This window comes from Pleurodeles waltl, chromosome 4_1, assembly GCF_031143425.1.
Source record: "Pleurodeles waltl isolate 20211129_DDA chromosome 4_1, aPleWal1.hap1.20221129, whole genome shotgun sequence".
Taxonomy (NCBI): Eukaryota; Metazoa; Chordata; class Amphibia; order Caudata; family Salamandridae; genus Pleurodeles; species Pleurodeles waltl.
Genome location: NC_090442.1, coordinates 1,002,913,537 through 1,003,201,894, shown reverse-complemented (window position 1 = coordinate 1,003,201,894; position 288,358 = coordinate 1,002,913,537). Strand labels below are relative to the sequence as shown.

The following is a 288,358-nucleotide window of genomic DNA, read 5'->3' as shown; positions in this document are numbered from 1 at the left end:
GTGCATTAAAGAGATCAGCAGCATCATTAGGGGAACCGAAACATAAGACTTGGAGATGGAAAGAACTGTAATCTGAAAGGCAGCAGAGGGCGTAGGACTCATATCAAGTGAGGCATCCCGGTAGGAAGGAAAGGGGAGGTAGAAGCATTCTGACAAACAGCACAAAAGAGAGAGGACAGCAGCACCCTATCCTGAGAGAAGGCAGCACAGAAAAAGAGAAGTCAGAACAGTAGCCTGGGGGTTTCAGAGTGGGTAGCACTGTGACAGGAGAGAGCAGTGGGCACAGAGAGTAGTGCCCAAAGCAAGAAGCCTGAGCAATACCCTGAGAAGGACATCACAGGAAGTCTGCACCAACATTTCAAAGGCACAGTAGTGCATTGAGGGGAATATCTGTGTCTCGAAGCTGCACATTTCAAGAAAACTGCACCCAAGAGAGGATTTTTGTGGATGGAACTGAATCCCAAGAGAGAGCAGCGCATTGAGAAGAAAGCCAGAGCTGGATACTGATGTGGGAGCAGACTGGTGGGAGAGGAACTTAAGAGGCAGAAGAAACAGGGTGATTTCCTAAAAGAGGGCAATATCATAAAGAAATATCAGCACCAGCACTAGGGTTTCACAGGGAAGGTGCAGTGACTGAGAAATAACACCAGAGAGTGCAGCAATGCCCTTAGAAAGCAGTACTAGAAGTGAGAGCTCAGGGTAAGAGAAGCACCCCAAGAGTATATGTGTTTTTGTGAGGGACAGTTGGGAATTCAGAGTAAAGAGAGTATAGAGAGGGATAGTAGCATGCTCAAAATAACATGACAGCACAGGGAAAGGAGAGAATGATACCCTAATGGGAAGGCAGATGAAGCAGCCAGTAAGTGGGCAACCACACTTTATAGAAGACTACATCCGAAGAGTCACATACCACAAGTGTGACAAAAAGCACTTTCTGAGAACAAAAGTGTAGTGTTATTTGGACAAAATATTGAATTTAAAATAACGAGATACAGAAATTTTGAGTTTTAAATACTGTGATCCACAAATATTGTGATGCAGGAGTATTCTTGGCAAGAATATTGATTTTATAGGTAAGTAATATTGGTGTTAGAAATATCTATGTTGTAAATATTGATGTTAAAAATGTCGAATTTGTTAATATTGTTTACAAAAATATCTATGTTGCTAAAACTGATGTAAAAAATATCTAAGTTGTTAATGTCATTTGCAAACATATTGCTGTCAATAATTTATTTTTATGAGTTTTAGTATATGTTTAATTGTATATGGTATATATTGTTTGTATGAATATTGTTAATTTTTTTAATATAGGTTGTACATTTTTAGTTTAAAAAAAAATGCAATTTAATTGTTTATTTTAATTTTTAGTGTCGTAGCAGGTTTTGTAGCGGTATAGGGTGGGAAGTAATTAGATATAGTTAATTAATAATTTATTTTGAATCATTATTAATGATTTAATTGATCATTAATTATGTAAATGTTCTAAATAATTTTTTTAGTTACGTTTTAGGTATGTGTTGAGGTGTTGTAGGGGTATAGGGTGGGAAGTAATTTAATTGCAAAATTATTAATAATTCTTTTCTGATTATTATTAATGACCTAATTGATTGTTATGTAAATTCTCTTATTAATTTATTTTTTCAGTTAAGTTTCAGTTTCAGTTGGTGAGTTTTGTAGGGGTATAGGGTGGGAAGTAATTTATCATAATTCATTTTTCATTAATTGTATTTACTTAATTGAGAAAAGTTATTTCTTCAGTTACGTTTTAGGCGCCAGTTGTGGGCTTTAAAGGGGTGTAGAGTGGGACGTAATTTAATTATAAATAATTTGAGATTCATTTTTAATAATGATTAATTATTTAATTGATAACTAATTATGTAAATTCTCTAATTTATTTTTTTATTTAGGCTAGATGTGGGTTGTATGATTTATAGGGGTACAGGGTGGGAAGTAAATTAATTATAATTAATTAATAAATAATTTCAATCACTATTAAATATTTAATTGATAATTATGTAAATTGTGTAATTAAGCTATTTTTTAGATTAGGGGGTCATTATGACTTTGGAGGATGAAAAAGCCCGTCCGCTGAAGTCCGATGGTGAGGTTGCAGCCAGTGCGGCTGCCTTCCCGTGGGCCCCAATAAAAGTTTCCAGCTGGGTCTGTGGCCGGAAACTCTGTTTCCACCCACTGGCCCAATTGGAAATGGCCTACAGCATTGTCTGCAGCTCATAATAGAGCCGGTAGCAATGCTGTAGTGCTTAGGGTGCACCAGCACCAAAGCAGACAGTGAACATCACAACAGGGCTGGCCAGGGGGGCCCTGCACTGCCCGTGCCAAGTGCATGGGCAGTACAGGGACCCCCCTGGGGCCTCCTGTCTCCACCAGCCATTGCATGGTGGTGCTACGTCATGTAATGGCTGGCGGAGAAGGGGCTCATAATCCCCAGGTCAGCGCTGCCCTGGCGGATTAGGACTGCCAGCACTGCCAGACCGCCGAAAACTCATAATTTGGCACTGCTGGCGGTCGAACTGTGGCACTACCGCCATGGTCATAATGTTTGATGGAAACATCCATCCACCAAACTCCCAACGAGGAGACCGCCACGGTGCTGGTGGTCTCCCCAACAGCCCATTACAAATTTCCCACTGGGCTGACCGGCGGAAACCAAGATTTCCCTTGGTCAGCGCAGTGGGAAAGGTGCAGCAGCATTGTTCCCAGATCATAATTGAACCGGCGGCAATGCTGACACATGCAGAGTACACCAGCACCCTTGACATGCACACTGTTTGCACAGCAGACAGTGCACTTTTCAAGGGTGCTGGGCAGTGGGACCCCCTGCACTGCCCAAGCCATATATGTAAGCTTATGACTTTATACTTGATGGTTTCCAGTTTATGCATGATATAAGAGACTTCCTTTGGTATTGGTTCCCCCCTGAATTATCCATTGGGTAGAAGATTTGCACTGTGATAGTCCTTCCTAAGAGGAAACTTGCCAACATTAATTTTATAGGGATTTTTGATTTTGCTGACTCTTTGCCTGATGGCTGCCTTGTTAGAAGGCCCATGATAAACGTTACAGGCCTGATTGGTTCATCAAGAAATAGTAATGTCCAATGCCATATGTTCAGTCTGTTTATTATGAAAAAATACAAAAAATGCAATAGGCCTGACATATTGTGAGAATCATATGTCAAAGCCAATAGACTTTTAAGGGTAGATTCCTCTTACACTAAAAGCATGTACACAGAATCTCCAGATCACTGTAGTTGGCAAGTATTTTGGTGTGTGTCCAAAGGACCACTCACCTTACTTGCATTCTTTTCATTTATTCTGCCTTTGCTTGCTAAGTTTGTGTCTGTTTTTTTGCAGATGGGTAACTGGGTGAATGCAAGAAGGCTCAGCGGTGGATGTTGTTGTGTCTGCAGGTGGGTGTTGCTTGTGTGCATGCTGGTGGTGGGTCTTGTGGTGCTTATGTTTGTCTGAGCTACCCATGTCTTTTGAGGTTGATGCATGCTTGTGTGTACGGGTGCTTTGGATGGGCATGGGGAGAGGGGTCTGGGATTCGGAAGAGGTAGTTGGGGGGACAAGAGACAAAGGGACACGTCAGAGTGGAGGCCAGAACCTGAAAGGATCTCTGTAGAGCAGCCATGGTACTGTGAATGCCTTCCAGGAACACATTGCTCTGTTGGACTTGAGCTGCCAGTCCCTGAATGGCATTCACAGTGGTCGACTGACCAACAGAGATGGACCTCAGGAGGTCAATACCCTCCTTACTGAGGGCAGCAGGGCTGACTGGGGCAGGGGCAGAGGTGCGTGTGCCGAAGGAGACGCCCACCCTCCTGAGTGAGCAGGCACGGGCAACTGGGTGGGGAGATACAGGGAGGGCGGTGCTTGTAAGGGGCGTGGCGGACAAAGATCGAGCGGAGGTGGTCCCAGATGGGTCCACCACCACCAGGGAGTATCCACTGGAGGAGGATTCCAAGAATGATGTGTTCGATCCAGTCTCCCCCGTGCCACTCCACTCACCCTCCGTCCCACTGTGTCCCTCAGTGTCGCTGGTGCTACCTTCCTGTGTCCTGTGGGCTGCTGCTTCCCCACTTGCCTCTGCCCCTTCTCCTTCGCCAGACGAGGCTGATGCACACAATGAGAGAGAGAGGGAGGGATAGAGAGAGTGAGAGAGAGATAGGGGCAAAACGGTTAACATATCTCTCCCATTGACACAGCTACACTTGTACATCTCTCACAATACATATCATGGCTAGGCCATTGCATTTCCCAATACACATTACCTACATCATGTCATGAGATGTCTCTACTACCTACACCTGTCTGCCAACCCTCACACCTACAGCAGTACCTAAGTAAGACTGCACTACTAGATTCATCCCCATGATGCCAGCCAACGCTCTTTAGCTGGCATAGCATGTCCTGGATGCAGTAGCAATAGTATGCCTGAATACATATCTTACCTCTCCATACCCCTTTCACCCATTGGATGTGCAGTTGACTAGACACAACACAATAGGCCTCTACAGTCACAACTGATTAGTTTATGTCCTCTGTAACATGTCCATTACAGTGACAACAACTTCACACACAGACCACACAGCACCTACCTGTCATTTTACAAGGCTGCCCACTCAGCATCATTATGGAGAACTCAGATTTAGCCAACACTAGTCAGATACTCAAACAGTTCACATTTGATTTGTACTATGTGAATCTGTGGTATAGCAAGTGAGTAGTCAGACCCTATCACAGAGCCAGAGCAGGTGACACACAACACATATATCACCACTAAGCATACTGATAAGTGCATCTACAATGGAACGTACGACATGTAAAACATCCAAACACATCCACTGAGTGCACTGTCACCACAGATGTACCTCTGGAACACACATACCACATCATGGACCACTTCCAATGCCACCACACATGCAGGTACATCAGTTGGAGTACGCACCATGGCAACTCCAACCTCACACACCCACCATACCACAAATGGCAAAGCCTGTCACTGAGCCCAGATAACACACATCTCAGGGGATATGTATTTGCATGCATTAGGCACACATGGACAACCACCACTGCCGGTACACCAAATACACATCCCACTATCACATAAGCAGCCTGAGGAGACTCAATACAAAATGTCTTTCAAATCAACAGGCCATGGGTCATCCAGTACCCGAATCACTCCTATTATGCCACTTCCTAATAGCCAAGACAAGCTGTAATAGTAACAGGCCATCAGATGTGCCCCCCAACTATCAATGACGACATGATGTAGGCAGTCAGTCAGCAATGAAGCATAGGACTTGCTAGGACTTTTTCCTACATGTCATGTACACACCTTGGTGACTAATAAGGGATCTCCCAGGGTGCTTACCACCTCCAGTTCCACCCCATTGGTTGGAAGGCCACATTCCCCACACGTATAGCTCCTAGGAATGCATTATCTGTGCTATCAGACCTCATCAAGTCAACATGTTATAGTATCCCAGCTTGCCTACCTACACATACCCTGCAATCAACAGATCAGCTACATATTTGCCTAGTCAGCTTTCAGGCCAATAATCATGTCCCATGAAGGCCATTTCTGTGATGGAACTGTAAAGGCAGCCCCACAATTTGCCAATACCATAACCAGTACATGATTAATATAGTCCCAGTGATATCAGGAGAGTGACACAGTTGCATATACAGGTTAGGCTACACAGATAGGAGTGGACTGACTCCTCAGAGCAACTAATGGCAGTTGGCTAGAGCTGGTCATACACAATGCTTAGGGTGATACAAACACTCACATCTATTGTATGGCCAGGATGGAGTCACACATGCGCCTATGACATTAGTGTATCTCCACATAACAGACATTGAGAGGTATGGAAATGGGAGATGTACATCCACTGACAGTAAAGCATGGAGACACATCTACAAAATATACTCTGCCAGGGTGCCTAGTACCCATTAACAATTGTTGATACACATGTAGCATTAACTTCAATGGCACTTTGCCTGGAGGCACCCAATCCCATATAAGGCCAGTCAAGTCCCTGGATGCAGTCAGTACTCACCCCCTTGTGGCTGCTGTGCTGCTCTCCAACGCCCATCCACCTCAGGGTAGGTCACCGCCAAAATGCGGGCCATTAGGGGGGTCGGGGTCTGACAGGCAATCCTCCCTTGTTGAGAGGACATCCCCAGCTGGGCCTCTGCGGTCTTCCAGGCCAAGCTCCTCAGGTCCTCCCACCGCTTGCGACACTGGGTGCTTTGCCGGCTATGGACCCCCAGGGTCACCTGTTCCTCTGGTGCCCCATACAGCTGTTCATACAGGGGTAGGACCCCTTCGACCAGCTTCTCCAGCTCTTATTGGGTGAAGGCTGGGGCCCTGTCACCTGCAGGACATGGCATGATGGCTCCCAACTCAGCTCATGGAGGTCTTGCTTGCAAGAGTGTCAGGAGTCAAGTGAGCAAGGCTGCAGAAAATGGCAGTCAAAGCCGCCACGTGCAGGACCGTCACCGCTGGTGGTCATTGCCATTGGCTCCAGTCCCCCATAGGCAGCAATGTTACCCAATGAGAAGTTGCACAACGGCTGCGACCGGCTACCGCCATGACCGCACACACTGGCGGACTTAGATCACTACCATCTGTTCAGTGCTGCAGGAAAGGCGGCTGCCATTTTATGCTCATCTCATGCCTTGATGCATGAAAATAAGTGCTCCGTACACTTTTTTCACCTGAAAGCGGAGTAGGCCTATTTTGTGGCATCATGGTTTGGCTTATGCACGTGACATGCAGGATACAGTGGCCTTATATTGCTGGTTGTCACATGACACGCATGTCCAGTTACTTGTCGGCTCAGAGGTGGTGTAATTAAATAGGTAATTAGCATGACTACATATATGCTCAGAGCAGGACAGCTCAGCACACCACATAAAGAATCTGACACATGAGATGTATGTCAGAAACTGTTAATCAGTGGCAGCAATGTGCAGCAAGGAAGGAGTCCATGCCTCTTCAGCATGCTCAATATAGTATGTGTCATCAGTGTGCGGCATGTCTACAGTGTTAGGTGTGTGGATAATGATATGTTTTGCCAACATGTGTGGAGTGCATATCACATTGTACATTCTCTCCTCTCTATCGTAGTGTGCAAGGATGGCTGATTTATGACTCTGGACGGCAGTATTTTGGTTTCAAAGAACTGTCTTTTATTGTTCTTGAAACAGTATAAACGGTAAGTATTATAGAAAAAAGTTATTGAGTGTAGGTTGATTGAGGCGATCTCCTCTGGTCGGTCATCTTAGATTGTCTTCTTCTCTTCTTTCTTCCAGGGCCTCGCGGGGAGCGTGGAAAAACAAAAGAGAATAGATACGGTAAGTGGGGAATAGATTTTAGGCTTAGTCTTTTTATCTCGTTTCCCTTATCTTCTTTCCTTCCTTGTCCCTATCTCATCTTTCCTCTTGACTCCGTTATTCCTTGCCATTGCTCTTTCTCTTCTGGTTCTCCTCTGGAATGCTTCTTTCCTGCCCTTCCCTCTTTTTGTCCTGGTTAGGTCTTCTTTTTACTCTTGTATGTGGTTTTCCGTCTCTCTCTTTTATTTGTTTCTACAATAACTTAAGTAGATAACCTTCTCTACTGTCTTCATCCCTTTTCTCTCTCTTGCGTCTGTTCTGTCTTCTTGGTGCCTTGTTTTGCTGTCTTTATTTTTTCCTTTCCTCTATAGATCTGTATATACTGATGCTTTCTTACTCCGTGTCCCTGTTACCATACCCCTCCGAATCCGTGTTTCTTTTCTCTTTCACCCAAAAGTGCCCGTTTCCTTTTTCCCTTCCTTTCCCACTCTTCTCCACCTCAGCCTCCCGCTTCCCCGCTCCTTTCCCCGCTCGCGTCTCCGTACCTGGAGTGGCCACGCTTCTCCTGAAGCGTGGCGGCTCAAGCGTAGGCTCCCAGAGGCCGGCGGTCTTCTGTTCTTTTCTGGGGCTCCTCTGCTCCAGACTGCCCCTTCGTCACGCCCGTCCTGACGGCAGTCGCTGTGACCCCTGGCTCTGCATCCTCTCGATCCATCTGGTCCTCCTTTGCCAAAAGTTCTGGGATCTTCCGGCTCCAGCTCACGACGTCCCCCTCAGGCAGGAGCGAAACCCCTCCTTTAACCTGCGACAGTTCCCGCGGTTGCTGCCGCCAACCAACGAGAGCGTCGGTAACTCCATTAGCCTCCAGGTCAGGTGTGGCAGAGGCAGCACAAGCAATGGAACTGTGTGGGTCGGGTCGGAGCGACCCATCACAAACACTCCCCCTAGAGAGCGTCTGCAGACGACGCTCAGCCGGAGGACACCGGGAGAGAAAGTCAACATTCGCCATGAGACGGCCCGGAGAATGGAGCACCTGAAACGAAAAGGGTTGTAAAGAAAGGAACCACCTCAGGATTCTAGGATTGGTATCCTTATGACGAGATAGCCAGGTGAGAGGGGCATGATCAGTCAGGAGGGTGAAGGGACGGCCACTAAGATAATAACAAAGGGATTCAATGGCCCATTTAATGGCCAGACACTCTTTCTCTATAATGGGGTAGTGCCGTTCCCGCGGGAGGCGCTTCCTACTTATATACAAAACGGGGTGAACAGAACCATCAGACTGGGGTTGAGACAACACAGCCCCAAGGCCTACCTCAGAGGCGTCGGTTTGTAAAACAAAAGGGCTACAAAAGTTAGGGCAACATAACACAGGGTCAGTAGCCAGTGCCTCCCGGAGTCTAAGAAAACTGCACATACTCGCCTCAGATAATGAGGAAAAGGTTTTCGGGGACCCATTCTTTAGTAAGTTCGTAAGGGGCTCAGCTATAGTGGAAAACCCGGGAATTAACCGCCTGTAGTAGCCGACAAGTCCAAGGAATGAACACACTTCTTTTTTTGATGTTGGTATCGGGATCTGTTGTATGGCTTCTACCTTCTCTATTTGAGGGCGGACCTGCCCTTGTCCCAAGACATAACCTAAATATCGTATTGAGGTACAGCCTAACATACACTTTTCGGGATTGGCAGTTAAGTGGACTTCCCTCACTGTCTGTAATACTGTTGATAGGTGTTTGAGGTGTTCAGTCCATGAGTTGCTAAATATCACGATGTCGTCCAAGTATGCAGCGGCATATAAACGATGGGGACGTAAAATCATATCCATCAATCTTTGAAAGGTGGCAGGGGCCTCATGTAACCCAAAAGGAAGGACGGTAAACTGATATAACCCAGAAGGTGCTGCAAAGGCTGTTTTTTCTCAGTCGGTCTCTTTTAATGGGATCTGCCAGTAGCCTTTCATGAGATCTAGACTAGACATGAACTTGGCGTGCCCTATTCTTTCCAATAGTTCATCAATGCGAGGCATAGGGTAAGCGTCAAAGTAAGTGAGCTAATTAACCTTCCTGTAATCTACACAGAATCGTGTGGTCCTGGCTGGTTTGGGTACCAACACTATGGGAGAGCACCAGGGACTACTGGATGGTTCAATAATACCGGATTGTAACATTTTTGTGACTTCTTGTTCGATTACATTTTTCTTGGCCTCTGGAATTCTATATGGTCTTTGTCTTGCAATTGCCTCACTTTTAGTGCGAATACTGTGTTTGGTTAAAGTAGTGTGGCCGGGTTGTCGAGAGAATACATCTGCATAGGATTTAATTGTTTGAGAGAGAGAAGTTTGATATGTATCATCAAGGGAGGTATTGATCCGGGGTTTATTATCCTCTAAATTGGAGGAAGAGGAAAATGAGGGATACGGTATGTCTTCTTTCTGATCTGTCATGATATGTTGAACCCTATGTATATTATCGGTCTCTTGCCATTTTTTTAATAGGTTTATGTGATAAATTTGTTCTTTTTGAGGTCTATGGGGAAGAGCTAGTCAGTATGTTGTTGTGTTGATTCGTTCTAGCACTTCATATGGTTCTTGCCATCGGGCTAACAACTTATTCTCACTACTGGGGAGAAGGATCAGAGCCTTGTCCCCAACTTTAAGAGTACGAAGTACACTTCTAGTGTCGTAACTCTTCTTTTGTTTATCTTGTGCTTCTCGTAGGTTCTCATGGGCCCTATCCCAAACAGACTGTAGATTCTCTCTTAACTCTTTAGTATATGTCAGGAGATCTTTAGTGTCCTTGTCTCTTTCTTCCCATTGTTCCACTAACATATCTAGGAGGGTTCTAGGTGTTCTGCCAAATAACATCTCAAATGGACTATGTCCAAGGGAGGTTTGGGTATGAGTACGTATGGCATATAGTACTAGTGGTAATTTATTTTCCCAATCCCTTCCGTCCTCTGCTACACTTTTCCTAAGTAAAGCTTTAATAGTCCGATTATATCGTTCCACTAGGCCGTCTGTTTGGGGATGGTATACTGAGGTCCGTATTTGTTTTATTCCCAAGGTTTTACTGACCTCCCTCATAAGTCGAGACATGAAAGGGGTACCCTGATCAGTCAGTATTTCTTTAGGGAAACCGACCCTTGAAAAGAACTCGATCATGGCTTGTGCTACTACCTTTGTATGCATACTGGGAAGAGGAAGTGCCTCGGGATACCTCGGGCGTAGTCCACCAATACGAGTATATATTGTCTCCCTCTAGCAGATGGAGTGAGAGGACCAATAAGGTCCATTCCTACTCGAGAAAAAGGGGTTTCTATAACCGGGAGAGGTTGTAAAGGCGCAGGGGGTTGCATTACCGGATTATAGAGTTGGCATTTCTGGCATGTTTGGCAGTATCTACGTATATCCCCATATACCCCTGGCCAATAAAACCGCTGTAGGACCGCTGCCTCGGTCTTGTCTCTTCCGAGATGCCCTTGCCCTGTGTCACCATGGGCTAACTGTAGTACCTGCTCTCGGTAGCTGCCGGGGACTAACAACTGTCTTCGGTCCATATCCCCAGGCTGGGGTGTCCTATATAAAAGATCATTATGGATGTGAAATGTGGGTCCTACCCCTTCTTCCTCACAGCTAAGAGCCTTTTCCCATGCATTCTTTAATGAGGGATCCTCTCTCTGTTTTTGTCTAAAATCCCCCCCCACGGTATATACCTTTCCCGTGATTCCCAGTGGGTCCGTATGTCCCGGGTTCTCCTCCCAATGTTGTTGTCTCTGCTCTCTTTTCTGTAGTCTGCTTAAGTGTGGTTTGAGAGGTCGAGTCTCGGCTATCTCAGTGTCATAGGGTATTTCTTCCCACCACTTTTTCATCATATGTTCTTCCCCAGCTTTATTTAATAATCGTGGAAAGGCTGCATAGTCTGTCCCGATGATGATATCTTCCTCGAGATGTGGCAACACCCCAACCCTGAGGGTTTCCTCCTCACCCCTCCACTGGAACCGAATCTTAGCTACTGGATAATATGACTGATCACCATGGACACATGCTATCAGTACCTGGGTTTGGGGCATGGTTTGCCTTGCTTCTACTAGGTCTTGTCTTATGACGCTCTGACTGCAGCCAGAGTCAATTAAGGCTACTTTTTCTTGTCCGTTTAGACGAATGGGAAGCGTATATGTAGGATTAGCCTCTCCCGCCCAAAAAACCCTGCCTTTGGTGACACCAATTTCCATTGGCTTCTCTATATCTTTTTGTTGTGGACAAAACCGGGCGATGTGACCCCATTCTGAACAGTTATAACATTGAGGCCCGTTAGAAAGATAGGAGGCCGGAGTAGGATGGGGATTACGCATACGTTCCTGTTCCTGGGAGCTTAGAGGTCGGGAAGGCACTACTTTCCCTATATTTGGCCGTGTAGAAGATGGGCCCAGATTACGATTAGGATTAGCTCTAAAATCTGGGCTCCTGTGAAAGGCACAGGCTAGGTCAATGGCCGTTTCGTTGTTTAACCCTGGGTGTTGCCGAACCCAGTTCCTTGTGGATGGAGGCAGTGCATCAAGGAATTGTTCTAGTACTATAACATCGAACATCTCCTCCCGAGACTTTTCTGTGGGCCTTAACCATCGTCCCGCAGCGTGTTGAACCCTGTAATATAGGGCACGCGGATTTTCTTGTAACCCCCATTTCATGTGTCTGAATTTGTTCCTATAACTTTCGCTGTCCAGTCCTATTCTTTCGAGGGTGGTCTTTTTGATCTCCTTGTATGGCAGTGTACTCATGGGATTAATGGCTTGATATGTGGCTTGTAGCTGTCCAGTCAATAATGGGGCTACATACTGGCCCCATTTTTCCTCGGGCCAGTTGGCTGAGCTGGCCACCCTCTCGAAGTTAAGAAAAAAAGAGTCAGGATCCTCCTGGTCTTGGTATTTTTGTAGCACACTGCTGGGTACATTCGGATGTACTTTGGTATGGGCGATGGTTTCTGTTAATTTGCTCAGAGCAGTTTCATGGACCAGTTGATTATTGGCCATTATGGTGGCCTGACTTTTAAGGGCTGTTTGTAACGCCTCTCTCTCCTCTTTAGCATCCTTCATTTGTTGCTCCCACATCAACTGGAGATGGCGTTGTCCCTCCGCGAGTTGAGCAATTACATCCGCCATGGTGGGTTTTTCCTCCATCTTCCTCTATATGTGTACCGGTCCTTAAATCCCACTTCTGACACCACTTGTGCGAGGATGGCTGATTTATGACTCTGGACGGCAGTATTTTGGTTTCAAAGAACTGTCTTTTATTGTTCTTGAAACAGTATAAACGGTAAGTATTATAGAAAAAAGTTATTGAGTGTAGGTTGATTGAGGCAATCTCCTCTGGTTGGTCATCTTAGATCGTCTTCTTCTCTTCTTTCTTCCAGGGCCTCGCGGGGAGCGTGGAAAAACAAAAGAGAATAGATACGGTAAGTGGGGAATAGATTTTAGGCTTAGTCTTTTCATCTCGTTTCCCTTTTCTTCTTTCCTTCCTTGTCCCTATCTCATCTTTCCTCTTGACTCCGTTATTCCTTGCCCTTGCTCTTTCTCTTCTGGTTCTCCTCTGGAATGCTTCTTTCCTGCCCTTCCCTCTTTTTGTCCTGGTTAGGTCTTCTTTTTACTCTTGTATGTGGTTTTCCGTCTCTCTCTTTTATTTGTTTCTACAATAACTTAAGTAGATAACCTTCTCTACTGTCTTCATCCCTTTTCTCTCTCTTGCGTCTGTTCTGTCTTCTTGGTGCCTTGTTTTGCTGTCTTTATTTTTTCCTTTCCTCTATAGATCTGTATACACTGATTCTTTCTTACTCCGTGTCCCTGTTACCATACCCCTCCGAATCCGTGTTTCTTTTCTCTTTCACCCAAAAGTGCCAGTTTCTTTTTTCCCTTCCTTTCCCACTCTTCTCCACCTCAGCCTCCCGCTTCCCCGCTCCTTTCCCCGCTCGCGTCTCCGTACCTGGAGTGGCCACGCTTCTCCTGAAGCGTGGCGGCTCAAGCGTAGGCTCCCCGAGGCCGGCGGTCTTCTGTTCTTTTCTGGGGCTCCTCCGCTCCAGACTGCCCCTTCGTCACGCCCGTCCTGATGGCGGTCGCTGTGACCCCTGGCTCTGCGTCCTCTCGATCCGTCTGGTCCTCCTTTGCCAAAAGTTCCGGGATCTTCCGGCTCCAGCTCACGACGTCCCCCTCAGGCAGGAGAGAAACCCCTCCTTTAACCTGCAGCAGTTCCCGCGGTTGCTGCCGCCAACCAACGAGAGCGTCGGTAACTCCATTAGCCTCCAGGTCAGGTGTGGCAGAGGCAGCACAAGCAATGGAACTGTGTGGGTCGGGTCGGAGCGACCCATCACACGTAGATACCCTGTCAAGAGGATATTGAGACATGCACCAGTGTACCATTCGCTAGTGGACCTTGCAAACCTGGTGGAGAGGCATATCATTCAGACCTATCGTCTGAATCATCAGACCATCATGGATCTATGTACCCAGTTGGAGCCAAATCTATTGCCTGCCATATGTAATACCCTTGCCATCCCTCCCACAGTTCAAGATCTGTCAGTGCTACACTTCCTTGTCACAGGCTCCTTTCAGATTACAGTGGGCTTGGCAGCAGGGATGTCACAGCCTATGCTGAGTTTTGTGTTGAAGGATGTACTGTGTGCTTTATTGAAACACCTGGACAGCTACATCAGGTTCCCCAACAAGGGGATTTGGCCTATGTGAAGGCAGACTTCTATGATGCAGGACACATCCCTTATGTGATAGGGGCCATAGAGGGCACCCATGTAGTCTTGGTCCCTCCCAGTGCCACTGAACAGGTATATAGGAACAGGAAAAACTACCACTCCATCAATGTTCAGGTGGTTTGTGGCAGACCAATACACCGCTCAAGTGACAGCCAAGATTCCTAGATCTATGCATGACTCCTACATTCTGAGGAACAGCAATGTCCCCCACATGATGGCACGGCTACAGAAAGAGAGGGCTTGGCTCATTGGTATGTATGCATTTGGATGTGTGTCTCTGTTATAGCACCTGTCATCACATTCTTCCCTGTGACTGTACCTGTACTGTTACAGGTCCTACCTCTAGGCACACAAGTGACTCTGGCTATCCTAACCTTCCCTAGTTGTTGACACCAGTGAGGTACCCTGCCACTGAAGGAGAACTCTGTTTCAATGAGGCCCACGGCAGGGCGAAGCGTGTAATAGAAAGGACATTTGGCCTCCTGAAGGCCAGATTCAGGTGCCTACACTTCTCTGGAGGTGCCCTCCTCTACAGACCTCAAAAGGTACGCCAGATCATCGTTGCCTGCTGCATGCTCCACAATCTGGCCTGAGAAATCAGATACCCTTACTAGCTGATGATGAGGAGGCAGTTGAACTAGTGGCTGGTGGTGCAGAAGTGGAAAATGATGAGGAGGCAGATGAGGAAGATGCAGCTGACTCTAGGGCTGAGCTCATCAATCAGTACTTCCAGTAACATACAGGTATGCTGCATGTGTATTTGCATGTGTACAGTTTCAACATAGTTTGTTGTCAATGGTCCTCCTGATTTGGATTATCAGTGGTGGTGTAATGTGTTCCTATCCCTATCTGTGTGTTGTGGGAGGTGGCTGCATGCATGTAAGGTGCTGACTGAAAATGGATCACCCCTACCATGTGTACTCTCTGCAGGTTGCAAGATTCACATCTCCTATGGACAGGCCTGTATTGTGCTATGTGTCCTGCATTCTCCTGTTCTCATGTCATTCCAGAGAGTGATTGTGTTCTGTTGATCTTTGGCTCTCTTACCTACTGCTTGAACCACTCATGTTCATTAGCCTTTGGTTACTGTTCACAGAGTAGAGTTTTGCGCATGACAGATGCCAGCTACAGGGTTTTGTGATGTATTACCTGAGACTGGTGATGTAGAAGTGATATCTGTTGTGCCCTGTTTAGATGGATATCCACACTGGGCACAACGACTATGAACTGCATATGTGCTTTGTGTGGCACCATGCCTACTATCCTGATGGTAGTCCCTGTCATGGTCTTTTTGCAGGTTGGATAAGTGGATACACTCTGGTGTGTGGCTGTACCAGTGACTCCCTTACATCTACCCTAGGACATATCTGTTGTACTGTGTCTCCTGCAGACGATGCCTTCCTCTGCAGCCCATTACACTGTCTGCTGGATTAGGGGGCCATACCCACAGAACATTTTGCAAACCAAACATTTGTATATGTACAAATAAAGACACAAATAAGTAGGTGTGATCTATAGTGTTTATTGTGCATACAGTGACAAACAGGTGATAAATGGGGTCATGGTAGATGGAATCCTCAGAGTAGGTGGCACAGCTGTAGGTAGCACAGGTCCAGTGTCAAAGGGCCATGGGAAAATGGAGTAATGTAATTGAACAGTCAACAGGGTGTCTCAGTGGCACAAAAGGGAGAGTAATCAGGAGAGGGTCACTTCCTGGCAGTGGGTTTGGTCTTGGCATCTGCTCCAGCCGGATGTCTAGATGGAGGTCCACGTTTGCAGGGGAGTTCTTCAGCTACAGAGGGAGGGGTGCCTGAGGCCTGTTGTTCCTGTGGCAGGGCCTCCATTATGCACCTGCAGATGTAGAACGCTCTGATGTGATGTGGCTAGTGAAAGGGGCCTGCTGGTGCGTGGAGGAAGCACGTAGGATGGTGTCGATGTCCCTGAGCACCCATGCAATGGAGGCCATGGTGGCACTGTGTGCCTGTCACTGCTACATGACCTCCTGGTGGTATTCACTCTGCAGCCTCTGGCTTTCCCCCAACATGGTTATGATCTGGCCTATCCTGTCCTGGAATTGGTGATATGCTCCCAGGACTTGGAAGATGGCTTCCTGGTCAGATGATCCCCTTGGCTGCCCCTCCTCTGGCCCACAGGTCCCCTCCCACACCCCTTGCCCCCATGTGCCTGTGCAACTGACGGTATTGTCCCCACTGGGGCCTTCATCCTGAGGAGGGCTGGCTGTCTTTGGTATCCTCTCTGTGGTGGCAGTGGCAGGGGTACCTATGGATGGAGTGAGAGAGGGCTAAATGGTGGAGGTGTGATTGGTTGTCTGTTTGTCTGATGCATACTTTGACTTGATTCCCAGCAATGGTACTGACAGGTGCAGCAGTTCTAACACAGTTTATGGATAGTGTATTGTGACATGTGTACCATGCTCCATAGCGGTTGTTGTGAATCAGGCTTGGTAACTTTAGCTCGGTGGGTGGGCTCTGTTCCTGTGTGATGGTTCACATGACAGGTGTGGCCTGTTAGCTAGTGGCCATTCTGGCTTCCTATCCCGCATCCTCAGGATGCGGGATGTTCAAGACCTTCTCCTCCCACAATGTTAACTCTAGGGGAGGAGGTGAGGGCCCACTGGGAGTCTTGTGCACAGCTATCTGGTGTCATGAAGCCATGGAACACACCTTCCCCCGTAGGTCGTTCCACTTCTTACTAATGTCCTCCCTTGTGCATAGATTGGTGCCCACTGAGTTGACCCTGTCAAATATTCTCTGCCATAACCTTCATTTTCCTGGCTATGGAGGTTTGCTGTACCTGTGCTCCTAAGAGTTGTAGCTCTACCCTGAGGATTTCATCAACCATGACCCTCAATTCATTGTCACTGAAGCGTGGGTGCTTTTGATGTGACATGGTGGTTGTGTTTTGGCTGGGGTGAGTGTTGTGTGTGTAGGGTGCAATGTAGGGTGCTTGGTGGCATGGGGGTGTTTGGTTGTGAGTGCTGGTAGGTTGTGGTGTTTGTGTGTAGTTGTGATGTGTGTATAGTGTTGTTCATGCAGTTGTGTGCTGTGTGGTGAGTATGAAGTGTAAATGTGCCTATGGTGTTTGAGTGCCTAGTAATGAGATTGTGGTTTCTCGGTGTATGTGGTGGTTATTTTTGTTGCAAATGATTGTGGGTTGTGTGGGGGGGGTGTTATATAGTGAAGTGAGTAGGTGTGCCTGGTGTATCTATGTGTGTCAGGTGTTGGGTATTCGAACTGTCCAATGTGGTGTTCTGTTTATGACAGGAGTGAGTTCAGAGCGCGGCGTTCGGGCCGCCAATGGTTTTCTGCCGCGGATGAACTGCTGTGGTGATTTGTGGGTGATAATCTGGTGGGCGAAAAATGTCGATGTGGTGATGCTGGTGGTGAAACCGCCTCTTTCCAACCCTCCTGACTCCTGGTGGTGTCTGATTTGTGGCTGTTTTTTGGTGGTCTTCATAGTGTGACTTTTAATACGCTGGTCTGATTACCCCCAACATGGAGGTCTTTTTGGCGTCCGCCACCGCGGCGGTCATGCCAAAAGACTGCCAAACTCGTCATGAGGGCCTGAGATTCTGCAGCTAGAAAATTTGCCAAACTGCTGGAAAAATAGGTTATGGACCACATGTTAAGGCCTTTGCTGTGAACCTTCAGCAGTGTTGAGAGATCTATGAGCCCCAACTGCCTCATGGTTATCTCTTGTCCCTTGTATTGCTGCAGCATCTAAACTTTGCTTCTTACAGCTAAGAAGTCTCTCAACTTTTCCAAAGGATCATGGCCATAAATGTGTTATTCTATCACACACTGACATGACATAGTTCATTTAGGCTTACTGACAAAAATGCCCATACATTACAATACTGCAGTTACTAAGGTTACTTGATTGGATCTGGAAATCCATTCATATTTGCACCAAGATTAAAAACGACATTGATATTCAGTTTTACATGTTGTTCTACATTGAACTACAATGACTACATATCTCTTTAATTTGTATCAACAATACCATTCGCCATGGGCTTTTTGATTTAGCAACAAAAATTCCAGAATATGCAAGATGCAAGACTACACTCTTGCCCACTTTCATTGCTCAGTGTTCCAAAATTCATTCAGGCAGATTGGATGGGAGAGCATTTATAACAGGGGAGGCATTACTTGCAGAGTGCCTCAGCTCTTCTCAGTTTTGCAGAGTATGAGTGTCTGAGGTTGAGCAACAGTTAACCAGATAGACACTAACCATGTCAGGGTCAGGTAGCCAGGTGCAAGGCTCAAGATTTCACAGCCCTGAGGGTGTGACCTCATCAGCCTAGCAAAGTCTTGTGAGCGTGCTCCCTCATGATAAGGGTGATCATCACCAAAACACTCAGACCTGGGTGCTTCAGGTTTAAGACCTGAAGTAGCCACGACTGGCTGTTTATCAGTAACTCCTCTTCACACTGTGGGGTATCAGCAACTCTCACTGACCTCATCCCACTCTTTGACAAGTTAGGGAAGGTCCTTTTCTCGTTAGCTGACACATGACAGGTCAGCCAATAAAAGGAGGCAGAAGGATCTTCTGGCAGTCCACTCCCTCCCTGAAGCATCCAGTACCTTCTGGTGCCTTCTGCATCCCCTCCCCGCGCCTGCTGGACCTACCATCACCTGCACTGCCCACTAAGTACTTTATCTAATGTTTTGAAGCGTGAATGAATATTTGTGTGTGTGTGGATGGATGTGTGCACCTATGTGCTTGTGAATGGTAGGTATGAGTATGTGTGCACTTGTGAGAGTATAGGTTTGTGTATGTGTGCCTGCCTGTGCATGTCCCACTATTGTTAATAATTATGAACAGGCATTGATTTATAACGTAAGATTTGAAACTTGCAAGTAGTCTTCTAAATTTTAAAATACAACATATTTCATTTCAGTTCAGAAAATATATAAAGACTGGTTTATTTGATCAGGAGCCTCTGCCTCACTTATCACTTAGTATGTCGACACAGCACTAAAATACCCCTCTTGTGTACGAAAACTGCTAAAGAAATGACCTGCCGGATAGAGATAAAGGGATTAGATTTTTAGTCTTCTGTTCATCAAAATCCAAATTGGACATCACAGACCATCCTATTCAGCGCAGACCAGCAGATTCTCTGGACCTTTCCTCATAAGAGATCGCAGTCTGCAACATGAGAACAGCAGTAATAAAGATAAATGAGACAACTAATTATAATGATTTGTTAATAAGAAAGGGACTGTGATACGAAAGAGTGTGATTCTGGTATTCAACGTGTTTCTGTCGCCACAAATCTTGTTAGAGACATATCTCATCTGGTATGTACTTCATGCAGAGGAATGAAAATTCCAGCACTTCTAGAAGCATTGCACGCTAGGCGTTTATTTGCCCCCATTGTCTAGTCCACTCCATTACTTGATGCATCTCTGTTCTACATGTAGACCCTCTAAAAGGAGGGATACACCAATCTTTAGTTACACCCATTAAAGTGTTTTAATTGCCTTCTGCTATACAATATGTGTCTCAAGTAATGAACATGAGTGAGCTCACCTAGTTCACATAAGGTGCAAACTACACAAGTCAGAATTAATCGTACTCCATCCAGTGTCTGAAGCAAGACCATGTATTGCCCACCCGGCTATGTTTGTGTGGCCGCTACCAAGTAGGGGACTCCGGCTGAGATCCAAATCAGTCCTCTGCATATGAGAATTAAATCGTGCCATAGAGTTCACTCCTTCATTTCCTGCTCAATTTCTCCACCTTCACTTGCACTAGATGTTTCTCCTGGAAGAAGCCTATTTGTATGTTTCAACACCCTAAATACACAAGAACCCTGTGGCGTTTACCCAGTGCACCCACATCCCTCACGTTCCAGGTAATGCATTGAATCTTTACACTCATAGATCTTTTACAGTAGTTGTTGCATTTGCACAGCTATCCGGGGGCACCTTCCCTCATTCTGCTGCACCCCTGCATTGTAAATCGTACCTCTGTGATTTACAGCCTTATGTGAGCTCTGTAACTCAGACCCCCGCCCAACCATCTAAGTGACTGTAGTGCCCCATAGAGAATAATATATTTTTATTGCAGGACTGCCTTACAGCATCCGTTTTAGGACATCCTCATTCCTCACTCCTCATCCATCATACATCATCCCTACTTCTTATCCATCATCCCTACTTCTCATCCATCATACATCATCCCTACTTCTTATCCATCATCCCTACTTCTCATCCATCATCCATACTTCTCATCCATCATACATCATCCCTACTTCTCATCCATCAACCTACTTCTCATCCATCATACATCATCCCTACTTCTCATCCATCATTCCTACTTCTCACCCATCATGCATCATCCTTACTTCTCATCCATCATCCCTACTTCTCATCCATCTTCCCTACTTCTCATCCATCATACATCATCCCTACTTCTCATCCATCTTTTCATCTGTCATACATCATCCCTACTTCTTGTCTGTCATCCATCATCCCTACTTCTTATCCATCATCCCTACTTCTCACCCATCATACATCATCCTTACTGCCTATCCATCATCCCTACTTCTCATCCATCATACATCACCCCTACTTCTCATCCATCAACCTACTTCTCATCCATCATACATCATCCCTACTTCTCATCCATCATTCCTACTTCTCACCCATCATGCATCATCCTTACTTCTCATCCATCATCCCTACTTCTCATCCATCTTCCCTACTTCTCATCCATCATACATCATCCCTACTTCTCATCCATCTTTTCATCTGTCATACATCATCCCTACTTCTTATCCATCATCCCTACTTCTCACCCATCATATATCATCCTTACTTCTCATCCATCATACAGCATCCCTACTATTCATCCATCATTCCTACTTCCCATCCATCATTCCTACTTCTCACCCATCATATATCATCCTTACTTCTCATCCATCATCCCTACTTCTCATTCATCATACATCTTCCTTACTTCTCATCCATCATCCCCGTTTCTCATCCTTACTTCTCATCCATCATCCCTACTTCTCACCCATCATCCCTACTCCTCATCCATCATCCTTACTTCTCATCCATCATCCTTACTTCTCTTCCATCATCCCTACTTCTCATCCCTGCTTCTCATCCATACTTCTCTTCAATCATTCCTACTTCTCTTTCATCACCCCTACTTCTCATCCCTCATCCATCATCCCTACACCTCATTCCTCAGTCATACCCACACATTTCAGTTTTGTGAAACACACCTTCACACTGATTGGCAACAGCCAATCAGAGTTATGAGAGAGGCCTGCATTTAATTTCACTGAATAGCAGCCTTCTCATTGCATGTGCTGGGTGAAGATGGAGGAGAGCAAATGCAACTGTGTGTTTGTTTCCAGTGAATTCAAGGCTGTATGGCATTTCATCTTATATAACTAAGGGCTTGATTACAACTTTGGAGGAGGTGTTAATCCGTCCCAAATGTGACGGATATACCACCAGCCGTATTACGAGTTCCATAGGATATAATGGACTCGTAATACAGCTGGTGGTATATCCGTCACTTTACCGTCACTTTTGGGACGGATTAACACCTCCTCCAAAGTTGTAATCAGGCCCTAAGTGTTTTTCTGTTTACACCGGCCTCTGCAGAAAGCTCTGCTGGTTTGGGAAATAAAAGGAGCCCACAGCTTGGGCCATAAATCAGACAAAATGTGGCAACAGAGACTCCTCAAAAACGATTCCCACATTGTTACAGTGTGATCGTCCCTCCGCTCTGGGGGTTGTAGCCCCTCCATTACAACTGCCATCTCCTTAACTTGATTTTATAACTCCAACACTGTGCTTCTAAGTGATGATAGGGAAGATATATTACTTGTGACCCTCTCAACCAATTTAGTATGGCCCAAATACAGGATCTCAACTTCTACTTCAACTGTTATTTTACCTGTCAAAGTAGATTTTGTATTCATGATTCCCTGTAGTATGGCATCAAACCTGTCTACATATCCTTTCAAAATGGTCTCTACTAATCGAAAAGAGGGGTCTGAAGAAGTCAAGCTCTGCACTGCAACATCCATAGACCTGTCCTCCAAGGGGGCTTGTGGGTCATGGGTTTAACCATTGTGTATATGCAATGACCCAGTTGGGCTCCTCAAAGTCCTAGTAGAAATCGTTGACTTTGACACTTAATGAGCCACCATTCATGCCTGGCCTCCAGTGCTGTTCTGGGACTTTTTCTGTGCGGCCTAACCCGCCACACATTTAAGCTAGCCATCTCTGCAGTCTCACTGCGTTGAATACCCACAACATAATAAGTAATTGCACCACAGGAGGGGGTTCTCCAGTTCCATGCCTCCATGTCATGCCTCCATAACAGAGCACCCTGTATTTGTTTTCAGAGTACGTTCAAACTGTACCAGAGACTGCTGTTTTTGCAACTCTTCTCATGTATGGTCTGTTTGTGTTAGTCCCCATCCAAAGTAGTCCGCGAAGGGGGGAGGTGCTCCTCTCCGCAAACTTGTTGATAAGCTCCCTACTCCATGCATCTCAGCCTGACAGGCCCTTTCCTGCTCCATAGGGCACACTGCTCCAACCAGCGAAGGTATCCTGGAATTAAGCTAGGCCCTAGTAAGGTACAGAATGGGAGCAAGAGCGCACCCCCTTGATGGGGTCATCCTGCAAAGCTTCTATAGGTAGGATTGTGTTAGGAGGGCTGGTGAGCCACCAGTTAGAGGAATGTTGTGACTAACCTGAATATGTAACTGATGAACTCGGGCATAAGAGACACTTAATTTATGGGGGAACAGGGACACACCTGGGGAATCTCCATTAATCCCAAGCAAAGTATCTGTGGTCTGCAAGGTACAGGCTCTGATAAATGTATGGAATTGCATAGTTCTGAAGTGAAAAAGTGTAATAATGATAAAGGCGAGCATGTAATCACAGTTTACGTGTATGCTTTATTGTTTTATACATTCTGCAAAGTACATAGAAAATAGGTTAAAAAAATGAACCTTGCACTTTAATGCACCAAGCAAACGAGTTGTAGGGGAAATAAATAAAGAATAAACAAAATGTTCTTTCCAAAATTTTCAACCTCAAATGCACATGGACTAATCAGATATAAATCGTTCTTGCTGCAGTCTCCTTCTGCCTTTGTTCCTTTAACTGAAGAGAATGAAAGTGCTTAAAACAGTGCTATTAAAGAAACCTTGACCAGATCTCCAGTTGGCAATTCCCTTGGGCTATCAGACAGTACCACTCAGCCACTAGAAGTGGTCCTGTGAGTAAGTTTTAGCCAAAGAACTAGAAGGTTTCTCAACTAATCACAATTTTTCCATTTTTAATAAAAGTATTATATGACATTGGGTTATTACTTTTATATTGCAGTTTTATACAGCATGAACCTGACCCAAAGGTATTGAGATGCTTTACATGAGCACCAGCTACATTACACAAGGATACATTCATTTTTATCTAGGCACATGTAGATTAAGTGATTCGTCCACAATCACAGGATGTTGCGCAGACACTGAGACTCAAACCTGCATCCCCAGCTCCAAAGTCAGCAGCTCTGGCCTTTATGCCACATCCTCTCCCTGCCTGTCTGTGACTGTCCACTTCAAGTAATAATCACAATCCTTGTCATGGCGAACCCTCAAAGTCACCAATTAGCCTAAGATCAACCCCCTGGTAGCCATGGCATAACATACAGGCTTAACTTAGGGCAATGTGTAAAGTATTTACGCAGCACCAAAATAGTAACAAAATTGCACTGCAAAAGGAATAAAAATCCCAAACCAAATTAGAAAAATTGAGTATAAACTATTAAACAAAATGACACAAAAATGATAAAAATCCAATAAGGGGAACCGGAAATATGATTTATTTTACGTTTTATGAAGAAATAGCTCTAAAAAGGTGAATGTACTAAAGATAGTCAATGCTTGAAATTGACATGGACCTATGTGCAATTTGAGGCTGACCACGATGGAGCAAAAATCGGATACATCAACCAAGTTTGCCTGGTCAAAGACTGTACCCTCTGAATTGAGTCCTTTAAGTTCAATTCCAACACAGAAGGAAATAGAATAAAAAAACTGAATTTTTCTAACAAAACAAAGGTTACAGGGACATTATAATTAGATTCAGATTTTACATGCACAAAAGCATAGACATTAACCTGTTATAGTTAGTTATTTCAAGTAACTATAACTCGCGTCCTAAGGTAACTATAACTCACACCATCACTATGCACTGCTAATTACCCCAGATATTACAGCACTGTAACATTTGCAGTAAAATTATTGATATGAAAACAGTGCATGGTAAGGTCACGAGTTATAGGTACCTTAGGGCGCAAGTTATAGTTACTTTAAGGCATGAGTTACAGTTACTGAACTAGGTCTAACTATAACAGCTGAATTTCTGTAGTTTTGTGCATGCAAGATCTGAACTTAACTATAACGTCCCTGTAACCTTTGTTTTTTGTGAATTTCTAAGGTTTGTTTAGTTCTATTTCCTAACTATAACGTCTTTGCAACCTTTGTTTTTTTCAGTGAATATAAACATATATATTTACTTTGCTAATAGTTTTGGTGCTGTATGACAAATTATTACAAAAATGTCAAGTTCCTGCTCCTTCATGGAAAGTGGTGAGGTGATCTGCAAAGCAGTAACGATGAAAAAGGGGAGCGGGGGGGGGTCCCAAAACGCATTTTCCTTAGGGATTATTAAGTGCTACAAAATGGCTGAAAGAAATTACAGATAAATGTGTCAGAAAACAATTATTTTCCCAGAAAGTGTGCTTTTAGTAATTTGTTGTAATTCTGTTAAGTGTTTTTTTTTTCAGTCCTCATCTGTTCTTCTTCAAATCTGGGAGTGTTCTGAAATGCGTGACTGGAGGTGCCAGTTTTATGCCTACCAGGAGCTACTGGATGGGAAAGACTACTGGGCACATCGTAACCAATAGGGTAAATGTTCCTGGGGCTAACCCTGCTCACCTTGGACATTTTCAAGATGGTGAAAATCTTCTGCCACACTAAACGTGGGCTCTGAAGGCTCAGTGTGTGTGTCTGGAGTGTAATATGGTAATTCTAGCATCCTCTCACATCTAACACTAAAATCCAGTCTCAGGCAACCACTGTATCCCCAATAAAACCAGGCACATAATTCTGGTAGGTCAATAGGAGTGGCTTGGCATCCTGTTTCACCCTTTGAAGTGCATCCCAAGTATTAAATGTAAAAGCCAGAGACAGAAGTCTCACAAACAAAAGCACGGTTTTCCAGCAACCACCCACAAGAATTGTCTTGACATCCAGTTTTCGCCCTTTGAAGTGTGTCCCAAGTTTTAAATATAAAACTCAGCAGACCCATTAAACAGGATTTGACACTCAAACAGTGTTTGGCACTGTACCATAAAAAATGCTCACAGCCCTCACATCCCCTACCTGGCATAATCTATGGGATTTAGAGATGTCATCTCTGTCCATTCAGATTCACCATGTCAATCACAGCGACCTACAGTGTAGCTCCTGGGAGTACCTTCACACATCATTCACAGCTATTCACATGCTAATCACTGGCTGGGGGAAGTTGGAGAGCAAATGCAAACTAGTCTCCAGGAATTTTAATAAAAATAGTTGTTTGATTATTATATTTCTATGTAGTTCTATTCCTGAGGTACTGTATTCGGATTTTAATCTGTGCTCTGGCTCTCTACATAGGACAGCTAGGCCTGCTACAGTGAAAAATAGCTTTGTGTGCTGGTCACTGGATTAACACAAAATTAGCTTTAAAACACCATGCAACCTGCCTTGAGGGCGACACATCCTACTTAGTGGTGACTTATTATGAGTTAAAAGGGTATTTTTTACCTGTCGAAGTGACTTATTGGTGCTTGATGTAAAGTTTTGGGAATGCAGTCAAGATTCTGTCAAATGGTAGTGCTGTGTGGAGGAGCGTACACTTGCACTTGCATGCTCAAGCAAAGAGGCAACTAGGCTACCTGATGGCATTTTACTTGACAGGGTGGCAGGATACATTCCCACTCAAACACTTGGGATGGCATGACTGATGAATAGGCTCTCCCTTATTACATGGATGGTAAAAGGGTTGGGCTCTCCAGTTAAAAGACATAAATCATTGCATACTTGAGGAGAAGGGATGCGCATGTTACATTCCTCAAAGGACCCATCTGAAGAAGACTGAGGTCTGTAGACTGCAACGGAGATAGAGGGGTAGGATATTTGTGACTGTGTACTCATCTTTTGCTAAGGTTCCTTCATCTAGATCAGGGCTGAGGTCTCGTTCCATGCCTCACTTACTGTGGTAGATAAAGAGGGAAGATATACCTGATGGGATTGTTTGGGATAAAGTCATATTTGACATATAGAGCCCATCAGAGGTCATTCAAATACCATATGTGTTTAAACTTTCTATGCATGATGTAATAATACTGGGAGTTGTTTCTGATGACTGGGATGTGCAAACAGTTGATTCTATGATGAATGAGTTGCAGTATTTTACTGTATTTGAAAGTGAGGATGTTTATCTTTCCAAAGAAAATGATGGAGACATGTACTGTTATAATTATTATGGGCATCATTTCATTCACAGAGCAAGCACCCCGAAAACTATTTTTAATTACACACAATGGGAACACTGTCCAACTCCCCAACAAAGGGGTTCTAAAACATATTCTGAAAAATGTGCATATTTTCTGGGCACAATGTTAACAATGCTGAGTCATATTATTTCAAATTGCCATTGATTGAAAATGGACATATATTATTGACTGATACAAAATGCATTTATTTGGATTCCTTTGTTTCCCGGTTGGCTATAGAAGGCTATGAATATTGGTTGAAGTCGATTGACTTAAAAAGTGGGTGGGGAAAAAAATTGGCAATTAAGGGGAAAGGAAGCTTCATTCAGAGCATGCCTTATACCTGTTCAAATTATATTTTTAAATGAAACTGTACAACAGACAAGTTGTTAGGCTTAGCAAAAATTAAGGATTTTAATACGCCCAGTATTCCAGCCCCCTCAAAATTTTACAAATGGCAAAAGTATATAAATGCAACTGAAGATCAGCTAGATGAATAAGTCCAAAATTACACATTTAACACTTCACTTTCATGTCCTGGTGGGTGGTTATTGTGGCCAATAGATACCAATGGGTGTCACAAACGCTTTGTAAATTTCACTGGGGGTTTTAGAACAAGTAGGCCTGACCCTCGCTATGTGTCATCTAAACATGTGGGTATATGCCCTATGCCAGCAATGGTTGAAGAGTTCCTCACTAGATGCTGTTAAAGAATACCTCAGTCTCCTGTATAATAATAATACTGACTTACAGGATTTCCTGTTAGGCCCCAGAAGACAACGCAGAAAGCGCTTCTTATATGCAGGCTATAATGAAATTTGGAAGCTTTCTCAAAAAGAAGCTGCTGCCTGGTTAAGGCAAATAGACCAGCAAAATTTACAGAAGGCATTAGCTGTTGTAGATAATGGGATCAATACCCTGTCTGACCGGATATACACCCTAAATAACATAGTTTCCTCTGCAAGAGACATAGTACAAAGCGACATGCCCTTTTTTCATCATGGACAGAGTCAACTAAGATCCATTATACAGTTATTTTGGACACTAAAAACATTGTACACAGTAGGTTGCGTTCACTGGCAACACGTTAGTGCGAGGGACACATTTTCTACATTTAATTTAATGCAACAACAACAACTAATAGCTAAAAAGGAAGCTACTTCAGTCACGTTAAATATTGAAAATTTTGAAAAGTTGCCTTTTAACGTGGCTGAAATACCACCTGCTGAGTGGTTAATAAATGGGTTCATCAGTCTGCCTATTTCCACGCTTCAATTCACATCCTGCTTAAAACACATTCCAGAGGCAGATATGAAGGGCTAGGAAATAGGTACATACATGAGGTGTGGGAGCTGCCCTTCTCGTACAAATGTCTCGGTGGAATGAAAGAGGTCTTTCTTAGCAGTAGTAAACACGAGACTTCTGTCAGCCATTCAATGGTTTGTAAACAGCTGTCCTTGCATGGGGCATGCAACGCTTCTGCAGCAAACTTGGCTTGTTATCTGAAGGAAGTCTTAGTCCCCTTGATTAGACCTGCGCTCCAGGTGTTCTCGAATGGCATCTATGTGCTCCTTAACAGTGAGAGCTGTTGTTGGATGCGAGCCGGAATAGTTTATGTCGTTTCTGTCTCCCAAATTGTTACATGCTGCGGGAATGTACTTTTTCCTCCTACACAACAGAGAGGTAGCTGAGATTTGGCCCCATATCACTACTTCAAATGTGAATTTAGACAAGTTGAGCAGACTCAAGGCTTTGTTGTTTCAAAAACATGTGGCACTTACATCTGCACGCAAGACCTATGTGCTTCAAGTAGCGAGGGAATCCACAGAGATACAGTTCCTTTTAAGTACTAACTTTCCAAGACATTTTGGTGAACTTGTGGGTCGGATATTTAACACGTCCAGTATTACTGGAATCGCACATTTCTTTAAGGCTTTTGGTTCTGGTTTCGTTCATACCTTTTCATCTGTATTTGGCTTAATATAATCTATATTTGGCTTAATACCTTCAGCTATACACTCAATATTTTCCAGTATTTTCGGGGGATTTCTAATAACTTTGGCTATAATAGGTGGCATTTTGCTATTGCTACTTTTTCTGCACAATAGCTGTCCCTTTATAACAAGGAGGACTGAAAGCGCTTTCACCAGTGCATCTGTGTCGAGAACGCATGATGCAGTACTTTGGAGCACCTCTCCTGGAGTGATTGGAGTGTGACTGTTCTCTATCATTCAGACCAGTTTTGCATTGGGGGCAGCCCGTGTTTTGATGCCTTTGGTGCCCTTTTGAATGTGCACTGAAAGTTTGTCTTTCTACGCAGCGCTTGCTTTCATCAGACGCTGATCTGTTGATGTTCTCACTGGCGGCTCATTACTATACATTCGCGTTGAGGGTGCGTTTGCTACGGGAAGCTGTTTATGAGTTGCCCTTTGTGGATCATGCAGCTCTGAACTCACTGTTGGGCACACCAGGGAATGCTGCTGCCGCGGCTGGAGCTCACGCTCAGGAACACAAATGCTCCTTGGTTTTCCTTGGCGATGAACTTCCTACTTTACCACCTGCCAAAGTGGTAGATTTCCTATCCTCAATTGTCTCAGATTCAATTGCCGACTTTAAAACTGACTCTGACTTTTGAAATTCGCCTTTCTTGACGCCACGGTTCATATATTAAATTGTCCTTTAATACATGCTCAAGAATCTTTTAACTTATCATTGACATTCCTGTATATATGCTTTAAGATGCACTTTAGAGTCTTTTATATATTAGATCAGGCTTTGAACCACCTTTGAACCAGCTAGGGGAGGGTGTTGTGTAGCCATTTTAGCTATATTTTTATACACAGTAGTTTAGCAAACTAGGTCTGCCGCTGTGCACTTTAACCTAGATATATTTTATTCAGCTTTGTTTTATTATTTTAACATTAGCCACCATGGGGTCTTGTTTTATTTTCTCTATCTAGCAGTTCTTCACCTAGGTCAGCACTGCATTCTTAAACAAGACCTTCCTCTCACTATGTGCTTTTCTCAAGGCTGCAGTAAGATAGGTTGCCGGCAAAAGTAGTATGCTTTGTCTCCAATGTTCACAAAAACATACACACTCTTATGTAGTGATCCTTTCTTGGAACATCAGATGTTTCATTATAAAAGCACTACTTTGACCCATGTACATTAGAGGGAGATTACAGCCAGATGACCACGACTGTATGCTGATTGCTTTGCTACAGCTGCTTATGTAGACTACAGGCCTCTTGCTCAGGTATGAGGGATGAGGTCTTCCCAGGGGGCACCTGAAAGGCAGGATTAGAGCTTAATATGTTGTGCTCTAACATAGCTTAGGTAGGAATTATCTCTTTAAAATTTAGTGACAGTGTGGTAGTGTTATTCTTGTGTTTTACTCTCCTTGTCACAATTGTAATCTTATTGTGTTTCATCATCCTAGTTATTGCAATAAATGCTTTATTATCTAAGATGCAGTTACTTCAATAAAACCTTATTGAACAATACTCTGCCTCTGATTGTCCTTGCATATGTGATACTAATGTAACTGAGAGAAACAGGTGAGGTCTGAGTGACAACGATTCCCCTGAGGAGTCATGTATGTCATGCGCCCAGTTGCCCAATTCATCTCTGCTCTTGGGTGGAGATGAGGAACTGCTAATTAGCCGGAACAATTCCAGATTAGGCCGACAGGTGTCACATGGTGCGGGATCAGACTCAGTCCCCCGCAGTACAGGTGATTCTGCTGCCCGAATCCAGTAGTCTCATAAGGATAATGAGAACCTACGCGACATTACCATATTTGATCAAGTTGTTTGCAGCAGCTTGGGAGAAGGGTAAGTTCTCAGCTGCAACTAGGGAGTTCTTAGTGGTACCACTCCTCAAACCTAGAAAGAATCAGGACACTGCTTCATCGTATAGACCCTTTTCAATGCTGAAGCTAGATTTTAAAATCATTAGTAGTGTTTTGGCAACCAGACTTTACCAACATCTGCTGGGTTTGATCCATTGGGGTCATAATGGTTTCATGCCCCCATGTAACACGTCTGGTAATCTCAGGAGACTACATAGGATTCTTGATGAGACAAATGTAGCCTTATTCCCTGATGCAAGGATTGGCTCTTTTGACCGTGAAAAGGCCTTCTACACTGTAAGATTAAATGAAATTAAAATTATTTATCATATAGCACACTTCTGCTCAAAGGGGTCTAAGCACTTCCCGCTGCAAAAAGAAAAAAACGGAAACACATGAAAATTAGTGGAGAAGACCCTGACAAGGGGAGAAAATAAAAAAAAAACTATAGATTAAAAAGCCAAGTTTTCAAGGCTTTCCTAAAAACGCAAAGATCTGTACATTTCTTCAGATAGAAAGGAAGGGTGTTCCATTTTTTGGCTGTACAGTGAATGAAAATTCTACCTTCCCAGTGAGCTCTCTTAGCATTTAGAACCATCACATTAAGGAATGAAGAGGACCACAAGGTTCTGGATGGGTGGTACCAAATGAACTTCTATTTCGGATATTCTGGGCTGAGGCCACTCAAAGCTTTAACAGCGATGCAAAGTGCTTAGGTATCCAGTGGAGCTAAACCAAGGCTTTGAGAACAAGAATGATGGTTAGGGATCCCAAAAAGCATACACACTGTGGAGTTCTGCAGGACATGTAATTTGTTTATAAGTCTGTGCTGTAAATGAACATATAGTGCATTGCAGTAATCAAGTTTTGAAAGCACAAGTGCGGTAACCACCAGTTTCTTCATGTCTTGCAGAATAAAAGGACAGATCTTCCTCAGAATTTTAAGAATTAAAATAGCCGAAGAGCTGCATTGATGTTTTTGTCAAATGACAATTTGTCATAAAAAATGATGCTCAGATTTTTAGCTTTGGAAACCGGTGCAGGTAGAGCTCCAAGTTCTTGAAGCCACTAAGTAGGGGACCAGAAAGATACATTATTGCCCAGCAGGAGTACCTTGGCTTTGTCGGAGTTTAGTTTTAAGCAATTGTTGGACATCCAATTGCTAATTTCCAGCATACAGCTATGGAATCTGCTTGGTGTCTCTTCTGTGCTACCAGCCACTGATACAATTATCTGAGTGTCATCAGCATAACTGATGGTTGAGAATCCTAACTTTTTGATTAGTGTGGCTAAGGAGGTAACATAAAGATTGAAAAGCATAGGGCTCAAAGAAGAGCAAAGAATGACTACAATGATCGCTCCGCCCCCACTGCCTCATGGAGCCTGAACTCTTAAGAGTTATGTAGGTGTCATAGACATGAGATATGGTTTGATTTACACTAGCGTGTGCATGCTTACACTATTGACCATTTATTATTTTTTCATGTGTATGTTTATGTGCAGCTATATATGTTCAGTCTATTGTCTGGGGAAACTCACATGACTGCATGCTTTGATTTGCACACGAGAACTGCAGTGTGCATAAGCATGAGACAACTACATGAACAGGGGCGATAATTACCATTTAACAATACATTTTTGTGTTTTTCTGTTTGAGACCAATAATTGGAAAAAGTCCAATACGGTCTGTATGACTACATGCTTCCTGTTTAGCACTGTGCAGACCAGCATTAGGAACTGGTACACATTATAATCTGTAGAAATTCTACGGATGTAGTTGGTCCTGAAGAAAGCCTGCTGATCCTGAGTGGCACTTGAGATAGGCTGAAACATATCGACCTTGTTGAATTACAGATGTTGGGGTAGTTGGACCCTTTATACATCACACTGTTGTTTACCCCAGCTAAAGGACCTTATTAATAAACAATTAGGATCCTGAAGGCTTTTTTAACTTGCACTTAGGTTTTAGTAAGAGCTCCACTTACAAACTGCTTTGAGCCGACTCACTCACTCACACTGGGTGCAACGGGTGAGGATCCAATGATGAAGCATGCCACTGGTTTTACTAGTGGGTGAGGACCCTACTAATATATCACTTTAATGGAAGGGTCACATTGTTTTACCTGGGTGCAGATCCCTTTCCACGTTGGTAAATATTGAGACCAGCGATTTGGAAACTCATAACATTTAGAATTTGCTAACTACGAGGCTCTGCTCTCTTGGCCCAAAAAGTCAAGACCGCTGACCTACCCAAAACGGTGACAGTGTAGTGGTCCAGAGTAGGGACGTGGGGAAAACAACAGGCTCTCTCTGCATAAAATGGCCCAAGACATCTGCAGACCAGAGAGCCAAAGTGCCAAAGTACAGACAAGGAAATGCAGGCAAAAGTGACACAACAAACAGCAACTAACCGTCATAAGTCTTAAAATGTAAAACATTTCAATTAAAAAGCAATTTTTAAAAAAACAGCTAAATCCAAGCAATTCCCTTCTATGAGCGGTTCGCGCCCTTCAGCTGCCTACATTCGGTTCCCTGACTAGAGCCCTAAAAGGTGTAGATGGCTGACCTACCCAAAATGGCGACAGCGAAGAGGCCCAAAGAGAGTAGGGACATGGGAGAATAACAGGCTTTCTTCGCATCAAACGGCCATACCCAAAGTTGCAAAGAAAGGCGGGCAAAAGAGACACAACAAACAGCAACTAACAGTTCTAAATCTTTCATTTTTAAACATTTCAACTAAAAAGCAAATTTTAAAAATGACATAATCCAAGCCATTCCCTTCTATCAGCTGGAATTATCAGATGCATCAGATGGAATTATCTTGAGGCAGTTATGGACAGAATGAAGTTGCGGGCTGGTTAGATTAAATGGAGTAGGGTACTGTACTCCAATCCACTAGCCTGGGTAAAAACCAGACTGTATGTAGCTCAACAATATTATATATATATATATATATATATATATATATATATATATATCACAGGACGTGACTGGGATAAGTCCTTTTCCACCTACTTTTTGCTTTTAAACTTCCGGTAACAGAGAGGGCAGAGGTGATGAGAAGCATATAATTATGGGATGATTATCATATGCCTGCAGCAGGACTTTGGCTACCATGCACCTTCAAGCTGAGTTTGGAAGGGTCTCTGGGCTTAAGGCAAACACAACTAAGACTTATGTCTTCTCAGTTGGCTGGGATGGGCAGGAATGGGACCTAGCTAGATCGGAATGCAGTTTGCCCCTCATACTTTTAACTAGTTGGGGTAAATTCTACCTATTTCTAGTCCAGACATGCTTTTAAAGAGGGCAAGTGCTTCAGTCCAATGAGAGAAGTTATATTATATCAAAAGTGGTTTTAAAAAACATGAGTCCTATAAAAATGCAAACAATCTAATAAAAGACGAATATTAACATTTTGAAATCCCAAACCACATGAACAGTTATTCTCTGCATCTAAAAGTATCCCCAAGAAACTGTCCATTTAAGGTAACAAAGCCTGATCTGTGGGTAAATTTTAAAAGATGTAGATAGTATTTGGTTTGAGTGCATTATGGAAAGCTTGCGCTCTGTATTCCAAAACTCTCCAGCATGTCATGAACACTTACCTCAACCTGGGCTGGCGTTAGCCGATGAGTAAAGTCCCCTACGAAGAGGATCGGAGGGACAACCGGGAGTTTTGTCAAGGTCACCAAATCCGACTGGAAAGCCTCCCACATTTCCTTCCGGGACGCCCATTGGTTTACATAGACATTAACGACTATCAAACTATTAATTGGTTAGCGATGATCATACAAGTCTAAAAGACATGCAAAAGCCAGTCGCTAGTTGTTGATATTAGTCTTGCTCCTTTACTGCTTCAGTAGATACCAAAGTCATCATCCCACCTTTTAAGCTCACTGGGTAAATACCTATAATTGACTGATGGACCTGAGAGACGGTAACTTGGGAGTCACAGTAAGGGCATTAAAACGATCAGTGGTATTTTGGCACTTCCTAAGTCTGATGATTATTGCAAAGATTGCTTTTGCCAAGATGGTGGCTCTGCCAAGGCTGCTACCCTTCTAATTAACCTCCCAGTTTGCAACCCTATCAAGTCTCCTTCAACCACTAGTATGGAACAGAGGGTTGCGTTGGAGATGATTAAACAATTTGACTGGATCCTTTGTGTTCCTGACTTAGAGATATAGTACCTGGCAGCCCAACTACAGTGCACAGCAAGTTGGATTGATTCTGTGAACATTGAGGAACTGGGTAAGAACCAAACCACAGTGCTCTGATTGGGGTTCTAATACGGAAGTCCACCAAAACCCCTAGACCCAGTTCATTACTTTTGGCACCTTTGAAATTTTGGAAACGGTGAGTTGCAAGGACCTCTGGACACCATTTTGTGCTTTTGCTTTGCACCTGATTGGTTTCTCACGCTCAAAGCCCCTTGTGTGTTAACCGCAGAGCAATTAACATATTGGACAAAGGTGGGGATACTCATGGTGGAATAATGTTATGTCAGTTGAGAAATGATCTCCCTGGAGACATTTACAAATGAAATGGCTTGAACCCTGGCACATTTTTGAACTATTGTACACCGAAGTTAACTTTTGAGGGACTATGGGGCATAGTAAACAAACAAATTACTTACCTTCGGTAACACTTTTTCTGGTGGATACAGAGTCTACATGTGGATTCCTCACCTTTTGAATACCCCCAATGCACCAGCATTCAATGGACATTTTCCTCTCTAGCTCTCCATGTCAACGAGGACGTCACAATGGAACGGCTCCGTCTGATGTCATCGGAGCCATAAGAAGTTGTTGCCGGCGTGCTGACGTCAGTTTCATCCACTTTTTTTCATGCCTTTGAGTCGAACAGTTGAGCACCAACATCGCAAGCACAGCATGTGCGAACTCAACTCAAAGATTTATATAAAACATCCACACACACACACACACACACACAATTTGCAACATATATACTATATATACTATCAATTTCCTTCTTGGTTTATAAACAGACAACATGGAGGCCGATGGGTAAGTGAGGAATCCACAGGTAGACTCTGTATCCACCAGAAAAAGTGTTACCGAAGGTAAGTAACTTGTTCTTCTGATGGATACATCTACCTGTGGATTTCGCACCCTTTGAATAGAGTCCCAAAGCAGTCCCGCACTTGTCAGAGGAAACCTGTCTATACCAAGAAATCCTTTAACACCAAATGGGCAAAATGGCTGACCCTTCTCACTTACAAGTCCAAGAAGAAATGCGAAAGTGTGGAGGGATGCCCAAGTTGTTGCCTTGCAAATGTTGGTTGAATGAGCTCTTATACCCTCAGGAGGTTCTTTATTTGCCAGAGGCATAACATAGTTGATGCAAATTAAGACCCACCTTGACAATGTTCTTTTGTGGATGGCTTTGCCCTTCATCATGCCTACATAGCCGATGAACAACTGATCGTCTGTTCTAAATTTGCTCGTCCTGACCATGTAGAAGCTCAATGCTCTTTTTGGATCCAGGCGATGCAATCTTTCCTCCTCCTTAGAGGGATGGGGAGGAGGGTAAAAGGACGGAAGGGTGATGGACTACCCTAAATGAAAAGGAGTCACTACCTTTAGCAGGAAAGCTGCCCTGATTCTCAGAACCACCTTGTTGGCATGAAAAGTGGTAAAATTGGGTTTTACACTCAGAGCTTGCAGCTCACTGACACATCTATCTGAGGTGATTTCCACTAGAAAAACAGTCTTTATCAAAAGGAGCCTCAACAGGCCACTATGTAAAGGCTCAAACTTTGCGTCCATCAGGTACGTTAAAACCAAATTTAAATCCCACTGAGGCATGATGAACAGAGTGGGAGGAAACATATGTCAATAATATAAGAAATCTTGAAACTATAGGAAACTTAAACAATGAGGGTTGGTCAGGCAAACAAAAAAATGCTGACAGTGCAGACAAATATCCTTTCACTGTCGCGACAACACAACCCTGTTGTGCTAAAGAAAGAGCAAATTCCAAAACATTGAATAAGTGGGACCTTAAAGGGTCAACATACCGTTCTTCACACCATTTGACAAACTTGGCCCATCTACCAGCATAGACAGTTTTGGTAGAGTGTTGCTTGGCCGATAGAATAACATCCATCACATCAGTGGGAAGAGAAAAGGAATTCAGGTTGCCCGTTTAATCTCAAGACATATAGATACAGGTTCTGGAGGTGGGGGGTGTAGAACCTGCCCCTGCAACTGCGAGAGGTCTGCCCTGTGAGGGAGATGGTGTAGAGGGCACAGTGAGAGCTCAAGGACGTCAGTGTACTACACCCTTCTTAGCCAATCTGGGGCTATTATTATGACTTGGGCCCAGTCTTGGTGAAGCTTTCTCATAACCTGAGGAATCAAGGGTATAGAGAGAAACGAATAAAGCAACTGGCTGCTCCAGTCCAATTGAAACGTGTCCCTCCCTGCATTGGATAACGGAAGCTGCAAAACGACGGGCAGTGCGTGTTCTCGCAAACAGGTCTATATGAGGCATCCCCCTCAACTGGAAGATGTGAAGAACCACCTCCGGATACATACGCCACTTGTGATCGGCTGAAAAGTGCCAGCTAAGACTGTCTGCAAACACGTTGAGAACTCTGTCCAAATGGTTTGCCACAATGCAATTTCCTTGGCCCTGAGCCCGGGACCAGAGCCGCAGAGCCTCTCTGCAGAGAAGGTACGACCCTACTAGCCCCTGATTGTTCATGTCCCACATCGCGGTAGTGTTGTCTGTCAAGAACTGCACGAGTAACCGCGAACGGAAGGGAGGAAGGCCTTGAGAGCCAAACATATAGCCTGCAGATTGATGTGAATCATCTGTTCCTCTGAAGACTAAAGGCCTTTGATCTCCAGGTCCCCCAGATGAGCTCCCCACCCTACAATGGGGGCATCTGTTATCACTGTGGCCACCAGAGGAGGAAAGCTATACGGTTTCCCTTGTGTCAGGTTGCCGTCCACACTCCACCACTGAAGATCCACCACAGTGTTTCTGGAGATCTTGATTGACTCCTTGAGATCTCCATTGTGTTGAAACCCCTGCCTGCGGAGGCACCACTGGAGAGCCCTCACGTGCCAACATGGATGAGTGACCAACACAATGCAGGATGCAAACACACTGAGCAGACGGAAGACCTTTAGGACCAGAACAAGCGCTCTATTCTGAAAAATCAGAATAATAGCCTGAATGTCTTGAACCTTCTGAGGAGGAGGATAGGTACGATTCACTGTTGTGCCCACTACTTCCCCTATTAACAGGGAGTGCTGAGAGAACTCCAGGTAAGATTTGGGTACGTTGATGGAAAATCCCAGATTGAACAACAGTTGAGTTGTCAAATGCAAGTGATGTTGCACCAACTATGGAGACTTGGCTTTGAGCAACTAATCGTCCAGGTAAGGGAATACTGGAATTCTCTACCACTTGAGATGTGCAGCGACCACTGCCATCACCTTCATGAAGACTCGAGGTGCAGAAGTAAGACCAAACAGAAGGGCTGCAAACTGGTAATGTTGCAAACCTACAGTGAACCGTAGATACTTCCTGTGCGACTGCAGAATGGGAACATGAAAATAAACATTCTGCAAGTCTATGGAAACCATGCAGTCTTCTTTGTCTAGCGCAAGAAGCACCTGTGCTTGGGTCAGCATTTTAAATCTTTCCTGTTTGAGGAACCATTTAAAAATCCTCAGACCAAGTATCGCCCATACACGACCATCCTTTTTGGGCATCAGGAAATATCTTGAATAACATCCCTGAACCGTTCTTGCTCCAGAACCAACTCTACTGCACCCTTTAATACCAAATTGTACACCTTCTGCCGTAATAGCAGTAGATGTTCTTTTGAAGAAAAACTTTTCTGGGGAGGAAAAGGATGGGAAACTCCTGGAAGGGAAGGGCTTATCCACTGTCTACAATGTCTAACACCCAACTGTCCGTTGTTATGGGCTTCCATTCTTGTAGGAAGTGAATCAACCTCCCTCCCACCGGTAAAGCATACTTGCCTAAGATGGGGGAACTAGGGCTGCTTCCCTGAAAGATTCGCTGAAGAGGTAGAAGAGGAGGAGGAAGAAGGCTGGTGGGCTGCACCACGTTGTTTAACTCTTCCACGCACTGTGTAGGATCTGTTATGAGGGTTAGCCAACTGTTGTTGATGGAAATGCTGCCTCCCTCAAAGGAGGAGCTCGGGCCAAACCCCGTGAACATATGTAGTGGTCTGTAGGTCGTGGAGAGGGACTGAAAACCCAACGACTTCGCAGTGGCCTAGCTCTCCTTAAATCTTTCCAAAGCTGAATCTGCTTTGGCCCCAAACAGCCTAGATCCATCAAAAGGTAAATCCATTAATGTCAAATGTACATCTGGGGAGAACCCGAGCCCCTCATCCAGGCATGTCGCCTACTGGCAATCAAAGTCCCCATGACCCTGGACACCAAATCCACTGTATCAAGGCCTGATTGTATTACTTGGTTTGCTGCCGCCTGACTGTCATTCAAAAGCTGTGCGAAATGGCGCTGAACGTCCTGCAGTAGTTTGGGGATGACGTCCATGGCTGAATCCATCAACGCATGGATGTATCTACCTAACAGACAAGTGGCATTTACAGATTTCAATGCCATGCTTGCAGATTGTTCCATCTGTTACGATTTTCTGTCAGCAGGAGTCGTGGGAAAAGAACCAGAGGCTGAAGAGCAAGAAGCCTGGACCACCAAGCTTTCTGGCGTTGGATGCTGACTCAAAAATGCAGGATCTCCTGATGCCGCACTATACCTCTACCTCCTAGCAATTGATCTTGACACTGCTGGACTAGAAACCAACTTCTGCCACACATCCAATACTGGTTCTGTCAGAGCCTCATTGAATGGCAACAAAGGCTCTGATTCAGACGAGGAAGAATGAAGAACCTCTGTAAGTATATTCGACTTTAGCTCAGTTGTAGGAAGAAGCATGTCCAACAGTTCTGCTGCCTTTCTTATTACTGCATGGTATGATGTAAACTCTGGCGGGATTATGCCTCAGGGGATAATAGCTCCTACTCTGGAGAAGTGTCCAGGCCACTAGCCACATCAATGCCTTTGAATTCCTGAGATGGTACTGGAATCTCACCCTCTTCTAATTCAGGGTCTTGTTGCTCCTCTAAATAATGCTGCTCTTCAGGAGCCTTAAGACTTCCATTCTTGATCTCAACCTTGACTCTAGCAATGGCGTCTGAAGGGAATTCACTGGTGTTGAGGATGTCTGTTGCAGCACCGGTGAAGTCTGTGTCTGTACCGTTAATTTAGACTCTGAAACCTGCTGAGCTGGAGTAGAGTGACTCGACATTGGACTTGATCCCCCCCCAACGTTGGTATCGGCACCACCGATGCAGAAAAATCCCACCGAACATCAGCTGGTGAAGAGGTCTTCCTCAGTGCCATTAAAGGCCAGGGATGTGGCACCCTACGCATAAAAGACAGGAATGGAGCCTGTCTATACGGCGTCGGGAAACCTCCCAGGGAGAAAGACAATGGACCCGTGGGGGCAGCTGACGCACCAGAGGGGGTCATTGCCCTATTGAAAATGCTATACATAGCATTTAAAACATTTGTTGGATCTGTCCATGGAGTTGGAAAGGTTGGATATTCTTGCTCCTGCTGGAGAGGCTGAACATGACCTGCTGCCTGCACTTCAGTCTCCTGATCGGGTGGTGTAACACGGAGTTGCAAGTGACGCCGGGATCTCTAACAACTTCGTAGGAAGAGGAGACAAAGTAGGACTCACTTCCCAAGGCGATTGACGCTGGCACTTTGAAGTAGGAGACAGAGGCCGAGGACTGGCTTCTCGGGATGACTGACGCTGTGAACTATGGCATTGTCTCTTCTTGTGCGACCTGGAGGATCTATGAGATGACGTCTCCGATTGAGCCGGGATCTATTCCGGCCTCGTTTGTCCTTCTTAGCTTTAGCCAAGAACAATTTCACCTCTCCTTCTTTCAGAGCCTTGGGATTCATGCTCTGACACGAAGTGCATCACCCGACTTCGTGATCCGAACTAAGGCACCAAAGACAATCTTCGTGCTGGTCCATAACCGACATCTGACCTCTGCACTCTCAACAAGGTTTGAAACCTGATTTCTTAAGCGGAAACACTGTCGCCTAATGAGACAAAGACAACCAAATTCCCTTGATACAGTGTAAACACATGGGGGGATTGGAAAAAGTTTACGCGTTGAAGGCACAGAAAAAAAAAGAACTGACGTCAGCGAGGACTTCTTATGTCTCCGATATTGTAAGACTGAGTCGCGTGCAGAGCTGTTCCACTGTGACATCCTCGTCTATGTGGAGAGCTAAAGATGAAAATTTGGATTGAATGCTGGCGCATTCGGGGTATTCAAAAGGTGAGGAATCCACAGGTAGATGCATCCATCAGAAACATGGTTACATGTTTCTATATAGCACAGAATGTTAAGGAGGTGTCTAGGCTAACCCAGAAAAAGACTAGTATAGGCCACAAGATAAAGGGCAAGAAATAGGAAACAATGGTAGCATATTCTCAAAAAGTGTTGAGAAAAACTAGGCTGAAGTATATACAATTTAACTTTCTATACCAGTCATATCTCTTCTCCATGAAAATCAGTAAAATATTTCAAGGGGACCCTAGGCCTTGTGCCTGATATCGGTCTCTATATGCAAATGACTTCCACATGGTGTGGACTGTATCTTGATTAGTGGATAATGGGCTCAAATAGCAGAGCATTTTGTTGAGCCTCTAGATGGAATGATTTAAGGTAGGACTTTTGTTTATTAGGTGGATTCCCTTGTCCCAAACCTAAAAAAGTGCGTAAGACTTGTCACTCGCATTGGCCAAATGGCTGGTGGCAGTCGCGTGGAAAACCAATCATGGCCCAACATTTGCAAAATGGAAAAGGGATGCCAAAGTTTGGGATTGGGCAGAGGAAGAAGCTCTGCAGAAAGAGGTCATGTGGGATGTGTAGGTACCCATTGTCAGATTTGTGGTGTGGTGTGTTGCCGAGTTTTGTTGAATATAGGCCTATGCAAGTACCACTACAGTAGGACACAGAAGTAGATAGGTTGCGCAACACAGCCTGGCGTGCTCTACTGTAATATAATATTTGTTTGCATAGACAAAGTAGAGCCACTAGTTGCAGGAACAGACTAAAAGGGTTGATGGTTTGCTACCAGCCACACAGCAAAGTTACTCCATAATCATTAGAGCCAGTGAAAAAATATTAATTGACTGACTCGTTTTGTTGTTGTTTGTGTTTTTCCGTGTTGCGGGATGAACGAATATGCTCTCTTGACTCAGAAATGACCACATAGACTCTTCTTGGCAGTTCCAAAGACAGTATTTACTAACTGTCGCAACAGGGAGAAAGACCATGCGGACTGCACCTCAGCCCTGCATTACCTACCTCTACGGTTTTTCTCAACTGCCTGTTCACAGACAGGCTCTTATATACATATCGGTACAATACTTTATTACACATGATAAGGTGCAGGTTTACTAATTAAAATGGAAAAACACTCGAAACCATGTGCCCAATAATTCCGAATTCCTAGGTTAAGACAGTATTCACTCTTTATTATACATTCGACAAAGGTTTATGACCGAGCATTCTTTGATCTATGAATGTGTACATGCTCTTTTGTAAATGTTATTTTCAGTTGTGTACTGACAGCATTGTGGGTTAGAGACTCCCAAGTATTTGAAATTTGGTTTCTTCCTTGCACCGATTGTAAATTGTGCACTTGTGTACTCTGGGCTAATTCAATTATGTGCTCAGTATCAGTTTACGATCTGGTTATAGGCACGAAAGTGTGCTGGGAACTGCTAATGTCATAAATACCTGCAGGTTGGTCAGACATGAGTTGGCCTTTAACAGATGACCCCTTCTTCTTTTACTCCGCTACATCCTTGAATGAACCTTTCACCTTGCTTGTATCAGTGTGAAGGTTTGGCCTAAACTGCTTTTTGATTGTGAACAGCGGTGTAGCCTCTATTGATGCTGCGCAATGTTTGAGTTTATTTTTACATTTTCTACAACATTCCCCACTCTAGTTGATATCTCAACTATCTTAACTGACTCTTGGTCTGCCTTTGGTACTAGGTGATACATACTGAGGTGAGATTCCACTACTTGTTCTGGTGTACTAATTAAAAGCATCCCTCTCGCCTTAGTGCCTAGTTTCCTAACACATGCTAATACTGCCTGTAATACACAGTATATTAATAGTTAGATCACAGGAATTGATAACAGAGCTCTCAGCAGTCCGACATCCAGGATGGTAGTGCTCAAAAACAACAACCAAACCAACTATCTGGGGCACCTCCTCGATCTATCATTTTCGTCTGTAGATTATGCAGTGTTCGTATTGCTTCTGACAAAGTTCCATTCTCTGTGTCATTTGCTGGAATAAACATGCAGCACGCAGTACCTATTTTCTTAAAAACACCCCTTTGCATGGCCGTCATAAGGTCCAGTACATAATGGTTTTGCTGCACCATTATCCATAGGGCACGCAGTTCTTCCTTTATGGCTTTGAAGCCCTCGTTTGTGGTGTTAATGACTTTGAGAAGTTCCCACCTTATGATCTGGACCCAACAAGCAGCTGCCTTACCTTGGTCAAATGGCAAGATGCTCCCAAAACAAGCGGTGTTCTTGAGAGGTTTCATTCCAGGTGCTTGTGCCATAGTATTCTTCAGTTCCTTTCTTCTGGCTCTAATGTACTAAGGTCGTTGGACGGCTCACAGGATGCTATGGAAAGCAGTTATGTTTATTTCAGGTATCACTAAAACTGGTGTGTGCAAAGTTACCATGGAACAAAGTCCTCCCCAGTTAGGCGGTAACTGGGCATACAGTACTTCTCCACACTGCCAGAAGTCCATAAGACTCGAGGTGCCCTCCCGCAACCTGGTGTGGAAAACCTGACCTTGCCACCAATATTCTGACCTATTTCTACAGTCCTGTTTACGCTGAGGAGACAGAGGTTAGTTACATAACAATCTGAGGATTTACGATGCTGTCTACCCAGGTGTAGTGTGGAAAGTTTTAGTCCTAGATGGGGGTACATTTCCTCATGTCACCCTGGCTATCACCAGTACCATCCCACAAAGACATGGCCCTACAGGAAAACTCAATGCCGGGATGCCACTAGTTATGAGCAAAGGTGGACCCTCTGGGTTTGCAAGATAGCTGTTACACCTGTTGGTGGGTATGTTACCCCTATGAAACCTAGATCTAGGAGCATCTGGGACCAATCTATGGTGATGGGAGGTCCTGTTCTTCTCATGCATGTTATTTCCTCTCTTATCTGTTGTCTGTCTGTAAGTAAGGATGTATAGTACTTCTGGCAATGTGCCGTATCTTGTGGCATTATCTAGAAAGTGTACTACTATGACATGTGCTAATTACATTTGGGCTTTTATTCTACACAAGTACAGGTGTAATAGGCAGCGAGCTATTTCTGGTGGTACTTCCTTCGTGGAGTGTAGGCTGTATAACCAGTAGTGTGGGGAATCAAGGAGCACACAAAGTATGACTCGTTTGTAGCTTCTGCGCCTATTTCTAAAGTGTGCTGATACCACATATTGTCTGACAACTTAGCATGAGCGTTAGGTGTCACATTGTTACCACAGAGCTCTCTTCGGACAAGAAAGATATTAGAATTTGGGGCTACTTTGCTAGCAAAGAGGAAAAATGATAGATTTAAGACAGAAGAGAAATACAAAAGCAACAATACATATTTTTGGTTTTGTCCATCCAAATGATAGCTCAAAAATATAGTTGGAGGAGGGCTTGTTCAGGGTGACAATCTTCATCCACCCTGTTTCCTTTGAAATGTCAATTATTTTTGAGGAGGAGCTGGGTCGAGACGCACATGGCTTTGATGAATCCAGGGTTTCCTGCCATCCACTTTGAGAGCTGTTGCTTTAACTATGGTGCCTGTGTAGAGGCCCTCAAAATGTTTCACTTACCATTTGCGAGCAAAGTTCCGTATGAACACTTGATCTACTTTTACTTCTGGGAGGTCGACCTCTGCGTGGGCGTGCTTCTCTTTTCCTTTGGTTACCTGTTTGGAAATTAGCTTTGCACATTTTGTTAATTTGCATAAATACATATACATTTCCTCTCTCAGTGCTTGGGACAAACTTTGTCCCTGAACGTTATTTCTAGCGGCAGGGACATGGACATTAATGGATCACCCGGTCACTAATTGGTGAGGATGGTCTGAGTTTGGGGTATACCATAGGGAGAACAGTGCTATTGGCAAGCAGTATAGCCACTTTTTATTTAGGGTGGCACACAACTTGCTGATTTTACTCTTAAAGAGGCCATTTGGGTGTTCTACAATACCCTCACTTTGTGGATGGTTTGCTGAGGACAATTTGTACTTTATCCCTAATAGTGCTGTAAGGAGTTCAGAAATTGTGTTAGAAAAATGAGCACCACTGTTGAATCTTATGGCTTCTGGGATCCCCCATTGGGGAATCACTTCCCGAACTAGGGATGTGGCTGCTGATTTGGCACCACAATGGACGCATGGTCCTGCCTCAATCCATCTAGAGAACGGGCAGACCACCACTATGAGGTACCTGTAGTTTTTGCACCAGTCAATCATATCCACAAACTCCAAATGAAGGGCCTTAAAGGGACTTTGTGGTTGTAGAATGGTGAAGGTTACCACTTTTAGAGAGGGATTAGGGGAATACTGCTGACAAATGGTGCAGCTATGTAAATCCATAGTTATTGTGTCAAGCAAATTTGGGACAAACCAGTCTTGTTGGATTTGGGTTGCCAAATGGTCCCTAGAAGTGTGAGCTGGTAAAGTAACCTGATCCAGGGCAAATGGAAGCAAAACCTTTGGCATAACTGACTTTCCTGTAGATAGCTGTCTATACACTAGGTTGCTCTCAGACTGGACGCACCCTCTTTTTTCCCATAGCTGCTTTTTGTGGGATGACGCAGCTTCCTGTAGTTCCCTCAGGTGTAACCTTGCTGACTCAGTGTAGTGGGGTGTGTCCTTGTCTATGGTAGTCTTTGCTTCGTCCTCCACAGATGGGGCAGTCTGAGCCACCAGGACAGTGGCAGGTTGTAAGTCTGATGGTACCTTTGGGGTGTATATCTGTCTGCATTCTTAGCTGCCTGATCCACTGAGTTAGCCCGGGGCATGAAATCTTGTCAGTTTGTGTGTGCTGCACATTCACAATTGTCACTGCCTGCAATTGCACCAGTGCCTCTATTAAGGCTTCTAAGAGTTCTCTATGCATCACAGGACTACCATCTGATTTAAGGAACCCTCACCTACTCCATCTCATGATACTGGAGTGTACCATAGTTGTTATGTAAGCCGAGTTGGAGTACATTGTAACTTTTTCTCCCGCTCCTGACTTAAGGGATGCTACTAATGCTGTTACCTCTGCTGACTGCACCGAACAGTGTGCGGGCAGGGGTAGTTGTTCTATGACCTATAGTGTATCTAAGGAGCCTTGTCGCAGAGCCCTGACTACTGCTGGCCCTATGTGTCTCATCCCTGTTTCTTGGTCAATCGTGGAGGAACCATTCACAAAATAGACAACGCTGTCTGGTATAGGGTTCTCCATGGCTAACCTGCATTAATTGAAACTATATGTCACACAGTTGTGTTCCCCCTCCTCGAGTTTAATATTGGGTGGCCGAAGAATGTTGCAGGACTGACCGTATGACATTTCACAACCTTCAAGGACAGCAGTGACAGTACCACCTCATAACCGGACACACTGAGTAGTCAGAGTGGTCTTGGCGTTCTGGATTATAGCAAACACTGCATGCTCTGCATATAACGTCACAGGTGCCTCCCATATCCGTGGGGGTGCTCTTCTGCACTGAAAATGCTAAAGCGGCCAGAGCTTCCTATCTCTTGTGTGCTTGATTGTCGTCAACAACAGTGCTATTAGAGTGCTATAATCAAATACCCATTGTCTCACATAGTTACAGAGGACCAGAAACTTCTGCATTCCTGACCGTTTCTTGCAGTACGGAATGTTCCCCTTCTCCACTTTGTATCCTCACTGGGCAAGAGTGGTTAAATGAGATATAGGCCCATATTTATACTTTTTTAGCGCCGCATTTGGGTAAATTGGGGTGTACTGTAGTGGGTCAGATTGAAGCGGGGTGGATTGGGGTGTACTGCACAATTATGTGTTAAAGCATCATTTCATAAACTACACACAATAAAGAAACAAAATTGCATTGCAATATTTTAAACAAAATATTTTTGGGAGAAGACCACCCACGAGCACAACCAAAATAAGAGTGGAAAGAAAGAAAAGACGACTTGGCAAAATAAAAGAAAGTTAGCTCTAAAAAAGAAAACTGCAGTTTTGTTTGTCCTACTGCGCACGTCTTTGCCAGTCACAATCCTCCTGAAAGTAGGGCATTACAAGTTAAAAAGAACAAAATAGTACCTCGAGCAAGTCTGGAGCAGCGGACGGGCACGGATTAAGCTGAATCCATCAGTGCTTGGTTCCTGTGCCACAGATAGGAACAAAAATGATGCCAGGCCTCTAGTGGACGAATTATAAGGCTGAAAAGAGGAGTGCCACGCAAGCCAGCAAATGGTGAGCTACAGGGCTACAAAGCCCTTTACTGTACAAAAACAGAGTCGCACAAGAAAGAGCCATGCATTAGCGCATGCACTAGCAGGCTAGACCCTAAAAAGGTGGGCCAGGGTAGAATTAGAGACCAGTGGCTATTCACTCGCAAATGATAAATACTCAACACAACAAAATACCCAGGTATATAGCAGAAAGCAAGCTAGGAACTTAGAATACCAAACAAATGCTCCTTTAATTGTAAGAAATACCTCAACTACCAGAGGTGGCATGCTTCATCATAGGGAGTAGCCTCACACAGTGATATCAGCTCAAGGTGCCGGACTCAACACCCTCTCTAATCAGGAGGAGCTCTTTGGATGTGTGTGCTAACAATCCCTATGGAGTAATAACCTCTATGGAGAACATCACTTCTTTGACAATCTAGTAGCCTAGCCTGCTTTCTGCTGTAGGCTGAATTGCACTGCACCAGCTTTTTATTAATGTAGTTGTCAGTAATTTCACATGATGGGTTATTTTTCAGCAGGTTTGTGACAGATGTTTCTCTGCCCTCCTGGGAGGTCCGTTAGTGGTGTTCTTACTGCAAGTATCAAGTCATGCCTCTTATGATTATTGATGTTAAGCCAGATCATTCCATTTCACCTTGTAGTAGTGTTCAATATGTTTTAAAATTATTTTTCTATAATGGGGCTGCCTTTGTCTGGGCCTTAGCTATTTTCCATCTTAATTGCACTGCTGATTCCTACCTACAACAGAAGCAGTGGAGAGCAAGCCTCCAATGTGGGCTCAGGCAGACTTTGCTAATGTTATCCCCCCGCAATATGTTCAGTTACCTTCGACCCATACCGGTCTGAAAAGTTGACATAGACTGTGCTTGTCGATTACTGCATTCCAGCAGCTCAGGGATTCCCTTCTGGAGGTTAAGTTAACTTGCTCTTCTGATTACTACATCTAACCATAGATTCCTCAATTTAAAATTAGCTAACTTAGCTGTACATCCCAAAGGAGGTGGGGTTTTGTGACTGGACTCAAACCAGGTGATCTTGAAGGTCCCAGAGGGAAGAATTGCCAGTTTGCTGCCCTTGCCACTCAAGGCAGTGGCGTTTCATAAACGTGCACACCAATGGCACAATCTGGCAAGTGTCCAATTCAGCACCCCTTGCTAAAGCCACTGCAGCAGCGTTTGACTTTAAATGAGTATACACGCCTTCAGAAGCTTGACAAGAGCATGGCAGATTTTTATGCAGAATACTATTGATCCTGACAAGATTGTTTTCTGCACCACCCCCTTCTTTGCTCCAGAAAATCACACAAATAACTGGCCATCAGACAAAGGTCCCTTGAGTAGTCAGTGTAAAAGCTCAACACCGTTTTAAGGTCAAACATATAGAGCCTTTCCACTGCCTTTGAAAGATGAAGTGAAGTGAAGTGAAAAATGGTGAAGTGATGGACTGGCCAACATGGAAAGGCATTAAAAAGTTTTGCAAGAAGGCCAGAATTTCAGGGGGAAAAGGGGGGGGGGGGGTGGAAGCATGGGGTGCGTCTCAGCACTAACTTGTCTGGAAAGAAGGTGGTGTAGGGCGGTTGCACTGACACTTCTGCAGTTCATCCATGTAGTATGCAGAGGTGATGGCAATAAGGAAGACTTTTAGAGCATTAGTCGCAGTAAGCAGCTGTGCATTGCCTCAATGTACACACAAGAAAAGTCAACACTGAGTTCAAGTCTCACTGCAACATGAGAAACAGCTTTGAGGTGGAAAAAAAGTCAGTCAGAACTTTGATAAAACACGTCACAGGTGATTTAAATAGAGATGGTTGATCAATGAAACACAGAAAACCTGTAATTGTGCACAATGCAATATCTTGCTGTGTGCTAATGATAAAACACATTGGAAAATTTGGCCTGCAGATTTTCAGTATGACTAGGACCATACCAGACAACAAACTTCTCCCACTATCCAGCATAGATAGACTTTGAAGTGCAATGGCATGCAAGAATAACATTGACTACCCCCACCTTCAGTTCAAATGCATTTAACTGTTGCCGTCCAATCTTCACACACTAAGATGTAGGTTGTGAAGGCTAGGGTTTACAACCCAACACTATTATTGAGAAAAGAGGTCCTCCCAAAGTGGTACCTGTGTCAGAGAGCAAATGCTCAAGATACCATATTCTCCCCGCCCAGTCCAGGGCTATTAAGATGACTTTGGTCCAAACTGTCCTAACTTTCTTCAGAACTCAGGGCAAGAGTAGTGGTGGGAACGCTTGTAGGAGACCCATGGCAGGCAGAATGAATAGGATAGTGACTTTCCTGAAGGACACACCAGTGTGCAGTACAGTTGCTGTTGCCTGTTCTTGGCAGTGGCAAGCAGATCTAATTAGGACATACCTGGGTGGTCGAAGGTGCCTCAAGATCCACCAGTTATCTGATCAACTTGTCTACTCTAGCTTTCACAGACACTGCCAGGAGATTGGCACCGAAAGACATTGGTCCATCCTATTAAATAGTTGTTGTTCCTGGCACAGGGCCGAGGGCCCACTCCACCCTGCTAGTTGCAGTGCCAAATGGCGCTGTTCCACAGCCTCCCCCTTGAAGGCTTTCAGGGCCAGATGGATCACCTGAAGCTTTAAAAGTTGAAGTGGAGCTGGTCCTCTGCCATAGATCAGAGGCCTTTGATCTCTACATTTTCAAGTTGACTCCCCCCACCCCCCCCCACCCTTGCAGTGACGTGTCTGACACAAGGGGGAGAGATAGTGGCTACTGATGGTCTGGTTGGCATCTGTCTGCCACCCCAGAAGATCCTGAGCAGTCTCCTGATAGATGTAGATTGAATTACAGAGGCAACCCTGAAGTTGGGTCCGCTGAAACCTGAGGGTCTGCTGCGGGGCCTGAATAGATCATCTGGAGGAGGATGCATGGGGCTAGGAGACCAATGAGCCTTCATGCTTCACAGAGATCCCCAGATTGAGCCATAAACATCCAGATCAGATCCTGACTGTCCTAGACTCTGTAGTGGTAGGAAGGCCAATTACACTTTGTACCAAATACTGTGTCTGTGGCTCATTTGGCTCTTTTCTGGAAAACCCAAAAGAAGAGTTTGGCCAGCACTCAGAGGTGGTTTATAATAGACTGCAGCAAGCCCACCTTCAGCAGCTAGAGGTCAGTGCACATGTATCCTTGACATAACCGAAGGTGGGCAGCAATCACAGAAAATTGAAAGTGTCCCGAAACCACAGTGAACTGCACATGAAGCCTGGGGACTGCAGGATGGGAATGTGAAAGTACATGCCCTGCAAGACCAGCAACACCATTCAGAGTTCTCGGTCTAGAACAGAAAGAATAAGGCACAGAGAAAGCATCTTGAATTAGTCTTTTCACAGAAGGGCATTCAATGGACAGAAGTCCAGCAAATAGCATCCAAGCCAGCACCAGCTCCATGGCACCTGTGACCAGCAGGTCAACTTCTTGCAGCAAGACTGCCGAATGGTCAGCTGAAAATCACTGGTGTTGGGGAGGGTAAGAGCATGAGGAAATGAAAGATTGGGTATAGCTCCTAAGAATAATTTGAAGACTGATGTGTCTAACTTGACGAATGTCAAGGTGGAGACGAGATGCATATTGTGCCTCCTACCAGACGGGCATTGGACTGTGAGGGCAATCACTACTGCATGGAAGGTAGAAGAGGAGGCAGGTCACCCCTACTAATGAGAATGGCCCCGTCACAAAGTCTGCCCTGAATGGACGGGGAGACTCCACAGATTTGGAAGGCTGGTATCATTTTTGGGCTAACCAACAGAACAGCTCCTAAACTTCCTGTACTGTTGATGAAACTGGTTGGATGTAGACAAGAGTCTAAAGGAGTGTGCCGTGGCTCGCCAGTACCTTTTATGCCATACCCAGGAAAAAGCTGGTGTGCCCACTGCTCTAGTCCCTTAAATTTCGACAGTTCAAACCAGCACTGTTATTTCTCCAACATCTACAGTAGCCGCTGGTGTGCTATATTGTTGCACACATTATTTGGCAAGTGGTGAAACATAGGAGTGTGCACAGCTGAACATTGTTTATCCTGGACTCTTGATGACTACTCTACGGCATTATATCCTTTAAAACCGGCCTGCCATGTTTTATATACCCAATTTACATCAGTATGTATTTTTAAGGTGGATGTTTTATCTTTTTCTTACTTATGCACTTAACGTTACGGTAGCTTCTTAGCACGTATTTAACTCTGACCCTACCAATTTTTATATGGATTAAATTCAGTTTTTATTGATATTTATGTTTTATTTATTATTGTGCTTTTATGCTGCAGAAACACAGCTAATAAAGTTCAAAATGACGCAAAAAAAACATGGCTCGGTAGTGAACTTGTTTGAGCCTTTTCCCAAAACAATCTACAGCCATCAATGGACATGACCACAAAGGACACCTGGACCTGCCCTGAAATCCAGTTCATTACATCCAGGCGTGCCCCCTAAACATTAATCTGGTGTCAATAGCTCTGCTCATGAAGTCCATGGTGTCCAAACATGTGCACAAGGCACTGTTTGCTGCACTCTCATCATCATGTATTGTTTGAGCGAGAAAGGCCCGGAGGTCATTTTGGATGGCCAGCAAATGTTTGCTGGTCATATCTAATAAAGTATGCCCAGACGGTACACAGCATTCAAGGACTTTAAGGCCAAAATGGCCAAAGACAACCATTTCTTTCTGAAGATACAAATACGTTTCAACTCTGGAAATACATTAGTTGCCTTGTCAGGAAATCAGAATTACTGGGAACAGGCCTATGTCACCTTGCAACAGGTGAACAAGGGCCTAAGCACTGCTTCGACCAAATGGCCATAAGGGTGTCTAGAGTTCCAAATATAGCTCATAAGTTGGACATGGTTAAGGGAGCTTAATTTAACACTGTTGTCTTGGTTTCAAAAGTGGGCAACTGTATGCTAAGCTTTTTTTAGTGTCCTTTGCTTAACTACTGCGAAAGAGCCACTTTTTTCTGTTGGTGGCCAAAGAGGTGAAACTAGCTAAGCATCTGGGGATATGGAAGGAAAGGCCTCTTTCTGTATGGTCACATCAAAGCTTTTCACTAATGCTGCTGGTTTTTGGACTCAGAATGCACGGACCCTAAATGACAAATTGGCAATATCCAACTGGAAACCGCTAACTTATCTGCAAGTCCCTAATATATGATACCATAGTACCACAGGGCCAACAGCACTTGTGCCACCCTGCAGGTCCCCCAAGTAAAACATATCCCCCAGTCTGCCACTGCAGACTGGCAGAGGAGTAGTGTGCTGCTATCCCAACTTTGCATTTGGAAGCAATGGAAAAGCTACTACTTTCCCTGCGCATCTGTAAAAGTCATGTCTGGTAGGCCTACTGAGTCCCAAGTTATGGTGCAACATATGACACTGGCAGGACAAGTACCTTACAGGCTCTGAGAGTAAACACACAAAACAACAGTTTTTACTGTGAAAAGACTTGGATGCCCAATTCGCTAGTACAGGACTACACACCGACCCCATAGCTGTGCTAGCCCCTGGATAGTGCGACCAAAGTGGCCACTCCGAGGTATCAAACAACATGTTACTTCAAGTTCAACTTGCATTTTAAGTCAAAATTAATGTAACTTGATGCAGTGTGCAGCTTTACAAAGCTACATTTTGTTGCCCTTAAAACGTCTGCGCCTTTCAGGGAACACATGGAGCCTGTTCCACGGGACAACTTTCTGCCCTCCACAAGAGACATTCCAAAGACTCTCGGGAAGGAGAACAACGAGGAGTTGTAGGCCAGTGAGGTGTACCTCCCTCCTGCAGGAAGCCACTTGAGTGTAAGGCCCAATGGTCAGGCTTTAAAGGAGAAGCCACCTTTAAAGGGCAGATGTGTAACTCTGGGGAATAGCGCTGACCCATTTTTTAGGCAGACAGGCCGTCACCAGCAGCAGAGAGGGGAAATAAGTTGCCAAACGGGTTTCTCAAGGGGCAATAAGCCCTGAGTAGCCTCACGCCAAGGGTGGGCTAGTGAGGTCTGGACAGCGAGAGAGGGGTCTCACCATCTTGGGAGCGGTCAGAATGGTGCATTCTGGGATAGCAAGGTGCCACAATCCACAGGAACTAGGAACCTAGTAGCCAGCCCATTGGCTACCAACAGAATCCTGCCCTGAGGTCATTTTCTGAGCATAAAGGGAGGCACCCTCTGGCACCCAGATCTCTACCGAATAGAAGAAGGGAAGAGGGAGAACTGCCCTGCTGCACCAAGTACTTCTACCCAAACGCATTAACACTTAGAAACCTTTTCAAGAGAAACTTGGGTAAGTGTCCAGTTCATTGAATTTGCTAAGGAGTGCACATGGTTGAGTGAAAATGCTTTGATTTATTATTACTTCTATAATCCATACCGCCAGAACCCTCTAGTGGATCTTTTTCGTTCTGGTGTTTAATTTACATAAAAATAGTCTATTTGTATAAATTGGTGTTGGATTTCTTAAGTCATGTATTTCTTTTTCAACTGTTTTGGTGCTGTTTAAATGCTTTACACTTGTTTCCCTGTATAAGCCTTGCTGCTCAGTGGCACAGATACCCAAGGTTGAGCTGAGCGCTTGACAGGCAAAACCTAATGGCCCTAAAGGGGTTGGCAAGTGTATTACGCGGTGGGGGGGGTCACACAATTGCACAATATAACACACCTCGTTTCCTCACAGTATGTATCAAGCCCCCAGGCATTTTGTAAATCCAGGTGTACACAACCAGTATTATGTGGGGCACGCTATCTGCCCGATCATCTTTAGAGTTCTCGAGAACACTTAGCATCAGAGTCTGATCCAAATAAGTCCTCCAGTCTCGGATAGTAGACAGTTCAGGCAGAGGTAAAGGATTAGAGTCTGGTTGAAGACTGACTGCGCCTTTGTGATCTCATAGCGTAACAGACCTGAGACAAGCACATGACTTGGGGTGTCAGAGGTCAGCATCCAGAATCTGCCTCAGCACTGACAGAATCGGTGTGGACACTGTGGCTGGAGTGAGTGCGTGAACTGGTGTCAGAATAGGTCCCGATATGGCCACCACTTGATCATTCGGCACTAAGGAAAGGCCCACTGGCAGAACTCCAAGTGGAGTCCCTAACAGCCCTATGGGGTCCCAAAGCCTGCCAAATGGAGCCAGCAGCATCTGAAAAAGCTGCAGCACAGCCTCCTTCAAGGTCATAACTTGCTACTGGGTTGATAATGGCCTGGGGAATTTGGGGATCAGTGCAACGGCATTGGAGTCGGAAGAACCCTTTCATTGACAGGACTGCGCCTCTTCGCCGTATTTCACATGGTGGGATGGAGTTGAGTCCCACTTCGCCTTCTTGCCCTTATAGCGCATCTTCGACTTACTGTAAGACTTCAAACAGAACAAGCCTGTGCAGGGGACCAAATCCTTGAACAGAATTGTTAACAGACCACGTACCTGGGGTGCATTCCATTTTTTTGACTACTTAGACTGACAGTTTCAACCCCCACTCCAGGATCACCTTTGCATGAATAATGGCACATTTATCACATGACTGAGTCACAACCAGAGAACAGGCACCAAACGCACATGTTGTGTGGGTCCATAACCAACATCTGCTTCCGGCAGTTATGGCACAGGATTGAGTCCTTTAATATGCTGGCACCACTGGCATGAGTGTGATTTTTCAAAAAGGTTGTCAGAAAAGCGAAATTTGCTGAAGGCAAGGAACAGACATCAGCACGCGAGGGTGATGCTTATATGCAGATCTGCTCTGACACTTATGGGGCAATACGGAGCCAATGGGAGTCAAATGGCACCATCAATAGTATGCAGCTGCAGTGCAGAGAACATTTTCCATATCCAATCCGACATCTAGGTATACTCCTAAGATGAGTAATCTACTGTTAGAAATATCCATCAAAAGCCAGTGGCACTCATATTTGCAAGAGCTGTATTTAGCATATTGAGGGATCTCAGTTTCAGGCTTTCAAGGATAAAGCTCGTCGTGTCTCTCACAAGCATTCTCTGCAGCAGTTTCGTTGCTCCCTCATGATTCGTGGTCTATTCTACACAAAATTGTAACATACAAGAATACATTTGTATCTTTTTAATATTGTGCTCACATATACAGAAACTTTAAATTTGGTACAACTATGCAAATGCAAGCCCTTAGAATGGAAATCTGATCCCACAAAGGGTAATGAAAACAAATGAGATAAAGAATACCTGCAAGGACATACATATAACTTTGCCATCTCCATCATGCTCACAGTGATGGAAAATTACACAATAAGCAGGCCATCAAGTTACTTTACGAAAGGCATTAATAATTCCAAAAAACATCCCACATCATCTAAGAACATTTTCTGTACAACCACATTTCAAACATTATGATAAAGGAAACTCCTGGCTCTGAATTTTGCATCTGGGAGATGTTTACAACACTTAAAATAACTAGTGTTTGTAATAGTTTTTTTTTTTTTTTACTAACAACTTGAAAGAAAACATTTAATAGTCGTAAAGGCATTAGCAATATTAATTTGTCTCTTTTGGTGTGGTTCTTTAAAATAAAATATATGCAATGTTGAATGGTACATATACAGAAATGAGAAAAACCAGAGCATATTTTACACAAACAAAATCAAATGGAGAAAACAACCTTTTCAGAAGCAGCGTTACATGCTTTACAGGCTGTAAACTTTGATAAGAAACACCCCTACATTTGATAACATGTTTAAACAGAGTAGAATATTTTTGACTCATTTGGCACAGAGTATGAACAGCAGAATACTTATTTAACCACTGATTTATCAAGTTATCAAAACTTCTTTTAGTTACATAAATGAAGTGACAAAACACCCGACAAGGCAATGTAAAAAGACAATCTTCACACATTTCCTTTAATTATACTGCTCATGGTGATGGGATATTTCCAGGACTCGGAGTGGAGGGGTGGTCTGGTGGAGGGGTTGCGAACTTGGTTTCTTTGTAAACAAACCAAGCATTTCCGGCCCACAGTATCAAATTAAGGAATCCAAAAACCTACAAGTAGAAATAGAAATGTATCAAATGAAAACGTTTTCCATCACTGAATTGCATCATTTAAAATTCAAGAAGGCGCGAACACACATTTCAATACTTATTATGATTCTGATGTAGGTTAAGAAGAGGTGTGTGCAATAAATATTCCCTTTATCGGATACATTTCCCCAGAATTGGACACACATCCATTACAGCCAATATCTAAAAAGGCGGGCAAAGGTCATTATTTGCACGCCCGTTTGACACGTTCATATGACGATATTAACATTGAACTGAAGTGATATATAATATAAATGAATACATATAATACGAGGCCGGAGAGTGATAGTGCTCTGAGCGCCAGATGAAAACAGTGCCGATGAAAGCTGATAAAGTTGCAGGAACTGATACCTTTCTGGTACCATTTGTGGTTAAGGCTTTGAGCATGCTATAGTGGAAGAGTCTAAAAAGTGTAAAACACCAACAATTCGTCACTTAATTGAGAAACAATGACAGATAGAGAGGAGGTAGATGAACACTGCTAGCCGAGTCACATTAGGGCTTCTAATAGCTGATTAACTTCTGAAACATCCCCAATGGTAGCCATGGGTGCAAACAAAATCCTATATGGAACTTTATAGAGTCACACAAGTTGGATTCAGAATATATAATTTCAACCGTCATGCTCAAGTTCTTCACAATTGTTGGGGAGACCTTTAATTGACAACATTCAAATCCATACCAACAAGTAATATGACGTGGACAGCAAAATTCCAGAAACCAATTAGGAAAATCAAGAATAGTAAATGGGAGTTGCAACAATAGCCAGATGTACTTACTGGTTATAAGGCTATAGATACCCAAGCCCTTAGGTACTTTACAGCTCATGGAAGCTTCCCTTTTACTGCACCCCTAAAAGCAGAGAATGCCTGAGGTATGGTTTTAATTTTTTTTATATTTGTATGATTATGGAATGATAGTAATTGAAATATTACATAAAGAAGCACCTGATACTATACATTCTTGATGGTATGTGTCTCTTTTTCCTGCAAGAACGTAGAAGACGCCATAATGCAAAAAAAACATCAGGTAAAGCATTACGATTGGATAACATCCCTGCAATTTGTTTAAAACTGAGCAAATCTATTTCCCGATGCAGGCAGATGACATTCAATAAGAGAAATATGCTTTAGGAACTCATACCTGCACAAGTTTGAAGACTGTGCGTTCTCTGTAGTAGCAAATAAATCAAGCCAGGATTCTACCCAGGGTTCTTGTAGGATACCTTGTGCCGCCTCCAAGTGTTACTGCCATTTTTGATCTGCTAGGCACCACCGGCTTAGTTTGTCCACCATAGCGTTAAAAGATCCTGCCAGGTGCTGGGTATCAGGGAGATATCCTGAGAGTTCTGCCACTTACAGAGACGCAGGGCCTTCTGGAACAGGACCCAAGACCCTACTCCGTCATATTCTTGCAGCATCCCATTCCGGTTGTGTTGTCTGTTAGAACATGCACCCATTTTGCTTTGATGGTCTGGAGGAACACTTCCAGCACCCAGCAAATCACTTGCAACTCCAACAGGCTGACACGGAGGCCAGTCTCTGCCAGAGAACAGTCATTCTTCACCTTGCCTAGATGACCAGCCCAACAACAATTTATCAATTGGGATTTCAGATGGGGTAAGGAGTGGGGTTACCACCGATCCAATTGCTGTCAAGCAGCCACCACTGCTTTACTTTCAAAGTCTCCTTGGACAGCTGGATGAACTCGAATAAGTCGCTAACAATAGAACGTGCATGTGCCACCTAGCATGGCCCACAAGCAGAATATAGGATAACAAGAGGCCCAGAAGTCTCAGAGCAACCCTGAGATCTAGGTCAAGGGTTGAACCATCACGATCAACCCTAATTGCCCCAGACCTGCTGAGGTGGAGGGATGGCTTGGAAAAGCACGGTGTCCAGAATGGCTCGGATGAAGGAAAGTCAGGTGTGACTTTTGCAAATTGATGGGAAAACAGAGGGATGTCAATAGATAGGCTGTTGCTAGAGGAGGTATATGCCTGTTTGAACTGAGCCCGGCTCCAGTAGCCAGTCCTCAAGATGTGGTAAGAATGGTATTCCCAAACTCTGCAGATACACTGCAAACACCCTCTTCACCTTTGTGAACACCTGACGTGCACAGGTAAAGCTAAAGGACAGCACAGGGAACTGAAAATGCTCTTGGCCTACCTGAAACCACATTCAATATCTGTGGGACTGTAGGACAGGGATGAGACTGCGCTACCCACACAGTCAGTAGCGTCCAGACTATTTTGCTGCATCTTGATCATCCAAGATCAGCTTTTTGCAAGGTCTGACGAACGTCATCAGAGACCAAGATATATGCCACTTTGTCCACTAATGTGTGTGAATATCTGTCCAGGAGCATATGGTATTTACTAACCTGGGGGCAAGGCTGTCTGAGGAGAACATTCTTCTAATTCATCTAATAGACTGCAAGCCTCTAAATACAACGATAAAATTGGCTTCCCGTGTGTCATGATCGGCGCTGATACATGCGCCGGTAGTGTCATTGTGGTGCCAAATGGAGAGTTGTGGATGTCGCCAAATATGGCACTGGGGACACAGTTGCGCTCTGCCTAAAGGCAGAGTAGAGGGGCACAGAGGACAGATACACTGATGGTAGACCAACTGCAGTCCCAATCAGATCTGTGGGGCAGAAAATAGGATACATGGGCGCCTTCAACTGCTGGAGCTGTTACAGCACCGCTGTCTGTTTTAGGTGGGATAGAAGCAGGTTTAGTGTCAGGATAGTTACCCCCCCTGCCCCCCAATTGCCTTCCCCAACTCTGTGGGGTTGGGGTTATGCCTCCATGGCCAAGATGTGTCATGCAAGACTACATGGTGGGAAGATCCATGCTTAGATTTTTTATGAGACTCCCCTTGATTTACTTGAACCCTGTGACCTCGAAGGAAGTCTGGTCACGGGAGTGCATACGCACCCTCAACTTCGACTGGGACGGTCACACCTTCGAACCTGATTGTTGGCGCTGCTTTGTGACCTCTGGATTTCAGCAACAGCAAATCTGGCCTTGTAGCAGTGGATTATTTTTGTTCAGTTTTGCGCTGCACGGATCCAATGCAGCGTAGTGTTTGGAGCCAAGACACCATAAACAGAGGTCGTGGGTGCCTGTCACCAACATCTGTTGGTAACAGTCATGACACGGTTTAAACCTTGTGGTTTTAGAGGGTAACACTGCCTGCACACTTAAGAACCTTTGGGGGAAAATCTCTCAGGAGTGCTAGAATTCGAGTAGCTCGAGATGGATAAGTTACTTACCTGTAAATCTAGTTCTCTTCCAGGGGTATCCTCATCAAAGTCATAAACATTGAATATTCCCGCCCTTGTGCGGGGACCCCGGAGCATATATAAAACACACACATATAAAGTATGAAATATGCACGAAAAATATATATATAGCAATTTTAGTAGACATATCTTTCATACTAAACTCATATATACTTGTGTGAAACAGCAATGCAGGCTATAATCATAAACAGGCTAAAATGCTTTATTTCTATGATTTTTTTTTTTTTCATTATAAAATTACAATAGAGAATAAATATCTACCCAAGCCCCCAAAACTGGGCTTAGGGAAATAAGCAGTAGTAATCACTAGAGAAAAAAGAGAAAAACTACATTGAAAACAATGGAGCATTCTTAGCCAATAGGCTGCATGCAGGTTAACACAGGAGAACCATAACAACTTTGGCACTGTGCCTTTAAGACCCTGAGCACCTCCAGTATCCCACCATGCCTCAGGGGTGAAGGAAAGGTGACACTTGGTTCACAGTTAGGTCAGTACTTTTTTACGGTGACAATCTGTGTAACTGATTCGAAAAACAGTCTGTCCTGCACTTCTAGGAGACGTGCGTCCGGGGAGGAGGGTGGGTTGTTTATGACTTTGATGAGGATACCCCTGGAAGAGAACTAGGATTTACAGGTAAGTAACTTATCCTTCTCTTCCAGGGGATCCTCATCAATAGTCATAAACATTGAATAGATTTAGCAAGCCCATCCCTAAACTCTGCGGACTGTCTAATAGAAGTGCAGGAATAGATACGTATTATGCAAATACATTTCTCAGAGAGGCCTGCCCAACCTGGGCGTCTGCTCTTGCATCTGAATCTAAACAGTAATGTCTAGTAAATGTATGTAGAGACTTCCATGTAGCAGCCTTACAAATCTCCGAGATTGGGACATTGTTAAGGAGGGCAGCAGTAGCCGCTTTTCCCCTTGTAGAATGCGCTTTAGGCCTAGCTAGTAATTGTTTATTAGCCAGCTGGTAAGTATTAACAATACAAGAAACTATCCATCTTGATATCGTTCGTTTAGATGCTGCCTCTCCTGTCCTCAAATGACCATAATTTACAAACAAGTGGTTGGAATGTCTAATCGATTTTGTCTTATCCAAATACAATTTCAGCACTCTTTTCAAGTCTAAGGAGTGCAATGCTTTCTCCGCCGGAGTCTCCGGATTGGGAAAGAAAGTCGGTAAAGATAGTCTGATTGATGTGGAATTCTGACACCACCTTCGGAAGGAAAGATGGGTGAGTTCGCAGAACCACTCTATTGTCGTGAAAAACTGTGTACGGTTCTTTGGAAGACAAAGCCTGAATTTCACTGACCCTCCTCGCGGAAGTAATGGCCACCAAAAAAGCCGTCTTCCACGTAAGGTGTTGTAAAGAGGCCTTGTGTATAGGTTCGAAAGGAGGGCCCATAAGTTTTGACAATACTATGTTCAGTTCCCATGGAGGAGAGGGTCTCCGAATGGGCGGAAAAACTTTTTTCAAACCTTCTAAGAAATCCTGGACTACTGGTTTAGTAAAGAAGGATTCCTGAGAAGGTGACTTACGATAGGCTGTAATGGCAGACAAATGTACCTTAATAGATGATACCTGCAGACCGGACTTTGCCAGATGAAGTAAATAAGATAGTATGACATCCTCCTGAGCCCGTATGGGATTCTGCCCATGTTGACAGCACCATATGTAGAATCTCTTCCACTTAAAAGCGTACGAACGCCGCGTGGAAGGTCGTTTGGACTCTTTCAAGATGTTCATGCACTCCTGCAAGAGCCCTATGTGTCCATACTGCAGGAATTCAGGAGCCATGCTGTTAAGCTCAGAGAGGGTAGGTTGGGATGTAGAATCCTGCCCTCCATGCTGCTCAGAAGATCCGGTCTACACGCCAGCCTCCTGTGAGGTTTTTCCGAAAGGTTGAGGAGATCTGTGTACCAGAATTGACGGGGCCATTGTGGCGCTATGAGAATCATTCTGGTTCTGGATTTGTAAAGTTTGCTGACCACTGCCGGTATGAGTGGAATCTGTGGAAAGGCGTAGAGAAATATCCCTGACCAGTCGATCAACAGGGCATTCCCTCGAGATCCCCGACGGTAGAACCTGGATGCGAAGTCTGGGCATTTCTTGTTTACTTCGTCTGCGAAGAGATCCAGTTGAGGTCAACCCCATTGAGCGAAGATGTCTTCGACGACTTCGCCGTGTAGGACCCAATCGTGTGCGTCCTCTAGGTGTCTGCTCAGGAAACTGCTTCCACGTTTTGTTGACCTGGCAGGTGAACCGCTGTAAGTGACATTCCCCTGGCCAGGAGCCAATGCCATATCGTTTGGGACTCTCGAGATAGGGGTAGGGATCTCGTTCCCCCCTGTCTGTTCAAATAATACATTGTGGTTGTATTGTCCGTTTGTATTAGGAGAGATTTCCCCTGAATCAATGGAGTGAAAGACTTGAGAGCCAGATGGACCGCTCTGAGTTCCAGCAGATTGATGTGGTAGTTCTTTTCCTTGTTGGACCACAGGCCCTGAGCTTGAAGGGAACCCAGATGAGCCCCCCATCCCTGAAGAGACGCATCCATTACCAGAGTGTCGGATGGAACTACCTGGTGAAACGGAGCACCTACTGACAGGTGAGGTCTGTGCATCCACCATTGCAATGACTGAAGTGCCGCTGTCGGCAGCTGCACTCTGTCCTCCCAGCGACCTGTCCTTTGGCTCCAGTTGCTCTCCAATGCCTCTTGAAGGGGCCTCATGTGCAGCCTGGCATTTGGAACAATGAAAATGCATGATGCCATGGAGCCCAGCAGCGATGTCACCTGACGGGCCGTAGGTGCGTCAGCTTTCAACAGGTCTCGACACTTCCTGTCTATTGATAATAGTCGTTCTTCCGAAGGATACACTCTTTGGAGCTCTGTGTTTAGTATAGCCCCCAGGTAGTGAAGGTTCTGTGTTGGAATCAAGGTTGACTTTTGGTAGTTGATTTGAAGACCTAGAGACTCGAAAACACTGAGCACAATGTCCCGATGGCTTCTCGCCTGATCCGGAGAGGAAGCCTTCAGTAACCAGTCGTCTAGGTATGGGTAGATGAAGATCTTTTGTTTTCGAAGATGTGCCGCTACCACTGCCACACATTTTGAGAAGACGCGGGGGCAGATTTCAGGCCGAATGGTGGAACTCTGAACTGATAGTGCTGTGAAGCTATTTGGAAACGCAAGAATTTCCGATGCTTGGGAGCTATTGGGATGTGAAAATATGCATCCTGCAGGTCGATGGAGCACATCCAGTCTCCCTGATGTAGTTGAGGGAAAATCTGGTGAAGAGCTAGCATCCTTAACTTCTGTTTTCTTATGTACTTGTTCAGCAGCCGTAAGTCCAGAATTGGTCTGAAAACGCCCTCTCGGCCCTTTTTCGCCACCAGAAAATAACGGGACTAAACCCCCTTTCCTCTGTGCGCAGGTGGAACCTTTTCTATTGCTTTCTTTTGTAAGAGGGCGAGAGCCTCTTTGCGCAGCAGGCTGAGATGAGATGGAATGCATTTGGCTGGTGGCAAGTATGGTGGAGGCTGTCTGAAAAGAAGAGAGTAGCCATTTTCGACAATGTTGAGCACCCATTTGTCTTTTGTGATAGAGTGCCACTCGTGAAGATAACCTGTGATACTTCCCCCCACCGGAGTGGTGTACAGTGTCGAGGGAAGCGAGATCTCATTGTTTGGCCGGCGCTTTCGGTGTGGACTGTTGAGGTCTACTTGACCCTCGCTCCCTTGCAGGCTTACGAGCCTGAAAAAGGGGGCGTCCTTGCCGTTGTTGTGGCCTTTGGGACCAGTGAGGGGTTTGAACCCTCTGCTGGAACGGGCGCCTGTCATAAGGCCTGTACCTCCGTCTGAAATCTTTCTTCCTTTCCAGGCCTACTGCCCTCAAGGTGTCCACCTCGGTCTTCATGCGGGCCATCTCTTCATCTGCATGGGTACCGAACAGCGAGTTCCCGCTGAATGGGAGATTTAGGATGCGCTGTTGTGCTTCCTGCTTTAAACCAGTCAGTCTCAGCCAGGAAGACCTTCTGGCACAGATTCCATGTGCGTACCCATGTGCAGCTAAGTCCGCCCCATCCGCCGCTGCGCTGATGACCTGGTTGGATACCAGGCATCCCTCTTGCAGGATTTCTTGAAAGTCCTGTCTGTCTTCTCTGGGCAATTTTTCTGTGAATCTGTTGAGGGAGTCCCACAGAGAACGGTCATACCTGCCCAGGAGTGCAGAAGCGCTGGAGAATTTCATTATAGATGCCGCCGTACCGCACATATTTCTCCCCAGAGAGTCTAGATGCCTGCTCTCTTTATCCGGGGGGACCGTGGAGGATGATGCCACTGAGTGGGTTTTTCGGGCTGCGGCCAATATAACAGAGTCCGGTGGCAGATCCTTTCTGAGGAATAAAGGATCCTGTTCGGGAGCCTTATATTTTTTCAGAATCCTAGCCGGGGCAGACTTGAGTGTGGCTGGGGTCAGAAAAGTGTCCATGGTTGGCTGCAACAAGCCAGGCACTAGCTGCAGTAGCTTTTTCGACACTGATCTATGCTGCAGAGTCTCAAAGATGACTGACGAGGAGGTAGATGGCTCTGGAACCTCTATATTTAATTTCTGCGCTCCCCTTAACAGCACCTCGTTAAAAGTGGTAATGTTATCCACCGGTGAGATCCTAGCAGGTGGAGAATCTGTTAGGGTGGGGGAGTAACGCCCGACAGATGATCCTGACGATGACCAAGAGGGTGATCTTCTGTGTCGTGATCGTGACCTGGATCGCCGTTGGGAACGAGACCTGCAGCGAGACGCTGTAACAGAGCGCCCAGGCCTCGCGGTCGGTTGGCGAGGAGCAGAACAAGCCCGTCCTGCCCGCGCTGTCGGTGATGGAGTTCTCGGGAGAGAGGCAGTAGGAGAGTACATTCGAGAGTACTGTGAATCCGGGGAGGCCGCTGGTCTATTAAGGCTCTCCAACCATCTTGGTGATAAGTTGATGGGTGAAACATGCCCGATGACGCCGCTCTCGAACGTGATGAATCGCTCCGTATGGAGACCACTGGAGATGGTGCGGCCTTATCTGCTGGAGGACGATGCTCTACTCCCTGCGAGACAGGTAAAACCTGTGTCGACATCGACTGCTGTGCCGACGTCAAAGGGCACACTGGTTGGTCTAGTCTCGACGTTGAATGTCTCGACGTTGAGTGCCTCGACGTAAAGTGTCTTGACATCGAGCGGCGATCTCTGGACCTTGACCTACTCGCCGTCGTGTGCCTCGACGTGGAGCGGTGAGTGGCCGACGGCGGATGTCGCTCATGCCGTCGTGGCGATTTCGACGTCGTGTCCCTTGATGTCTGGGGGCGTACGGTCTTCGGCGGCGAACGGGCGCGCCGGTGATGGCTCGACGTCGATTGGCGGGCTGGCGTCGGAGATATGCCCCTGCGATGGCCATGTTCCCTCGACGCCGTATCCTTCGACGTTGGGCGGGTCGCCGGCGATCTATGCCGGTGAGACAGAGGCAGCGACGATGTCGACGGAGAACAAACAGGTACTTTCCTACCTGTTGACGTCGACCTGGCCATTCTCTCCTGAGAATGGCATGTTGGTTGCCTGGGAAGTGAAGAGGACGATGTTTTCTGCCTCTCATGAAGCCCATGGAGTCTGATCTTTTCTCTGTCCTTCAGAGTCCTCTTCGACATATTCTTGCAGTGCTTGCAAGTGTCAGGACAGTGACTCTGAGGCAGGCACACAATACAAAGAGAGTGTGGGTCTGACTGGGCCTTCTTCTTCCCACAAGAAGGGCATTTGACAAAAAGTGAAGGCAATTTTCTGTCAGGAAAAAACTGCCAAACTCAGACAAAGATGTTATCTGTCGAGTGAAACAGGAAAAAACGCTGTTTTGAAGGATTTTTCTGAGAAAAACTCAGAAAAACAGAGCTCAATGCTCCAGGATCCTCTCAGAGGAAGCCAGAAAAAAGAACTGACCTAACTGTGAACCAACTGTCACCTTTCCTTCACCCCTGAGGCATGGTGGGATACTGGAGGTGCTCAGGGTCTTAAAGGCACGGTGCCAAACTTTTTATGGTTCTCCTGTGTTAACCTGCATGCAGCCTATTGGCTAAGAATGCTCCATTGTTTTCAATGTAGTTTTTCTCTTTTTTCTCTAGTGATTACTACTGCTTATTTCCCTAAGCCCAGTTTTGGGGGCTTGGGTAGATATTTATTTTCTATTGTAATTTTATAATGAAAAAAAAAAACTTCATAGAAATAAAGCATTTTAGCCTGTTTATGATTATAGCCTGCATTGCTGTTTCACACAAGTATATATGAGTTTAGTATGAAAGATATGTCTACTAAAAATGCTATATATATATTTTTCGTGCATATTTCATACTTTATATGTGTGTATTTTATATATGCTCCGGGGTCCCCGCACAAGGGCGGGAATATTCAATGTTTATGACTATTGATGAGGATCCCCTGGAAGAGAACCATGTTAGCCTGCACAAAGAGAAACAAGCAAAAGTCAGCTCGAAAAGGTGGAGCAGATATTGTGTCCCCGATGTCGTGTGGGGTGGAATGGACCTAACACGGAGCCAACAATAACACCCATCAATTGGCAAGGGAATTGCTATGGAAGTTTTCTGGCTCCTGGGGAAATTCACAATGTAACAAATCTGCGGTTGGAAGTCTATCAGAAAAATGGTAGAAGGCCTTGAGTAGTAAAAATGGTGGCTACATCCCACAGAGAAGAGTAGGATGGCCCTTGTATCTTGTAACTATTCAGAAGTATTGCGTCTGCAGTGTAGAACAATCAATCAATTAGAATTGTAGGCTAGGGAAAGGGTCAGGGCATGACCGATTGGCATAATGAAAACTGGGAATCCTTGTGAAACATCTAAAAGAACCATGCTGCTGAAAAGGAAAATGGTACATACCCAGTAAGCATCTGTTTGTGGCATGTCATGCTGTAGATTACCATGCTGTGCATGCTACCATCTAATGTTGGGTCCGGAAGCGTGCAAGTTGTTTTTCTTCAAAGAAGTCTTTTGAGTCGCGAGATAGAGTGACGACTCCACTGTTAGATAGTTTTCCTGCAGGTAAGTGTGAATGGAGTGTAGAGGAAGTGTAAGTAAAGATATCCATGCAAATGAGAATGTAAATAAATTGCAACAGCCATAGGTGCCCCTGGAAGAGAGTTGACACACATTAATCTACAGCATTACATGCTACAGACAGATGGTTACTGGGTAAGTAACATTTTCCATTTGAGGGCATGTATAACAGCTATAGATATATTGCATAGAAAGCTAGTGAACTCCATATTCTGTGAGTAGAATGTGGTCTAGGTGAAGGTAGAATTATTTTGGCTTTCATGTAACAGGTGACACATTTAACTATCCACCTGGCAATGCCAGATTTGGGGGGACGGGTTAGGGAGGGGAAGAAAGAGAAAGAGTGTGTGTGTGTGTTTGGGGGTGTTGTGTGGTGGGGTTGTGTGTGGTTGAAGCAACAAAAAGTTGTTTGGTTTTATGAAAACCTTTAGTTCTGTCAATATAGTACATAAGAGCTCTTTTAACTTCTAATGTACGAAGAGCCCTTTACGCGACTGATTCTGGGTGAGGGAAGAACACAGGTATTCCACTGATTAAGGTGGAAGTTAGAGACCACCTTTGGAAGGAATTCTGGGTTTGTGCGAAGTACAACCCTATCTTTGTGTAGCTGGAAGAAAGGTTTTTTCAAGGTTAGTGCCTTGAGCTCACTATGATGGCAATGGGGGAAGCAACCTTTCAAGACAGCAATTGGAGGGGGCAATTTTGTAGTGGTTTGAGTGGGGGTACCAGAAGTCTTGTGAGAACAATGTTAAGATTCCATGCAAGTGTGGGTGGAACCTGCAGTGGATTTTCTCTTTTAGAGCCTTCCATGAAGGCTTTAATAACTGGTATTTTAAACCGAGACAGATGTTGCCCCTTTTGTAGGTATGCAGTAGCTGCCTCTAATTGTCAGTGTACGGATGTGAACGCAAGGCCAGTAACAGACAAATGTTTTCCATTTAGCTGCATAACATGCTTTAGTAGCGGGTTTGTGTGCTTCTTTAAGGATAGCCAGACAGTCAGGTGGGAGACTGAGATAACCAAACTCTATGACCTCTGGAGCCAAACTGCTAGAATCACTGCCCTGGGATTTGGGTGCCTGATGTCTCCATGGTTCTGAGTGAGAAGGTCTAGGTTGAGGTAAAGTTTCTTGTGAGGGATTTCTGATAGTTCAAGAAGGGTTGTGAACCAAGGCTTCTGGGGCCCATGTGGGACCCACTTGTATTAGTGTAAGGGATGTCTGCCTGAACTTCCGAACCAGAAAGGGAAAGTGAGGGAGAGGCGGAAAATCGTAGGCAAATATTCCAGTTCATCAATAGAGCATTGCCTTTGGATCGGGGTGTGGAAACCTGGAGGCAAAGTTTGGCCGTTTAGTGTTGTCCACTGTATGCCCAGAAATCCCCACTTTTGGAAGTAGGACTCACGGGTGAAATTCCCACTTGTGGACTTGTTGCTGCATCCTGCTGAGGGGGGTTGGCAAAATTGTGTTTCCATAAGATATTCTGCTGACAGATGGATGTTGTGACAGAGAGCCCGAAGCCAGATTGTCTGCACTGGGTGGGATAACTGTAGAGAATGAGAATGCCCCCCTCCCCCAACCGTTTCTGTAAATAGTACAAGGTTGCCATGTTGTCCATTCAGATCAAGAAAACCCTGCATATTAGGTGATGATTGAAAACTTTCAATGCTAGGTGAACAGCTAGCAGCTCTAGGTAGTTGATGTGGAGACCCTGGTGTTTGGTATGCCAAAGACCCTGGACTGTGAGATCCTCTAGATGTGCACCCCAAGTCTGTGATCCATCCGTTGTCAATATGGTTTGGGGAACAGGGTCGAGAAAAGGCCACACTTTTAAAAGGTTGTTTTTGTTCCACCACTGGAGCAAAAGGATGTAGGCAGCTGCCTACCAACACTAGATCTTTCAACTGACCCTGTGACTGAGACCATTGTCGTGATAAGACATTCCTGCGCATGTGTAGTCATGCATATGCATTCGGCACTATGGAGATACATGAGGCCATCATCTTCAGAAGTCTCATGACTTGTTGATTGGTTTAAAAGCACGGTATTAGCATCTAAAAGTTGAGTATTTGTGCTGGATTAGGATAGGCTAATCTCAACTAGGGGTTTAGAGTAACCCCTAAATACATTTGAGACTGAAGGCGAGATTTTTGGAATGTAATGGCGAAGCCTTGTTGCCGAAGTCTATGGTACTTTGGGTGTGTTTAAGACACAGTTGGCGAGTGCTGCCGTTGATGAGCCAGTCGTCTAGATATGGGAAAACATGGATGTGCTTTCTACGCAAATGTGCTGCTACAACTGCTATGCATTTTGAGAACACTCGAGGTGCAGTAGTGACCACTGAAAGGAAGGACTTTGAACTGGTAATGGTTGCACGCCATCACAAATCTAATGTGCTGGGTGTATGTGAATGTGAAAATAGGCATCCTTTAAGTTAAGTGCTGAGAGGAAGTCGTGTTGTTGGAGAAGTGGGATCACATCTTGGAGGATGACCATATGCAAATGCTCCGACAAGATGTAATGATTTAATGGCTGTAGATCTAAGACTGGCCATGAGGACCTTTTTGGGGATTAGGGAGTATACTCCGGACCCATGATGTTGCATAAGGATGGGTTGCATAGCTTCTTTGAGTAAGAGAACTTCCTGCTTGAGTAGTGTTGGGTGTTCCGGAGACGGCCTGTGAGTGCAAGGTGGAATATTTGGAGGTGTGGTTGTGAGCTCCAGAGAGTATCCATGATGGATAATATCCAACACCCGCTGATCTAATGTTATGGATCTCCAAGTGGGAAGGCACTGTTGCAATCAACCCCCTACAGGTGTGGAATGATCAGGAGAAGTGGGGGTCACTGTTTTTTGGTGGGTGCAGTGCCACATGAAGAAGCAACTCTGCCTCTACCTTTTGTGTTGTTGCCTCTGTATGTGCTCCTGGAGTAACCTCTGGAAGGGGATTAATGACTTTGCCTTTAGTGGCATGAAGATGAGGCATCTGACGGGGTCATTTTAGAACCAGCTTTATAGGAGGGGCAGCGAAATGAGCAGCGGGGAGCTGGTTATTGTAGTGCACCCATAGATGCTGCAACCTCAGTGTCCTCCATTTTGTCCACAGCCTGGTCAACCAGAGGACCAAAGAGGTTTTCCTTATCAAAAGGGATATTTAAGAGAGACTGGTGTAGTACTTCTAGCTTAAATAAAGCCAGATACACACAGCAAGGCATGACGACGCAACAAAACACTGGTATTAATGTCCATGGCACGAGTAACTGGAGACATTAGGGTACATCTGATGGAATTATTGGAGATGAGCTGCCACCCAGCTACGATCTCCTGCCCTCTTCTTTCTATGCTCCTCTGGGAGGTATTTGAGGAGTTCCTCAATATTGTCCCAGTAGGCACGATCATATCTACTCAATGATCACATGATGTTTTAGCAATACACCAGTGACTGGCGGACTGGGCTGCAACTCGTTTGCCTTTCATATAAATAGGGTCAGACTGTAAGGATATATATATATGGAAAATGTCACTTACCCAGTGTACATCTGTTCGTGGCATGTGGTGCTGCAGATTCAGATGCTATGCATAGCTCTACTGACATCTAGTGTTGGGCTCGGAGTGTTAAAAGTTGTTTTTCTTCAAAGAAGTCTTTTCGGAGTCACAGGATCGAGTGACTCCTCCTCTCAGTTCCAGTGTGCATGGGCATAGACTCCATTGTTATGTTGTTTTCTTTCCGCGGTCGGGTTCAGACGTCTTTCCTCTTGCTCCGAGATTTCAATTCGGAAAATCTCAGAAAAACGTATTTGTCGGTATTGTTTTGATCGTGTTTCTAATCTAGCATCGAACTGGTAGTACCGTCAGAACCTTCATTTTCGCCCTTTGGTGAGAATTTAGTGGGCTCCATAGCATTAAAGACGACTTGTGTCTTCCACTCCCTATCTTTCTAATCTAGCCGGGTACAGCATAGAATAGTTTACATTATTCCCCTTTGAGTTTCACATTGTTAAGTTACACATTGCTAAATTTCACATTGTTAAATGTCCCCTGTGACTCCTGAACTGCAGCTGTAGACCCTTTTCTCGTATTACTCCCTAGTAGTGTCACAACAGCAAAAATTGAGGAATCTGGCAATGATTGACCCCACCACCGGGTGCACTTCCTAAGGCAGTCACCTATGTGCATATCACTAAAGTTTTTGTGTCTTTGAGTAGCTCTTCCACATAGGTATCCAATAGTCCAGGATTAGTACGTTATGCCAGACCTATGATTTGCACATTATTGCGTATGAATCGTGCTTTCTAAATCTTCGTTCTGCAGTGCGATGGCCTGTTTCTGTTTTTTGTCCAATTTACTAACTTTTGCTCTTGTTTCTGTTAGTTTATTTTGCAGATCTGAAATCCTGCATTCCACTCTATCAAGCAGCACTTTTTGTACCCAGTTGCTCAGCCAAATGGACTAGCCGAGTCACCTTTCAATCTATCTTTGCAGCAATGGACTGTAGACAAGCCTTAAGTAAGCAAAATGGCTGCTGTTGTGCCTTGGTATCCCATTTCTTCAATTTCTGTTGGGTCTTCAGCATCGCCTGGTGGAGTCTAGGCCCAGAGGGCTGTTTTCTTTGTGTCAAATAAATGTTTACCTTCTTTAAGGTCTCTTTTGCCCATCTCAGCGTTTTACAGTGAAGATGCACTTTAAGCTGTGTATCAATTCCCCTTGCTGCACTTCTCTTACTTGGCAGGTTCGATCTGACTGGTTGGGTTGTAATGTGTCCTTGTTGTTTTGTGAAGAACCTAGCACATGTGTACGTTCTGCAGGCAGAAACTACTACTCCAAGGAAGTCCAACGACAGAGGAGCCTTCTAGAAATGCTGCACCAGTCAGTTATATAATTCCTGTGGAGAGTGACAGGAGCTAATCCAAATTACAGTGACCCTACCTCATACTCAGGGTTCATAGGCCGCCATCCTCCAGGAGAAAGTCGGTTTTGCACAAAACTATCAAAGATCTAGGACTTGCATGTAGTCCTAAGCCCGCCAGCAAGTTGATGCGGCTTCCCCACTTGTTTGATCTGTTGGTTGCTTCATCCCGCTAGGTGAGAAAATCTGACAATGCCGTAGGATTGCGGCCCAGTGAGGTCATTATTCTGGCCCACTCGACACAGTGAGCCGTCATGAAGGGCAGTCTCAGACTTGCCCCCACCCTGTGGCTGCCAGGCCTCCAAGGGTCGACTCTCCATGCTCTTTTGCAAGCTGACCTATGGCTGTTGCTTACTGGTCGAAACAGCCCCCAGACCCTGGCTGGTCTAATCCTATTCAACCATTTAAAAAAAGTGTGTTGGGCACTCCGAGCTCCTACCCTCTGCCAAGGCTTGTTCATGTTGCACAGTGTTCCGTACCCCAGGGGAAATCAAGTACTTTATCTGGAGCATCCTCAATGAAGTAAAATGCAGCCAGGCCTGTTTCCGTTTTGGTACGCCAATACTCTGTTATGCTGGCATGATCACCAAAAAAGATGAGCTCTTAGAACTCCTTGTGCTTACTATCAGCTAACATGCCCTCAAATTCCATGCAGGATAATGATGGAAGCAGGCCCTTGTATGTCTCCATGTCTTTACAAATAAGATGCTTTCAACACAACAGAATATTCCTGATTTTCACAGACAATAGGTGAAGACCACCTCTGCTGTTTGCAGGCAGTGGATGTGAGACTTCCTGGGGACAAATGGTGGTACCTACGCCTAACGTGTCCTCTACTGCAGGAAGTGGCGGAACAAGCAGCAGCAAAGAACTAGCCTAATAGCCACCCCTGAGACTCCTGTCAGGCCAGCAATTCATTCTCCAGGTTTGTGGACTGAATGGTGTGATGGCTCAGGTAAGCTGCTCCCCTGTCTTTGGTCAACCTTTTTTGGGTCATGGTCTACAGAGATTTCATGTCTATGATCCTCCCTCTTTTGTCTAGTTTTTCTTTCCTCTCCTGTTTCTCGGCTACACTTCTTCCATTTAATGTTTTGCTTTCAAGTAGTTTCTCACAGCACACCTAGGGTCGACCTACTGAAGCACAAGCTGTACTTCTTGGCCCTAAGGATAGACTACCCAGGCTGGAACTGCAACTAAACAGCACACTCAAACAAGCCGAGCTCATGAATCGATGGCAAACACTTGACAAGACCACTACCTCAAAAAAATAAGCATGTCAATGGGACTAGCAGACACAAACTCCAGCCAAGTAGACGGGGTAATACTGGTGTTACTGCTTTCACAAAATATGCTGGCAATGAACACTGCAAACTGGGCAGGGAACACACTACTGTGGCGTTTGAAGATCAAGATCTATCCAGTTTGGGCCTAAGGTGCTGCAAACAGCGTTCTTGTGGGGTGTCAGCTGAGGATCATCATTACACAGCAGGGGTGTGGCAGAGAGCTAGCAGCTGATGAACGTTCTGACTGGACCGGAGACAAGAATTGGTGCAGTTGTCACAGTCATGAGGTCTAACCTGCAAATGGAGGGCCTTATGACTTCTCTGATGGCCCACTCTACGATAAAGAGATATTCTCCTATGTTTCAGGTCAAGGAAAATTTTAGGGAAGACAGTGAACTCAGGAGTGGTTGTCCTACTCTGTAACAAGATTCAGGGTTTGAGTTTGTAGTGTTGTCTGAATAAGAAGTAACCCTTTTTGACAGGCCTAAATATTAATAAGTAACCCCTACGTAAGCCTTATTTACCAAAATGCTGGGTGTGTGATATTTAAAAGTAGGACGTGTAAAAATGTAAGGTTAAAGAACAAGTTAATTACCTTTGGTAATGCCTTATCTCGTAGAGACTACCTAGATGCAGATTCCTAATGTTAGAATATTGCCCGGATGCCAGGCTGGATCCGGAAATTTGTTTGTGAGCAGTAGGTAGCATATTTTGGCTCCGCATGCATTTTCCACACTGGAAGTGAAGTGGCAAGGCCTATATAGGCACCACTCCAGCACGCTGACATCAGTTTCTTATTGTGACTTTCCACGCCAAGAGCACAGAGACATGAATAACACAGACCAGTGGTGTGTGGACCTAGAGCCCTGAAAAGAAGTAGCTCTGTACCTATAAAATCTTTTGCAGAGTGGGAGGATGGATGGGTCGATAAGGAATCTGTTTGGAGTCTTTATTAGATTAGTTGTTACGAAAGGTAAGTAACTTGGTCCTCTGATAGTGACTTCTAGCTGCAGATTACTTCCCTTAGAGTAGGTACTCAAGCAAAGCGGTGGGTCTGTGAACTTGATTTAGACGAGAAAGACCTGCAGGACTGAATGGGCAAAGTGCCTGTCCAGAAGAATCTGACCGTCCAGGCAGTTGGAGAACGAGTATAGTGCTGGCCATAGTGCTGCCTGACAGTTGTCCAGGATCGGATTGTCGTCTGCTAACGCAATGGTCGCAACCTTTGCTCTGCTGGAATGAGCACACAAACCCTCTGAGGGTTCCTTCTTGGCCAATGCATAGCAGATCTTAATGCAGAGTACAATCCAGCTGGAGATAGTTTGTTTCTGCACAGCCTTCCCTTTTTTGACTCAGACATATCCCACAAAGAGTTGATCGTCCACCTGGAACTGTTCTGTGCGGTCAAGGTAGAATGACAATGCTCTTTTTTTGGGTCCAGCCAGTGGAGTCTCTCTTCTTCCTTAGAGGGATGAGGAGTAGTGTAAAAAGTCACCAAAGTGATGGACTGGCTTACATGGAGCAAGGTAACTACCTTCGGCAAGAAGAATGGTCTGAAGGACCAGTTTGTGAAGAAAGACTTAAGGAGGCTGAGATGACAACGCATGCAGTTCACAAACTGTCCAGGCAGATGCAATTGCCACCAGAAAGGCTATCCTGATGGTGAGAACCCTAAGAGGGCAAGTATGAAGTAGCTCAAAGGGAGCGAACATAAGAAAGGCAAGAACCAAGTTAAGGTCCCATTGGGGCATAATGAAGGGAACTGGAGTGAAAAAAATAAAAATATACAAGTGTTGCAAACCTTTATGGAACCTAGGTACAATAGTGGAATTGAAGAGGGAAGACTGACCTGGCAGCCACAGGAAGGTGGAGATGGCAGATAAATAACCCCTCCACGTGCCCAATGCAGAGCCCTGCGGGACCAGGGTAAGGATAAAAAAAAAATAACATAGGAAAGGGATGCAGATAAAGGTTCAATCTCTCTGGCTGTACCCTATGCCACAAACGTTCTCCACCGAGCAGCATATACCGTCTTGGTGGAAGGGTGCTGAGCTATCAAGATAACATTACAGACTTTGGGTAGAAGGTCGAAAGCTGTTAACTGTTGTCACTTAATCTCCATGCATGAAGGCAGAGCAATGACAGGTTTGAGTGGAGAACCCTACCCTGCTGCTGCTTCAGAGAATACTCCTGAAAAGGACAGTCTGGGTGGAGGACCCATGCCCATGCTCAACAGCTCAGTGTACCAGACTCTCCAAACCCAGTCCGGAGCCACAAGGATGACTTGGGTCCTGTCATTCCTTATCTTCTTGAGAACTCTGTGCAGCAGAGCGGAAAGACATATAGGAGGCCAGAGCTCCACTCAAGTGAAAGCTGCCTTGAAACTACCGCAAACCGAACTGCTCACATTTTGCGTTCTCAGTGGCAGCAAACCGATCTAACCAAGGCTCTTACTGCTGAAAGACACACCTTGCACCACCTACAGTTGGAGACGCCATTCGTGATCTGCTAGGCATCTTTGGCTGTGTTTGTCAGCTCTGACATTTAGTGTCCACCAGGTGGTGAACCACCAGGAAAATGCGCTGTTTTAGCCATGTCCAGAGATGTAGTGCCTCTTGACAGAGGGTTCACGACCCCACTCAAACCGGTTTGTTGCAGTACCACATGGTGGTGGTGTGGTCTGAACACCTGCACTAGCCTTCCCTTGATGGAGAGTAGAAAGGCTTTCAATCTGGATCACTCGCAGCACCAACAGGTTATGTGGAGTCCATATTCTGCTGGAGACCAGTGGCCTCTGAGCTCCGCCTCTCCCAGCTGGTTGCCCAAGCCCAGGAGTGACGCATCTGTCACTACTATCAGATCTGGTTGGGAAAGGGAGAGGGGCCTGCAGCTGACCCAGCCGCAGTTTGTTAACCACCACTGCAAACCTTTTACAATACCATCCGAGATCTGGACAATGTCAAAGTGATTCCCCTGATGCTGTGCCCACTGGAACTTCAAGTCCCACTGCAGAGCCTGCATAAGCCAGCGGGCATGTGTCACAAGCAGGATGCAGGAAGCCATGTGACTCAGCGGCCTCAGTCGGTCTCACCAAAATTCAGGATAGAGGCTGAAACATTGGTATCAAACCATGAACATCCTGGATTCGCCTTCAACTGCCAGTCACTGAGACAGGGAAAGACTGGCACTCCTGATCACCGCAGAGGAGCTGCAACCACTGCCATCACCTTGGTAAACACCTGAGGGGGGCTGGTAAAGTCAAATGGAAGCAAGTGAACTAAAAATGCTTGTGGCCTATCAAACTGCAGTTAACGTCTGTGGCAAGCAGGGCAGGAGTGTGGAAGTATGTGTCCTGCAAGCAAAACGCTACCATCTGGTCTCCAGGGTCAAGAACAGACAGGACTTGAGGGAACTTAGGCATTTGGAATTTCTCCTTTTTCAGGAAGAAATTGAGAGGGTGCCAGTTTTGGATAGGACGAAGGCTTCTGTGTCCTTCTTGGGCACCAGAAAATGGCAGAAATAACAACCGTAACTTATCTCTGATGCTTGCACCCTCTCTATGGCTCCCTTGGCCAAGAGCCACTACTTCCATGCAGAGTAAGGAGATGTGGTCCTCAGTCAGCCTGTCGTAAGTTGGTGGCATGTGTGGAGGGATAGTCACAAAGGGGAGCGAGTAACCTTTGGAGAATCTGGAGAGCCCAGTATTCAGATGTTATCAACTTCCAGTGGTGCACGTGTTCACGTATCCTGCCTCCCACTGGTTACCCTTGGATGGTCCAAAAGCAAACTAAAGAGGCATGTAGGCTCTGGATGCCCGGTCGGGGTGGTGGGTAAGTAGTGGGAGTGGTGGGTCAGCATCTGGTGACCTGACCCACAAGGTCTGTGGTTAACGCATCCTCAGCCAAGCAAGGGCTGGGACGCCTGCGGGCTATGGTGGCTGGACAGGTAAAGATGCGGCAGGAAGCACATTCCGTGGCCATGAAAGGACCGTTAGGAGGACTGGGTTTGACGATGAGCCATGGAAAGGCCCAAGGACCTAGCATGAGCTACGCTGTTCTTGAAGCGCTACAGTACAGTCTGCCCTGTCTTCGAAGAGGCGGGAACCATCGAAGAGCATGTCTATGTGCGAGGTCTGGACATCTTCTGAAAAGCCAGTGGTCCTTAACCAGAAGTGGTGCTAAGGGCCAATGACAACAAAACTGCTCTGCCTAGGGAGTCAGTTGTATACATCGCACAGTGTTTGGTGAACTTAGCAGGGAGAGTATGCCTTGGGCCTCCTTTGAGACCATAGACAGCACCTGCGCACCTGAGTCCCAGAATGAGTGGGAGTAACGGCCCAAAAGGCATGCAGTGTTCACGAGCCACAGTGCCAGGCTGGTGGAAGAAAACATCTTCTTTCTCAAGGTACCAAGCCTCATGGATTCCCTATGTTGTGGAGGGGTAGGGAATACACCAGGATTTACTATGGAGATGGAGTTTTGGACTACTAAACTCTCCGGGTTAGGGTGCTGGGTGAGGAAGATTGAGTACCATGGGGCAGGGCGATGGCATATGGCAACTGTCATTCACAGGAGCCCTGTCCAGAGTTTTGACCAGACCCCGATTAAGACATCCATGAGGGCTTTGTTAAATGGGAGAAGCAGTTCGGGGGTCACCCCTGGCTGAAGCACTTCCGTTACAGCGTTTGTCTTGACCACAATAGAGGGCAGCTGAAAGTCCAGGACGTCGGCCACTCTCCTTACCACCGAAGCAAATGAGGATCCCTCCTCTGTAACCACAGTAGGAGGAAAGACCAAGCAAGTATCTGGGGAGGTGTCCAGACCACTGGCAATCACCAGTTCTGCATAGGAAGGTGTTCTCAGTAACATCTGGGAGCTGGCATTCATCATGGTTCAGTGGCCTCTCTCAATGGCATGAAAAAAACCTGATATTACAGGGGGCTATCACTGATGTCCAGGTTTGGAGACTAAGGACAATCGACTCAACCAATGAATGGTAGGATGAGGTGCTGCAGTCCAGGTAGAAGGGAGTAAGCAGCAAGAGTAAGCAATGGGTCTTGACTAGGCACTACTGAATACACGTACCTTTACCATGGCACAAGCTGTCTAAAGAAGAGGTGCATGTTGGGACAATGTGAGTAACAGCTTTGTAGCACCAAGTGGCTTGCCCAGGACTAAAATGAATCATCCATAAGTAAGATACTACTGCACAGAACTTAACTAGAGGAGGTCTACTATCCATTCAAGATGAAACTGACACATATCCCTAGGACTGAAATGCCAGGAATAGGTCCCGATACAGTTCCCGCAATACACAATATATGAAGCTAAGGAAAAACGTAAATTTCAGAGCTTTCTGATGGGAGATATTCCTCAGAGCCATCTATTTTTGACATTTCAGAGGAGACCGCTTCAGTTAACTTCTCATAAATGTCTGAAACCACATGCCTTAAGGAGCCTAGGCCTGATCTTCAAAGCCTGCACCACCAAAGGCGCAAAACACATGAGTAATGGTTCATTTTCCTCTTTACTTCTCTCTTCTGAACTGAAGATATTTTTTGCTGTTTGACTCTCAATATTCCTTACCAAGCTTCTCAGGTAAAATTAACAAGGTCCAAGAAGCCTAGTGCACGTCTCTGAAAGCATTAGTGTCACTGAGCCAGAAAGAGGGGTGATATTTGTAGTATCTCATCAGCGAAACATGAATTTCAGGGCATTACCGATTTACATTCGTCTTCATTTGCATTTATCAATCTTCCTCATAGAACACTGAATGTGAAATATATCTTGCCTCCTGGTGATGATAGCACTGAGTTGAATGTTGACAGAAAAGAAAAACAGGTTTGGCCAGCTGTTTAGATCTTAGCAAAGTGTTCCATCAAATGCGCTGACAAAGTCTATCTATCCCACTAGCACCATCTGGAAACTTCTAATAGACACCAACTTACAAGCAGTCCCGAGATACTGAAGGATTTCTTAAAAAATTTGTTTGAAGCACATCATGTACATAATCTACAAGAAATGTTATTTGTTTGAATATTGAATTGTGAAATACCTACAAAAAATAACAGAACATGTGTTGTAAATGTGACGAGGCTTAACAGACAAGCAACATTCTTGTCTACTGAGGTCCATCAAAGGCTCTACTGCGTGAATATTTCTTGTAGACATAACATGTCTACAAATATGACTACCAAAAAGAAGTCTTCGTAGAAAATATTATTCTAAATCGGTCAAGTGCTAAGGCATTTGTGTGTACAGAAACATTCCTCTAAGGTAGTCTTGCCTTGAGCTATGTAGGCTAACTATTTGAAGCAGTAACCTATTACTCTGAGTAACAACTATAACAAATATTCCTGAGACAGTCATGCAGTGAGCTGCAAGACTTAAAATGTTCCACTGTGGCACCCATTTCTGAGACATGCAATACATACAAATAATGTTTTTACCCAGGTTTTCAAGTTTCACCATAGAATATTTTTTATAAATATGCCATTTTCATTTACACATGTGGGGCATATTCATATGTGTTTTTGTGCCTATTAATTTAAATGTTCCAGCTGAAGCTTATCTTTGGTACGCTGCACCAAAGACACTAGTGCTTGGGTCTGTTTAAGTAGCTCCTCTTCAATGCAAAAATCTCAAATGAAAATGCTAAGTTCAGCTCCCACCCCAGAATCCCACCCTGAATACAGACAAGGACCTGCTAGAAATGACAGCTCATCCTTTCAAATACCATGAGATACGAAGCTTCAAAATTCACTTGTAAATTAGACTACAGATGGAGTGGAGGAGTCTCTGTGAGAAGCAACAATAAGTAAAATGCTACAGAAAATCTTGTTAAGGCGGCAGAATTTCAGAAGACAAAAAGTTTATAAATATTTGCTCTTGAAGAATGTAAAAAAGTGTATTCAACTCTTGACATAAATTAGCTTTGGCATTTCCCAGATGCATGCATGCAAGCACCCCATTTCAAATGAAAGGGATCATAAGGTTATAAGCAAGAGTGAAATAGCTGAAGGAACAAGAGGACTATTGAATTAAACTTCTTTTCACATAGGTACAATAACAGTAAATTGTTCTATACGTACCACTGAAACATTTAGACTTCCTAAGCTGGGTCCTTCTACAGCGGCACACTTATTTGGAGGATCTTTGCAATTTTCCCCCAGTAACGCAATAATAGTGTTCGGGTTTGTACAGTATTTTACATCTGTAAGTCCTTTAGCCCATGCTGAAGAACTCACTAACCAGAGAAAGGCAAAGATGATGGTCACCACAAAATCCTATAACGAAAATAAACATGAGTTATACCTCAATTATGAGCATCAAATTATACTATTAACACAGTTTGTACAATATGCCTAATTGTGAAAATAGTCAATCTCACTTCAATTGAGCAGAGGATGAGGAACCAGCAAATACGTTTAAACACAATTAACAGATAAATGTGAACAAAATAAATAATATACAAGATGCTACGTAACAAAATTGGTGGGGATGAAGTGGTGCCAGGTGTGACAGTTCCAAGAGGAGGCTGGTGGTCAGACTAGGTGAATTATACAAAGGGAAGAAAGGTGAAAACTGCAGAAGGGAACATTCACTACTTAGTGATTATGAACACTACGATTTAGGCCAAAATCTCTCTACTGCCCTCTTGCTTAGCACTATATCCATGTTAATTGTACTTTGCCAACATCTTTCAGACAGTGATGGATTAGGTTCTTTCTTTACTCTTAAAAACCAATTTCCCCAGGTAAGGAAATGAGATTCAGAATTGTGTGGTTTCTCGTCTTGTCCTAAAATAGAGCCCAAAAATCAAAGAAACTGGACCTCATTTCAGCAATTCTGAACAGAAACCTGATCCCAGAAAAGAGTAATCAAGCGCAAGGTAATATGTAGAAAATTCTTGGGGCTTAAACAGCACTACTTAGGAGCTCCTGGAACAAATCTAGATTCGTTTCTGGAGTCCGAGACAAATCTGTATAACAAACTGAGTCTTTGGTTGTGGGGTGGGGGCATTTCTAAACGAGAGCAGAAGCTATTTCTCCATTACTGTCAAAGTTGAGACCCCCCATTTTATGTTACAAACATAACTATATTATCTGCCAACACATGTACAAATCACTTAAAAAAATATCTTATTTGAAAATGGAGTTATTATTCTGTTCAGCAAAGGGCTTAAAGGCACGGGGTCCGAGGGCAGGCCCGGTGCTACACCTGCGGTGCAGGGGGAGTTGGAAGCAGGACCTACCTGGTGGCCAAGCCCTGCCCCCAATCTATAACAGGTATACAAACCCCAGCTCTGCACTCCCTCTGGCTACCAGTAATGGAGGTTCTGGAAGACTTCTAGCTGCAGAATCCTTACCTTAGAATAGATACGAAAGCAATGTCTCTCCGTAGGTGGGTCTACGGGCTGTTTCACTAAAAAGTCCTGGAGGATGAAACAGGCAGAATGCCCATCTCACCGGACTGACTGTCTAAGCAGAAGTGTTTTGGCAAATGTGTACAGCAATGCCCACATAGCTGCCTGACAGACATCCAGACCGATTACTCCTCAATTAGCGCAGTGGTCCCAGCTCTAGTGGAATGAGCAATTGAATCGTCTGGGGTGGTTCTTGGCCTTCACATAGCAGATTTTTATACAGAGGACTTTTCTTTCTTTGCTCCCGCAAATCCAACTAAGAGTTGATCGTTCACCTAGAAGTCTCTTGTATGATCGATGTAGGGCTCCACCGCTCTTTCCGCATTCCGGTGGTGGAGTCTCTCTGCTTCCTTAATAGGATAAGGTGGGGCAAAGAAAGCAGGCAGTGTGATGTTCTGCCAGACCACCTTTGGCAATAAGGAGTGACAGGTCCTTAGGAGTCACATGTCCTAACATTGTGTACTGGGGTTGAAAAGAAAGTACCTGCAATTCCCTAACCCTCCTGCCAGATGTTAGAGCAACAAGGAACACAGTTTTAATTGTAAGCAGGTTCAGAGGACAGCTGTGTAAGAGTTCAAAAAGCAAACAGATGAAGAAGGTGAGAACTAAATTCAGCTCTAATTGGGGCATGATAAAAGGTGTAGGGGTATATGTGCTGTAAACCTTTAATGGAACAAGTCGCAACAGGTGACCTGAACAGGGAGGGTTATTACAACAACCACAGGAAGGCTGGAATGGTGGAAATGTACCCTTTAACTGTGCCCAAAGCAAGGCCTTGCCAGCTGAAGGGATAACCTAAGCAAAAGAACTTCAGACAAAGGTCTAGTCAGAGGATCAGTGGATTTGGTAGCACACCAAGCCACAAATTTGTCCCACTGGCAGGTGTAAATCGTTTTTGAGATTCGGGAGAGAGATCAAATTCCCTCAATCATCGCCGCCCAATTTTCCCACATGTAGATGGACTGTGTGCAGGAACCTGCCCTGTAACTGTGACTCGAGAGCCTCCTGAAGGGGCAGCCTAATGAGACTACAGATGCTCATCCTTAGGTGTTTGGGACACCAAACTCTCCTTGCCCAATCTGGAGCCACCAAGATGACTTGGACCCGGTCGTTCCTGATCTTCTTGAGAACTCTGGACAGGAGTGGTATTGGCAGAACAGCGTACAGGAGTCCTGAGCTAAACTCAAGACAAAATGCATCTCCTAATGAGAGCTGCCTTAGAAAAACCAGCATGCAAAAGTGCTGACATTTCTTATTTTTGGCGGTCGCAAATAGATCTAAACAAGGTTCTCCCCAGTCTCTGAAGAGACCTTTGCACCACCCCAGGATGGAGACGTCATTCGAGATCAGCGAGACATCAATGGCTTAGTCTGTCAGTTTTGGCGGTCAGAGAGCCTGCCTATGCTGGACCACCAGCAATATGTCCTGACATTCCAGCCATGCAGAGATGTAGGGCATCTTGAATCAGGGTTTACGAGCACACCCCACCCTGCATGTTGCAATACCCCATGGCAGTGGTGGTGTCCGTCAACACCTGAAGAAGCCTTCCCTTAATGGAAGGAAAAAAGGCTATCAATGCGAGGATAATTGCTCTTAGTTCCAACAGGCTGACGTGGAGCTGAGATTCAGCAGGAGGCCAGAGTCCCCTGATGTCCACCCAAACCCAGGAGTGCCTGTCACTATAATGAGCTCTGTGTGGGTTAAGGTCAAGGGGTCCATAACTGACCCAATCCTGCACTTCCCCCTCCTATGAGGAAATGGGGTGCATTATATGAAGTGGCTGTGCATCCTCACTGTGTAATACACTTACCAATCCCTTTAGGATCATTAGGTTACGTTTGTTAAACCCTCTCGCTCAGCCCTGGGTAGCTGTGGCTCTGAGTGGCAAGGCGCACACAAAGGAAAAAGTGCAACGCATTTAAACACCACCAAAACAATTGAGGATGAAAGACTCACAACATCCGACATCGTTTTATAAAAATAGACAGTATTTTGATGGATTTTCAAACACCAAAACAAAAGATAATCTACTGGCAGGTTCTGCAGGTACAGATTTACCAAAGTACAGTAAATATGCATTTTGTACTCAATTGTGAGCAAGCACTGGCAAATTCAACAAATTTGACATGGACACTTTTTAAGCAAAAACTTCGGAACCAAGGTTGGCTCTACATCGGTAGACCAACAAAAGGTTGGTAATTGTAAAAGTACGAGGGTCTTGTAGGTGTTAATCTGTGACACTATTCTGCAGTTTATACAAAGTGACCACTTTGTAAAAGTTGCACAATGCAACAAGTTACATTAATTTCAACTCGGGCATCAATTTGGGATTAATGTAACTAGCTGTTTGATACCTTACAGTACTGACTTTAGTAGTCCCACTCAGAAGGCTGCTATGGACTCTGCACTTGCCAATGGGGCTACTAGTTTTTTCCCCCCCAAGTAAAAACGACAAGTATGGGTTTTTACTGCTGGATAATGTAAAAACACATGTTCCACTTCTTATCATGCAGCACCCTGCCTTAGGGAATCACTAGGCCTACCTTAGGGGTGACATATATATTAAAAAGGGAAGACCTGGCTTTGGCATTACTTTAAATGACAATGCCGAGAAAATCTGCCTCCCAGTCTGCAGTGGCAGACTAGAAGTCATGTTTTACTTTTGTCACACCTAGGGTGGCACAATCAGTGGTGTGGTGCCTGAAGTAACCCTCTAACTTACAGGCCCTGGGTACCATATACTAGGGACGTACAGGTAAGTTAGCTTATGCCAACTAGGCTTACACACTTTAAGGACAGGGCGCAGGCACTGAGGCCTGGTTACCAGGCCTTAGTGCACCCTCAGTCGAAAGCCCAGCATCAGTCCCAAACTTTGGAAGTGACCATACAAAAAGAGGCATTTGCATACATCTCTGATATCTGGACCAGGTCGGAGAGATTTGCCTGATGCTGCGCCCACTGGAACTTCAGATCCCAATGCAGAGTCAGCATATGCCAACGTGCATGTTTTACCAATAGGATTCAGGAAGACATGAGACCCAGTCTCACTGAAATCCAGGACAGAGGCTGAATATCAGAATCATAGCCCAAATGAACAAGTTACTTACCTTCGGTAATGCTGATACAGTATCTACCTGTGGATATCTCACCCTTTGAATACTCCCAATGTGCCAACATTCAATGGAAATGTTTTCTTTCTAGCTCTCCACGCCAACGTCACAACATGCTATTATGCAAATCCCATGGCCCTGAGCTCAGGACCTGAATCACAGAGCCTCTCTGCAGAGAAGATACAACCCTACCCCTCCTTGTTTGTTGATGCACCACCTCGGGGTAGTTTTGTCTACCAAGGCTTGAACTGACTGACCGCAAAGGGAAGGGAAAAAGGCCTTGAGAGCCCGATATATCGCCCTTAACTCCAACAGACATATGAGAAATATCTGTTCCACTGGAGATCAAAGACCTTTGATCTCCAGATCCCCCAGATGCGGTCTCCACCCGAGAGTCGGAGCACCCATTATGTTGTGGTCACCGGAGGTGGAAGACAAAACGGCCTTCCCTGCAATAATTTGCAGTCTACACTCCACCATTGAAGATCCACTGCAGTTCCTCTAGAGACTGATATAGACTGCTTGAGATCTCCTCTGTGTTGAAACCACTGCTTGCGGAGGCACCACTGTAGAGCTCTTATGTGCCAACTTGCTTGAGTGACCAACAGAATACAGGGAGCGCACAAACCGAGCAGGCGTAGGATCTTCAGGACCTGAACAGCCACTCCATTCCAGAAACATTGGAGTCATATCCTGAATATCCCGAATCCCATGAGAAGTGTGAGGGGAGGAATGGCAGGTTATGATTCAATGTTGTGTCCAGTACTGTCCCTAAGAACAGAAGGCGCTGACAGGGCTCCAGGTGTGATTTGGGCACATTTAACGAAAAGCCCAAACTGAACAACAACTGGGTTGTCACCTGCAAATGCTGCAGTACTAACTTTAAGCATTGGCTTTGAGCAGCCAATCGTTCAGGTAAGGGAATACCGCTATTCCCTTACGAGATGCACTGCAACCACTGCCATCACCTTCGTGAAGACTTGAGGTGTGGCTGTAAGACCAAACTGAAGTACTGCAAACTGGTAATGCTGCAACCCTACAATGAACCAGAGATAATTCCTGTGCGACTGGAGGATGGGAATATCAAAATACGCATCCTGCAAGTCTATGAAAACCATAAAGACCCTGTGCTAGGGTTAGCATTTTGAATTTTTCCTGTTTGAGGAACCAATTCAAAATCCTCAGGTCTAGGATCGGCCGTAAATGACCATCCTTTTTTGGGATCAGAAAATACCTTGCATAACAACCCTGACCCCTTTTATGTTCTGGAACCAATTCCATTGCACCCTTTAAAAGGAGATTTTGTACCTCCTGTAGAAGCAGCAGCAGATGTTCTTCCAAACAAAAACTATGCTGGGGAGGGAAGGTAGAGGGAAACTCCAGGAAAGGAAGGGCATACCAATTTCCTATAACGCCTAACACCCAACTGTCCGTTGCTATGGCGTTCCATCCTGAGGGAAATTAACTAACATGCTCTTGAAGAGTAGGAGAACTAGGGCTGCTTCCCTGAATGGTTAGCAGAAGAGGATGTAGTGGATCAAGAGGAAGGCTGTTTGAGTGCACCACGTTGCTTAGCTCTCCCACAACCTCTGTAGGATCTATAGAGGGGGATGGAAAACTGCTCTTTTTGAAAGTGCTGCCTCCCACAAAAGGAGGGTCTGCATCCAAACCCCCTAACCTACGCAAAGATCTGTAGGTCATGGAGAGTGTCTGAAGGCTTAAGCGCTTAGCAGTTTGGGGATGACCTCTTTGGCTGAATCCATCAGAGCATGGATGTACCGTCCTAATAAACAAGTAGCATTGTCTGACTTCAACGCCATACTTCCAGACAAAAAGATCTTATTCCCCCCAACTGCTCCATCCGCTTTCATTCCCTGTAAGCAGGAGTTATGGGAAAGGAACCAGGTGCAGACCTCAAAGAAGATGAAGCTTGTAACACCAGGCTTCAAGGTGCTGGATGTTTGCTCAAGAACCGGGGATCCTCTGGTACTGCCCTATGGGCCATATGTACGAAAGCTTTTTCACATAGACACAGAATGGGTAAAATCCTTTGGTACATCTGGCCCTATATCTCCTGGCAGTGGATTTCAAAACCCCAGGAGTTGAAACAGGTTTCTGCCAGAGATCTACAACTGGCTCCGACAAAGCCTCATTGAATGGCAGCAGGGGTTCTGATGCCACAGAGGAAGAAAGGAGAACCTCTGTTAAAATGTTTGATTTTATTTCTGTAGTGGGCAGTGGTAAGTCCGAAGTTCTGTTGCCTTACTAATCACCCCATGACACAAAGTAACCTCCAGAGGGGGTATAATCACAGGGGACAATAATTCCCATTCAGGGGAGGTGCCCAGGCCATTCGCCACCTGACTGCCTTCAAACTCCTGGGACAGCATCGGAATCTCCCCTTCTTCAAGGCCCTGATACCACTGGTCCTCCAAATACTGTTTCTCCTCCAAGAACCTCAAAGCTTCCCTTCTGGATCTCTGCCTGGATTCCAGCCGTGGCATCGAAAGAGAATGCACCAGAGTCGATGAAGCTTGTTGCGGTCCCGGTGAAGTCCAGGTGGGCGCTGGGACCTTACTCCTGGGAGGGGAAGAATGACTTGACGCCGGACAAGATCTATCGGACGTCGGAATCTCCTCCGATGGTGATGGTGGCTTTCTCTGCACCATTACCGACCAAGGATAGGGGGCAGTTGGTAAGAAAGGCAGGAAAGGAGCCTGCCTATACAGTACCGGGAAGCCTCACAGGGAGGTCAATGGATTGTGGGGTCCGCAGGCGCACCAGAGGGAACTATTGCTCTATTAAACATGCTAAAAAGAGCATTTAAGACGTTTGTAGGTTCCATCCCTGGGGCCAGAAAGGACAGATATATAACTGCTCCTGAACTGGTCCTGTTGCCTGCTCTCTAATCTCCTGATCCGGTGAAGTCACAGGAGAGAACTGCGCCATAGGACTCCTGGGTGACGCCCAGATCTCCACCAAAGACGGCGCTGGGGATATCTCAGGCGACTTCGGTTGTAGAGTAGATAGGCTGGGACTCACTTCCCAAGTCGATCGGCACTGGGACTTCGAGGCCGGAGCCAAAGACCGACAGGTGGTATCTCGGGCTAAACTACGCCGTGAACTAGGACGTCACTTCTTGTGTAACTTCAAAGACCTATGGGACAATGACTCATCTCAAGACCTAGTTCTAAGATGGCCCCGCTTTTCCTTTTCAGCTTTCGCCAGAAGAACTTTGCCTCCTTTTCTTTTAGTGCCTTAGGGTTCATGCTCTGACATGAAGAGCATCCCCTGACATCATGATCCAAACATAGGCACCAGAGGCAGTTTCCGTGCAGGTCAGTGACCGACATGTGACCTCCACACTCTCAACAGGGTTTGAAGCCATACCTCTTCGGCAGAGACACTGTTGCATAAGCAAAACTTTGACAACGCAGTTCCCTCGATACAGTGTAACCACACGGAGAGACAGAAAAACCATTATCGTTGAAGGCGCAGAAAAAAGGGAATTGATGTTAGCATGCCGGTGAGAACTCTTATAGCTCCGATGATGTCAGAAGGAGTCGCGTGCAGAGCTGTTCTATTGTGACATCCTCGTCAACGTGGATAGATAGAAAGAAAAAAATCGTGTTCAATGCTGGCGCATTGGGAGTATTCAAGAGGTGAGAAATCCACAGGTAGATGTTTTCATCAGAAATTCTGGACTCGCTGTTTCGGAGGCCAAGACCGAGCTGGACTGTATCCAGAATAACTCAGATAAAAGTAAGTGTCTGAGAAGGACTTCAGCACATTGATAGAGAACCCCAATACATGCAGGAGGTCTGCGTTATTTGGAGGTGGAGGAAAACTGCCTGGGGTGATCTCACCGTCAACAGCCAATCGTCGAGGAGGGGGAAGACAGGAACCACAGACCTCCGCAGATGTGCTGTAACCACCACCATCATCTTGGCAAACACCCGAGGGACACTGGTAAGACCAAATGGAAGCATAGTGACTAATATGCTCTTAGCCTACCATGAACCAGAGGTAATGCCTGTGAGAAGGGCAGGACGTAGATATGGCAGTAGGCATACTGCAAGTCCATCTAATCCTCCAGGTCAGGGGTAGACAGTATCTGAGCTAAAATGTTTCCTTTTTCAGGAAGTAGTTGAGAGGGCATAGGTTAAAGATAGGACAGAGGCCTCCATCTTTTTCAGCACCAGAAAGTAGTGGGAATAGCAACCACGACCTACTTCTGATGTTACCACTCTCTCAATAGCTCTTTTGGCCAGAAAAGCCACTACTACCTGTCGTTAGAGTGAAAGGTGTTTGTCAAGTCAGTCGATCGGTGGCAAAGGCGACAGGGTCTGTAGGAAAGGTAAGGCCCTGCTGGACAATTCAAAACACCCACTTGTCCGAAGTGATCTCCCGCCACTAGGTCTGGTGGCGCTAAATTTTGCCACTAACTGGATACCCATTATGGTATGAGGGCAAACTGAAGAGACTTTGAGGTTGTGACTGTCAGAGGAAGGGGGCGGATTGGGCTGGCCTCTGCCTCTTTTTACCATGATTATTGTGTTAGCTGCATCAGTGGACACAAAAGGACTGTGGTGCTTGCTAGTGGTGGTGGGTAGTGGCAAAATGTTACAGCTGATACTACCTAATTTAGCCAAGGAAGGGCCAGAAGGCAGAATGCAGCTGTTGTGAAGCCATGGTGAGCCCCAATGACATAGTGGTAACCCTACAGCCTTCAAAGCGCTCAAGCGATGAATTTGCCTCATTGCCAAAAAGGCAACTCCCACCGAAGGGCATGTCTATAAGGATAGCATGGACATCGCCCGAAAAGCCAGCTGTCCTCAGCCATTCATGACATCAGAGCACCACTGTGGAAGTAATGGCTCTGCCCAGAAAGTCAGTTGTATCCAATCTGCATCAGATTATGAACTTTGCTGCATGTCTCCCGTCAGCAACGGCTTTGAGGAGTATGGCTCGGGGCTCTTCCAAGACCACAGGCAGCACTTGTGCAACCCTATCCCACAGAGAATGGGAATAATCGCCCAAAAAGCACACAGTGCTCATTAGCACAGTGCCAGGCTGGTGAAAGGGAAAATCCTCTTTTCAAAAGGTATTTAGCCTCTTGGATTCCCTAGCCGGTGATGTGGTAGGGATCTCAGGGGTGAGATGTCGGTTGATGAAGGCTGGGTTCAGGCACAGGTGATGGCAGCAGGAGATAGTCCTGTGCACAGGAGAGCCTGTGCAGGGCTTGAGCCGGGCCCACCAGTGAGCTTCACTGAAGGAAAGTAGAGATTCTGAGGGGGATACTTCAGGCTGAAGCACCTCTGTCAAGACATTGATCAGCCAGAGCCTCATATCAGGGTGTCGTCGGACAGGGACCTTAGTAAGGTGTCTGAATAGCCATATGGTTTGTCAGATCCTCTCCATTTGTGCTCCTCAAAGGGCCCTTCTGGAAAAGGAGGGTCCATCTTGAACTCAGGCTGCGTGGGCCTGGTCGGCACCGTAACTGATGTCTGACTCAGGGACGTACGGAGCGGACCCAGTGTCAGGCAGGGGCTCCACGGGGACAACCTGACAGAGAAGGATCTGGGCTGTGGCATCGTTCTCGGGCACCATCTGATGAATGTGATTGAGCAGAAGTCGAAGAGCACTTCGACTTCTTGTGGGACTTGCATGAAATGTCCAGGATTGCAAAGATGTTCGGCACAAGAGACTCCAAGAGGGGTCCTGCGACCTCCCTTGTATGAAGCTGGACAGGTGTGTGGTGGACACCTATGGTGTTGGCACCTTATACCAGGTCCAGGCATCCCCTATTAGTGAATGAAGATAGCTAGGTCCCTAGGGAGGGCCAAATCATATACTAAAATAGAATGCAAAGTTAGGTCCCCCACCCAAGGATGTGGAGTAGTTAGTCAGGAGCTGGGAGAACTCGGAACCCCAAGAGGTGCGTACTTAAATGACTTGCAGCAACCAGGACAACAGAGGTAAGTTACCTAGTTTTCCCATAGGCTAACAAGGGGACTAACAAAAGGAAGTTTTCAAGAACAGGACCAGACCAGAGGAACCCAAATGTGGATTTTGTAAGAAGAGGACCTGTAAAAGAAGGGGGCAGAGTCCAGTCCACAATGGAATGTCTTGACAGGGCAGGAGCAGTTGCCCACCCATCTGTGAGTGAAGATCTGTGTCGATGTGGGAGGATGAAGACCAGCTATGGGGTCCCGGAGCTGCAGAGGAGTCCCTGGAGTTATGCAGATGTCCCATGTCGGTCGTTGGGTTGCATAGGGGTCAGCAGTTAAGAGGACCACCAACAAGCCATGACAAATGCAAACCAGGGCAGAAAAAGAGTTGCAAGGCTGAAGAGGACCAGCAAGGTCCTGGGGACTCGACCCTTGGAGGGGAGTCTGGGCTGATCCTCAGCAGTCGGAAGAGCCAGCAGAAGCAGTTGCAGCAGACACAGTAAGGTGCACTGAGGCCCAATCAGCACACCTGGAGAGGAGTCCCACGTCACTGGAGCAGCAGAGGGGAGACTGTCCTTGCAAGGATGAAGTGGTAGTGGCTGGGGCTACCTGGAGCAGGAGACAAGCCTTGGTTTCTGCAAGAGTCACGGTGCACAGGGGTACTGTCCTGCAAGAAGAGGCAAGGGCTCACTGTCTCCCAAAATGGACATAGGGCGGAGAGGACCACTTCGGATCACCACCTGTGTTGTAAGATCCATGTAGTTCTAGAGGGGAGCAGATCCACACAGACGGAGGTCTTTGCCGTAGGTGCCTGCAGATGCAGGGGAAGTGCCTTCTTCACTCCAAGGGAGATTCCTTCTTGCTGCAGCTGAAGTCTTGCCGACCCCAGAGGATGCACAGCCGTGAAAATGTACAGTTGCTGGAAGGAGCCGGGGAAACAATGTTGCAAGGCAAGGTCGTCTCAGGAGTTTCAGTGTTTTCGGTTCCTGAGATGTCCAATTGCGGTTCTGGTGGCCAGGAGCAGAAGAGGTCGATACAGAGAAGTCCTGGTGGAGTCTTGCACGCTGAATCTGGAGTCCCACCCGCAAGGGAGTCCCTAAATCGCCCTCAAGGGGGGTTTGGTCACCTTGCACAGTGACCATCTATTAAAGGGGTCACTGACATCACCTGCCCTCTCAGATGGTTCCTGGGACCTCTGCACATCTTGTTTTCAAGATGGCAGAATCGAGTGGCCACCTGGAGGAGCTCTGGGCATTGCCCCTGGGGTGGTGATGGACAGGGGAATGGTTATTCTCCTTTCCTTTGTCCAGTTTCGTGCCAGAGCAGGGATCAGGGATCCCTGGGCTAGTGCAAACTGGTTTATGCAAGGAGGGCAAAGCAAACCGGTGGCTTGGCAAGGCTAAACCTCCCAAGTCTTGTTACACCTACTTACAAAGTAGATGGTGTTACCTCCCTCAGTAACTCCTTTGTTCTGCCTTCCCCTTTGAGCAGCAGGAGGGCAGAAACCCGTCTGAGGGGCTGCCCGTAAACCCTGAAGGACTGGTAAGTGCAATACTAGGGGGGTCTTCTTAGGAGCCCCCAGAGTGCATGGAATCCTGCCACCAATACTAGCGTTAGTATTGGAGTATGTTTGCGACATGTTTAATACCAAACATGCCCAGGTTCGGATTTACCATTATGTAGCTGCACACAGGAAGTGGCCAGTACACAGGTAAAAGGGCTTCCCCACAATTACGAAGTCCAGTGCAATGGAACTGGAAGTCGTAGGGGCACCTCTGCTCTTGAAGGGGTGCCCTCACTTTCAGGGACCTGCACCCTGCCCTTTGGGCTGAAAGGTCCTGCCATAGGGGTGACTTACAGTGACCTGGTGCAGTGACCAACAGTGAAAGGGTGCATGCACCTTTTCACGCAGGCTGCAATGGCAGTCCTGCGCAGACAGTTTGCATGGGCTCCGATGGGTGGCATAATCCATGCTGCAGACAATGGGGGTCCCCAGGTGTACCAATGCCTTGGGTACCGGAGTACCATATACTAGGGACATACCAGTATGCCAATTGTGGGGTGTAAAAAGGTACCAGAGCAACAGACTGGAGTAGAGAGCACAATCACTGGGGTCCTAGTTAACAGGATCCCAGTGAAAACAATTTCAACATACTGACAGGCAGGCCAAAAGTGGGAGTAACCTTGCCAAAAAGAGCGACTTTCCTACATCCCTCACATACAGGACCTGGAGCCATGCAGTCACGTGGTGAGCAGCCTAACCTTCAAGGCTCGCTCACGGATCGAATTCAGATTCATAGTCCTGCAATCTGCGCAGGCTGTGAAGTTGTGGTCTTGTTCCAGGCACCACAGACACACAAAATAGGGATCTGTCACAGATATTTGCCTCCTACAGTCACCACAATGCTTGAAACTGGTCAGTTTCTTCGAGGAGATAGTCCAAAAACCAGGTTGAAAAAGGAATACTGGTTGAATTTGTCAAAACTGTTGAGAAAATGCAGTTCAAATGGACTGAGATGAGCTCATCCGGATCCGTGCTAATGGCACGGACAATAAGGAACCGGGGTCAGTGCGTTTAGGTGATGCCTATGTAAGCACCACGCACACCACTTCAGGGTGGACCAATGACACCTAATTGTGTGCAAGGGGACTGCTCAAAAATTTCCAGACTCAGTCGAACACCTGGGGAATATTCTAAAGGTAAGGAATCTGCAGATAAAAGACCTTATCAGATATGGCCACTCTCAAGCTGGCAGCCGCCTGCCCTTTTTTCAATGCTTTTTTCTCCAGATCCTTTTTTGTTTTTTTCTACACATCTGGGTACCCCCTGATCACTGCCTTGTGGTCATCACATTTGGGGGAAGTACACCCCCCCACTCCAATGGCTTTAGAATTGTTTATTTCCCACAACGCAAAACTCGTGATTTAGAGTCATACCACACATTTCAAGATAGGAGAAAAATATTTCAGCCCAAAAACTACAGAAACACATTCTCTAAAATAAATAAATACATAAATACATGCATACATTTTTAAAAAATTTAGTTGACGGGACTCGAGTCATTACTCAGGACTTTCACAACAGATTTTAGGTAAATCTGTTCAGACGCTGACTGCAGTGGTGAGCAAAATTTCCTACAGGAGCTAAAATAAGAAATGACTTGTTTCACCTCCCTCTTTAATTTTTTTAGTGTGTGTGTGTGTATTATTTACACTGTAAGTATCTACTCGTAGCCTGTAGTTCTGTAGATTCACATCCCCTGCATACTCCTGCCATCTAGTATTGGAATTGGATGTTTGCAACATGTTTTTCTTCGTGTTTGCAACTTGTTTTCCTATGAAGGTCTTCAATCACGTACACCTCTCTTAGTGACCAATGTGTTTGGACTCCACTGTTAGATTGTTTAATGCAAAACAAGTGAGCGTAATGGTGGACTGATGGGAGTAGTAAGTAGGACATCTTGGTAACCATGCGTTAATATATAACAGGTTAAATATGCAAATGAAAGAGAAGTATATCTGCAGCTACCACTGGATCCCAGGGAGGCGGTTGTCGCATGTGTATCTACAGCACTACATAATAAGAACAGATGCTTACAGGGTAAGTACTATGTTCCCTTTCGTGGCTGCAGAACCACATACTCTGCACAGGCTAAAAAGCAGTACTCCTTTAAGCAGTGGTCAGCCAGTGGATGGTGCAGATGTTGGAAAGAAGTTTCTTTAGACAATCTCACCAACTGTAGCTTGATGGCAAGGTAAGACAGCCACACAGTAGGCTTTGGTAAACATGTGTGGAGTGGACCATGTAGCTGCTTTAAAAATGTCCGCTTTAGGGATAGCCATAGTGGCCACTTTCTTATGGGTGGAATGTAGCCTAGATAGAGCAGACATTGTTATTTTGGCTTTGAGGTAGCTAGTTTGGGATGCACTTGCATTCTAACTGGGTATATCTGAGTTGACGCAGGATGACCTTTTTGAGGTTTACCAAACACAACAAGAAGTTGCTTTGTCTTGCGGAAAGTCTTGGTCCTGTCAATGCAGTACATGAGGGTGCGCTTTACATGAACTGGGGTTGGTCCTGGGGGAACCTCTGTAACATAGCCATAAATGATAAGAAAGAAAGCCTCCTCTAATGTGAGGGTCTGTAGTTTGTGTACACATCTCAGGGATGTAACAGCAAAGGGGTAGTCAACCTTCAAAGAGAGGAACTGCAAAGGGTAGGAGTGTAGTGGTTTAAAATGAGAGCCGATGAGTCTGGTAATAATATTATTACAATTCTAGACTCGGGCTAGGTAAAATTACCTTTTTAAGTCCTTCCATTAAAGCCTTAAAGGCAGGGATTTCAAACAATAAAATGCTCCCTGTTCTGCATGAAAAAGCAGCCAGGGGTGGGTGTATGAAAGTATAAGTTAAACCCGATTTCAGGAGGTGAAGGAGATAAAAGACAATATCCTGAACTATAGGTTTGAGAGGGTGCAGGAGATATGGAATGCAATAGTGGGCAAACCTTTTTCACTTGGTAGCATAACAGATGTAGAGTGGGTCTGCAGGCTTCTTTGAAAATGTCCATGCATCCTTGGAGCACACAGAGTTAACCAAACTCTAAGACCTCAGTAGTCAAATTACTAGATTCAGCTGCTTGGTTCCGGTGTCTGGTTCTGTGCAGGAAGGTCCGTCCTTCTGGGAGCTTCTTATGGGAGAACGACAGACATCTCAAAAAGGGTCGAGAATGAGGGTTGCCTGGCCTCGTGACACTGTGTGAGCCACCAGAATAAGTGTAAGGGCCCCCCACCAGTTCAGCCACAGAGCATTGCCCATGGTCTGAGGGTGTAGAAACCTATAGATGAAGTTTTGGCATTTGTGAGCAGCAGTGAAAAGCCCGACCTTGGGCCTCCCCTATCAACAGAAGTACAGGGTTAGGACTAGCAGGTGGAGTTCCCACTCATGGACTTGCTGCAATCTGCTGAACAGGTCTACAAAGTTGTTGTCCTCCCCCCGAAGGTACGCTACCAGGAGGTGATTCCAATAGTGAATCACTCAATGCCAAATTCTCTGCACCAGTACTGACAACTGTGGGATGCGTGTGCCACCTCGTTTCTGTAGACGAAAGTCATGATATCTGAATTTTCTAGGACCACTTTGTGCTGAATGCCCTGATGGAAGGCCTTGAGAGATAGGTGGATGGCCAGATGCTCAAGGTGACGGATGTGGTGATCCTGCTGTTGAGGAGACCATATGCCCTGAACTGTTAAGTCTTGGAAACGCACTCTCCATCCTGTAAGTGAAGATTCTGTGATGATGGTCACCTGCAGAATTGGGTCGATTAAGAGTCGGCCCTGCAACAGGTTGCTGCTCTTCCACCACTGAAGAGAGTGATAGGAGCTGGCTTGCATCAACACTAGATTTGCCCAGTGATAGTCTGCCTGTGAGCATTGTGCCAATAGGCACCGCTTAAGTGTAAACATATGCAATCTGGCATGAGGGATTATGGCTATGGAGGAGGCAGTCATGCCGGTGGAGGCGCATCACTGTTCTGACTGTTGGTTGATATTGTGGCTGCAAAAGAGGCAGTAGCTGCTGGAGTGCCAGTGCTCCGAGTTGGCTGGGGTAAGCTTTGCCAGTGATCAAGTTGACAAGGGCCCCCAAAAAGAGTTGAATCTGAAGGGGCTAAAGATGTGACTGCATGGCATTTACGGTGAATCTCAACATGTGACAGAGGGAAAGGGTGAGGCAAGGGTGTGCGCCAGGCACTGCTGCTTGCCTGGCCTCTTGATCTGCCAGTCTTCGAGATAAGGAAACATCTGAATGCCCCTCCCCCTTCCTTCCCTTCTGAGCTGGTGCCAAATGTCTATATTTTGAACTGATAATGCTGGATACTTCCCATGAAGCAGAGGTACAGGGATCAATCAATGGATGAGTATGTGGAAGTAGAGAAGCTGCCATCCTTCAGATCAAGTACGGTCATGACATCCTGTAAAGTAGTCATGTGGAAGGGTTCTGAGAGATGGTATTGTTAAGGGGCCTGATGTTGGGTATAGGCCTTAGGGGCCAATCCTTGTTGGGGATTAGAAAATATTTGGAGTACACCCTCATGCCATGATGGTGAGGTGGCATTTTCTCTACAGCGCCCTTGAGGATGTGCACCTAAACCTTCTTTTAAAGAAGGCGCTTGTGTTCTGGACTCAGGGTGAGTTTGCAGAGTGGGATGTTTGGTGGGGTTGAGGTGAGCTTTAGACAGTAGCCATCCTCGATGATGGAGAGAACCCACTGATAAAATTTGATCTGTTCCCAGCAAGGAAGAAACCCCTGAAGTCTTCCCCCGAAAAAGGTTATGTGGTCGGAGACTGGGTGGGGTAAAGGGGAGATGAGAGGTAAGTACTTCTTGGAGGTAGACTCTCCCCTTGGAGTGAATGGCTCTGCCTTTGCCGCTGGTATGGGGGTAGCCGTGTGAAACTTCTGCCATCCTGCTGGTGGTAAGCCTGTTGCTGGAACTGGTAGGACTGGGATGTGTCTGGGGAGGTGGTCTTGGTGGTGCCTTTTATCCTGGCAGTGAGCTGATGGTACTTGAAGGGCACCCATGGCTTTGGCAGTTTTGGCGCCCTACTTAATCTATTCCAGCAACTTATCAACGTATGGTCCGAAAAGTTGTTCTCTATCAAAGGGCAAGTTGATGAGATGCTGCTGGACTTACAGCTTGAAGGCAAACATGCACAGCCAAGAATGGCAGCGTAAGATGATGGAGGTATTTGAGGTTTCAATATCATCCAGAGCACAACTAATAGTGGCATTATAGATGAGCTACCCCCCGCATCTAACTCATCCCTACTTTTCCTATGCTCTGTAGGGAGTTGCTGGGGCAGGTCCTCCATTTTGTTCCACTGTGCTCTATCATAGTGGGATAGGATGCAGACTGAATTGGCGATGTGCCAGTGGGTTGCACCACCTCCTACAACACATTTGGTCTTCTTTTTGGGAAGGGGTGTCACCCACAGCCTATGCTTGTGGCAGTAGCAACCACTAGGGAATGGGGATATGTCCTATTAGCATGGTTCGCTTTACTTGAATAAGGAGCAGTTGAAAATATTGTTTGAATTGAATACTCCAAAATTTCAAAGATGTTACTCTCTGTAGACTGAGCGAGATCGCTGAAGATGGGTAAACACGTCCTCTACCTCACTGATAGCTTTATAGTTCCAAAATAACATTTAATATTTTGTCACTTCATCTGCTATGCCATAAGGGCTCCGAATTTAGTTCTTCAATAGATGCACCATAACCTCATTGCAAGTACTGCATGATTACACAAAGTGTTGTAGATTACCCTGCCATCAGATAGACTATATGGCCTATCTGTCTAACCTATCACCAAGGCACTGGTAGGACCATAACTAGGTGGCTTTGGTTTAGAGTCTTCATCAAAATGACCATAAATAATTATGCATCCTAATTCTCTTAACTCGGGCTAGTTTATTACTCTTCCCTTCGGTTGCTAACTATCAGAGGAACTGCCCAGGATTCCTCAATTTCCTTATGTCCAAATCTATCAATAACAGAATTTGAAATGTTAGCACTGAAATCACCCACTAGTAATATCCAGTCGGGAGAGTCCTGAAGTAGAAGGATAAAGTCAAAAAGCTGTCTAAATCTCCTATCATTCCTAGCTTATTTAGGCCCACAAGTACGAAAGTTAATTCTGCAGTTCCTAAATAGTGAATCCTAAAAAATCACTAATTAGGAAACACAAAAAGGAATGTAAAAAAAATTGTGATTTCCTAATTGTGATTTCTATAGAGTAGCAATCACTATTAGGAAATCACAATTTTGGAAATGCAAAACCATTCGTACCTATTGGCACCATTAAACATACTTACCTAGTAAGTGGTGCTTATGTACAGCTTTCCTATGCCATTGGGGAGAGTGAGCTCTCTCAATGCCCCTTTTGCATTTAGGAAATGCAATATACATGCAGTTTGGAAATTGCAAATAGGAAATCCCGATTCGTGATTTCCTATTTTAGTAATCACAAAAAGCGATTTCAACTGGGTAGAAATCACATTTTGTGACCGTGTTCCAAGCTTTTTTACACAAGGAAATGCTTTTTAGCCTATCTTCTCAGCCCGAAATAGCGATTCAGTTGGTTAAGAAATGCTAAATAGCTTTGTACATATGGGCCAAAGTCTTCTGTTTGCATAACAGGCACATGATAAAACTGTCAGTTTGTTATCAAATATGCAGCATTTCAACGTATAATTTGTTAACAAAATAAAATGATTTCGTACATATTTAAACCTCTTCTGGTCTCAAATTGATTTACAAGTGTGAAAGCCTGCCACTAAAAAGAATACTGGACTGAATAAAAATAAGATCAGTTCAACTGTGTAAGTTGCGAGACAACTCAAGAAGTAAAAGTTACTTAAGTGCTGTAACAATTTTCTGCTAGATATCTGAAGGAATATTATGTGTACTTCAAAAATATAGTTAATGAAAGTAAGTAACTTACTTCTGAAGAGTACTTCCTCCTAAAGATTCCTTTCCTTTAGAATGAAATTCCAATGCAACACCCTCAACAGAGAGGAATGAGTACTGCTGATTAGCCAAGGAAATCATGAAGCATAGCCCTGGCAAAGTGTCTGTCGATATGTGTTTGGGTTATGATAAAGAAATGTTTAGGAAATGTATGCTGTGGTGGACAGAAGGCCACCAGGCAGATTACAGCCACTGAAAGTCTTGTGGGAACATAGGAAGCAGCCATGGTCCTCGTACAATGGGCACAAACGACTTCCAGAATGTTTTGCCAAGCCACAGCAGATCTTAATACGCAAGATTCCCAACCACAAAATAATGTGTTTAGTCGCTGCTTTGCCTGTGTTTGCTCCGGCAAAGGGCAAAACCCACAAACAACTGGATATCAACTCTGTCCTGTCAAGTACAACTGATGTAATAGATCACACACCTGGAATCGAGTCTAAGCAGTCTTTCATTCTCCATGGTGGAATATGGGGAAGGAAAAAAAGTTGGAAGAGTGATAGACTAGGCCACATGAAAGGACTAAGCAAGTATGAAGGATCAAATTGTCCAAGTGAGTAACTGTGACAGGTGGACATACTCAGAGAGCTTTAAGTTCTCTGTTCCTATGTGCAGACATTATTGTATCAATGTGGTCTTCAAAGTAAGGTGTTTAACTGGAAAACTGTGCATCTGCTCAAAAGGAGATTCCATCAAGAAAATGAAGGAGATTTAAAACGCTTTGAAGACAAATAAATGGAGTAGGAGAAACCAAGTAGAGCAACCTTTTCACTAAAGGAGACCTAATGATAAAGACTGAACAGGAAGGCTCATAAAAAACCTACAAGGCAGCCATGCAACCCTTTACTTTACTCACTGCCAGCCACTGCTGTGCAAGAGGCAGTGTGAGATGCAGGATGTCAGAAAAGCGTAATTTAAAGGGATCCAACAGCCAGCATATATGGGAATCCCCACAGATCCAGGCAGCCAAGATGATATATCCAACTTCATCAGGGAGCATTTTTATATGCAGATGTCATTCCAACAGGGATCAAAAGCCCTGCACAGTCAAGTTGCCCAGCGAGGAGTCGCAGTCCATTAAGGAGATACCCTTAAGCATGGTAGCCTGTACTTAGAGGGTTAAATTGATAACACACCTCAAGGTTGGATGGGTCCATCCACTAACACATGTTCAAGTCAACAGACAGGAATATCAACACCAGAGCAGAGAGAACCCCTTAGTGTTAGAGCAACTACCGTAGTAGGCACCAATATACAGCCTTTACCTGCCAATTGGTGTGGATATAGATGATACATCAGGCAAAGCAGAAGTAAAGCCTGTAAGACCAGGAGATGCCCCTGAGTCAGAGGTCTCAGAATCTTCACTAAATATTCATGATCCTCTGAGAAGGAAACTCCTTTATGCTGTTGTGCCTAACACCACACCTATCTAGCTCAATCTACCTACTGCAGTGAGGTGTGACCTTTGGTCGTTTATGGTAAAGCCCAAAATGCTAATAAGAGTCACTGTGCTCTAAAGTTGTTCTATAACTAGGGCAGGGTATTCACCAAACAGTCAGCAACCACTGAAATGCATGGACTCCCGACCAACTCGGTGAGGCCACCACATGTAGCAGCAATTCTGTGAATTGACAAGTTGTGGTCACCATCCCAGATTGTAAATTTGTAACGCTTAGACAACACAATGATATTGCCTCTACCAGATAAGGTGTTACTGAAGGTAAGTAATTTGTCCATCTGACAGAGAGATCTAGTTGCATTTTCCTTACCTTAGAAAAGATACCAAAGTAATATCATCCCCAGAGGTGGACATGTGAACTAATATCACACTCAAAAGGCCTGTAGGACTGAAGAGGCCAAGTGCCCGTCACTTTGGACCTGTCTGTCCAGGCAGTAGTGTTTGATGAATATGAGAAGAGATGCCCACGTTGCCACCTGACAGATGTCAAGGACTGGAACTCTGCGTGGTAATGCAGTGGTCGCAGCTTTAGCTCTGGTAGAATGAGCACACAAGCCCTCAGGGGGTTGCTTCTTAGCTAGTGCGTAGCACATGTTAACGCAGAGTATGGCACTTCTAGAGATGGTTTTCTTCTGCAGTGCCCAAACTTTCTTCAGAATCACATGACCAACAAAGCTGATCATCCACTCGGAACTGTTTGATACGATCAAGGTAGAACGCCAACGCTCTTTTTGGGTCCAGTTGGTGATGTCTCTCCTCTTCCTTAGAAGGAAGCAGGGGTGCATAGAAAGTAAACAAGGTGATGGATTGACCTACAAGGAAGGACATAACCACTTTTGGCAGAAAGGAAGCCCTAGTGAGAAGCACCACTTTGTCAGGTTAGATGGAAAGGTAGGGTGATTTAGACAACGATGACTGCAGCTCACTGACCCTGTAGGACAGATATAAGGGCCACAAGATAGACTGTTTTCAAAGTGAGAATCTTGAGAGGGCAATTGTGGGGAGGCTCGAAAGGACCGCACAACAGAAAAGTCAAAACTAAATTCAAATCCCATTGTGGTTTAATTAATGGAGATGGAGGAAACATATGAGTAAGGCTTTTAAGGAACCTATTTACAATTGAAAACCTAAACAAGGAAGGTTAATCAGGCAACCGCAAAAAAGAAGAAATGGCAGAGAGATAAACTTTGAGAGTGCCCATAGCAGAGCCCAGCAGGGACAGAGAAAGTTTAAGAAACAAAACCTCAGAAAGAGGAGCTGAGAGGGGAGTCAACAGACTTGACTGTGCACCGTGCCACAAATTTCTTCTAACAACAGGCATATACCGTTTTGGTGGAGAGACAACTGGCTGCCAAGATTACATTACAGACTGAGTTGAAGGTCAAAAGCTGTCAACTGCCGCTGCTCAATCTCCACACAAACTGTACTGTGTCCAGAACAGCTCCAATGAAAAGGAGCATCTGAGAGGGAGTCTGATGGGACTTTGGCATGTTTATAGTGAACCCCAGCGAATGCATGAGGTCCGCTGTAGTCTGGAGATGGGAGACGACAACCTTGCCTGGGGCAAGCGCACCTTCAACAACCAGTCATCAAGATGGGGGGGGGGGGGGGGGGGGGGGGGAGACTGAAAGATCTGATCTGCACAGATGAGCTGCAACCACCGCCATCACCTTGGTGAACACCTGAGGTGCACTGGTAAGACCAAAAGGAAGCACAGTTAACTGAAAGTGCTTGTGGCCTAATGTGAACTGCAAGTAACGTCTTTGGGCAGGTAGGACGGGGATATGGAAATATACATCCTGCAAGTCCAATGCTAACAAGCAATCTCCTGGGTCCAGGGCAGACAGAATCTGAGTCATAGTGAGCATTTTTACCTTCTTCTTGAGAAAGAGATTGAGGGGATGAAGATCTAGGATAGGGAAAAGACCCTTGTCCTTGCTGGACACCAGAAAGTATTGGGACTAACAACCACAACCTATCTCTGTCACAGGGCTTCCTTGGCCTAGAGAGCTGTAACTTCCTCTTGGAGAAGTGCCAAGTGATCCTCCATCATTCAATCGTAGGATGGTGGCATTGTTGGTGGGGTAGACTCGAAGGGGAGGGATTAGCCCCTTTGTATTATCTGAAAAAAAAAACACCTGTCTGACGTGATAGGTCGCAAGCGCACCAAGTGGTGGCAAATTCTGCCTCCAAATGGTCCCTGGTAGGAAATCGTCAGACTAGGAAGGTTTGGAGGCAGCGGACTGACCAGACCACTGGCTCCCTGATCCACAAGGATGGTGGATCCCACATCCCCGCAGCGGCCAGGTAGCATGCACAGTGGCTGGAGGGAAACTGGCATGGCTGGGTGCCCCTTCCATAGCTACAAAAGGGGCGAAAAGCAGACTGAGGGGGGGGGGGGTAGGGGCTGCCGTGAGGCCCAAGGACCTGGCTGTAGCATGTGAATCCTTGGAGAGCTCCACCGGCGAGTCTGTTTTCTCTCCGAAGAGACGGTGCCATCAAATGGCATGCCCATAAGATTAGCTTTGACATCCCCCGAAAAGCCAGACGTTCTCAACCAGGCATGGTGCCTCAAGGCCACTGTCAAAGCAACGGCTGTGACCAGTGAGTCGGTCATGTCCAGTCTACATCGGATTGCAAACTTTTCTGCGTCCCTCCCAACAACAACTGCTTGGGAAAGTACAGCCCAGCCCTCCTCTGATCTGTGGCAGCAACTGCATAACGGTATCCCACAGTGTGTGAGAATAAGAGACAAAAAGGCATGCAGTGTTTACGGACAACAATGCCAGGCGGGCAGACGGAAACATCTTCATTACAAGTGTATCCAGCCTCTTGTATTTCCTGTCCAGGGGTGCAGAAGGAAACATGCCCTGAGAGGTAGAGACTTGGATAAGTAAGCTCTCAGGGATGGGGTGTTGCGTCAGGAAACCTGGGTCACCCGGTGGCGGGCAATTGTCCTGTTCATAGGAGTCCCTGTGCTGGGTTTGGTCCTAGTAGGACATCTGTAAGAGATTCAGTAAAAGGATGCAGAGGTTCAGAGGAGGAAGTCCCAGGCTGAAACATCTGTCAGAAGGTTAGTCCTGACTACCACCGAAGGCAACTTGAGGTCCAGGACCACGGCTGCTCTCCGCACCACTGTAGAATATGAAGCTGCCTCCTCCAAAGACACGGTGGGGGGAGACAGCATGCCAGTATCTGGTGAGGGATATAGTCCACTGGCTTCACCCAGGTCCGTATGCCAGTCCAAGGGGTCTTGGAGCTGGTATTCTAAGGGGTCCAGCGACCCCTTCCATTTATCACTCTAAGCTAGCCCATAGGAATAAGGCTCAAATCTGACAGAGGGCAAGGCTTCTGGCAGTGTTGTATTCACCGTCATACAATGCCCATCCAGCTCAGTGTTGGAGTCGGCAATGAGGATGGGGTGGCGTCGGGAGCACAGACATTGGTGCAGGTCGAGGTGGTACGACTGGCACCGGTCCGGATCCGGCAAGGGATCCATGGGTGCCACTTAGAGCTGAGGCCAAGGCCACTGGTGCGGAACACGAAGGGCCCATTTCGACTCCACGGGACCCCAAGGTGCACCAGCAGAGTCGGACTACCCAAAAATGAGGTGTATGGCCTCACAATACTCCTTGAGTTGGGCAGGGGTCACTCCAGTTCACGGAAACTCAGGGAGGCACGGAGTCAGCCCAGATACTGGCTCTGCAAGGGCAGGCATTGAGAGACAATGCTCCCGCGTCTTCTTATACCTTGACTTAACCGATCGTCCTGAGGACTTGGAGTGGGATGACAAAGAGGGGGGACTCTGCGACTGATCGTGAGACCTTCTTCTCAACGGATATCAGGACTTATGCGGAGCCAAGCACCGATCAGCTTTAGGAACCACCCCCTCAAAGCTTTCAGATTCATAGCTCGGCACTCAGAACACTACTTGGGGTCATGGTCGCATCCAGACACCAAAGGCACATGAGGTGCAGATCCATCATGGACATCACCCGATAATAAGATCCGCAGGGCTTGAACAAGGTCTAACACAACATCTTTCAATGCATCAGGAGTAAAAACACTCAAAAACCTTTCGACAAAAGTTATAAAAAAGCTATTTTTTCGGATCAGCGCTGACTAGAGCAGAAAGAAAAGAACTGAAGTAAGCGTGGTGGTTTGGTGCCTATATAGGACTCGCAACATCATATTCGGTGCGGACGTAGACGGATGGAAAGCCAATCAACACCTAACGGCACACAGGTGTTGCCTGAGGAAATTCTACAGTAAGAAATCTGCAACTAGCTATCTCTATCAGATATGCTATTGAGGGCAACATTTTGACCTACCAGTGCAAAGAAAGGAGCAAGACATTCAGGCCCTCATTACAACCCTGGCGGAAAATGCCGCCGACAGCTGAGCTGATGGCCAACATACCGTGACCGCGGCGGTATACCGTTACGGGTATTATGACCCACACAGAGAAATATGCCACTATACAGACACCCACACAAGTCCGCCAGACCAAAGGTCAGTGATAAACGGGCGGTACAAAAACCCACACCATTACAGCAACAGAAATACGCCCACAGCATTACGACCCCCGAATCACCGTGGCGGACATTCAACCGCGGTAAACCACTGGCGGTACACACCGCTGGGCTCAAAATACACACACACACTAACAAAACAGCACCACATTGGACAATTCAAACTATACACACCTGACACAAACACACACCACACCCACACACCCAATCCAATATAAAACACACATCCACATTACCCACAACCCTTTACGACAAAAAAAATATATTGCCAACTGAGAGAGAGAGACAAGCCAGGAGCACCCATTTAATCTGAGCCACATAACACCATCACCCATACACCATCCACGCACCTCACAGCACACATCCCAACACATCACCCCACACGCTCACACACACCACCCACACTACACCCATGGCACCACAAATACACCCCAGGTTTTCAGAGAAGGAGCTAAGTGTCATGGTGGAGGAAATCATCCAGGTAGAGACACAGCTATTCGGATCACAGGTGCAGCAGACGTCCATTGCAAGGAAGATGGAGCTATGGCGGAGAGTCATGGGCAGGGTCAATGCCGTGGGACAGCACCCAAGAACAAGTGATGACATCAGGAAGAGGTGGAATGACCTTCCATGGTTGCAAGGCACCAGGTAGCTGTACGGAGGACTGGCGGTGGACCCGCACATCCTTCCTCACAACTAACATGGGAGGAGCAAGTCTTGGCGATCATGCATCCTGAGGGCCTCGCAGGAGTAGCAGGAGGACTGGACTCTAGTAAGTCAAATCTCTACTACTATATCCTCTACCCTACTTGCATGCCATCACAAACTCCTACCCCTACCCCCATCACTCGACCACCTCAAATATAACCCACTATCACAACCCACCCATCCCAATACAAAGCCCTGCATGCAACAACAATGCATGGACACCCATCACCACAGCATGCACACTAGTGACAATCACTTAGCCAAACGAATCACAATTCACACAAGCCAAAGCTGCCTTGGTAATAACAACCATAGAGGGTAACATACCCATGCACAATATGGCACACGCAGATACAATAATACTGCTTTTCATCACCACAGGAGCCCCACTCGACATCACCGGAGAGGAGGTGCCACCAACATCCAGTCCCCCCACAGAAGAGGCCCACAGTGATAACAGCAGCTCTGCACGCGTGGATCACGATGACCTACCTGGCCCATTAGGGACCTCTGGACAGTCGGTTACCCTGCCACAGTCCCAACCCTCCACAGAGCCTCCCCCATCAGGAAACACCATCACAGCACCCACCCAGCGGGTCCATACCTCTGTCCCCAGGACATGTCAATCAGCAGTGTGTCCACCACTGCAGGGACCCCAAGCAACCCCACAAACCCAAGACAATTAGAGACTTGGGGTCTGTGGCAGTGGGCACACGGTTCAGGGGACAGAGGCACAGGACAACAGAGAAGATGGGAGGACTGCTGTGCGACAGGGGGAGGACAGGCCCAGGGAACCCACTCTCCACGAGGCACTTGCAGGGATCCTGGGAGCATACCACCATTCCCAGGACACCACAGGCCAGATACTGTACAAGTTGCAGGAGACCCAGCAGCAGCAGGAGGGACAGTACCTGGGGATCAGGGAGGAACTCAAAGACATCCACACCACCCTGGTCACCATTGCAGGGGTGCTGGCAGACATGGCCAACACCATTAGGGAGGCAGTGGCACACCAACGGGCCCCTGACACTAGCCAAACCGAAGAACAGCCCTCCACCTCCGCTAGTGGACAGGAGGCCCCGCCACAGGAACAACAGGCCACCAGCACCCCACCCCTTGCAGAAGGAGAACCACCCTGCAGTTGGTCCCTGCGATCCCAGAAGAAGCCAGAGATCATTGCCAAGACCCCGGCCAGGAAATAAGATTCTCATGATTGTCACCCTTGTCCCACTCTGTTACCCTGTCCACCTTCAACTGCTATTGCTCCCCTTCCTAGGCCCCATTGGACTATGGACCTGTGATACCAATAGACTGGACTCTACCCTGGACTTTCCTCCATCAGCAACCCAGCCCACTGCAATACCCCCTCCACTTATTAACACATAAATAAACACCCTTGGAACAAATACAAGTATGGAGTCTGTTAATTGATTTGAATATGTATTCGTTTAACAAGCTGTAAACATTTAAATTCAACTGTACAGTCATGGATACATAGGTATGACCTGAAGTGTGCAGCAGTAAACACGCCAGGAGCCAGAGTGGGGCACAGATATCTGAAAACAGAGATGCCAAAGGGTACAGTAAGTGGCGATAGAATATGGAAAATTAGGCTGCCATATACAATGTCAAACACAAAACTGCAATGGAAAGTGAAGTTAGTGTCTTACCTGTGTGTCACTGGAAGTACTGTTGTATGATTTAACTTCTGTTGTCCACATCTTCTTCCTCTGCCTCCTCTTCCTCACTGTCCACAGGCTCCACTGCTGCCACAAGACATCCCCCAGGCTCATCTTCCTGCAGAAAAGGCACCTGGCGTCTCAAGGTCAGGTTGTGCAACATGCAACGATGATCTGGCACACCTTCTTTGGTGAGTAGTACAGGGATCCACCTGTCAGATGGAGGCACCTGAATCTGCCATTCAGGAGGCCAAAGGTTCGTTCAATTATCCTCCTTGTTCGCCCATGTGCCTCATTGTAACATTCCTCTGCCCTTGTCCTGGCATTCCTCACAGCGGTCAGTAGCCATGAGAGGTTGGGGTAACCAGAGTCACCAGCAAATATTTGAGGGACACCAGTTAGACAGACACTCACCCTTAGGGACAAACCCATACCCATATACCTACATCAACTGGGTGGGGACCATTGGCTCACCTATTAGCCACACCCAGTGCCTCTGGAGTTGAGACATCACATATGGAATGCTGCTATTCCTCAAGATAAAGGCATCATGCACAGATCCAGGATACTTGGCATTCACATGGGAGATGTACTGGTCTGCCAAACACACCATCTGCACATTCAGAGAGTGAAAGCTTTTCCTATTCCTGAACACTTGTTTATTTCTTCGGGGTGGGGACAAATGCTATATGTGTGCCATCAATGGCACCAATGATACTGGGGATATGTCCCAGGGCATAAAAGTCAGCCTTCACTCTGGCCAAATCCTCCGCCTGGGGGAATACGATGTAGCTGTGCATGTGTTTCAGCAGGGCAGACAACACTCTGGTCAACATGTTTGAGAACATAGGCTGTGACATCCCTGATGCCATTGCCACAGTCGCTTGGAAGGAACGACTTGCCAGGAAATGGAGACAGGACCTGCACAAGAGGGGGGGGGGGGAGGGTACCTGTGGGCTGGCGGATAGCCGAAATCAGGTCTGGCTCCAATTGGGCACACAGTTCTTAGATTGTAGCCCTATCAAGTCTGTAGTTCAGGATAATGTGTCTGTCCTCCATTGTCGCCAGGTCCACCAGTGGGCTGTACACTGGGGATGTCTCCATCTCCTATTCATCCTCAGCGGTTGAAGTCTAGGGAGAAAAACGGTGAGCAGAGGGTCATATTCACACATTTGTTCTAATAAAAATGCATTTCTTCCTTTACAGGAACAGTATGTGACTTCGAGAGCCAGTTGATGTGCCAATGTCTGCTGTGACGCAGTTAGGTGCCATGGCCTGTGCCCACCTGAAATGGCGGCTGCCTGACCTCTGAGGAGAGACAAGTGGAAATGCGGTAATTCCGCTGGCGTTGTGCGCCATAGCGGTGGGCAGTCGATGACAGTTGCGCAACTTCGCATTGTTTATCATTGTGCCCTATGGGTTCCAGGAGCCAATGGTGATGTACGCCAGCGGTGACGGTACGCACTGCCGCAGACGTGACCGCCATTTTCTATCTGTTCACTCACTTGCTATCTGACCCTCAACAGGAGAGGACCTACACTGCAAGTGCTGCTGTGACCTGTGGCTGGAAGCAACAATGGCCTTCACCCCGGAGGAGTTAGAGAGACTGGTAGATGGGGTCCTACCCCAGTACACTTTACTCTATGGTCCTCCAGACAAACAGGTGAGTACACTGTGAGCATGATGCGTGGGCCATGAATGTATGGAGTGCTGTGTGTGTAATCCTCATATGTGGGGGGGTAGGCTGAGGGGACCTGGGCAGAGTGCTGCATGCATGGTGGTCAATGTATGTGCGTAAGGGGATGGGAAGTATATGGTGGACCATGAGTATGACAGTCCGGACGGTATGACTAATCCCTTTTCTGCTGTATTTTTTCCTGCAGGTCAGCGCCCATCAGAAAAAGGGTATTTGGCGTGCCATTGCCAAGGAGGAGAGGACCCTGGGGGTCTTTTACAGGTGGAGCTCCCACTGTTGCAAATGGTTGGAGGACCCGAGACGCTGGGCAAGGAAGACAGCAGAGGCCCAGCTGGGGCTGGCCTCCCAATGAGGAAGGGGTGCCTGTCGTACCCATACCTGGGTGGGGGATGTTGACTGTGGGTGCCCCTAGGCCAGGACGAAATGGCATGGTAGGTCCCTTTTTTGTCAGGCTCTGAAGCACTCCTACTCCAATAGTGTTAGTGGGCATCTACTACTGGGCAGGGTCCTGTTGGTTTCAGGTGTGCAGCTAATGGCGTTAGGCATTGTCCCCATGGGCTGGTGACTAGCTCTGTAACTGGTAGTGCATGGCCTGGTGCATAGGGCTGATCCCCTGTGTGTTGTGTACGCCAACGGTAGTGTTGTTGCTGACATTGACCAAGTGTATTCTCTGTCTCCCTCCTCCCCCACCCATTTTGTTTTTTCACCCTGTCCTTGTGTGCATTAGCATCATCTGGCGGAGGAGGAGAGGCACCGGCGATGGAGGGAGCTGCATCCCACATGGGCCTTGAGGCTGAATCCACCGACGGTGAGGGCACCAGTGGGACGGAGGGTGAGAGGAGCACCACGACGGAGACAGGAGGGGACACTACAGACAGCGACTCCTCCAATGGAAGCTCCCTGGTGGTGGCGGACACCTCTGTTCCCACCTGCACCGCGGCCAGCACCGCCACATGCACTGCCACAAGCACTGCCACCTGCACTTCTGCACGTAGCACCACTGCCAGCAGCAGCAGCCCCAGTGGGCAGCCATCAGAGGCTGCAGAGGAAGGGCTGGAGCCTCCCCACAGCACTGGCAGCAACACGGCTAGCACCGCCACGTACACCACCACAAGTAGCACCACTGCCAGCAGCAGCAGCCCCAGTGGGCAACCGTCCGTGGCTGCAGGGGGAAGGGCTGGAGCCTCTCCCCCACCACTGGCAGCACCAACCCCAGCACCGGCACTACCACCACTGTACAACCGTCCCCGCTGGCGGATGGACTGTAGTCCTGCCTCCATGGAGTGTCATGCATCCTGCCCACAGAAAATCGTGTGGGTTAGACATCCAGGTGAGTGACTGACCTTGCACTCCCCAACATCTGCATCACGGGGAACAAAGCCCCCTCCAGAACCAGTGGAAGAAGGCATCCACTCACCCTATCCTAGGCAGGATGAAGCACACTGGGCACAAAGCCCCCTCCAGAACCACTGGAAGAAGGCATCCACTCACCCTATCCTTGTTAGGATGAAGCACACTGGGCACAAAGCCCCCTCCAGAACCACTGGAAGAAGGTATCCACTAGAGAGACTGTGGCCTTGCACTCCAGAGGACCAAGCAATGGGCAAGCCACCCACTTGAGAGACTGACTTTGTACTCCCCAGGATCAAGCAGTGGGTAAACCACCCACTAGAGAGACTGTGGCTTTGAGCTCCCCAGGACCAAGAAGTGGGCAAACCACCCACTTGAGAGACTGTGGCTTTGCACTCCCCAGGACCAAGCAGTGGGCATGGAGCCTCCTCCAGGAGCAGTGGCGTTGTCTCATCTTCGAACTGAGGTGCCCCCCCCTTTCCCGTCCCCCTGAGGTGCCTGTGTGTTTTCGACCTGATGCCCCTGCAGGGTTCTCTCTGTATTGAGGCAGGAGTCAAGTGTGGGCTTGGCCTAGTTGTTTTGGCCCAGTGGGCCATGGACAATGTTTGTGTGGACATTGTCCCGCCTTTTGTATATACTGTACATACTGTTTTTGCTTTCTGAATGTATTTCTAAGCATTACTGATATTACACATTTGACTCCATTCCTTTCGTCCTTTCGTTATTCCAGAGGGTTATGGGGTTTATATGTAATGTTGTTGCATGTGTTTGTGTATGGTGATGGGGGTGAGGGTAGGTGTGGGGGTGATACGTGTGTATGTCACTCTTTTTCCTCCCCCCTTCTCTTGTGTGCTAGGTGCAGTACTCACTGTGGTTGCCGCCGCCGGTGTTGGTGCTCCTGGTATTATGAGCAGATACACCAGCATGGGGAAGACCTGCAGCTCGGGCTCCATGGCGTCCTGGTTCTTCCTTGAGTGTCAAGAGGTGAGTGGTTTCCCTTCAGAGTACTGTTTATGATGGCGTTGGTACCGCCCCGGAAAAGCTGGCGGATGGGCGGTTTGTAATTCTGTGGGCGGTACATTGTCTTCCGCCTGTCTGTTGGGGATTACCAACGCGGTGTTTGTTGCTACCGCTGTGGCGGTCGGAGTGTTAAAGTGGCTGTCTGTGTTGGTGGTTTCCGCCGCAGTCATGATTCCATTTTTTTTTTACCGCCACTTTAAAACCGACTGCCAGGGTTGTATTGAGGGCCTTAGTGAGGTGTCTAAACCAGCTGAGAGGGGTGTCTCTCGTGTAGCTATTAAACTTCCTGTATGCTGATGGAAATGCTTTGCCGATTAGTCCCAGTCTAGCTAAAAAATTCTTAGTACACATCAAATGAGAGGGTGATTAGTGAGTAATAGGCGCTCCCTACTCCAATTCTGTAATATTATACTTCACTATATCACACGGTGCAAAAGACTGGGGTCAAACCCTCTACATCCCCCAAAAAGACAACATTATGTTATCTAAATTAAAAATAAATACAATTGCACACGTGATAGTAACAAAAAGAACAATTCTAGTTTCAATGAAGTATTCAGATTCTATTATATATATAGTATAGACAAAAACATAGATCAAAGTAGTATAATTCAATCTTAAATCAAGTTCTTCCTCAAATATAGGTTCCACAAAAATCAGTCCAATGTATATTTATATCTTCTCCACAGTCCAAAAATAGTATCCACCAGTCCAAAATGTATATCCTACGTGGTTAGTCCCAGAGTTACCAGTTCAGTCCAGCAACTTCCTCCTTTGTCAACACGTGTTTCATCCGGGGAGTGCCCCTGGATTTCATCAGGACCTCCTTCAAAGTATGCTTGATTGTTACATACGCTCCATAGTATCCTTTATAGCTGTCCAGTCTATTGCTTATGTCCTAGTACGTCTATATCTCCCTTGTAGCTCCAATTGTTGTTACAGTATTCTGTATGTCCAGATTGGTTTAATTCATGCGAGCGAGTACGCTTTGAGTTTAATCGTCTTCTTCGGCTCCGATATTTAAAAAGAATCTGAATACTTAATTGAAACTAGAATTGTTCTTTTTGTTACTACCACATGTGCAATTGTATTTATTTCTAAAAAATTCTTAGCTCTGCTATTTGAAAAGCAGTCCAGTGAGAAGTTCATGTTTTCACTAAAAAGCTCTCACTAATGAAAGGCATGTCCATCATAATTTACCAGGACATCTCCCAAACTGCATGCAGTATCAATACAAGCATGCCAGCATAACATTCATCCATGCCCACGGATCAGGCCGTAGTATCCGCAGAATTCAAATCCCAATTAGGAATCTGTTTGGAGACCTCCAATGTGGAAAATGGATTTCTTAACTTGGCGTAAGGACGCCATTTTGTCTAACATTTCAGTTCCATTTGTTCTGTGCTACGAACAAAATTGTATGCCTTCTTCAGCCCTGTTTAAATTTCATTTCTTGCAGATTTGCTGGTTTCTGAGAGTTGCTTTCAAAACTTTGCAGATGTGTTAAACTGCCCTATGTTCTAGAAATGTTATCTCTGTGTTTGAACATCCTGTTCTTGTGGTTCAAAGGGGTTATTTGCAATAAGACATCAAAGGCTGAGGGAAAGGTCAGTTGCTTTGGCCAAACTGTGTCCTTTTGACACTCTTCGGAAGTGACCCACTGCAGTGAATAAAATGCTATCTGGAAGCATAATGCAAATCCTTGTATTCTATCTTGTAGAAAATCAGACACTTACAGAAGAGACTTGTAAATTTATTTCACACCAAACCATCACCATCCAATTCAGAAAAGGGTTTCTGCAAGAGTTGCTGAGGGCTAACAACTTCCACAAGACTTGAACATAGTGTAGTAGCATGCATGTAGCATTCAACCCATGACCAGTGAATTGCTTGATACCTTCTGGCCCTGGCATTTAATTTTTTTTTTTTTTAGATACCATGTCCGGAGGGACCATGGGGAAGCACTGCGGTTCGATTTAGAAGATGAAGCCTGAGCCACTAAGCTCTCATAAGAATGATGTGTGAAAGATGTTGAGATCACCCACAGCTAGCCTGAAGTGTCTGCTAATTTGCCTGTAGAATGCTGGGCAGGAGAAGGATTTTTCCCAAGCAGCCAAGAAAAGTTCTAATAGTGACTCGTTAAATGGCACCACATGCTCTGCAAACAAAGAAGCAGGTTCTAACATTTCTGTCAAACTATTAGACCAAGGCATCTCAGAGGGCAAAGCCAAATTAGGAGCCTCTTAGCTTTATTAACTTCTATGGTACATGAAGATATGTTCACTCCCAGAGCACCAGAGGAGTAATGAATGCCCAATTTTGTGGAGATGTCTAGCCACTTACATTTTGTAAGTGGAGACGGAGACTGGCATCCAAGTTGAATGAGGAAGCAGATTATCGCTCCTCCATCTTCATCATCCTTGCGTTCACAGTCCTGATCAACCAGGTCTATATGTCCGAGTCAGAGCTCTCCCACATTCAGAATATCAAACATGATGCCTAAATCAGTTCTGTGGCATAGTCATGGATGCTACCACAGGCAGGAACGTCTTAAGTGCAAATGCCTGTGGAAGCTCAAAGTAGCCAGGTGTTAGGGTCAGAGCGTACAGTCGTCAAGTATGAAGGTAGTTGTTGCAACCTTTGGGATTGTCACAGCAGGTACGAGAGATGCCCTAAAGATGTTCAACAAGGCCTGTGTGTGACTGAGTCAGAAATTCTAGTTGAATCTTCTGAAACCTTCACAATCTGCTTCGAGGATGAGGAAGTGCTCAGTGTCGGAGAACAGTGCTGTGCCTCAGAATGGGCCCAGGAATGGCCAGTTTCCTTAAGGAAAAAGAGGATTTCTCCTCCTCATGGTGCTTTTTGTATTTTTTTTGTGGGAAGACATAGGCACTGTTCCCTCACAGGAGGCTTACCTGTACGTTATTTGGTCTGCACAGGTGTATTAATCAGGGCCTTGGACAGGAGCAGATTGGACTCCCGCTTCCTTGATGGTCTTCAGGTGTATCAGTGAACTCTAATCACAGGCATTAAGAGTCTTGATCAGATCCAAGATACCATATGCAAATGTTGCGAGGATCCGGTAAAAGCATTCACTCTTGGCATTTAGGGCAAGGATTAAACCCTGAAACCTTCGTAGAAGAAATTTAACATAGCTGCAGTGATAACGGAGAAAGCTTTAGTTGGTGAAGTACAACAACACACGCCAGACCACATCCAGGAGGCACGAAAAAAGAGAAAGTGACGTCAGCGCACAGGTTGGCACATTTGACACTCCAGTGGCGTCATGTTCTATGCATCTAGTTTTGAATGTGTCTTGGGAATTGACCAGAGGCGAGGTAGGCTAGGGGCACAGGAAGGAGAATTTGCAGGAAGATGTATAAATCAGAACTGATTTTCTTACAGTGCAAGATTACTTTAGGCTACTAAGAAAGGAGGAGCTCTAATATTACTTATTGCATTCATATAGTCAATATACTAATCTAGTTGACTGGTAAATGCCAGTATATCAAATATTGAGTTGAAAGACCTTTATTTATCAATTATACTTATTAACCCGCTTACGACTTACCTGAAATGTTTACATCCTTAAGCACCAGGTAGCAAATAAAGGTAGAAACACAGTATAAATATGGTGAATAAGGCAACTACATAATGGAAAAAAAACAACGTCCTTGGCAATAACAAAACCAATCAGGAATATATTACATATAACTCCTTCAAACAAGAAACTAAAAGTTGAGCTTTGTTTATTATTGAATCAGGTACATGTGCTGGACAGTAAACCCAGTAGAAACAAGAATATAATGCAACAATAATCTGTCTAAAATTCTTCTGAACACCATTATGCTCTGCCCTTTTAAAAAGTAATCCTTAAATCCAACACCAATTTTTAGAAGAAAATAGCGGTACATAAAGGAATATTTCATTGAATGAGCAGAGAATTTAGTATTCCCTCATTGACACTAAAAACTGCAGCAGCTAAGACAAAAAATGAATTTTCTGAACAGATAGGTATACAAATGGAAAATGTTACTTACCCAGTAAGCATCTGTTTGTGGCATGCAGTGCTATAGAATCACATGCTTAGGATAATCTTGCCATCTAGTGTTGGGCTTGGATGTGGGCAAGTTGTTTTTCTTCTAAGAAAGTCTTTCGAGTCACAAGTGACTCCTCCTCTTGCTAGGTAATGTGTATGGTCATCAGCTAAATTGTTATATTGTTTTCCCACAAGGCGGGTGAGGATGGAATGTGAAGCATGACATAGTACAGTGTGATGTCCATGCCAAATGAATTTGTGACAACTCATAAAAGTAACTTTGATAAAAACAGGTGTCTTGGGTCGAGGGAGGGCGAATGTGAATCTACAGCACTATGTGCTACAAACAGATGCTTACAGTTGTTGGAAATAGGGTATGTAGAACTGCTTGGCCAACACTGGCGTGTTGCAGGGCCAGAACATCAACAGTAATGTTTTGAAAGTGTATGTGGTGCAGACCATGTAGCTGCTTTACATATGCCAGGTATAGGTATATTTCCTATGAAAGGCCATTAAAGCTCTTTTTTTTTTTTAACAAGTGGAGTGAGCTTAAGGAGGGATAGGTAAAGTTATTTCAGCTTTGCCATAGCATGTTTAAATGCATTAGACAATCCAACGTGCAATGCCTGATTTAGAAATAGGCTCTTTGTGTGGTTTTGAAAATGCAGAGTTGTGCTTTCCAAAATGATTTAGTTCTATCAATATGATACAGGAGGGCTCATTTTACATCTAAGGTGTGTAGAGCCCTTCCTGCAAACAAGTCAGGTTGGGGAAAAATACTGGCGATTCGACAGAATGATTAAGGTGAAATTGAGACACCATTTCATTGAATGAGCAGAGAATTTATTATTCATTCATTGTCACGAAAAACTACAGCAGCCAAGACAAAAAATTAATTTTGTAAACAGATACGTATAAAAGGAAATTTAGGATTGGTACATAGTACCACTTTATCTCCATGCAGTCAGAAGAAGGCTTCTTCTAAGGTTAATGCCTGAAGCTCACCGACTCAGAGTGAAGTGATAGCTACTAGAAATGATACATTCCAGGATCTAAACTGGAGGGGCAGGAGTGGAGGGGCTCAAATACTGTAAATACAACATTGAGATTCCAAGTGTGAGCTGGGGGCACTCTAGGAGGAATCCGGGATAGGGAAGTGTGTTGTCTGCTTTGCTGATATTCAGCAACTGCCACTTACTGTAGTCTTACAGGTGTAAAAGCCCGACCAGAGGTATGTAAATGAAATAAGTAACAGACAACGTCTTGCACCTTAGCTGCTAAAGGATCATGACAACAGTGAACACACTGTTTCCACTTCGCCGCATAAAAGGCACAGATAGTGGGCCTGCGTGCTTCTTTAAGAACGTCCATTCAAGGTTGTGGTAGATTCAAATATCTAAACTCTAGGACTTCAAGAGGTAGATCGCAAGGGTACGGGACCTGGGATCTGGGTGTCTGATTTCTCCATAGCTCTACGTGAGAAGGTCTGGCTTGTTCAGCAGCATCTTGTGGGGAACTACTGAGAGCGCTAGGATTGTGGTGAACCATTGTTGCAGTACCTATGTGGAAAACTGTAGGATGAAGGTGAGAGCTGTCTGCTGAAGTTTGCTAACTACAAATGGAAGCACTGGGAGAGGTGGAAAAGTGTAAGCAAATATCCTGGACCAACTCATCCACCATGCTTTGCCCCTGAACTGTGGATGAGGGAACCTGGAAGTGCAGTAGGTGGATTTGGCATTTGCTACTGTGGCAAAAAGATCAAATTAGGGGTGAACGCTATGCCAGAGGCTTTGGATGAGGACTTGTGGGTGGCGTTTCCATTTTTGGACTTCTTGTCACCTCCTGCTGAGGAGATCTGCAAAGTTGTTTTCTACTCCTGGGAGGTACTCTACTAACTGGTGAATGTTGTACAGGAGAGCCCACCTCCAAATGGTCTGGGCGATGAGATAGATGAGGGGACCTTGTCAGTGGCAGCTGGTGACTTCTGAAAGTGGTGGGGGTATTAATGGGACGGAAGCTGTAATTTTACTCTTGAGTCTCAGTCATGACTTTGGGCAACAAACGCTTAAGCACTAGGAATGTGAGGTATAATGCTGAGGAACAGGTGCTTTTCATAAATTTACAAGCCCGAAACAGTCACTTGTTTCTCTGAACAGCTCCAGACAAGAGCTGCTATGAACATGCACCTGTTGCTTACTGTATCTCTCTCACACTTTCCATCTGATGCCACCCAGCCCTTTAACCAGAATTTACAATCATCTCTGACTCATATGGAAGTTCTGGTACTTCAGCGTTTGCCCAAACTGTTCTGCCCAGGGCTAGTGGTGACTCTCTCTTCATCCTCGTCCATGTCCCTTTTTCATGTCAGTTTCCTTTAACATGAATATGCGCCTGTTTCAGGATCAACACTTTCTACAGGAGGGGCTCATTATACACTTTTGTTCACTAGGCATACTTCAATTAGCAAACTGTTGAAGCAGTATCAGCACTATTAATGTCATTAAGCTATTGAATTGTCTCTAAGGAGCAATGTAGCAAGGCCACATGGTGCTAGCCATCTCTGAGTGCATTATTATCACCCTTAACCCATAGACCGCCTTCCTCTAAGCTGTTACAGATACTGTCAACCAAACAAGTGGGCAGCATTTGAGTGTCTATTTCTCACGCCAGCAAGCAAGCACATCAGTGGTTGGGCATTAGGCAGCGGAGGTGCCAAGGCACCTGTGCATTGCTCATGTAAAGGAAGAAAATGTATTTGATCTTTCACAAAGAATAACAAAGGAAACAAAAATGGAAATAACTGCAGCTCAGTGATTTTAATGACAAACTGTGATGCTAAGGCAAAGTAAGACATTTCAATACAGTCAGAAGAGGAAGAGTCTACAGAAAAGTTACTGAATTACAGCAATGATGAACCTGAGAAGATCATGTGCGTATTTAGGAGAAATACGGAACCCTGCTTAAAACTGAGAATAATTGCAATCCCAACTGGAAGTCCAATTTGTGCAGATTATCTTAATTGACGCTAGAGTTTGCTTACCTAATGGCATGGAGAACCACATGTCAAAAGCCTGGTGTGTATATTAACCATCTCCAAACCAGCAAAGCGTGTGCTGGAACAAGAAAGGCGGACCACATTACCTTTTCAGGCCTTGTTCCTGGAAATTGTCTGTTAGTTTTAAGCAGGAGCTAGGTTCTGCACACTTGCTTCATCCCGTTTTAATTCATGCTCTATCTTGCTGCAATTATGAGAGCAGCGGACCTGAGGGAGTTGTGTCTGCCACACAGTATAAAAGTGCGTTACAAAGGCATTTCCACTGCCCCTAAGCAGCCCGTACGACAGCAGCACCAGATTGGTTACAGCAGACATGCACAGTGCTTACATGGATACCGGAATGCTGCATCTAGGTTCCTCCAGGCTCACTGATACGCACAAGCTTGGACAGCTGAAGTACAACTGTCGGGTTGGCCATGGGTAAAGAAACAGCCAGAATGACAAACGCACTTCATCACAGTGACTGTCACGTTGACTGCCAATCATGATGCCTGGAGCAGTCCATTTCTCCACCATCCAGCAAGTGCAAACCGAGAAAAGTTGCAAAAGAAAGTATAAAAAACTACTTTCGCATATGTAACAGGTCAACGCCCTGGTGCTCCATAGGATAAGCCACTCCTGGACCTGGTGCCACTTGCTTCTGAAGATAATACATGGGAGTCATGTTTGTTTTGATTAGGGCTACCTTGCCAATTGTGGGTGGCGTTAGGGTGGAGGGAGGCTCTGAGCGCAAGGTAAACAGCTAGCAGCTCCAGGTGATTGATATGGAGATGTCTCTGGCTGCATGTCTAGTGTACCTGAACAGTCAGGTATTGTGAATGCACTCCCCAACCCGTGAAGGAGTCATTCATTGTTATGGTTCTCTGTGGAACTGGGTCTATGAAAGGCTGTTCCTTTAGGGTATTATTGGTGTTCCACCACTTCAGAGAATGGTAGGCTTGACAGCTTACCAATAGTAGATCTCCCCACTGAACCTCCGCTTGAGTCCACTGGTGTGCTATACACTCTTGCAACAGATGCATGTTGAGTCTGGCATGAGGTACTATAGCTAAGGATGAAGTCATCAAACCAAGGAGACGCATGGCGGTTCTCACTGTTATTACACCTGCTGATGAGGTTGGAACTGCAGAATAAGCGCCTGGAAGAATCAAAGCTGAGTGGGACTAAATTATCTCCCGTTGTGAGTCGAGGATTGCTTCCATGTGGAGTTGTATTAGAAGCGGTTGGAGATGGGATTTGGTGGCATTGATAGTAAAGCCTAACTGATGAAGTAGGTTTATTGTGGCCCGAGTGTGTTGGACGCACTTCTGAAGTGTTGTGCTTTTGATGAGCCAATTGTTTAAATATGGAAAGACTTGTATATTTTGTCTGAGCAGGTGGGTGGCTACTACTGCAAGACATTTAATGAAGACCCTGGGAGTGGTTGTGAGCCCAAAGGGGGGCACTTTGAATTGGAAATGAAGCTCAGTTCTTACGAAACTGAGGTATCAGCGATGCACCGGATGAATAGGAACGTGGAAATAGGTGTGCTTCTGGTTAAGTGCAGCCATTAAGTCGCCTTTTTTGCAGTGACAGAATGACATCTTGAAGAGTAACCATGTGATAGTGCTTTGAAAGAATGTATTCGTTGAGGTCCAAGATGGGTCTTAGGGACATGTCCTTCTTGGGAATAAGAAAGTAAAGTCAATGAACTCCTGTGCCTTGCTGGTGTATTGGCACTGGTTCTATGTCCCCTTTTTTGAGGAGTGCCAGATCTTTTTCCTTGAGAAATTGTTGAATTTGAGATGAGACTGTGTTTACGGGGTGGAACGGTTAAGGTGAGGAGTGAGCTCCAGACAATAACCATTTTAGATAATAACCAGCACCCACTGGTCAGAGGTGAAAGGACCCTTCTAAATGGCCCCGACAGGTGTTGTGTGATCGGGGTGGAGTGTGGGGGATGAGGGTTGGCAAGTCAGGGTCTGGTGGTGATGGCTGAGAGTTTGGTGAAACCGCCATTGTCTTTGCAATTGTTGCCCCTATAGTAGCATCTGTAGCATTCCCCAGGGCGAGGTGGTTTGTCCCTGGCGATGCTGGGAGAAGGTGGAGGTCTCAGAGGAGGTGGTCTTACATCCTGCACGATAACAGAAGCGGTGACAGAAGACACTTTGCGAAGGTGCCAGTAAGGCCACCATGGCCTTGCCCATCTCATTATCTTTCTTTATTTTTTTCTAGAAGGGTGTTGACCTGGGGACCAAAAAGGTCGAAGGGAAGAGTCAAGAGATTTTGCTGGATCTCAAGTTTAAAACCTGTTACTCGAAGCCAGGCATGTCTCCAAAGGAGGACACTAGAATTTAAGCCTCTGGCTGTGATGTCTGCAGCATCATGGACACAGCAAATTGTAGTGTTAGACTTACCCGCTTCTTCTGCTCTTCTGGGAGCTGCTGGAGGATCTTCTACATCTCATCCCAATGGGCCTTGTCATAACGGGACAGACCATCAATGGAGTTAGCAATCATTTATTGGTTGGCAGACTGGGCAGCCACCCTCTTACCCGCGGCATCGACTTTTTTGCTCCATTTATCTGGTGGGGGCTCAGAAACCTCCAATGCCTGGGCTTGTGCCTCTTCTTGAGGGTCCCGGGGTCAAAGAGGTCTGGGTGTGTCCTCAGCGCTGTGGCAGGACATCTCGAGGCGCCGAGCTAGGCGTCTTCTTCAACCAAAAGGATTTGCAGGTCTCACAGATAGCCTTCTCAAGTTCAGGGAAGAAGCACAAGTTACACACCTGGTGGAGATTGGTGAGTAGGTACTTGGCATGGCAGCAAGGACAGAATCTGAAGGGTGTCCATTCCATCACAGGATGGAAATGGTGCAGAGGCAATGTAAAATATATGAAGTTTTGATCCAAAGGCTCATGTGGGCAGCGGCCAATTCAAGTTGCCTCGACAAAGTCGACATCAGTGAACAGACAAGGGAGACTGAGACAACCATGACTGAAAACAATACAGACAGTAAAGTCTAGAAAGGATTTAGCAACGAGTGGCGACAAAAGAGCAGAGGTGCACACGTCTGAACCAGACAATGGAAAGAACAAGAGGAGAAAGAAGGAGAGTCACTAACGAGTGACTCAAAAGACTTTCACAGAAGAAAAACAACTTGCACACATCAGAGCCCAACACAAGATGGCAGGATTACGCTAACTATGTGTATATCCAGCCACAAATGCCTCAAACATTTTGGTTGTTGTAGGAAGCAACACATCAAACACACAAAAGTTGATGAGAGGAATGCTTGCAATTTGTTTAACCACTGGCCGGGTCCCCTCTGAACCAGAAAAAAGCAACCCATGCTACACCAAGCGATTGCCAGTGATTAGACAAATTGCAAGCATTGTACTCTCCTAAGTGGCACTGGTATGCTCAGAAGAGGGTCCCAAGCTCAGTGCCATTGGAACCAAGCTGCACCTGGCTGAAGAGTCCATAACTAGGGTCAAACTGGTCCTGGGTTGCTGGTGTTCCAGTTCAGGGAGGACCTGGCCTGGCAGTTCGGGCTGGACTGCTCCCATGAGGAGAAAGGTCAATGCTGATTACCATGTGTCTAGATCCAAATTGAGGTTGCGTGGTGAGCAAAAGAACAATGAGTTGGGATACTATCCCAAGAAATTGCCAGTGATTACACAAACTGAAAGCATTCCTTTAATCATCGTTGGTGTGTTTCATATAGGAAGCAATGCATCATTGTGCAGCAAAACAAATACAGCGCAATACATCAGCAACGTTCTATGCAGCTGCCTCATAAGTGGCGACAAGATGGGGAAGACCTAGTTAAGCTCTGTAATGGCAGCTGAGTTAAAGAGCTTCAGCACAGGATGCATTTACTCCCTGTTCTGTGCAAGTCCAGGAGGTGCCATTTCTCAAACAGGAAGGCATTCACGCATCTAAATGCTCTACATATTGTTTGAATGGACTGAAGTTATGCCCAACTTCTTTTTATTCATTGTTTGAAGCGCTCATCCACTCCACTAGTACCAGACTCCCCAACAAAGGGGCCAAAAGACTTAAGCATCTCTGCAACTGAGCTGATGCCATGATCAACAGTGGCGGCGTCAAGGAAAGGAACAGTATGCCAGTACAGGATCCTTGAGAAGCTTCTCACTGCACCAAGAAGCCATGGGAACAAACAAAAAGGGGAGCACGATCCATGACACTTAACTGTGCACTTTTCAGTACTTGAGGACAAAAAGATCACTATTGGTAAAGATCATAAAACAAATCTAAAGTGAGAAAATTAACTTCTTTGGCCCCAGATCATCTGCTATGTGGTGTGTGTGTCTGCAGAACAGACCTGGTTGAGATGGAATGGACTCAGAAGGAGGGGAGAGAAATGCCTGCCCATGTCGGCTATAGAGGAGCAGCAAACTACACCCTCACAGCATTTGGGACAAAGGTTAAAGTTGAAAATGTTGGGTGGTAGGCTAGAGACAAACAAGAAAAATATATTGGAGTTGAAGGCCAAAATGGGTGATTAAGTTACTAGTGTCAGACCTGAGCACCAGCCAGGAGCAAATGGGAATTCCAGAAAGGAACTACTGCATCGAAGGCGAAGCTGGAGAATATAATCTAAACACTGGAGAATTAGTTCAGAGCATTCACTTTGTGTGTATAGTGATTCCCAGACATTCAAAGTGGGGATAAAGCTAAAGAGATATTTTTGGAAAATTTGGAAACAGAAGTACTATTTGAAGAAAACTTGCAAGCTCGGACGGTGAAAGAGGTAACTTGCCCATCCAAGTTGCCAGAACCCACTAGGGGGTGTTTTAAAAGGAGAACATATTTTAATGAAATCAGGAAACAGCAAAACTATTGTGGTCCTAAGGGCTGTGATGAAGAAGAAATCCGTGCTTTTCAAAGGGAAGATTTTAATATTTATCAGTTGAGGCATGACATTGATAAGGCAGGAAACTTCAAAAGTTCAAATCAGAGACCGCCATCTGATCAAACTGAACTGTGGGACTGACGCAACCCATCTTTTTGTGGAGAACAGTGGGACGATGATGCCATAAATGAGGATTGAATGCTTTATATTTCTCTAAGCTACCAACCAGACTTGACTTTGTAGTGGGATGTCTGAAAGAGTCAATGAGTTTAGGAGGATTGTGGGGAGTTTGATTGTTGGAAACGCATCTTAGAGCAAGCTCATTATTCCAAAAACACTCTACCAGTCCTCCTTCTCGCCTGCAAATATGGGCATTTACCACCGGATGGTCTAGTGAATTAAAGTTAAGCGTTAAAATCTGAGATGGCTTTTGTGAAAGAGCTTATTTTCTCTGCTCAATGAAATGATTATCAACAACAGAGATAAAACTGCATTTTTAGATTTATGAGCACCAGACATAACAGGGATAGCTTGTGTGCACTATTACAGCACATTGATGTTCCCTACTCTAGAAAACACTGCAACACATGCAAAATGTTATCTGAGGGTGGGGTTCTAGAGATTCACACTTCTACCTAAAGCCAAGCCAATGCATTTCGAACATTTTGATGGATAAGCTTAGACTTCCTGGATTTGGGGGGTAGAACTGTAAAATATGGCTTCCCGACCACTGCAGCTAGAAAAAAAGAAGCTCTCAGGGGCCCCTAATCGCAAGATTTTAATGTGTATAAGAGAGCACAGGCAGAGGTTTGTCCATTAACCGCTTCAGACGATCTTCTGTGTCTCCCCTCACCCGCCCCACCTGCCCCTTTGTAACATGAGCGCTCTGACATCACTCTCTCTTTTCCCAACCGGAGCAGGAAGCGGCCTTGTTGCCGCTTCCCACTCCAGTGGGGTAAACGGGCCATGATGTTCGGGAATGCCTCGTTTGAAAGGGAATATTCTCCACTTTCAAGCGAGGCTTTCCTGAACAGTCGAGGGCCAGGCAACCCCCACTAGACATCAGGGATTTCGCGTGTGTGTATGTGTATGTGTGTGTGTGTGTGTGTGTGTGTGTGTGTGTGTGTGGGGGGGGGGGGGGGGGGGGAGGGGGGGGTCTGCGATCTCCCAGGTGTGTAAAAAATAATAAATAAATAAAAAAAAATTGACAGGGGATTACCAGTGAGCAGGGTGACCCCCTGTGGGGGCAATACTTTTTTTTTTTTTTTTTTTTTTTACCAGCTGTATGGTTTCCCTGGGGGCCACTAAAAAATATATAGATCTATATATAGGTATATCTATGTAGATATATCCATCTATATGTAGATAGATATGTCTTTAGATCTATATATATATATATATATATATATATATATATATATATATATATTTAAAAACAGCTTGTAACACTCCGAGCCTAACACTAGATGGGGGACTAATACAGAGCATGTGAATCTGCAGCAGAACATGCCACGAACAGATGTACACTGGGTAAGTGACATTCCGTTCGATGGCATGTGTAGCTGCAGATACACACGCTGTGCATAGACTACAAAGCAGTGTTTTCTCCCATAAAATAGCAGTGGCTAGCCGGTAGAAGTTAAAGTTGTTTGAAATAATGTTCTTAGAACAGCTTGACCTACTGTGGCTTGTTGTTGTGATAATATGTCTGCACAGTAGTGTTTAGGTAATGTATGTGGAGTTGACCATGTAGCTGCTTTACATATTTCAGCCATTGGTATATTCCCTAAAAATGCCATGGTTGCACCTTTCTTTTGTGTAGAATGTGCTTTGGCAGTAACTAAAAGCTGTCTTTTTGCTTTGATATAGCATGTTTGGATGCACCTTACAATCCATCGTGCTAAACCTTGTTTTGATATAGGATTGCCTATATGTGGTTTTTGGAAAGCTACAAATAGTTGTTTAGTCTTTCTAAATGGTTTAGTTCTGTCTATATAGTACATTAAAGCTCTTTCGATGTCTAATGCAGGTAGAGCTCTTTCTGCCACAGAATCTGGCTGGGGAAAGAAGACTGGCAGTTCCACTGTTTGATTAATATGAAGTGGTGATACAACTTTTGGTATAAATTTTGGATTTCTTCTTAGTACAACTTTATGTTTGTGTACTTGGAAGAAAGGTTCCTCAAGAGTAAAGGCTTGGATTTCACTTACTCTTCTTAAAGAAGTAATTGCCACTAGGAAGGCAACTTTCCATGTTAGAAATTGAATTTGACATGAGTGCATTGGCTCAAATGGTGGTCCCATAAGCCTTGTAAGCACTATATTTAGAATTCAAGATGGAACTGGTGGTGGTCTGGGTGGAATGATGCGTTTCAAGCCTTCCATAAAAGCTTTAATGATAGGAACTCTAAATAAAGAGCTATGTTGTATATTTTGTAAATATGCAGAAATTGCACTAAGATGTATTTTTATTGAAGAAAATGCTAAATCAGATTTTTGTAAATGACGTAATTAACATACAATATCTTGTATTGATGCTGTAAGAGGGTCTATATTTTTAGATTTACAGTAATATACAAATATTTTACATTTGTTTGCATAGCACTGTCTAGTAGTGGGTTTTCTTGCTTGTTTATTAACTTCCATACATTCTGACGGGAGTTGTAAATATCCAAACTCTATGACCTCAGGAGCTAACCTGCTAAATTGAATGCTTAGGGATTTGGATGTCTGATTTGACCTCTGTTTTGTGTCAACAGATCTGGTCTGCATGGGAGTTTGGAGTGTGGTACTACCGATAGATCTAGTAATGTTATGTACCACAGCTGACGTGCCCATGTTGGTGCTATGAGTATCACGTGGAGTGAATTTTGACGCAGTTTGTTGACTAGAAATGGAAGGAGTGGGAGAGGGGGAAACGCATACGCAAATATCCCTGACCAATTGATCCATAGAGCATTGCCCTTAGATAGGGGATGTGGGTGTCTGGATGCAAAGTTTTGGCATTTTGTGTTTTCGCTTGTTGCAAACAGGTCTATGTTTGGTGTTCCCCACTTTTGAAAGTACTTTTAAAGTAATCGAGGATGAATCTCCCATTCGTGAGTTTGTTGGTGATATCTGCTGAGGATATCTGCCAACTGATTGCCTATCCCTGAGATGTACTGTGCTAATAGATGAATTTGGTTGTGGACTGCCCATTTCCAAACTGTTTGGGCTAGAGGGACAGTTGGGATGGATGTGTCCCTCCCTGTTTGGTGAGATAACACATGGTTGTCATGTTGTCTGTTTTGATAAGAACAATCTTCAGTGTGAGAGGAGGTTGAAAAGCTTTGAGTGCTAGAAAGACAGCAAATAACTCCAAGTGGTTTATGTGTAGCTGTTTCTGTTTGACATACCATTGTCCTTGAATGTTGTGATTGTTTAGGTGAGCTCCCCAACCAATCATTGATGCGTCCGTTGCAATTATGGTCTGAGGCAGAGGGTCTTGAAATGACCACCCCTTGATTAGATTGGCAGAATTCCACCACTGAAGGGACATATATGTTTGGCGGTCTATCAACACTAAATCTTGGAGTTGAGTGTGTGTGCCTGTGACCATTGTTGTGCAAGGCACTGTTGTAAGGGCTGCATGTTTAGTCTTGCGTGTGGAACAATTGCAATACAGGATGCCATCATTCCAAGAATTTTCATGACAAATCTTACAGTGTATTGTTGATTTGGTTGTATTTGTGGAATTAGATTTTGGAAAGCTTGTATCCTTTGTGTATTTGGATATGCTAGAGCTTGTTGAGTATTTAGTATTGCACCTAAATACGGTTGTATTTGTGCTGGTTGAAGGTGTGATTTTTGGTAGTTTATTGAGAAACCTAGTGTGTGTAAGGTTTGTATTACATAACATGTATGATTTTGGCATTGTGAACGACTGCTTGATTTTATTAGCCAATCGTCTAGAAATGGAAAGACATGTATATTTTGTCTTCATAGGTAGGCTGCCACTACTGCCAAGCACGTTGTGAATATCCTTGGCGCTGTTGTTATTCCAAAGGGTAACACTTTGAACTGGTAGTGTTTTCCCTGAATGGCAAACCTGAGGTATTTTCTGTGGGCAGGATGGATGGGTATGTGAAAATATGCATCCTTGAGGTCTAAGGCTGTCATGAAATCTTGTTTTTGTAGATGGGAGATGACATCCCATAAAGTTACCATGTGAAAATGTTCTGACAGGATGTAAAGATTGAGGGGCCTGAGGTCTAATATTGGCCTGAGGGTGCCATCTTTTTCGGGAATTAAAAAGTATAGTGAATAAACTCCTGTTCCTATCTGAGACTGTGGAACTAACTCTATTGCTTGTTTGAGTAGAAGAGATTGGACCTCTTCTTGTAACAGAATTGTGTGTTCTGTGGTCAGTTTGTGAAACCTTGGTGGAATAGTTGGAGGAGTGTTTATCAATTCTAGGCAATAACTATTGCGGATAATTGATAGCACCCAGTTGTCTGTAGTAATATTTTGCCAATGTATGACGAACTGCTGTAGTCTTTCCCCCACAGGAGAGGTGTGAAGTGGAAGGGAGTGACGGAAGTCACTGTTTTGGGTGTGTTGCAGGCTGCTTAGAGGTCTGGAATTTTCCTCTATTTTTGGAATATTGTCCTCTATATGTGCCTCTAAAACCACCTCGTTGGTACTATGTTTGGTAGGCTAGTTTTGTTTGGGGGGTTGATGCCTCTGAGAGCTGTGGTCTGAAACCACCTCGAAATTGAGGTTTACAAAATTACCCTCTATATGGTGTAGAATAGAGTGCACCCATTGCTTTAGCTGTGTCAGTCTTTTTGTAGCTTTTCTACTGCTGTGTTTACCTCTGGCCCAAAAAGATATATATATTTTTTTTTATAAATCGAAAGGCATGTTTAACACAGCCTGGTGTATTTCTGGCTTGAATCCAGAAGATTAGAGCCATGCATGTCTATGGATAGTGACTGCTGTGTTGACACTCCTTGCAGCGGTATCTGCTGCATCTAGGGCAGATCTTATTTGGTTAAGTGATAACTGGCCCTTCCTCCACTACCTGTTGAGCCCTTTTCTGGTGATCATTGGGGAGATGCTGTATTATATCTCGCATCTCGTCCCAGTGGGCTCTATCAGAACAAAATAGTAGTGCTTGTGGGTTTGCTATCCTCCATTGGTTTGCCGCTTGGGACGCAACCCTTTTCCCCGCAGCATCTGATTTTCTGCTTTCCTTATCAGGAGGGGGTGCATCTCCTGAGGACTGACTATTTGCTCTCTTCCTGGCAGCACTAACCACAGTAGAATCAGGTGGTACCTGATGGGTGATATAATCAGGGGCAGAAGGTGCAGGTTAGTACTTCTTTTCTATTCTAGGTGTTAAAATGCGTGCTTTCACCGGCTCATTAAAAAAGTTGATCTGTATGTTTTACCATGCCTGGGAGCATAGGGAGGCATTGGTACCTATAATGAGTTAAGGATAATGTGTTGAATAAAAAATCCTCTTCTAGTGGTTCTGTATGCATTGTGACCCCATGATAGGCTGCAGCCCTAGCTATGACCTGGTTATATACAGTAGTATCCTCAGGTGAATGGGTTTAAAGGGGTAGCTGGCTGGATCATTGCTTGGGATGGGATGAGGGTCATAAATATTCCCATGGATCAACAGTGTTCTGTTGTGAGTCATATGAATGAGTTGGCAAATGCATTGGTGTAGGGCTGGTGTGAGGAGAGGTAGGCAGGTGCGGAGAATGAGGAGGAGAAGACTGAGGAGGTGCTGACTTTTCTTTCTGATTTGGCACTTTAGCTGGGGGCTGCATAGTGTCCAATTCCTCCAGAAATGCTAGCTTCCTCTTTGTTTTTAAAAGAGGTGCTGTGACAATTATCCTTGTTTCATTATGGATGTGGATCCTGGATTTCCTCTCATCCATAATGTGAAGTATTGGTTCTATTTCTAACTCCTCCTCTGAGGTTTTGTGGCTTTCTGTAAGTCTTTTAGAAAGTCCGTGTTCCTCTGTATATGCCGGCTTTTTCAGCTCCAACGAGTTTTTTTTTCGGGATCAAAAAGGTTGAGGAAGGTCTCGGCTCCGAAACAGTATTTCTTATTTTTGACTCCGAAATTTGGTGTTTACTAGAGTCTGAAACTGAGCTTTTTGTCGACTGAGGTTTTCGGAGGGGTGACCTTTTTCAGTGCCGAAGTGGAGGGTTGGTCACCGACAGTCTTTTTTCGGGCTGAGGCATTGACTTCAGGCAGTGGCGTACTCAAGACCTTTTGTTTTCTCTTTTGTGAGGGTGCAGGGGCAGACGTGCTCACATGCTGGCTGGCTGGCTGTGACAGGTCTGTCTTCCTCAGATTCCTGCTCTGACTCAGAATCTCGGACTGAGACCACTTTCTGCAGTAATTCTTCTTCCTTTACGTCAAAATGTTCTCCACTCTTCGACGCCATTTCGAGCCTTCTTGCTCTTCTGTCTCTTAAAGTCTTTTTCGATCGGAAGGATCGGCAGGCCTCGCTGTTTTCCTGCCGATGGTCAGGAGAAAGGCAGAAGTTTCAAACCAGATGCTAGTCTGTATATGGGTACTTCGTGTGGCACCGAGGGCAGAATCGGAATGGAGTCCAATCCATGAGGCTCTCCACACAGTCGGCTTGAATAGGCCTGAGTTGGGCACGCGTGCCCTGAAGGGCGAACAAAGTTGTTTCCCAATGGTACTGCTGTGTTGATGGAAGAATATTAGTCAGATCGATACAATACCGACAAAAGGAAAGTTTTCAGAATCAAAATCTCGGAGCGAGACAAAACACATCCGAACCCAACGGCGGAAAGAAAACAATCTAACAATGGAGTTGATGCCCATAATCAATGGAACGGAAGAGGAGGAGTCACTTGATTCCGTGACTCAAAAGAAACCTCTTCGAAGAAAAACAACTTGGAGTCCGAGCCCAACACTAGATGGCGGACTAATGCACAGCATGTGTATCTGCAGCTACACATGCAGTCGAACATAATATATATATATATATATAGCGATCACTTTTGTCAACGTGTGTGTGGTTTCCCTGGGGGCTGCGATCGCCCCCCAGGAAAACCACACCCACATGTAAAAGTGATCTCTTTATACATATATTTATGTGGAAAATGTCACTTACTCAGTGTACATCTGTTCGCGGCATGTAGTGCTGCAGATTCACATGCTATGCATAGGTCCGTCCGTCATCTAGAGTTGGGCTCAGAGTGTTACAAGTTGTTTTTCGTCAAAGAAGTATTTTCTCGAATCACGGGATCGAAGGACTCCTCCTTTCGGTAATAGTGAGCATGGGCATCGACTTGTTTGTTTAGGTAATACATGGTGGTCATGTTGTCTGTTTTGATCAAGACATTTTTGTGAATAAGGAGAGGCTGAAAAGCTTTGAGTGCTAGGAAGACAGCTAACAGCTCTAAGTGATTTATGTGTAGCTGTTTGTGTTGAGCATCCCATTGTCCTTGAATGTTGTGATTGTTGAGGTGAGCTCCCCAGCCAATCATTGATGCATCTGTTTTAAGTATGGTCTGAGGCACAGGGTCTTGAAATGGCCGCCCTTTGTTTAGATTTGTGGAATTCCACCACTGAAGGGACATGCATGCTTGGCGGTCTATCTAGATCTTGAAGTTGACCCTGTGCTTGTGACCATTGTTGTGCAAGGCACTGTTCCAAGGGCCGCATGTTTAGTCTTGCATGTGGAACAACTGCAATACACAATGCCATTATGCCTAATACTTTCATGACCAATTTGACAGTGTACTGCTGACCTGTCTGTATTTGTGCCAATAAATTGTGAAATGCTTGTATTCTTTGCGTATTTGGACTTGCAAGCGCTTTTTGAGTATTTGGTATTGCCCCTAAATACTGTTGTATTTGCACAGGTTGTAGTTGTGACTTTTGGTAGTTTATGGAGAACCCTAGCGTGTGCAGGGTTTGTATTACATAATCCATCAAGCTAATCCTTGTTTAGAGATAGGATTTGCTTTATGCGGTTGCTGAAAAGCAACGAAAAACTGTTTAGTTTTTCTAAACTCTTTTGTTCTATCAACACAGTACATTAGAGCTCTTTTAAGGTCAAGAGTATGAAGAGCTCTTTCAGCAGTTGAGTCTGGCTGTAGGAAGAACTGGCAATTCCACTGTTTGGTTGATGTGAAAAGGAGAAACTACTTTTTGCAAAGATTTTGGATTTGTCCTAAGTACTACTTGGAAAAATGGTTCCTCCAGAGTGAATGCTTGTATTTCACTAACTCTTCTTAATGAAGTAATTGCTACTAAGAAAGCAACTTTTCAAGTTAAAAATTGAATATCACATGAATGCAAGGGCTCAAATGGCAGTGCCATTAATCTTGTGAGTACAATATTCAGATTCTAAGCAGGAACTGGTGGGGTTCTTGGTGGAATAATACGCTTAAGTCCTTCCATAAAGGCTTTAATTACAGGGACTCTAAAGACAGAAGTATGTTGTATAGTTTGTAAGTATGCTGATATAGCAGTAAGATTAATTTTAATCGAGGAAAAAGCTAAATTGTTTTTTTTGTAGATGAAGCAGGTAGCATACAATATCTTGTATGGATGCTTTAAATCGGTCTATATTTTTGGGCTGACAGTAGTAAACAAAAATATTCCACTTGTTAGCATAGCATTGCCTAGTTATAGGTTAGCATGCCTGTTTTAGAACACCATACATTCTAATGGAAGGTGTAAGTATCCAAATTCTATGACTTCAGGAGCCAAATCGCTAAGTTGAGAACACTGGGAATGGGATGCCAGATTTTACCTTTGTTCTGTGTCAACAAATCTGGCCTGTTTGCGATGAGGTACTACTGACAGATCTAGGAGTTTTGTGCACCAATGTTGTCGTGCCCACGTGTGGGCTAGGAGTATCATGGTGAGAGAGGTGTGACGCAGTTCTTTGACCAGAAATGAACGGGAGAGAGGGAAGAAGCGTAAGCAAATATCCCTGACCAGGTGATCCACAGAGCATTGCCTTTGGACAGAGGGTGTGGGTTTCTGGATGCTAAGTTTTGGCATTTTGCATTTTCGCTAGTTGCGAATAGGTCTATGTCTGGTGTTTCCCACATTTGAAAGTACTGCTGAAGCACCGGAGAGTGAATTTCCCATTTGTGTGTCTTTTGCTGCGTCCTGCTTAAGAGGTCCGCTAGCTGATTGTGTATCCCTGGGATGTATTCCGCTAGCAAGTAAATGTGATTGTGAATTGCCCATTTCCATATGGTTTGGGCTAGAAGGGACAGTTGAGATGAATGTGCTCCTCCTTGTTTCTTCAGATAATACATTGTTGTCATATTGTCTGTTTATATCAAGACTGTTTTGTGCCTTGTTGGATGACTGCTGCTCAAGCCCTAACTCAGGTTATAGAGGACATCTCCTATGTAGGATCAGAGACTGAGACAGCAGATAGTGAGACAGCATCTGAGGGATAGGACAATGGTGCAGACTCTGGGAGTGATTTTTCTTTCGGAGGAGTCCCATTCAATAACTCCTCTTCCAGTGATTATGAGGGAGGTGATGAAGACAGTCTTGCTGTCCCTTCACAAGTACAGTCTGTGCAGCGGGACAATAGTGGGTTAGCCCAACCCAGAGAGCAGGTGCATGCGGCGGCAAGCAGAGAGAGAGAGAGTGCTCTCTTGGGAGCTCCCCATTTAGTTCAGCTCCAAATTCCACTGCACAAATCGTATTGTGGCGACATCAAAATTATCTATCACAAAACAACCTGGTTTTGTAAGGCAGGCACCTGCTTTTTTGGTCCTGGGCTCGGCGGCCATATAGGGAAACCTGCCAAACCCAGACATTTCTGGAAACTAGACATCCGGGGGAAGTCCACAGAGGTGTAACTTGTGTGGATTCCCCAAAGTTTTCTTACCTAGAATACCCTGCAAAGCTGAAATGTTGGAGAAAAAAAATTCTATTTTCTCATCCTTTTCTGTCACACAAACTACAGGAATATGCTGGGATCCACAAAATTCCTACCACCCAGTGTTTCCCCATCCTGATACAACACTACCCCCACTTGAGTGCCTGTACCTAGGGCCTGCGTCAGGAATGGATCACTCCAGGGTCAATAGTTGCCCTCATGTAAGGACCAACATTGACCGTTGTGTGATCTATTCCTGACACGGGCACTAGGCCTACCCACACAAGTGAAGTACCATTTTTATCAGGAGACTTGGGCACTGCTGGTTGAAAGGAAATTTGTGGCTCCTCTAAGATTCCAGAACTTTCTATCACCGAAATGCGAGGAAAAAATGTTTTTTGTTGCCAAACATTGAGGTTTGCGAAGGATTCTCTATAACAGAACCTGGTGAAGGCGCCACAAGATACCCCATCCTGGGTTCCCCTAGGTGTCTAGTTTAAAAAAAAATGCACAGGTTTGGTAGGTTTTCCTAGGTGCCGGCTGAGCTAGAGACCAAAATCCACAGCTAGGCCATTTCCAAAAAACACGTCAGTTTTCAATGTAAACATTTGATGTGTCCATGTAGCGTTTTGGGGCTTTTCCTGTCGTGGGCACTAGGCCTAACAACACAAGTGAGGTACCATTTTTATCGGGAGACTTGGGGGAATGATGGGAGGAAGGAAATTTGTGGCTCCTCTCAGATTCCAGAACTTTCCATCACCGAAATGTGAGGAAAAAGTGTTTTGTTTTTGTTTGCCAAATTGAGGTTTACAAAGGATTTTGGGTAACAGAACCTGGTGATAGCCCCACAAGTCAACCCATCCTGGATTCCCCTAGGTGTCTTGTTTTCAAAAATGCACGTTTAGTAGGTTTCCCTAGGTGCCGGCTGAGCTAGAGGCCAAAGACCACAGCTAGGCACTTTCCAAAAAGTAGGCCTACCCACACAAGTGAGGTACAATTTTTATCGGGAGACTTGGGGGAACACAGAATAGCAGAACAATTGTTATTGCCCCTGGTCTTTCGCTACATTTTTTCCTTCAAAATGTAAGACAGTGTGTAAAAAAGAAGTCTATTTGAGAAATGCTCTGTAATTCACATGCTAGTATGGGGAGACCAGAATTCAGAGATGTGCAAATAACCACTGCTCCTCAACACCTTACCTTGTGCCCATTTTGGAACTACGAAGGTTTCCTTGATATTTATTTTTCAGTCTTTATACTTCACCAAATGAATTGCTGTATACCAGCATACAATGAAAACCCATTGCAAGGTGCAACTCCTTTATTGGCTCTGGGTACCTATGGCTCTTGATGAACCTACAAGCCCTATATATCCCCGCAACCAGAAGAGTCCAATAGACGTAGCGGTATATTGCTTTAAAAAATCTGCCATAGCTGGAAAAAGTTATAGAAGAAAACATGGCTGGAAATGGCACTACTTTTTTACCTCAATTTCAATATATTTTTATTTTAGCTGTTACTTTCTGTAGCAAAAACCTTGAAGGATCTACACAAATGACCCCTTGCTGAATTTAGAATTTTGTCAAATTTTCTGAAATATTTAGATGTCCGGGATCCAGATTTGGTTTTACACCCATTTCCGTCACTAACTGGCAGGAGGCTGAAAGCACAAAATAATAGTAAAAATGGGGTATGTCCCAGTAAAATGCCAAAGTTGCGTTGAAACATTTGGGTTTCTGATTCAAATCTACCTGTTCCTGAAAGCTGGGAAGATGGTGATTCTAGCACTGCAACCCTTTGATGATGCCATTTTCCGGGAAGAAACCACATGCTTTCTTCAGCGCCCCTTTTTCTGAATTGTTTTTAGCTGTATTTTGGCTAATTTCTTGGACTCCTCCAGGGGAATCCACAAACTCTGAGTACCTTTAGAATCTCTAGGATGTTGGGGGAAAAAAAAAAAGACACACATTTGGTGTGGATAGCTTATGTGAGAAAAAAGTTATGAAGGCCTAAGCGCGAACTACCCCAAATATCCAAAAGAGAGCTCAGCACTTGGGGGGGTGGGACTTTAGGAAATGCCCAGCACCTAGGGGGTTAACAGATGAGTGCTGGGCCATACAGTGAATAGTGCACAATGAAGCCTTTAAAATAATTCTAGTAGAAACAGTTGTGCAAGAAATGCAGAAAGTGTTTGCAGAGATATATTCCCATGTAGCCAGAATAAGAAAAGCTTGTGGCACTCTGCACAAAGAGTGGCAGCCTCAGAGCCTCAGGTGTAACACGTTTCAGTCTTGATTCCATCTTGATTCGATTATCACAGTCACAACAGCATGCAATGATTTATTAAAACAAGGAAGTGCTACAAGATGGGAAAAAGCAAGAAAAGTAAATTGAAACATAAGGCTTGGCCACCATCCAGTTTTAATGCCAGATATTAAGCTTTCTTAAGCGTGGAACAACATTTTTCAACTTCATGCGGCCAGAAGGGACAATCCATAGTCCTCACTCCCACAAATCATGATTGCCTTTTACTTACTTAAGTTAGAACCAGAGATAACAAAGACCTGTACCTCCACTAACCTAAAATGGAAGCTCCATGCAATCATACAAGTTCCATATTCACTAGTAGGAGAGTCTCGGTATTGGTCTCCATGTAGAAACAGAAGCCACAAATCTACACTGGATACACCAAGGGCGCAACAGAGATGTTAAAAACTGCTGTGTTTGAGTAGAAACTCCACAGAAACGTAATACGATGGGTGACTAAAGCGGAGGAACAGTAACGGTGAGAGAGAGTTAATAAAACTGGAGGTTTGACCAACATATTACCGGCTCGCTTCCATTTCTGGCTACATGCTATTGATTATTGGAAAGAGTCTCACCGGGATCAACAAAACAACTCACCAGAAGGCTGCAGGCCATTCGGAACTCCGCAGCCAGAATCGCTTTCAACCTTCTATGTCACACTCACATCACACCATACCTTCAAGAGCTCCAACAGCTACCCATACCCAAACGAGCACAGTTCAAAATTTGCACCCACACTTTCAAGGCACTACACAACACTGGCCCAGCATACCTCAAAAACCACATCTGCTTTCACAAACCTTCCAGACAGCTCCACTCGTCCGGACTCCTAATCGCACAGATTGCATAAAAAAAAAAAAAACAGACCCAGCAATCAAGCTTTCTAAATTGCTCTTAAAGTGTGTAACAACATGCCACTACACGCAAGATCCTCCTCTTCACTTCTCAAGAAGCTGAAGACCTAGCTTTTCTAGACGTTCCGCTAGGTCTTAGGTTTGTCAAGTCTCACATCTGTTAAGTGCCAGGATACCCTCTAGGGCGAGTGGCTTCTGCAAATCTGCACATCACACAAATGAAGCAGATAAAACAATGCCATGAAAACAAGTGAAGTCTGGAAGGCATGCTTCAAAATGAATGTAAAAGACTAAATTCAGATGAATTACTCTGTCAACAATATAGGTAGAGCAGTAAGAAAACAAATTAAGTTACAAGGCCCTCCCCCCTTAAGGAGGCAGGAAATTCTATGTGAAGCATCACTGAGCTTTGCCCAGTCATTTCAAAAGAAAGATAAGGTGTGAAAACGTTGGTAGGGAAACAAAGGAGCTAAAACTGTTGTTAAGTAAGGCATGTTCTGGTGGGGAGGGAGATACTACGAAACCGGAAGAAGGTCCAGCATGAAGCAGCACTTTGTGATGATGTAGGAGATGAACCGTGGAAAGCTCTACTGAGGAAAAGTTCATCAAATTGTGAAAGCATCAAGTCTAACATCACTTTCAACAACTCAACAAGTTGACATGCAATGGAGCATAAAGAGGGAGCTCATCAAGAATAGGTTTGTTCTCCTACTCTTTCCGGCTCCCTCCATTCCAAACACCAACATTTTTACGAACCTGTCAATATGAGCATTCCTGCCGACATTTCACTTTATCACTTAATGCTTGCAACCCGCTTCAGTCCCCACCATTTTGTCATTCTCCTCCCCAATATTTTCTCTTACTGATTACTTTTCCTTTTTTAATATCTGAACCTGTTGGAATGTTTGTGCCCCACAAAACCTTACGCTATTCTTCGCAGTGGGGGAAAAAAGGGAATGTACTTACCCGTAATAACTGATTTGGTATCAGTGCCTTCCTAATCCTTCTGAAATCCTGCTCGGGATCCGCAATTATTTATCTGGCTGACCGTTTGATAGCAAGGAACATAAGCTATTGTAACTAAAACTTCAGAAATCATAATGCCGATTTCTCTCACTTCTGTTTTCACAGAACTAATATAACCTGTGAAACCACATACATCCATATCAATAATGCTAAAATGAAATCTGAAAGTTAGCCAAACACTGATTTTTAACACAAAACAGCATGGTATATTTTGGTGGAGGCAAATGTTAAACACCAGCAAATGTAATTCATCAAGAAGCTGCCTGGTATCAATGTGACCTGAATCAGTCCTAATATACTAGTTTTGTTTTTAGAAAGAAAAAAAAAAAAAAAATTCACCTCGTTCATTTTACAATGTGATTTTACTTACAATTATTGGTAATGTCCTTGACTCTCTATAAGCGTGCATATAGCCGAGATAAAGGACAAGTGCACCAATGCAGTAAAGGAATACAAAGACAGCAACAGTAACATAAAACTCCGCCGAAGATGAGAAGTCGCCAGTTAGGTGAAACCTGTCCCACGTAGTGTTGCAAAACGGCACCTCTGATTTAGCCAGGACAACAGTATTCAACCTAAAAAGATAATAAAAAGGGGAATCCTATTAAACATTTTTTTAAAACAACTGTTTCATTTCTCTGAGAAGGAAACCGCATTAAACTTTCAGGATGTTTTCTTTTTTCACATAAGAGATACACGCTTAGAAGCGAGTGAACGAGAGAACTATTTGAATGCTAAATAAAATAAAGCTGATGAATACGGAAAAAGACAATTCAAATGAATACCTTCCACAAAATGCAAACTTGTAGTTATCTCTAAAGATAAAGGCCTTCATTATGAGTCTGGTATGTGGTGGAGGGCACCTGCCAAACTCTTACTGCCATCTGACCGTCAGTGTGTCCAGAACACCGCTGGCCCTATTACAAGTTTCCCGCTGGGCTTGCGGGCGAAAACAGGGTTTCTGCCCACTGGTCCAGCGGGAAACAGGGCCTTAATGCATGCAGCACCACCCTGTTGGATTACAACCACCGAGACCGCCAGGCTGTCGGCAACCTGACTGTGTCGGAGGTTCGACCGTGGTGGCTCTGCCACGGTCAATGTGGAGGCCGGAACGCTGCTTTGGCGGCGGTCCGAACTCCACCACGGCCCTGACAGTCTCATGACGGCCAGGGTCATAATGACCACCAGAATCTGTTACCTAGGAATGCAAAACTCACCCACATAATTTGATGTCGGAATCACACTATTTAATGCACATCACAATTATATTTTAGTATCACAGTTCAAACCACCTGGGGATACCTGGATAGTCAGTGATGACGTTCATAACAATAAATCTGCAGGCTCACATAGTAAGACTTTAAACCAATTTTGGTAGTCAATAAAACACTAACGGGACACAGGGAGGACAAACGAAGTTAGATACATTTTACAGAGAAATGGTTACTTACTTTATAGTCCTTGATTTCTATGTTTTTTTTTCGTACAAGTTGTAAGAAACTGGGTTACTGGTTGAGGGGGGTAAAACCCTTCTCAAGCAGCCACCACAACCCGTCAAGGTGAAGTCGAAAGAAAACCCTAAATTAACCTGTTCTTAACCCTCAAATAGCTTGGCACAGAGCAGTCAAGCTTAACTCAGGAACAATGTGTAAAATACATCTGCAACACTTCAAACAGTATCACACTGAAAAACACACCACAAAAGGATCCCCCAGCAGTTTAGACAAACAGAATCGTTTTTAAATAAATAAAACAGGACCAAAACAACTAAAATCTAAATAGTAGAAACAGCGATATTTAGTTTCAAAGAATTTTGGAAAAACTGTGCCCAAACTGTGTATATCTGGTCATGCACCAGGACAAAGTCACAAGTTCAGGCTAACCATGATGGAGCGTGAGCTGGCTACAGGGACCCAGTTAAGCCTGCTGAACAGAATACCTTAAATCCCGGCTTGCGGAGCGTAGAGAGGATCTGTCTCACAGCCGAAGCGATGGAAGCGATGACTGTTCCGAGATGCAGCGAAGCTGTGGTGCAAGGTCCTGCGTCATCAAGGAGGAGGTGTGCAGTCTGGGTGAAAAGATGGTTCCAAGGAGCTGCTAAGCTGTGATACATAGTCTGGTGTCATCATCGAGGCTGCCGTCAATGAGGGATGCGAGAGACTACGTTGAGGATGCACTGTGTTGTGGCGATTCTAATGCAGCAACAAGCTGCAATGTGATACGGGTTTTAGCAGTGGTTTCAATCCACACAGTAGTGGTGAGGCATCTGTTCTGATCAGGGCTGCGCCGCACAGCGGACGGGAGATGTGTCACTTCCACTGGATCCACAGAGGCTGGCAGAGCACTTTAAACCCATTTGAAAAAAATCCAGGATAAGGGTGGAACCACTTGGCAGGGTAGACTCAAAGATGGCGGAGTCCAGGTGCTGGGTCATGGTTGTTCGAGCCTTCTGCCCCTGAGGCTTAAGTCAGAAGGCCAGCCATCTAGCCACTGGAGTCATTATGGGATTCATGCAGGTCCAGTCCTTCCCACCCAGGCAAAAGGATAGCAAGGCAGTAGTCCAGCAGGGTAGCAGTCTGGCAGAGAGGCAGTCCTTTAAATTCAGTTAAGCCTTTAAAGTGGGGGAAAAGCTTCTAGAGGTTTTCCTTTGAAGTCCTCAGGCATCCTGACTCCCCTGTCCTGGCTCCAGACTAACTATAAGGGGTATGCAATAATTTGTGTGGTGGTAGGGCACAGCCAATTCATGTGTAAGTGGGACTGTGCCCAGCTGCTCCCTCCCATCCTGCCAGTGATGGCCCAATTAGGCACACCTAAGATCCCTATTAGGTGTAGCAGTCCAGGAGGAATACACAAAGCTCAACTGTAAACTACACCCAGTCATGTGAGCCAGGTACAGGCTACAAGCACTAAATGTCTAAGACCGGAAATTACCAACTTTCTAAAAGTGGCAATTTCTAAATTGTGATAGCATAGCTTAGGATTTTTCATTACAATTCAAAAGACACCAAACATGAACTGGTTACCTACTACCATTTGGAAATTACAGCTTACTAAATGTAATAAGGTAGCTCCAATGTTAGTTTCTGGGAGAGGTAGGCCTTGGAGTAGTGAAAAACTAATTTAAGCGTTTTCACTACCAGGACATGTAAGTACATGTCCAACCTTTTTTATTTTCTTTTAAATACAATGCGCATTGCCCTCTGGGCTGTCCAGGGTCTTCCCTAAGGGTGAAATATGTATTAAAAAGCAAGGTTTGGGTCTGCCAAAATGTTTATTTTGCCAGGCAGAAATGATAGTTTGAAACAGCGCACACAGACTGTAATGGCAAGCCTGAGACCTGTAGAGGGCTACTTTAGTGGGTGGCACAATCAGTGCTGCAGGCCTGCTCCTCTGCTAGTAAAAAATACTTAACACTTCCACACTTTAGGATGTGTCCGCTTGGCTTGAAAAAATGTCACAGTGCTTCCTTTATTAAAGAAACCTGATCTAAATGGATCGGTGCCTGATAATGTCCATCCTATCTCACTCCTAGTGATCAGCATTTGATCCTTCAAAAAACATATCTATCGTCAACTGTCCAAATATCTCAAACTGAATAACCTTCTTCACAGGTTTCAAATGGGCTCTCACCCAGCACAGTACTGAACTGCCCTCTTGGGGATAACAGAATTTAAAAGCAATTTTAATAGAGAAAGTACAGCTCTGCTGATTCTTTTATACCTGAGAGCACCCTTCGAAATTATTTTTCACTCTGTGCTGCTGAGAAGACTGACAGTTATTCGAAATATTGCTCTGTTGTGGTTTCGCTCATTTTTACAGAATCAAGCTTTTCAAGTGGTCTCAAAACATTGCGTGTCTTCTGTTTTTTTCCTTGAGCCCTAAATTTAGTAACATCGATGCCTGCCCTTTGGTGAACACAGAAAAAGCCTATGACCCTAATCTGCTTTCATATACTGATGATACAGATCAAGGTCTTTAAACTCACTGAATGCTTCTGCACCATCTAGTCTGAGCATGTGTTTGACAGAGGGCACACACTGAATGGGAAGAAACTGTCTAAAGCTTAATGGCAACAAGAAGAAAAAGATAGCCGGTGGGAATCAGCCCAATCGTTGTGGACCGCAACAGCGGCTTACAGATCTCTGGTCTTTTCCTTCTGTGAATTGAGTAGTTAAAGATTTAAGCTTCAGGCTTGGCAAAAACTGATTATGGACTTCCAAATTGACAAAGTAGCTGCAGAATACTATGGCTTACTAAGAAGTTTAAGGAAGATCCTCTAGCCATTGTCAGTTACTTCTCAGAGGAACATAGTCGAGACTCTAATCATTTCACACCTCAATTATGACAAGATTTTATATTTAGGAGCCACTACGTTTGCTGTGAAAAGACTTCAGAGTGTCCAGAATGCAGCAGCTTATTTACTTTGAAGTTTGAGTCGGTCTTATTGCATCTCCGGAAGCTTCAATGGCATCCTACTGATAAGAGAATCACCTTCAGAGCTCTCTGCTCTAGGCATAAAGCCATCACAAGAACATTTGATTTCTAAGATAGTTGATTCATCCTCATCTACCAGAACGACTTCTGCTTTTTCGGGGAGGATGCAGTGTCAAAATCTGGCTGTCCTTCCCTCTGCTCAAATTAGCTAGACAAGGGGGGCGTTCTATTGTCTTTCTAGGACCTAAGCTTTCAAACTGTCTTCTACCTAGCTGCAACTCTAACCCTTGTCTCAGAAGTTTTTACATGATTCCCACTGTTTCAGTAGCCATGCACTTCATAAATTAAATAAAAAAATAGATGTCTCTGATCACTTTCGGGGGTGAAGGGCAATATTGTAGAAGGGGCACTGCTTTGAATTATTTTTAGATCCAGTCTGGCACCTTGAGATAGTCACAAGGTGAGGAATCTGCATTTAAAAGTATCCTTCAGAAGTAATATTTACATCCTTCAGTAAATTATGTCACAATAATAACCTGTGGAATTCTGTTCATGGGGTGGCAGTTATTAATTAATGGATTCATTTTATTTTGACACAACATGGTCAATAAAGCTTACATACCTGCATAACCTCTAATGATATGGCTTTAGCCAGGGACAATCTGCTTTCTACTCCAAGAACATCTTAGCCACTTTTGCTCCAATGTTTTTTTTAACATGGTCTTCTGAGATAACATGTTACGCTTCAGTACTGAACTGCAGACAGCCACCCTGGTGACTTTTCCTCATGTGTGGGTTTCCTGGTCTATGAAGCCTGAAATGATACTTTGATACTATGATATGCTACTTGATTCAGCTCCAGTTATTTTGGAACTTCTCCATAATGTCTTCCTATTGGCAGCCACACATGAAAAAAAGAAGTATGTGGTAATGCTCAGAATTGCCAGCGAACACCTCAAATGGTGGTGAAATAGATTGACAACTTTCAATATTATTTTTGACTGACAGAATCAGAACTTAAAGCACTAGTCACTTAGCACAGAGAAACTGGTTGGAACTCTTCTGTGCTGAAGCTGCATTGGTATTTATGTCTAAGTATCACTCCTAGGAGACAGAGTATTATAAATGGGTGGGAAACGTGGACTAAAGTATGATTTGCATTAATAGCTCAATCACCAAAGCTACGCTTAACTGTTTTCTTGGCAGAAGGTCTTAACTGTCATAAAGCTCAACTGCTAAAGCCATTGGGCTGTTCTACACAGTCGGCTCTGTGTGGCAGTTGTTAGCTAGGGACATCAAAGAACAAAACTATTTATTGGGCATGAAACATCCAAGAACACACAATGAGAACCATGGCAGCTATTGTGACACTTGCTATTTCGAAGGCAGACAAGGCCTTGTGTGATGCTACATTTGAGTATGTGCAAGTGATTATGCAGACATCATAAGCCAGATTAGTAAGTATCCTGTTGCATTAGCATCCTGGTCTTTTAGATGTCCCAATTTGTAAACTATTTTACCACTGAGTAATTGAGTCTATTGGATAGCCAACGTTCAAATTCTTCAATGTGCTTTTTAGAGAGACAGCAATAAGCCATTATTCTAAGCCATTCAACTTTATTGGGTTCAAAGGGCAATGACAGACATACAATGTAGGTATGCCCATACCTTAGCAAAATGTTTTTCGGTATCAGCAGCCTGTAGCACACACTACTTACATCAAAACTCTACAAATGCACTATAGCAACAGTCCTGCATAACCAGCGGTGGGCATGGGACAATGCTATACTAAATAAGGTGTGCTAGGGTCCTTGGGTGTGAATTCCTCAATGTTCTCAAGTCTGAGGACAGGTCTTGAGCTGCATTTGACCGTTGTTAAACAATTCTAGCAACCAATAACATCGCCTCAGTCCAGGTCAAGATTCAATAGAACAAAGGGATTGTTTTGTACTTCTTCTGACTCCTGGAACTGTGTTAGGCTAAAATACTTTGTAGAGATTCGAGATAGCGCACGCCTTTGGGAGGCAGGTGGAAGAGATGATTAGTCATTAGTTTCTGCAAGAAACGTGGTTGCATAATACATTCTCTCATCTAGAATTTGAAGTCTTCCAAGTAACAGGGTCACAGGCCTCTTCCTTTCAACGCCTAAGTGGAGAACTTGCATAGTTTTTATGGTCCAATAACAGGAAGAGACCACATTCTTACAACAAATGTTCAAGTGTTGGTAGCAATACACTTGTTTTTCAAAATGTTTATCAGCATCCTAAAAATGTTTCGGGTGAATAGGTGACTTAAACATGATCTCTGCCACTGTGTCCTTCAACTCCTTTATTTACGCACTTCTTGAGTAATATCAGATGATTTTAACTATCAATGAAGAGATCTCAGATTTGCACAACGTTCAAGACAGTTACTGGAATATTCCAATCAATAGTATGCCTACAACGAGTGCAGATACATTTGGAGAAAGGTTACCTGCTGCTTCGTTCAAATGGAAGTTTAAAGCAATCCATTAACAATACTCGTCTGACAACAAATCAAATGAACCTGGCACAGCACGGTAATGAATTACACTTAATGAGCTGAATACTTTTTGATGGTGTTGGACGCTGAAACCAAAAACTATTTTTGTTGGCAAACACTCTCCTGCCTTTAAATACCACTGTGCAGAGGTCTTCATGCTCCAAGTTTAAATCAATCATTTGAAATAGATTAACTTCACTAAATATACCATCTGGCAGCTTGATGAACATGTATTACAGTCTCTTACTTCTTACAAGTCGATGGAAGGGAGTTTTTAAAACAACTTCACTTTGCTATGTTTAATTAGCTATTTGATGTTTTCTTTATATACATTACACTGTTTCCTCAATTCTTCTCTAAAGGAAGAAAGTTGGTTCTCAGCTGGACTTAAGATTCAAAAACTAGACCTAAACATTACCTTATATAAACTGCCAAAAATCCTTCAGAGGCAATGAATTAAACCCATAGTATTTAGGACCGACTATATATATATAAAAGGTAGCTTGACAAGCCAAACAACACTAGGATGAGCATACATGGTCAGACTTTTTCAGGTCTGTAAGGCAAATGACTCTAGAAAAAGTTGAAAATTGATCAATGGCTTAGAAAATCAACGCCCCCTCTTTGTTCTGCTATCCTCTTCAGAATTAACCAATGCTAACCTGTAAGTAATTTAATTTGACTGTAACTTGGTTATTCATTCAGGAGACAAACCCTATCCCTATCACAACACATCTAATATCATGCTATATCACAGATCAACTTATCAAATTGATTAAGGAAGAGAGATCTCTCGCTGAACAGAGATCAAACAGGGGACCAAAGTTTATATTTAAGGCAGACCCTCTGCTTTGGGCTTCACTTTTAAAAAAATATATCTTTATTGATTTTAATTGCAAAGCAGCAGGGGACTCTAGAGTGCCAGAAGCAAGATGGCTGCATTCTAGTGCGGCTCAGGGGACAATGAAGCAAAAACACTCACTATCCTTACAATGACTGCCGATCTACCTTCGGAACGGGGCATGTCAAGCAGGGTGCTGAGGGGTCTCCCCAGATGTCTGAAATAACCCTGAGCAATCAATAAAGGTGACAATCCGACCCTTGAAGGGATCTCTGCACATGGTCCTGCAACGTGGAAAAAGGCAGTTGTAACTACTGCAGCCCCTGGTGGTGAGAGTATCGAGCCAGGTCGTCACAAAACGAGACGCTGCCCCTGTGGTGCGGTGGGCAGCTGCTGAGAGTGAGAGGCCACACGGAGCGCTCCAACTTCCCCAGAACAAGATGGAGGCCGGCACAATAAGGTGTGAAGGACGGGCAGAGCTAATGAGATGCTGTGGGCCCAGTGAATGTTAATGTTGAGTAGGAGGGAACAGTGTGCCAACCGGCTGGACACAGCCTGAGCTGTGCGCAGCTGCTGCTGCTTTCTCCCCTTGAGCCGCATACAGGGAAGTAAGGCCAAACCTGTATGAAGCAGGCCGGGGCGGTGAGGGCGGTCTTGCGTACAGGGTGATTTGTTAGATGATCTGGGGGGCCATGAGTCAGAAAATCCCCACACTAACCGGCTGGCTGCTAACAACCAGGAGGGGGTGAGCTGCAACAGGGGAATCTAAATTTCTACAGCAGAAGACACCCTGCAAAGCACTACAGAGAAATGTCTAAAATATGGAGAAAGTGCTGGCGCTGATACAAGCTAAAAATAAAGATCTCGAAGCTGGGTGTCACCAAAACAACCTGAGGATCACCAGGATAGCCGAATCCAATAATACAGGCAAGATGGAGCAGTAAGTGGAGAAGATGCTGCAGGATGTGTTTGGCAAGGAACACTTCGGCAATGTGCTGATACTGAAGAGGGCGCATCGGTCCCTGTGGGCGAGGCCACAACCTGGGACGACACCACGCCCCATCATACAGAAGCTCCTTAATTATCATGATAGAGATGTAGTTCCTCAGTTATCCAGGCAGAAAAAGACTATCCACTGTCAAGGAAATTACATAGCCTTCTTTCCTGACTTTACAGCAGCTATGCAGGTGACTTGTCACAAATATCTGCCTGTGGGGGGGAAAAAAAAGTAGAGGAGATACCCTACGCCATGCTCTATTTGGCCCGCTGCACATCGACCAAAGTGGCACTTAGGAAGGTGATCACTACCCCTAAGGCAGCAATGGAATTTGTGAAGAAAATTACTAACCACTGTAGGGCCACACCTGAAAAAGACTCCTAATCTGAGTGAGGCTGCACCAGTCCATATGCGCAGACACTTGTGGAGCTAGGCTGTACTATACTAGACTTAGTCGAATGTAATATACATGAACAATGCCAGTAGCAGGTGTAATAGGCCTCAAGAAAAAGAAAGAAGACTCACTCTGGTCAACACATGACTTAGAAGGGAAAGGTGCAGAAGTGTATATTGTGTGAGACAAGTACAGGCCTCAAACTGGGTACGATGTTAGACTGGAATGAAAATGAAGAGAGAGGCCAGGTGAAGGGCAAAGCAGTTACAGTCGGTCCTCACATACTACAGATAATTTAGAAGGTCACACACATGAGAGCCTGAGCCACTTTCTGATACCAGTGTTAGGAGGAGGTTTAAATCATGGCAGATCTGAAAGGGAGATATGAGATGTTTAAGTCAAGGTTGGTAGAGGGAGGAGGACAGGCCATAAAACTTCAGGGCATGGAAGTAGCAAGGGGACGATACACTGATAGAATTCCAAGGGTGAGATCAACAAACACTGTGCATGTCAGAGGATGTATACGTATATTATCTACACCACAGCTGCATTTTTGTGGCAAGTAGTCAGATGCTTTTTAGAGAATTATTGCTTTTGTTAAAATTTATAAAGATAACAGAGTTGCGCTACTTTGATAACTGGAAATGTGATAAGTGATATGGAACTTCAATTGTGGACCAAGACTACAAAAGATGCTGTTTGTAAGAGCTGAGTGTAGATTCAGTTACAGAACTGTGCATTGTTCCCGGCCATATTATTCTTTTATAAAACTACTACATTGCTACCAGAGCTATGTCACTTCTTTATTCCTGAAAATTCGACTACATTTTGGCAAGCCAGAAAGGAGCCCTCCATCTACTCGGCTCACTGGACCGCAGCTGAAGGAAACACCGCCTGCGACGCTTGACTAGAACACTGCGCGCAAATCAGGTGAGCATTACACCTGCCTATTCGAGCAAATAGTGGGAGTTCCTAAGGGTGCTGTCCTAAAGGGTAAGGAGAGGTTAGGCCTCAAACTCTAATATTTAAAGGGCATCATTCTGTGGCAATTATAGTAGGAGTGAATAAGTGCCTGCAGGATTTGTGTGGTTTTTGAAATACAATGTTGATGTAGAAAGGAAATGTGATTTCCCGGCCAGGCCGGAAGACTAGCTAGTGGGGATTCCCTTTTGTGATAGAAAGGAGGCAACAAGTATTAGTGCATTACTCAGAAGACAGCTCCTGGAAGACATACTTTGTATTAGAACATAACCTAGGAGACCGCTCCCGCAAGAAATAGTTTGTAATAGTGAATTACCCAGGAGGCATCTCCTGGAAGACATAGGTGGTATTAGCGAATTCCTCAGGAGGCAGCTCCTGGAAGACATATTATATTAGAGTAGTACCCAGGAGACAGCTCCTGGAAGAAATAGTTTTATAGTAGTGTATTACTTAGGAGGCAGCTCCTGGAAGACATAGGTTTATATTAGAGTATTACCGAGTGGACAGCTCCTGGAACACATAGTTTTGTAGTAGTGTATTAATCAGAAGGCAGTTCCTGGAAGAGATAGTAGTGTACTAAGGAATTACCCAGAAGAAATATTTTGGTACTAGTGAATTACCCAGGAAGCAGTTCCTGGAAGGGACAGTTTGTGTCCATCAGAAATCCAGGTTAGATCCAGAGGGCTAGAGTAGAGAAAGTGGGGTGAATCAGGTAACGTATAAGGTCTGACGTGCCAGGAGACGGTCAAGTACCAACATATAGGCGCTGGCCACAAATGGACAAAGACAACTTAAAAAGAGCGCTGTCCCCACTGTCCGAAGGTGCAGGGAAATGGGTAGGATGTTTTGAAAAACACAGAGACGGAGTCAATCTCACCTTGAGCGACGTTAAGAGTTTGCGGAGTTCTCTAGTGTGAGATGAGGTAAATACCATATTTGCGAGAGCAGGACTCCCTCAAGTTACATTAAAAAAATACACCATTTTACAGGTCTTCATTTAACAACGTCCGCCAGCATGTTTGGGATGCACTTCGGCGGACATACCCATACAGACCAGCCAGTGGAGCTCTTATGGCAGAAAGCATTAATCCGACTGAGGACATTGCAGAGTTTATCACGAGAATGAAAGAACGGTGGGTACAGGAGGTAGGATGTAATTGGGAAAATACAGGAGGAAATGCACTTTTATTTCACAATGTTTTGGAGAGGTCTTCCCACCGAATGTGGGAATTGAGGCTAAACCATGGCCAGAAATACTGGCTCACATAATACATTATTTTAAATGAAAGCTAGAAAAGGAGGGAGAGAGAGAGAGGGTGAGAGAGAGAGGGCGAGAGAGAGAGGGGGGAGAGAGGGGGGAGGGGGGGAGAGAGAGAGAAAGAGAGAGAGAGACTTGTGACAGCACCACCAGCACCAGTCAACGCCAGTGCAAGGGCAGGCACCAGGAGGGCAGATAGCAAGTGATATGGGGAGGAGACAAGGAGGTCCGTCAGGAGAGCAAGGAACAATGTAGGGGAGAAGACAAGGAGGATACCGAGTGGGACAGCAGTGTTATTATTGCAGCAAGATGGGTCATTTTGCAAGAGAATCTATGAACGCATGCAAGGGTGGCTTACCCCGCAAAGACAGGCGGAGAATGGGGACCACAACAATATGTGAGACAAGAATACCCTCAGAGCCCTCAAGCTCAGTGGGTGGCACCACAGGGGCCACTGCCGCAAAACAGGCCCCAGGGTGGCAGCACTACATGGGAGGACCAGCGCAGGTTCAAGTAGGAGGAGTATTGGTACAAGGAGGAAACATCATTCACACACTGCCCCAAGTTTCAGTGGAACACTAACCCCTAACTATATCCAATGACAAAGCCCACAGGTAACAACCATATGTCCAATACTGTTGGTAACCCACAGGTCAGAAGAGGAAACCTCTGTGCCATAGAAGGTTGCCCATATCAGTTTTTAAATCGACACTGGGGCCACCAAGTCTTGCATAAAGGAAGGAACACTATCACTTTCGTGCAACTCAATGGACACACAAGGGTCTTCTGGGGCTGTCAGATGGGTTTCTTTCACGATCAGTAAACAGGACTGCGGTTGGCACACAAATTAACGGACCACTGTTATATTCCCCCAGAGTCACCTATCAACCTTCTTGAGAGATCTATTGAGCAAACTGAATATGACCATCTCGTTCCTGGAAGATGGATAGATGGTGTGTTATACACCCTGTGTCACAACAGGCAGGATACTGTCCCTCATAGCTCATGAGGGATCAGGGCAGCAGGTTAGAGCAGTGCCCGTTGATACAGAGGCGTTCTTACGTGGCATATACGCTCTGATAGCGCGCACACCAGCGCTGCAAGGGAAAACAGCTCAGTTACCAAAACCATTATTGTTTAGACCTTGCGAACCCATGGACCCGAGGACAGAAAGAGATGATACTGAACATATCAGCTCTTGAAATAAAAGACCAACATATGTGGTGCTCATCGCATTCAACAGAAGGCAGGAAATGTGGGCATCAATTGTGTTTACAGATCCCGAGGTCAAATTAAGGGATTTCTCAGTTGAAGAATTGTTCAGTGAATGCCCCCCTGATTGGAACAGTTGTGTTTGAAATTAATATCTCCATCAGAATGCAGTTGTAATATAGGACAGTGCCAAAACATGCATAAGACAAAACAATTAGAGAGAGAGATCTGGCAAAAGTACTGGAAGTAGTGTGGACAAAGAGGCCACATGACACGGGACTGATCAAAGGAGCTGAGCCTGTGAAAATTACATTGAAACCTGGAGCCATTGACCAAAGAAGCGGAAGAAGGTATCTCATCTACAATTCAGGCGTTACTTGAGCAAGGAGTGATATTTGAAAGATCGACACCATGTAATACGCCGAGTTTCCTGATAAAAAAGGCCAAGGGAGTAACTTGGAGATTGATTCAAGATTTGCGCTCTCTGAACGACATTCATTCCAGAGTTCCCAGTAGTACCCGATCCATCAGTTATACTGACAAATATCCCCAAATATGCCACTTTCTTCTCTGTAATCAATTTGAAAAATGTGTTTTTCCATTACAATCAGAAAGCCAATATTTGACCATATTCGTTTTTAAAGATACACAATATTGCTACAGGAGGCTCCCACAAGGTTTTTGTGAGTCTCTGAGCATTTTTTTATCAGAGAGTAAAAAAAAGACTTAGCGAACATCCAATGCAAGAGTACGCTTTTACAATATGTAGATGACATTCTGGTTTGTAGCGCTACTGAAGACCTATGTAGAGAAGATACCAGTGGCCTCCTCTGCACACTTGCCAACAAAGGGTACAAGGTCGATAAAAATAAGTTACAATATGTGCAGACAGAGGTCCATTATTTGGGACAACTGATATCTAAAGACAGGAGAAAAGTGACACCTGACAGACTAGAGAGGATTAGAAACATGCCTAAGCCCAGCACTACCAAACAAATGCAACAATTTTTAGGACTCTGTAAATATGAGAGACAGTGGGTATTTAATTTCACTATGCTAACAGCATCACTCCTCAACGCATTAAGAGGGTCTCACGCGACGGCAAATAAAATAACTTGGATATGACGGGGAGACTGCTTTCCTGGAGCTAAAAAAATAAATAAAAAAAAATAAAGCGATCACGAGTGCTCCAGTGTTAGGTACACCCGACTACACAAAACAATTCTACCTCTTTTGTCATTGTAACAGAATGACAATGACTGCAACACTGACTCAAAAAAACGTCTATATGACATAAGCCAATTGCCTACTACAGTGGGCTGCTAGATCCTGTCATGAAAGGTCACTATCCATGTGAGCAAGCCCTGGCTACAGCAGCGTTTGCAGTCCAGAAGGGCACCACTATTGTGATGGGATCACCTTTAACACTGTATGTAGAGCATGCATTATTCGCTATCTTGCAAAGAGGCAAAAGCACTCTCAACGAGAGTATCTGGTTACGAAGTAAACCTTTCATTACCATCCTTCCAAGTGGTCAGATGTCACACAGTAATCCAGCGACATACGTTGCACACCCAGCTACTGACGACAAACAAGTACATGACTGTGCCAGTTATGTGCCAGAAGAAGAGAGCAAGGTGGTAGAGGACCCCATCCCTGGAAGCATGCTTCTCTTTGTGGATGGATCCTCTTTCATAGATCAAAAAACAGGGATTAGACAATCAGGAGCAGCAGTTGTAAAAGCTGAACAGCAGGGATCATCTGACAAGTTGCAGATAGTGAGCCACATACTACCCTCTCATTTTTCAGTACAAGCTGCAGAACTAGTGGCTATTAATGAAGCACTGCATCACGCTGAGGGGTTAGAAGTCACCATCTATTCAGACTCTGCATATGTCACCACCACTGTGAATTCTAGCATTCACAAGTGGGAGAGGGGGTTTCCTAAATCTGATGGGTCTCTCCTGTGATGCACAGAGACTTACTGGCAACATTGATACAGGCTTTAGCCCTACCACGTGAGGTAGCAGTGATAAACTGTGCGGCACATACAAACAAGCAAGACCTTGTCTCCAGGGGTAATTCTCTGGCAGACTGGGCAGCCAAGGAGGCAACCAAAACATCTCCAAATTATACTGAATCAGAAAAGCACACATTGGAGATGATGCTGAGTAGGCAACATAATGATACTGAATTACCACCCCCGTACACCGAACATCACAATTAGCTGCAAGAGCAGGCACAACCACATGAGAGGGAGCTGTGGGAACAGCAAAGGTGCATACAATCACCAACAGATTTCATTTATAAAAAGGAAAGTACAGGGAAACCAGTAATGCCACAAGCTCTGTTGTATACAGCGCTGGAGCAGCTGCATCTCCCCGCACACACAAAGAATATCTTCTTGTTACATTACAGACAGATTGGTTTATCCCACGCATTTCTGAAATGATTACTATGTATACTGCTGAATGTGCAGTATGCCAACAATACAGCCTAAGACCCACACAAAAAGTTATTACATCAACAATTCCCCGCCCAACAGGTCCATTTAAAAATCTACATTTAGATTTTGTTGACATGATTGATAGATGTAACAATTACAGATATCTAACAGTAGTTGTCTGTCCTTTCTCAAGGTGGATCAAGACAGAGCCGAGAAATAATACCTAGGTGGGGAAATCGCAGAAGAGATCAGTTCAGATAACGGAACCCACTTCGTCGATGCCATTTTTCAACACATCTGCACCTCCCTGGGGATAAAACATATATTGTCATCTATCACCCCAAAAGTAATGGTATAGTGGAATGTCTTAATGGCCTGTGGGAAAATAAAATAGCCAAACTGTGTGCTACATTGCGTAAGAATTGGTTACACTGCCTTGCGTTAGCCTTGTATGCCCTCAGAAATCAACCAGGAAATGATCATCACCTGACCCCGCATCAAATAGTGACAGGGTGCCCTAAGCCAACCCCCTTAACAATAGCAAGGCAAAAGACAGATGCTCATAAAACAGCTGAGGTTTTGGGGGATGAAATTAGTTATTTGTCTCAGTTGCTAAAGTCTCCTAAGTTCTTTGCAAAACCAGTGGCACAACAGCAGAAGTGCACCACCACAGCCCAGCAGATCAGTCCAATTCCTGTGGGTCAACAAGTGTACATTCGCAATTTTGTGAGGCGAAGAAAAGACATCAAGTTTGAGGGGCCTTATCTAGTCACTCAGAGCACCACCACCGCAGTGAAATTGGAGGGTGGGAAACCGTGGATACATTTGTCGTACATTCGACTGGCCCCTGCTCGGTGTCAACCATTGCCAAAGGAACATTTAGAGAACAGCGAACAGAAGGAGGAATAACACTTTTCTTTTAAAGAGCGGGCGGGGTACCTTATTGGCTCTACCAACAGACATTTATGAATTACTGTTCTGTTTTCTTGCTTATGTTTTATCATATTTATAGTTGTATTACAAAGGTATTTTAATTTATGTATAGTATCATGCCCAAATATTGTGCGCTTGCAAAGAGAAGCATATGAATATAAGAATATATCTCATAATATTCATGCTAGCTTATTAGATAATATGTGGTATCAGCATATTACAGGAGTAGGCATGCAAAGTACTAATGAGTCTTGTCTAGTATGCTCCTTAATTCCACATGCCAGTGAATCAGATAGATTACATTCATTTAAAGGCTATATGGGATGAGAATATACAGAGCCTAGCAACACAAAAGGATGATGGACGGAGTGCTGACAATGCAAACACTCACCCCGAGTCACAGATCTGGGTTGAATCAATCGTTCTTTTGCTCACCATGTCACCCCAGTTTGGACCCAGCCATATGCAAATCAGTCTTGACCCTGTTCCTCATTGGAACGTCCAGCCCGAACTGCCAGGCCAGGTCCTCCCTGGACCGGAAACAAGCATCCTGGGACCGGTTTCAGGGTATCACCCTTCTTCAGCCAGGCTAGATTGATTCCAGTGGAACATTGAGCAAGGGACCCACGTCTGGGCATACCCTTCCCACTTGGGGCAACTTTAGCAACACAAAAAGATGATGGACGGAGTGCTGACAATGCAAACACTCACCCCCAGTCACAGATCTGGGTTGAATCCATTGTTCTTTTATATACAGAGCCTAACATGGGTAGAAGCACCTTCAACTCTTCGAGAGGGGGCGGAACACCCATTTTTTTTTTTTTAATGTTTCAGGGCAAACAGAATGGTCTTGGTAGGGAAGAACATCAACTGCATCACCACGAGGTATAATGCTGACATGCAATGGGGCACCTCCAGTCTGATCGACTACTATTGGCAGTGTGGAGAATGGCAATACACGCAACTTCCTGCAGGATGGAGAGGTCTTTGTTCCTTAGTTACTGTGCACACCCCATCCTTAGTGATTCCAGGTGTGGATGTTTCAAAGTTACATGACCATCCCATGAGCCATCCAACGACCTTGTTACATCATCATCGGAGAGGAAGAGCTGGTGAGTATTTTGGCACTGCAACTTGGGCAGAAATTCCGCAGGAGTATCGGTTGTTCAATGATCCCCAGTTGTTTTTTGGAAGAATCCTCTCATTCATCCAGGTGAAAGCCGCTGCTCGTTGGTTGCAAATAACACGATGGGAACTGATGAAACCCATCAATGCCATGGAAGATGGTTTCAATGCAGTCAAAGAGGAGTTGCAGGCAGTGCAAGTAATACTTAATCAATATAGGTATGTGTTGATGACGGCTATGGAAGGAGGGGTTTGTGCCAAGATCGGTACGGCCTGACGCACATACTAACAGAGGCCATATAGACTTTGCATAATCTGCAGAAGAGAATGATGGAGGAAGGTGGTGCCCCCGACGAGTGGTTTCCAGTGTTGTTTTCGTGGATTCAGTCCTGACTACCAGAATTGCTTAAATGACTTCTTCCAATCCTTGTGGTGATCCTTTCGATGTATTGCCTTGTTCAGATTATTGTAGGGTGTTGTAAATCCAGTAGTCAGAGGTTAGGAGGGATGGTTACTAGAAGATTAGTTAGTAAAGTATGGAAGGAGAAGCCAAATGCATTCAGTAAGATAGGTACATTAGACAGGACAGGTGAGCGAGTAGTTGAAAATTCAACTAGAGGGAGGAATGTAATAGGCCTCAAGAAAAAGAAAGAAGGCACACTCTGATCAACACATGACTTAGAAGGGAAACATGCAGAAAGGTAGATTGTCGAGAAAAGTACAGGCCTCAAACTGGGTACGATGTTAGACTGGAATGCAAGGACAGGAAGGAAAACGAAGAGAGCGGCCAGGTGCAGGGCAAAGCAGTTGCAGCCGGTCCTTGCATACCACTGATAATTTAGAAGGTCACACACATGCCAGCCTGAGCCACTTTCTGATACCAGTGTTAGGAGGAGGTGTAAATCATGGCAGATCTGAAAAGGAGACACAAGATGTTTGTGTAAGTCAAGGTGAGTAGAGGGAGGACAGGCCGTAAAACGTCAGGGCATGGACGTAGGGTAGGGAGGATACACAGATAGAATTCAAAGGGTGAGATCAAAAGACACTGAGCTCGTTAGAGCATGGATACCGTTATTATCTACGCCACAGCTGCATTTTAGTGACAAGTAGTCAGATGCTTTTTAGAGAATTATTGCTTTTGCTAAAATTAATAAAGATAACAGAGTTGCACTACTGTGCTAACTGAAATGTGATAAGTGATGTGGAACTTGAATTGCAGACCAAGACTATAAAAGATGCTGTTTGTAAGAGCTGAGTTAAGTGTGGTTTCAGTTACAGAACTGGGCTGTGCCCCCGGCCGTATTATTCTTTTATAAACGACTATATTGCTGCTAGAGTTGTGTCACTTCTTTTTTCCTGAAAATTCGACTACACAGGTAAAAGATGGTTTGAAAGAGGATGTCTCTATTGCACCGATCTATTGGTCGTCCTGGGAGGCACGGGATGTGGGTGCAGGCTCAGCCGCTCCGGTAACATTGTGCACTAACAGTACTGCCTATTGTGATTATGTGGGCCAGGACGCAGATGAGGTCTGTTACGAGGCCTGTTACGATGCTCAGGCACGTGATAGTCCTGAGAGTGGACTAGAAGCCCAGTGACCGATCCTTGCCTCATGGTCACCTTCATCTATGTGGAGGGAACTCTGACATCTGGCTACCCCTAAGAGCGTACACCCTTACTGCCAACACAGCACCTTGCTTTATATGAGGATTTAAAAAACTTTAGTGTTATATTGATGTCTTTAGCATGTTTGGATGCTGAAATGGAAGGGGAGAGGATTGGGAGTTTATGGTTTTATTCGCCAATGCCAAGAAACTAGATGATATAGCCATGGAGCATGTCTGTAGGTGATGGCAGACGCCCAAAACATAACATACATGGGTTCGTCATGGGGTAATATGACCGCCACAAATGGCCATTACGTTTTGCTGACTCAGAATGTCAGAGGGCTCAATAACTCCAAAAAGACACAACACGTGCTTGCTTACCTAGATAGACATCAGGTGACCGTAGCTCTATTACAGAAGGCACATCTTACGAGGCACACGGAGGACAAGGTTGGCATCCGTTGGGCAAGTTTCAGAGTGGCATTGTCCTACTCCACAAATTTTAGGGGGATACTCCTACTGATAAAAAAAAGCGGTGACCTTTGTTGCCACCCATTTGGAAAATGATGATCAAGGCTGCTACATCATTTTACATGGTAAACTGAATGGCACACTGGTGACTCTAGTTAACACTTATGGCCCTAATGTTGACGATCCAGAGTTTTATACGCAAATCTGGAAACTTTGACATCCTCCTGCAATTGGCCATTCTATGGGGCAGAGACCTGAATACATAGCTTGACTCAGTATTGGCAGTATGGCAAGGGAACACAGGCAGCACAGGTTATATGGGAAGGGATGACAGATCGTGCCCCGATTGACCTATGGCATCATAGGAACCACGGGGTGAAGGAAGGCACATTCGCACTGTCAGTTCATGCCTCATACTCTAGGTTAGACTACTGGATGGCAACCCAGAGGTGAGGTCCTGGGTATATTATATAATACACATGCCCAAAACAGTTATGGATCATGCCCCAGTGTGGCTGGAGGAGGCTATTACCATCCATACACACCCACAATACATGTGGAGGCTTCAGCCTACTGTACTCCTTGGCCCAGTATTTAGGAAGAGACTGGAAACAGCCATTATAGAACAATCTGACAAAAATAAAAGCACAGTCCCAGGTGCTGACACTCTGTCGGAGGCATTTAAAGTCACCATTCGCGGGATGTGCATCAGTGCCCAAGCAGGCTTTTTAAGGGACATACAGTCCCACATGCAGTAGAATGAGAATATGCTATGTGCACTGGAAAAAGACTACAAGACCACATGATTACACGTTTGCTTTGAAATGACTGTCTCCACATTAGACTACCTGTTGATTCATTTCTTTCTCTTGACTTACGAACTGAGTAGATTCATAGTAGTTCACTAAACAAACATTTTGATTGAGGCTAATTCCCCTAATGTTTTGACATCTCACAAATGGCTTTTCATGGATTATTGATGCTAAATTGAATCTGACTAACTACTTTTTGCCTTCTATAATGATTCTAGGGCCCCGCCCTTTGCGGCTCACATGGACAAGATCCTGCGTATTGGCTCTTTGTATTTATTAGTGCAAGCACAAAAAGAATTTTGGTGGAAAAGTCTGAGGCAAAATGTTGCAAATTAGTATAATAAATAATATTTAATCCTAGAATCAGGCGAATCAACTTTGAAATAACTATTGAGGCTATTGGGAGCAGAATACGCAAGTATAAATAGGGATTTTTGTGAAACAAGTTATGAGTGGTGGGTTGCTTTATGTAGATTGTGACAATGTACTTGATTTGTCTTGCAAACGTGTGATTTGACGTAAGTTAATTATTTTTGCAGTGCATGCAGACCGCATAGAGTGTTATGTCAATGGTGTTTTGATTTTCGTTGTGTGCAGGCGTTGAAAACTACACTGCAATGTTTTGCCCAGATTGCTGAAGCCGACTGAATCTTGTCCTTGATGAACAGATATTGGGGGTTATTACAACTTTGGAGGAGGTGTTAATCCGTCCCAAAAGTGACGGTAAAGTGACGGATATACCACCAGCCGAATTACGAGTCCATAGGATATAATGGACTCGTAATACGGCTGGTGGTATATCCGTCACTTTACCGTCACTTTTGGGACAGATTAACACCTCCTCCAAAGTTGTAATAACCCCCATTGTGTTTTTATCAAATGTGTGTGCAAAGGGTTTTGGATTTATGTACAAGGTTTGCGTATTTATGGAAATCCAAGATCAAGATATTATTATAAGACTGCCTGCTGAAAAGGTGTGTGGTGTCACATTAGGTTGTAGGTTAAGTCCTGTAAATTATTCTATGAAAACCTTAATCGGCTGTGTATGTCCTAATCTGGGTAGTGTTCTTTATTCTTTTTTGCACAAGGATAAGATTGCTAACTCTAAAGGTGGGTTACCACTGGTCGAGAGCCTATCTTGGAGTGACTGAAAGTACATAGGGGGTTATTCTAACTTTGGAGGAGGTGTTAATCCGTCCCAAAAGTGACGGAAAAGTGACGGATTTACCACCAGCCGTATTACGAGTCCATTATATCCTATGGAACTCGTAATACGGCTGGTGGTATATCCGTCACTTTACCGTCACTTTTGGGACGGATTAACACTCCTCCAAAGTTAGAATAACCCCCTAAGTGTTTTCCCTTTCTGTGGAGAGTTTGATTTTTCCACTTCGTATCCCGGTAGGTAAACAAAGGTTTATTTGTTTTGGTTTTACATACTGCATTGCAAGTCTCATTCTGCAATAATATTGAGATGGTTTGTATTAGTATTTCATGTATTGTGAGGTACGATGAGCTGCACTGAATGTGCGGTTGATGACGCCTTCGGTTCGTTCTCAGTTTGGAGATTCTCCAACCCCAGCTAGTACACCACCTCATGAGAGGTTGATGCACTTCGTATTACACACGTTTATGGGTTTGCGGATGGAATAATAGCACGGCTGATAGTAAAATGTTGCAATTTTCTCTGAATGGTTTGTTTGATTTAAAAAAAGATTGAGCATTTGAAGTGTGTCACACATGATATGAAGCCACAGCCTAGGCCTGCATATTATGAAGCTTTGTATGAACTGGAGCATGAGGCCAATTAGAAAAAGAATAACAAAACACTGAAAGGTCCAATTAGATATACGGCCAACCATTAGACAGTCATGAGATGGTGTGTGTAAAAGAAGGTATAAAGTCAAGACATTGGAGAAAGTGTGGGTACTTTCCCACCGATTACTAATGAGACAGACAAAAAGAAAACAAGTGATAGAAATAAAAGAGCAAGAACAAGAATGAGATGGAAAAGAATGAGAGGGATTGTGAAGGAGAGGCTGAGTTTATTAACAGATTGCTGACTAAAATAACACGTCTTCACATAGTGAAGTGAAAGTGGTGGAGACATACTTTCAAACTCAGAGGTGTTCTGGACATTATGGCAAAAACAGGAGCATATAAAGACAAACAGCCTAATTTAGATATTTGTCCCATTACAGTCTATGGGATTTAGAATTCAGCAGACAGGATACCCGTCTCCGTTGTGATGAAGTAACCTCTCTGCCAATACCTTAATCATGCCCAAAATGTCAATATATAAGAGAAATGAACTGGCTTTTTTAGGCGCAGGAGCACTTATCGTTCATTTGAGGAACTTTAGGGACTGGCTGATTAAACATAAATAAAAAAATAAAAAAAGAGAATTAGCCCTTTAAGAAAACGAATTCATGAATCAGAATTCCAAAACACTGCAAGAAACCCTCATAGAATTAAAGACACAATTAGAAAATGGGAGGATCTGACAAAGTACGAAAAGAATGGACAGAACCACCTGATAAAGCCTAGGGTGTCAAAAAGGAGCAGGACGAATAAAAATATAAGTGTGAACAACTCTGAATGTGGACTGAGTGTTGAAAAATAGTTTTCTCTGAGAAAAGCACAGGAGGAGAAGGAGCATATTTGCATGCACATTGGTCAAGGAGTCATCTCTATACATTTATAACATGAGAAGTGCTATAAAGAGGTAGGAAGGATTGTGACCGTTTAAAAGGTACTTTGCAAAGAATTGGATGCTTTATTTTCAACTGTTGTGCCTCAATGATATATAGAATGAGTGCAAGACCATAGTACAGTGCCTAGAAGAACCACAGAAAGAAGCCCCTCATAAGCCTTCTGCAAATTGTTATGGAGAACTATAATTGGGTTAATGAGCATTTGGGAAAAAAGTTCCCCAAGAATAAGTAAACTTGGCAAAGATCATGAAAGCTATGCAAGAACCTGTTTAATCAGTGATCATACTTTATAAGAGATAGATGCACATTTGCACATGGAATATGTGAAGACCACTAAAAAAAGGTGGCATTTCTGGATTTGTTCCAGCAATTATGTTGGGACTGTGTCTGGAACTTAGCTTGTATAGTCATTAGGGTGGAATGTGTTGAATGTGTTGGCAGACTGTTGGATGAACTTTTAGCATATGTGAAGTTCTGTGTAGATAACTGCGATCCTAAAAAGAAAACAACATAGGAGAATTTAATGGTGGCTCAAGTTTCCAAAAGGGCGGTCAAGGTGGTTTTCAGGCACCTGGTTTTGGTGCTTGTGCAGGTGTGCAAGGTGTTAATGTGCAAGGAAATGGTGCCCAATTTGTGCAAGGAGGTAATGGTGGTCCTCATGGCAGATAAAGAAGTGTTACTAACAACATGTCTAATCAAAATATCAATAATCTACTCAAACCTTTGCTAGATCTGCGGGAAAAATGGGCACTGGAAACATGATTGTAGGTTCAATCCAAATAGATTTCAAAATGAGTTGGAAATAAATCCTTTAAAGGAGCAGAATATGAATCATCTGACACCGAATAGGATTATACATTCAACTATCCCATCCCTACAAGTTTGTGTGCAAAACATGCAGAACCCAAGGCAGCTGAATGGGATATGCCTTGAGTTGCTTAACTGAGTATGAACATTTCAATTAAATAAAGCAGTACCCTGAATCCTGAAACACTTTTACCTTTCCCAAAGAAAGAGCTTAATAATAAAATAGATTAAAGTAACCTGGATTGTATTGCTGCAACAAAAGTGTGAAATAAACCAAGACCGGATCTTTAAGATGTACCACTCAAATTGCTGACCTGAATCTGATTTGTAGAGGGGTCTTGTCTACGAGAGACCATTATGGACCTCTTCAAGCAGCATATGCATTTTTAACAGTAACATTTACAGTGGAAGCACCTTAATTGTGTAATGTAAATTCAGCACAAGTAGCACAACTGATCACAATCACAAGATCATGCTGTGTTCCTATTGGGTAGAGTTTTACTATCTATACAGATAGCCAATATGGCTTCGGAGTGGTCTATGGCTTAGCCAATTGTGGTCATGAAGGAGTTTTTTGTCATCTGTTGGCACCCATATTACAAATGGACCACAAATTCTGGATTTTACAGAGGCCCTACATTTCTCAAAGAAAATTACTGTCAAGTGTGCCACTCACAAGAGCGTAGAGAACATGGATACATTAGGCTGTAATTTTGGAGATGAGGTTGCAAAGTACTGTGCTCTTGCATCTGGTAAATTGGGAAGAAATGGAAAATTAGAATTAAAAATTGAAAATGTCAATCATTTCTTGTCAATGTCCGCTCAATTAATTGAGGAGTTGATGGGACTGCAACATGAAGTGCCAGAGGATAAAAAGCAGAGGTATGAAAAATCTAGCTGCACAAACGTGATATTTAGGTATGAAGTGATCATAGAGTGTCACTGCCAGGCTGTTTGTTGTTGCAGATGGCAAGACACATTGGTGGGTCTACACTTGTGGGATCTTTAAGGAGCATCACTTTAATTCACATTTCTGGAAAATTACAGGGAGACTATGTAAGAGATGTGTAACCTGTCAACAGGTGAATAACAACAGGAGGACAAGTGTGACTATGAGCCACACAGAAATGTCAGAAGGTTTAATTACAAGATTACAAATATATTTTGTTGAAATGCCCCTGCGCAATGGTTAAAAGTTTATCCTAATGGTAAGATGGTTGGTTGTTTAGTAGGTGGGTCAGCTGTGCCACTCATCAGGGGTTAGGTCAACGTATTTTAATAATTTTTTTCCATTACTGCAACTACCTTTGACCGTCACACATTCATAGTTGAGCAAAAAAAGCTAGGCATCGGTTTACCGCATCTTATACGGACACCCAGGATAGTTTGGCACCATAAGCGGAATCGGAACTGTTGTGGCCCTGTAGTAAAGTATGTTGTGTTTCCAGTAAAGAGGGTTCACCTCCTTCTGCTCCCTACATTGACTGGTTCACCTGTGAACTGCACAAAGGAACCCACCACAATCACATTGAGACCTGCTGGTGTTTGAGGAAGCAAGTTGCTTCAAATCGGATTCTCAAATAAAATGACTTGTGTTCGGGATTGCCGAGCCTAAATAAGCACTGCAGCATGGTGCTCCGGTCGAAGCACCTGTTCCAACAGGAACATTTGGAGTCTAGCTTTGGCTTGCAGATCTTCTGGCCTCAATTTGGGGAGAAGCACTTCTATGGTGTTGCAATCAAAGGTATGCTTTGTTGCTATGCTCTGTAACTGAAGAAGTGCATGGTCATTGACCTGACACTGGGTTGTGACCTTTCCCAGAAATACCAGTCGTATTTTAAGATGCTTTAAAGGCTCAAACAAGATACTTAATATAGATCTTTACATAAAATCACCTGTAACAATTTTTCACGTGGCCTTTTGTTCTTTTCTTGCTTTATGCATCAGCCAGGTATCAATAAGGCAGCTGTTGAACACATTTCAAAGTGCGTTTCAAAGTGCAATTTTTCCTATATTTACTGTTTAAAGGATATAAAGATAAGGGGAAAAATACTGGCTTTAGGTGCTTTTCCTAAATTTTGCACCAGCCCTACATTTAAATAACTGTTATGCAGGTAAAAGTAAGTAACAGGTGGCAACCGAGAGGTTTTACACTGGCAGCCTGATAAGAAAGAGCTATCCAGTTCTCTTAGGGTCTAGGCAGGTGCCAGGTACAACACACAAGAAGAGATAAAGACACAATTGTCCCCAACAGGAAGCAGCACGTGATCGGAGACACTTTCTTGGTGTCTATCTTTATTCCCTTTCACTAAAACTGCACTACTTGTGTGAGGCGACTGGAGTGACAATCCTACAGGCAGCACTAATGTGAGGTCCTCTCACATGAGCCATATTTATTCAACAGTCATATCTCTCACCCCCACATCCCCTCCCCCAGTAAGGAGCTACCCTCAGTACTGAGTGTGGCCAGTTAAATGGCCAGATGATTACGGGAAGATTTGTGAGGACCATGTGTAATTGCCGTGGTTTCATAATAGGGGATAAAAATCTATGTGTAATAAATGCTTGTTCAACAATAATGGGAATTACTCTTATTTTGTCCAAAGAGCACAGCAATATGGATGTGCATACACTGTCTCGGGTGAGAGCCAAAAATTAGGTGAAAAGAGTCCTTTGCAAGGCACTGAAAGTGGAACAGAAATGCATCTGTGGCTATCAACCTTCCTTAAGTTTGGTTATGTATGAGGAGCACAGCAAACAAGACTACAGGCATGTTTCCACATTAATTCTTAATGAGGTGTACTATGAGGAGTTCTAGTATTCCTTCAGCTGCACTTGTGAATATTACTGATTAACTGGTTCTGGATTACTGCTAGAGTTCACCACACTGGATCCACAATTCTAACACGAAGACAGGGAGGACTGCAAATGAAGAGTTGGCAACACTAACCACTAATTCATGCTCAAGCTCGCTTCATGGCTACTGAGGAGGTATAAAAGAGTTAAAGAGGACAAACAGCAAAAAAGAACAAGAAAACGAAACCTGGAACTCAAACTCTGGAAACCTCAAGAGCAACTGAAGATGCTCCAGTTACAGTTTTGTGCAAATCATGAAACAAAAAAAAGATGAAAAAGAGTCAAGCGGATGAAATGTGGCTGAAGATGAAAGCTTGATACAAGCCGAATGGTCTGAAAGTGTAGGAAGAAAAAAAGAGTGCTGAAAAGAGCCAATTTTGTTTAAAAAAAAAAACGGAGAAAAATCAGCTGAAACAGTGACAAATCTGACTAAAAGAAATTCTGAAATGCCTGGGGTCTGGAGATCAACAAGAGAGAGAGTGCCAAACAAGAACCACACAGCTCCTGAATGGGCATATTTGGCAAAGATTGAGCAAGAAGAAAGACACTGACCTGAGAGGCAATAGATTTCTATGGGAGGAATCACCTTTAAAAGAAGTGAAACAAGAATGAAGGTGTTCAGCACCGAATGATCTCCTGATAATGTAATGGAACTGAATTTGGAACCTTTGAGAAAAAAGTTTGGATTTTTCATGCTGTGCCTTCATAACTCACTTAGATTTTTGTTTATGCTTGTAATTTTAATAGTAAAGCATGCTTTTGAAGGAGATTTGTTTTGTTACCTTAGGTATCCAGACGCAGATAGTTGCCTGAACCATAATGAAAATGTCACTTACCCAGTGTACATCTGTTCGTGGCATCAGTCGCTGAAGATTCACATGTTGTGCATAGCCCGCCATCTGGTGTTGGGTCAGAGTGTTACAAGTTGTTTTTCTTCGAAGAAGTCTTTCGAGTCACGGGACCGAGTGACTCCTCCTTTTGTCTCCATTGCGCATGGGCGTCGACTCCATCTTCGATTGTTTTCCCCGCAGAGGGTGAGGTAGGAGTTGTGTTGTAGTAATAGTGCCCATGCAATGGAGTGACTAAGTATGTACCTATTTAAGGTTTAAATAATATATTTACAAATGTACAAAGCTTAAGCTAACTTCCGAACTGCTACAGGCTCCCGGGGAGGCGGTGGGCACATGTGAATCTTCAGCGACTGATGCCACGAACAGATGTACACTGGGTAAGTGACATTTTCAGTTCGATGGCATCTGTCGCTGTAGATACACATGTTGTGCATAGACTAGTAAGCAGTTATCTCCCCAAAAGCGGTGGCTCAGCCTGTAGGAGTGGAAGTAGTTTGAAATAAGGTTCTTAACACGGCTTGACCTACTGTGGCTTGTTGTGCGGATAGCACGTCTACACAGTAGTGCTTGGTGAACGTGTGAGGCGTAGACCATGTGGCTGCCTTACATATTTCGTGCATTGGAATATTTCCTAGAAAGGCCATGGTGGCACCTTTCTTTCTGTTTGAGTGTGCCTTTGGTGTAATGGGCAGCTGTTGTTTTGCTTTAAGGTAGCAGATTTGGATGCACTTAACTATCCATCTGGCTATACCTTGTTTTGATATTGGGTTTCCTGCATGAGGTTTTTGGAATGCAATAAATAGTTGTTTAGTTTTTCTGATGTTCTTTGTTCTGTCAATGTAGTACATTAATGCTCTTTTGACATCTAATGTATGTAGTGCCCTCTCAGCTACGGAATCTGGCTGTGGGAAGAATACTGGTAGTTCTACCGTTTGATTTAGGTGGAATGGTGAAATAACCTTCGGTAAAAATTTAGGATTAGTCCTTAGGACTACCTTGTTTTTGTGTAGTTGGATAAAAGGTTCTTGTATTGTAAACGCCTGAATTTCACTTACTCTTCTTAGAGATGTGATGGCGATGAGAAATGCAACTTTCCAGGTTAGGAATTGTATTTCGCAAGAATGCATAGGTTCAAAGGGTGGACCCATGAGTCTTGTTAAGACGATGCTGAGGTTCCATGAAGGAACGGGTGGTGTCCTTGGTGGTATAATTCTTTTGAGGCCTTCCATAAACGCTTTAATGACAGGTATCCTAAATAGTGAAGTTGAATGGGTAATCTGCAGGTATGCAGATATTGCTGCGAGGTGTATTTTAATGGAAGAGAAGGCCAGGTTCGATTTTTGTAAGTGTAGTAAGTAGCCCACTACATCCTTTGGAGATGCGTGTAATGGTTGAATTTGATTCTGATGGCAGTAGCAAACAAACCTTTTCCATTTGCTTGCATAGCAGTGTCTAGTGGATGGTCTTCTAGCTTGCTTTATGACTTCCATACATTCTTGTGTGAGGTTTAAGTGTCCGAATTCTAGGATTTCAGGAGCCAGATTGCTAGATTCAGCGATGCTGGGTTTGGATGCCTGATCTGTTGTTTGTGTTGTGTTAACAGATCTGGCCTGTTGGGCAACTTGACGTGGGATACTACTGATAGGTCTAGCAGTGTTGTGTACCAAGGTTGCCTTGCCCATGTTGGTGCTATCAGTATGAGTTTGAGTTTGTTTTGACTCAATTTGTTTACTAGATATGGAAGGAGAGGGAGAGGGGGAAAAGCGTACGCAAATATCCCTGACCAGTTCATCCATAGGGCATTGCCTTGAGACTGCCTGTGTGGGTATCTGGATGCCAAGTTTTGGCATTTTGCGTTCTCCTTTGTTGCAAATAAGTCTATTTGAGGTGTTCCCCAAAGTTTGAAGTAAGTGTTTAGAATTTGTGGGTGAATTTCCCATTCGTGGACCTGTTGGTGATCTCGAGAGAGATTGTCTGCAAGTTGATTCTGGATCCCTGGAATAAACTGTGCTATTAGGCGAACGTGGTTGTGAATTGCCCAGCGCCATATCTTTTGTGCTAGAAGGCTCAGCTGCGGTGAGTGTGTCCCCCCCTGTTTGTTTAGATAATACATTGTTGTCATGTTGTCTGTTTTGACAAGAATGTACTTGTGAGTTATGATTGGTTGGAATACTTTTAGTGCTTGAAAAACTGCTAGCAGTTCCAGGTGATTTATGTGCAGTTTTGTTTGATGTACATCCCATTGTCCTTGTATGCTGTGTTGATCGAGGTGTGCTCCCCACCCAGTCATGGAAGCATCTGTCGTTATTACGTATTGTGGCACTGGGTCTTGGAAAGGCCGCCCTTTGTTTAAATTTATACTGTTCCACCATAGAAGCGAGAGGTATGTTTGGCGGTCTATCAACACCAGATCTAGAAGGTGACCCTGTGCTTGTGACCATTGTGATGCTAGGCACTGTTGTAAGGGCCTCATGTGCAGTCTTGCGTTCGGGACAATGGCTATGCATGAGGACATCATGCCTAGGAGTTGTAATATCATTTTTGCTTGTATTCTCTGTGTTGGGTACATGCGTTGTATGATCTTGTTGAAATTTTGAATTCTCTGTGGACTTGGAGTGGCTAATCCTTTTGTTGTGTCTATTATGGCTCCTAGGTATTGTTGTACTTTGCACGACAGAATGTGTGATTTTGCATAGTTGATGGTGAAACCGAGTTTGTAGAGGTTTTGTATGACCTGATTTGTGTGGTGTGAGCACCTTGTCAGTGAGTTGGTCTTGATTAGCCAGTCGTCTAGATACGGGAATACGTGTATTTGCTGCCTTCTGATGTGTGCAGCCACTACTGCTAGACATTTTGTAAAGACTCTTGACGCGGTTGTTAAACCAAACGGCAATACTTTGAATTGGTAATGTATTCCTTTGAATACAAACCTGAGGTATTTCCTGTGCGACTGATGTATTGGTATGTGGAAATACGCGTCTTTGAGATCTAAGGTTGTCATGTAGTCCTGTTGCTTTAGCAATGGTAACACCTCTTGTAGCGTGACCATGTGAAAGTGTTCTGATTTGATGTAGGCGTTTAGTGTTCTGAGGTCTAGGATTGGCCTCAGTGTTTTGTCCTTTTTTGGTATTAGGAAGTACAGTGAATAAACTCCTGTGTTTATTTGTGTTTCTGGTACTAGTTCTATTGCGTTCTTTTGCAATAATGCTTGAACTTCTGTTTCCAGAAGGTCTGAATGTTGTTTTGATAAATTCTGTGCTTTTGGTGGTATGTTTGGAGGGATTTGTAGAAATTCTATGCAATAACCATGTTGGATAATTGCTAAGACCCAAGTGTCTGTAGTTATTTCCTCCCATGCTTGGTAATACTGACCTATTCTTCCCCCCACTGGTGTTGTGTGGAGGGGATGAGTGACATGTGAGTCACTGCTTGGTTGTAGGGGTTTTGGGGCTTTGAAATTTTGCCCTATTCCTAGGGAATTGTCCTCTGTATTGGCCCCGAAAGCCTCCCCTCTGGTACTGTCCCTGGTAGCTGGACGGTGTTGTCTGTGAGGTGCTGGCTTGTGTGGCCTGACCCCGAAACCCCCCTCTAAAGGTAGTCTTGCGGAAGGTGCTGTAAGTGCCTCTGCTCTGCAGGGAGTAGAGTGCGCCCATGGCTTTAGCAGTGTCAGTGTCCTTTTTCAGTTTCTCAATTGCAGTGTCCACCTCTGGTCCGAACAGTTGTTTTTCATTGAATGGCATATTGAGCACTGCCTGCTGTATCTCTGGTTTAAAACCAGACGTTCGTAGCCATGCGTGCCTTCTTATAGTCACAGATGTGTTAATTGTTCTCGCAGCTGTGTCCGCTGCGTCCATAGAGGAGCGTATCTGATTATTAGATATGTTCTGTCCTTCCTCAACCACCTGCTTCGCCCTCTTTTGCAGTTCCTTGGGTAGATGCTCAATGAGGTGTTGCATCTCGTCCCAATGGGCTCTGTCATAGCGCGCAAGTAGTGCTTGGGAGTTAGCGATGCGCCACTGGTTTGCAGCCTGTACTGCGACTCTTTCCGGCTGCATCGAACTTGCGGCTCTCTTTATCTGGGGGTGGTGCATCCCCAGATGTGTGGGAGTTGGCTCTCTTGCGAGCTGCTCCTACTACGACGGAATCTGGTGGCAGCTGTGTGGTGATGAAAACAGGGTCTGTGGGAGGTGCTTTATATTTATTTTCCACCCTTGGTGCTATTGCCCTACTCTTGACCGGCTCCTTGAAGATTTCCTTTGCGTGCCGAAGCATTCCTGGGAGCATAGGCAAGCTTTGGTAGGAGCTGTGGGTGGAGGAGAGGGTGTTGAATAAGAAGTCATCCTCGACTGGTTCTGAGTGGAGGTTTACGTTGTGGAACTCTGCCGCTCTAGCCACCACTTGTGAATAAGCTGTGCTGTCTTCTGGTGGTGAGGGCTTTGTGGGATACGCCTCTGGACTGTTGTCCGACACTGGGGCGTCGTATAAGTCCCAAGCGTCTTGGTCCTGGTCACCTTGGCTCGCGGTGGTGTGAGCCGGGGAATGTGATGGAGTTTGTGCTGGTGAAACGTTCGTTACAGGTGGAGGAGAGGGTGGCGGAGTTACCTTTTTCACCATTTTTGTTTGTGGTGCTTGGTCTGTTTGAAACTCCAGTCTCCTTTTTCTCCTAATTGGGGGAAGGGTGCTTATTTTCCCTGTTCCTTCCTGTATGAAAATACGTTTCCGCGTATGGTCCACTTCGGTGGATTGCAACTCTTCCTCAAATCTATGCTTTCGCATCTGAGGACAGTGATTGCTCCTCTGAATAGGAACCGGTAACTGGGTCGGTTGCGGATCGTTTTGGCACCGAAACCCTGTCTGTACTCTTTTTCGGCTCCGAGGTGACTTTTTTCTTTTTTGGAGTCGAAACCTCTCGGCGTCGATCTTCCTCGGTGCCACTGTCTCGGCGTCGAGCCGTTTCGGCACCGCTATCTCGGCGTCGATCTTTTTCAGCAGCACTGTCTCGGTCCCGAGCAGGCTGCGTGCCGGTGTCTCGACCGGAGTCGGACGATCTCGGCACTGTTTCGGCCTTTTTCGGTGCCGACGGTCGGTCACTGAATTTATGGGTCGAGCCATGGCCTGGTGGCAGTGGCGTCCCCTGGGCCTTGTCACTTTTCTTGTGTGTTGCCTTCGACGTCTTACTCACAGTTCTTTGATCGTCGAATTCCCCGGAGTCCGATTCGTGGATCGAGAAGGCTTCTTCCTCCTCTTGTTCCTCGAACTCTCGGTGTGCTGTCGGCGTGGACGCCATCTCTGGCTTGACGGTCACGGAGTGTCTTTCGGGACCGGAACGCACGACAGGCCTCGCAAGTCTCTTCACTGTGCTCAGGCGACAGGCACAGGTTACAGACCAAATGTTGGTCTGAATACGGGTATTTGTTGTGGCATTTGGGACAGAAACGAAACGGGGTCCGTTCCATCTGCGTTGTCTGACACGCGGTCGGTCGACCAGGCCCCGACGGGGCATCGAAAGCTACCCCGAAGGGCACCGGAGCTCTTCAAACTTCGATGCGGTGTCGATTCTATCTAAGCCGATCCCGAACGCAACAATACCGACGTAATCTTCCGATAGTTAGCTAACTTTCCGTTCCGAAACTCGGAGCGACAGGAACACGTCCGAACCCGATGGCGGAAAGAAAACAATCGAAGATGGAGTCGACGCCCATGCGCAATGGAGACAAAAGGAGGAGTCACTCGGTCCGGTGACTCGAAAGACTTCTTCGAAGAAAAACAACTTGTAACACTCCGACCCAACACCAGATGGCGGGCTATGCACAACATGTGTATCTACAGCGACAGATGCCATTGAACCTGTATTTTCTATTAATTTTAAATGGCCTATTGTTTAGTTTGCTTGAAAAGTACAATGTCATTTCCCTGGTTTGCAGAATAAAGTGGATTCATATGTATTAATGAATTAGGTGCACCAGCCATATGCAAATCAGTCTTGACCCTGTTCCCCGTGGGAACAGTCCAGCCTGAACTGCCAAGCCAGGTTTTGCCTGGACTGGAAACAAGCATCCTGAGACCAGTTTCGGGATATCACCCCTCATCAGCCAGGCTAGCTTGAACCCAGTGGCCCATGGGGAACAGGGTCAAGACTGATGTGCATATGGCTGGGTTCAAACTGGTGTGGTGTGGTGTGATGGGCAAAAACAAAATTGATTTTTGTGGCTTGAGGTGAATGTTTGCATTGTTCAACATTCTGTCCATCATCTGTTCTTTTTGCTTATGGATTGGGCACTTCAGGAATTTATATATAAAAAAGGTCTGAGGATCATGTTCTTCTATTGGTGACCATGGCAATTTGGCAATCATGAATGTCAAGCACCTCAACAAAATTTCAAAGGAAGTCTGCAATTACAATTCTGCATTAACTTGATTCTATTAACAACTCAAATATACTCTTTAGTCATAAAATAAATGTTTAATATTTAAATTTCGACAAATGCATGGAGTGATCACTTGACCTGTTGCTTCACTTGCCTTTAAGATAGTTCCGACAATGCTTCATCTATTTATTGAAAAATGGCAAATAGAAAAAATATTCTATTTCAGTAGCTTGTCAGATAACTTAGGAAGTAACCAACTGACTGACAACGCTGCACGCAAAATCATTCAGTTCACCTCATAAAGCAGACCCCACTACATGTGAGGGCCCTAATAAGTTGTGATGGGTAGCACATATCTGTAACCAATTTGCCACAGCGTATGGATGAGCTACTGCCCTGGTATCACTGGTGTGATTTCACCTCACACTAGGGTTTGAGAAGGTGTGCTGTGCAATGCATGTGTAAGAATTTGACTGTGGATGCATGACCACTTAGCACACATCTGAGAATTTCAATGTCAGAGCATACTCAGGAGGTAAACCAGTGTAAAATGCAACTCATACACTTCCCTTCATTTCAAATGTCACTACACACTTGTGAAGTGGTGCGATGTGCAAGATTTAACCAGTAATTAAGAAGGCTTTGTAGCATTCAGCTAAAAGGAAACAAGCATTGGCAATGCCAATAGGTTTTGCCTATCAGAAAGCTTTTTTCTTAGGTAATGTTTACGCAGGCAGTCTCAATATTGTGACTGTCACAACATCACAGGAAGCCCAGCCTAGTCAAAGGACGTGCATGGCTAATATGATGTATATTAACTTAAACTTGGTTATAGACAGGTCAAGCAGTCAGCTAGAAGCTGTGATTGACATCATACAGGTCCCAGCACACACTTATGCACGTGGCCTGTGAGATGTGCTTTGGGAACTGGAAAGATGTAGTAAATATAAGTGTAAAGTTACACCGTGCCAGGCCAGTCCCAAGTTTCACCAACAGTTTGTAATGTGAAATATGTAGATTTGTATATTGCATAACAATCGTGTGCCAAGAAATACAAGCATGTCAATTGTTATGTGCTAAATAAAAACTCAGGATTTACAACTATAAATTTCATTGCTTATCTCGATAAATTTGCGGTTTTCTTCACCTACCATCTCACAAAGTATTTTGATTGAAAACACAAGCCTGTTCCTTGTATCAGAGCGTGTACCTAAGTGATTGGAAACCAGGTGTGTCGCAATCAATAGTGCAATAAGGGCAGTGGCACTGGAGCTCGTAAGTGGGAGGGGCCTTCAGGACCCTGGGATATGATGTTTGCGTGCATGAGGGCCCATAACACCTTTGCTGTGCCACTGCAGGAGACTGTTCCTATTCCAAAGAATACATTGCCCCATTAAAAATCAAAATCTTCCATAGAGTTGTTTGAGCTCGACATCCATATACAACCAGAACTGCTAAGTTAATTTAGTGAAAAGGATTTCGGGGCGGCTTTTGTTCGCATCACTTACAGAAAGCAGAGCCAGAGCGCGTGGAGGTAAAGGGATGAGGGTGGATTCGGGGGTTATGAGACCAAAAGGTCTTACTTGCTGTAGTGCCCAAGGCCAGCTCGCTAGGGAGGAAGGTTCGTTTTTTTACTTTTTAGGGTCGACCCTGCGTCGCATGCGCTTGCCATGCGTATCGCTTGCGAGACGCTTTAGGAGTTATAGAAGGGCCCGGAGCCCCGTCCAGTCAGGGTCTTTCATTGGTTCATCGGCTTGCCTGGTAAAATCTGCTTGCTTTCATTAGTGGAAGACACGCATACGTCATGCCTTCTCCAGTGGTTAGCCCTCCTCGAGTGCAGCGACCAAGTACTGAAAACATGCAAGGCTCGCCGGGTTTGTGGACTACTTTTTCTCTATTTTCGCAGCCCGATCTCGCTTGTTCAAGATAGAGGCTAGTAAAATGATTTCACAGTTTAATGTGTTTAGAACTCGATCATTTAAATGCTTGCATATTTTGCCACCTTGTGGCTAGGAGTGGAATATATATTTTTTTAAATACAAAAATAGCCTATTGGCCACTAATAGCGTTCGTTATGACATCACTGCGTTTACCGTTCGGCTTTTGTCAGTTACATACTTTTGTACCTCTGAAACTATCACCTGAAAAGTGTTTTTCGATGCCCCCCCCCCCCAAACCACCACCCACTACCTTCCTCGAAGTTTCATGAGAGGGGGCTTATGCATTTCTTTCACAGGACATGACTAGATCCCGTGTAGAGCAGTAACAGCTGTTGCTCATTCGTACGGTAGGTGAGGATGGAAAGGGCAGAATTGGTAAGTTAACCCTCTCAGAGAAGGTCCGACCCCTCCATTATCTACGCTTATCAGTAAAAGCTTACAAGGACTCGTATATGAGGTCACAGGAGATGTAAAAGCACTATGGAACAGGCTTTGTTGACTTTTTGATTTTGTGTCACCGTATTTCTTTTGAACTTTTTACAACTCCCTCTCTCATGCCTCTTCTGATTCCAGTTTCTGCAGGTCGGCATTGAAGCCTGCAGCCGTTGCTTCGTAACCACAACTCCTCCGCTTTCAATGATGACGATCGCCCTCAACTGGGCATAGGTTCGCCTTTGGTTTTTCCGAGGTGCCGTGTGTAAGCTCAGTGACGTTGCCGAACATTGCCTCAAACCTATGAATATTTTACACCAGACGTGGTGTCACCAACAGCACATAACACATCCAGGGATGTGTATTCCCTCTCCTGTCCCGCATTTACTACCTGTGACTTCAGCTAATGTGAACTGGTTTACGCTTGATGGTGAACAAAACGGACATTTGTGATTGAGAAGGAATGTTATCCATGAAGAAGCAGTAACAGGGGTGATATCATCCCAGGCCTCCTTTTCTGAATTAAGATTTCGAATGCAGACACGATATTCTGATTTGACAGAATTTTATGCCTAGTTTGCCGAACCTGCCTTTCTTGACAATATAGAATAGATTTGGTGTTTTTTAAATTTTATTTTGAGAGTAAGATGATTGTCAGCTCTTCCAAATGGATCCCTGGTACGGTTTTGGAAAACTAGCTCATTTGAATGTTTGTGATGTATGGTAAACAGTTTTTGATGTTTTGTAAAAACTAACACATTACCTTCACCATCCAACAGTTATGTTATTTGTCGAATTTCCATAAGCTTTTTCAATATTGGAGCGAAAACGTACTTAAAATGCAAAAAAAAAAACAAAAAAAAAAAAAAATCCACGTATTGCATTGTCTTAATTATTACAGCATTTTCTGATGCCCCACTATTTTTGTAAAAGTCTGTTGTTTTGAAGAACATTTTTTTTAATGGTTTAAGAACACCTCTTGTTCATCTGAGTAGATTGAAAAGGACATTTTGGTATCGCAGCATTCCGAGGCTAAAGAATACTTGTGAAGTATTTGGAAGTCCTGGTAACCTGTGGGCTTTCCTCAGCTGCGTCATATTACTTTTGAGACAGCAGTTTTCCTGTCATCGTGGCTACCTACAGTAGGATGTATTCTTGATCAGTTCCTTCTGAAAGCACAGACTATCAGCATTTTAGTGCCGGTGTCTGCATTAGTCATGCATTATAGCGCCCCTATCGCCCCAGGCGCTCTCTGTCAGGATCTGCATTAAGTAACAATTGCACTGATAATGAGTGTGCTGAGTGTACAGCATGCTCAGCTGTCTCACTTTTTTTTTTAGGGTTGAGTCTGTGCTTGCGCATGCGTATCGCTTGCAAGAAGCTGTAGTAGTTAGAAAAGGGCTCGGAGCCCCGTCCATGTCACATCAGTGTCTTTCATTGGTTTGTGTGCTTGCCTTTTAAAATCTGCTTGCTTTCGTTAGTGGAAGGCATGCATACGTAATGCCTTTTCCGGTGGTTAGCCCTCCTCGAGCGCAGCGGGCAAGTACTGAAAACATACGAGGCTCGCTGTTTTCGGTCCAGTTTAGGGACTACTTTTTCTCTTTTGGGCAGAAGTCGAGCGCTTTGCATGGCATCGACCCTGTTACACAGTTAATTGCACTTTTGCCAATAGGTTTCATTACGAGTGAACTGTAGCAGTTTTTTCCATTTAATGAGGCAAGAAAAGTCCGGTTGGGAGTTTACAACTGCTAATAACTCTAACTCTGAGATATGCGAGACTCGTTGCATTGCAAATGCTTGTTGAATTAGTGTTCCCTTTAAACGTTTGTCTAAACAAACCTACTCCTGCGTTTTAACTTCCATAATTACATGTTTTTAAGTAGCACTTCCGGCGTAAATGACCAAATGTAATAGCCTGTCACTCTATTTGGGAGTTCAGAAGTTTTGAGAAATAGGACTAATGGGGACTGCCTTCATTCTAACCACATGATGGTAAACATGACACACAACAATTGAACACATCAATTGCTGAAGTGAAAAAAGTGATATGACGAGGCAGTGTTTCGTCTCCCACTGAGGCTGGAGCTCCAGGTTGCTTTGGTACTCGGTGGTTGAGGAGGCTAAGCTGGGGACTTTGGTGGGGAACATGGCTCTGGGTCTGGGACTGGAGGTTGCTGCTGTCTCTGAGCTCCGACTGAAGCTGGAATCTGAGACCAGGAAGCGCTATTTGATTCTGAAGCTGGAGAACTGAGAGCTGGCTGTAACTGAGAAGACCTTAGGCTCCGCTAGCCCATGCTGTTTTCTGCCCGAGGAAGTGATGATTGAAAACCCACAGGAGCTGTACAGTTTGAAATTGAAGATGCTGGATAGAAATGACAACTCTAACAGTTTCCTTCCTGCTGACAGCGTACAGAGGATTACAGAAGTTGACACTGCACGAAATTGCTTTCCACTGGAGAGCGCCAGAGACCCTGCCAACTGTGTGAACTCAGTGAGCAAATACAGAGTGAATAAAAACCTGTACTATTCCCTCAGTGTGATCAGTCTCAAAGATGTCTACCTGCTCTCAGAGCTATTACTTGAGAAAGCTCTAGACTGAGAAGTCCAGAACGAGCATCACTTGGACATCACTGCGTCCGATGGCAGAGGCCTGGCCATATCTGGAACCGCCCGGATAACTGTCTTGGATGTGGACAACAATGCTCCCGCCCGTCTTCAGACAGTAAGAGAGGACACCCCTGTAAACATCACTTTGCCGGTGCGGTGAGAGAGACTACGGAGAGGGGCAAAAAGGAATGAGGCAAAGCGTTTGTTGGTAGGGGTACAACAGAGGGAGACAAGGGAAAGCGCAATGACCTGGCCAGCGCTGGCCCTATCGTAACACTTTTCTTGTTAATTACGGAGGGAGGGCAGACAGATAGGCAACGTTTGTAGGATGCTGGCTCTGTACATACTATACCAAAATGAAGTATAGTCCGCACAGAGTCCAAGGATTCTGAAGAGGTTGAACAGAGGCTAAAGTAGATAATACCAATGCTCTCTTTTGTGGTAGTGTGGTCCAGCCATTACGGTTATCAGAGGGTGGTGCAAAGCATTTGTTGTGTATACACACACACACACACACACACACACACACAATAAATGAGGCACACACTCAATGACTAACTCCAGGCCAATTGTTTCTATATAGCAAAAATATATTTGTTACTTTATTACTGGAACCAGAAGAACTTTGCTGCAGGAGAGGAAGAACTTTGCAGCAGGTGAGCTGTAAGTAGGTATCAGGCATATACATCAAGTGTACTTTGTTTGGTTTTAGCAGTCAAAGCAGTTTACCAGTAAGTAGCAATTTTCTGTTACAAAAGTTGACATTGCAATTTTTCATAGGAACCAATGCAGTCCGAGGGGGTGAAAGGTATTCGTATGTTTTGAAGGTAAGTACTCGGCTTACAGTTCCAGTCTCCAGGGGTTAGGATGTCCACCGGTCAAAATTCAAGTTGACCCCAAACATGCACCAACAACAACAGCGGGTGCAGCGGTCACGGTTGATGCCTGGTTTAGAATGGGATCCTATGGAGACTGGGTGCACTTGGAAACGATCTGCTGGCAGACCTGGGGGGGTTGGGGGTGGGGTGCCTTTGAGGCTCAACGACAAGAGTTACAGTTCCTCGGGGGGGCAGACTGTTTCTGACCTCAGAGGGCACAAAGGCTCTCACCCCATGGGGTCAGAAATGTGTTTGTTAGTGGCAGGCTGGCACAGACTGGTCAGTCCTGCACCAAAGATTTGGGTAAAATACAGGGGTCATCTATAGGGTGCCCTCTGGGTGCATTGTACAATAAATCCAACACTGGCATCAGTGTGGGTTTATTGTGCTGAGAAGTTTATTACCAAACTTTCCAGCCTTCAGTGAAGCCATCATGGAGCTGTGGAGTTTTTAATGACAAACTCCGAGCCCATGTACTTAATATGGCCACACTGCACTTTCAATGTCTAAAAATGGACTTAGACACTGTAGGGGCATATTGCTCATTCAGCTATGCCCTCACCTGTGGTACAGTGCACCCTGCCTTAAGGTTGTAATGCCTGCTAGAGTGGTGATTTACCTATGCCACACGCACTGGTTTGTGGGCATGGCACCCTGGAAGGGGAGCTATGTCGACTAACTTTTTCTCCCCACCAGCACACACAATCTGCAATGGCAGTGTGCATGTGCTTAGTGAATGGTCCCTTAGGTTGGCACAAAACATGCTTCAGCCCTTAGGGACCCTCCCTGGTCACAGAGCCCTTGGTACCACTAGTATATTTTATAAGGGACTTTTCTGTGTTCCAGGGGTGTGCCAAATGTGGAAAAAAACGTATAGTTTAGTGAAAGAACACTGGTGCTAGGGCATCGTTAGCAGGTCCCAGCACACACACAGTGAGGTTAGAATCAAATATCAGGCAAAAAAGTGTGTGTGGTGGTACTGCAAACTAGGGGCCAGTTTCCTACAAAGTGGAAGAAGGGTGCATTTTTATATGGGGGAGGCAAAACCGACAATCTCATATGCAAGACCTCGGCTGGAGGAAGATCCTTCACCTACCTCACGGCAAAGAGCTGGAACGACTTTCCTCTTTACCTCAGTCAGTCACCATTGTTACCTCAATTCAGGAAAGACCTTAACACCTGGCTCTTCGACTGGAGCACAGAGGACCGAACCCTCCACACCCAGGTACTTGAGACCCCTACGGGTGAGTACTGTGCTCTACAAATTTTGATTGGTTTTGATTGAAAACAGAGAACGGAAGGAAGGGCCTGTGGTCAACACAGACAAGAGACTATGGAAGGGATGGGAGAAAGTATGAGGACAAATGGAGGGTAGGAGGGAGGGGCTGGCGCATCGACAACACAGAAAGCAACTGGGGTGGGGGTCAAGCAGCACAGGGGAGAAAGAAAAAGGAGGGGGTGCATACAGGGGCGAACCCGCTGAGACCACTGCACTGTACAGTGCTGAAGCCCAAAGAAAAAGTAGTGCCTATAAAACGGGCAATGCAAGGACACAAGTACTGCAGCCATGCTCCTGTGGATGGGCAAACACACAAAGAGGGAGGCTGCCTCAGCTGACTTATAAGAAGCCAGTAAAATGAGAATGACAAAAGAGCTAACTAATGGTAAGTAGCAGATGGACTCCAAGCCCACTAATAGAAAACAAAATTAATGTGGGGATGCAGCAAAGTATGTGAGGGTTAAAAAAATGGTTAGAGAATTGCCCAAAACTGAGTGAGATACTATAAATGAGACGCTACAAACAGAAAGGAAATTGAAAACAATTTAGCGTGTATAGAAGATATAAAAAGAAAATACAGATGAAACTATGGAACTAAAGGCTGCACACAATGCAGAGGAAACTATGCAACTAAAGGCTGCACAGAACCAATTAGTCTAAACTATAAAGCATATGAACCTACAAAATTTAATGGGAAATGGTATCAACAACAAAATGTATCCAACAATAAAGACTGTGCAGTGTGGAAAGCAGTCTGCAAGTTATGTCAAATAAAGTCCACTGTTCCAATGAAATCTTGTAGGTAATTCAACGGTTTAAGAAAAATTAATAAAGAGAAGAAACAGATTTACAAGTAGTAAGAGAAGTAAGACCAATGTAAAAGTAGAGGGATAAGACGTAGAAATGTTATTCGATTGCAAAGCCTAATTATCACTCGTTTTTAGGATATGTACAAGAGGAACCTAAAAAGCAAGGTCAAATTGTGGAAAGCAATTGGCATTAAAGATTAAACGAAAGCCAGTCTGCGCCTGGAAAATGCCATGCAGCATGGCCCTAGGCCCTACCACCCCCTGTGGATATACCACAGCTGAGCTCTACACTCTGGACGCATCAACAAATACGGCTACTGTGGCAACCCACACCCCAAGGTAGAACCCTTCACCTCCACCCACTGCCACTTCACCTGCCACAGCACTAACACCAACCCAACTGATCAGTCCCACCTCGAACACACCACAGACACCACCTCAACAAAAACACCAACACACATGTGCCCTTCCCAACACATGCTCACTGTGCAATCACCACCAAGATTTAGAATCCCAACTCTACCTCACACCCAATGTCTTCTTCCTCACTGAGATCTGGCTCAACCCCACTTTCACGCCTGACATTGCCACCGTAATACCCAAAGGATACAAGATCAGCCACCGTGACTTCATCAACAAGCCTGGCAGAGGGATCCTCATCATACACAAGGAATCCATGCAATGCGCCACCACAAATAACATCACCTCAGCTATGGAACGCCTCAACTTGACTTTAAACAGACAGCAAAGCTTCCATCAGGGACACCCTCACCTACTGTTCTCCATGACCAAGTCCAGCCTTCTGTAGCTTTATCACAGACTTCACCGACCCCCACCCCCCTTGCCGTGGACTAAGTACATTTTCACCGTCCACATCAACTTCCATCTCGATGACCACCATGACATCAACACTATCAACCTTCTCAACAGCATAAACATTGGACTCACCCAACTCATCCCCAACTTCATGCACACCACAGGCCACATGCTTGATCCCCTTATCTTCAGCAACCGCATCAGATACAGCCATACCACAGAACTCACCTAGACCAACCACTAAATTGTCCACTTCAACACCACCAGCTCACGGACCTCCGCCTTAAGTCTGCCCAACATCCCTCACCGTAGCTGGAGCTAAGTCTCAAAGGACACATGGATCAATGTCCTCAACAACCCCCACCCCATCTCATCTAACAACTTAGACCGCAACGTCAGAAACTTCAACAACTGCATTACCAACTGCGCTGACAGCGTCACTCCTATCAGAAACAACACCCACAGAAGGTCCAGCAAGCAGGCTGATTGGTACACCGAAGTCCTCAGAACCGCAAAATGACACAAAACAACTGGAAAGGAGATGCCGCTCCCGCAAGGACATGACCAATAAGACTGCCTTCAAGACAGCCCTTAACCTCTACCACACGCAGCTGAGAGAACTGAAGAAAAAGGCCATAGCCTCACACATCGAATTAAGTTCCAGTAACAGCAAAGTGCTCTTCAACATCGTCAAAAAATTTTCCAATGTCTAAGGTGCAACAACCAACATTATACCCTCACAGGAACTCTGTCACAACCTTGCAAATGTCTTCCGGAAGATTGCCACCATCTACAAAAACTTCACACCCGAGCCCAAGGTCACCGCCTTCTTTAAGCAACACAATGACCCCAATACCAGCACAGACATCCGACTAACCGAATGGAGCCAGCTCACCCCACAGGGACACTGCCACCATCATGAACTCTGTCCACTCGGGGTCTCCAACCGACTCATGCCATCATCACATCTTCAACCTAGGCAAAGCCGGATCAGCAACATACTCACCACCTTGTTCAACACCCTAATTGCCACGGCCACCTTCCTAGGGAACTGGAAACACACAGAAGTCAACACCCTACAATCCTACTGGCAGACACCAGTGAAGTCAACTACCGACCAATTTCCCTGCTCCCATTCCAGGATGGATTAAGCAGCAACCACAGCACTGAGACAGCCTTCATCACTGCTTCCAACAACCACTTCCGAGCCACACTTGAAGGAGGAGAGACTGAGGCTCTGGATTCCTCTACACCTCTCAGCAGCCTTCGATACATGACTCACCCTCTCCTTCTCCCACCAACCAAGATCAGCTTCCACAACTGCATGAAAGAAGTTGCTAACTGGATGAAGGACAACTGCCTAAAGCTCAACAAGGGCAAGAAAGATCTTTGGAATCGAAAGCTCCCCATGGGACGCATCCTGTTGCCCCAGAACTCTGACATACTCCTACCCCCACTCACTACGCTAGTGACCTAGGCATCATTCTGCACAACAAGCTAACCATGACAACTCAGTTCACCTCAAGTCTCCTCTTCAAGCTTAGTCATCCTCTGCATGACTCTTAACATATTTAAATGGCTACCCCATAGTGTACTATCACCCAGACCCTCATCTTCAGCTGACTGGTCTATGGCAAGGCTCTCTACACTGGGACTGCAGCTCACCTCCTCTGAGGACTACACTGCCTGAATATCCATCAGCCCCCTCAGACACCTCGCCTTCACTTCCCTTCCCTTCCTCTGACCCCCACCCCAGCATCCAACATAGCAGATGCTGGGGTCGCTCCTTCTCCTATCTAGCAGCGAATACCTGGAACGAGCTACCCTTGCATCTCTGGACCTCCTCATCTCTTCCTGAGCTCCGAAAATCCTTGAAGACCTTGCTATTCAGCTAATCAACTGGACCATGGCAGCACAGGCAGGAAAGAGTAAACCTGGAAAAATGCCATTTAAACTAAGTAGGACATAAACTAATGAATTAACAGATTAAATCAAAAGAGGAGTTAGTCTGAACCATTACAAACAAACCTGCACCTGAAATGAAGGAGAACAATCTTGCTAGACATGGCAGAATTTCAGAGCAAGTTCATCTCCATTTTTTCAAGCAGCACACAAAAGATGGGAACTTTGCAAAAGAAAAAGTAAGGAATTTGAGAATGTGAAAAGCAAATTAAAACAAGCTTCATGTTTACAAAGCTTTGACAAAGACTAAGGGCCAGTTGTAGCAAAATTCTGGATTGCGACTGGCAAATTGTGAGTCAGACCAACTTGCAATTTGCGAGTCGCAATCCAGAATGTAGGATGGTGTCCCTGACACCATCTGCGACTCGTAAGGGGGTTGCAAAGGCCCACCTCATTAATATTAGGAGGTGGGTCGCAATTTGCGACCCCCTTGCGAGTGGCGGCACTCACAGGGATGGTGGCCTGCTGGAGACAGCAGACCACCATGTCTGTGACTGCTTTTAAATAAAGCATGTATTTTTTTGTAATGCAGCCCTTTTTCCTTAAAGGAAAACGAGATGCATTACAAAACGAAAAAATGAAACGTTTTCGTTTCATTTTTTCAGAGCAGACAGTTGTCCATAGGACCACTGCCTGTTCTGAAAAAATGTTTTCCATGCCATTCACAAAGGGAAAGGGGTTCCATGGCGACCCCTTCCCTTTTGCGAATGGGTTACCACCAGTGTGACACTGGTGGTAACTGCAATTGCTTTGCGACTGCGTTCGCGGTCACAAAGCAATACAGCATTGCTTTGCGACTCGCAATTAGGAAGGGAACACCCCTTCCTAATTGCGACTCTCAGTCCTGTTTTGCGAGTCGGTAACCAGGTTACCCACTTGCACAACGGGGATTGGGCAGCGCAATGTGCTGTTTGCAACGTGCAAAACGTTTGGTACATCTGGCCCTAGATGCTTGACAATAACATGCCAGCAGTGAAGGTTAAAGTGTGGTATTAAACAAGGTAATGGGTAAGAGAAGTAAACCATCACATTTATTTCTCAGACTTTAAAAGGAGCACAAGTAAACAACTACTGTGATCTAAAGAAGGGTGTTAGCAGTAAATGGACACAAACGACTAAAAACATTTCCTGATTTTAAACCTTTAAAGAGGAGTTTATGAAGATATCGATTTGATTTGCAATTATATTTGCAAATGGTGGATGGCTGTAGATTGATTATATTCAAGTGTAAGGAACAGTGACAGTCCAAATTAAAAAATACAGAAAATCAGGTGGAAGAAAAGCGAATGAGAAGCAAGAAGAGGTGCAGTGGGGTATTAGATAAGGAATCGTAAAGGAAGAAAAGACAAAAGAAAGGCCATGTCACAATTACTGGTTTAGATAAGCATGTTGAAAAATTAGCAAGAAGTGCGCAGAATGCTGTTTAACCCCTTCGCTGCCAGGCCTTTTCCCCCCTGATGTGCTGAGCCTTTTTTGGCTATTTGGGGAAGTTCACGCTCAGGCCCTCTTTTTGTCCACATTAGCTACCCACACCAAATTTGCGTCCTTTTTTTCCCCAACATCCTAGGGATTCTAGAGGTACCCAAGACTTTGTTGGTTCCCCTGAAGGAGACCAAGAAATTAGCCAAAATACAGTGAAAAATTAGTGTTTTTTCAAAAGAATGGGAAAAAAGAGCTGCAGAAGGGTTGTGGTTTTTCCCTGAAAATGGCATCAAAGGGTTTGCGGTGCTAAAATCACCAGCTTCCCGGCTTTCAGGAACAGGCAGACTTGAATCAGAAAACCCAAATTTTCAACACACTTTTGGCATTTTACTGGGACATACCCCATTTTTACGATTTTTTGTGCTTTCAGCCACCTTCCAGAAATGGGTCTGAAGCCAATGCTGGATCTCAGAAAGCTAAACATTTCTAAAAAGTAGACAAAATTCTCAATTCAGCAAAGGGTAACTTGTGTAGACCCTACAAGGTGTTACTATTGAATAACAGATGAAATAAAAAAATATTGAAATTGAGGTGAAAAAAACAGCCATTTTCCTCAGTATTTTACTCTAACTTTTTCCTGTGATGTCAGATTTTTTAAAGCAATATACAGTCACGTCTGCTGGACTCTTGTGGTTGCGGGGATATTTAGGGCTTTTAGGTTCATCAAGAACCCTAGGTACCCAGAGCCAATAAAGGAACTGCACCTTGCAATGGGTTTTTATTCTATACCAGGTATACACAATTCATTTGCTGAAATATAAAGAGTGAAAAATAGGTATCAAGAAAACCTTTGTATTTCCGAAATGGGCTCAAGATAAGGTGTTGAGAAGCAGTGGTTATTTACACATCTCTGAATTCCGGAGTGCCCATACTAGAATGTGAGTTACAGGGCATTTCTCAAATAGATGTCTTTTTTACACACTGTCTTACATTTGGAAGGAAAAAATGTAGAGAAAGACAAGGGGCAATAACACTTGTTTTGCTATTCTTTGTTCTCCCAAGTCTCCCGATAAAAAACTGTACCTCACTTGCATGGGTAGGCCTAATGCTCGTGACAGGAAACACAACATGGACACATCACATTTTTACATTGAAATCTTACTTGTTTTTTGCAAAGTGCCAAGCTGTGGATTTTGGCCTCTAGCTCAGCCGGCGACCAGGGAAACCTACTAAACCTGTGCATTTTTTAAAACTAGACACCTAGGGGAATCCAAGATGGGGTGACTTGTGGGGCTCTCACCAGGTTCTGTTACCCAGCATCCTTTGCAAACCTCAAAATGTGGCCAAAAAACACCTTTTCCTCACATTTCAGTGACGGATAGTTCTGGAATCTGAGAGGAGACACATATTTCCTTCCACCCAGCGTTCCCCCAAGTCTCCTGATAAAAACAATACCTCACTTGTATGGGTAGACCTAGCGCCCATGACAGGAAAAGCCCCAAAACACAATGTGGACACACCACATTTTCCCAAAGAAAACAGAGCTGTTTTTTGCAAAGTGCCAAACTGTGGATTTTGGCCTCTAGCTCAGCCGGCACCGAGGCAAACCTACTAAACATGCACATTTTTGAAAACTAGACACCTAGGGGAATCCAAGATGGGGTGACTTGTGGGGCTCTCACCAGGTTGTTACCCAGAATCCTTTGCAAACCTCAAAATTTGGCCCCCCCAAAAAAAAAAAACTTTTTCCCTCACATTTCAGTGACAGAAACCCAGCTTTCCCCCAAGTCTCCAGATAAAAATGGTATTTCACATATGTGGCTAGGCCCAGTGCCCGTGAAAGGAAATGCCCCAAAACACTATGTGGACACATCATAATTATCAAATACTAAGCTACCCGTTTTTGCGGAGGGAACCTACCAAGCCCAAACATTTCGAAAGAATCCAGGGAGGTGTGACTCGCGTGGAACTCCCCCAATCCCCAATGTTTCTTATCCAGAATCCTCAGCAAACCTCAAATTTAGCTTAAAAAATAAAAAATAAAAATAAAAAATCCCACATTTCTGTGTGGGATCACCGCACCGGGACAAATTCCCTACCACCCAATGTTCCCCTCAGTCTCCCGGTAAAAATTATACCTTAGTTGTGTAGGTGGGACAAGTGCCTGTGACAGGGAAGAGCCACAAATGTGTCAAAATTGAGGTGGGGGGGGGGGGGGGGGGGGGGGGAAGGCAGTTTGAAAAAAAACAATTTTAGGCTGACAAGTGGGGCAGAATTTTTATCGGTATAGGTGAGACAATGCTGGGTGGTAGGAATTTTGTGGATTCCTGCAGATTCCACAAGGTTCCATCACAAAAATGTGGAAAAAATGTGTGATTTCCAGCAAGGTTGGAGGTTTGGAGGGCATTTTCTGTAAGAAAATGGTGCGGGGTGCATGTGAAGCACACCACCTTGAACTCACCCAGATGTTTAGTTTTCAGATGTGTCTAGGTCTTGTGGATTTTTCTAAATGGCCGCGTCCCATAGTCAAAAAAGTGCAGCCCTCACCATTCTAAGTGGGACGATTTTGAGAGTTAGCCAAGCTCTCATGGCCCAAATGTAAAACCAAAACACAAAATAGTTAAATGTCCTCTTGCTTGCCATGGGATAAGATGTTTTAGTGTGAAGAGGGAGAGCTGAAAGACTGTTACCCCCTTCAGTTGGGGGTGGGGGCATAACCATGCCCATACTAGTTGGTGGCCACCGCCACACTATTTCTTTTTCATTCCCTGCCATCTAGTTGACTTTCTGCCCCCACACCTGACCCTCCCTGGGTGTGGATCGGGGGAAATTGCCCCATCTGCTCACTGGTGGGCAGAACAACTTTGGTCTCATTTATTTGGGGTTGGGGTATAGCCATACCTCTACCCTCTTATTTGGGGGGGAAAAAAAAAATTCCCTGGTCTCTGGTGGGGTTTTTGCTCCCCTTGGGGGCAGATGGGCCTTATGGCCAACAGTAATGTGCCCCCATGGGGAGCGACCCTTTCCCAAGAGGCTGCCCCCCCCCCAAACAAAACACACCAATCCCAGGTGCCTAAGTGGTTTCTGCCCCCCCCCCCCCCCTGGGCCTGATTGGCCTAAAAGAAATAGACAGTCCTGCCCCCAAGGGGGAGCAGAAATGGCCTAAGGGGTCGCTCCCTTTATCAATATCAATAAAAAAAAAAATCCCTGGTGTCTAGTGGCTTCTGCCCCCTCCACCCCCCACCCCGGGAGCAGATCAGCCTAATTAATATAGACCAATCAGCCCCCAGGGGTTGGGGGGGGGGGGAGAAAAGGCCTAGTAACCTAACCTAGTAACCACTACGTCCGTGACGGGGAAAGGGTTAAGTGACAAAAATAGAAACCCATTAAAGAAAGAAGCTTGCAAAACAAACCATGAGAATAAATAGCACTCAATATAGGAGACTCACTACACAGAAGAACTCCATTTAAGTTATTTAGGCACAGGAAGCCAAACAAGTCTACGTCTAGTAGAGTGAATGATTGGAAGGCCATTTAGGATACTTGATTCAGAGGTTTGGTGGAGCAAGAAAAGAAAAGTGACATATAGAAGGTAGCATCTGACATGAAAAAGGCAACTAAAATCCCAAAGGTGAAGGCAGTGGACATAGAAAAGATCAAATTTCCTACTGGACTTAGGGACTGGTCAAAGCTCATTGAACTGATTAAAGTAATAGATTATTTGACAATGTGAATAAAAATAGAGGACAAACAATATGGATTTTTTTCTAAGGTGAGGTGAAAAAGTTTTTTTGGAACATACATTGGTGGTTCATGTGTTATATCAACAGGAATCGATCAACTCTTTTCAATAAGGGCTGCCAAATAAGAACGAAAAGTACCAAGGAGCACAAAAAACGTCCAACGCAAGATTAATTAAAGTTGTAAAGCCATACCAAGCAATTCTAGGGGTAACCAGAAGAAAACAGTTGCAAATGACCAGGTGGCAGGATCAAAAAGCATTAACAAGTTTGAAAGGCAAAGTGAGTGCAACAGAGAATAAAGGGAAAATAAAGAGCAAAAACAAAACGGAAGACAAAAAAGGATATGGATTCCTCAGTGACAAGACTGAAAGCTTTTCACATTGGCTTCTCTGTAAGTTGTGGTCTATGAAGTCAGCTTTGTTAACTGCTGAAATACTGTCATGGAAACTGAAATACTGCAATGGGAAAAGCCTGTGATATCTGCTCGGAGGCGTCATTCTGGATTGACTCCAAAGACCTGTGGAGGCATGCTGAAAGATGCACATGTGCACACTCCACATGCCACCCTCTAAGAACAATTAACAGTTTGGTAATGTGAAGTCTAAAAATAGGCTTCCTGCATGGGCATATTACCTGAGAATAACCACAGTGATATAGTGCCACCCTGTGGATGAGCCGATGGATAGTCCGGAGGGCACCAATTGGCAGGTTTCAGGCCCAAAAAGAACTCAGACACCACAATGAGGGAACAAGAAGCTTAGGGTCTGGAAGAGAACATCAGCTCTGCATAAGACCCTACTGCTAATGAGGCTAGAGATGCATTAAAGACCCTGAGATTGAAGTCAGATTTTGGTCAAACATTACAAGTTGTTTTGCTAGTCTGTTCGAGTTTGAGAACCAAGAGAAGGATAGATATTAATAGATCATAATAATTATTAGTCTGATACATGTCTGAGGTCAGCAGCAGGATACCCTATTGGGCATGAGCAGGTGCTTTCACATGATGGAAACTGCATTATAAATGATCATACAGTATTAAAATACCATTCAATGAGAGTACATACTGATTTGAGAGTACAAGGGCTAGGCTCATTACCTGCAAATAAGAAGTTACCTGGCAGGGTCTTTCAGACTCCTGAAACACAGAACAAAAGTGACTAGACAGAAGGTGTGACACCCACCGGTTACTCAGTGCGCATTTTCTTTTGAGGCTTAGGGGGATATATCAGGTGGGAACAGTAAGGAACCTTAATGGTTCATGCAAGTTTACCAATTTCCTTCTGTTTAATATGCATTTGCTTGAATAAGTAGCATGATGTTTGGTTCCAAGCGCAATAGCTGAGTGCTACAAAAACTGATGTGAATGTATTATCACACAAAAAGCATTTATCTGAGTGATGGAAGGAACAGATGTGTTGCTTATTCCTCCAAATATGCCAGCATAGTAGTTATTAGGATCCAAGATGAGGTATGTCATTATTCCAGAGAATGAGTTCTCGCGCTGTTTGATATTCTGCAACACATGCATAGATCCTTCTTTTGTTTACCAAGTTTAATCACTGGACGATAATACTTTTTATTCCTATTGCTTTTCTAGAGAGTTCCAGTGGACCCCTCTTCACTCTTAACTGCCTTTTTTCCCCACTCACACGTTCCTTCTCACTGCATTCTCCACCTTCGTCCCAACCCCATGATTTGAAGTTTGTTTATTCCCTACACTTTCCTCATTATTTTGCGGATACCGCCTTCCAAATTCTCAATTCCCCTCCTGACCTTTTCCTTACCCTGTGTCCCTCTACGTTTGTCTACTTCCCTGTTTTTGGCATAAACATTACAGCTACGTTCCATTACATGGATTTGGTATTAGGTACGTAACATTTGTCCTTTTAAAAACAAATCAATTTTTTCTTATTCTTGAGTAAATTGCATTTCTTTCGCTGCTCTTGTTTTTTATTTTTATTATCAGCCAAACTAAATCCTAATCCATTCTAATTGTTTTTGAATAAGTGTGTTTAAATTGACTGAAATGGGCGTCTATTTTGTTACTCTATTAATTTACATACTACAGTTCCTAAGATGTGAAAACAAAGGATGGTATGTCCATTTTTTAACTACTAAGGATTATTCGCCAGCCTGCAATAGGCCAGCCTGTGATGTTGGTGGAACTGGGAGAAAGTGCTCACAAAAGTAAATGATTAACTGATCAACAGAACACTGTCCCAAGATGGCTCTATGGGTGCCTTTAATCAATGTTTCAATTTTTTTATTTTGGCCTACAGAAAAACTCAATTGGAGTGTAATGTCGCTGAGCATATAAGGCAACTAACACCTTTTGGTTTAGTTTCCCACTTGAGTGTCCCCCTGGCGGTCTGCTGAGTGGATCTACAATGAAATGGTCTTTTCCCGCTAAGTGTTGTCCAATTGAATAAGTTACTTGCCATTTGCACTGACTTTTCTGGTGGATGCTCCACCTATAGGTTCCTCACCATTTGACTTGGACAACACCATGTCTATATCAGTAATTGCACAGACCGGCTGTTACTTGAATCATACAATGCCACCATGGCACCTTGACATCAGCTCTTAGAGGTAGAGTCAAGGTCAGCTTAATTCGACAGAGAACATGCAGTGCAAATAATCCAACTTGCAACCTTATTATTAAGATGATGCACATCAATCAGAAGAGGGAGGAATCTACAGGTAGATAGAGAATCTACCAGGATGATCATTACAGAAGGCAAGAAACGTATTCATCTGATGGATAGTTCTACTTGCAGAGACCTCACACTTTTTGAGCAGAACATTCAAGGTGGTGGGTTAGAAGGAATGGTTACACCAGAAAGCCATGTAGCACAAAAAGAGCGATATGGCCATCCCTTGTCCCTTTCGAAGCCAATCATTATTTGTTGTCAAATGTATGAAGAGAAGCCAATGTTGTCACAAAGCATATTTATGTATGACTGCATTCCTGGCTGGTGCTGAAGAAGATGCTCAGAGTAAACCCTGGTTACTTCCAACGATTCCTTTTTTGCAAGGCCATAACAGATTTTAATTAATAAAGAGGTCCCAAAAGGGCACAATGAAAGGCAATGGAGGAGGGGGTGTGGCTAAGCAGCCGATCATGGCGGACGAGAGCTAGGAGAGCTCCGCGTCCGGCCCGGCTAATCCGGCGCCACACGGGGAATCGACGGCCGGCGGCGCCTGCTATATATGGTGCCGGGCGTCTTTGAGGACCCGGGCAGCAGCGGTGCTCAGTGCCGGCCCCCCAGCAGGGAGTACAGGAGGAATCGTGCCGGGCCTGCGGAGGACCGCGGCCCGCCGGCTCGAGGGAGCTATGGGCGCGGCGTTGCAGCGTCAAACGTTTGCAGCGCGGTGGGGCCCGGCCACGGATGCTGGCCTGCGGCAGGCCCCCCTGGAGAGTTGTTGCCCTGTCGGGGGCGAAGAGGAGCAGGGTCCTGCTGTCATGGCGGGGGAGGGCCGGGCCTGCGGGCAACGTGGCTAGGCCACCGGTCTCCCCCTGGCTGAACTGTCTACGGAAGTCCTCAACCGAGGCCCGATCTTGGGGTGTAGTGACCTGGAGGCACGGAGCAGGAGGAAGGCGGGGGAGCAGCGGTGGGCTGGGCTGCTCGTGCTGCTGCGCAGCGCTGTATTAGGTGCGCAGGCAAGCGGACCCGGCCCAAGTGAAAGACCTGGTGAGGTGGTCTTTTGACTGGCATTGGAGGAGGCAGGTGAGCGAAATTACTGCCAGCTACGACGACTGGGGTGATGAAGTGTGGGTCCCTTCTGGTGCCTGGTAAGGAGGACTCGCGCTAGCGTGGTGGAGTACGGAGAGAAGCTGGAGGTTGCCTGGGAGGGCCCAATCTGCAGCGGGATCGCCACATTGGTTACAGTGATCTTCTGGCCTGGTCTTCCCGCACCAACAGAGCGAGCCGAAGGGTTTTGAGCTGCTGGTGAGTCGCCTGGTGAGTGGAGTGGAACTGGTTGGAGCTTGCACTTACCCTGGTCATGGCGGGGACGGGACGCCTTCGCTCTGGCTCCGAGAACTGGTGCCGGCTGGTACACTGACTCCTTTCTTTTAGGTGGAACGGGCTCATTGAATCCACACGCGGCCCAGGCCTCCAGGGAGCGGTCCTCGCCCCTTTATAATTCACTTGCTCCATTATGTGGACCGTGACATTATACTCAAGACTGTGAGATCCTCCTCGCCGCCTCGAGTGGACGATGCACAAATGTTTCCGGACTATACGTTGGCGGTGCAAAGAGACCGGGCCTCCTATATGCCCTTGAAGCGCAGAGTTTGCGGAGGTAGCGGAACATGCACCTGACTTGGAACAGCTCATACAGGAGCGGCGTGAGGCGATTCAATCAGCCGCAGCTATAAGTGCCTCTCCGGCTGCATCTGAATCAGAAACTGAAATTTCACAGCCTCCCAGCGACCGACCTGTTACGCCTGACCGACTCTCGGAGTTGGGTTTTCAGGAGTGCCCGTCTGTGACTCCTGACACAGCAGACAAACTTTTCTAGGCCCTGCAGAGACCTACTTGGTGGACTCTGCAATGCTGCAACCTCCTCCTTGGAGCTCATGGGTCGCCGGGCAATAGAGTCGATATGTTATTCATTGTATGTCATCAGTTAGCTCAGCTGCAGGGCGTGAGGAATTGCCATGGGCAGACCATGCAAGTAGACGCTGGCACTGTAACCGTCACTGACTGTTGCATAAAAACTGCAGTTAGCTGTCTGCCCCCCTCTGTTATTTGCTATGGCCGGGCTGACCGGTTTAGTAATTTCTTGTTTTACTGTGTGAGTTGGCCTACCCCAATCTCCTGCTAACGGAGGCTTAGAATGTGTTATTATGTTGTTGAATGTTTAAGTTGCTGGGTTTGGGCGGAGACCGGTTGTTTATCTGCTCTGATGGTATTGGTTTTGTTCTGGTTCCGCTGGAGGCTATGTGCAGGGCGTTTGACCGGGTGCTGGGAGTCTGTTACGGCGCGCGCAGCGTCATGCTTGCGGGCGGGATGAGCGGTAGGTGGGCGTACTAAACTGAAGCTGCCATGAATCCATATATTGTGGTTACTTGGCATGTGTGCAGTATACACACGCCTAGGCGCCGGTACTCCATATACTCATATCTTAAAAGACACTCGGTCCACCTTGCCTTTTTGCAGGAGACCCATTTGGTGCTTTCAGAGCTCCCTCGCTTGCAGCGGCGCTGGAGGGGGCAACTAAATGCAACAGGGCACTTCACTTATGCTAGAGGTGTCCTGATTTGGATTAAAGTGGGTGTCCCTTTTGTAGCAGAGGAGCAGATCATAGACTTGCAAGGGAGATTTGCCCTGGTTCGTGGTCGACTTTCGGGTCGGGCCATAGTGTTGGGCTCTATATACGCACCAAATGTGGATCAGACTTCTTTTCTGCACAGTCTGTCCTGCCACTTGGCGGGCTGGAGCGACTACCCCTGGTTATTGGGATGGGACTTTAATAGTGTGTTTGATATTGATCTAGATCGTTCCTTCCCCCCCATTGCCTACGTCTTCTGCAGTGGTCGCCGCACGTGGGCTGCTAGATTGGACGCACCAATGGCATCAGATAGATATTTGGAGGCAGAGGAATGCTGTAGACAGAGTTTACTCGTACTACTCTGCTCCGCACTCTCTCCAAGCAAGATTGGATAGAATATTCTGCATGCGGAACCTGGCCTCAGCGGTTGTGGGTGTAGATTACTTATGACGCACGCACTCGGGACCACAACCCACAGATTGTAAGGTTGGGATGGGATCTCCTCCCCTCAGCTGTTCCTACCTGGAAACTCCGTCCTGAGCTCTTAGAGGACACAGCCTTTAAGGCATCTTTGGAAGCAGCGATTCCTGAATTTTTTTAGCACAACGATGGTAAGGCCTCCACGGGCCTAATGGAGTGGGATGCTTTCAAGGTCTTTATCCAAGGCCACTGTATGGGTACTAAGTGGAATTTGCGCCGCTCGATCGAACATGACCTCGCTCGTATAGAGCGCCACTTGTTACGCCCAGAGAGGGAGGTCGCCAGGAGCCATACGGATGGTGCCTGGTTAGCCGGGGCTCGAACTGAGCATCTGTTGCTGCTTGAACAGCAGCGTTGTCTGAATTATGCTGCGCACTCAGCGAGATCGCACGCCTCAGCAGACAAGTCGGGCAAACTTCTGGCCTGGCTGGTCAGAGGGGCCCGTGGCCATGGCCCAATTATGGAGGTTCGCTCGGAGCCTGGGCGTCTGTTGTATACGCCGGGAGAAATACATACTGCGTTTACGCAGCATTACCAAGCCCTGTATGCCTCAATGGTGAGTACCTCTGAACGGTCTTGTACTGAGTTCCTTGCTAGTGGGAACTCCCAAAACTGACGGTGGATTAGGGGATTGTACTGGAGGAGCCTCTTGATCTCGCTGAGATACAGGTCAGTATTCGCGAGCTGGCGTCTGGTAAGACGCCGGGTCCGGATGCCTGCCGGCTGACTTTTACAAGGCATTTAATTTAATACTTGTGCCCAAGTTACTCCGTGTTTATGAGGAGGCAGTGCGGAGGGGGCTGTTTGTCACCATCTTAGGGGGAGGCGCTGCTTGTGTCCCTTCCCAAACCTGGCAAGGAACCGGTAGAGCTAGGGTCGTATCGGCCGCTAGCAATGCTCAATACGGATTACAAAATACTGGGCAAAACGTTAGCAATGTGGCTTGCACCTAGAACGCCGGGCCTGGTGCACCCGGATCAAAATGGATTTGTGCCAGTGATGGATACATCACATGATATCACGCGACTGTTCCATTATCATGCACTACGCAAGACGGGACTGCCCACGGGTTGGTTGCCTTGTTCTTGATCTGGAGAAAGCCTTTGATTCCCTAGAGTGGCCGTATCTTTTCCCGGGTTCTGTGGCAGTTTGGTATTGGGCCCCACTTTATTCGGATGGTTAAGTTGCTATATACTAACCCTCAGGTTCGGGTCAAGGTGGGGGGCATTATATCAGAATCCGTCAGGGTGTACAGAGGTGCGAGGCAGGGTTGTCCCCTTTCCCCGCTGATTTTTTCCCTTGCCATGGAGCCACTGGCGGCGGATTTACGTGATAGGGGCTCCGACTTGGGTATTACCCTGGGGGACGGCCTGCACGTGGCATCGCTGTACGCTGATGACCTCTTGCTGTATTTTAGGGATGTAACGCGAATCCCCCCCAGAGGTTGAGACCCTGTTGCAGCAGTTTGCGTCGCTGTCTGGCCTAAAAGTCAACTGGTCCAAATCATGCCTCTTTCCCTTTGATTCCACGCTTCCGGATCCAGAGCTCTGTCTTGCTGGTAGTACCGTCCCATGGCAACCTCACACTTTCAGGTACCTAGGCATCTGTATTTATCATGGAGAGGGAGACCTAGTTGATGGGAATCTTAAGAGAGCGGTATCCTCAATCAAATCCCAGATGGCTTTTTGGCAGACGCTGCCGCTGTCAGTGGCAGGCAGGATAGCGCTGCTCAAAATGATAGTTTTACTGCGCCTGCTATATTACTTTTCTAACCTATATCCCTTGCAGCTTTTTTAGGAAACCGGAGTCTACATTGAGGGAATTCATTTGGAATGGGGGTCGATGCTGGGTTGCGCTGAAAAAGCTGTATTTGCCATTAGAGAGAGGCAAGCCTGGCGGTCCCTAACCTGGAGCACTACTATCTGGCCTCCCAGCTCCAGTGGGTTACTAAGTGGTTGGTGGGCCTTCATTTGCCGACACGGCGACTACCTCCCTCGTGCAGGTGTCGCACCTATTTCACCCACTTACACGCAGGGTATCACCGGGTACAAATATTCCTAAAGGTGGCTTGTAGCTGCTATTGCAGATCCCTGTGCCTTACTGAGAGGGGGGGGGGGGGGGGGGTTCCATTTGCTCCAGCCCTGGCCTTACTGGGAACCCCTTGTGGCCCTAAGATTACATCAGGTTATGAGCTACGCGCGTGGCATGAGGTGGAGTTATGTATGCTGGGTGACGTCTATGGTGATGGCACACTGATTCCGTTTACTGCACTGGTTCAGGAGTCGGGGCTGCCTGCAGGGCAGTTCCTCTTGTACAATTCACTGTTGAGGTCTTTAGCATCTAGGAGGGGGGGATATGTCAGTGGCCCCTGCCACGCATTTGCTGGTACAGTACATACAGGTGATGGGGCAGGGGAAACACCTGATCAGATGATTTACTGACGCACTGCGCATACATACAGCCCTGGAATGTGATACACTGCGTGCGGCCTGGGACAGAGATGCTTCGGTTACGGACACGTAGTGGAGGTTAGCCATTTCTGGACATGTTAATGTCCCTAGTAATTCTAGGTTTCACCTGATCCAGTTCTATATCATCCACAGGGCCTATCTTACTCTGGCTCGTGTGAACAGGTATTTTGCTCGTCAGGATGCGGCATGCCGCCGCTGCTCTTCCATAGATGCCGACATGTTGCACATGGTATGGTCCTGTGCGTCCCTGCATCGCTTCTGGAGGGCGGTGGTCGACTGCCTATCTGAGTGTACGTCATGTCTGGTTCCGCTCACTTGGGAGGTCTCTGTGCTGGGCCTTTTTCCTAGGGTTAGGCGGAATAGAGCAGAGGTGCGATTCCTGGATCTGTGCCTGATAGCGGCTAAGCGGCTGATAACCCACAGGTGGAAGTCAGCTGAACCACCTGCTGGGCAGGCCTGGAAATATTCATTCAGGGTGTGGGGAGCAGCGGAGGGAGTGGCGTTGATGCGAGAAGATGCCCTGGGGCTGCGTCAGTATCCGTTATCAGACAGGTGGGAGGAGATGGAGTCCTGCCTGCGGGCTGCAAGTCGGGGCTCGGATGCGGAGGAATCAGACTAGCTGCTGGGGCGGGTGTGCGTCTGCTTCTGGACTGGGAGTGTGAGTAAGGGAAGGTTAGTGCCTGAAAGGGCGGCCCAGTCTTGGTGCTGTAGAGGGAGCCGAATTATATCAAGGCGGCAAACATCTATGGCTTGTATGTAATCCCGTCCTATACTGGTATGAAAGGATAACACAAAGAGATTCCCGCACCTCCGGTAGCATGCTTAAATCACAACTTATAGACTTGCATATATAGCACTCCAACGGCTGTTCTTGTTCATGTTTTTTTATTGTTGTCTATGGGGAGCATAAACTATGTATCTGCCAGCGAACCATTGTACGAGCACACTTTTCCTCTGGGATGGTATGAAGAGACAGGTAGATATTGGCTCTCCTTCAAGGTGTCTACAGGATTTAGAGTTCTATGCTATGAACCCTCTCTTTAGAATTGTTACGTTGGTAAATCCTGCGCTATGTGACATTTGGGTACATTGAGGCTAAATACGTTGAGTGGAGGGCTGGTTATCAGCTGGCCGATACCTACCGTTCTTTGTTCCCCCACCCCAGTCAGATGTTTCTTCGATGGAAAACTAAAACAGATACCCCTTCCAGATGGTGCAGGGAAGGAGGAGAGCTGCCCTTGGACTTGCCATGGCCTCTGTACTATAGATGTAACTGGTTTGGCTGCTGGACAGAGTGGGACGGTGGCTGGCAAAACAACAGCCCTTTGAGGTAGTCACAAAACGTTTAGTATTGGTTGTGAAGTGTTGAGCTAGAGACACAAAACCTGACGAATGAGCCCTGGCTCGATACGCCTTTCCCCTCCTTAAATCTTTCATGAGCGAAGCCGGCATAGCCTCCAAAGACCCAAGAACCAAATGGCAGGTCCACTGGACTTACACGGACGTCTCACAATTCCTTTGAAGGGAGCTGGGCATGCCTCCTCAGTGTCACAGAAGATCCCAATGCCACCAAACCTAGACCTGCGCTGAGATGCTGTTTACAGAATCTTGGCTGTTTCTTAACACCTCTGCAAAGTTATCCGCTGGTGCATCATGCCAGTAAGCATGAAGCATTCACAGACCATAGCGAACAGACTCCCTGCAGAGAAGATTATATTCCTCAATGCTTCCCAGCTTCTTGGACACCTCTTGAAAGGTGCAGTGAAGAATAATCCAAAGTCTGCACCATCAGGCTTTCTGGTAAGGAATAGGTAGACCGGAACACCCAGTACAGGCCTGTAGTGCCAAGCATTTAGCCTTTTTACTGGTGGAACTGAAATGGGCTGGCCGCAGGTGCCATGACTGGTTCCAGAAGAGCCTAGTTGAAGGGGAGGAATGGCTTAGAGGATGATGTGGATGGCTGGAGTTAAGAGATGTGACTTGGCTTCTACAACTAGAAGGGGTAATTCTAGAACCTGTGCAGTCTTACTGATGACAGCAGAAAAAGAGGCGACCTCAGAAACCTTAGCCACTTATGTTTCTTCTTACCTTTAGAACATAGAGATGAACATTACTTCACCTTAGATCTGGGGCGAGTCCAGCGTTCATCCCACGCATGCGCTATAAAGAACTTGGCTAACTGCTCTTCTAGGCATTTGAGTGCAGGAGACCACACGCATACAACTTTGGGTTGTGCTTTGGCCCCTAGCAACACAAGCACATCTCATGGGGGTCTGAAATGGACATCATCTAAGACACAAGTCGCAGGGCTTAAACGCTGTTTTTTTTTTTATTTTTATTTTTTAAAGGCGGTGATATTTTCCTGACACTGCAAAAAGGAAGGAATTTTTTGTGCAAAAGTCATGGAAAGCAGCTGCAGATCCTTGGAGGCCAAAGGAAAAAAGGAACAAGCACCAGGGCATCTGGATAGTACTATAAGGCTCCAATAATGTCATATTGTGGCAGTATCTGGCACAGACATGGAGCAGATGCCATCTACTGGCAACATTCATAAACAAAAACATTAAGTAGTTCAGAGGTATCCACTGCCAAATGGTTTCAGCCAATCATGAGTGGGACAGACTACGTTCCTAACCCTGCACAAAGTTTGTTCAGATAAAACAAGGTTTTGATATTGTCTGAAGATATCAACCACCTATACCCATATCTCACCCAGGTCGGAAGGCCCTCTGGGTGAGACCAATGCTCTGTAGTCTAAGAACACAGACATGGTGCTGTAATACGTCTGAGACCAAAGGCTTTTGAATCATTGAAGCACAAATGCTAGACCCATAGCATGTTCTGACTGAGTCCTTAAAGGTCATAGTCAGAAATGGATCAACTAAATTCCTGCCAACTCACATGCTCTGGATTTCTACCAGTGTGGCAGTCTCAACTTATGTAATACAGCCAGCAGACACATCTCGATTCCCACAGCTTGCAGCATGGACTTGTGAGCCATTCCTGAAGCAGACTCATACAGTATTACGTGAATGTAGTGGCCCTCATTCACAGCTATTGTATTACAGAACATATATGTATACATATAATGCTTACTAATGTCATAAGGCTGCGGATGCCTGGTGCTTTAAACAAAGATTTCTGTACACATAAGAGACCAGCCTGAAACTAGCGGACCAAATGTATCTTTAGGGGTTTCCTACAAATATTACAATTTTCAGAATTGTAAGTGTAAAAAGCTCAACAATGTGGCTGATAACACTTCACTTAAGCGATTGCTACATCTCAGCCCCAAAAGCAGTAGGGCCAAGAGAAGACTAGAGAGGCAAAAAGCAGATTTCCTTTGGACATGTAGCGAGAAACAATAAGGTGAATAAGTTGCATGTCCTTTACATGCTCATAGTCCAAGGATCGATCAGGCACAGATTTGACAAACCAGCTTATACAAAACATGTAGCTGAAATTTTATCTTGCGGTTGCTTCACTTGTCAAGTACAAAAAAGCTTGGAAATCAAGTGAGCAACTGTCTGGTGCCTATGCTCACTGTTCTGGAAAACAAGAGTAACATTACCAATTCCTGATGGGCGGTCTTTTATATATGTCAGCATATGTAAGAACTGGCTAAGTCTAAACATGATGTTTTTACCAGAGATTCAATTGTATTAGTGCAAGTGAGGTGTTAGTTTTTGCAAATCTACCACCATTCCTGCTGTCACTTCTATGGCCACTAAATACACAGACGGCCTGGAGGGCACAACACAGCACTTTGAAGACATCTAAATGAAAGGTTCGATTGTATTCCTATGGTTTTCAAGTTATGTTTATAACGGACTGTGAAGGATTTGCTTTCTGCTTTGCTGACTGTGAAGGATTGGCTTCTGCTTTTAACTGAGATAACACTCCTCCAAACTGGATGCATTATTTTTCCAAGGCTATCTGTCTCCTTTGCTTTTTAGGCGTCTCACTCTTTAATTGTCTTGAGTAGTTTTGTACCACTTTTACACTTTTCACGGGTCTACCTGTAATTTCTCGTTTAATTATGTTATATTGTTATCTGGTATTACATAATTTTCTGCATTGTTTTAAAGGATTCTACACAACCAGGATAACCATAATTGATATTAAATACATTTCAGACCAACGTCATATACTGCCTTATGGATGAGGCAAAGCACTTTGAAACACATTCACTTTTGCAAAAGAAGCCAATGGATGGAAAAATAAAATAACTTTAGAGTCAGGATTCATAGGAGGGAGCTTTTAAAGTGTTTTTTTTTTTTTTTGTATTTACAGGAAAACCCACAAGATGTATTTCCCCATTGTAAGGTACTGAGCAGTCTGGCAAACTGGATGGAGTTCTGAAATGCAAACGTGTCTTCATAACGAAATATATGTGATCGTTTTCACAGTGTCAATATACGTTCCCATAAATAAACAAGCATCAAAAACATTCAGAGCCGCATATAGATAGGTCTTCATTCACACACGAAACCTAGAGAGGTAACTGACAGAGGCAAGTGTACACAAACAGGCAAACACCTTCCGACACCCATGCACACACAAATATTCAGAACCACCTTTGCACTCAGTAAACATATACAAGCAAGCACTCATGGAAGAATGGAGACACGATAAACACGCATCTGAGGTTTGAAAAGCTTAAAATAGGGCGTGTTTTCGATTAGCTTATTTTAAGGAATTCAAAGTGTTTTCAAGGCCGACATTTAAAAAAAAACAAACGTTTTTGTTGTGCTCTACTGCAACATATACTAACTTATTATTAAAGTAATAAATGGATAACATTTTTGTATAGGCTAGGTCCTGCACACAAATGCCTCAGTAACACAGCGAGGTTCTAATTTCCAGTCACCTATATTAGCATTTAACAGTGAAAACCTACTATAAAACAATACAGAGTGAAAGCGTTGACAGCTAGTCTTCATTGGGATTTAAAGGAGGCACTCAGAGTAAATGCACAGACTGAAGGCTTTTTTTCAGTTTGTGAAATGCTATGAAGTACAAACAGGAGACGAGTAAACGTCACGCCTGTTATGGTCAACCTAATAAGGAGGGGGCTGCTATTTTACATCATCTACCAGTAAAACAAGGAAATAAATGGGGCTAATGGTGAACTTGTCACGCAGGTCTCACCAACAACAAACCCTGCAAGTATGCTTTTTTAGCGATATATCCTGTTGTGAACAGGTTTGGCATGGATAACTAACCTTAAAACAGAATAAATATGGCTGCAGGGGGCTGGCAATTACACAATATCTATGACTGTTCGCAACACAGATTCTGAAATCACATACAAGCATTCAATGTTTTGGGGCAAACTGGAGCTTAACCAGAGCAAAAGTACAGAAAACTCATTAAGCATCCCCCATAACATTATCTACTTTTTTCCTCCAACACTAGCAGCAATGATAAGCATCTCACCAACCCATAAACTACCATTTGTCCTATAAACATTGCTTCAAAGACCAAGACTTGGAAGAACACTTTTTTTTTTTTTACAAGGGAAAGAGAGAAATACTCGTTCAGCTCAAGTACTAATCAACTTATTTTAGCCACAAGCCAAATAATTAGAAAAATAACCTTAACTGGTGGCTTGGTTTCTATAAATGGGGGCACAAAACCTTAAGTGAAGCACAGCGCACTCACATGACAGTGGACTGAAACCATCAATCACGTTTCGAATATTTACAGAGCAGAGAAAAGTCACTGAGAAGGGTCTGAAGAAACTATTCATAGAGGTTAATGTTTGTATTAGTACATTAATTTGTATTTGTGGTGAACTAATGCATTTCATCATGGCACGAAAAAAAATCTGAGATACTTTTTCAGGTGCTCTTGCATAGTCTGAAGCGCTTCTTTGATGCTGGAAAAGTAAAGGATACAAAAGAAGATCTAAGAACGAAAGCTATATTGTTTTCTGTTGCATATTCAAAAGTAAGAGTGGTGAACAAAGCAATGAAGCTTGCCTAAATGATCACACAGGGATAGTCATTAACTATTAGAACAACTGTATCCTTGGCATCACTGAATATTTATTCAAAGCTGGTCATGTCTTCATTAACCTTTCCTTGAAGCCGTCTCCTTCAATTACCTTTGAGGTGTGCTAGGATCAGAGCGCCTCCATACCAAATCACTGGTGAAGTTCAGAAGGTCGTTTTCTCGATAAAATTATTCGTCTGCTTTCTATGCCCAAAGCGCTAATGAGGTATGGAATCTTTTTTGCATTGTCAAAATTGTGAGTGAGACCAGAGCCGGAATCTGACTGAGTAAGAAATGTACTTTATTCTATTTACTACACACTACTAAACATTTAATAAAACAGATTCATGTGTGTACAGTTTAAGTGAGAACTATGAGAGCTATGTGGTTATCATTAGTGGAATATTTCAAGAGCAGAGGAAACAAGCCTCTGTGTAATCAAGGCCCACCCCCAGCCTGTTCCACCTCAATAACTTGAGTTAGCTAGTGCACTCTAATATTCATATTCTGTGTGTAAATCTTTCCCGTAAGTGCTAAGTCTGTTTCCCCATTCTTGGGAACTTTTTTCCCTGACTGGGCTTACCTATGCCTCAGGTAAGAACCGCCTCAATAGTTAATTTTTTTTTTTTTTTTTTTTTTTTTTATTTCCCACCCTCTCGATGTAGTCAGTGCATGCCAGAGTAAAACTGTTTTATCCAGTTGTGCCTTGCTCACAGCACATGCACTCAAACTGTGCTTCTCAGCTGGTAGCCCACACTGAAAGGCACAAGTTGGGGCGGCTCTGACTGCTTTGAAGCCAGTTACGATCCCCAGTGTCGAGGAAAGTTGGGGTCTGGTTGACTATTAACGATTTCCTACAACCATATGGCAATCACTCCTACACCATCCAAGCTCTACAACCAAATAGGACCAAAGGACCAACCCCTATCAGGGTATGTTGAGGGGACATAGTCTTTGAGAAAATAGCGAAGCTGGATTTGGTTAAACGGAGGCTAACACAAAATATAATTGTCAATATTTCACTAAACTTATTTGACTCTTTAAAAAAAAAAAAGAAAAAAAAAAAAAGGCAACAAAGGTTTCTAGATGCAGTTTAAGTATCCACGTTGTGGAGACTTCGGTGCAGGTTACTTAATATTCTTTTTCTTGTTCTACTCTCAATGAGCTCTGAAGTTAATTTTCAAGTTTATGTGGTGTAATTTTACTTTTGAGAAATTGTATATGGTCCAGCGTAAGATGATTTCCAGCATTTTATTCTAGGCCATTCTACATGCTGTACAACATTTGATGACCTTTGAAAAAACGATATAAAGAAGTTACGTACCTTCATAACGCCTTATCTGGTAGACACAACATCTAGTTGCAGATCCCTTACCTTAGAATTTCCCCCAGGGGTCTGTCTGGATTTAGACGTTTTTCACGAGCACTGCCCCTGCTCACAGTCAGGTGGCATCGGTCGGCTCAGACTTAGTCGTCTGTATTGTGCACACCGGAGATGACATCACAGGTCCTATAAAGGTGAAATCCAGCACGCTGACGTCACTTTCTTTTCACAACTTTCCATGCCAGAAGTGCAACACCATGAAGAATGCGGACTACTGGTGCGTCAACACTAGGGCCCTGGAAGAGAAGTCCCTGTCCCTAGAAATCAGTTTGCAGAGTGGGAAGGCTGTGTGGGTCAGTAAGGAATCTGCATCTAGATACCTCTACAAGGTAAGGCGTTAGTTACCAAAGGTAAGTAACTTGTTCAACTGATAGAGACACCTAGTTGCAGATTCCTTACCTTAAAATAGATATCCAAGCAATACCATCCCTGGAGGTGGGTCTGCGAACCAAGATCATACTTGGGAGTCCCGCAGGCCCAAAAAAGCAAAGTACCAGTCCCTTCGGACCTGACTGACCAGGCAGTAGTGTTTGGTGAACGTGTGCACAGATGCCCATAAACCTGCCTGACTGAAGTCCAGGACTGGAACTCCGCGTCCTAACGCAGTGGCTGCAGCTGTTGCTCTGGTAGAATAAGCACGCAAACCCTCCTGGGGTTGCTTTTCAGCCAATGCGTAGCACATTTTATTGCAAAGAACCTATCGGGAGATGGTTCTTTTCTGCACCTCCAGACCTTTCTTCGCACCCACATAACGAACTAAGAGTTGATCATCCACCCAGAACTCTTACGATCAAGGTAGAACACCAATGCTCTTTTTGGATCCAGGCAGTGGAGTCTCTCCTCTTCCTTAGAAGGATGTGGGGGTGCATAAAAAGCAGGCAAGGTGATGGATTGGCCTACATGAAAGGGCATAACCACTTTAGGCAGAAAAGAAGCGAAGCACCACTTTGTCAGGATAGATGGAAAGGTAGGGGGGCTTAGATGACCATGCTTGCAGCTCACTCACCGTGCGGGCAGAGGTAATGGCCACATGCAACGCTGTTTTTAATGTTAGAAGCCCGAGATTGTGGAGAGGCTCAAAAGGAGCACACATTAAGAATGACAGAACCAAATTCAAATCCTACTGGGCATAATGAATGGAGATGGAGGAAACATGTTGGTCAGGCCCTCAACGAACCTACCAACAATAGGAGGCTTAAAGACAGATGGTCATGCAATCTCAGAATTGTATAGATAGCAGAAAAAATAACCTTTGAGGGTGCCCAAAGCAGAGCACTGCGGGGCCAAAGAAAGTATAAACAAGAGAACCTTGGAGAGAGGGGTGGGAGGTTTAACAGACTTGTCTGTGCACCATGGCACAAATTTATGCCAATGACAGGCGTATACAGTTTTGGTCGAGGGACGCCGGGCTGCCAAGATAACCTTACAGACTTCGGGCAGAAGGTCAAAAGCTGTCAACTGCTGCTGCTCAATCTCCACACAAGAAGGCAAAGACTGAACAGGTTCAGGTGGAGAACCCTCCCTTGCTGCTGCGACAGAAGATCATCTTGAAGAGGCAGTCTGATATGAGATGGACGGCCATGCTCAATAGCTCGGGATACCAGACTCTCTGTTCCCAGTCAGGAGCCACCAGAGTTACTCAGGCCCAGTCGCTCTTGATATTCTTGAGCACTCTGGGAAAAAGTGATATGGGCAGAAAAGCGTACAGGAGGCCTGGGATCCACTTGAGACGAAAAGCGTTGAGAAGCGAGTGCCACATTGGAAACTCCAATGTGCAAACTGCTGACATTGTGCATTCTCTGCAGAGGCAAACAGATCTAACCAAGGCTCTCCCCACTGCTGAAAGAGACCTTACACCAATCTCTGGATGGAGAAGCCATTCGTGATCAACCAGGACTTGTCAGTTGAGTTTATCAGCTCTGGTGTTCGGAGAGTCCGACAGGTTTTGACCACCAAGGAAATGCCCTGATGTTCATGGCATGACGAAAGACACAAAGCCTCCTTACACAGGGTCAACGACTCCACCTCACCCTGCTTGTTGCAGTACCACATGGCAGTGATGTTGTCTGTGAACACCTGCACTACTTTCCCTTTGAGAGAGGGTAGAAATGCTTTTAATGCCAGTCTGATTGCCTGGAGCTCTAACAGGTTGATGTGGAGTCCAGACTCCACCTGAGACCAGACTCCTTGATCCCCACCTCTCTGAGGTGCCGATCCATCCCAGGAGTGATGCATCTGTCACTACTGTCAGATCTGGTTGGAGAAGGGAGAGGGATTTGCCTGACCCAATGGCAGTAAATTAGCCACCACTGCAGATCTTGTATAGTTCCCTCCAAGATCTGGACCAGATCTTTTTGATGCTGTGCCCAATGGAACTTCAGGTCTTACTACAGAGCCCTCATATGGCATCTGGCATGTGTCACTAGCAGGATGCAGGAGGCCATGAGGCCCAGCAGCCTCAGAGTCAGTCACTGAAATCCAGGATAGAGGCTGAAACATTGGTATCTTAACTTGAATATCCTGGGCTTGCTGCTAGGGATGATAAGCCCGAAACTGCACAGAACAGCTCAGATGAAAGGAAGCATTTGAGAGGGAGTCAGGTGTGACGTTGGCACGTCAATAGTAAACCCTAACGAATGCAGGAGGCCCACCATTATCTGAAGGTGGGAGACGACAGCCTGGGGTGAGCGTATCTTCAACACCCAGTCATCCTGGTAGGAGAAAATTGAAACAGCTGACCTGTGCAGAAGAGCTGCGACTATCGCCATCCCCTTGGTGAACACCAGTGGGGCATTCGAAAGGCCAAAGGGGAGCACAGTGATCTGAAAATGCTTGTGGCCTACTGTGAACCGAAAGTAACATCTGTGGGCAGGTAGGATGGGGATATGAAAATAGGAGTTCTACACTACCATCCAGTCTCCTCGGTACAGAGTGAGCTATTTTAATTTGGAAGGAGTGGAAGTGTCAAAAAGGAGGGAGTAGCCCCTTTGGACTATCTGCAAAAAACACGTGCTCTGCTTGTAGTCCATCACATCAGACAGGTGACGGCAAATCCTACCTCCGAATGGTCCCTGGTAGGGAATCATCAGACTAGGAAGGATTGGAGGCAGCTGCAAGTAGTGGGGGGGTTGGCGGTGGACTGGGAGGACTGCTGGCTCCCTGATCCACAAGGACAGAGGATCCCACATCCCCGGCCACGCAGATGCTTGGCAGCATGAGCAGCTCTTTGGCGGGAGGGGAACGGATATGGTGGGGCGCGCCTTTCATAGCCAGAAAAAGGGGGAAAAGTAGATTGAAGGGGGCGAGAGGCAGCTGCGATGCCCAAGGACCTGGCTATTGCATGAGAATCCTAACTAAGATCTCTGGGATGGGGTGTTGCATCAGGAATGCTGGGCCATTTGGAGCAGGTCTTTGGCGGCGATTGTCCTGTTCACAGAAGCCCCTGTGCTTGGTTTGGACCAGGTACCCAGGAGGACATCAGGAAGTGCTTCATTATAGGGCAAAAGGGGCTCAGAGGATGAAGCCCCAGGCTGAAGCACCTCTGTCAGGTTAGTCCTGAATGCCACGAGGTCTAGGAAGTCGGCTGCTCTTCACACCACCATGGAATAGGATGCTCCCTCTTCCGTAGCAACGGTAGGGGGAGAAAGCATGCTAGTGTCTGAGGAAGTATCCAGACCACTGGCTTCACTCAGTTCCATCCGCAGGTCCATAGAATATTGAAGCTGGTATTCTAAAGGGCTGAGCGATCCCTCCCATCACTCACCATACCCCAAACCTTAAGAATAATGGTCAGTATCTAAAATAGGGGCAAGGCCCCTGCCGAAGTCGGTGTCACGTGATGCCGATCTGGCTCTGTGTCGGAGTCGGCAATGAGGATGGAGTCAACGTCGGAACCAGTGTCAGGAAGGTCGAGGTGGTATGACCGATGCCAGTTCGGACCCAGGAACTGATCCATGGGTACCCTCTGGAGCTGAGGTTGAAGCCACCAATGCGGAACTTAAGGGGGCTCCTTCTGCTCCCATGGGCCCCAAAGGTGCTCCAGAAGATGCAGACTGCCCAAAGGTGAGGCACATGGCCTAAAACAAAACTCTCCGAGTTGGGCAGGGGTCGCTCCCAGAAACTCAGGGAGGCGTAGAGCCGACCCAGACGCAGGCTTGGGAGATGGAGGCCCACAGCGACAAAGGTCTCTTTTCCTCTTCTTGTCGGCTGACGGACGGGGAGAAGTCAAAGAACGCTTTTTCTTCTTCGAATTCTTCCTGTGCCTCGACTTATCCAACCGTCCCGAGGACTTGAAGTGGGACGGAGATAAAGGTGGGCACTGCAACCATTTTCGGGACATTCCTCTCTACAGAGATCGGGAGCAAGGAGCTTTTAGGACCGCTCCCACAAAGCTTTTGGATTCATGGCCCGACACTCTGAGCACAACTTCAGGTCGTGATCACGCTCCAAACAACACATGCACACGAGGTGCAGAGTCTTCATGGACATTACCCTATGACAGGATCCGCAGGGCTTGAACCCTGTCATATGTGAAGACATCTTCGAAGCACCTGCAGAGTAGACAAAAAAAAAATTGATGCCACAAAGTCAAAAAAAGACCAGTCAAAAAGTGACTGAGGGGTAGCTATCTTCAGATTAGCAGTGGCTGTTGCAGAAAGAAAAGAACCGACGGACCCGCTATGTCATATCCGGCACGTACGATGTAGACGGTCGCAGAGCTAACCGACGCCACCGGAGGCATGCACAGGTGCTGCTCAAGAAAAATCTCTGGATCCAGCCTGACACCTGGGGGAAATTCTAAGGTAAGGAATTTGCAACTAGATGTCTATCAGAAGTGTACTGAAGGTTGATTAGAATCTTTTTAATATAGCTTTCTGTTTTCATGTACTTATTCTCCCACAAAAGGCTAATAGTAACCTTTTCTAATAATTTGGTTAGTTTTTCACAATTACTGACTTTTCACATTCATTTTTAGGTCTGGCCAGAGACAGCTGTGGCTGTCCCTTTACTCTCATGCGTTCAAGAAATAATACTAAAAATACATGCAAAAACCGATAGATGGTCTTTTAGTAAGCCCTCTTCATCCACTGGTCTGTTCAAGTGTCAATCGCATTTTGCTTCCTCCCGTTACAGCCTAAAGCATTGGACAGTGGATCAGCTCACTTCTCCCTTAGCCTCTCTTCATTGTGACAGGATGTTTCTCTGGCACATATGTACATCCACCTAGAAAGTAGTTCAATTCAGTGCCAGGGCTGAAAGGCCCATCTCTGCTTCAATTCATTTATTTGTGTGGTGCCACTCTTACTTTTTTTTGGTCAATAAACATACCATCTTTAGCTGGGAAGCATTTTTACCTTTTGTTACTTTTACACTTGTCTTTTGGAAAAGGAAATAAAAAAGTTGCAAGTTTGCCAAGGCCAAATCTATTGGCTTTCGCTACGCTTGTTAGTGCCAAGGTAATAGATCCACAGTTACAGTTAACAACTAGTCTGCACATGTAATAAGGTAGCGGTGGTTAATACTGACTAGTTAAGTTACTAGTGGTTGTGCTGTGGACAACCAGACCCCAGACGTTGAAGGATTAAGTTTGAACCAGGAGTGAAAGCAAGACAGGGTTGTCAGCTTCCTTTCTTGACTCCGTGGTTCTGAATACAAGACATGAGCACTGCTATACAAAAAAATACAAGAAGTAAATGATAAACTGACAGGATATTAGGGCAGGTGTTTATGGAGAAACTAGACACTCAGTGTCCATGCACGGAGTTCCTAGCCTCAAACAATGCTAGGTCTGGTAATAATATACCTCACTGATGGCATAATTCAAACTATTATACCAGGGAGATGGGTACTGCTCAGTACAACCTGCAAGGACTAGGCACACACCCACCTGGCCCCTCCTTTGCAACAACAGTTCACTATGTTGACAAACCTGAGGGTGGGCCTACCACCCAGGGGCATGGATACTGCTCAGTACAACTTGCAAGGACTAGGCACACACCCACCTGGCCCCTCCTTTGCAGCAACAGTTCACCATGTTGGCAAACCTGAGGGTGAGCCTCCGGCCCAGTTGCTAGTTTAGCAGGGAAGAGGCAATAATGCCTCACCAAATCACTGGGCAAGTAGTTTCATCCTTATCACTTCACTCTTGGGCTTTATGCTTTAGTCCTTTTCTTGCACAGCTCCCTCTGTCCCGATTGCTGGCTGTCAGAACCCTGTTCAGATGGGCAAGCAGAAACTACTGGGCCCAACTGAGGTGGCTGAGGCCTTTTACCCCCCGACATCCTGGGCATATCTTACTATGGATCCTGTTCAACTGGGTCAAGCACCCCCTTGCGCACCGGACACTCAGTAGGGTAGCGTTGCTCCAACAGTCAAGGCTCCTTCAGGGGAAGCTCAGATACAGATCAGTGAACATCACTCATAACTCGGCGTGTGAGCAGCACAACAATAAATCTATGTCTGGGCAAATACTTGTTTTTGGTTAAAAAGAAATAATTGAATTCTAACTATACACATGCAAAGGTAAACAACATTCAAAAAGCAATAACACACTCCCCTTGAGGATGGGTCTCTAGCAGTTATCAGGACACTCCCTGTCAACCAAACTCTAGTGCAACAGGTTCAGTGTAATTCCCCATTCATTGATGGCAACCTCCAGGGAATTTAAACTATTTGGCCGGTATCCAGTGTTCTTCCCTTGGACTCAGCTAGTAAGTTCAGTCATTAGAGTCCAGGGGTTAACATTACCAATGGTGGTATTGCTAATATTGAAAAACTCGATGTGCACAATGATACGTTCATATATAAAAACGAAATCGCATCACTATTATCAAATTCACCCGTCATGAACTCTCCATCAACCCGAATTAGAAATATGTGGGCACGCAGGTTCTGAGACCTAAACCTGAAGTTACTGATTGACAGGTAACAGGTGGGGTGGCATGTAGCTGGCAGGCAAACATGCAAATAGGAAATGCAGATCAACCCCACAGATAGGAACAGCAACCCCACAATGGTCCACGGAAATTTGCCCCAATAAAGCACACATGGCCAGAGGGGATAATGTGTTAAAAAAACATCATAAAGTCAGATGCCACATGAGGTCAGGAACACTCATCCAATCAGAACACAATACACAGCGATCACGTGCCCCTTATGCCGGGCATCTGATGGTTACCAACTGGCCCTACCTGTGCCCACGCAAGGTCGAGACCCACCTGCTTTTGCTATCAGGACCTTATTTACGACTCCAAGACAACAACCCATATTCTTTACCTAAAAAGGAATACTGAAAATATTTTATGGGGTCCAGAGAAAATGTATTAAACACCGCTCAGATCGACTGTACTTTGAGACAGTACTCAGACCCCGTTTCTGTAACTGTTCTCCCGGCCGTAGTGTTAAACCAACTGTTCCCGTTTTACAAAATGCCTCATGTCTTGTTTTTTCAAGGTAAATTCACATTTCACATTCGGGCAAAGGTATGTTACCCAGGGCCCGAAAGGCCCAATTCTTGGCTTACTCGCTCTGAAGGTAAAGAACCCTGCGGTGGTGCAGTGCAGTCCTGTTGTGGGTTGGCTGAGTTGGGCCGAATAAGGTCACATGTGGCAGCATCTAGCAGGCGCTGGATCTCTTTCTTGAGCCACACTACCTATGGATTCAGACAGGCAAGACCCATTCACTCGGTAAGTCACTTATCCTTTGACAGTGATGGTCTCCTTGTTCTGAGGAGGATCAGTGGTGCAGTCCACACAATGGGGTTGGGTCCCACCTTGGCCACAGAAGTTTCTTGGTCTTGGGAGACTACCCCCACCTCTCGACTTCAGCGGCTCTAGCAGCCCCTCTTGGCATACTGGGGTCGCCTCTCCAGTTTTCACACTCGAGCATGCTGGCCTGATGTTGGTGTCAACGGAGGGCCACCTGGCTTACAGGGTCACCAATGATATTCAGAACATGAGCTACCACCCTATCGGTGAGTGTCAGGATTCTCCCATCACACTTCTTGATCCACTCAATGGTGACCGCTCTGGGCATACTGGTTTGCAAAGTCACTTCAGTACACGGCCCAATCGATGCAGGGATGGGTTTCTCAAACCACAATTCTCATTATCTCAAATGGCAGCCCCTCCTGGCATACGGGGTCACAAGTCACTTTTGCACACAGGCAACAGTACGATCGATGCAAGGAGTACTGGGCTCCTCAAGCTCCAGTCGCAGCTGCCACACCTGGCATTGGGGGGTCACAGCTGCAGTCCCACACATGGACTATAACCCGATTGGTGCCGGGATGGATTCCTCACACCTCGCACAGGGAGCCCTCAAGCCAACTCTTTCCTCTTCCTCACGGACACACTGGTTTTGGCCAGCAAGCACTGGCACTCCAGAGCATGTGATCTTGGCTTCCTTGGGTGATGTCCTCTAGAGTCTAGCAAGCATGAAGACTAGTAGTGGTCACAGGCAGAAGTCATGCAGAACGTTTTCTCCTCACACAGCCCAGGTGGCTGCTTGGATGATGACAACGTTTTGGGGTCTCAGGCTCCCCAACATATAGTCCTTTTCCAGACACACAGTATGATTTAGTGTCTGGATCGTAGAAATTTCATGTTGAGGTTCGGATTCTTTAAAATTGACATCTCTCTCCCTTCTTCCTTCTGAAGGTTATCTGTCACACCAGGCAGGACTGATTAAATCACAACAAGATTCATGGGAGACACCTGGATGTCAGCCACAGTGATATGAGCATCAAAAGGTTAATCCTAGACCGTCAGCACTACTCTCTACGATTCCCTTTATCAGTCCCATCTACCTCTTCCTGAGTGGTGTCCAGGCCCCTTCCTTGTGAGCTGTCATTTAACCAAAGAGAATTTTGAAATGCACAGGGAGAGCATGGTTCTCCCCTCATCGAGAGCATGGTTCTCCCCTCATCCAGTGCTTGTCCCACCCAGCTTACAGGAATGCAGCCATGCACAAATCTGTCTTGAGGGGAATTCTCTACTCATGTTTTCACCAGGCAGGACTGAGCTTCCCAAAATGGAACCCAAGGTCCTCCATGTCATGTATTAGTGCATGGACTCCGTGTACATCCACAGCACACTCACTGCCTAGTCCTGTTCTTATATTATTCTACCACCAGCATTCCCACATTCAGCATGTGCACTCAGTCTGCATACACTGTTCAGTACTGCAGCCTCTATGTACTGCACCAGAGTGTGTTATTTAATAAGCACACCCTATAAGAACACACACATTTAACATGTGTGCACTGTACCACACTTTGCCTTTTATGTAGTTTATTATTTGCAAGCGCACATGCACTCAGCATATGTTTTCATCACACACACACTTCCACATCAACTTGATGTAGGCCCGGGGTTAGAAAAACACATCAGTCGAATTTTTAAATAGGTGAGAGAGCCTGTAGACTTCACTCCAGTAACACAGAGTAAAAAGGACCCGTTCACTACCACTGATCACTACACGGGATGCTGCCACCACTGAGCTTGTGCCACCACTACACGGGAAGTAGCCTTCCACCGCTATGAGATTAGTGCTTGGGCATCCAATCTGGTCCAACAAGACCACAATCCTTGAGCCAGGCCTATGTCATGGTGCACACGGATGATCTGTGATTGCCTATGACCAAAAAAAAAAAAACAGCATTAGGAATCCAGACAATACTGCAAGGAACTCTGGGCAGGAGATTCAGGTCTCTACCCATGCAGAAGACTTCCATCACCACACCCGCTTACAGGCTACTCTAGCAGTTGCACGTTTTTGGACACCTTCATTAGCTCCATCGTAGCTCATTCCTACAAGCATCCCTACAACAGCTTCGCCTAGCAGGACTTTGAAGAGCTTTCTGATCTGTTCCTGACTTGGAGAGGAGAGTACCAATCAGAGATCCCATTTTGGTGTCTTCCGAAATTATCAAGTAGATTGGTGTGGGCCACCAATCCAGTCTTCAGATTTCCTGGTGTGGCACACTGACTTGGGGAATCCCTCCCATACTTCTATCGGGCTAGCAGACTAGAATGAGCATTCCCATCAGAGTCTGGTCCACTACGGATTCAGTCTGGTGTCATGGCATTTAGCCCCTGTTCACTCTATTCAGCCTCGTCTTTTCAATACATCTGGTAGGCAGGGGGAATACAGCAGAATTTTTGCTGAAAGGGGCTTGTGAGTTCTGAGAGAATGGTAAAGAAAAACAGGCCCCATCGCACATATTTACTCCACATAATGGTCTATGGCATACCTTAGAAGTAGGAGAGTGGCAAGGTGGCTCTTACACTTCAAAGAGGTCTCTGTCTTCCTTTATTTTACAGAAGCCTGGTACACTTCAATGGCTGTCAGACATGTTCTATGGGATTCTACAATCCACACATATATATGTCTGGTGTGCTCTCTCTGTTCTCATTTTTTGAACCATCTAAATACAGGAGAAAAAATAAGACTCTTTGACCCCTGCAATCACAAAGAACACACACACAGTCACATATCTATGGAACAAATATATGTTCAATATCTACATCCCTCATGGATGAAGAGACAGGCAAGGTTGAAAGAAAAACTGACAGCTTTAACAGGTGAGGCTATACTACTCTCCCAATGCAGGAAAACGGATAAAAAGGCCTTCTCCTCCAACTTTAATTGTTTGCTGCCACCACTGCCAGTTCCTCTCAACCTGTTGTGAGTGCAGTAGTCACTCTCAGAAGGAGGAGTGCCTTTGATCTGCCCAACCAAACCATAGTGCCCCACTCTGGTCTCAATCACATTTCTGCAGCCCTCGGCGAACATGCAGGATTCCCCAGTAAGCAGAGGCAAAAAAAAAAAATCAAAAAAAAAAATCAGATGCAAGCATGCAACACTGCTGGCGCAACACACAACTTAGGAGAAACACTATTTAAAAAAAACAATTTAAAAAGAAACTTGCGCAAGTCATACTCCATGCTGCTCCACTTAAAACATATTTCTCAAACAGCTATTTACGAGCCTGATTGGGATAGCAGAAGAATCACCTGGCGGGACTTTTCTGCTCCGCCCTGGAGGGTAATAAGCGAACAGTCTGCTTTTAGGATGGGAACCTCCATAAATGCCAGCTTCGCACTAACTTATTGTGCTTTTTATTTTTACACTTTATCCCAGGTGATTTATCAAGTCTCCAGGGAGTACTTACCAAACATATTAGGAACCAGAGTGAATTACGACAAAAAAAAAAAAAAAGTCTGAAAGCTAGCCTTAGGGAACGTGGCCAACCAAGATGGCCAAGTGGACGTGATCCATACAAACTCAAAATGGCCAAGTGGACGTGATCCATACAAACGTTGCTGCAAGAATAAGCAGAATCGAGGTGTACATCTCCAGCCCCGCCTGACACAGTGGATCCTTTCTGTTTGCGAGACCCCTAAAAGAAATATGAATTAAGCAGAGAATCACACTTACCTCCCTCTGCAAGATGAAAACTCACCATATGCCTGATCTTAAGATGGCAGCGCCAGGGCTAAGAAATGTCCATAATCTCTTTAAATAGACTTGCACTCACATCTCACTCTTCCAAGAACTGTAAAATAATGAGATTTGGAAACCAAGGCCTTCTCACCAATTGAAGCCTGCAAAACACTCCTCTCCTTGGAAGCTTCAGTGCCATCCGTGCCCGACTTTAAGATGGGGCTCTACCAGATAAAGGCTAAAATGGTGAACATAAAGGGGAGGCAGTTGCACAGACTCATCAGCCAAATGCACCACACGACACACTAAATAACTGGACTAAATAAAGGGCAGCTGGCTCTACTGAATCATGGTATGACAACAACCAATGCAGGTAGATGTGATGACTCCCTGGGAAGGGTGAACCTGGATACCTCTTTCCTGCCCTGAGTTGAGACTTAAAATAGCCAAGCAATTGGAGCTCTGCGCAATTCGGAGGCCCAGAGGCTTGCATTGTTACTTCTACATCATAAAGGTGCTATATCAAAACGACTACCTCAACACAGCTAGATAGAGTATGGACTGTGGCCACCAAACCCCTTGACTGCAGTCTGATGCCTCCACAAAAGTCTCAAACGGTGTCCAGCTACTTCACACCTACAGAAACACGCGTTCGTCCATCGATCACTGCTAACAGGGATGCCATAGCGCTCACGAAAGTGGACCTTCTTGCCTCCCTTAAAGAATTCAATGGGGAACTCAATTCTTACATTAATACCAGGTTCACTGCGCTCCAACACGATACTGACTCAGTGGGCTCCAGGGCGTTAGATCTTGAGACTAAGGGCCAGATGTAGCAAAGGTTTTTACCCATTCTGTGTCTATGGGAAAAAGTGTTTGTACATATGGCCCTAAATTCCAAGACCTAAACAGAAGTACGGTAAAGACCGAAGAAACCGCTGACTCCCTCAGACTGCATCTCCATGCCTCAATATTGAAATACACAGACCTTGAAAACAGGTTGCAATGCAATAACCTAGGCAAACGTAAACTTGAGGAGGGGGCAGAAGGCCCGATCTTGTGGCCTACATGGTGGGACTATTTGCAGAGTTACTGGGGAGAAAAAAAAAGTCAGATGAAAATCAAAATAGACAGAGTTCACCGAGTGGGTGCCCAGAACACAGGAGAGGGCAATAGCCGCCACGATATCCTAAAGAAACTCCACTCCTTTAAGGCAAAGGAGGTGATCTCTTCGAGCAGAGCGGAAGAAAGATGACATCACATTTCAAGGCACAACATGTTCTCTCTAAGAAGATATAGCTCCAGCAACACTAGTTCATAGGCAACAACTATGGCCTGTTACCTGCAAAGTAAGACAGGAACACATCAGGTACAGATGGACATACCCATTTGGCTTGGCGTTTGACTATCACAACAAAACTCATCATATCTCCGACCTACAAGCTGCAGCAACGATACTGGATGTACCAATCCCAAGTGAAGAAGTGCAGAGAGGAACCAGTGGCAATCGCAAAAACATGCCAAACCTCATAGGAAACACTGAAAAACCTAATGATTTTCCATCTTCCCACTCCTGAGCAGGTTCCCTATAACAAGGAGCCTATGTACACAGTCTGATGGCTCACCTCCACGACAAATCGTGCAGTGCTTGCCTCTGCAGTCTGCTTCCCCCCCCTCTCTTGAAGGGGGCAATGACAAACTTAGTATATTTCACTTGGTCATTAGATGATAGGAATCTTTTACTGAAGTATAACTCAGCGGCCTTCACACACCTCAAACAAACAGCTTCTAATGTTCACATTAGCGGCTTTTGACTAGAAACCTGACATGCAATGTATCCTTACCAAGAACCAACTTATTTGAAGACATGTTGTCACACCAGTTTTCAGTTTGTTTTTAAATTTCTTGATATTTGGTACTATGGTACGTGAGGAACGCAGCTTCATGATCAGTAAGTAGGGGATGAAGGAATGGGATCAGGGAGATGCATGGTGGTTCTTGCTAAATGGGGAGGCGAGAAAAGGGATGAGTCCAGTATGTTGGACAGTATGTTGCAGAGCCAAGTAGCAGGCCACGTTTCAACTGAATCCCCATGGTGATCATTACACTTTCATCTAACATTAAATGCCTTGATTCGCCAGCCAAACATCATGAATTATGGGAATACCTACTAGACGAAGAACACAATTTCGTAGCCCTACCAGAGACACATCTCAAACGGGGTGAAGACCATAGGTTGCACCATAAAGCCTACCCTAGCATGTATAAATCTTCAACCACGAAACATAATGGGGTGGCCCTTCTTTTCCACTCTTTCTTAGGCTTCTCTTCAGATTACAAATCTGACAAAGATGGAAGGGTTATCATTGTGAAGGGATATCTAGTGGGACTATTGTGCACCTGTGCCTCGGTATATGTCCCCAACGTTAACCAGGTCTCACTTATACAGACATTCCTAGCATTACTGAGAGAATTTGCGTAAGGGGAGATTATTATGCTGGGAGACTTTAAATTCACAAGGGATCCTGGTATGAATAGTACCATCCCTCACAGATCCCCCACAGGGAGCTTCCCCAAAGCTTTAAAATAAGAAATACAGACAATAGGGCTCATTGGCGCTTGTAGGACCCTAAACCCCACAACTAAAGATTACTCATTTTTCTCTCATACCCACCACACCTACTCTAGATTAGACTACGGCTTCCTCAGCCAAATAGGCTGACCCTACTCACGGCCTCCTTGCCCCAAATCACCATCTCACGCGCCACTAAAATTAACCATGGACAGAGGCCCACCACCATTAAAACTCCACCGCTGGTTCTTTCCCACCTCCTTGACCAGGGACCGCATTCTCTGGGACAATCTTCGCAAACCTATCTGGGACTTTCTACAACTAAATCCCACCCAGGACACTAACCCCTCTGCCACTTGGGACACATTCAAGGCATTCAATAGGGGAAAATGCATTGCTCTCATCTCAGCACTAAAAGAACAAAAGAAAGATTAACATTTGAGGCGGTACTTAGTATGGCCGAGCAGGCACACAAACAACAACCAAAATTACTATAACAGCAGAAAGTCACAGCACTTGGAGGGAAACTTAATGCAATATATACAAACAGGGCCGAATTTACTCTTTTACGTCTAAAACGCACTTTCTACATGCAGGGTAACAAAGTTGGACCCCCAACCAGCGCTGCAAGTTAGAATTGAACGGGAGAAGGAATTTATTGGGGAAATACTGAAAGAGGACAGCGAGTTGGCGACCTCCGACTCCGAGAAGGCCCAAACTTTTAGGAATTTTTATGAACAAATAGACTATCTAGGAAACCTGAACCTTCCTCAAGTGACAGAAGCTAAAATCTTTAGCTCTGTCCTCATACCACATCTGGTCACACTTAACTACGTAGCCCAATCAGGGGTAGTCACACCCTCGATGAGCGCGGCCCTGATCCCGATTATCACCAAACTTGGGGAAGACCCCCACTCCTGGGGCTCAAATCGCCCCATAGCACTGCTCAATTTAAATGCCAAACTATAAACAAAGATATATACGAAGATTCTGGCCTCCAGATTAGAGGAACTGATGCCCAATTTGATCCACTCAGACCAAATCAGGCTTCATAAAGGCCGACAGACGCATGACAATTTGCGGAGGGTGGTGCACTTGGTCAAAAAAGCAATGAAGAAAGCGATACCGGCTATATTATTAGCCCTTGATGCAGAGAAAGCTTTCGACCAAGTAGATGGCCCTTCCTATCTATACCCTATGTTGTTTTGGTTTCTGTGATCACTTTATCACAATGATCCAGGCCAACTATGCTGCTGCACGCTCAAGAGTTTTGGTTAACCGAGTTGGACCAGATTTCATTTAGCTCCAGCAAGGAACGCGCCAGGTGTGTCCCCTGTCCCCGTTATTATTAGCTTTTGCCATAGAACCCCTGCCACCTACAATACACTCTATGCCCACTATCCAAGGACTACCATTTGGCTCACAGGTCCGTAAGATTTCCCTCTTTACCGATGATGTTTTGTTGACCTTGACCTCACTGCAGTCCTGCCTGGATGCCCTTCACAAGGCATTTTAAGAGGTGGCGGGATTTCATACCAATTTAAACAAATCCTTTCTCCTTAACCAAACGCTTCCTGAAAAGCGGTGGCCAACACCCCCTTTCAATGGGCCAAAAAAAAAAGAGATTACCTATTTGGGTATTAAAAATAACTCCCAGGGTTTCGGATCTCTTCTGAGCCAACTATCCGCCACTCCTACAACAGTTTAAGATAGACTTCAAATGATGGGCGTCCATGTACAGTTCATGGCTTGGATATGTTCACGTCATAAAAATGGCTGTTTTGTCTAGGCTATTATATCTCTTCTAGGGCCTCCATAGTAACCTGCTTCATATGGCAAAATAGCTGCGCACGCTTATCCCAAAAAATACTGATACTTCAAAAAGACACAGGTGGTATGGGTCTTCCAGGCTTCCCTCTATATTGTAAGGGGGCCTAGTAACGAGTAATTTCCCGAAAGGTCCTTTCGCAAGTCGGAAAACACTGGCTGCACATGGACAGAGCAGTAGTTGGCAGATATATCTGTGCTGTGCTGTGGAAACAGAAAACAGATCGACCGACCAACCAATGCATATCTGAGCACACCTACCGCAATCCGTATGGGATGAGGTACTTCGCAATGTATATTGGATCACCTTTACGCCGATCCATTTTAATTGAGCCTCCCCCCCAGCATTACACCGAGGACCATTTGATGCATGGAGAGAGGGAGGACGCCTCACTATAGCCGACCTGTTTCACGGGTGGGATATTCTCACTTTTGAACACTGGCAGAGGGATTTTCATCTCCCCTCCACAGAACACTACCTCACACACAACTAAAACACTTGGTACTCCATTCCGACATGCGGGAGGCAGCCACTAGGAATTTGACTCCAATCAAGCCATTTGCAAAACAGGCAAGGACCTCTAAGGGATGTATATCCTTTATGTGCTCCCTCCTCTTATCCACCAATCATACTCCACAAACCAGATATAGCAAGTCCTTAGACGAGTCATCTCGGAGGACAGTTGGGGCAGACTCTGGAGAGATATTCCTCGGTTTAACCATTCTATTGGTATGCAAAAAGTCTACTGTTTTACTGATATCGTTACCCCACTAAAGTCAAACATATCTTCCCAACCACATCACAGTTAGGCTGGGGGGGATGTGGCCTAATGGGTGAATTTCAACAAATCTGGTGGGACTACCTGAATATTCGCCCATTCTGGACTGAAATACTTGCTCAGATAAAGGAGACCCTGGAGTACACAATTCCCCATAGTCCCAACTTTGCATTACTAGGTCTACGTGATGATTCCCTTAACTGCCAAACCAAGGGAGACAGAGCCATTTTTTGGCTATGTCAAGGAGCAGCCAAACTAGCCTTAGCGGCGGCGTGGAAGAAAATGGGGTGCCATCGCTAAAGCAATGGCACACCAGGCTTTGGCAGGCAATCATGATGGAAAGAATGTTAATTACATCAGTTGCAATCTGGCCAGTAATGGTGATATCTGTACTGTACAGTGGGAAACATCCTCCAAGGGTCGACAAAGGATTACTGAATTAGCTGAATTACAATATGGTGGGATTTGGATTGTTCGCTGTTGCCAATGTTGATGTATGCATAAACCTAATAAAAAGAACATTCAAAAAGAAAAAAAGCTGGCCTAAGAAACATCTTTTATAAATATGAAAAACATTCCAAACAAAGAAAAAAGGGAACATGAACACTCACCTAAAAGGGTACCCGAAGGATGCAGAAATTGTTTTTGTGGTAGATTGGCAAGTAACATTAAACGATGTGCTTCCACTGTAACCGCCACAAGTAGCAAAGGAAAATATGGAGAAAATCTAGAATGGAAAACAAAGATAAGTATATTGCATAAATATTCAAGGGAGGCATTTTGTAAGACAAAGTCAAAACCCATGTAAACTCATTTATAATCGTTTTAATCTGAAGAAAAATCATGACAGCTGCAAAACCTCACTCAGTGATGTTACCTTTCTTAAGGCCATTATTATCTCTCCAATGTCTCAATTTCTACTGCTTGCTCCAATACATCCGGGACTGGTTGGTGCAGGAAATTTCTCAATCTTATCCAGCACTACATAATCAAGTTCATGTCTAATGCTGTGAAGAAATGTGCTTCAAATCACCTGATCATAACCGCTTTAACAAACTCTTCACATGTCAGGCTTTATGGGCTGAATTACCATTTTGTGTAATAATATGATAACTTCTCTTGTGGCTCTGGCTGGTGGACATTCTTGTTTTGGGTGTGGAGCCGAGGGTAATTGGGGTTGGCATGGGAAAACAGCCTTGAAAGCGAATTTAACAAATTACTATTTTACAGCTTCCAGATCATGCTTGCATAAAGAAATCAAAAGCAACTGAGCAGTTAACTGCTCCTTCTTAGACGTAGTGCTGACCAGTCCAGAACTCTTGTACAGGGTGAAGAATCTGCCCTTCTGAGCAGATTACCACTTAAGTGGGGTTTAATAAGTGTGAAGCCTATTTTCTCAAAAAGTAGTTTGAGCTACAGAACCTCTCCTGGATGGATTTCAGTAAGAGTGCCTGGTGGATTACCTTTAAAAATGTAACAACCATTTAGACACAAACTATTTTGAGAGGACAAAAAAAACGGTTCATGAGAAACTGCCAGAGCTGGAGAAAATTTAGGCACAAACAGGAAGCATGTTCACTTGTTTCTGAGACATAATTGTACAACACTGGACATTGACATTCAGCTCTCCAATTCAGAATTTGAGCAATGTTGAAAAATGTGGACTTTCCTAACACTTACACCAGGGTTATACTGAAAGTATCTATGTCTTAACATTAGCAAGTTGCATAAACAGGAAGCATGAACATCAAGCAAATCACCAATTGTTTGGTGGCTAACATGTCAATTGAGGTAATTTTTGTTTACCTGATTAAAGACTAGATTGTGAGGAATTAACTATGCATGACCAAGTTCTATGTTAATCAATGTTGAAAGTGTGCCATTCTTAAGACTTAAAAGCATGCATATGCACTTAGCTCCAAACTCAGTATTTAATTTCCTTGCAAATACGGGCTTCTTAAATTGGATTCAGTTTGCTCAACTACAAGTGCTAGAACAGGTCCAGTGATGCCCATGCAACTCATCATCCACTTTGGTACTGCTATCATAGGCTGCTTTGAAGCTGACTGGAGATGAGGGAAACAAAAGGCTGAGGACATGGAAGCAGCTACTGGGAGGGGAAGAAAGAGATAAGGGTGGATAGAGCTGAGAGGACGATTCAGTAAAAAAAGATGAACAGGTGAAGAGAAGCAGAAAAGGGGAAGGTGCACGTGTGAAAAGAAAAAGGAAAATAAATTAAGAGAAAGTAGTAAACAAGCTTTATGGATAGATGTAAAAGAATAGGAGTGGGGAGGGAAAGATGGATAGCGATTGCAAACCAAACCGTGCAACATAAGAAAGCAAGTGACAGATAACAGCAAAAAAGTATGGCAATCTAAAAAATAAATAAATAAATAAATAGAGGTAAAGAGGAAAAACAAAGAGACCAATGGGCAACAGCAATTCCAAACAGGTTTACTGAGAGATGGATACACAGAGTCCAAACACACAAATGGGGGATGAAATAGAGGGACTACTGGCATGTGCAGGGGTGCGGATGCCCGGGACATATTGTTTGGGGTCATGGGCAACAAGTTTTCATGTTTATTTTGTCCTTTGGCTGCCAGTTTAGAGAAGGCAAATGTCTGCAGTTGTGGTAATATGTGTGTCCATATGTTAATGCTTTTCGAACTTGCATTTATGGTTCATTAATGAAGTCTTCATTTTTTGTGTGAGCACTGTAAATAAGTTTTAAAGGTCACACTGCTCTTCTGACAGTAGTTCCAGTAAAAAAAAAAAAAACAATATGAGGTTAGGTATAAAGATCCCAGAATGCTCTCTGATTAGATGTAAATATTTGCAGAAGCTTGTAAGCAAGAGTGATTCTTTGCTTTAAAAAAAAAAAAAAAAAAAAAAAAAAAAAACATTCAGAAATCAGTGTAACCATTTTCAACACAATTAGGGGAAGCATGAAAATAAACAAGTACTGGCAAAGCCAACCGATCCAACATTTCTTTTTAGAGTCTTTTGGTTTTGTCAATGTGTGTCTTGATTTGATTTGACATTGCTTTTGTAACACTTTATTGTTGTGGGAGCAGCCAGGTCCACTGGCAAAAAGAACAAAAACGTTTTTGGTCTCAAAAAACCACATTGCCACTAGTGGTGTAACAAAGGCCCGGCAGCCCCCCGCAGCACAGCACCTGCCCTGACTGATTCTGGAGGGAGGGTCCCTTCATGTTCCTTGCAGGGGGAACCCCTCCAGTTTTGTTATGCCACTGATTAACACAGTAGTTCCTGGCACTGAAAAAAACTACTTTGAGTGCCAATAAGCTCCTTGTGGAAGAGCAGAATGTGATCTCGCACAGCGAAGCCAACAGATAGAGACACAAATATAAGTTTATTAAAAACAAAATGTCTTCGTTAACGAAAGACCTAATTAGGGACCCAAGTCTTAAAGAAAGTCAGAAAAGTGTACCCATGGTATATGTCTTTTAATTAGTGGCTTTCATGAATTCACAAGCAAAAGTAGACAAGGAAATCCTATTGCTCGAAAATATTTCTGAACTGTATTTTAGCACCAGAAAATATGCATTTGTAGATTTGCTCATGTAATAATCTATTGACCGTTTACGAGTTCACTTTCCCTCCTACCACTTTTTTCCCAACCCTGGAAAAACTTCTACCACTGTCAGGGGTGAATTTGCAACCTCTCTCATTATGGAAAAAGATTACAGAAGAGCTGGTGAAAATCCTTAAAACACGCATGTTAGTAGGTTTGCAGACTCAAAGGTATTCCAGCCCTGGAACTATTGCTTACTGCTTCCTCCACTGCAGTATGAAGATCTGCGGAATTGTGGCAAAATAAGTAAATTGCTCCAATAGGGGCTCAAACTGCTAGTATTCAAGCCCTAATATAGTAGTAGCCCTGGCATAATCAGACAGGTTATTATCAGAGCTCTTACATAATAAGATTGCTGCTATAATTTGTCACCCCACTACATGGCACCAAAGGGACAAGTAGATTTTTTTACAGGACAAGTAGATTTAGGAAGCAACCTGTCCCATGCACAAGTAAATATTTTATTAAACTCCACAGCCCTGATGTGTATTATCACCAGATTTCCCATCACCCATCAGCACAAGAAGTAAAAATAGATCTCCCATCATTCCCTTACAGAGGAAGGGACATCACTAAATTTGCCATCATAAATCTAGACAGGAAGTGGCATTACTGGTTTTCCCGCCAAAACCATCTTTAAAAGAAAAAGCCAAACAAAAGGACCTAATTTCCTGTCACCAATTAGCACAGGAAGTAACATCACTGGATCTCCCATCATCCACCTACACAGTAAGTGGCATCACTGAATTTCCTATCATACATCTGGACAAGAAGTGGCATTGCTGCTTTTCCAGCCAATACCATTTTTAAAAGCAGAAGCCAAGCAAGAGGACTTCATTTCCCATCATCCATCAGCACAGGACAAGGACTTACTTAATGGCAGCTGCAACAGGGACGCGCTATTGGCACACTGAAAGCAAGCCTGTCTGAGGCCAGGCAGGCACCCAGCGCAAGGAACCCTAGCCTGATCACCACCCAGCGATACTCCGCAGCACGCTTTAGGTTGCTACACCCCGAACTTTGTTCCCCCAACTTATGTTGTGCCGCACCTCACACCATGGTAGGAGCTTTCACATGCACCCACTACCAGTTCTCCAGCAGCCACACCCTAACAATGCCCCTTCACAACATGCACACATCACACAAGCACTAACATTGCCTTTAACCCAACCCCACATTACATCACATGCCACAGCAAACCCGCACATCAACACCCACTCATATGCATGCTGCTCAGCACACAGTCACTCAGCAAACACCACCGCAACATGAGACCTGCTGAGTTGCAACTCACTTGACATCTTTATCACAAACCTGGCTCAACCCCTCATCCGCTCTCGACACTGCCACAAGATCGCTTGACAGGACCGCCTTCACAAGTCAAGAGTCGCCGCCGCAATCATCTACAAGAATCAAATGCACATCCACAGAGAACACCATCCCGTTCATGGGGCACCTGCATTTCAAGCTGCAAGTCTCAAAAAACCTCACCATGAACAGACCACATGCCAACTTTACCAACTTCATCACCAACTTCGTCATTCTGATGAACATATACTTCAGAGCTACATCCTCCTCAGTGACCTCAGCTTTCACCTGGAAGACTGAAATGACCCCTGTTCTACAGCACTCCTAGTAAGTTTGTGCAATGTCAGACTCACCCAGCTTGTCCCAGAACCAACACACACACACACACCGCAGGACAAAAACTGGGCTTTGTCTTTACAACAAGTGAAAGCATCAAATACAATTCCACCACGACGCTCATATGGACCGACCACTCCATCATCCACTTCCAAATCAGCAAACCTGAAGTCAACACCTCTCCCAGGTTCAGCATTCCAAGCCGCAGCTGGTGCTAAATCAGAGAAGTAGACTGGCTCAGCGCCCTCAGCATGGGTCAACCTAGCGCCACAGACAACCTCGATAAGGATAACAATAACCGGATCAAGAACTGCTCGGACTCCCTCACACCCATCAAACCCAACAAGCATAGTATATCACACAAGCAGGTCAGCTGGTACACAGATAACCTCCAAGACACCAAACAACAATGTAACAGTTAGAAAGGCAATGGACAGCCAGCCACAGCACCACCAACAATACCACCTAAAAGGACGTTAACACAAGCAAATAAAAGACACCAAGAAAAAAGACATTAGTGAACCTGTCAAAGGAAACTCCAATAGCTGCAAGAAGATCTTCTCAATCGTTAAGGATTCCTCCTTGCCCTCAGCCAGTGTCACCAACATTGCTGCCTCCCACCAACTCTGCAACAAGCTATCCAACTTCTTCCATAGCAAAATCACAAACATCTACAGCAACTTTGCACACCAACCCCAGACAACTTGTTGCTAACCTATCCGTCACCAACCAAAATGGCCATCTGACCAAATGGACAAACCTCATCAGAAATGACACAGCAACATTCATTCCCTCAGGGGCCCCAACAGACCCATGCCCCCACATCTACAATCAGGGAACATCACCAATCATCATCATCCTGACCCTCATCATCAACACCTCCACAACAACCACCACTTTCCCTAGGTGAATGGGACCTTGCAGAAATAAACACCTTCCTCTTGAAGCCCACAGCCAACACAAATCAACTGAGCAACATCTGACCTATCCCCTTGCTTTCCTATCTAGCCAAAGGGATTGAGAAAGCCATCAACAAGCAACTGACAAACCACCTTTAACTTCACCAGCTTCTAGACAACACTCCATCAGGATTCAGAAATAACAGCATCGAAACAGCATTCATTATGGCCACGAACGACATGTGAATCATCCTAAACCAAGGAGAAATGGCATCTCTCCTCCCGCTTGACCTCTCTGTAGCCTTAGAAATTATCTCCCATAACACCCTCATCATAAGACTCCATGAGATTGACACACAAGGATCCGCTCTCAAATGGATCTGTTCCTTTCTCACGGGAATAACCCAAAGGCTTAAGCCGCCACCCTCCACATCAATAAGAGACCCACAAATTGATATGTGGAGTCCCATATGGATCGTCCATCATCCCCACCCTTTCAAACATATACATGACACCACTCGCCAACATAATCAGATCACAAGACATCAACGTCATCTCTAACACCGATGACACCCAAATGATCATCTCCCTGACGGGCAAAACAACTTCAGCAACTACATGAAGAATGGTAGCAGACTGGATGCAAACCAACTGCCTGCAGTTCAACTTCGAAATGACAGAAGTACTGATCTTCGGTAACAAGACTTGCCCCATGGGACTAAACCTGGTGGCTGCCGGAGTTAGGACCAACACCCACACCCACAGACCACACAAGAAATCTAGAGATTATCCTAGAAGATACGCTCAATATAACAGCTCAAGTCAACGGAGTGTGCACTCCTCCTGCTTCCACATCCTATGCATGCTGGGAAAAATCTTCAAATAGTTGCCTCAGAACACCAGAAAGACCATCACGCAAGCACTCATCACTAGCAGGCTGGACTATGACAACACACTCTAAGCCAGAATCTACAAACAACTCCTACACAGACTCCAGACCATCCAGAACACCGCTGCAAGACTCATTCTCGACCTCCCACTTCGCATCCAGATCACTCTGCACCTCAGGAAGCTTCACTGGCTCTCCATCCACAAGCACAGCCAATTAAAAATTCTGACACACGCATAAAAAAGCCCTGCACAAAACAGGACCGCAATACCTGAACAGCTGCATACACTTTCACCAACCCACCAGACACCTAAGCTCTGCCTCACTCGCAAAGCATCCGCAAAAGCGATACTGGAGATCGCTCATTTTCCTACATTGCACACAAGACATGGAACACCTCCCTCAACACATCAGAGCCTCTTCCTCACTTCCTGAGTTCCACAAGAAGCTGAAGACCTGGCTCTTTGTATGAACACACTGGGGTCCAGAAACCTACACACCTGCCCAAGCGCCTGGATACCCTCTCTGGTGAATAATGCGCTATACAAATCAATATAACATTTCATAACATAACCATCACTGCTCTGTGAAAGGAAAAAAGATCACTAAAACACATTTCCTTCACTCAACTGTAGGCATTCTCCACATGTTGGTGAATGTGAAGACTGCTGCATAAGGGACTAATGTGCTTTAAGGGTCAAGAAGCAAACACTTCATTACAGGATAGCAAATAGCCATCACTGCCACACTGTTCAGCTAAGGTGTATTTATGTGTTTATAACCTTGAGTCCTATGGAGCAAAGCTACGTTCCACAAGGTGCTAATTACTGTATATTATTTCATTGTAGTTTTACTGCAGTGTTTCACACTCTTAACACCCACTCACTTACACTGTTTTTATTTAGCATGCATCTTCAAAAATACATTTCACTTGAATTTTATGAGTTTCACACAATCCATACATCCAGGCAACATTAACATGTTAGAATTCTCTGCTAGGAAAAAAAAACACAAGTCTAAAAGAGAATAGAAATACAAAAAAAAGTAAATATATCCATCTAATGGCAACTCTAAATGTTGTTTCTGTATACACATCCATAAAACATGAAGATGGCCTTAATGCATGCAGATCATTTTTAAGATCCAGCTCTATTAGCTCACTGGAACATTCTGAAATGCTAACTGAGATGATGAACGTTTAAGACATAATATCTTCTTATTTGATGAAGATTATTTTATCCAGAGATAAAGTACTGCGATGGTACATCCCTAGCCCCAATGTATGCTAACTTAGAAATGGGGTGGTGGAAGGCTCACATAGTATGGGTGGAACAAAATGCTGAAGTCCTGAATCAGGTGATATTGTGGGTCTATTTCACAGACGACTTGCTTCTAAATCTGGGAGGGAGACGAAGAAGATCTTGAGGCCTTCATAAAATCTTAAATAAAAAACAATAATCCACAGAAATTAAAATTCGCTTATGAAATTAGTGCAGAAAGTATAAATTATTTGGATATAGGGATCTACACAGAGAATGAGAAAATCTGCACAAAAGTTCATAGAAAGCCAACAAGCTGTAACAGCATTCTGCATGCAAACAGCAGGCATCCATGTGCACTTAAGTGAAGTGTGCTGTATAATGAATTCCTCAGGGCAATACACAATTGTTCAGAGAATGATGAGTGTGAGCATCAAGCCCGTAATATTTACTTCAGATTCAGGAGGAGAGGCTACCCTATAACAGTACCAGGAGATGCCTTAAAAAGGACAAGAACAAGAAATAAAGAAAATGTGGGTGGCAAAGAAAACCTTCAGGAGAAATAATACAGGTGAAACACTAATCAGGTACACCATGGATGTTAATGTCTCGAATAATAAATTAAAGATTTATTGAAGAGGATGCAACTTTGAATTATTTGCTATCTGATCAAAACAAACATCACATATAGAAAAAACAGCATCACTAGGTGTTCGCCTGGTAAGGAGTTATATGATCAGCCATAAAACAGAATCATCAAACTGGGTAACTGTAAAAAGTAATGGCTTTTTTTTTTTAAATGCCATGAATGCAAAGTCTGTTTTTTTGTCCAAAACAAAACATCTTTTGAATGTTCTAATGGCCAAACAAGAGCAATCAAAGAATGAATAAACTGTGACACCATGTATGTTTTGTATGTATTGGAATGCAGATGCAGTAAAAAGTACGCTGGTACTGCGTTGAACAAATTAAAACTATGCTTCCTACAACATTTACAGGCCATAATGAATAAGGATTACACATATAATGATGAAACATTTATAGGAAACACAATGTAGACAAGAACAGCTTACAGTTTTATGGTATACCGCATGTAGAAAATAAATCTAGAGCAGGCGATTGTGAATTAGACCTGAGAAGTTCCGAATCACAGTGGACTATTTTAATTGGCACAAAAGCACTCTGGGGCCTGAATTCAGGTGCTGAGCTTCATGTTCATATATGATATGGTGTTTGTATTGCTCTGTATTTTTAAGGACCATATAACGCAACATCTCTTATTCCAATGAAGTGCACTTCATGGACTTTAATGTATTCTGCATTAGGAACACATCAATAAAGAAATATTGTTTATAACTTTTGCACTTTCATCATTAATTTTAAATGTTTAACAGTTTGTTTTATAAATCTATACTGTTCTTGGGGATTACATTCCATATTGTTACATCTACATGAACAAGGTGCACTCTATAAAATTCTAATGTTTGCATCTATACACTTTATAATAACCTTTATCCCCTACTTCAGCTAAACGCAATGTATAGGACTTGATGGCGGTCCAAGAAGAGGCATATAATGTTATTGTCTGTACCCAAATCAAGCGCATTTCCTAATTCCAATGCATTGTACTTTATGATTGCACCCTACGACAAGGCATTTTTTTGCATTCATGCGCCTTACAATCATGCTCATCGTCTACTCCAACTAAAATGCACTTAACAAATTCCAATGTTTACATCTATGCACTTTACAATACCCTTTGTCCCTTATTCCAACTATATGCACTTTGAGTTCCAACATATAGGTTCTCGTATAGGATGACTGTTTTATTTTATTTTTATGAAGAGGAAACATTTATTTCCTGTATTTTTTTTAATGATTTTTCCCCCCCCTTATTCTAAGAATGTACTTTATGAATTTCGTAGTAGTGCACATTATGAAGAGGCATTATTTATGTACTTTACAATTATTAGTAATTAGGGTACAATTTTGAACATTAGCCCTTCCATTATGGGCCATGTGTTTGGTAATAACGGTAGCATGGAAATTATATTTCAAGACAAAGCTAAGTAGAAGCACGATGCACTTTATGTATGGACCATAAGTGAGTAATTTCTGTTACACACTAACTATAAACATTGAGTTTTATGGGTGCAGGTGCACATTATGGGGCATACAATGAATAAATTGCCAGATTTAGTATTTAGAAGTAATTTGCCTCTTGAAAGTTGAATCAGCTTTAGGATGGTTATGGTTTCAGTAGTTGTGGAAATTGATTGTTTCGATAAATTTGGGTACTTCACTAGATATACTTTCAACAATGTCATAAAACGTCCAAAATGTTCTAAGAACACATCGTCCATTGATCTTGTGTACGGACTACCGACCCATCTCGCTCATCAATGGTGAGATTAAAATCTTTGTTGCCCTCCTTGCCTTGCATTTCAAACAGGTTCTTCAAACCCTTATCCGCCCTGACCAATGCAGCATTATGCCCACAAGGAGCTCAAGACCCTGACTACGACGTCTTCACGTGGCCCTAACCCACCTTTATCTTCTTTCCCCTCTGTTGGCCTTACTCCTTGTAAACTTTGAGAAGGCCTCCAAAATGGTGGACCAGGCTACCTGGCTTATGTACTGCAGAGAGACGGTTTCGGACTGCGTTTTCGCACCTTTGTTCAACACCTTTATTCCAAACCCCCTGCTCTTGTACAAGTCAACAGGGTGGTCTCAAAAGTACTTCTCATATGGCGGAGGACCAGGCAGGATTGTCCCCTGTCCCCAGTGCTGTCTGTGGTCACAAGTGAACCTCTGGCCCGACTTATTCAGTGCGACGTGCAGATTAGTGGATGGGAACAGGACACTAATCACGAAGATCGTATAGCGTTATACAATGACAACGTTCTCCTGTACCTTTCAAATCCACAGACCAATAGCGCTCGATATCTGCAAATCCTACACTTATTTGCGGAGGCGTCTGGGTTATGAATAAACCGACCAAATCAGTCCTACTGGCACTTTCAAATTCCGCTGCTGTGTGGGGTAGCAAACGTCTAATCCCCTATGCTGCACAAGTTTGATACTTAGGTATTCATGTGGCGCTATTCCTTGAACTGACCTTGTCCCTCAATATACCCCACTTTGATTTACCGGGTCATACTGGACCTTAAGAAGTGGCAGTCTCTCCCGTTGAATGTCATGGGAAGGATTGCACTCTATAAAATAATGATGTTACATCAGTTCTTGTATGTCTTTCAAAATATCACTCTAATGCTACCTTGCCATCTCTTCCATGAACTAGACTCAAATTGTACTCTATGATGGAGGTCTTGGCATGACCAACCTTACTTTCAGGTGACCCAAATTCTTGTTATAAATGATTGGTTTAATGGTGGCTGGTCAGACCCGGCCTATTAGGTCTAATTAGCCACAATGAGTTTCCTCCAATGGTTGGATATGATTTATGGCGGGATTGTTCAGACTGCCATGCCAGAAGTGATGCTGATGATCCTTTTGGCTTGGAGAGCAGTGCTGCGCCGTACTGGGTGGAACAAGACACTAACCCAGCAACCACCACTATGGCACGGTAAATGACTGAGGAAGAGGTGGCTTCGTTGGAGGGATTCAGTTGCTTGGATGCTATTGACATTATCCAGGTGGGAGATGTATGGGCTGGTACCCAAAGGTGCTGCTTCCAGGAACTCCACTACATATATACACTATCGACATCTACATTTTTATAAGTACTTACAACTACACCATGCTCTAAACGCACACATTGCAGGTCACGTCCCTCCCGGAGTTCAGTCCTCTCGAGAAGGCACTGCTAGGCGCACTTGGGAAGGGGGGGGGGGGGGGGGGGGGGGAAATCTCCCAGACTTACCACACACTTATTGTAAATGTCTCTGACACAATGCACCACCTCAGACTTACATGGCAGAACTGGCTGGGTCCAGAGGAGGACGATGACTGTAGAGATGCTCTGATGGCACACAGGATTATTACAATATCCTCTAAACTAAAGCTAATATACGTATACTACCTGTCCTGTGCGTACCTCATGCCAGATCGATTGTTTAAAGCTGGTCTAATTGCCCGCCCAACTTGCTGTCGCTGCTCAGATGAACTGGCAGACTTCCTCCACGCAGTCCAGTCCTGTCCAGTTATACAGCACTATTGGGAAGCAGTGACCACAAAATTATATACGGTCCTGGGTCGGGAGGTGGGGCAATCTCCATTTTTTCCTACTCATCAGTATTTCTTTATCTCAACAGTTAGTTTCTTTGTGAAAACCTTGAGGGATATGCACATGACACCTTGCTGAATTCAGAATTTGTCTACTTTTCAGAAATCTGTAGCTTTTCTGGATCACCCATAGGTTTCACACTGATTTCCACCACAAAGTGGAAGTAGGTTGAGAAGACAAAAAATGGGAACAATGGACTACCTCTTTGAATAAAATGCCAAAACTGTGAACAAGTTATTGTTGTTTTTTTTTTTTTAAATCAGCTCTGCATGTTCCTGATAGCTGCGAAGATTTTGACATTAGCAGAGCAAGCCATCGATTGATGCCATTTGTATGAAAAACTGACACTTAAACAAAACACCTTTTTCCTATTTCCCCCCCAAAAAACCTCACAATTTAGCTATATTTGGCTATTTTCTCGGTCCCCTCCAGGGAAATCCACAATCCCTGGGTACCTGAGACTCCTCAGGATGTAGGAAAAAGGTAAGCACTGGGGGAATGTGTCTAGCATCAAAGGGTTAAATAGCTTCCTGTCCCTCGAAAAACATTGTCTAAATGAAAGATTTAAAATATCTATGTCGGCCAGCACGTTACAATTTTACAACTCAGGAGGTATTAACTAGCATACAGGAAGGGTAGCCTCAGTAAACAGATGTGGAAAGGGGATGAATCTATCCAATTAACTATTTTCAGCTTCTTTAAAATATATTATGCCATAAAGCTCTAAAGGAATAAATGTAATGCTCTTATCGTTTAAACCAGATCGTTTCATATCTGCATTAAATTTTCAAATAACATTTACTTCATAAAAACAGCTTTATGTTCAATAGTTCCTATTCCATCAAAATGGAGTTCAGGAGTGCCTCAGTTTTGTCTTGAACACAATGTTAGCGTTCTAGTTGTTACTTCGAACTTTATGTTGAAGATGCTGTAGAACACTGGGAAATCATCTGGCAGGCTGCTGCAGGCTTTGGAGGTACATGTTTCATTGAGCGTGTCTGACATGGATGAGGACTGTATTGAAAAATTATAGGAAAGTATGATCTTATTTTAGCTTTCTAAAACATTAATAATAATTTCTATAACAAAACAGAACACTTATCTTGTTTATTTACTGACGTTTTCTCCACAAAAAGTGATATTAATTTTACAGTTCATATTATAGCAAGATAGCTATCCAAGTGCTGCATTTCGTTATGAATATAGACAGTTAGCTATCTAGTTTTTCATTAGAACTCTGTCCTAAAGGTGCACTTAGGAATCAAATTACAAACTGCTGCTGTCGGAAGCACACATTTTACTCTGCATGTCAGACATTTATCACACATGGATGAGGAATATAACATAATTTATACAGAACATGTGCCATCGTTTTTAGCTGCTGAAGCACTTTCCAACAGAAAATCATGAGAGAAAACAGTTTTCTCTCATACACGGCTTACCAAATCCTTGCACTCGGTCACCATTTTTCACAGGTTAAAATCCGAGTAGAAAACTTCCAAATTTTTTAAAATTAAATGAGTACAATACCACCAACAAATCATTTGTTTTGCGACTAGAATCTTCTATCACTCTTTTTATATATTCTTTTGATGCCCTCAAATCTAGGCACTCACTTTAACCCTTTCGCTGCTAGGCCTTGTCTCCCCAAGTGTTTGGCCTTTTTTTTGGCTATTTGGGGTAGTTTGCGCTTAGGCCTCCATAACTTTTTGTCCACAAAAGTTATCCACGCTAAATTTGCGTCCTTTTCCCCCCAGATATTGTAGGGATTTTAAAGGTACCATGGGTTTGTGGATCCTCTGGAAGGGACTGAGAAATTAGCCAGAATATATCTAAAATTGTTTTTTGTGTTGGGAAAATGCAGAAGAAACTGTCTTTTTTTTTTTTTTGTTACTGCAAATGGCATCAACTAAAGTTTTGTGGAGCTCAAATCACCATCTTACCAGCTTTCAGGAATAGGCAGAATTTATTGAGAAAACCACATTTTCTAACACATTTTTTAGCATGTTACCGGGAGATAGCCCATTTTCCCTATTTTTTGTGCTTTCAGCCTCCTTCCAGTTTATGGTGTAAACAGGATTGAAAACCTTGGTGGATCCTGGAAAGCTATACATTTCTGAGAACTAGCCAAAATTCTTTATTCAGCAAGGGGTCAAGTGTATAGATTCTTCAAGGTTTTCTCAAAGAAACCAAGTGCTGAAATAAAAACAATATAGAAAATTAGTTTGAAAAAAACGCGCATTTCAGACATTTCATCTGTAACTTCTCATCACAATGGCCAACTCATAAAAACTATATAGCATTAGTTGTGGAGATATATAGGGATTGAGAGTTTTCCAAGAACTCTAGGTACCCAGAGCCAATAACTGAGCTGCACCTTGCAATGGTTTTTAATTTCGTACCGGGTATAGAGCAATTCATGTGGTAAAATATAAATCGTGAAAAATAGATTTCAAGGAAACCTATGTATTTTTGAAAAGGGCAAAACATATGGAGTTTAGAAGAAGGGGTTATTTGCACATCTCTGAATTTGTGGGTATCCATATCACCATGTGAATTAGAGGGTATTTTCAAAATTATTTCTTTCTTACACATTGTCTTACCTTTGGAAGGTGCAAATTAAAAGAAATGCAAGTGGTAATAACATTTGTTCCACTATTCTGAATTCCCCTAGGTCTCCCAATAAAAATGGTACTTCACTTGCATGGGTAGGCCTAGTGCCCGTGACAGGAAACGGCCCAAAGTGCGTCATGGATACATCAAATATTTCCACGCAAAACGGACCCTATTTTTGCAAAGTGGGCAGCTGTGGTTTTTGTGGCCATACCTCACCTCAGCTGGTACCTTGGGAAAACTAGCCAACCTGTAAATTTTTTAAAGCTAGACACGTAGGGGAATCTAGGATGGGGTGACGTGCATGGATTTTTTTTTTTTTTTTTTCTTTTTTTTTAACCCACCATGCCCTGCAAACATTAAACTTTGCCTGAAATCATACATTTTTCTTACATATCTGTGTTGGAAACTTCCAGAATTCACAGGAATCCACAAAGTTCCTAACACTCAGCATTGCCCCACGTGTGCTGAAAAAAATGCTGCACCACTTGTGCGGCTAGGCCAAGTGCCAGTGACAGGAACTTTTAAAACCAAGGACAATGGGAGCCCTTGTGTGGGGACTTCTACGGACATAGGTTGGATCCGTTCAAATTGCTGGTGCTAGGCCCAACCACATAAGTAGCACAGCATTTTAATCAGTAGAAGTGGGGCAATGCTGGGTGATTGGAAACTTCTGGAATCCGCAAAATTCCTATCACAGAAATGTGAGGACAAATGTGTGTTTTTAATCAACATTTGAGGTTTGCAGGGCATTGTGGGTAAGAAAATGGTGTGGGGTCGATGCAAAGCACACCACCCTGGACTCCCCCCAGATGCCTAGTTTTCAGAACTGTCTGATGGGTCTTTCCAAGTGGCAGCCTATCCAGGCCCAAAAAGTGCACCTTTTGCAAGTGGGATTATACTGGGAGTTAGCCAAACTCTCCCGGCCTAATTTGTAAAAACACCCCCCAAAAACATTTTTTTTTTTAAATATATCCTTTTGCTTGAAATGCTTTAGTCTGCAGGGGAGTAGAGCAGCAGTTTCCCTATATTATGAGGGGGTTAGGGGCCTGGCCGTGCCCGTGCTGGGCTGCCGTCACCCAGTAATGCTATCTGTATTTAATCACCTGCTCCATCTGGACCACTGGCTCCATTTTGTGCCTAGCTTAGCTTTAGACACAGGCACATTGGTGGTGCAGATATTTCTCAGCGCACAGCTTGTGCAACATCTTTTCGCTCTTTCTCACCAAGGATGGTTATACAGGGAAGTATCAGTGACAAAATGCACCGGGCTGAGAATGTTTATGGTAAGACAGGGAACAGCTAGGTCTTGGAAAAACTCTGAGTGAGCTGGCCAGTCTCTTGCATGTTCCTTTTCAACACTGGCCTGGTGCAGCCAGCGTTTGAACAACAACTTACTGTATGGGAGCGGGAGTACCTAGAATCCTCCTCTGCACTTTGTTTAAAGGATATAAGGAGTGGGAGCTTGACCGCTGGATAGACTGAGCTCATCTGAGGAGGGACGCCTTGCTCAGAAACTAATCCCATTGTGGGTAGTTCTCTCTCTTTCCGGTCGTCCGGGTTCAACGACTTGAAGCTGGCAGACAAAAAGATGATGTTGATGTCAAGCCCCACGGTGATGCATTTTTTATTCTTATTTTTAGCTTTGCGTTGTGCATGCGTGAATACGTAGTATGTATATATATATATATATATATATATATATATATATATATATATATATATATATATATATATATATATATATATATATATATATATGGAAAATGTCACTTACCCAGTGTACATCTGTTCGTGGCATGAGTCGCTGCAGATTCACATGCTTTGCACATCCCGCCATCTAGTGTTGGGCTCAGAGTGTTACAAGTTGTTTTTCTTCGAAGAAGTCTTTCGAGTCACGAGATCGAGGGACTCCTCCCCTTTCAGCTCCACTGCGCATGGGCGTCGACTCCATCTTAGATTGTTTTCCCCGCAGAGGGTGAGGTAGGAGTTGTGTATTATAGTAATAGTGCCCATGCAATGGAGTAAACATGTATGTACCTAATGTAGTTTAAAGTGATATATTTACAAATTTACAAATGTTCAAGATCAACTTCGAAACGGCTACAGGTTCCCGGGGAGGCGGGTGGGCGCATGTGAATCTGGGCGCATGTGAATCTGCAGCGACTCATGCCACGAACAGATGTACACTGGGTAAGTGACATTTTCCGTTCGATGGCATGTGTAGCTGCAGATACACATGCTTTGCATAGACTAGTAAGCAGTTATCTCCCCAAAAGCGGTGGTTCAGCCTGTAGGAGTTGAAGTTGTTTGAAACAAAGTTCGTAATACTGCTTGGCCTACTGTGGCTTGTTGTGCTGTTAACACATCCACGCAGTAGTGTTTGGTAAACGTATGAGGCGTAGACCATGTGGCTGCCTTACATATTTCAGTCATAGGAGTATTTCCTAGAAAGGCCATGGTAGCACCTTTCTTTCTAGTCGAGTGTGCCTTTGGTGTAATAGGCAGTTCTCTTTTTGCTTTGAGATAGCAAGTTTGAATGCATTTAACTATCCATCTAGCAATGCCTTGTTTGGAAATCGGATTTCCTGCATGAGGTTTTTGGAAAGCAACAAATAATTGTTTTGTTTTCCGAATTGGTTTTGTTCTGTCAATGTAGTACATTAACGCTCTTTTGATGTCTAATGTATGTAGTGCTCTTTCAGCTACAGAATCTGGCTGTGAGAAGAACACTGGTAATTCTACTGTTTGATTCAAGTGGAACGGTGATATGACTTTTGGTAAAAATTTAGGATTTGTCCGTAGAACTACTTTATGCTTGTGTATTTGAATAAATAGTTCTTGTATGGTAAATGCTTGAATCTCACTTACTCTTCTTAGAGATGTGATGGCAATTAGAAATGCAACTTTCCATGTTAAGTATTGCATTTCACAAGAGTGCATGGGCTCAAAAGGTGGACCCATGAGTCGTGTTAAGACAATGTTGAGGTTCCATGAAGGAACTGGTGGTGTTCTTGGTGGTATAATTCTCTTTAGGCCTTCCATAAATGCTTTTATGACTGGTATCCTAAATAATGAAGTTGAGTGCGTAATTTGCAGGTAAGCTGAAATTGCGGCAAGATATATCTTAATGGAAGAAAAAGCTAGCTTTGACTTTTGCAAATGTAGTAAGTATCTTACAATGTCTTTGGCAGATGCGTGTAAGGCTTGAATTCATAAAATTATTATGGCAGTAATAAACAAATCTTTTCCACTTATTTGCATAGCAATGTCTAGTGGTAGGTTTCCTAGCTTGTTTTATGACTTCCATACATTCCTGTGTAAGTTCTAAGTGTCCGAACTCTAGGACTTCAGGAGCCAAATTGCTAGACTCAGCGATGCTGGATTTGGGTGTCTGATTTGTTGTTTGTGTTGAGTTAACAGATCTGGTCTGTTTGGTAATTTGACATGAGGCACTACTGAGAGGTCCAGTAGTGTTGTGTACCAAGGTTGTCTTGCCCAAGTTGGCGCTATTAGTATGAGTTTGAGTTTGTTTTGACTCAACTTGTTTATCAGATATGGAAGGAGTGGGAGAGGGAGAAAAGCGTATGCAAATATCCCTGACCAACTCATCCATAACGCATTGCCCTGAGACTGATCTTGTGGGTACCTGGATGCGAAGTTTCGGCATTTTGCGTTTTCTTTTGTTGCAGATAGATTTATTTGTGGTGTTCCCCAACTTTGGAAGTAAGTGTTCAGTATTTGGGGGTGAATCTCCCATTCGTGGATCTGTTGGTGATCCCGAGAGAGATTGTCTGCTAACTGATTCTAAATTCCTGGAATAAATTGTGCTATTAGGCGAATGTGGTTGTGAATCGCCCAATGCCATATTCTCTGTGCAAGGAGACACAACTGTGTTGAGTGTGTCCCTCCCTGTTTGTTTAGGTAATACATCGTTGTCATGTTGTCTGTTTTGACAAGAATGTGTTTGTGGCTTATTATGGGTTGAAATGCCTTTAGCGCTAGAAATACTGCCAGGAGTTCTAAGTGATTTATGTGAAACTGTTTTTGCTGAGTGTCCCATTGTCCCTGGATGCTGTGTTGATTGAGGTGTGCTCCCCACCCTATCATGGAAGCATCTGTTGTTATTACATATTGTGGCACTGGGTCTTGGAAAGGCCGCCCTTGGTTTAAATTTATATTGTTCCACCATTGAAGCGAGGTGTAGGTTTGGCGGTCTATCAACACTAGATCTAGAAGTTGACCCTGTGCCTGTGACCATTGTGATGCTAGGCACTGTTGTAAGGGCCACATGTGTAACCTTGCGTTTGGGACAATGGCTATGCATGAGGACATCATGCCTAGGAGTTTCATCACCATTTTGACTTGTATTCTTTGTTTTGGATACATGGCCTTTATTACATTGTGAAATGCCTGTACCCTTTGTGGGCTTGGAGTGGCAATCCCTTTTGCTGTGTTGATTGTCGCCCCTAAGTATTGCTGTGTTTGACACGGCTGAAGGTGTGACTTTGTGTAGTTGATTGAGAAACCTAGTTTGTGGAGGGTTTCTATGACATACTTTGTGTGTTGTGAACACAGTTCTAGCGTGTTGGTTTTGATTAACCAATCGTCTAGGTACGGGAACACATGTATTTGCTGCCTTCTGATATGTGCAGCTACGACTGCCAGGCATTTTGTAAAAACTCTTGGCGCAGTTGTTATTCCGAATGGCAACACCTTGAATTGGTAATGTACCCCTTGTAATACAAACCTTAAGTACTTCCTGTGTGAAGGATGTATCGGTATATGGAAATATGCATCCTTCAGGTCTAGTGTTGTCATGTAGTCTTGTTGTTTGAGCAGTGGGATTACGTCCTGTAATGTCACCATGTGAAAGTGATCTGATTTGATGTAGGTATTTAATGTTCTGAGATCTAATATAGGTCTTAGAGTCTTGTCCTTTTTGGGTATGAGAAAAAACAGAGAGTAAACTCCTGTTCCTTTCTGTTGAATTGGTACTAATTCTATTGCTTCTTTTTGTAGCAATGCTTGGACCTCTAGTCCTAGAAGATCCATGTGTTCTTTTGATATATTGTGTGTTTTCGGTGGGACGTTTGGAGGGAATTTAAGAAATTCTATGCAATAACCATGCTGGATAATTGCTAGGACCCAAGTGTCTGTTGTTATTTCCTCCCAATGTTTGTAAAACTTGGTTAGTCTCCCCCCCACAGGTGTTGTATGGGGATTTGTGACTTGGAAGTCACTGCTTGTTTTGCGGAGTTTTGGGACTTTGGAACTTCCCTCTATTTTTTAGAATTGTCCCCCTCTATATTGCCACCGAAAACTTCCCCGCAGATATTGGCTTTGATAAGTGAGCCTTGCTTGTGAGGTTGTGGCTTCTGTGGTTTGACCTCGAAACCCCACTCTAAATTGTGTCTTGCGAAATGTGCCTCTGCTCTGTGGGGAGTAGAGTGCGCCCATGGCTTTTGCCTTATCAGTGTCTTTTTTAAGTTTCTCAATAGCAGTGTCCACCTCCGGCCCAAACAACTGCTGTTCATTAAAAGGCATATTCAGCATGGCTTGTTGTATTTCCGGCTTGAATCCTGACGTACGCAACCATGCGTGTCTTCTTATTGTTACTGCAGTATTTACAGTCCTAGCAGCTGTATCTGCTGCATCCATTGCTGACCGTATCTGATTATTTGCGATACTTTGTCCTTCCTCCACCACTTGTTGAGCCTTTTTCTGGAATTCTTTGGGTAAGTGTTCTATGAAATGCTGCACTTCGTCCCAATGAGCTCTATCATATCTTGCCAGAAGTGCTTGTGAATTGGCAATGTGCCATTGGTTTGCTGCTTGTGCTGCAACCCTTTTCGCCGCAGCGTCGAATTTGCGACTCTCCTTGTCTGGAGGTGGAGCATCTCCCGAGGTGTGAGAGTTTGCTCTCTTGCGAGCTGCCCCTACAACCACAGAGTCTGGTGTTAACTGCTGCGTAATATAAACAGGGTCTGTTGGCGGTGGCTTGTACTTTTTCTCCACCCTTGGAGTTATTGCCCTGCCTTTCACAGGATCGTGAAATACTTGTTTGGAGTGTTTTAGCATTCCAGGGAGCATAGGTAAACTTTGGTATTGGCTATGAGTAGAGGATAGTATATTAAACAAAAAGTCATCTTCAATCGGTTCTGCATGCAAGGTGACGTTATGAAAAGCAGCTGCCCTCGAGACCACCTGCGTGTAGGATGTACTGTCTTCAGGTGGCGACGGTCTCGCAGGGTAACAGTCTGGGCTGTTATCTGATACCGGGGCATCATAAAGGTCCCATGCGTCGCGATCATCTTGACTCATTGCAGTAGGAGTCGGGGATTGCATCAATGGTGGAGTGGCTACCGGTGATGTGTGTATTGATGGTGGTGGAGATGGTGGCGGAGTTGTTTGTCTTGCCACCTTTGCCTGTGGCTGCTTGTCCTTTTCTTGAAAAGCAAGTCTTCTTTTCATTTTAATTGGGGGAAGAGTGCTTATCTTCCCTGTGTCCTTTTGAATGTGAAGCCTTCTTTGAGTGTAGTCTGGCTCCATTGATTCAAGTTCTTGTCCGAACTTATGTCCTTGCATTTGGGAGGACAACCCCTGTTCCTCTCTGTAGGAACCTGTTTTCAGTTCAGAGGCTGGGTGTTTCGGAATCGAAACCTTTTCGGTCGCCTTTTTGGGCTCCGACGAAACCTTCTTTATTTTCGGCGTCGTGGTGTCTCAGTGCCGACCCATTTCGGTGCCACTGTCTCGGTGCCGAACTTGCTCGGAGCCGCTGTCTCGGCCCCGAGATTGCTGTGTGCCGGTATCTCGACCGGAGTCGGATGACTTCGACACAAGCGTGCCCTTTTTCGGTGCCGATGATCGGTCACCTATTTTTCGGGTTCAGCCATGGCCTGTTGGCGGTGGCGTCCCCTGGGCTTTTGTGGTCTTCTCGTGAGTTTTATGTTTCGACGTCTTACTCGCGGTTTTCTACGTTTCTTCGGGCTCAAGCTCGTCTGAGTCCGACTCCTGAATGGAGAAGGTTTCTTCTTCCTCCTCGAAACGCCCTTGTCCTGTCGGCGCCGACGCCATCTGCAGTCTTCTCACTCTTCGGTCTCTTAATGTCTTCCTCGACCGAAACGCTCGACAGGCTTCACAAGTATCTTCCTTGTGCTCTGGAGACAAACACAAGTTACAAACCAGATGCTGATCTGTATACGGATACTTGGTATGACATTTTGGGCAGAATCGGAATGGGGTCCGTTCCATCAGCCTTGAAGAGACACGTGGCCGGGCTGAGCTGGCCCCGACAGGGGATGGAAAAAACCCCAAAGGGCCACCGGAGCTCTTCCAAAGTCGGTGTCGATCTGTTGTAACTAACCCGATACCGAACGCAAACAATACCGACGATTTTTCCGAGATTCTAACTAACTTTCCGACCCGAAACACGGAGCAAAAAAGGAACACGTCCAAACCCGATGGCGGAAAAAAAACAATCTAAGATGGAGTCGACACCCATGCGCAATGGAGCCGAAAGGGGAGGAGTCCCTCGATCTCGTGACTCGAAAGACTTCTTCGAAGAAAAACAACTTGTAACACTCCGAGCCCAACACTAGATGGCGGGATGTGCAAAGCATGTGTATCTGCAGCTACACATGCCATCGAACATATATATATATATATATATATATATATATATATATATATATATATATATATACATAAAATAACCATTGTTGAGTTCTGTGATCATTAATATTTCACTGCTGTCATTATTTTCAGAATTGCACTTGTGTTACTGCCTTTGAAATAAAAGCCCACCTTATTTTCTCTGTGCATGAAACTTGGGAAGTGCCTTCAGAAATGAATTACTCAGAATAAGAGTGCTGCATTCTTTGCATTCCTCTCATATGGTTTTCCTCTCAGTCTGAAGTAGAGCAGAACAATTTGGCGTAGTCAGGAGTATGAAGACGAAAAGGTTGAAAAGTCTAAGTTTAAAAGTGAAATATGTTTGGCAAGAAGTCAAAAGCAGCGTCACAAGCCGTGTCTCAAGTTTCATGTGAAATTCCAGGGTGGATCAAAGAACCTTATATTGTCCTGGCGAACTGTCTTGTGGGTTGGAGCTTTCAAAGCCCTGGGAGGAATGTCTTGGTGAGAGCGAGCCAAAGGGTTTGATGATATGTTTACAAAAAGTACCTTTTGAACAGGGTGGTCAATTATCTATTTTAGGTCGGAGGGAATGGATTTTGTTATAGAAAAATGCATGAAAAACGTAAGCAATTGGAATGAAAACCAGCAATTCGAGAGGCAGCTTGTTGAAACTAAAAATGCTGTAACCATGCTATCTTGTCAGAATAAGTTATTGCAAGATAAGGTCGATACCTATCAGTCTGTTGCAGAAAGGGCAGCTGGTAAAGTTGCTCAGAACAGATTTCAGAAACGTGATAAAATAAAAATTTTTAAAAAAAGTTCATTTAGCAATTGCTAAATCTGGGTTAGACTGGAATCCTGTTAAATGGGATATGAATATTTGGAAGAGTACTATTTTTTCAAATTCCAGTGATTAAGAGGAAAAAAAAGGTGGGGGCCAGTTTGAGACAGATGAGCCAAAATTGGTTCGAGCACAGCCAATATTTAGTCGTAAAAAAATACAAGAACTATTCAGGGGTTATGGTAATCAAGCAGCGACCAATTTGTTACAATTAGCAGTCATGGGATGTAATCAAAAATATCATACTGAATCAGATTGGCTGCCAAATGCTAAGCCTTGGTACACATTGAGAGATGCTATGCAAAGAATTAAAGAAGAAAGTATGAAAACTGCTATACTATTAGATGAAGCTCACAATTTGATAGAGGCTCAACTGATCATTTCACTACGAAATAAAATAATCTGCCTTGCCTCTCTAGCTTACAATCAAGTAATAATGACTCTCCTAATTAATCAGACAGGGCAGAGAATAAAAGAGGTGCTGGAGGCAGTTTGCGAGCTAGGAGACTGGAGTAAACCAGAGAGAGCCTCGAGATCTGTGGGGAGCACAGATAACAGCAGAATATCTAGCAGAGACATGTTTATGGCATTACTGAAGGATGGTGTCAGCAAGGAGCAGATTGATGGAATAGATACTAAAAGCTTATAGGAAATGTACCGCAAAAGAGAGCTGGACAGAAAGGAAGGCAGTAGAAAAGTAAACAAGCAGGATAATAAACGAGCGAAGCAGGGCCAGCCACAGATGCAGCAGGATGGAAAAGGAAGGCAAAGAAATGTTTCTCCACAAGGGAAAGAGGAGGAAGATTTGGACAGAGAGTGGTTAACTGAGAACAGGGAAGGAGGAGAATCTACTTGCAGATATGAAAGCAAATACCCAGACCTAACTTGGGCAAAAGTTGACAGGTTTAAATCAGATTAGGAAACAGGCCAAGCTCCGGTACAGTGATGGGCTCGTAAAGATAACAGACCCCATGTTGATTTAGAAATACACTGGAAACACAAAAATGTTCAAAAAGTCCAAGCATTAGTTGACACCGGAGCAGAGGCCTCTTTAATTTATGGAAATCCCAAAAAGTTTACCGGTCAGCACTACACCATCACAGGGTTGGATGGAAAACAAACTGCTGCCATGAAGACTACTGTTCAAATGAAAATAGGAAGAACACAAACAAGAGAATATACTGTTCCGATTGTGCCCCTTCTAGAATATATATTAGGAATTGACATTTAAAAGGGGATGACTTTGTATGTGGATGATAGTTGTTATCAGTTTGGATAAGAGATGCATTTCAGTGGCAGCCATGAAGGTGGGCCATCTGAAGATACTTCCAGTGAAGGTGCCCCCAGCAACCAAGGTAATACGTTTGAAGCAGTGTCGCACTCCAGGAGGACATGAGGAAATAAGTAAAACTAAACAAGGATTGAGCTGGTGTGGTAGCTCCAACCACCCCTGAATGGAACTATCCTTTGCGGCCCATTCGCAAAGGTGACCGGCGCTATAGAATGACAGTTGATTACCGCGAGCTGAATAAACATACACCCCCCCTTTGACAGCCGCGGTCCCCGACACCATCACTTTGACTGAAAAAAATACATAAACATACAGGGACCTGGTATGTAACCATTGATATTGCTAATACTTTCTTTTCTATACCATTGTGTAAGGAAATGCCTCCTTGGCATGGTTACCCCCTAACTTTTTGCCTTTGCTGATGCTAAGTTTTGATTTGAAAGTGTGCTGAGGCCTGCTAACCAGGCCCCAGCACCAGTGTTCTTTACCTAACCTGCACTTTTGTTTTCACAATTGGCACACCCTGGAATCCAGGTAAGTTCCTTGTAACTGGTACCCCTGGTACCAAGGGCCCTGATGCCAGGGAAGGTCTCTAAGGGCTGCAGCATGTCTTATGCCACCCTAGGGACCCCTCACTCAGCACAGACACACTGCTTGCCAGCTTGTGTGTGCTGGTGAGGACAAAACGAGAAAGTCGACATGGCACTCCCCTTGGGGTGCCATGCCAACCTCACACTGCCTATGCAGTATAGATAAGTCACCCCTCTAGCAGGCCTTACAGCTCTAAGGCAGGGTGCACTACACCATAGGTGAGGGCACAAGTGCATGAGCACTGTGCCCATACAGTGTCTAAGCAAAACCTTAGACATTGTAAGTGCAGGATAGCCATAAGAGTATATGGTCTGGGAGTCTGTCATGCACGAACTCCACAGCACCATAATGGCTACACTGAAAACTGGGAAGTTTGGTATCAAACTTCTCAGCACAATAAATGCACACTCATGCCAGTGTACATTTTATTGTAACATACACCCCAGAGGGCACCATAGAGGTGCCCCCTGAAACCTTAACCAACTACCTGTGGAGGCTGACTGGTTTTAGCAGCCTGCTACACTCGAGACATGTTGCTGGCCACATGGGGAGAGTGCCTTTGTCACTCTGTGGCTAGTAACAAAGCCTGTACTGGGTGGAGATACAGTTCCTGCAATGGGGAAGTGATAAGTAACACCTGGCGGTGAGCCTCAAAGGTTCACCCCCTTTGTTACAGCACCCCAGGGCATTCCAGCTAGTGGAGTTGCCCGCCCCCACCGGCCACGGCCCCACTTTTGGCGGCAAGGCCAGAGGAGATAATGAGAAAAACAAGGAGGAGTCACTGGCCAGTCAGGACAGCCCCTAAGGCAACCTGAGCTGAGGTGACTGACTTTTAGAAATCCTCCATCTTGCAGATGGAGGATTCCCCCAATTGGGATAGGAATGTGACCCCCTCCCATTGGGAGGAGGCACAAAGAGGGTGTAGCCACCCTCAGGGCTAGTAGCCATTGGCTACTGCCCTCCCAGACCTAAACACACCCCTAAATTCTGTACTTAGGGGCTCCCCAGAACCTAGGAACTCAGATTCCTGCAACCTAAGAAGAAGAGGACTGCTAAGCTGAAAAACCCTGCAGAGAAGACGGAGACACCAACTGCTTTGGCCCCAGCTCTACCGGCCTGTCTCCCCCCCTTCTAAAGACACTGCTCCAGCGACGCTTTCCCCAGGGACCAGCGACCTCTGAATCCTCAGAGGACTGCCCTGCTCTAAAAGGACCAAGAACTCCCGAGGACAGCGGCCCGTTCACCAAAGACTGCAACTTTGAAACAACTTGCGTTTCCCGCCGGAAGCGTGAGACTTGCTACTCTGCACCCGACGCCCCCGGATCGACTTGTGGAGAACACTTCAGGAAGGACTACCCGGCGACTGCAAGACCGTGAGTAGCCAGAGTTGCCCCTGAGCCCCCACAGCGACGCCTGCAGAGGGAATCCCGAGGCTCCCCCTGACCGCGACTGCCTGTTCCTCAGATCCCGACGCCTGGAAAAGACTCTGCATCCGCAGCCCCCAGGACCTGAAGGATCCGAACTCCAGTGTAGGAGTGACCCCCAGGAGGTCCTCTCCCTTGCCCAGGTGGTGGCTACCCCGAGGAGCCCCCCCCTTGCCTGCATGCATCGCTGAAGAGACCCCTTGGTCTCCCATTGATTTCTATTGCTAACCCGACGCTTGTTTGCACACTGCACCCGGCCGCCCCCGTGCTGCTGAGGGTGTACTTTCTGTGCTGACTTGTGTCCCCCCTGCTGCCCTACAAAACCCCCCTGGTCTGCCCTCCGAAGACTAGGGTACTTACCTGCTGGCAGACTGGAACCGGGGCACCCCCTTCTCCATTGAAGCCTATGCGTTTTGGGCACCACTTTGACCTCTGCACCTGACCGGCCCTGAGCTGCTGGTGTGGTAACTTTCGGGTTGCTCTGAACCCCCAACGGTGGGCTACCTTGGAACCAAACTTGAACCCCGTAGGTGGTTTACTTACCTGCAAAAACTAACTAACTCTTACTCACCCAAGGAAGTGTTGAAAATTGCAGTCTAGTTTTAAAATAGCTATATGTGATTTATATGAAGACTGTATATGCTATTTTGATTATTCAAAGTTCCTAAAGTACCTACCTGCAATACCTTTCATTTAAAGTATTACATGTAAAATTTGAACCTGTGGTTCTTAAAATAAACTAAGAAAATATATTTTTCTATACAAAAACCTATTGGCCTGGAATTGTCTCCGAGTGTGTGTTCCTCATTTATTGCTTGTGTATGTACAACAAATGCTTAACACTACTCCTTTGATAAGCCTACTGCTCGACCACACTACCACAAAATAGAGCATTAGTATTATCTCTTTTTGCCACTATCTTACCTCTAAGGGGAACCCTTGGACTCTGTGCATACTATTCCTTACTTTGAAATAGTGCATACAGAGTCAACTTCCTACACATTGGCACCCTGAGTTTCAGGAACAATTTGCTTTCTCACATTGTGGCAGACAATTTTGGATATCATCTTTGCCTATGGAGTATATACATAGCCCCACCATCTGTCACCGGCTGGTGGAAAAGCATCTGGATGAAGTATCTGTCATTCCTGGGGTGCAACTGACCCATTACATTGAAGATTCAAGGAGAGACACAAGAACAGGTGCAGACTCAGAGCGGGTTGTGGAACTCTTGCAGAGTAAAGGGTGAATGATTTATTCAGACAAGATACAGGGACCCTCTCAAAACGTGAAGTTTCTAGGAATTCAGTGGAATCTGGGACATAGAGAGGTTGGCAAGGGAGGCGATTCAACAGGCCTTAGACTTATGGCCACTACAGGAAGGAGACATCGAGGTGCATGTAACCGTTCAGGAACAACATGCAAATTGGATCATGTGGAAAAAACAGGGAAGAACATGAGTGCCCATGGGTTTCTGGACTAAAAAGCTACCTGATGCTGGAGAGCGATATACTCCCTTTGAGGAACAGTTACTTGCATGCTACTGGGCTCTAGCGGATACTGAGCAAATGACCCTAGGTCATAATGTGATTTTGAGACTTGAGATTCCAATAATGCAAGGTGATGAGTTCTCCCAAAACTCACAGCATAGGACATGCACAAGAAGCTAGTATCATACGTTGGAAATGGTACATACAAGACAGGGCATAAGTGGGACCAGCTGGGACAGCAGCATTACATGAACAGGTGTCACAAGCCCCTGTGCAGGATGAGGAGAAGATGCAGGAGGTACCTCAAATAAAAGAGTCACCAGTGAGGTGGGGTGAGCCATTTGAATCCTTGTCCCCTGAGGATAGGAAGCATGTATGGTATACCGAAGGTTCAGCCAAGTATGTGGGGGCCAAAAGACATTGGAAAGCAGTATCATACAACCCAATCACCAAGAAGCTGTTTACCACTACAGTTGAAGGGAAGAGTAGTCAATATGCAGAATTGTATGTTGTGTATCAGGCATTGAAACAAGAATTACCTGGGACTTGTCACACTTATACTGATTCTTGGTCCACTGCCAATGGGTTAGCCCCCTGGTTTCCCACATGGCATACACACAACTAGCAAATACATTCAAAGGAGGTGTGGGGCAGGGTTGTGACAGGGAATTTGGGAAATCCTGAGCAAAGTACTGTTACTGTACCATATCATGTAGATGCCCACTGTCCCACTGACTCACTCTAACGCTGGTTCAATTCCCTTGCAGATGACAAAGCCAACATTTCAGAGGTGGCGACATCAAATTCTGAATTGATGGGGATGGCTAAACGGGCTCAACAAAAATGTGGACACCTGGGATAGAATATTGCATAGTAGTGGACACCTATTCAGGTTACCTGATTTCCGTCCCCTGTAAACGTGCCATTCAGTACAATACAATCAAAACTCTGGACCTGTTAATGTTATATTATGAGTGGTTGATGCAGACTACCAAGGAGAACTTAAAATTATTCTCCTGAACAGTGGGAGGCAAGGATTTGATGATACAGTCTGGAGACAGAACTGCCCAGATGGTGATTATCCCGATGAATGGAAGAATAGTGAAAAAGGGGACTGCCTAGCCCTTTTTACACTGTGTGGGGAGGGAGGTTTTGGTTCAACTGACAAAAAAACCTGATGCTAAGGTGTGGGTAGAATCCCCAAATCGTCCTTCTGAACTAGGAGAAATCATTGCCAAGGGGAAGGATAACATCCTCTTGGTTATGAAGCCCGGGAAAGAAAAGTGGGAGCATGTACCAGCTGACAAATGTTATTTGTGAGAATGATCATAATTGTCTCTTTTACAAATCATACTACGAGGTGTCTGTGTGCTGGCTGTGCTACGTATTCTCCTTTCCGGTGTGTGTGTGTGGCGTCAGGAGGGACCAAAAGCACTCAACTCCAAAATGATTGATCGACTACACCAATCAACACCTTTACTGCACTTAACCAAAAATGCCTGGATACATTTAGAACGAGTCTTACTCAACAAGTCGGATTTCTGCATGGCCTCCATGCAAAGTATGGTGGACATCATATCTACCTGTCTGATTGCAGTAGAGACGCCTGCACACATTTTGTTGAATATCTTTAATGCCACTGACCAGGATGGGAAGGCCCGTGAGAGTGATGCATTACCCCAGTACAGTCCCTACGAATATTGTAGGTTTTGCCAAGAAACAACTGATGAAAAGTGGTAAAATATTACCCTAATAATAGTATAGAATATTACCACAGGCAATGTCTGTTATCAAATGTCATGCAATGCTCATGACCTTGGAAAATTTGCTCGACTGCGCCTAGAGGCGACAACGGGGTCTCCTTAAGAGATACCATGGGAACAACAAACTCTGTCATTACCGAACTGATAACCATTGCAAAAACATGACGAACAACATTTATTATCTTCACATTGTAACTACCACTAGTCACATCAAACATGTCAAACTACCAGTGGGATGGTTATTCTCTGGTGGAAATAGCACTTTCATGTACATTCCTGCCAATATAACTAGTGGGCGTGTACCTTTACATGATTAGGACTCATGATGTTTCCATTCCATTCTGTACATACTCCCTATCCAAGAGACACAGTTCAATTAAGTGAAGACTGTGACTCCGAAATTCAATTATTATCCAAATCAGAATATATCAACTTGGGTCTTTCTACTGTAGGAGTACCCGGACTAGCCATTTATAATACTCAAGTTATTAACAAGTTAGCATGTTTAATGGTTAACAATATCAATCATACTTCTATCGCTTTAGCTGAATTACTGCTAGATATATGAGGTACTCAGAGAGCTGCACTGCAAAACAGAGCTGCTTTTGACTATTTACTGCTAAAGCATGATCACGGATGCTCAGAATTTGACTGTCTTTGTTGCTTTAATTTGTCAGACCACTCTAAATCTATCCAGTCCCATATTGGCACTTTGCATGAATTGGTGAAAAGAGTAAAACAAGATGTGGATAAAGCGTGGTGGAACTGGTTGTTCCAATGATTGCCCAATTTTGTACTGTTACCCAAGGCTTTAGTCGGGATACTTATAGTGCTTTGTATTATAATAATAATAATAAGTTGCTGTGTACAATGCATATCTAATTTACTTACAATGTTTACACCGAAAACACGTTGATTTCACACCACTATGCTATAAGAGTCACTAGCCAAAGGGTGGAGTCTAATGCTATCTGTATTTAACCACTGGCTCCATCTTGACCACTGCTTAGCTTTACACACCGTCACCCTGGTAGAGCAGATATTTTTCCTCGCACAGCTTGTGTAACATGTTTTCGCTCTTTTTCACCTAGGATGGGCACATAACATGAGGGAGTATCAGTGATAAAATGTTGCAGACTGACCATGTTTATGGTAAGGCAGGGAAAGTTGGGTCTGGGAAAAACACTGCAAGAGTTGGCCAGTCTCTAGCGTGTTCCTTTTCAACACTGACCTGGTACGGCCAGTGTCTGAACAACTTACTGTATGGAGGTTCTAGAATTGTCGTCTCCAGTTTGTTTAAAGGATATAAGGAGGGGGAGCTTGACAGCTGGATAGACTGAGCTCATCTGAGGAGGGACGCCTTGCTAGGAAACTAATCCCATTGTGGGTAGTTCTCTTTCTTTCCAGTCGTCTCGGTTCCACAACTTGAAGCTGGCAGACAAAGAGATGATGTCGATGTCAAGCCACATGGTGATGCATTTTTAAATCTTATTTTTAGCTTTGCGTTGTGAATACGTAAATATGTAGTGTGTATGTGTGTGTGTGTGTGTGTGTGTATTATATTATATTATATATATATATATATATATATATATATATATATATATATATATATATATATATAGCTCTACGATTGTGATTATTTTCTCCGTGCATGAAACTTGGGAAGTGCCTTAAATTCATTACTCAGACTACAAGTGCTGCATTCTTTGCATTCCTTTCACATGGTTTTCCTCTCAGTCTGAAGGTAAAGCAGAACATACCCCTACAAAAAAACAAACAAAAAAAAAAAAAAAGTCCCTGTTGTCTATTGGGCTTTCTGCCCTCTCCAGCCCCTTCACTGGGGTGAAGACTGTTTGTCTTTTTTGCCTTTTTTTTGGGGGGGGGGGATAATTGCCATTCCCCCTCCCCTCTCCAGCGCCCCCATCCAAATAATAATAAAGGGAAGAATAATCCCAGGTGTCTAATGGTTTTCTACCAACCTTCCTCCCCCTCGGGGGCAGACTGGTCTGAGAAAATAGGACCAATATGCCCCCCAGGGGCACAAAAACAGCCAAAATAATGCCCCTATAATAGGGAGCGACAATCTGCCCCCCCAGGGGCACAAAACAGCCAAAATAATGCCCCTGTAATAGGGAGCGACCCTTGCCCACGGAGTCGCTACCCAACATATAATTTTTTGATTATCCCTGGTGTATAGAGGTATTCTGCTTCCCTCCCCCACCCCACCCCCGGGGGCGGAGGCAGGGGAGCTTCAGTAAAAAGCCAAAATTTGTTGCCTATTTAGGGGAGGGGTCCTTGCCTAACGGGCTACTCTCTGACAAAAATAAATCCCTGGTGACTAGAGGAATGGATCCCTGCTTGGGGATCTCCCTCCTTGCAGGGATCCATTTGGGAACGGTACTATCGGAAAGAGATTCTCCCCTTTCTCTCACTTGTGCTTCAGTGCGCAGGGGGCTGAGATCAGCTCATTGAACTTTCACTGTAATGACATCAGCATGCCATGCATGCCGATCATCATCGCAGTAAAAAAAAAAAAAAAAAAATGCTTCTGGCAGCAGTGGAAGATGTTCTCTTGCTCCAGAGGCTCAAAAGTAATAAAGGAAATCCCTGGACAGAACGGTTGCGTCCTCAACAAATGACCATCGTCGATATTCCGCCAGGGGAAGGGGGTGGGCGGTGTCGTGTGCGAGTGAGTGCTGTCTGCGTATGTGAATGTGAGTGTGTTTGCGTGTGTGTATGCGTGTATGAATGTGTGTGTATGGGTGTTTGAATGTGCGTGTACGAGTGTTTGAATGTGCGTGTACGAGTGTTTGAATGTGCGTGTACGAGTGTTTGAATGTGCGTGTACGAGTGTTTGAATGTGCGTGTACGAGTGTTTGAATGTGCGTGTACGAGTGTTTGAATGTGCGTGTACGAGTGTTTGAATGTGCGTGTACGAGTGTTTGAATGTGCGTGTACGAGTGTTTGAATGTGCGTGTACGAGTGTTTGAATGTGCGTGTACGAGTGTTTGAATGTGCGTGTACGAGTGTTTGAATGTGCGTGTACGAGTGTTTGAATGTGCGTGTACGAGTGTTTGAATGTGCGTGTATGGGTGTTTGAATGTGTGTATGATTGTTGAAGTGAGAGTGTGTTGGTATGTTTGTGTGAATGCGTGTCTGGTGGTGCGAGTAAATGAATATGTATGCGTCTAAGTGAATGCATGTATGTAAGTTGGTGAATGAGTATGTGGGGTGCGTGTCTGTGTGTGTGTATGCAGGTGGGGTAAGGGAAGGGGGGTGCTGACATGGAAGAGGAGTAGGGGGTGCTAACATTGAAAGGGTGGTGAGGGAGTTGTCTTCTGGCGACAGGAAAGGAATTTCCTGTTGTCAGCAGCCTTCCCGCCAGGGTTTTTGTGGAGGTGCCACTGCAGCAGAAACCCTGGTGGAAAGCAGACTCATACTGCTGGCAGTCTTCAGTGGAAAGCAGGCCCGGAGGTGCTGTCCTCTGGTCTGACTGTCCTACCGCCCTGGCGGTACCAGTGGAGATGTGGCAGTTTGGCAGAGGCCAAACCACCACACTCAATGTCACGGTCTTCATCGCCAGCCCCATAATGAGGACCTTAGTTTCCATAGGAAAAGATTTTTGACTCGCCTGTATCTTTGGCACCCTTTGACAAATATTCATGAAATTTTCTCCAAAAAAGTTTGATCTTGGGTCCTCTTCTGCATGGAAAGTTTTGAAGCGATCAGTCAAGCAGGGTCTGAGAAAGGGGGGGGGGGAGTGAGGGGGGAGAGGAGGAACATAAGTGTGTTTCCCATATTAATTCCAATAGAGATTTTAGACACTACTACAGCCCAAACCGCTGGATGCAATTACAGAGCATTTGGCAGAAAGGTAGTTCTTGGCCCAGAAAGCACGTTTTTTGTTATTTGGTGTAAATCCATTCACTAGTTTTCAAGTAATTAAAAGGGGGAAAAAAAATGTGTATCTGGGCAGAGGCTAAGCACACTTCTCATGGTGAGATCTGATTGGCTGCAAGCACTTCAGAAAGTGATGGGAGCCATGTTGGGACCAATATACATGATAGCACCCCATTGAAATGCATTGTAGTGAATGGCAGGTTTTGAGGGTCACAAAAAGGAGACCATATAAAGAGTGTTAACAAATTTGAATTACAAAATAAACCGTTTGTTGAAGGTACCATACTAATTTTAGGAACTGTGGTGTGTTCTAAGGTGATTTTTACGATTTTATGAGTCATGTTTGAGAGAAAACTTCATTCCCTGTGTTCTACTGCAGCCTCCCAGACTGTTCTAAAGAACAACTAGAGCGCCAACACTCTTACTTATGACAAAAGTGTGGCACAATTAACGTCATCTTGATTAAATAAAACTGGTAAAACTTAAAACATTTCATTTAAAAAGGAACAAAAAGAGGGGGTTCATTTTGTCATTGAAATTACAGTCAGTGCTGCAGAAAGAGGGATTATGACGTTTTAAGTGACTTCTCAAATATCTTCCTCTTCTATTTCATTACAACATTCCGACATAATGCCAGTTAACTACAGTGTTTTAATGAACAACTAGAGTGCTAACATTCTGAATTGGTGCCGAAAGTGTGGCACATCTGCGCGCCATCTTGATGGAATCGAAGTGGAAAACTGAAAGCATTTTCTACTGAAGATACCACAGTAAATGAGGAGATTAGGGAGTTTTATAACAAATAGGTCTCCCAAGATGGCCACCAGAGGAAAAGCCCAAATATCACCCAAATGCAGTCCAAGTATGGGCCAATGACTGAAGTGCGCAAAACACTTGATGCTTTTGTTTTCGCAGTTTTACATAGTGCAGACTTAACCCGAAGATATTGGAGTGCGTTCCATGAGCTTCAGTTACATTACATAAGGACACATTCCTTTTTGGGCTTTAGTTATAGGGAGATTATGTGATTTGCCCGGAATCACAGGCGGTCGAGCTGACGTAGAAACTCGAACCTGGTCCCCAAGTTGCAAAGCCTGCAGCTCTAACTCCACATCCTCTCCCCTAAGTGAAACATATAATCAAGTGTTCAACTGGATAACAAAGCATAAAGATAGTACATAATTTAGAACTGCGCTGTCACTATTTGGGATCTCAGACAATATGTTCTCATCTTAGTTTTGTTAGCGCCCTATCCATAATTTCTATGGGAATAAGATCCTAATGTTTATCATTTCTAAAGGAAAAGCTTTGGGTATTACAGTTTTAAATACATCAAGATGTCCGGTGTGCCACACTTTTGTAATAAATATAGAATTTTAGCGATCTAGTTGTTCAATAGAATGCTGTGGGGAGGCAGAAGTCAGGGGCAGACTCAGGTAATTGAGGGCAGGGAGGAGGTTGCTGAGACAAAAAGTAAACCACACTGGGCAGGGGAGAGGGGTAGTGGCAGCACAACGGACCATGAAGGGCAGGGGAAAGGCGGGTAGGGGCAACAAACCAACCACGCAGGACAGGAAAGAGAGGATGTGCCAATATAACAGACCACTGAGGGAAGAAGGAAGAGGCAGTACAACCATTAATGCCAACAGACCAGATCCAGGCAGGAGACTCCCAATGTTTCTAAGCCCAAAATGGCTTTATTTTATCTGTCGCTTACCTAAAATCTCCTCTTTTTCAATGTAAGCCAATGGGGAAAATCAATTCCCCAGGTTTTATTTTAAAAAATCTCCCTCTTACCAAGTTCAAAGTGATGGCAACATTGTATCACCGACGGCAGGAGGAATGGGGTATAGGCATGGACTCTGATAACAGAGGGCAGGAGGGAGATGTTTAGGTGCACCAAACTGACCTTACAGGGCAGGAGTCAGGGGTTGTAGCAGTACAATACACCACAAAGCGCAAGCAGGACAGCAGTGCAGCACAATAGACCATGGAAAATAATAGGGAGGGAACAGGGCCATGCACATAGACATGATAGAGCAGAGGGGAAAGAGACAAGGGCAGCAAGCTGGCCGTAATGGACAGACAGGAGGGACATTTGCAGCATAACATACCATGAAGGGCAGGAGGGAGGAGGTAGGGGCACGACAATGGAACAGACAAGGCGGATAGGGTCCTGCACATGGAAAACAGGGGGCAGATCAGGAGTAGCAAGCTAACCATGGAGGGTAGGCAGGAAGGGCAGTGGAAACAACACATTGGAAGGCAACAGTGAGACTATAATGGCATACACACAGACAATGGAGGGAAAGTGGGAGGGGGTCAGGGGCAGTAGGCTGACCAAACGGGCCTGGAGGGAGGGGCGGTTGCAGCACAGAAGGCCATGCATGGCAAGCAGGAGGGGTAGTGGCGGCACAAATACCATGGTGGGCAAGGGGGAGTGGGCAGGGGCATACACAAAGGACCATGGAGGACAGAAGGGAGGGGTAAAGGCTGGACACAGAGAGAGCAAGGGTAGGGTCTTCACAGCAGACCATGCAAAACAGGCAGGAGGAGCTGACACACATGGAGCATGGAGGGCTGAAGGGCATGGCAGCAAAGTGGACCATGGAGGACAGGAGGGGATTGGTGTATGAAACTCGAGCAGGCAGGGTAGAGGTGTCAGGTACAGGTGACAGCCATTTCACCATGCTAGGCAGATTGAAGGGGCAGTAGCAGCTCAACAGAACATTTAGACTAGATGGGAGGGGCAGTGGCATATCCATGGAACATAGTGGGGAAAAAAGGAGGGAGCAAGGGAATGCACACAGACATCGGAGGGCAAGGGTAGGAGGGGAGCTGCAGCAACTAAGCACAGAGGCCAAGAGGGAAATGATGGTGAATAGAATTGGGTAACAAAGGGCAGGAGGGGTGGGAAGGGACATCATGCTAAATGGAGGGAAGTGGCAGCACATCGGACCTTGCAGGGCAGGAAGGAGGGGGCTGGTGCATGGATTGAGACAAAAGAAGGTTAAGGAGGAGGTGGCTGAGGCAGCAAACTAACTGTTAGGGGCAGGCGGGAAGGGCAGTGGCAGGATAACAGCCACACAGGGCTGTAACGAGGGAGTAGGTGCATGAACTCGGGCAATGGATGGCAAAGAGGAGGGGGACAGAAACAACAAGCTTGGGTGGGGGAGGCACAATGCCAGGCCAGGCATGGTGTCCGTACCCCTCCCCCCCAACTGTGCACTGCGATGGCCATCTTAACACAAAAAAATAAAAACCTGGAAATTCACTGAAAAAAAACCTACGGTTACAGGGATGTTTATAGTTCGGAAATAAATAAAACAAAAATGTTTAAAATTAGAAATTCACAAAAAAAAATTAAAAAATTACAATGACTTCTAGTTAGATTCAGATTTTAAGCGCACAAAACGATAGAAATTCAGCTGTTCTACTCAGTTATTGCAAGTAACTATAACTCGTGCCCCAAAATAACTATACCTCACATGTTCGCCATGCACAGCTAATTACCCCAGATATTATATCACTCATGACATCATTGATAACAACACTATAACAATTGCAGTAAAATTGCAGAGAAAATTGTGCATGGCGGACATGAGTTAGAGTTATAGTTACCTTAGGAAACGAGTTATAGTTCCTTTAAATAACTAGGGGCACGAGTTATAGTTACTTTAAATAACTAACAGCTGAATTTCTATGGTTTTATGCACGTACAATGTGAACCTAACTATAAAATACCTGTAACCTTTGTTTTTTTTTTTAGTAAATTTCTACTTTTTTTTCTATTTCCTAACTATAACATCCCTGTAACCTTTGTTTTTTCTAGTGAATATATATATTTAGATATTTTGGGAACCGTTATATATGCCCCCTTTTATTAATCTTAGCCTCCCTTTACCGCTTCCACCACCTAAAACATAAAATTAGCCTTACCTCCCTTTACTTCTATTCACCCCATGAGAATAAAGTCACCCTTCCCTTTTACCCACCCCTAAAACTCTCAAATCAGCCATACCCCCCTTTAACTCTTCCCACCCCAGGTAAATAAAGACAGAATAAGTGCCCATGTCACTTAGAAGGTGTGCGTTTGCATGGTGCATGCACTACAAAAAGATGCAGGCAGCTCCATTAAAGGCTTTTTTCCCCATTCTTCTTTAGCCGTGGAGTACCTCATGGGGGAAGCCGTTCTGCACTATGGATTCTGCCCAGCATTGCTAAAAAAAAAAAAAAAAAACACATTGGCTAGGTCAACAGGTCGCAAAAGGGGAGGCTATTGGCTTTACCAGTTCTTGGATTTCAGCACAGCCATTCAAATCGGCGTTAAGATGGACAGAGCTTTGCAGTGTGTTGTGAGCTGTACAGCTGAGTGCCGATTCGCGTGCTACAATCAAGGACTAGTCAAAAATCGCTCATCACTGACTTATGGGCAATACAAAACACTACTGGATGGGCGTTTACAAGAAAGAAGAGGCAAACATAAAGGAGGATATACAGCATAGAAGAAAGATCACCGAAGGTCAAGCAAATACTCTGCTCATATGACGATCAGGAGACATGAATGTGCTAATACTTCAGGGCAGTGACTGCTTCGCAGTATGTGGATTTAACTATTGCTCTATAACCGTTGGCACCATTCAGCCAAACAAACATCAGAATGAGGGTTTTATAAATAGAGGCAGACAGAAAAGGTAACTGTCGCGACTTTCAGCAAATAGCAAAACGAACTTGCCTAAAAAAAAAACACTAATTTACTATTATGTAATTATTATTGCTCCGCCTTGTTGGAAGGCATGTGAATCCATCACGAGGTCCAAAATGTATGCACGCTAATCTTCCTCTTTTCTTGGGTACGAATAACTGACAGAAGACAAACAGATCTTCTGTTATAATACAATTGCAAAACCCAGACTGGAATGTATGAACATGTTATACAACAACCACGCAACAACTGCATAGAATGACATGTAACAATGGTAGGTATCAGAGTCTCCCGACATTTCCCCCTCCAACTTTTCTTTTAAGCAAAGGCATTTTTTCTTGTAAGTATGGGTCATTTAAAAATGTATTTGTCCACGGACATCCGCTTCTCCACCCAGCTGCATAAGCGACTCAAACCCTACGAACTTGAGTTGTCTTAATCAGTTAATAGTCCCGGAGGGTTGCACATTTTGTGACTTTGGCTGTTTTCATCTCGTACTTAGTAGGGTCATCTTTCCATGGCGCACCTTTTAAGGATGATATGTTGGCATCCGAGTGGAGGGAAGGGGAATGGAGAGTTCTCCCCCTCCCTCCTTTTACCTGGAAATATGCCAAATTTGCAGTGATTTCCAGTTCCACCCTCTGTTAAACACTCGGTTAGACTGCAGTCTGACAACGCCCAGCGCTGCTTCAAAGACGTAAAGTTGTCAGATTGGAATGCACTAACATGTTATACAACAACCACGCAACAACTGCATAGAATGTCATTTAACAATGGTGGGTATCTGAGTCTCCCGACACACCCCCACCCCCTCCAACGTCATTACAGCATATTCCAAATGTGGGGCTACTTCTGGCAAGAAAGAAGCCATTCAAATGAATTATAATGCTACTATTATAACTAACTGTATTATAGCTAGTCCCAGCTTCTTCTCACAAGATTGTCTTTATCGGCGTGACTCTATAAAGGTTGCTGACAAGAGTGACGAAAAGATACACTTAAATGACAGCGGTGCACGGTGCCCTGCTACGACCAAACAAATTATACAAACTATGAAAATAACGCCCACCATGAATAACAAAATAAATCCTGCTGAAACTGTTTTCTTTGCCTTTTTTTGGAACAGCGAACCCAAACTAAAGCAAAACACAACATGAAGGCACACACACAAGCACTTGCAAAGCCTATTCTCGTCCTAAAATAATAAGCCCATTGTTCTGCGCAATATACCTCTTTCTTGCAGAAGTGGTCAGTTTTCTCAAACGGACAACATGGAACCGCGAACTTTGGCAAAGCCTGTCTTTTTCATGTGTTAACGGCTCCAAGATGCCGTGTGGCACTAGTCATGCACAGATAGCACAAACAACACTCGGACACACACACACATATGCATATAAATACATACAGGCAAATGCAGAAAGTTGAATGCCCGATGGATGCATTCATTTATTCATGGGGAGGTGGTGTACACATGGATGAATAAAATGTTGGGAAGCTATTAGGGCATACAACTGTGGATGAGTGAGTAGAAGGACGGATGGTTGCACTGAAATGCAGGAGTGGATGGATGAATAAATGCCTAGAAGACGATGGGTGAACGTATGCATGAGGGTGGGTAAAAAATACATGGGTATCTGTGGGCAGCCCACGTGTGTAGTAGAGGTGTGTGGATGGTGTGCATGGATGGATGGATGATGCCCTGAGGGAAGAATCGGCAGATGAGCACCTCGATCGGTAAGTGCAAAAAGATGGTTGGGTGGTGCATGAGAAGAAAGTTGCATGAGTGGGAAATGAATGCATGAGTGTGTGTGGGTGGGGGAGGGGGGTAAACAAGTAGAAGGAAGACTGCCCCTGCTACAGTTGCCATCTCACTTCTTCTGATTTAAGGGGGGGGGGGGGGGGGAGTGAACAAGCGGCTGTACAGACCAGTAGCATTTTGACGCTTCGGCAAGTATAGTTTAAAAAAAAAAAAAAAAAAATACACAATCTGAAATTAGTCATATGGAGACAAAATGTCACTGTTTACTACACCTTATGAAAGGATAACAGCAGATTCACAAATCAATCTACTTTGGGTGGCAGTGGTTGTATATAAAAAAAAAACAAATTAAAAAAAAAACAGAACACACCAAGATGGGCTGCAGAAGGAGCACAAATCTACTATGTTGATACATGAGAGTTGCATTGTTTTACCAAAGTGAAGCGCTCTTGTGATTGAATACTGTGGAGCCAGTGATCAATAGGAAAGTGGGATGGGACATATTGTTTTCTAAAAGTGGTCTTGGAAGCCACCCGTTACTATTGGTTGGTTTCGTTGTCACTCTTATTTCCTTGCATCATGTTTACCATAACAAGCATTTACAGGCAAATGTTTAAGCTTCCATGTTACACCTCACCAGCACAGATCTGACTGGACTTCTGCCTGCTCAAGCAGTCTCTTGTAAGGCACGAAGCCTACATGAACTTTTTTCATAAAACGAGAAGTGCGGCCGGGAACACCATAAATCACAAGATATGAAAGGAAATAACTATGAATCCCCGCTCTCCGGCTCAAAAGTATCTTGACACCTAAATCAAGCAGCTAGACTGGAGAGTTTATGGTCATCAAAGCTCAACCATAAGCTATTCAAATCACTAACCAAAGAAATAATAAAACACCTATCCCAAATTGAAGACAAGATAACTTTGGAGAAAAGGCAACATGTCTGGCTAGTTTTAAATAGCTATAAGACCTCAGCCATACCCGGGAGAAGTCCTAATGTACAGCATTAAGAGGAAATATCCGCTTTACCGCTTGGGGGTCCTCTCAGTGGGCAAACACGAGAGCAGAAATGGTGTCGACCTGCAAAAGATGGGTCTTGCCAGCTTTGTGGGCTAGCGCCCGAAACTGTGGCTCATATGTTGTGCTTATGCAACAGCACTTTGAGGGATCGCCCCAGGATACTGCATACTGCACCCGCTATGGGTACAACAGGAGTTAGCACGTGCAGACATGTGGTCCTAAGCTGTCTTGATTCAGATAATCAAAAACCGATTGCCCAAACAGTGAGATATTCGAGGGGCTTGGAGCATGCTCTGACTGCTACAACCACCCAAAAGCACAAGACACAGGCCTCTGCTTCCTGCCATGGCGCCAAAACAACAATGGAGGCACGTCTGTGACTTTATAACTCAGAAGCAAATGGCACTTAAAACTGTTAGGCGGACACTGGAGTCCTACAGTGCGCATGTGCCAAACAGCGCTTTTATTTCACATTGGACTTGTACAGTAGGAATGGCCTTTTCAAATTGGGCTAGGCGGTACACTCTGCACTTTAGGGTCTGAAGGTCTGCCTAGTGGCAATATTTTTTTTATGTGAAATAAGTGTTATACTTGAATTTTAGTGTAATGGTTTTAATTAACTGAGCACTTAATAAATTATTACGACTTTTAAAAAAATCAAGGCCAGGCAACTTTAAAAACAGGCATAAAAGCACTTTAAATCCTACATCATGTTTAGTATTTAAAAAATGTACAAAAAGAGAACCCTTCTATTTACTGGTTTTATGCCCAAAATTGTTACAGGATTCTTTTGAAATATTTACTATGCTTTAGTGACACTTGTCAAAGCCATTTTTGGATTTTGGACCAGGCAACACTATCAGATACAGCAATATTAGTAAATTGACTGACTGCAACCGAGGGGAGCAACCACCGACAATCTACCAAAAGAAACAGGGCATATCATATGTCCCAGGGATGACTGGAATGGAAAAAAAAAAAAAAAAAAAGGAAAGTGATCTATACATATTTCAACTAGAGAAAAAAAAGAGTTTCCTTCAGTGCCATGGACTGCTGGATGAATACCTTCTTGGCTGACATCCACAAGCAGAATGCTTTCAGTCAGAGGCAGCTAGGCTAATGGCTAAAGTGCACTGACCCTTTGCAAATTGCTGTGGCGGAAGAAGAAAGATGAGAATGACAATTTAACAGACCAATGTATGAAGAGGGCTGAATCAAAGCCCCTGTACGCATTTTGTAAATATTTTTGGGAAAAACAAAAAGGGCTTGTCTAATGCTAGCCATAAAAACTAAGTTGAGAAATTAGAATATGGAGAAAAAAGGGGAAATTGAGCCTTGAAAATACAGTGAAAACACTGAACATCTTTACTTGGACAAGGCAAGTCTTGAGCTCCAGATGCATACTTCTGAGCTGGATGGATTTTGGCTTAAGACTGAGTGCTGCAAAGCATGTGGGCACATAAAACTAGAGGAAAAATATAGTTTGGGCACTACAGAGGGGTGTTTGAGCCAGATTCCAGGCTTCCAGAGTGCACTCATTTTCAGGTCTTGCTTGACAACGCAACTCTCACAATCTGAACGACGTATTGTTACCAAATCTTTTAAAATATACAGAGGGCTCTGACTTCACCAAGGGTTATTCTCTTTCATCTCATTCTGTTGGCTAATTGATATATCATTCTGCCTCCAAGGACGTGCTTCCATTTGAATGCCTGAGGGACTTCTTGCACCTTAAATGTACACTCAATCACCTCGCTGTCTGTCACATTTAATTCTGCATCTCCTGTATGCATTCTATACAAAAACAGTCATTTTATGCAGCTTCTTTTCCAATCATTTGTTAATGCCCGAGTTTACAGACACTGACACATTACAGCTAGACCTGTCGGCTTTGGCCGTGTTCTTTTCACTGGGTATCCACATTTCTGAGCTTTTGAATCCGTGTAATTTCATCAAACTATTATCTTGAGAAAACTGACATACATAAACTATCCCTATGTAAAATTGTAATAATGCATATCAATTTTTGCGAAGTATTTTTGCTAAAGGGGACTGGGTAGAACAGAAAATAGTTCACTTAAAATAACACGAAGTGGAAGTGAATTTGTGAGTGATTTTGCATATTTTTTGCAAAACAAAATTTCTCAATTCCTAACGGAATTAACAAAAACACTGGGACCGTCTGTCTGCGATTTCATTAAATGCTTCATAATAACAATAAGAACAATTGTGTCAGCAAGATAACCCTCCAAATATCAGCATCATAAACTGTGCAATGCTTCAGAGCCAACGTTTTCATTTGGGGTTTGTTTTAGTGGCATGACCACCTATTTTAAGTAAAGGTCAGCTAAAACATTTATTTTGAAATACAAACTTAAACCAGCAAACAGTTCAGCCTTTGACTTAGTGGATCACCTTATTCTATGGAATAAGCTTCGAATTCTGCGTGTTCCCAGTAGCTTACTTACAGTTTTACAGGAATTGCATTACCAGATTTGGGCACAGGTTGAACTAGGTTTAAAGGGGACCCTTTCTACAAGAATTCCGCTGGGTGACGGGCTAAGGCAAGGCTGTGTCATGGCCCCCACATTATTCTCCTTATCTCTGGCAGATTTGCCCCATAACCTAGATAGCACAAATCTTTTTCAACAAAAAAGGCACATATCGTGCCTCCTATACACGGACGATTTGGCCATTTTAGATCTGATACAAGCGGGCCTCCAGATGAAGCTGTAAAGATGTAATTTGTTTTTGTGGCTACTAAATTAAAGGTTAATTTGGAAAAAAACAAAAATAATTACTATGGGGAAAGGGTGAAAGCATATAAGTGGGTACTAGGTAATGAAACAAGGGAGGTAATACCCTCTTATAAATACTTAGGAATGTTGTTTAATAACAGAATGCACCGGGAAACTCAAAGAAATAGTGGAGGCTCGGATACTCTCCAATATAGAAGGTCTAGTGGAACGTAAAAATAAGTTCAGGGGACCTTTTATGTCCCCGGTATTTACCGCTTATAGTGCCAGGTACCCACCCAATGCCTGAATGGGGCAGAGCTGCTGACCCCAAGCACAGAGGCAAGCTGGGAGAAGTGCAAGTGTCTGAAAAACCTATTAGTCCTGCCCAAACGCACAATGTGCCCGGCAATACCTTTAGAAGGGAACCTGCAGGCATGGAATTACCTAGCCTATAAAGCAACCTTACGCTTCTGGGATAAACTCTGGACATCGGAGGTCCAAAAGGTGTTGTGGCTCTGTGCCGTGGAAATATCAAGAAGCGAACTAAATGGGGCTGCGAAATATATTAGTTAACATTGCAGCGACACTGAAGGTGTAATTATTTAAAGAAATGAAGGCATCCCATCTATCAAAGGGGGAGCTGAGAGTTGTCTGTAAGACAGAATCTAGAGCAGCTGATCTGTATTACGTTGCAGCAAAACTCTCAGAGAGCTACATTTTGGAGTCTTCGGATAATGCAAGGAAGTATCCCTATATATCTGCTCTCCAGAACACCCAGATGCCGTTGTTATTAAAATCTCTGTGGCATTTAAGCTTCTTTATCTAAAACAGAAGGATTCAATGCTTTATTCGATTCTGACAACAACAACTATACCGGTGGGTGGCAGTGTGCTAATTTCAATGTTCATCTATTGTTAGATTGTTTGAATTTTCATAGTACTCGATGTTTGATTTTAAAACTGCTTTTTTAAATATATTATTTACCATCGCAACGAGGCACTGGCATTTGCAACATTCTTGAAAAAAAGCTTGGGATAGAATTACTGTTTAAGATCAGGATTTGTTAATGCTGCCCAAACTCTGTGCTGACTGGATGAATGGATGTTTCAAACTGTTCACTGATGGAATTGTATTGTATTGTATTGTCTAACATGTGGTTAGATGTGGGAGGCATAGATAGGTTAGTTTAGTGATTTTATACTGGACCGAGTGGTGGCTGGGGTTGGAAGCTTTATTGTAAATGTGCATCTATTGTTTTAATAGACGTGTATATACAATAATATTTTTACCTACCTACCAGCAAAAAGAATTCATCTCAAAAGTAGTTTTGATATGCCTCAACTATCCATAAACGATTAACAACGGATGCAGAATTTTTATGTTTAAAAAAAACATACAGCAGCATTTACACTAATTCTTATTCCAAGTCCTGGTCCTTCCAGATAATCAATCAATACATGAAAAAGTGGGAGAGAAATTGCTATAAAAAAAAAAAGGTGACAGCCCTGCCTCGAGCAGGGTGTTCGTTATTACTGGCGTTATTGCTGTACTTAAAGAGGACATACATATGCTAGAACCAGCAAACATACGAAGGAGTTCATGCAACTCTGCTTTGCAAATGTTCAAGTCTTTCTATTTACAAAACTGGAAGCTATGCATAATGACCCCCTTGTTCAGAGACCAACCCATGGAAAACTAGAAGAGTCCCAGACAGCGATTCACTGGGGGTCCCGATTTGCTAAACTAAGAGGGTAAGCTGTACCATTTACTGACAGCAAAGAAGTGATAAAAGAGAGACTCAAAATGAAGTCCTTGACACTTCACATCGTTACAATCCATGTAGGAATAATGCATCAGTAATCCCACACCTGATATAACTGATATCAAAGCATAAATTAATTATATAAAGGGGTACAATTACTGCAGTATTACGAATTATACCTTGGGGAACAACCATAGGAATCTGCATAAATTCCCACAGTTTTTTCAGATATTTCAAGAAAGCATACAGCCAGGTGTGGGGTTTCATCTTTTAACCACGATTGACCCAGTAGCTGAAGTGTACAAGACTTACCCGATTCTTATAAATAAAGTCTAACTTGGCTGAGGCACATTCCATAGTTTGCCGCCCACAAAGAGACAAGCCAAAAACATAGGAAGTGTAATAAAGCAGTGCACAATGTCTTCCAACTCCGATTAGGATATCAGACTTGGATTTCTGAACAGGAACACATGCAACAGGAGAGATGTCTAAACGTTGATGGTCCATGTCAGTGAGGTGGTGCAGCATGAGTTTTTACAGCAGTGTGCTCAATACCCAAATTAAGATACACAACTCGCATGTGTTAAGGGTTACAACATAGTTCTCTTCAGTGAGATGCAGCTACATGTCTAAAACACAGCACGCCTAAGTCCTACATCTGAAAATATGCATAGTGATGTACTGTTTAATGACATATATATTTAATTTAAACACTTGGGGAAGTATTACATCAAGTGCACCGGGGGCGCAACAGGGGTGTGTGTGTCCCCCCCTGCTTTTGCGCCTTCAGGGAGCCCTCAATGCAGTTTAAGAAGTACCTTTGCCCCTACGTCAAAAAAACGATTGCACCCGTATGTGGGGTTTATTTGCACCACTGTCAAATGCAGACCGCGCTGTCACCTGGAGTGAAAAATGTACTGGCAGCTCTAAACAGCTGGTCCTTGTTTTACTAATGCGCTATTCCCAGGTTCTAGGCAAAGAGGGGTGAGCACCGCATCTACAGTCGCAAAGGTTGGCCACTAATAAATCACAAAAACATCCTTGGAAGACTGGCAAACTGAGATGCTATTTTAGGTGTGCATAGTAAATGCGGAGGGGTAAGGGCCAGATCAGTGCTTTAAACGGCAGGCTGTGTCGGGTACAGAGTTCCAGCACTTCTTTACTTTGAAAGAGAGTACCTGTACTTGTGAGCCCTGCTACAACACATTTAATGTGAGGGTACCTGGACTTTTCAGGCGCAAATAGGTGTTCTGAGAAGAAAGTACCAGCATTTCTGTATTTCCATGTAAAGCATTGCGCCGGATGCAATAATAGCGTGACTGGCTAAACTATCACTAAATTAATATCTGGGGGGGGAGCGAGAACACAGAATGATGTGAACATCGCCGCTGAAATTGTCTACCTTTATTGCCAAGCAATTAACACTAGCCTTCTAACAATAGGAAAGCGGCAGGGTCTGCTGTACCGTGTAAATACTGCACAACGGAAGCAGTTTTACCTCAAACCTTGAATGTGTTAAACGGCAAACTGTGTGGTAACCGGTTTATTGTACATGTTTTACTACACGTGGAGTTCACAAATGGCCACCTGATATTTTGGGGCATCTTTTGACCCACTCTACGGGGCGTGGGTTACATGAGATGCATTACCTTGAGATGGAAACCACATAGCTGGCTGATTTTACGCGAAAACAGCGCAAAGAGCTCCCGTCAGTTTGTACACGGAATCATGGAATACTGTAAGCGATTTGGATGGGACCGATCCACAGCAACAACATTTCTTTGATAGAAGAGTATCGTTCCAGCTTCAATGTGAAGCAAAAAAAAAAAAAAAAACACACACACACAGCACCGGACAATCCACACCCCAATCCCGCCTGAAAATGTAGACAGGACGTGAAGACTCAGTGGAGGCCCACCCCGGATACAAGACTTTCTCTTTCAAAGGCCCATGGTGTTGGTGTGATTTATTTATGAAACTATCAACCATCGCCCCAAGATCATTCAGGATATAAGAAGTCATGAGAAAGTAAGAGTACGAAAGTCACTGCCTAGCACCCTCTGTGACAGCTGTCGGGCCCGCCCTCCTCGGGTTGGGTGCACGGTGGAGGCCGAGGGAAGAGAATTCGAGACTCCCTTGAGAGCTTTGGCTCCAAGGTCCTGGCCGCACCCCAGCACAGAGCCGCCCCGGGACCTGCCGCACCCAGCTCTAGCCCGTCAAGGGAAAAAGCACCGCATACTCACAGGCCGTAGGCCCGGTCGCCCCTCAGCCATGAAATCCGACCCCTCCCCTCAGTGACAGCTCTGCGGCCCCGGTACTTACCCACTCCAACACCTTGATGAAGCCCAGAGGCTCCAGGAGCGGACTCATGCTCAGCTGCACGCCCGACATCTTCTGCAGAGAGACAACGAAGAAAACAAGTTGGCAACTGCGGGGTTCACTCACACACGTAGACCTCGCATGCACGCACAACGGTCCCTATGACTTTTTTTCGCAGTCGAAAAAGTTTCTTGAAAGAAATCCCTCCCCCCGTACCTGAGTCAGGCGGTTCATGGACAGGGAGGAGGCGGACAGAAACCAGAAGACGGTCCCGCCCAAGCCACGCCCATTAGTAGCCCAAAACCAACTGATCGCTACCTGCAAGTAGCCCAAAACAAGCCCTACCCACCTTCACACCACATCTGTTTTTATTATATTCTTAAATCTATTGCCAGTTTGTATTTTGTGATCCTGGATTGCCAAGAACAGATAATTGAACAAATCTTTATTTAACATTGTTAACATTTCTCTTTGAGTTCTTTATCATTGCAATTCTGGGTCACATTACTTTACTAATCATTCGGGAGGACTTTAGACATATGCATCCTTTACTTTTGAAGTCATACAGTTACCATTATTTTGTAGTTAACTTCGTGCCATCATGCTTTAAGGAACATATTTTCATATCTAAAAATGGGCACATGGTAAATCTCCCCACCTGCCGATTTTCCCATTTTTTACGGCAAGCCTGCAACGCATCGCTTGCTAGACGTTATTATTTTCAACCGTGGTTCTTAACCTTTTGCTTTTGTGGACCGTCACTAATTCATTTCTAGAATGCAGGTTTTACAGATTTTTCAGATGTGCAAATTGTGGGTGACAATCTGTGCAAATTAGTAATTTTGGTGATTTATGTGACCGTAATCAATGAATTAATGATTTTGCATTTGAAACAAGGCGTTTATTTTATTTAGGAGTGTGAAAAAGAATGTAGTATACTTGTGCCACATTTATAATGTGAGATGCTGTTTAATCAATGTGGATGTAGTTTCTGGAGTTCTGCTCATCTTGCTCCTGCTCATACCCCTTCCCAGTCAGCAGCCCGCTGCAAGCCTTCTCTCATCACAGTTTCCGGGGAGCATGGCAATGAAGTCAATAGAATCCGTGCTTAATTTGTGCTTGTTGTTTCCGGTGCGGAGCACCAGCACTTTTTTTGAGGGCTGGCGCTTATTCCTCTGCTTCAAGCCCCTGCTGCGAGCAAAAGACACATATGGAAAACACGGAGGAAGTGAAAAACGAATAAGCGTCACAATTGGAGACAGCAGAAAGCTGCAAGAGTGAGCTGAAGGTGCAGGGAGCGTCTTTAAATGGATTGAGGAGACCCGAGAGGGCTTCAGGATTACACCGCCTCAGTAATCTGTGCTCGCACATTTAATTGCAGCAGCCGCATGTATAAGCAGAATTCTTTGGGCACCGGCACGTTTTTATTTACAAATTAAGCACTGAATAGAATGAAGTAATATAGAGCAGTGTTCCCCAACCCCCGGGCTGCGGACCGGTGCCGGTCCGTGGATCAATCGGCACCGGGCCGCCCCACTGTGGCGGGCGGTAAATGTTTGATAATTTTTCCGTGGCCCGCTTGTCACACAATGGGACAAGCGGGCCACGGAAAAATTCTCAAACATTTACCGGTCCGCGGCGATAAAAAGGTTGGACAACACTGATATAGAGAATAGAACGTGTGTATTGTGAATGAAACTTTCCATTGTGTATATAAAGTATTATTTTGAAGGATTTCTGCGAAGGTTCTGATGTGAGCATGCAATAGAACGTAACTCTCTGGGCTATAGTTTAAAAATTGTTTCCTAGTGGCTTGAACATCACCAGAGTGCAGTTGCTTAGCAAGCAACTAGAAGATTTCTCTTACTTTAAGAAATGGATAAGTGTTAAAAACCCTTTAAACGTACATAATTGTTTGTGGTTTGCCACTGCGATCTAACCATGATCATACTATGCTGAATTTGCAGTTTATTAATTGATATGAGAGAATGTGCGTAAACACCCCTAGGTATGAAAGATTGGGGTGACTTCTCATTTTACTCCTGAGACTCTCTCTAAGTTTTCTGACACTTTTCTGTTCACTAAGATTTGTCAGTATTTTTGATGAGTGTGACACTTAGAACTTAGCCGGGTTTCTATTAATTGACCCAAGGTTCTGTTATGATTTATGATACTATATTTCTGTATTATTGATTCTTCATGGTTAAAATTTGCATTCTTTTGTAATGTTCTATTAATGATTCTGTATTAAAACGTTAAAGCTTAGTTTGATCTAGTACTGTTATTGAGTGGTCTCAGCTTTTAAAACTGTTTAGCTCTGTTAAATTTGTCTGTTTGAAGGTGGGATCGGTTACTTGCTGCAAGATGAATGAGAAGGGTTGCAGAACGTAACTGCCTAATGTAAATATTGGAATTTTGCAATATTGGGAGTTCAAAAAATGATTGGAATTTGGCTCCTATGGGGGGTCTCAATGATCATTATTGTAAGCCGGGGACTCACGGCCCAAGAATTTGTAGGATTTGAACCTCATAACTATACACACAACTATAGAAACAAGTGCATACCAAACAAATGCTCAAATATTGAAATATTTTGTTTAGTTCACAATCAAATATTGAAACAGTTTTCATATTTTGAATTTTGATTATTTATTTGTATATACTTTTTCATTTTTGTTTATTCATTTTAATATTATTTAAATTTGTAAAACAGTCCAAGGCCTCATGAGCTGCACTCACACACCCCTAGGGGTCGTTGGACAACATGTTAAGAACCACTGTGTTACAACAAAGGGCTTGGCGCCCACCCATTAGTTATCAATTGTTGATTCCACTTCTATTCTTCTTTGCTGCCTCCTAATTGGCTGGCGCAGGCCAAGCATCACTTCTTTTCCTTTCTGTGGACCATTGATCAAGCACAGATTGATTTAACTTGATCACTGCCCGTTTGTTGCTTGCTCTGTGATTGAGGTACTCTTTTCCCCCCCCCCCCCACCCATCCCTACTTCATGGTGCTGCCCCCATCTGAAGTTCCCTCCATCCTCCACCTGCAACTCCATCATGTTGTTTCCCCCTGCTTTTTTTTAACATACTACACAGACGCGCAAGCTGCTGTTCAATGTGGCTTTAAAAAGTGATATGACACGCGATCAATGGTGGTAAACATTTTTTTTTTTTTTTACTTCAAGCCATGTTGCAAAGCAACCCACACTGCTGTGCGATATGACTAAACAACATTGACAAAGCCAATATATCTTGCATAGGCGCAGCCTACTGTCTTTGTTTTACTGACCTTGACAGAAAAGTATCCATGAGTTCAATTTTAGAGAGTTCCTATTCACTGCCATACAAAATTAGGTAGTGTGGTCAATTTGGGTAGTTTTCAAATAAGCATCATTGATGAGATCAGAGGAGGTAACGTGAACCTTGACCATGATTCCTTAACAGCAAGCAACATCTTTTGACATCCTTGCCCCACTATTACTTACTATTTGTGACCTCACTCTTTTGTAAGCCAGCTAAGATGCATAAATACTGAATAACATATGTAGGTGTGTGGAATTTATATATCCCAACACACAAGACCAGGATTTGCTTGGTGGGGTGGGGGTACAAAGATTCCATGTCTGTTTTGTCTGTTGGACAACTAGACCGTAAATTACACAAACAGGATCAGAGCTGTGGCAGCCTGGCACTTTCACAGCGGACTGATGTAAAGCCCTTAAAATAAAAGAACAATCATAGTAGACAGTTTTTAAGTTTGCATATGAGTGACATTTCAATGTCGGCATTGTGATTATGTGTGTCATTTCATTGTTTTACGCATGACACTTTGAGTGACACATTTACCAGTATGTAAGTGGGGAGTTATACACGAATAATAAACATATTTCAGATATGACTTTGATTCCCATTGCACATAGTAATGGACAGCTGGATTTCCTTGTGGTGTAGTGCAAGTTTTATGCTCCATACACTTCATTAATCATATGTTAATCTATGTTTAAATGTGTGGCTATATAAGTATAAAGAGACCACATTTTATAAAACTTAAGTAAAACCATTGGATTGTGGTATTCTTATGTTAGCCAAATGCACATTTATAAAGCTTTTTTAACTGTGACTAGGCCTCAATCGCCCAAAACTTACATATCTAACCTAACATTGTTTTCAAATATGCTTTCACATTTTTCTTTCCCTTGCAGAAGTTAGATGAACTTCAATAGTTAGAGGAGTGCCTCATTGATTTGCCTGTACGAAAACTAATATAATTAACAGTCTGCTGTGATTTACATTGTGCGTGGGGATGAAAAGACCCTCATGTAACATGCAGTCCTAGCTGCACATACACTCAAGTTTGTGCAGCTGTGGGCGCCTCTGTCTGATGATGGGAATGAGGGGAGTTTGTAATCTGACTGGTACAAATTTGGAGGGGGTTGGTGGAAAGACATTCTGAAGAAATGTGTTTTATTTGTACACCTTAGAATAGTTGTTAGGAGAGCATGCGCTGACTTTCCTGGAGGAAGACCTTTGCCAACTCTGCTACCTGAGATCTCATACATCTACGTTCTTGAGTTAGACTCCTGAACATTTCTGCTTTTTACCCTGAACTTATGCTTGGTTCATTGCAGACTTAAACATTCTGTTTAGAATTTATTTTGCTATCTTTCAATGCTTTATTTAGTATAGGGAGGTTTCTTTATGAAACCAATACGGGCTCTGTTTTGCTTTTTGGGTGTTGCTATGATTTACATTCTCCTTTACTTGATATATCTAGGAAAATTTGATCAACAATACTGAATTTAACCCCTTCACTGCCAGGCCTTTTCCCCCCCAGGTGCCAGGCCTTTTTTTGGCTATTTGGGGCAGGGCGCGCTTAGGCCCTCATAACGTTTTGTCCACATAAGCTACCCAGGCCAAATTTGCTTCCTTTTTTTCCAACATCCTAGGGATTCTAGAGGTACCCAACTTTGTGGGTTCCCCTGAAAGAGACCAAGCAATCAGCCAAAATACAGTGAAAATGTTGTTTTCTTTTTTTTAAAAAAAGGGCTACAGAAGAAGGCTTGTGTTTTTTTCATGAAATTGGCATCAAGAAAGGGCTTACAGTGCTAATATCACCAGCTTCCCAGCTTTCAGGAACAGGCAGACTTGAATCAGAAAACCCAATTTGCAACACAATTTTGGCATTTTACTGGGACATACCCCATTTTTACGATTTTTTGTGCTTTCTGCTTTCAGCCTCCTTCCAGTCAGTGACAGAAATGGGTGTGAAACCAATGCTGGATCCCTGAAACCTAAACATTTCTGAAAAGTAGATAACATTCTGAATTCAGCAATGGGTAATTTGTGTAGATCTTAAAAGGGTTTCCTACAGAAAATAACAACTGAAATAAAAAAATATTGAAATTGAGGTGCTAAAACAGCCATTTTCTCTACGTTTTACTCTGTAACTTTTTCCTGCAATGTCAGATTTTTGAAAGCAATATACCGTTACGTCTGCTGGACTCTTTTGGTTGCAGGGATATATAGTGCTTGTAGGTTCATCAAGAACCCAAGGTACCCAGAGCCAATAAATGAGCTGCACCTTGCAGTGGGTTTTCATTCTATACCGGGTATACAGCAATTCATTTGCTGAAATATATAGAATGAAAAATAGGTATCAAGAAAACCTTTGTATTTCCAAAATGGCCACAAGATAAGGTGTTGACGAGCAGTGGTTATTTGCACATCTCTGAATTCTGGGGTGCCCATACTAGCATGTGAATTACAGGGCATTTCTCAAATAGATGTCTTTTTCACACACTGTCTTATATTTGGAAGGAAAAAATGTAGAGAAAGACAAGGGGCAATAACACTTGTTTTGCTATTCTATGTTCCCCCAAGTCTCCCAGTAAAAATGGTACCTCACTTGTGTGGGGGGGAGGCCTAGCGCCCGCGACAGGAAATGCCCCAAAACACAACATGGACACATCACATTTTCCCAAAGAAAAAAGAGGTGTTTTTAGCAAAGTGCCTACCTGTGGATTTTGGCCTCTAGCTTAGCCGGCACCTAGGGAAACCTACCAAAACTGTGCATTTTTTAAAACAAGAGACCTCGGAGAACCCAAGACGGGGTGACTTGTGGGGCTCTCTCCAGGTTCTGTTACCCAGAATCCTTTGCAAACCTCAAAATTTGGCTAAAAACACTTTTTCCTCACATTTCGGTGACAGAAAGTTCTGGAATCTGAAAGCAGCCACAAATTTCCTTCCACCCAGCATTCACCCTAGTCATCCGATAAAAATGGTACCTCACTTGTTGGGTAGGCCTAGTGCCCGCAACAGGAAATGCCCCAAAACACAAAGTGGACACATCACATTTTCTCAAAGAAAACAGGTGTTTTTTGCAAAGTGCCTACCTGTGGATTTTGGCCTCTAGCTCAGCCGGCACCTAGGGAAACCTACCAAACCTGTGCATTTTTTTAAAACTAGAGACCTAGGGGAATCCAAGACGGGGTGACTTGTGGGGCTCTCACCAGGTTCTGTTACCCAGAATCCTTTGCAAACCTCAAAATTTGGCTATAAAAACACTTTTTCCTCACATTTCGGTGACAGAAAGTTCTGGAATCTGAGAGGAGCCACAAATTTCCTTTCAACCAGCGTTCCCCCAATTCTTCCGATAAAAATGGTACCTCACTTGTGTGGGTAGGCCTAGTGCCCGCGACAGGAAATGCCCCAAAACACAAAGTGGACACATCACATTTTCTCAAAGAAAACAGAGGTGTTATTTGCTAAGTGCCTACCTGTGGATTTTGGCCTCTAGCTCAGCTGGCACCTAGGGAAACCTACCAAACCTGTGCATTTGTGAAAACTAGAGATATAGGGGAATCCAAGACGGGGTGACTTGTGGGGATCTCACCAGGTTCTGATACCAGGAATCCTTGGCAAACCTCAAAATTTTGCTAAAAAAACACTTTTTCCTCACATTTCGGTGACAGAAAGTTCTGGAATCTGAGAGGAGCCACAAATTTCCTTCCACCCAGCGTTCCCCCAAGTCCCCCGATAAAAATGGTACCTCAGTTGTGTGGGTGGGCCTTGTGCTCGCAGCAGGAAATGCCCCAAAACACTATTTGGACACATCAAAATGATCAAATAGAAAACAAACTGTTTTTGCGGGGGGGGGCACCTGCGTTTTTGGTCCTGGGGTCAGCAGCCATCTAAGGAAACCTATCAAATTCAGACATTTCTGAAAACTAGACACCCGAGGTAGTCAAGGGAGGTGTGACTTGTGTGGATCCCCCAATGTTTTCTTAACCAGAATCCTCAGCAAACCTCAAATTTAGCTAAACAATCACATTTTTCCCACATTTCTTTGTGGGATCACCGCACCGGGACAAATTTACTATCACCCAACATTCCCCTCAGTCTCCCGGTAAAATGATGCCTCTCTTGTGTAGGTGGGCCAAGTGTTTGTGACAGAGAAGAGCCAAAAACACGTCGAAATTGAGGGGGAACCAAAGTGGGTCGAAAAGGGCAGTTTGAAAAAAAAACATTTTTAGGCTGACAAGTGCAGCAGAAATTTTATCGGTATAGATGAGACAATGCTGGGTGGTAGGAATTTTGTGGATTCCTGCAGATACCGGAAGGTTCCATCACAAAAATGTGGGGAAAAATGTGTTCTTTCCAGAAAAGTTGCAGGTTTGCAGGACATTGTGGGTAAGGAAATGGTGCGGGGTGCATGTGAAAAACACCACCCTGGAATCAACTAGATGTTTAGTTATTCAGCTGTGTCTAGGTCTTGTGGATTTTTTTACATGGCAGCGTCCCAAAGTAAAAAAAAGTGCAGCCCTCACCATTCCAAGTGGGGCGATTTTGAGAGTTACCAAGCTCTCATGGCCCAAACGTAAAACAAAAACAAAAAATAATCAAATGTCCTCTTACTTGCCATGGGATACGATGTTTTAGTGTGTGGGGGAGAGCTGAAAGACTGTTAGCCCCTTGAGTTCGGGTGGGGGCATAACCAGGCCCATACTGATTGGTAGACACCACCCCACAATTTTCTTTTATTTTTTTTATTCCCTGGCATCGAGTAGACTTTCTGTCCCCCCGGGGTGTGGATCGGGGGTAATTGCCCAATCTGCCCACTGGTGGGCAGAACAACTTTGGCCCCATTTATTTGGGGTGGGGGTATGGCCATACCCCCAACCTCTTATTTGAAAACAAAAATCTTCCCTGATCTCTGGTGGGCTTTCTGCCCCTCTAGGGGGCATATGGGCCTTCCACAAATAGGCCAATCTGCCCCCAAGGGGGGCAGTTATGGCAAACAGTAATGTGCTCCCATGGGGAGCGACCCTTGCCCAAGGGGCTGCCCCACCCAAACAAAACACATACATACACACACACCAATCCTTGGTGTCTAGAGGTTTCTGAACCCTTTGGGGGCAGATTGGCCTAACAAAAATAGGACGATCTGCCCCAAGGGGGGCAGTAATGGCCTAATAATAATTTGTCCCCCCCCGGGAGCGACCCTTGCCTAAGGGTTCGCTCCCCAAACATAAAAAAAATAAAAGTAAACAAAAAAAATGTATCCCTGGTGTTTAGTGGTTTTCTGCCCCCCCTGGGCGCAGATTGGCCTAATAATTTTAGGCCGATCTACCCCCAGGGGGGGCAGCAATGGCCTAATAATAATTTGACCCCACCACCGGAGCGACCCCTGCCGAAGGGGTCGCTCCCCAAACATAAAAAAATGAAAAAAACCAAGAAATACAATTATCCCTGGTGTCTAGTGGATTTCTGCCCCCCTGGGGGCAGATCGGCCTAATAATATTAGGCCAATCTGCTCCCGGGGGGACAGAAATTGCCTAGAAATAATTTGCCCCCCGAGGAGCGGCCCTTGCCCAAGGGGCTGCTCCCCTTATTTGAAATAGCCCCCCAAAAAAAGACCTGGTGTCTAGTGATTTCTGCCCCCCCGGGGCAGATCGCAAGGCTGATCTGCCCCCGGGGGGCAGAAATGGCCTAATAATAATTCCTCCCCCCCCCGGAGCTACCCTTGCTCAAGGGGTCGCTCCCCAATCATAAAAAAATGTAAAAAACAAAAAATAAAAATATCCCTGGTGTCTAGTGGATTTCTGCCCCCCCCAGGAGCAGATCGGCCTAATAATATTTGGCCGATCTGCCCCCGGGGGGGGCAGAAATGGCCTACAAATAAATTGCCCCCCTGGGGAGCAGCCCTTGCCCAAGGGGCCGCTCTCCTTATTTCATAAATAAAAAAAATAAAAAAATCCCTGGAGTCTAGTGGGCATTTCTGCTGCCCGATCGCATTGCGATCGGGCAGCAGAAATGCTCAGAGGGACATGAAAGGAGAGGAAAGGCCTTTCCTCTCCTTTCATGCCTCTCTGCCCCCTCCACGTGATCGGAGGAAATATGCAAAGCATTTCTCCTTCAAGCTGAGCTTCCTGTGCTGGGGGGAAGGCCACTGATGAGGTCAGAGCGCGAAAACGCTTTGACATCATCAGACGCCACAGGGGGTGAGGGGGCGTCGGGGGGCAGTGGTGGAAAGGGAAGCAATTCTCCTTCCATTTCTGCCCAGGGGAGGGGGGTGCTCGGCCATCTGGGGAAGCTCTAGCTCTCCCCTGGGGGCCCATAGCAGCATGAGCTGATCTCGTCCTCGGTTGCGAGACCAGCTCGTCCTGGGCACCCAAGCGATTAATGCTTATGCCATTGATTGATTTATTAACTGAATACACCCTGTATCTATGATCAATTTGCTAGTAAACCTTCATGGTTTGCATACCGACCTCTCTGTTGTTCTTGTGATGCTAAAAAGATTTCACTGTAATTTGAAATTGATGTAAGGATGTTAGTTTCCAGAGTACACTTTCAGCTAATAATCAGTGGTCTATATGACCAGTGGCGCAATCTGTTTGATGACTACACCAGAAGTCAAAGACATAGAAAATTGCACTGCATCTATTGGTAGCAGAGGATGGTTTATTACTGAAGGGTGGCGAGCTAGAAATTACCCAGTAATAATTAGAACTTGGCCAAGCCCGGATCAGTGACATATTATTGATCACAAAAATATTGTGACACATAAATATCGTGTCACAAATATCAATCACAAAATCATCTTTTCCCTTTACTTATGAAGGTAATAGTTACAAAAATATTGTTAAAAACATACACAAATATTTTTAATACAAATATAGAGTTTAAAATAGTAAATTATAACTATTTTAATATATAACAATATCATGTAAACTAAATAAATTTAAGTAACATTTAATTCTATATATAAATATATACTTACATAAACACATAAATATATGTGTTTGTATGTTAATATATACATATATATATAACATAACACTATTATTGAAAATATATTTTTTATTATATTAAATTGTTTTTGTTTTCTTAATGTACTACTATAAAGAGCATATATATACACATATACATGGGGAAATACATAAATTATAAAAAATAACAATTCAAATGCAAAATATTACATAAATTAACAAATAAAAAAAGGTATTCATTAAACATATAATTAAAAAAACCATAATATAAACAGCTAATATAAAAATAAACACATAAACAAATTATAATATTACATATATTTAAGCAATATTAAAAAGTAGTAAAGTCTGTGAAAAATAGCTATACTGTTTTCACTCCAATGTGTACAACATTGTGGAAAGCGTTGGACTCTGAAAGGGTCAAATTTACTATTCCCACTCCACTCTGTGCAACAGTAAACAAAGCACTGGACTTCAGAGGGGTGACATTTACTATTCCCTTTCCAATCTGGGCACCATTAGGGAAAGCGTTGGACTCCAGAAGGGTAAAATTTACTATTCTCACTCCAGTCTGTGCAACAGTAGGAAATGCATTGGACTCTGAAGAGGTAAAATGTACTATTCCTACTCCAGTTTGTGCAACAGTAGGGAAAACGTTGGACTCAGGAGGGGTAAAATTTACTATTCCCACTCTAGGCTGTGCAACAGCAGGGAAAGTATCGGACTTCGGAGAGGTTAGGTTTATCTTTCTCACTCCAGTCTGTGCAAAAATAGGAAAAGTGTTGGACTCCAGAGAGGTAAAATGTACTAATCCCACTCCAGTCTGTGCAACAGTAGGGAAAGCGTTGGATTCAGGAGGTGTAAAATTTACTATTCTCACTCTAGTTTATGCAACAGTAGGGAAAGCGTTGGGCTCTGGAGGGATAACATTTACTATTCCCACTCCAGACTATGCAGCAATAGAGAACGTTGTTCACTTCCAACACATAACATATTTTAATAACTCCATTAATTGACCAAAATATAAAACTCCTAATATAAAGTATATATATATGATTATAAAAAAAAACAAATTAAACAATTTAATGATCAATAGCAAATTAAAATGTTATTAATTGATTGTTTAATTAATTTCCCACAGTGTATTTCTACAATCCTAACAGCACACAATTAAAATATAGTTAAAATAAAAAAGTATAAAACAATTAAAATATTAGCGGTAAAAGCTGCTCACCGCCGTGCAGAAGACCGCCACCACACCGCCGCGGAATTCCGCCACAGCTATTATGACCCAAATTCAGACACCCACACAAGTCCGCCACACCAAAGGTCAGTGATAAACTGGCGAAAACAAAACCTCCACCGTCACGCCAACAGAAATACGGCCACACTATCACGACCCACGAATCCACGCAGCGGTCTTTCAACCGCGGTATTCCATTGGCGGTACACACCACTGCGCTCAAAATACACACACATATACAAAACACAGCCAAATTGGACAATTCGAAATACACACACCTGATACACATACACACACCACTCCCACACACTCAATACAATATAAAACACACACCCACATCACCCACAAACCCTTACGACCACAAATCATGAACGAAAGCCAGAGAGAGACACCACTATCAACAACACTAGCATCCACAGGCACACAACACCATCACCCACATAACTTCCATGCACCTCACACAACACCCCACTACATATCAGCACACTTATCACCACACACACCACCCCACACATTATCTACACCACCCCATGGCACGGCAAAGACACCCCAGGTTCTCGGAGGAGGAGCTCAGGGTCATGGTGGAGGAAATCGTCCGGGTAGAGCCACAGCTATTCGGATCACAAGTGCAGCACACCTCCACTGCAAGGAAGATGGAGCTATGGCGAAGAATAGTGGACAGGGTCAACGCAGTGGGACAACACTCAAGACATCGGGAGGACATCAGGAAGAGGTGGAACGACCTATGGGGGAAGGTGCGTTCTGTGGTCTCCAGACACCACCTGGCGGTTCAGCAGACTGGTGGCGGACCCCCACCTCCTCCCCCACAACTAACAACATGGGAGGAGCAGGTCTTGGCGATTCTGCATCCTGAGGGCCTCGCAGGAGTAGGTGGAGGAATGGGCTCTGGTAAGTCAAAGCTTTACTATTACATCCCCGCCCTACCTGCATGCCAGCTCATACCTCCACCCTCACAATCACCCCATCACTCCTACTCCTCACAAATGTCCCACTATCACAAACCACCCATCCCAACACCAAGCCCTGCATGCAACACCAAAGCATGGACACCCATCACTAAAGCATGCCCACTGCACATACCCATACACCCCCCTAAACCACCATCACACAAGGTCCCACACAGCACTGGGGTACACGGTCACCCACCCATTGCACACCTTGACACACAAAGATGCAATAATCATGCTTTTATACCCCTGCAGGACCCCTACCCAACGTCACTGGACAGGAGGGTCCACACATATCCACACCACCAACAGAAGGGGCCCACAGTGATAACAGCACCTCTGTCCAACTGGATCTAGATGACCAGCCCGGCCCACACCCAGTCACAGGCCACTACAGAGCTTCCCCCCTCTGGAAACACCAGCACAGCACCCACCCAGCGGGCCCATACCTCCGTCCCCAGGACACGTCAATCAGCAGTGTGTCCACCACTACAGGGAACCCAGGCTAACCCACCATCCCAACAACAACAGGGACCTGGGGGCAGTGATAGTGGGCACACAGTCCAGGGGACGGAGGCCCAGGAAAACAGGGGAACTGGGAGGGCTGCTGTGCGACAGGGGGCGGACAGGCCCAGGGAACCCACTCTCCACGAGGCCCTCTCCTCCATCATGGGAGCCTACCACCACTCCCAGGAGACAATGGCAATGGTACTGGCCAAGTTTCAGGAGACCCAGCGCCTGCAGGAGGAACAGTATAAGGGCTTCAGGGAGGAACTCAGAACCATCAATTCCACCCTGGGCACCATCGTAGGGGTGCTGAAGGAAGTACTCAACACCAGGAGGGACACTGTGGCACTACAAGGGGCCCTGACACTAGCCTGGACGATGAACTGCCCACCACCTCTGCCGGCGCTAGTGGACAGGAGGCACCGCCGCAAGACCACCACACCAGCACCCCACCCCACCCCCTGCAGATGGAGAACCACCTCGCAAACGGTCCCTGAGATCCAGGACAAAGACAGAGAACGATGCCAAGACCCCCGCCAAGAAATGAGACCGCCCTGATTGTCATCCTACAGTTCCACTTTGTCACCCTGTCCATCCTCAAACTGCCCTAGCTCCACTTCCTATGCCCATTTGGACAATGCACCTGTGAGACTAATAGACTGGACTCTGCCATGGACATTCCTCCGCCATCACCCCTCACCATTTTACAACCCCCTCCAATATTGAGCATTTAAATAAACACCCTTAAAGCACAAAAAAATCTGGAGTCTGTCTGTGATTTCGGAATACTGTATTAGCAATAACTGTGGCAAAAAGCTTTTTCATTGGTAATGGCAACATACCTATGTCACACAGCTCTAGTTCATGAGGAATCAAAGCAGATGTCACACAGTGGGACCCACATCTGTGAAATCGTAAGGGAAAGTGACAACTCAGTGACCATACACTGGGTGAAAACGACAGACTGTAGAGAGGTAGTAGTGTTTAAGTACATGTAGTAGGCAGGTTTGTATTCTTACCTGTGTGTCACTGGAAATATTGCTGGATCACTGAGTCCCTGTTGTCCATGTCTTCTTCCTCTGCTTCCTCGTCTTCACCCTCCACAGGCTCCACAGCTGCAACAACACCGCCATCTGGACCATCCTCCTGCAGAAAGGGCACCTGTCGTTGCAAAGCCAAGTTGTGAAGCATACAGCAGGCCACGATGATCTGGCACACCTTCTTTGGTGAGTAGAATAGGGATCCACCCATCATATGGAGGCCCCTGAACCTGGCCTTCAGGAGGCCGAAGGTCCGATCGATCACCCTCCTAGTTCGCCCATGGGCCTCATTGTAGCATTCCTCTGCCCTTGTCCTGGGATTCCTCACTGGGGTCAGTAGCCATGACAGGTTGGGGTAACCAGAGTCACCTGCAAATGGCAAGGGACAACTGTTAGACCTGGAGGGCTATCCCCAGACCCAGACAACCATTCCCACTGACCAGCTTCCAGGTGCTCACCTAACAGCCACACACGGTGCCTCTGAAGTTGACCCATCACATAAGGGATGCTGCTATTCCGCAGGATGTAAGCGTCATGCACTGAGCCATGGAACATGGCATTCACATGTGAGATGTACTGGTCCGCCAAACATACCATCTGTACATTCATCGAATGATAACTCTTCCGGTTTCTGTACACCTGTTCACTCCTGTGGGGGGGGGAGTACCAAAGCCACATGGGTCCCATCAATTCGACCTATGATGTTGGGGATATGTCCCAGGGTATAGAAATCACCTTTCACTGTAGGCAAATCCTCCACCTGAGGGAAAACGATGTAGCTCCGTATGTGTTTCAGCAGGGCAGACAACACTCTTGACAACATGTTGGAAAACATAGGCTGGGACATCCCTGATGCTATGGCCACTGTTGTTTGAAATGATTCACTTGCAAGGAAATGGAGCACTGACAGCACATGCACTTGAGGGGGGATTCCTGTGGGATGGTGGATAGCTGACATCAGGTCTGGCTCCAACTGGGTACACAGTTCCTCGATTGTGGCACGGTCAAGCCTGTATGTGATTATCACATATCTTTCCTCCATTGTCGACAGGTCCACCAAGGGTCGGTACACCGGAGGATGCCGCCATCTCCTCACATGTCCCAGCGGACGGTGCCTATGAAGGACAACAGCGAGCACAGAGTCAAACAACTCAGAGGTACGTACCCACAGCTTACACAGGACACCATTCATACTCAAAAAGTGGCCTGTATGTGTGTTGAGTCTAGGCCTAGGTATGTGTGACGCAGTTTAAAATGAAGCCATGTGGGCCCCTGAAATGGCGGCTGCCTGTCCTCTAAAGTGGGACAATGGGATGCGAGGTAACTGCGCTGGCGTTGTACACCATCGCGGTAGGCGGTCGAAGACCGTGGCGCAATGCTGCATTGGTTAATATTGGACCCTAAGGGTCCCAGGAGCCAATGACGATGTACGCCGGCGGTGACGGTACGCACCGCCACGGACGTGATTGCCATTTTCTATCTGTTCAATCACTCAATACCTGATCTTCGACAGGAGAGTACCTACACTGCAAGTGCTGCTGTGACCTCGGTCTGGAAGAGACAATGGCTCGAGTGTCTGGGGAAAGGGCCCCTGCCTTCACATCAGAGGAGTTGGAGAAACTCGTGGATGGGGTCCTCCCCCAGTACACGCTACTCTACTGTCCTCCAGACAAACAGGAAAGTACACTGGGAGCATGCTGTATGGGCTATGCCTGTGTGGATAGGGCTGGATGTAAGAAGGAAGGGGGGAGAGTGCTGCATGCATGAAACGACGGTGAGTGCATGTGCCACATGGCAAGGGTAGGGATGGGGGTCAATCACTTTGACGGTGCAGTTGGTAATAACTTTCTCTTCCCCCTGTACAAATTATGTAGCTCAGCGACAACCAGAAAAAAGATATTTGGCGTGCCATCGCCAAGAACGTCCGCACCCTGGGGATCTACCACAGACGGAGCACCCACTGCCGGAAAAGATGGGAGGACATTCGCCGCTGGAGCAAGAAGACTGCAGAGGCTCAGCTGGGGATGGCCTCACAACGTGGGACGGGTGCCCATCGCTCCATGACCCCCCTGATGTTCAGGATCCTGGCGGTGGCATACCCAGAGTTGGATGGGCGCTTGAGGGCATCACAGCAGCCACAAGGGTATGAGTAAACTCGCATTCTGCTGACTTTGTGCGCAGTGGAGGTGTCTTGGTGGGGGAGGTGGGCTGTGGGTTTCCCTAGGCCAGGGCGAGTTCCGTAGGCAAGGTCCCTCTGTAAGGCAGGCTATGTGGCACCCCACCCCACCTCTGTAGAGTGACAACTACACCTAGTCATGCCCCTGTGTCATCTATGTGTGCAGATGTCGTCCATAGCCTTGTAGGCCATTTCCCAGGAATTGAACAGTGGAGCCCAAGAGCGCGGCGTAGTGCAGGGGACTTCTGTGTCTGTCGTGTCCGCCAATGGTAGCGGTAATGCATGCACTCAACATGTCTTTCTTCTGTCCCCCCCCCCTTTTTGTGGTCTCCCTGTTCTTGTGTGCATTAGCATCATCAGGCAGAGGAGCAGTGGCACTGGAGCACCAGGGGGCTGCTTCACACATGGCCATGGATGGCTACAATACGGAATCAGACTTCACCAGTGGGACGGAGGGCGAGAGGAGCTCCACGGCAGGGACAGGAGCTGAGACCAGTGACACGGACTCGTCCTCTGATGGGAGCTCCCTTGTGGTGGTGGCAACATCTGTGCCACCCCCATCTACAGGTACAGCCGCCACCCCCCCTTCCAGCATTGCCCTCCCAGCAGCCCCTCAGCCTTCGCCCCGTGCCCGCTCACCCGGGAGGGTGGGCATCACCTTCACCCCAGGCACCTCAGGCCCTGCCCCAGTCACCCCTGCTGCCCTCAGTGAGGAGGCCATTGACCTCCTCAGGTCCCTCATTGTTGGGCAGTCTACCATTTTGAATGCCATCCAGGGTGTAGAAAGGCAGTTGCAACAAACCAATGCATTCCTGGAGGGCATTCATTCTGGTCAGACGGCCCTTCAGCGAGCTTTGCAGACTCTGGCCTCAGCACTGATGGCAGCCATTGTCCCTGTGTCTAGCCTCCCCCCTCCAACTTCCTCCACCCGAACCAATCCCCTGTACCTCAGCCTATCCCAAGCACACCTACAGACCAGCATGCACACACGTCAACACACAAGGGAAGCTTTGGCAAACACAAGCACCACACATCCCACAGGCACTCACGCAAGCATCACACACACCAACATCCACTGCCTCCACTGTGTCCCTCTCCTCCTCGTCTCCCTCCTTCCTCCCTGTCTCGTCTACACTCACACCTGCATGCACTACCTCTACAGCCACTATGTCCCTCTCCAGCACACCCACCACCACACCCCGCTCACATGCAGTCACCACCCCCCACTACCATTCACACATCCCCTTTGTCCTCTCCCAGTGTGTCTGTGACGCCCCCTCCAAAGATACACAAACGTAGGCACACACCCACCCAACAGCCATCCACCTCACGACAGCCTCCAGCGCATGCACCTTCACCCAAAGTCAGCAAACAAACACCTCCTACAACCACAACCTCTTCCTCCACTCCCAAACCCCCTCCAGCTACCCGTCCCAGTGTGTCAAAAAAACTTTTCCTGTCCAACCTTGACCTCTTTCCCACACCTCCCCCACCCCGTCCGTCTCCTAGGTCCCGAAATAGCACCTCAGCCACAACATCTCCGGGACCAGTGGTGCCTGTATTCACCGGCATCTGGAGTGCACCGGCCACCAGGGCAGCCAGTGTGGCACGGAGCCACAGCACAGACAGTCCCCCACCTGTGAAGCATCAGATGTTGGCCAGTGCCCTGCGGGAGAGGGGGAAGACTCCAGCCACCAAAGCCGCTCCCAGGGGTCCCGGTGGGAGTGTGGAGTCAGCTGTGACACCTTCCAAGGTGGGGAAGGGCCACAAGAAACCCGGCAAGTCTGGGAAGAGCAGCACAGTTGAGAAGACCGCCATCATCTCCGCTGCCCAGGAGGCCACCGCCAGCACAAGCCCAGCTGCCCACGAGGCCACCACCAGCACAAGCCCAGCTGCCCAGGAGGCCACCGCCAGCTCAAGCCCATCTGCCCAGGAGGCCACCGCCAGCACCAGCCCAGCTGCCCAGGAGGCCACCGCCAGCACAAGCCCAGCTGCCCAGGAGGCCACCGCCAGCAAAAGCCTAGCTGCCCAGGAGGCCACCACCAGCACAAGCCCAGCTGCCCAGGAGGCCAGCACAAGCCCCGCTGGGCCATAAATGACCTCCAGCAAAAGCTCCGCTGGGCCATGAAGGACCGCCAGCAAAAGACCCGCTGGGCCATGAAGGACCACCAGCAAAAGCCACGCTGGGCCATGAAGGTCCGCCAGCAGCTGAGTCCCTGCAATGGAGACCGCCGTCTCAAGCACCACTGAACAGGGCACCGCCGCCTCAAGCACCGCTGAACAGGGCACCGCCGCCTCAAGCACCGCAGAACAGGGCACCGCCGTCTCAAGCACTGCTGAACAGGGCACCGCCGCCTCAAGCACCGCTGAACAGTGCACCGCCGCCTCAAGCACCTCTGAACAGGGCACCGCCGCCTCCAGAACCAGTGGAGAGATCCATCCACTACCTCTGTCCTTAGCAGGATGAAGCACTCTGGGAACCATGCCCCCTCCAGAACCAGTGGATATTGCCATCCACTACTTCTGTCCTTGGCAGGATGAAGCACTCTGGGCACCATGCCCCCTCCAGAACCAGTGGAGAGATCCATCCACCACCTCTGTCCTTACCAGGATGAAGCACTCTGGGCACCATGCCCCTTCCAGAACCAGTGCAGACTGTTATCCACTTGAGAGACTGTGGCTTTGCACTGCCCAGGATGGAACAGTGGGCAACCCACCCACTGTATAGACTTGAGAGACTGTGGCTTTGCACTCCCCAGGATTGAACAGTGGGCATGTGGCCCCCTCGTGGATTTGGCGTTGTGCACTCAACCGGCTGAGGTGCCCCCCCTTTCCCTCCCCCTGAGGTGCCTGATGCTTGCTCTCTGATGCCCCTGCAGTGTTCTCTCCGTCATGGTCGGGGATCTTGTGTGGGCCTCGCCCATACCGTGTGGGCCCAGTGTTCCACAGACTTAATTAGAGCACTACCTGGACTACTATGCTTGGTATATATTTTGTAAATGGTGTATATATATATTTTTGCATACTAATTTTAATATATTACAATGGTTACACTCATTTTCTATTGTCTTTGCATTCTTCCAGGGGGGTTCGGGGGGTGTAACTGTGATGTATTAATATGCATTAGTGTGTGTGTTGTAGTGGGTGAGGGTGGGGGTGGGGATGTTGCGTGTGTGTGCCTGTTTTTTCCTTCCCCCCTCCGCTGTGTCGTAGGTGCAGTACTCACTGTGGTCTTCGCCGCCAGCGTTCGTGCTCCTGGTAGAGGAGCAGGAAGACTATCGCAGGTAGAATTTGGAGTTCTGGGTCCATGGTGTCCTCGTTCCTCGTGGGGTGTGTAGAGGTGAGCGTTTTCCCTTCGGAATTCCTGATTCTGCTGTGTTTTTATCCGCAGTGAATCCCCCCCGGAAAAGGTGGCGGATTGGTGGGTTGTAATAGTGTGGGCGGTACATTGTCTCCCGCCTGTCTGTTGGCGGTGACCGCCGCGCTGTTTGCTTGTACCGCAGTGGCGGTCGGAGTGTTAAAGTGGCTGTCTTTGTTGGCGGTTTCCGCCACGGTCATACTTGCACATTTTTTACCGCCGGCCTGTTGGCGGTCTTACTGCCGCTTTAACACCGTCCTCCAGGGTTGTAATGACCACCTAAGTAATCAATAAAATAATTATTAATAACCAAATAATTAATTGTGAATTAATTATTACTTAAGTAACTTTCCACCCTATTCCCCTACAAAGACAACAACCCACACCTAGTATATAACATAAAACATGTAATTATTAAGCAATATACATATTTATCAATCAATTTAATTGATTAGCTATAATTGAAAATATTAACAACAATCACTCAAACAATACAGAAAGATAATTAAAAATGATACTTTTTACAACTACATTATTTAAAACGATATTAACATCAGAGATATTCTTGAATACAATATTACTTAGCCCAACAAATCAATATTTTTGTCAACAATATTTCTGGATCACGATATTTATGTGTCACAACATTAAAGAGTTGATATTTCTGTAGCTCAATATTTAAAATCCGATATTTTGTACAAATACCCCCAAACCCAGCCCATGTCCCTGATGTACATGGTCCAGTTTGAAGTATGGTGGCTGTTCTGACATTTCTAAAAGTGGTTGCTGTGTCTTAGTAGTAAGCGTAAGCAGGGCTATGCGTCGCTAATTGTGTGATGTCAGTCTTTGTGGTTTTTGTGCTGAAGTTGTTTGTCTCACAGTGTGGTTCACTTTGAGTCCAAGGAAGCTTAGAAACTGGATTGAAAATAATGTGCTTCTCTGTTTATATTGCTTGTTCATGTAAATGCACATGTGCTTGTTGGTAAGTTGAAGTTGTTTTTCAGACGTGATGTAGACTAAGATCCTGGGATAAATAATAAGTATATTGTGATTTAAGATTCTGTGGAGTTGGTCCCTGAGGCACCATGCCGAACAATTAAGATAGGGAACTATTAAACTACTGTTGTGAGAGTTTATTAATAGCAATTGGTGTTGGTAAGTCCTTTTGTGAAGAGGAGAAGCTACACTTGCCAGGATACTCTTGCACTGGTCCAGATTTCAGTTGTGTGAGTGAGTGGAGCAGAGGCAAGTTATTTGTTTTTTCATTTTGCATTTTTAAATATTGCTTCTGCAAACAAATTGTGA

The 288,358-nt window shown here is 44.9% G+C and overlaps 1 protein-coding gene across 1 annotated transcript; it reads right to left on the bottom strand.

Annotated features, from left to right (window-relative positions):
- Positions 1 to 55,273: 55,273 nt before the first annotated feature.
- On the bottom strand, positions 55,274 to 267,763 carry SYPL1 (synaptophysin like 1). The gene is made up of 6 exons (XM_069229850.1): positions 267,704 to 267,763; positions 267,491 to 267,562; positions 219,707 to 219,822; positions 137,716 to 137,920; positions 79,959 to 80,153; positions 55,274 to 56,223 (listed from the first exon to the last, which is right to left on the bottom strand). The coding sequence occupies exons 1-6, from the start codon at positions 267,719 to 267,721 to the stop codon at positions 56,095 to 56,097; spliced, it is 735 nt and encodes a 244-aa protein (XP_069085951.1). The 5' UTR covers positions 267,722 to 267,763; the 3' UTR covers positions 55,274 to 56,094.
- Between the last annotated feature and the right edge of the window lie 20,595 nt (positions 267,764 to 288,358).

Bases quoted from the DNA above. Each gene is read 5' to 3' on its own strand.
- SYPL1 (XM_069229850.1), bottom strand. The intron at 219,823-267,490 runs GTAAGTACCGGG...TTTCCATTCTAG, and splicing joins TCATCAAGGTGTTGGAGTGG to ATTTTCTCCATATTTTCCTT. The intron at 56,224-79,958 runs GTACGTATAGAA...TTCTACTTGTAG, and splicing joins GAAGTCTAAATGTTTCAGTG to GTTTTTGGATTCCTTAATTT.